Source organism: Bos grunniens, chromosome 5 (genome assembly GCF_055505025.1).
Source record: "Bos grunniens cultivar Pamir isolate PY7600 chromosome 5, Bosgru_T2T1.0, whole genome shotgun sequence".
Lineage (NCBI taxonomy): Eukaryota > Metazoa > Chordata > Mammalia > Artiodactyla > Bovidae > Bos > Bos grunniens.
Window position 1 is genome coordinate 18,549,684 of NC_141169.1, and position 221,557 is coordinate 18,771,240.

At 36.7% G+C, this 221,557-nt stretch overlaps 4 protein-coding genes and 1 long non-coding RNA gene across 30 annotated transcripts; 3 read left to right on the plus strand and 2 right to left on the minus strand.

The window, feature by feature from the left end:
- Positions 1 to 1,712: 1,712 nt before the first annotated feature.
- On the minus strand, positions 1,713 to 31,036 carry ZC3H11D (zinc finger CCCH-type containing 11D). Of its 2 annotated transcripts, none has more exons than XM_086403779.1 (13): positions 30,983 to 31,036; positions 28,869 to 28,988; positions 28,401 to 28,521; positions 16,185 to 16,343; positions 14,929 to 15,054; positions 14,734 to 14,847; positions 12,440 to 12,550; positions 10,906 to 11,013; positions 9,219 to 9,335; positions 7,747 to 7,851; positions 7,295 to 7,498; positions 5,613 to 5,705; positions 1,713 to 2,036 (listed from the first exon to the last, which is right to left on the minus strand). In XM_086403779.1, exons 1-13 carry the CDS (start codon positions 31,034 to 31,036, stop codon positions 2,011 to 2,013), a joined length of 1,458 nt encoding a protein of 485 aa, XP_086259905.1. In that variant the 3' UTR covers positions 1,713 to 2,010. The 2 variants fall into 2 exon arrangements, with proteins under 2 accessions (XP_086259905.1, XP_086259903.1); XM_086403777.1 differs by lacking the exon at positions 1,713 to 2,036 and adding an exon at positions 2,430 to 2,656.
- Positions 31,037 to 35,218: 4,182 nt separating this feature from the next.
- RLIG1 (RNA 5'-phosphate and 3'-OH ligase 1) lies at positions 35,219 to 45,105 on the plus strand. Of its 3 annotated transcripts, XM_086403776.1 has the most exons (8): positions 35,219 to 35,463; positions 36,513 to 36,630; positions 39,635 to 39,730; positions 40,602 to 40,718; positions 42,235 to 42,432; positions 43,426 to 43,545; positions 44,633 to 44,763; positions 44,883 to 45,105. In XM_086403776.1, the coding sequence occupies exons 1-8, from the start codon at positions 35,374 to 35,376 to the stop codon at positions 45,069 to 45,071; spliced, it is 1,059 nt and encodes a 352-aa protein (XP_086259902.1). In that variant the 5' UTR covers positions 35,219 to 35,373; the 3' UTR covers positions 45,072 to 45,105. The 3 variants fall into 3 exon arrangements, with proteins under 3 accessions (XP_086259902.1, XP_086259900.1, XP_086259901.1); XM_086403774.1 differs by lacking the exon at positions 44,633 to 44,763 and having other exon boundaries at positions 43,426 to 43,595; XM_086403775.1 differs by lacking the exons at positions 36,513 to 36,630; positions 44,633 to 44,763 and having other exon boundaries at positions 43,426 to 43,595.
- A 131-nt stretch (positions 45,106 to 45,236) lies between these two features.
- On the minus strand, positions 45,237 to 141,133 carry CEP290 (centrosomal protein 290). 21 transcript variants are annotated; one of them, XM_086403753.1, is made up of 55 exons: positions 140,937 to 141,133; positions 139,998 to 140,127; positions 139,782 to 139,859; positions 137,587 to 137,656; positions 137,251 to 137,297; positions 134,242 to 134,385; positions 128,373 to 128,426; positions 127,477 to 127,629; positions 126,966 to 127,148; positions 126,357 to 126,446; positions 125,499 to 125,621; positions 124,116 to 124,239; positions 117,959 to 118,131; positions 117,087 to 117,249; positions 114,819 to 114,919; positions 114,659 to 114,746; positions 113,451 to 113,563; positions 112,516 to 113,289; positions 112,213 to 112,305; positions 111,845 to 111,929; positions 111,139 to 111,281; positions 109,211 to 109,375; positions 108,106 to 108,255; positions 105,365 to 105,480; positions 104,048 to 104,150; positions 103,727 to 103,957; positions 99,574 to 99,747; positions 95,841 to 95,952; positions 91,903 to 92,108; positions 90,826 to 90,977; positions 88,555 to 88,666; positions 87,490 to 87,945; positions 86,562 to 86,726; positions 85,492 to 85,599; positions 84,640 to 84,774; positions 82,503 to 82,769; positions 81,825 to 81,932; positions 80,979 to 81,178; positions 78,219 to 78,432; positions 76,484 to 76,621; positions 74,755 to 74,976; positions 73,786 to 73,908; positions 73,014 to 73,159; positions 72,534 to 72,689; positions 66,451 to 66,574; positions 62,185 to 62,319; positions 60,640 to 60,726; positions 59,797 to 59,961; positions 59,144 to 59,266; positions 55,571 to 55,743; positions 51,889 to 52,030; positions 50,790 to 50,863; positions 50,158 to 50,252; positions 46,950 to 47,029; positions 45,237 to 46,045 (listed from the first exon to the last, which is right to left on the minus strand). In XM_086403753.1, exons 2-55 carry the CDS (start codon positions 140,097 to 140,099, stop codon positions 45,815 to 45,817), a joined length of 8,289 nt encoding a protein of 2,762 aa, XP_086259879.1. In that variant the 5' UTR covers positions 140,100 to 140,127; positions 140,937 to 141,133; the 3' UTR covers positions 45,237 to 45,814. The 21 variants fall into 21 exon arrangements, 20 of the variants coding, with proteins under 20 accessions (XP_086259879.1, XP_086259876.1, XP_086259878.1 ...); XM_086403750.1 differs by lacking the exon at positions 140,937 to 141,133 and adding an exon at positions 140,792 to 140,895; XM_086403752.1 differs by lacking the exon at positions 140,937 to 141,133 and adding an exon at positions 140,720 to 140,895 and having other exon boundaries at positions 139,998 to 140,124.
- LOC147371364 (uncharacterized) lies at positions 48,045 to 49,475 on the plus strand. The gene is made up of 2 exons (XR_015164801.1): positions 48,045 to 48,174; positions 49,082 to 49,475. It is a non-coding gene; the product is annotated as an uncharacterized LOC147371364 (long non-coding RNA).
- On the plus strand, positions 141,118 to 193,197 carry TMTC3 (transmembrane O-mannosyltransferase targeting cadherins 3). Of its 3 annotated transcripts, XM_086403771.1 has the most exons (14): positions 141,118 to 141,309; positions 152,845 to 153,061; positions 155,974 to 156,192; positions 157,477 to 157,576; positions 157,774 to 157,889; positions 158,331 to 158,503; positions 166,389 to 166,641; positions 171,697 to 171,845; positions 173,761 to 173,881; positions 176,692 to 176,803; positions 183,566 to 183,669; positions 185,086 to 185,255; positions 186,912 to 187,138; positions 188,923 to 193,197. In XM_086403771.1, the coding sequence occupies exons 2-14, from the start codon at positions 152,864 to 152,866 to the stop codon at positions 189,735 to 189,737; spliced, it is 2,757 nt and encodes a 918-aa protein (XP_086259897.1). In that variant the 5' UTR covers positions 141,118 to 141,309; positions 152,845 to 152,863; the 3' UTR covers positions 189,738 to 193,197. The 3 variants fall into 3 exon arrangements, with proteins under 3 accessions (XP_086259897.1, XP_086259899.1, XP_086259898.1); XM_086403773.1 differs by lacking the exon at positions 173,761 to 173,881; XM_086403772.1 differs by lacking the exons at positions 183,566 to 183,669; positions 185,086 to 185,255; positions 186,912 to 187,138; positions 188,923 to 193,197 and adding an exon at positions 182,552 to 183,082.
- Positions 193,198 to 221,557: the final 28,360 nt, after the last annotated feature.

The following is a 221,557-nucleotide window of genomic DNA, read 5'->3' on the forward strand; positions in this document are numbered from 1 at the left end:
TTAAGAGTCTATAAGCATTTCTTCCTCCATTGATTAATAGACAGCTTTTCAACTCAGCTGTTTTCTTATCTCCCTCTCAAGTCTGTCTTACCAGGATATTTTGCTGACCCAGTTTTTATTTATATCTATGTGTAAAAAAAAACCATAATGACCACATCCTTAAGTTTTTGAAAGTGTGGAGACAGAGCCCCATTAAAAGCAAGAAACTACGGTTTATTACTCCACAAGTTGGAATCACAGCATCAGTGTAGTTCAGTCGCTCAGTCATGTCTGACTCTTTGCGACGCCATGAACCACAGCACGCCGGGCCTACCTGTCCATCACCAATTCCCAGAGTCCAACCAAACCCATGTCCATTGAGTCGGTGATGCCATCCAACCATCTCATCCTCTGTCATCCCCTTCTCCTCCTGCCCGCAATCTTTCCCAGCATCAGGGTCTTTTCAAGTGAGTCAGCTCTTCACATCAAGTGGCCAAAGTATTGGAGTTTCAGCCTCAGCATCAGTCCTTCCAATGAACACCCAGGACTGATCTCATTTAGGATGGACTGGTTGGATCTCCTTGCAGTCCAAGGGACTCTCAAGAGTCTTCTCCAACACCACAGTTCAAAAGCATCAATTCTTCTGTGCTCAGCTTTCTTTATAGTCCAACTCTCACATCCATACATGACCACTGGAAAAAGCATAGCCTTGACTAGACGGACCTTTGTTGGCAAAGTAATGTCTCTGCTTTTAAATATGCTGTCTAGGTTGGTCATAACTTTCCTTCCAAAGAGTAAGCGTCTTTTAATTTCATGGCTGCAATCACCATCTGCAGTGATTTTAGAAAATGTTTTAAAAATAAAATATTTCTAAGAGTCCTGATTGCCTCTCTTCTCCAATAAATGTTGAACAAGAGGCTACCAGTAACTATAAGACACAAGCAAATACAAATACAGGGGGTTCCAAAGTCTTAGTGAAGTTCTGAACTTTTATAAACATGGGAGTACAAATGTTACAAATTTACAAACATATCATTTGAAAGGTTAATTATTTATATTGCTCTTGTATTAAGTTTGAAGAATAAATTTTTAATTTCAAGTTTTTGTTTCAGTCACTCTGCAGATGAAATTTTTTAAATAATAAAATTTTGTTATTCAAGATTCACAATTCTAAACGAGCACAAACAAAATGGAAATAAATTTTCAAATGATGTCTCTCTCTTACATTCACAAGCATTTATACTTCTGGAGTTTCTGAAACCTTAAAAGTTCACTCAGACTTTTGGGATACCCTATTATTAATTCACTTTTTTTCTTTTATGAGTCCTTTTCTCCAGTATGATCATATAATTTTTGTTTTCATGGTAGGAAATATTTGTTTTTCAGTTCTGAACGTAGCACATTCCAGCAGGTAGATTTTGTAGTTTCCCTTTAAAAGCCATTGTTCAGCAACAGCCCTGAAGGACAAACCAGACTTTGTCTCTTTCTATAACACATCAAAGTGTATATCTATTAGAATTCCTCTCATACTCATCACCATACTGTAACCCTGGGACTTCACTGAATTTGTTTACATTTTATCTGTAACTATCACAGAGGGCCCAGTTAAAATCTAGGTAAAGAAAGAAAATGTGAGGTTTCTTCCTTAAAGAATATTGCAAAACAGAAATCAAAGGCACAATTTTACTCCTCAATCTGTGCAATCTAATTTAGTTTACAATTAAAGAGTGATCTTAATTGTCAAACTTTTAAATTTTATTAAATGTTTGTGGCAATGCATCGAATGAATCCCAGACCTATACAAATACACAGGCAGCTGTTTGTAATTTGCATTTTTATCAGTTTTGAAAGAGCACAATGTACTTCCTGCATCTTATTTTCAGAATTTGCATTTTATCATCTTTGGCTATCCAGTATATAGTATGGAGTACTTGAATATCTCATTCTTTGAATTTTCATTTTTGATTGTAAATCAGATGATTTCTGGCACTTTTCTCTTTTCTCATTTTTCTCTTCTCTCAACCTCCAGGTTTACTTGCTCCCATTTCTTCTTGGCTCTAATAATGAAACACAAAACATATTTCAGTTATTTTCTTTTTCAGCATTATTCAGGGTACAAACATTTTGCATTTCTTTTGTTAATTACGTCCCATAAATCTTAAGACAAAACAAAAACTAAGCTTGTTTTAATTCATAAATTTTCAGAACGCCATTCAAATTAATTCCATTTCTTTCCAAAGCTTGCTATGATTTGAATTTAGATGAAGGGGAGGATAGAAAGGAATAGAAATACTACTATACAGAAGGCTGCACCATGGGGCACCCAGAATGAAGAGAATGAACGTTGCCTTCTGTGCAGACAGGCACCTCCAGTCAACCAGCTATATCCCTATCGGAAAGGACATGTGGCCTCAAGGGAAGGCTGACAATGACATCTCTAATTGCCTTCAGCTCCTTTCCTCGATTCTCACAGACACACTTTCCTCTCCTCTTGCATTATCCTCAGAGCGTCCAAAAACATTTTCCCAAAGGGCTCCTCTCACCCATTTACACTTCCTCTGGCCTTGGCGCTCAGGTATTCCTCAGAGGAACAGACTAGTGGCAGCTCGTGTTTTCTGCCTCCTCTCTCCACAGGCCATCTGTCCACTGGGAAATGCTGCAATCTCTCCACTGTGCCCTAGCAGGAAGTGCAGGCGAGAAAACACAAACTAACCTTTCTCTCCCTATTCTGGGGAAAACAACAACTGCAAAGGGGAAGTGTTTAGGGGTTACACATTACCCAGCCAAACCTTAGGCAAATAAGAAAACTAACTTTATTTTGTTAGAAGCCTTTTTAATTTCTTGACTCTAAATTCCCATTCAGCCTGATGTCGAAAATTTATCTAGTCCTGTGCCTATAAACTTAGTCCAAATTCAGTGGTTCCACAGTTATTTCACATGTATCTTTCAATCACATTCAAATTTGAAACTCTTTCCCAGGTTGGTTTTGTTTTTTTTTTTTTTTTTTCCCTCCGTTACCTTCCTGCTGTTTATCCTAATTTCTAGGGTTGGGACTGGGCTTCCCAGCTTGTACTAATGGTAAAGAACCCACCCAGTCAGTGCAGGAAACATAAGAGATTTGGGTTTGATCCCTGGGTTGGGAAGACCCCCCAGAGGAGGGCATGGCAATCCACTCCAGTATTCTGGTAGGCTACAGTCCATAGGGTCGCAAAGAGTCAGACATGACTGAGGTGACTTAGCACACATGCATGCAGGGTTGGGACTGGGGAGAATGGCTGCTGCTGTGTGACCATTAGGAAAAGAATGTCATCTCAACAATCTTGGGTTTCAACAAGGTCTGGGTCCTATGCTGGGGAACAGTGCCCATATAACATAGTCTAAGGTTTCTCAAACTTTAATGTGTATCCTAATCACCTGGGGAATCTTGTTAAAATGCAGATACTGATTCAGTAAGTCTGAGATGGAGATTCCATATTTCTAACAAGCTCCCAAGTGATGTCATTGCTGGTGGCCCTCAGACCATCCTTCAAGTAACAAAGGTTTGATCAGTGAGTGATGGCCTGGTTTCTAATCAACTCCCTGGAAATCTGTTGTGATTCCAGCTGAGTCCTCCCCTGGAAGAGAACCCAATCACAAAGGCATCTTTCTGATGCTATCCCTTCAGTCCCAGCCAGGAGACTCTGTGTACACCCATGAGTCCTCTCTCCCAGAAACTCACTCTTACTTGAAACTCACAGGAATACGTAATGCCCTCCCAAGCAAACTTGGAGCTTGGCAATTTCAAGAGGCTCTGTCTCCAACCCTCTAGCATTAGACGGGCTTACCCTCCCTGCAACCACATCACCAGAGGGCATTGAGAAATTCTCTCCAAAGTTTTTCCCCCTAGGTTGCATCTGAGAAGTACACTGCAGGTCCTTTCTATGCTCTGATTCTTAAAAATTCAAGGGAAATTCTGTCATTGACTTTTCTACCCCTGGGCCCTGGCGGAGCTGGAGGTGGTGAAAGATGAGGCTCCACAAAGTTTCTGTTCTCTTGCTGTCTGTTTCACGTACCTTCCTCCATGCTCTCCAAAATTGAAAGAATAAAGCAGTTTTGTTAGCTTGCATTCCTGTCACATACAGGGATGGTACGTGTTTCATATTCCGAAGTGACCCCTCTTCCCTCCCAAACCTTTGGTGATTCATGTTTAACTATGTAGGTGAAGGCTGTCGGAATACAGGAGCTGTCCCTGGGACAGGGGTGGAAACATCCCACCCACAAGGAAATCATGGGAGAAAAAGACATGGCTTAACAATTGGTAGTTTTATTTAGGATTTTCACCGGCTTTTCACCTCTTTCCTCACAAAATTAAGTGCAGCCCACATGAGCTTAAGATGAAATATAAACAAATAGCACTGCAGTAGCATTCTCTTGTAGTAACATATGCAGAGACGGGAAAAAAAGAAAAGCGATTGACTCCAGTATAAATATATATGAAAGTGTTAGTTGCTCAGTCGTGTCCAACTCTTTGTGACCCCACTGACTGCAGCCTGCCAGCCTCCTCCATCCACGGAATTTTCCAGGCAAGAATACTGGAGGGGTAGCCATTCACTTCTTCAGGGGATCTTCCCAACCCAGGGATTGAACCTAGGTCTCCTGCATCACAGGCAGATTTTTTTTAACCGTCTGAGCCACTAGGGAAGACCTATAAATATATGTACAGGTCTACATACTGCATCACAGTTGTAGTGAAGAGTTTATAGGGCAATACTGCTTTAGAAGATCCTGGCTCTTTATTTTGGGAAGTGTACAGTTTCTAGTCTGGATGTATTCTGATTATTCTGGGAATCTCTTGTATAAGGTTTTATGAATTTCAGATGATTCTGAAAGTTCTAGGCTACTGATTTAGGTAGGAACTCTCTACCTAGGAGTTTTTCTGAAAGTTTCATGTTTCTAAGAAGTAACTGAAACCAGTTTATCCTGTGTGATCTTTCAAACCTACTGAGCAAGCCTCAGAATAAGCTGGGGTAAGACACCAAGCTTTTTAGTAAAAGAACCACATCTGGAACCCGAGGTTGGAGCTTCTATAAACCTTTACCCTCAGGAGGTCCCCAGAATCCCTACACCCTCCCAGGGAAAAGAGCACAAAACAGAGACCATAGTCACTTTGAACCTCCCAGGCTGGAAACTACAACTTAGGTGCCCTGTCAGCCTGCACTAGCCATTATGTACTCACTAGCCAGGATATAGCAGGGCTTTAATATTTTGTGTCAAAATATGATCTTATATATTGCTTTGTAGTTCAACAAAGAATGCATCTAAACAGATTATATAATTGCTGAAACTACTATGCTTCTGGCTAAGGAGAGAAATATATCAAAAGACTTCTGATAAAATAAAAATAAGCAAAGAAAAACCTAATTTAAAAAAAGGTAAAATTAAACCAACACAGCATTGTAAAGCAATTATCCTCCAATTAAATATATAAATAAAAGGCAAAAAAAAAAATTGCTAGTCGATGAGATCTCTTCTAAACTCCAAGTAATTATATTCATATATATCATGAAAATTTTCTAAAATATGTTCCTTGAGCTTAAAACTTGTCATTCATTTTAGAGTTATATGATACATTAAAACCACTAGTAAATATTTACCTGTATATATCTTTTCATTTTTTGAATACGTTTTTGAAAAAGGAATTCTTTTTTGCCACGCTGAACCATTATATGATGTTGACATATATTTATCTGAGAGAAAAAGGAAACAGGAATTAAATATTTTATAATGTTAAAATCATATTCCAGGTGTATTTCAAAGTTATTATTCTCAGAGGTGAAGCTAGTCTCTAAGTAATTCATTTTACCATTTCAAGGGTAAGGAATCAGGGATACAAGTCTTATTAAGACCATTTAAGTTATCAATGACCGTGGTTACACATCTCTTAATTGGCTGTTCAGTTCCTCAAATAAGAATTGCTCCCATGAGGCTAAGCTAAAGTATGATATATGTACGTGATCAAAATATTTCATTGTCTGGCTTTCCTGTGATTTTACATATAATTCTGCTAATATTTGCAGAACTAAAGAAAGGAAGGAGAGAAGGAAAGAAGGAAAGGAAGGTCTGAGGCCCCCCAAATACAAATCTAGACAATCGCATCTAACTGTCCGGTAGTCACTGTATTCTTCACAAATGTCCACTCACAGTAAAATAATGATAAAATTATAATAGAAGTAAAGGGCTTTATTCTTGCCTGGGAAATCCTATGGACAGAGGAGCTTGGCAGGCTACAGTCCATGCTGCTGCTACTGCTGCTAAATCGCTTCAGTCGTGTCCGACTCCCAGCGACCCCATGGACTGCAGCCTACCAGGCTCCTCCATCCATGGGATTTTCCAGGCAAGAGTACTGGAGTGGGGTGCCATTGCCTTCTCCGATGGGGTCACAAAAAGAGTTGGACATGACTTTGCAACTAAACAACAACAGTAGTAAATATAAATAAAATCATGTATATAAATCCATACAGATTCTATTTGAAAACAAACAGAAGAAAAATAATTTAAAATCTAGCTTCTATGTAAATTGTAAAAGAAGGACCAAAGATAGACACAGAGTTTTTTACTTATGCTTCAAGAAGTATACAACAATCAGAATTCCACTGACTAGAGGCAAAAACAGGCAAATACAAACAAAATTACAGGGAGTTGAGTGACCTTTTGTTAAATTGAGAAAATCAAAACCCAGCTTTAAAAGAACCAAATTCATCTGAGACAAGGGATTAAAAAATAAATCTGGTTCCCTCCTCCCTCAGGGCCTTGTACTTCCTGACACATACACTATGACTTGGCCTATTACATGATGGAATGATTTAAAAGCAGTCTGGACATGGATGGGAGAGATGAGCGGTTGTCAAAAATACTGCAGTTAACCCCCAAACTAACCTTTTCAGAAAGTAATCATGAAGGCCTAAAGAAAAACCAAGGCAGTAGCCAAAAAGTGATAACAGAACAATGCAGCTGGTGGAACAAGAAAATGTCAACCATTCAAAAACAATCCTCAAGAGTGAAATAAAGCCATCCAGGGGGAACAAAGTGCAGTGCTCTGAGACAAAACTCTAGAGAGGGTCAGTGACAAGCTATCTGCACCTAACACGTTCTCTCCAATGTCCTTTAAACCATGTGTACTCCTACACATGGACAAAATCCTCTCACTAGTTTTCTAAGATGTTATGGTGGTGATGGCCTGGAAAGGGAAGGGGTGGGGAGAAGCTAAGATTAGCTGGTCCCACAGGGATGCAAATCACAGACATGAATCAACAGTTATGTAAGTGTAGAACCTCACCTGAACAGAGCTTGAATTTGGGTTCCTTGTTAACATCAGCTTTATTGTAGGACCCGTGTGGAGGCCTGCCGTGAGGAGGTGCATTCAATGAGACAGTTCTGACAGCATCTCTCTGAACATGGATATAGGATGCATTCTCAGAATTTTTGTTTTTATTATTCCGATGGTAACTCATTTTATTTTTGGGATTTGAAGCCTGTACTGCTATAATAAAGGAAAGGGGAAAGGGAACAAGGGATGAAGCAAGCTGGTTTCACACCTGTAATTAATGCACTGCGCTTTAAATGTTTAATAGCACAATGGAAGATAATGTAAGCTGAAAGAACTAGGTTTATAGGAATTGACATCTCAAATACATGGTGCATGATACTGCCTTGTTTGTTGGCTAGAAAATATTATTTAATCTATTTTCAAATTATAATTCAGGAATACCAAATATAGAGACACTTTACCTCTCTGCATCCCTGGGCCAGGAAAGTTCTTTGGTTCGTCATATATCCATTTTCTTTTTTTCACACCTTTAAAATGAGGCTTCATCACTGGATGGACATCATTCACTTAAAGAAGTTACAAATTTTTACAGTTTTTAAGGAGATGCTTTCATCTGAAAATTACTGTAGGTACTAATTACATATCTGTGCATTCACATGTCAAGCAAGGAGGAAAAAAATGTACCACCCTAATACTTTACTTTCTAGAACAAAGGGTGATTTATTTTTAAGTACCAAAAAGATTCTATCTTGATTTTTCTCATCAAATTGATTGATGAGAAAACTTTCAATAAGTATCATTCCTTTGGAGGAAAGATGCTTTTCGTCCAAAGGAATATGTGGATCCTTTTAAAGAACATAAAATTACAATCCAAATATAATTATATATCTCATTATAATGTTATTTTTAGTAGTTTTAGAATTGTCATTGTGAACATAAATCTTTCTTTACTTTTTAAGCCAAAACTACTACTTCTTAAGAAGTTGGATTAGTGTAAAATACTTTTAGTGAATATTATCTTATTGTTCTAAGCTGGGGTCATGGATAGTTTGGTGAAACAAGACTCAATAATCAAAATTTGTAAGTGCTAATATTACTAAGTTATTCACTTCTTGCTTGCTTGTTTTAACATGGAAAATTTTATGTGCAGGCTCAATTTTCCAAGAATTTCTAAGGTACATTTCTCCAGAGTAAAAATGAATATCAAAATCACTATGTAGATTGCATTAGCTCTCTATAGTGGGCTAATAAATCTCTCTTTGCCCTAGCTCCCATCTTCAGCTTAAGCAGGAAGCGTTCAGTGAAGCCCTGATTCACTGCCTCCTCTCCAAACATCATGCTCCATCCTTACTCGCATGCTCCCCTTCCTAGAATTTGGAAACTATATTTTTCACAAGTGTCACTGAACTAAGCTCCTCTGAGGTAAACCATGGTTCTCTTCGTTGCCCAGCTGGGGTTGAAGAATATTACAGGGGTTCAACAAATGAAATAGGAAGGAAGGAGGGAGGGAAAGAAGATTCATGAGTCTTGATTGTATCAAGAGAAGAGGCTTAGAGTACTAAATGGCAAGGAGAAGCAAAATCAAGAAAAATTAAAAAAAAAAGAAAGATAATTTAAAAAATATGTCAATGAATCCCACAACAGGTTAAATTTAAAATATCATACTAATGGATCTTCTAAGAATGTAGTATTATATTATCAATTTTAATACCTAAATTAAACTAATGGGGAAGTATTTAATTTACTAGGACCCACATCACAATTCATTGTCAGAGTTAGTAGAAGACTATTGTGTCTTTAATTCTTAATCTTGAATAATTTTCAAACCATCCTTTTTTCTTTCTTTTTAAAAATTCTATTTCAAATAAGCAAAACAAATCCATGGTAAGACAAATATATCTAAGGCCAAAAAGTGATAGAGCTAATGTCTCACTTGAAGAAAGGTCCTCTCTGCACTTCATACTGATATTCTCAGTAGCATTTAATACATGCGTTGTAGGTACTAGTCGGGTAGTTAGGGAACGCTTTGGATGAGGGCTGTCCTTGTTATCTTTTAAAGCAAATTAAGAAAATAAAATGTCAGTATTAATAAAAAAAAAAAAAAAGAAGTATTTCTGTTGGTATTTCACTTTGCAAGCATTATATGATGGGCATATATATGCCCATCTATGCTCTTTAAAAAATATATATGCATATTAATTTTTAGAACCCACCACTGAAATTCCCTAGTTAGCACATTGAGTCCTCCAAATCTGTCAGTATCAAAACATTAAAAATTTGAAATACAGCCATTATCTTCAATAGGTAAATATGTATTTGTGGCAATATTTTTAATACCTCCATACAAAAAAAATTGTTTTTAAAAAAAGGGTTATCAATTTTATATCAAATGTGCCAATTAAAAAAAATTACTGATTTCATTTACTTATTTGGCTGGCCTGGTCTTAGTAGCAGCACATGGGATCTTTGATGCAGCATATGGGATCTAGTTCCCTGACCAGGGTTTGAACCCAAGCCCCCTGCATTGGGAGCACGGAGTCTTAGCCATGGACCGTCTGGGAAGTTCCAAGCATGCCAATTTAAACCAAGGATGAAAAAATATCTGTAAAACACTTCACTTGTTCTAGGCTTTGGAGCAGAACAATCCAACAAAGCTTTCTACAATGATGGAAACATTCTGTGCCATCTGAAACGATAGCCACTGGTCACATGTGAATACCGAGCACATGCAATATGGCTAGTGCAACTGAAAAACTGAATTTTAAAATTGTATTTAATTTTGATTAACTTCAGTGTTAACAGCCACACGCGAATGATGGCTACTGTTATTTGTGAAGTTAGAGGTGTGTTTTTTGATGGACTGAACAAAAGAGAGGAGGAGAGATTTACCTATTGTTTTCCATAGGAAGAGTTTGATCACGTGTCTTTCCCTGTCTTTGAGAATATTTATTTAATGATGGAGAAGACAGTAGATAAAATTGGTTAACATTTATATGGAGAATAGGTGAAGTCCTCTAATTACAGGACAGCTATTCTGTCTGTGGCTTAGAGAGCTGCCCAGCCAAGGTCCCAGCTGGGGGATTCTTAGCAAGGTAGAGGCAGCATAAACCTATAGAAAATGTACAATATTAACATGTCTCTGGATTATTCTCAGACTACAGTTAGTAATAATCCTAAAGCGGGAAGTCAGCATGAGATTAGTACTCTTCTCAGTATATATATCTTCACAAAAGCTTTCTAAGAAAATTCAATCACACTGAATATTAGAAGCTGGGAGAAAAAAAAAAAAAACTAAAGAGAGCTGGATATTACCATTGGAGAGAACCAATGACTTTAGAGCCAGGAGGATTCTCAGCAATTGTGTAGTCCAACAGGCTAGTTTCTCCCATAAGGAAACTGAAGGTAAGAAAGATAAAGCTCTACAGGAGAATAATTAGTGACAGAGCCAGGACTGGATACGGAGGGACCCTGACTCCTATCCAGTATATTTTGGTGTGTATTTTTATTTATTACCTTGTCTCTTGTATTGGTTTCTACAACTGTATAACACAATCAAATTTTACGTTTTGAACTTATTTAAACAAGTCACAAATGGATCAAAATATAGACTGGCTCATTACCTTTAGCATTTGAACATTTTGATATGGTACTTTCTTTCTCTTCAGTTAAAACTTCATTTTCATCTACTCCAAGAAATATGATTCTCTGTGGAACGTAGCAGTCACCTCCTAGGACAATAACTTACTGTCAGTGGCAACAATGGCAAACAATTGTACAAAGCTATCTTTCAATACAGCATACTCCTCCTCTGAAACACTATTTAAATACTTCTCAGTGATACTATTGCCATCTCTATACATATCATATATGTTTTGATTAATATATATGTATATGAATATTCAGTATGTACACTTACAGGTAATTGTCAGAAAATTCAGTCAACACAGTTTTCCATCTAACAATCTTTACCACACTTTGCTATGCTATGCTAAGTCACTTCAGTCGTGTCCGACTCTGTGCAACCCCATAGATGGCAGCCCACCAGGCTCCCCCGTCCCTGGGATTCTCCAGGCAAGAACACTGGAGTGGGTTGCCATTTCCTTCTCCAATGCATGAAAGTGAAAAGAGAAGGTGAAGTCGCTCAGTCGTGTCCGACTCTTCTCGACCCCATGGACTGCAGCCTACCAGGCTCCTCCATCCATGGGATTTTCCAGGCAAGAGTACTGGAGTGGGGTACCATTGCCTTCTCCGTTACCACACTTTAGAGATACTCAATAAATATAATTGCTTTCCATATAATATCCTCAAGTGTATGAAAGCAGTTTTCATATTCCCTAAAGATCTATTTTCCAGGATAAATATCCACAGGTGCTTTAAAATGTACTTAAATACTTAATTTCAGATCTTCACCATACAAGTTTCTGTTTCTTAACATAGAATACTTGTTTTCAAGTATCCTTGTTTAAAAATAATTCTCAAATATGGACTACCCTGTATAGAAATCAGTGGAACTAATACAATAATAGATGACTTTTATACAGCATCTTTCTATATGTCAGATAGTCTACTGAATATTTTAAATGACTTATTGCATTTAATTATTTTTCTTTAGTACTCCTAATAATGCAATGTAAGTTTATCTTAGCTATCTGGTAGCTGACACAAGTTACTTAATCATTTTGAAACTTTGTGGCCAACAAAAGCATTTATTTTTCCCTCACAATCTGTATCGTATCAAGTCTTTCCCAACTTGAAGAAAACCTACCAGTTAGGTCTTGGACTTAACTGCAAGAGGCTACGATTATCACAGTTTGCCTTTGCCTCTTTACATTCGACTCACTGTCCCAGCATGTTAGCTTCCGGTCACCTGTGCATTTTATAAACAACGTCTCTATACATGTAATCGCCGTTCAACTGTTTAAACACAAAGCCATTTGTTCCACAAATATTTACAAAGTGTACTGCATGTGCCAGGAATTCTACTGCAGAGAGCAACTGATTATACACAATTCCTGGCCTCAAGGAGCTTATCCAAAGTCAGTGATAAAATATCAAAAAGACGTTGATGAAACAAGTTGCTTATGAGAGAAAAAACTCAGAACTATGTATTTTATGGTGATATACTCAGAATCAATCAGTAATAAATTAACTAACCTCCATTTTCAAAAGCAGCAATGTCAGTCCTTGGTTTCCTGTCCAATGATGCTTTTATTTCACCTTGCCTTTCAAATAGGCTGAATTTTGTTGGAACTGTCAGACCATCCCCTAAAAATTAAAAAAAAAAAGAAATCACTCAAGAAACCATTAGGTGCTTATCTAAGTTTCTGATAGAATTTATGATGATAGTAAAGAATCTAAAAGTTAATCGAAGTATTGTTTGTCTAGTGATTTCATGAACAATAAAATTATAATTATATACATTTTAAGCCAACTTATAATAATCAGGAAAGCAGAAGGGAAGTTTATTTTCTTATGTGGATAACGTAACAAGTGGCAGTTAAAAAATGTGAGCAATCTAATGCTATAGTGTATATATATTTAATTTAGTTGATGTGACATATAATGAATTTTATAATATTTCTTTTGTTTTTATCTACTCACCATGAATAAACTGAGTAAAATGTATTAGGATCTACTTCCTGGTGGCTCAGACGGTAAAGCGTCTGTCTACAATGTGAGAGACCTGGGTTCAATCCCTGGGTTGGGAAGATTCCCTGGAGAAAGAAATGGCAACCCACTCCAGTACTCTTGCCTTGAAAATCCCACAGACAGAGGAGCTTGGTGCAGGCTACTGTCCATGAGGTTGCAAAGAGTCAGGCACGACTAAACAACTTCACTTCACTCACTTCACTGATTGAAAAATGCTAATTATACTGATAATTAAAGTCTCTCCATTCTCTTTATACATTTTTAGATAATTTTCTCCTAAAATAAAATATTAAAAGGAGAATAAAGGAGCTATGGTAATCTGATATAACTTGTGATTCTGAACTGGATTCTAAATAAGGTAGATTTCATTTTAGTATAAAGAACATTAATGGCACAATTAGTGAAATTTTTTTTTGGTTTGTAAATAATATCACTAGTAATCTTCTGATATTGGTATTTATACCACATTTGTGTGAGAGTTATGTATGCCTGCAACTTACTCTCAAACAATTTGAAAAAAAATAACAACAATGTGTATATTGAGAGAGAGAGAGGAAGGGAATGAAAAAATCAAATGTGTAAAGTGCCAATATTTGGGGAAATCTGGGTAAAGAAGGTTCATGAATTAACTGGAATTATTTAAAAATAAAAAGCTTTTTAAAACCATAATATAAAGTGAAAACGCATATAACTGTCTTTCTATCTGACATTTTTAATACTCATTGCTAACATGTTTGCCCTTGTTTTGTTTTTCTTGTCTGTGTCATTTCCTTCTCCAGGGGATCTCCACTCCCCAGGGATCAAGCTCATGTCTCCTGTGTGCCCCGCGTTGGCAGGCAGGTTCTTTACCACTGGTGCCACCTGGGAAGCCCTTGTCTGTGTAATTCGGACAATCTGTCCTTCACTGGATGGCCCCCACCTATCAGCTTGGGTTTTTCGACTGTTCTACCATTTGACAGTATGTTGCTGCCACCTACTGCCATATATGTTTAAATGGCTTGCCACACATACTTGCAAGACAGACATTCTACTCTTTATCTTATATTCATCTTGATCCTGGGAATCTTTTCCAACTATTTTTTTGGTACCTAAGAGGAGGAAAGAATTCTGATTTCGCTTACTGCTATAAAGGTTTTTTTGTTTAAGCTCATCCCAGAGGCAAGAAAACTACTTAAACCCATGGCATCCATGGATTTTTCTCTGAGTTCCTTGTTTTATATCCAGAAAACAATGTTCTTTTTATCTTGCCTTCAAGAGCAAAACATTCACCAACAGAAAAGTCAGATTCACCAGAACATAAGATCCATAAAAGGCACAGCGTTATATTTATTCACCTGTGTTGCCCTTGAAATTGGCTGGTACACAGGAAGCACTCATTCAATGAACAAATATACCCTTGTCCTGCCACTAACATTATTCCGTGATCTCCCTTTTGTCCTTCTAGGGCTAAGTTGTCCATTCTACTTATGAAAAAAAAAAATCTACATTTGTTTTACAGGGAGATTTATTTTCATAGACAAATGAAGTGGTAAAACCAAGTTATTTACAGAATGACTGCATGGGGTATGTAGTGTCACCATGGTTTATGTAGTCTATTCATTCTGTGGTTCCTCTGGGAAAACATGATTACATTAATAGCAGCTTTTCATATTAAATTTAGGTTATGCAATAAAATCACTTCCTTCTCACTCTCAATTCTGATGTATTATTTGTCATTTAACTCCAGTGCACACTTAATAATCCACAGCCTATCACACCAAGTATTCACCACCTTGAAAAGCTTCCTTTTTATTCCTTACCTTCTTGCAATTCACTGCCACTTTCCAAAGACTTTTCTATCTCTTTTTCCACTATAGAGGCTATGCTTTTAGATGATGAAATATCTGAAGGAGTATGAACTCTGTAGTATTCACCTAATCTCCCACAAGAAAATCAATGGTTAGTGCACTTCTCACATCAAATATTAGAAAATATACAAATGTTTGATTTCTTACCAGATTTATAACACATCTCCTTTATTGCTCTTTTTTCTTCAATTTCTTCAGGAGTCTTTGTCCATAAACTAGAAGCATCTATAGGATATATTTTTTTTAAATTAAATTGTCCCAAAGCCAAATAATCTGAAAATTTATAAACCAGAATGAAAAATCCCACACATTGTCCTCATAAATGGATTACTGTTTTAAAAATATTTAAAGTCAATAATTTGTGTACTAACAAATGTTTCTTATTGCTATATTTTATGTTTTAGAAAGAATCAGTCAAGAGAAAAATGACTGTACATTATATGTGTCTTGAGATGAGAGGCTGGACGTATAGGTTCACATTTGAGATTATGTTTGTCTGGAGAAGGAGGATGTTGGGATAGGAGACAGAGCTAAACAGCAGAAAGTGGCACATCTCCTTTTTCCTATTCTTCCTCAAAGTTAGTTTTAAAATTAAAGGATGATGAGTGGGTTGTAATATATCCTCCTGAGGTTTCAGGGGGTTCTGACTCTAGATCAGAGGTGGAATTCCCTATTAATTATCTTTCTGTAGTAAGATAGCTACAGAAAAAAATGTAACATTTCAGTCTTTTCAATGTGCCCACATTCTGAGTCTCCATACAATGACAAATTCCAGGGCAGAGACAGACTTAGTTTATTTCTCTGGATGTTTAACTTGTTTGTACATACTTATTGGTACTGCAGTGCTGTGGTGATATGGGAGGAATAAGATGGACTACAGTGTAAGACCTGGGTTCTAGTCTTCTTTATGCTGGCAAGGATTACTGGGATAATGCAGATGATAATGCTTTACACATTACAAACTACTCTATTGATCTCTATAGCTTCAAGGATTAAATGTGAGACAGATAGATTGACACTTATGTATATCAATGTTGTTACATATAAACAGACAATGTTATATATAAATTTATATGATTATATAAATCATATTATCAGTGTTAATTTATACACAAATAAAACATGTTATTAGTATACTTACAAGCAACTGTGCATATTTAAACATGAGATCTGTCTTCTAGCCATCATACAACAAAAAACTTTCAATCCAAACAATCATAAATATATGTGTAGATGTCGAACAAATTAGAACATAATGAATTTAATATATTTAATAAAATTAAAGCTATTTTCTCACCAAAATATGTCTTATATATTATAAACTTCTAAAAGTTAAACAAGTATGCAGAAAATATCATGAAGTTTTTGAATGTGCACTATAAATGTGACAAAAGTTTATTCACCATTTTGTTCACCTTCTTCCTCCTCCTCTTCCTCAAAGTTAGTTTTTAAAACTAAAGGATGGTGAATGGGTCGTGATATATTCTCCTGAGGTTTTAGAGGTTCCTGACTCTGGGTTGGGGGTGGAATTCCTTCCTGAGTTTCTTTCTGTAGAATGATATCTATAGAGAAAAGGCAACATTTTAGTCTTCAAGATATACCTTTTGGCACATGTTCAATGATTAACTATTGTCCTCTTGATTAACTGCATACTTTTGTTAAAAGACGTCTCGTTTCTAGAAAGGTTATTAAACTAACTTATAAAAATCAGCATTTTGCTGGTAAGATGTGGAAAATGTGCTAATTCATAGACTTTAGATAGTAATTATAACCACATTTGGGTATATATCATACTTTGGTATAAACACAAAGTGATCACAAGCATTACTGTATTCTTCGATTACATCTATGGGATAAGAATAACTTAGTTAATCACATTATGACTATTTAACAAAGGTAAACTCATATAAGACATAACTTATAATGTCAGAGTATACACATTTAAAGGGAGGGGCGGAAATCCAGAGGTTCTAGTTTTCTGTGGTTGGGGGTTGATGACTTGGAAGTAAGAATAATACCTTCAGATTTCTCTATTGGCTCCACATAGGTCAGACTGAACAAAGCTCTAGGTCATATTTAAATGTTCTGTAACCTTCAAAACTAACCAGCAAATAATAGAAAAAGCTAGTGAACACATACATCTTCGATCGTTACTTATTCAAGTCTCTTTATTTTTCAAGCCAATAGTTATCAAATCTGGCTAAATATCAGAATCAACTGAAGAAATTATTCAAATCATCTTTTCTATCTCTGTTTTCCAAACTTCTGATTCTGAAGGTTGAGATTAAAGCCTGGAAATCTGATGGTATTTTTCAAATGTCTCAGATAATTGCAAAATCAGTCAAGACTGGAAACCAATGCCCCAAATCAAGGATCATCTACCTGGGGTCCAGGGTCATGGGAAGCCTTTTAGCGGTTTTGCCACCAGAATAATTTGAAAGCCTGTCAGGCTCCCCTGTCCATGGAATTATTCCAGGTAAGGATACTGGAGTGGGTAGCCTTTCCCTTCTCCAGGGGATCTTTGTAACCCAGGGATCGAACCCAGGTCTCCCACACTGTGGGCAGATTCTTACCATCTGAGCCACCAGGGAAGCCCTGAAAGCAATCAATTGTATTCCAAATTCTTAATTTCTACATCTATTTCACCTAAAATTGCCCGAGAACAGGCCTCAGTCCATAATAGCCTTTTCTCTACTTTACAAAATAAAGGTGGACAGGAAAGCCTGGCATGCTGCAGTGCATGGGGTCACAAAAAGCTGGAACTGACCTAGCAACTGAACAACAACCCTTTACTCATGCCAACATTTTCTATATAGCACATTGCCCAAAAGAGAAATCCTCTTTTGCTGAATAATCAAACCACCAGGAACCCATAAGGCTTTTTCCATCACCTTGACTTATACACACTCCTAGAAAAGGTTGTAATAGGCAGAATAATGCCCTCCCAAAGATGTCCAAGTTTTTATTGCTGAAACCTGTGTACACACTAGGTTATACAGGAAGGAGGAATTAAGACAGCTAATCAGCCAACCTCAATATTAGCAAATTATCCTTGATTATTCAGGTGGTCCTTTGGAAATAGACAAGTTGCAGAGGAACAGGTGTGACAGTGGAAGCTAGGTCAGAGTAATGCAGTATCAGAAGGACTTGACTACCCATTGCTGATTCTGAACTTCAAGAAAGGGTACGTGAACCAAGAAATAATGAAGACCTCTAGAAACTGGAAAAGATAAGTAAACAGGTTCTCCCTCAGAATCTCCAGAAGGAATGCAGCCCTGGAGACACCTTAATTTTAATTCAGAGAGATTTCATCGAATTCCTAAACTACAAGCTAAGAGAATTGAGTTGTTGAAGCCACTTGGTTAGGGGTAATTTGTTACAGCAGTAACAGGAAACAAATACACATGGGATTAGAAAAAGTGCTACTGGGGTTTACATTGGAATGGTCTGAATTCACATGCATGATAGAGTATGTCGGTAGTTAAGAATTTTTATTGAAAATTTTTGCTTCCTTCACTTCTAGACTCTTGTTAAAGAATATGTCATTTTTGAAAAAAAGTCTCATGGCATCAGTGAAGAGAGAGCACTAGTTAGAAATTCTGAAGGAAAAAGATGGCTTTAAACAGAACTTTTCAGCTATTCTAAATACCTATTCCCAAGACTTGTCATTAGCTGCAAAGAAAAGCTTCACTGAACACTCAAAACAGTAAATGTTAGTCCCATTTTTTAAAAGCTTTCTTGAGATTCACATACTATACAATTCACACATTTAAACATTTTTTTAGTATATTCATAGAGGTGTGCAAATATTGCCATGATCAATTTTAGGATATCTGATCCCCTCAAAAAAGAAACCCATACCTATTAGCAGTTACCGTTCATGTCTGCCCGATGTCTCCAGCTGTACAAACACTAGTATACTTTCTGTTTCTATGGATTTGCCTGTTTTGGATATTTCATATAAATGAAATCATACAGAATGTAGTCCTTTGTACATGACTTCTTCAACTTACCATAGTGTTGTGCTTTTAAATTGTTTATTTGTTTGGCCACACTTGCTCTTTGTTGCAGCATGAAGGATCGTTAGTTGCTGCATATGGGATCTAGTTCCCTGACCATGGATTAAACCTGGGTCCCCTGGATTGAGAGTGCTGGGTCTTAGCCACTGGACCACCAGGGAAGTCCTCTCACAGTGTTTTTTTAATAGTCAAATAATATTTCACTGTGTGCATATACCACAATTTTTCCATTCATCAAATGATGGACACTTGGTTTATTTCCACTTTTTTAGTTGTTTTAAATAATGTTAGTATGAATATTTATTGTTGTACAAGTTTCATTAGGACATATGTTTTCACATTTCTTGGATATACTTAGAAGTGAGTAAGTAGGACATATGGTGATTCTAGGGGCTTCCTAGGTGGCTCTAGTGGTAAAGAACCCACCTGCCAATTCAGGTGACATAAGAGACATGGGTTCGATCCCTGGGTCGGAAAGATCCCCTAGAGGAGGGCATGGAAACCTACTCCAGTATTCTTGCCTGGGGAATCTCATGGACAGAGGAACGTGGTGCGCTACAATACTTAGTCTCAGGAAGAGCTGTAATGACTGAAGCAACTTACATATGCACACTTAGTGATCTATGTTTACTCTTTTGAAGAACTGCCAAACTGTTTTCCAAAATTGCATCATCTACATTCCTATCTGAAATGTATGAAGATTCCAATATCTCCATATTCTTGTCAAATCTTCTTATTATCTATTTGATTAAACCATCTGAATAGATAGGAGTGATACCTCATGGTTTTGACTTACATTGATCTAATGGTGAGTTACAATGAGTATCTTTGCATGAGCTTATTCAGTTCAGTTGCTCAGTTGTGTCCGACTTTTTGTGACCCAATGGACTGTAGCATGCCAGGCTTCCCCGTCCATCACCAACTCCGAGAGCTTACTCAAACTCATGTGCATCGAGTTGGTGATGTCATCCAACCATCTCATCCTCTGTTGTCCCCTTGACCTCCTGCCTTTAAACTTTCCCAGCATCAGGGTCTTTTCCAGTGAATCACTTCTTCACATCAGGTGGCCAAAGTATTGGAGTTTCAGCATCGGCATCGGTCCTTCCAATGAACATTCTGGACTGATTTATTTTAGGATTGTCTGGTTTGATCTCCTTGGTGTCCAAGGGACTCTCAAGAGTCTTTTCCAACACCATATTCAAAAAGCATCAATTCTTCAGCGCTCAGCTTTCTTTATGGTCCAACTCTTATATCCATACACGACAACTGGAAAACCATAGCTTTGACTAGACTGATCTTTGTTGATAAAGTAATGTCTTTGCTTTTTAGTATGCTGTCTAGGTTGGTCATAGCATTTCTTCAAAGGAGTAAGTGTCTTAATTTCATGGCTGCAGTCACCATCTGCAGTGATTTTGCAGTCAAAGAAAATAAAACTGTCACTGTTTCCCCATCAATTTGCCATGAAGTGATGGGACTAGATGTCATGATCTTAAAGTTTTTTGAATGTTAAGTTTTAAGCCAGCTTTTTTACTCTCCTCTTTCACTTTCATCAAAAGGCTCTTTAGTTCTTCTTCCCTTTCTGACGTAAGGGTGATGTCACTGGCATATCTTAAGTTATTGATATTTCTCCTGGCAATCTTGATCCAGCTTGTGCTTCATCCAGCCTGGCATTTTGCATGATATACTCTGCATATAAGTTAAATAAGCAAGGTGACAACAAACAGCTTTGAGGTACTCCTTTACCAATTTGGAACCAGTCTGTTGTCCCATGTCCAGTTCTAACTGTTGCTTCTTGACCTGTATACAGATTTCTCAGAGGGCAGGTAAGGTGGTCTGGCATTCCCATCTCTTGAAGAATTTCCCACAGTTTGTTGTGATCCACACAGTCATAGGCTTTAGTGTAGTCAATGAAGCAGAAGTAGGTATTTTTCTGGAATTTTCTTGCTTTTTCTATGATTCAACAGATGTTGGCAATTTGATCTCTGATTCCTCTGTCTTTTCTAAATACTTGAATATCTGGAAGTTCTTGGTTCACATACTATTGAAGCCTGAATTGGAAATTTTGAATATTACTTTGCTAGCATGTGAGATGAGTGCAATTGTGCAGTAGTATGAACATTCTTTGGAACATTCCTTTGTGATTGGAATGAAAATTTACATTTTTCAGTCCTGTGGCCACTGCTGAGTTTTCCAAATTTGCTGACATATTGAGTGCAGCACTTTAACAGAATCATCTTTTAGGATTTGGAATAGCTCAACTGGAATTCAACCACCACCTCCACTAGCTTTGTTTGTAGTGATGCTTCCTAAGGCCCACTTGACTTCGCATTCCAGGATGTCTGGCTCTTGGTGAGTGATCATACCATCTTGGTTATCTGGGTTTAAGATCTTTTTCGTATAGTTCTTCATGTATTTTTACCACCTCTTCTTAATATCTTCTGCTTCTGTTAAGTCCATACCATTTTTGTCCTTTATTGTGCCCAACTTTGCATGAAATGTTCACTTGTTGTCTCTAATTTTCTTGAAGAGATCTCTAGTCTTTCCAAGTTTATTGTTTTTCTTTATTTCTTTGCACTGATCACTGAGGAAGGCTTTATCTCTCCCTCACTATTCTTTGGAACTCTGCATTCAGGTGTATATATCTTTTAGCCATTTTTATATCTTTGAGAAATGTATATTCAGATTCTTTCCCCATTTTCTAATGGAATTGTCTATATTACTGAGCTGCAAGAGTTCTTCATATATTCTGGATATAAAATGCTTATATAAAAGATATAAATATTTTCTCTCATTCTGTGGGTTGCATTTTTACTTTCTTGATATTCTTTGAAACACAAAAGGTTCTAATTTGATGAAATCCAATTAATTATTTTTCTGCTTGTTTGTTTTTTCTTTTGGTGTCATACTGCTACTGCTACTGCTAAGTCACTTCAGTCGTGTCCGACTCTGTGCCACCCCATAGACAGCAGCCCACCAGGCTCCACCATCCCTGGGATTCTCCAGACAAGAGTACTGGAGTGGGGTGCCATGTCCTCCTCCAATGCATGAAAGTGAAAAGTGAACGTGAAGTCGCTTAGTTGTGTCTGACTCTTAGTGACCCCATGGACTTCAGCCTACCAGGCTCCTCCATCCATGGGATTTTCCAAGCAAGAGTACTGGAGTGGGGTGCCATTGCCCTCTCCGTTTGGTGTCATAACTAAGAATTGTTTGAGTAGTCTATAGTTTCTAATAAGAATTTTATAATTTTAGTTCATATTTAGGTCTTTGTGGCCTATTTTGATTTAATGTTCACAAGAGCAAGGTCTGTACTTACCAAAGCCTAAAAATAACCTAAATAGATGATAAATACTAAATTATTATTCAATAATAGTGGGATATGTAGATAAATTTTCTATATGTGATGCTTGTGTGTAGTGTGGTTAGGTATACGTGTGCTTAGCTGCATCCAACTCTTTGTGGCCCCGTGGACTATCAGACTCCTCTGTGCATGAGATTTTCCAGCAAAAATAATTGAGCAGCTTGCCATTTCCTACTCCAGGGGATCTTTCCAACCCAGGGATCAAACCTGCATCTCTGCATTGGTAGGTGGGACAAGCACCACTTCAGAAGCCCATGGTTATATCTGAGAGTGTTGTTAAACATAGGAGATCTATGTCAATGCATTTAGAGATAACGTGTCATGATATTTGCAACTAACATTTAAATGGTTCAAAAACAAGGACAGAAATATATGTTTGTACATTTTTTGTGTATATGTAAGTACAATAGAGGGAAAAGAGAAAATAAATTGATAAATTGGTGAATCCTGGTGAAAAGTACATGGTTGGGTGTTCATTGAAACTATTCTGAAACATTTTTGTAGGTTGAACATTTTTGAAATAAAAAGCTGGAGCTAGAAAAGTACACTGAAGGCTCAGCTCTAACACTCATGAATTTAACTGTTGGCTTAAGTGGTAATAGGAAATAGGAAAAGGAGTACATCAAGGCTGTATATTGTCACCCTGCTTATTTAACTTATATGCAGAATGCATCATGAGAAACACTGGGCTGGATGAAGCACAAGCTGGAATCAAGATTACCGGGAGAAATATCAATAACCTCAGATATGCAGATGACACCACCCTTAAGGCAGAAAGTGAAGAGGAACTAAAGAGCCTCTTGATGAAAGTGAAAGAGGAGAGTGAAAAGTTGGCTTAAAGCTCAACATTCAGAAAACTAAGATCATGGCATCCAGTCCCATCACTTCATGGCAAATAGATGGGGAAACAGTGGAAACAGTGTCAGATTTTATTTTGAGGGGCTCAAAATCACTGCAGATGGTGATTGCAGCCATGAAATTAAAAGACGTTTACTCCTTGGAGGTAAAGTTATGACTAACCTAGACAGCATATTAAAAATCAGAGATATTACTTTGTCAACAAAGGTCTGTCTAGTCAAGGCTATGGTTTTTCCAGTAGTCATGTATGGATGTGAGAGTTGGACTATAAAGAAAGCTGAGCACAGAAGAATTGATGCTTTTGAACTGTAGTGTTGGAGAAGACTCTTGAGAGTTCCTTGGATAGCAAGGAGATCCAACCAGTCCATCCTAAAGGAGATCAGTCCTGGGTGTTCATTGGAAAGACTGATGTTGAAGCTGAAACTCCAATATTTTGGCCACCTGATGCGAAGAGCTGACTCATTTGAAAAGACCCTGATGCTGGGAAAGACTGAGGGCGGGAGGAGAAGGGGACGACAGGGGATGAGATGGTTGGATGGCATCACTGACTCAATGGACATGAGTTTGGGTGGACTCCAGGACTTGGTGATGGACAGGGAGGCCTGGCCTGCTGCAGTCCATGGGGTCGCAAAGAGTCGGACAGGACTGAGCGACTGAACTGAACTAAGTTGTGATAGGAATGGTTTGGGGGGATGGGTTGGGTTGTTCTTTTCAGTTACTGCTGTTGTTTCAAGCTCCCCAGATAATTCTAAAGGGGAGCCAGGTTTGAGAAACATGATTCGGGGTACCTGGTCTTCCTGGATTCCGATGGTTAAAGGGAACAAGCCCCACCTATGTGTGTCCAGAAGTAAACAGAAAAAGAGAAAGAAAGAAGAAAATTTATTTAATGGAAATACACATAAATCAGAAATGTTAGAAGTATTCTACTGTTTAATGTAAATTAAAGGGGAAAGGGCATCTTTTATTATATGTAAAGAATCTTAATAGCTTTGAAAGGAAGGTTGTGCCGTAGGGTGGAAGAGCATTACCTCTTAGAAGGAGGAAGCCGGATTAGGTGGTCTCGTGGGTGGATCCATTCAAATTACCAAAAGGACTGGTTATACTTGAAATGCCAAGTCTGGGGTTGTTAGGCAGTTTTAGAGTCAGAATTGTGTTTGAAGTCAGGTACCTCTAGTTATGAGATATATTATGTCACCTAAGGTATTTAACCTGTCTGGGCTTCATTTTCCTCATCTGTACAATAAGAATACTATTTTTCAGTTTTTTGTGAGGATTAAATAAAATTAGGCATGCATAGTACTCAGCATAGGGGTGCCACACAGAAAACTCATATTATTTGAAAACTGTGGATATGAGATTTTCTCATTTCTCATAATCCTACTTCATTTTTTTTTAATCGATTACATTTTTAGTTTATAAAGTCTTAAAGAGAAGGTCTGTGGACATCTCAGACATGACTAACAATGTTAGGCCTGGGAACTAAGACTTGAGTATGAAGCATGAGTGTGCTCAGTCATGTCTGACTCTTTGTGACCCCTGGACCGTAGCCCGCCAGGCTCCTCTGTCCATGGAAATTCCCAGGCAAGAATACTGGAGTGGGTTGCCATTTCCTTTGCCAGGAGATCTTCCCGACCCAGGGATCAAATCCAGTCTCCTGCATCTCCTGCATTGGCAGATGGGTTCTTTACCAGCTGAGCCAGCAGGGAGTAACCAACTTTACTTCCAGAAGTACCATGCTCATCGATGAGAGCAGACAGCGTCCAGTTAGGATGAGGAGTCTCCCATCCAAACCCAAATTGTTACAGGGGTCACCATCATCTGGTTTAAAACACTTGCTCAACCCCTCTCCCCTTTCCCCAAAGAAGAAAGAACTGATGTGAACAGTTTTTCCTCTTATAACTATTAACAGTTGTCTTACTCTGTGTCTTATCCACACACACACACCCAAAACTAGTCTGTGTTTTACTGACTCAAATATGTAAGTCAAGGTGTTTGTTAAATTATTTAAAAAACACAAGACATTGGTTTTTTAAGACATAATGAAAAGGTCATGTACACATATTCATGTAGGCAAGACCTTGTAAAGTGAGCTACCCAGGCTTCATTTAATGTGGTCAAATAGTTGTTGAAGGCATCTCCAAGACAGTGACTCAGAATACACAAAAATCAAATTATCCTTTCAGGTATTCATTTTAGAATAACACGGCAAATAATCAAGGAGATGAGCATTTGCTTCAATGTTTGAGCTACTCTGTTCTGAATAAATTGTCCCTTAGCAAAATTTAAGGAGTTTCTTAAGAGGAACCCTTTGTTTGGGTATACTAACCTCTACTGCGTACCATGGGAGAAAGAACAAGAACCCACCAAGCTCACAAAGAAAATGCAAAATGTACTCAGAAATGCCTTGCAAATTCTTATAATTAGAGCAAATATTAACTGAGCTATGTTTTTCTTAGCACTATCATTTGGTTTTAATAGCTATTTGCCTCTAAACTTAGAGATGATAACCAGAGGGATTAGGCCACCTTTGAAAATGTCTAGTTTAGCAACATTTAAATGAAATATTTGGCAAAAGAGTCCAACACCTTTTTTTAAATTTGTTAGCAGATTAAAGTTTAAATTGCAAAAGACTAACTGGCAGTTTTACACGTCCAGACAAAAAATGTCAGACTCCTGATAATTGAACTTAGGCCTTAAAGATAACAGACAATGGCAGATTAACTAATGGGAAATTGCTTTCAGCAAACACCTCATTCTGGAAGAGCACAGCTGGTAACTTAGATAGCACTGTGCGGCTGCAACTCACCCACTTAATATGGACCACATGATGGGTCTCAATTCCTTGATCAGAAGCCTTAGAAATTTTCACAGTGTATGCATTTAATAACCTAGATTTTATCTTATTTTAACTGGACACAAACTTACACATGAATTACACAATGCCATATATGAAACAATAGTTATATTTTGCTACCAAAACAACCCTGTCATAATCCTACCCTGAATTTGTTAATCACGTGTACCCACTAAAACATAAAGGTAGATTTTAATAAAGTTATAACTTTGTAATTTAACTTTTGTCTAAGGTGAGAGGATTTAATTTCCTGGTTCTGGTTAATATGAACCTTGGTAGGTAGATGCTCCTGGAAATATTTTAGGAAATATTAGGTCTACAAAAAATCACACTATAACTTCTGAGGTATTGAAATATTCTTAGAATGAATAAATGATGCAGTAGTTCAATACATAATTCAAATGAGTTTAGTAGTTTTCTGTGGTGGTGGTGGTATAGTCACTAAGTTGTGTCTGACTCTTGCAACCCCATGGACTGTAGCCTGCCAGGCTTCTGTCCATGGGATTCTCCAGGCAAGAATACTGCCATTTCCTTCTCCAGGGTAATAGTTTCCTACAGCCTGGAAACTGAATCCTCTTTCCTAAAGCACAGAAATGTGCCTGGGCAGAGAAAAAATAGTTACCTACTTATTGTGAATAAATATTTTTCAGGACTTCCTGGAATAGAATTAGCCACAATGTGAAAGGTAATACTCTATGTTTGGTGGTTGGGATTTATCAGTAAACAAAGATTCCTATTCTTACAGAAATTTCATTCTATAGGGAGGAGTCAGACAAACAATAGATGTAGTGAAGAAATATATCTGAGAAAATGATACGGAAGTGGCAAAGATAAAGCAGAGCTTATCTCCTCTCATGATGGGAATAGAATGGCTAGGAGAAGGATCTGGTCCTTCCAAAACCAGTGCATGGATCTGGTTTGACCCTATCAAGAGAGGGGAAAGCTTATCCCAAGAGTCAGAAGCAGTTTTGACATGTGTTGAAGAAACTGAGACTTCCAGAAGAGCCAGAACTATTTTTGACCCCCAGATTCTATGCCTAATCTATGAGGATAATGGAATGTATCCCTAGAGAACTTAGCTGAGGACATGTCTTAACAGTGGGGAGCCCACTGTTGGTTACAGAGACATTCTACCTTTCCTTTGCCCTCGGAGATGCAGTCTTTCCTCTAGTACTGAAATAATTAGTTTGAAAGACAGCAATTTCACCCATAGACCACTAGGAAGTAGGCTAGCACACTATATAGAGAGAATTTAATACAATGTTCTTAATGAAATAAAATCACGCTAGATGTTAACCAATGGGACAAAGTTAACCACTTAGTAGGTGTAATAACTTTCATCCCAGTAGGTTACCTTCACTAGTCATCTGTACATCTATCAGTTCAGTTCACTCAGTAATCTCCGACTCTTTGTGACTCTATAGGCTGCAGCACACGAGGCTTCCCTGTCCATCACCAACTCCTGGAGCTTGCTCAAGCTCATATCCATTGAGTCGTTGATACCATCCAACCATCTCATCCTGTGTCATCCCTTTCTCCTCCTACCTCCTATCCATCTATCCAAGCATCCAATTTTACTGAGCATCTGGGCTCCCCACATTGTGCTAAGCATTGGTAGGGAAACTAGCTATGAGCCCCATCCTTGTGATGTTCACAGTCTAGTGAAGAAAAACATTGATCCAGGTATTAAATGTATGATGAATGCTCTGAGAGCAGCATTTTCCAGAAGACTATAACAAAGAGACATGGTTTTTAATCATTCATTTGCCAAGGATTATCTGAAGCCAAATCTTCAAATACAAAGGACTGATATTCTATAAACTCATTTCTAGAATAATTCCATTATAAGAAATGCAGTGGCCATAGCAAGAGAGTGAAGTGGCTATAGCATCAGAGAAACCTGATTCTCCCAACTTTTCAAAGTTCTTGCCATTTACTGTTATAGGACATGGTGTCTTCTATACCCCTTTCCCATAACTTAGTTTAAGGTTCACCACACAGTAGAGTCTCAGTAGCATTTAGCTGGTTTGAAGGGTGCCACTTATTTAGCAACAATGGGATTGCATCTTCCCCACAAATGAAGTCTTAGGAAGAACCACACATCTAGCTGCTCTTCTAGAAGCAGAAGCGTGCAAACCAGAGCATGCCCTTGCTCTCCCCATGTATAAGAGGTTTCTGCACATTTACAGGGAGCAGTGGTGAGGCCAGAACTTCCTAGCTTTGCTCCAATCATGGGATGAGTTGCTGAGACAGCTCCCCTCTATCCAGTGAGGGCAGCAGTCATCTCACTTTTCACATGACTAAAATCCACTTTAGAAACACAGTCAGAGAAAATTTAACTATGGTCATTCCATTTGGTTAGCTACTTGATGGCTCAATCTCATAATTCTTGATATAACCATCCTAAATCATCCACTGGCGATTACACTGTATTACTCACCTTGCCATACTTTAATGTGTCATTCTATGCTGCTATTCCAAAATCAGACTATAATATGGTATAACCATGTTATTCAAAGAATATACTCACTGCTACTTGGTGGCAAAAATAATCCATTGATATTTCGAGGTTTGCTGTGATAAAAGATACAACTGATCTTCACACAACCAAGAGGTTGAGTTTCCCAGAAGCATGAAATACTGCAGTTTTGCTAGATAAAGGAGGTGAGGCAAATGTAAGGATGAGATGCCATAATCACAGTTAAATACAACGTGCTGCAACACGACATGACAAAAACTACTGTAATTGCTGATTTACGATTGTGTGTGTTTCTAGGCTCCGTTTCGAAGCTCTGTTATTTAAAAGATGCAATGGGTACTCCTCAGACACATTTGCCCATTTTTATTAAGAATTTAAGTTGAGCAAAGTGGAAAATGCCTAAAATTAAGTCATTGGAGGAAAGAATCATTTCTTTTCTATTGTGTTGTAAGAGTACAGAGTTCAAAACTATCGGAGGGAGGTGCTTATAACAAACATGATAATGTTGAATAATTCTACCTGCATTTCCATGTGTCTAAATCTGCAAAGTGGATCTAAACATTTTCCCTCTCTCCATAATGAGCACACTGTGTCACTGCCAAGGGCCTCTTCACAGTGTCGGAATCGGCACTGGGAACCCTGAAAGAAAAAAGTAGACAGTGTAGAAAAGTCAATATATGAACGTCAGTGTTTAACAGTAGATTACTAATCAACTGAATAAAGTATGAGATCAAAGTAAAATTAAAAAACACTACAAATCCAAGACCGTCAAGTCTAAATTTTAGCGAAGTATCAAATTTTAGTGAGACTGATAAAATAATCTAATGATTAAACAGTACATTCCATAAGTCACTGATAAAATTCTCGTAGTGTCTGGAAAATCCCATGGATGGTGGAAGCTGGTAGGCTACAGTCCATGGGGCTGCAAAGAGTTGGACACGACTGAGCAACTTCACAAGGATAAATATATAAAAGGTCAGTGACACTCTTGATCACAGTCTAATGACAAAGGGATCTAATTTTCCTTATGAAAGCCAGAATTATTTCTAAGAATCATCACCCATATTCTAATTGTGGAGATTATCTCTATTAATCATAACTTTTATTAGATAATTGTTCTCTTACTCAGATTAGGCACATACTGTTAAGTGTGCTTATAGAGGGAAAGTGAACAGAGTTTAAACTTTTTTATTGTGGAATTTTAAATATTTAGCACATTGTACTAAGTTATATACACATATATATTTATACATTTACATCATTATATCTCAACAAAAGCAGATGTGGATTATTTGAATGGGCTGCTATTTTTTGCTTATCTTATGTCTTTTACACATAGATCAACAGCTGGGAAAATTGTAGGTCATTGTCTTTTTTTCAGCAGAGGGGTGGGTGACATAGAACAAAAGCAAACATATCCTATTAAGCTCATCCCTTTTTTGACAGGTTTCAGGGTTGTTCCTTATTTTTTTCCCCCACCTTCTTACTGTCTGTCTTCACTCTCTCTCCCTTTTAAGGTGGCTCTGTAGATCTCATAGACCTAGATAGCAGGCAGAAACCAGATAAACCAGTATCTGAATGCCCGACTCTGTTTTGCCCATAATCACAAAATCAATCCATTACTCACTCTCTGTGCCTCAGTTTCCTCATCTGTAAAAATGGAATAAAATGCCCTTCTCACATACTGTTGTAAAAATTATGGGAGATAAGGTAATGTGATTGCTATTACTATTTTTATTTTTTTCATTTAATTATTTATTGATAACTTAGAATTTGAGGATATAGCAGTGAAACTGACAAAACTCTCTGCCCACACGGAACATAAATTCTATTATTTATCATCATCCCAGGGTTTAATCTTAAGGTAACAGGTAATAGAAGTGGATCTAATTCTTACAGTCTAAGAGGCTGACTCTATTCAGTTATCCTAGCAGAGATGAAATGCTTCAAACCAGACACAGCACGTCTTTCACTGGGTTCATTCTGACATGAACATGAAGCTCCAAACATTGGATTTCTACATTTATTTGGCTTCATTGAGATCCACTAATCCAAATCACTTAGACATTTTTTTTTCCCATTTTAACTTTATAAACTTGAATTCTTGTTTGGCCAGTTTGTATTATTTTTTGCCTTTTCCATGATATTAATTATTTACTATTACTTTGACAGAGGAAAATTCAATAATTTCATTAAAAAATTCCAAAAGAGGGAATCAATTAGATTTATTAAGCTGAGTTTGATAGTGAACCTGAATTTAACTATTTGAATATATATGACTGGAATCACATTAACCAAAATATCATATGCTTTAACATTAGTAATTTGATGTTTCAAGGAGCCATAATATAGGCAAAAATGCCACATGAGGATTAAAAAGCCATAGGCTCGTAACTGGCAGATAGAAGGAGAGTTTCAGATAATTTTAAATATTACCAGATCTCCTCAGAGAAACTCAACATATCAAAAATACATGATAAGGCTTTACTTCATATTTTAACTATGTACAATATTTTGTGGGAAAATAGTAAATTTTTACTCAGCAATACAAATAAACTGTTGCCATATTTTCCTTCATTCTACTAAAAAGCTTAAGCATGTGGAATATGTACCATAAGTTGTACAATATTTACCTTTATGCATGTGGAATTAAAAAAGAAATAGCAGTCATTCCCAACTTCTGCCATTTTCAACTCTCTTGCTGCTAATCCAATGTTTTTTAATATAAGAATTGCAGGAATGCAAATATAAGAACTATCAGTGTGTAAGGGGAAAAAGAATTTCTTTTCCACAGTCTTTCAGGCTATCAGTAGTATTCCTTTAAAACTGACTTCCTGTTGACAGTCTATTACACAATAGATAATTCTTAAAGAAATTTAAATTAGAAGATACCTTCTCTAGCTTTGCAGAAACGTTGAAAGTGGTTGCTAGTAAGCACACAAACTCAAACTTCCAGAATTTTCCTCATTGTTACCTAATTCATTATTTGCTCATCATAAATGACGTCATATCTAACTGTAGGCTAGTTTACCTTAGTGAATACTGTACAGTATTTCTGTTACTCAGTTTAGTTATTGACCGGAAAAAGCTAATACAAATAAAACAGTATATTTTATCCTTCAATGTTCTGATTAAATATGGAATATAAACTAGTTCATACTTTCATAATTAAGAAGTATTAAATATTTTACAAGTTAATTATTTTCTAGACTCATTTCTATGTATGATTTGAAAACAAAACAAATTTTTATATAAGTAAATATGCTATATTTATTTTAAGATGAAAACAAAATTATGTACTCACCACTATCCACTGATTTGGGAAAAAAACCATTCAGATTGGGATATTTAATAATACCTGAAAATAAGTTGGACTACTTATTCATCTTGTAGCTATAGTCCATTCACTCTTCATCCATCATTAAAAGGGAAATAGATTCTTCCTATAGCACTAAGTTTCCAGATGCTTGCAAATTTTGAGAATTTGTTGAAAGCAAAGTGAAGTACTCCGATTCCCAGAATGAGACATTTCAATCAGCAGTTATTGAGATCTTTCTTCATCTTAGTATCTTTACTAAAAACTAGAACCTAGAAGAAATTAATAAAAATATTCATAGTAGGTAATTTAGGAGATGCCATAGAGATGAGAAATTACAATAGATCAACATGTATTTTTAAATACCTTTGTACTTTTAATTGGAAATTTACAAGATCAAGACATATATTCATTTTGATATTTGGCAAAACCAATACAATAGTGTAAAGTTTAAAAATAAAATTAAATTAAATTAAAAAAAAAGACATATTCACTTTGGTTAAGTGAAACAGACTAAGTTGGTATGAACTTGAGTACACTGCTTTAGAATAAAAATATAGAAAGTATGCTAAAATTTATAAAGAATTATAATTGTAAATAAGGGAAAATAATAAAGTCAAAAATAAAAAACAAGAGCCATGCAGCATTGAAAGTAAATGAAGTAGAAAATAAAGACTTAACTTAAATCCTTGAAAATATTAGCAATTATATATAGAAAAATCGAATATCTCAACTTTTGTTTTGCCCTACCTTCTAATTCTAGAATAATAATGCACCCATCTCAAGCACATAGCTTACTGGGAGAAACACCCCTAAGAAACAGCTTTAAGTAGTCTTTGCCTCCAGATAAACTTCCTCTTCACATATGAACTTACAGCTAGCTGCATTGCACTATTATCAAATACTTTGGTAATCACTATTACCAAACACCATTATTGCATGATTGCATTAACATCACGATTAAAGCCATTGTGAGAATCCATGTTTTACATAGGAGAAAGGCTGAAAAAATGCTTTACCTCTTGAAATTAGTTTTGAACAACTATGTTCCATTAGAAACAGCAAAAACACAAAAACCCACAAGGGGATTTTTTTTTTTTTTGTCATTGTAAATAGATCTGTGAATTTTGGTAGTCTTTAGCATGCCTGGAGCCCTAATTTCCTCTTCTTTTTTTCCAATTCTCTTTTCCTTCCCTTTCTTTCTTTTTACCCTCTCCCCCACCTTTTCCTTATTCTCTTCATTTCTTAACTGTTGTGAAATTCCTTCTAGTTTTTTAGGGAAAGCTATGACCATACCCAGGATGACTTTTCTCTCTGTAATGAGTAAAGCAGAGTTATGAGAAATTTGCATGCACTACTCAGGGTAGGCCTGCAAATTTTGTTTTTTGAGTGTGTTGGCCAAGGTATACTCTGCACTGTATACTTCATTTTCGGTTCATGTCAGAACACTAACACATTAGAGAAAAAAAGTCTTTCTTCCAGATTGTGAAATCCTGTAACACCACTTTTAAATACTGGGGCTGGTAATCAGTCCTTGCTGGCTCTTCAGACTTATGAAAATCAAAGGGGCGGGCTGCTGATTGTCAGAGTGGGAGTCCAGACTGTGAGTGTGAATTGCACCAGTGGCTCCCCTTAGTGTTGGACTACCTCGTTTCTGCTGGAGGCTTTACTCCAGGCACTGATGAAATCAAAGTATTAGAAATAGAGCGCTTCTTAAAACATGGTTTAGCTTTGCTGCTACTTTCAAACAGCAAGTGGAATATTTTGGAAGGTGATCTTCAGAAATGATAGAAGGTTGGACCTAAAAGATTCTCTGGCAGTTTGGGAAATGGCAGTTGCAAGTTTTAGGAGTTATTTCATTGTTGTCTCCTTGAGTTCCATGAAACAAGCTCTCCGTTTGGGACTCCTGTGGAGGAACAAAAAGTCCCTGGTTTTTGACTACGCAATGTTAAGGACTTTCCGATCTCAGGATCTCACATTAGGTGTTTTCAGCCACCGCCCCCCGCCACCTCCCCCCCCCCCCGCCCCGCCCCGCCCCCATCCCGAGGCCCTTTTTTATTTATTTTTCCTATGAGAAAGTCAAAGATAGTAAAAGAAAAAGTAAATACTTTTGTATGGCAGATCTCTTCTTCCCTCCCTCCCCTCTAAATCCAGCAATCAAAAAACAGTGACTTTTTTTGAGGGATATTTTATTCTTTGGGAATTCCCTTATACATAGATACCTCCAAGTGTAATACAGTAGTTTAATCTTCTGAGAGCTAAATCAGGAAAATGCTGGGAACTTTCATGCCTACAGATAAAACAACTATAGAAATGAGACTCGGGCTTTGTCAAAGCACCTAAAAGATGGCAGTAATCAAAAGTCCCTATTCCGGACTACTTGCTTCAGTGAGAAAGGGTACTATTACTAAAAGTTTACTTTTTCAGCCGTTTGATTGTTATTACTTACCCTCCGAAATTCTTTTGAGAAGTCAGAGCTGTTTTTAGCTCTGCAGTTGATTGCTGACAAGTACTCAAGCCATTCTGTTGGAGCTCATACTTAACTAAGGTAAGTGAGATTCCTATGAAAAAAATGAGACTGAAATCTGGTTGTTGGTATTCCAGTGGTTTGGAATTGGTCTAATACTAAACTTTGCACTCACTCTGGAAAACAAAACAAAACAAAACACCAGAACCAACTTCGACCATATTATGCCTTACAATGAGTTTGAGCAAACTCTGGGAGTCAGTGATGGACAGGGAGGCCTGGCGTGCTGCAGTCCGTGGGGTCGCATGATCGGACACGACTGAGAGACTGAACTAAACTGAACTGATGCCTCACAACAAGGCGTAATCCAAACGGTAATTTTCTTTCTTTTTTTGGCCCCAGATATTTTAATTGTAGCGTTTTCTAACATTTTTTCCTGGGAAATTACTTTTCATTTCGTTTTGAGATGTCCCCGGATATTTCTAAGCTTCTACAGTGCTTTCCTGGAGAAGGCAATGGCACCCCACTCCAGTACTCTTGGCCTGGAAAATCCCATGGACGGAGGAGCCTGGTGGGCTGCAGTCCATGGGGTCGCCAAGAGTCGGACACGACTAAGCAACTTCACTTTCACTTTTCACTTTCATGCATTGGAGAAGGAAATGGCACCCCACTCCACTACTCTTGCCTGGAGAATCCCAGGGACGGTGGAGCCTGGTGGGCTGCCGTCTATGGGGTCGCACAGAGTCGGACACGACTGAAGTGACTTCGCAGTAGCAGCACAGTGCTTTCCCCAGGAAAATATTAAAGGGAACAAGTAAATCTGTTTCATCAAAATGATGTTAAGTAGCCACCTGAAATAGTTCATTACTTATCGCTTGATAACATTTAATTTTCATAAATATCATCGGCTAGTAATACACACACACCAGAAACGGATAAAACCAGAAACGGATCTATTTTCACGGTCATCAGAACCCCGAGGGACGCTCTCGAGAGCGCACACGAAGGTACCTCGGCTTCCGCACTACAACTCCCAGAAGGCTCCGCGGCCAGGAGGCCGTTTCCGGGCGTGCGTCCCCGTCCTACGCTCGGAACCGGGGAAATGGGGAGCGGTGCTACCTGGCCAGCTCGCGGCGTGTTCGCGACTTGAGTACGCGGCTGACCGCTCTGAACGCTCCCCTGGTCAGGACCCGGCGCTGCTCGGAAGGGCCCTCTCCAATAGCACTGCTTGAGGACCGACCATGAGGCGCTTGGGGTCGGTGCAGCGGAAAATGCCGTGTGTGTTTGTGACGGAGGTGAAAGAGGAGCCTTCCACCAAAAGGGAGCATCAGGTACCAAGGAGCACTGGGCCCGCGGGGCGGCCGCGGGTGGGTTCCTCCCCGCGACGCGGGCTGCATTTGAACCCGCGAGCGCTTCCAGGCGCCGTAGAGCCGCCCTGCAGCCCGGGGGTCTCTCTGCAGGGTTCGCTCCGGCGGCCTAGGGTACAGGTCTTCCTTCAGATTAAAGTGTCGTAGACTGTAAAGACTGTAAAACGGTGGCATAGTCTTTCTCAGAAGTGAAAATGAATCACGAAGTTCGTTGGAACTTTTTTTTCCTCCATTCTTGATGCTCTTTTGGCTTCCTGACAATAAGCAAATCATAAATTAAAAACGCAGTTTACTACTGATAAAGCTGAAAGGGTGCCCGTGTTTCTCCTTTGCACTTAACGTACTTAACATTGTATTATGCATTTTATGACTGTTGTCTCCTTCCTTAAAATAAACGTTCCACCGAAGGCAGGTGCCATTTGACCTCTATCCTAGTGTTGAGGCCAGTGCTTAACCCTTAGGAGGCTTTTAGCAAATGATTATCAAGTAAATGAACACACGTAACACTTGAGCTAGGCATACAGCTCTGCATAGGATATGATTCCTGGTGTCAAGCTCATTATGGTGGATAAAGAAACATGTGAATACAGTTGGTCTGTGAACAATGCCAGGATTCGGGGTCCGATCCCCTGAAATCCGAGTATAACTTGTGGCTGGCCCTCATATTCAAGTTTCCTCCGTAACGAGGCTTCTGCATCCAGGATTCAACCAACTGTGTGTAGTACTGCAGGATTTCCTATTGAAAAAAAAATTGCGTGTGAATGGTCCCATGCAGTTCAAACCCCTGTTGGTGGAGTCAACTGTACTTAACAAATCTCGGTGGACAAACATGTATTGCTGTGATAGCATAGAAGAGGAGGAGATGATTTGTAAGAACTTTACAGGAGAAATATTTTGAAGGATAAACTGGTGGTCATACCTTGGAACTAGGGAAATTAAAAACTTCCAGGTGAGAGCATGTAGAAGGCATAGAGGCTGTTTATCTTAAACCAGTTTTCTTTTTCTCTTTTAAGCCATTTAAAGTTTTGGCAACTGAAACTTTAAGTCACAAGGCATTAGATGCAGATATACACAATGCAATTCCAACAGAAAAAGTGGATGGAACATGTTGTTATGTTACTAACTACAAAGGTAAAATAAAACTGTACTACAAATATTTATTTTTCTTAATCACTTAAACTGTATATATCTGAAGTGCTCTTCATAAACCCTTGGAAACCTAAGTATAATGGGAAGATAATAAAGTCACAATCACTGTACCATTGTATCTTTCTCTTGGGGGAAGAAAGGAAGATAACTTAATATTTACTTAATACTGATTAAGGGCCAGACAGTATGATAAATGCTTTATGTGTTATCCTTATCTATCTGCACAATAAGCCTCTCCTGTTTCACTGAAACAGAAACCAAAGCTCAGAGAACATAAATAATTTGTTTGAAACCATTTAATTAATGAAGGCTCAACTGGTAATAGGACCCAGGTTTATGTGACCCTAAAGCTTGTTCTTATTCTGCTGAGCCCAGTGCTAATTCAGTTGTTTTATTACTGTTGCCAGTGTCTCTAATTTGTTTCATTTTAATGTACTTTAAAAGAGATAGAAACTCAAATCAAAATTGTCAACTATGTTATGGAAAAAAATGCATTGAAAAGACAGAAATAATCTTTGTGCTTTTTTTCTAGATATTGAAATTACTTCTCACTTCCAGCAAGAGAAATAAAAGTTAAATGCTTATTGGATACATTCTTCATAATAGGAAGTCTCTTCTGAAGTGCACCTTTTTTCCTTGTGGTGTGCTGACGTTCACATAACATAGAATTCCCTGTTAGTCCTTTTTAAGTGTGCACTTCAGTGTGCTGCGCAGTTCCCATTGTTGTGCTGCTGTCAACACCATCCGTCTTCAAAACTCTTTTCATCTTGCAAAACTGAAACTTCACACCTTTTAAATAACAGCCTCCCACCTTGTTGCACACACTGCTTTGTTTCTAGGATTTTGACTAGGTAACTCACGTACGTGGAGTCATTTGGTGACTGGCTTATTTCACTTAGCATATTGCCCTTAAGATTCCTTCGTGTTGTAGTGCATGTCAGAATTGCCTTCCTTTATAAAAGGGTGAATGCCACATGTTTGTGTATACCACATAATTGCGTGCATACTGTTCATCCATCCGTGTGTGCTAGGTGGGACTATTAGCTGTCGTGAGCCGTGCTATGAACATGGTACACAGGTCTCTCTTAGAATCCCTCCTTTCGGTCTTCAGGGTATATATCCCAAAGTGGAATGGCTACTGTAACTCTTTTTTGTTTTTTTTGAGGCACTGTCATACTCTTTTTTGTAGCAAGTGCACTGTTGTGTTCCTACCAGGAGTATAGAAGAGTTCCAGCTTTTCCATATCCTCACCAGCACTTGTTATTTTCTGTTTTTTTGATAGTAGCCATCTTAATGGGTGTGCAATGCATTTTTTATGTTTATTTTTAAAAAGAACAAAAGGTTTGTTCAACAGAAATGACAGTGTAGTTTTAATCTGGTTCTTCATATTATTTATTGGTATAGCTAATAAGTAATGTAGAATGCCTTACCCAAACTGTAATCAATAATTTTTCAAATAGCTGATTTATATATTTGAAGAAACAAAGTTTTCTTTAGGGTTTTATATTTATATTATGGGCTTCCCAGGTAGCACTAGTGGTAATGAACCCTCCTTCCAATGTAGGAGACATAAGCGAAGTGGGTTCCATCCCTGGGTCAGGAAGATTTCCCTGGAGGAGGGCCAGGCAACCCACTCCAGTATTCTTGCCTGAAGAATCCCATGGACAGAGGAGCCTGGGAGGCTACAGTGCACAGGGTTACAAAGAGTGAGACATGACCAAAGCGACTTAGCACACAGGCACATATTTATATTAAGAAACTTAAGTATGCATCACATTGTGTGATTACTATCAATATAATGGTGGCAGTTAAACAAAATTGGATTGCTAAAGAACACTTAGAGAACCCAGAGTGACAGTGCTTGTAAATCCACAGTTAATTACAGGTACAGGATAGGCGAGGCAGTAAGGGCATTGAAAGGATGCACATCACAACCAAAGTCTCTCTCAGAGTGAAGGGTCTGTTGCTGCTGCTAAGTCACATCAGTCGTGTCCGACTCTGCGGCCCCATAGATGGCAGCCCACCAGACTCCTGTCCCTGGGATTCTCCAGGCAAGAACACTGGAGTGGGTTGCCATTTCCTTCTCCAATGCATGAAAGGGAAAAGTGAAAGTGAAGTCGCTCAGTCGTGTCTGACTCTTCACGACCCCATTGACTGTAGCCGGCCAGGCTCCTGCGTCCATAGGATTTCCCAGGCAAAAGTACTGGAGTGGGGTGCCATTGCCTTCTCCGAAGGGTCTGATGAGACCTGGTGAAAGCGTCTATGGTCCTCCCCTGATGCCTCCCCTACCTTCCTGACAAATCTAGAAAAGACAAACTTTTTAAAATTAGGGACCACCGCTGATGTAGGCAGAGAACACCTCAGAAACAGAGAATCTGAAATGCAGTCTCAGCTGGGGATTTTTATATTTTGCTGGTCATGAAGGCATCTTCCTGCTAAGTAACCAGCCTCAGCAGCAGCCCCGCAGGAGGCTCACTGAGACCAAGTGCAACTCCTTAGTCTCACTGTTGTCGAGAAAAAATGCTGGTATGTTTTTTCGTACATAAAAGTTTCAGGGGAAACGTCTGAGACCCCCGACTGCAAAGCATCACTGTAAATCAGTGTTCCATGCCTTGGCCCAGGGGTCAGAGCCATGTGAAACAACTAGCTTCACTCCACGTTTTGGGGGTTAACCCTCATAGCATAATTTAACATAGTTACATTTTAGAGCAGGTGTGAGTACAATTTCTGGTTATGTTTCCGTTAGCAGAGAGATAGCTTCAGTTTCTCGCGACTGCTAGTTTCTCGTATGTCTGTGGGATGATGTCCTTACTGAAATGGTCAAATTTGTTTTGTTTGTTATCCTGCATATTTCTCTTTGTCTTTTGGGTTGTTTCTCTTAGAGGAAATGACCCTGCGTTTATTGAAAAAGGTTATACTGAAATGTCTTTCAAGCTAAATTTTATTGTTTGCCTCTTAAACTTTTTTTTTCTTTATTATTTTTTAGGTCAGCCATACCTTTGGGCTCGGCTAGATAGGAAACCTAACAAATTAGCTGAGAAAAGATTTAAAAATTTTCTACATTCAAAACAAAACTCGAAAGGTTCGTGGGTCCTTTTTTTTTTTATTAAAGTTATTCATGATTTAAGTTGAAATTTTTGTCTTATTTCTTGCTGTGGTGTTCTATACATTATATCCTTCTTTACAGTTTAAGCACTTTGGGAAAAGAAAAAAATTACAACTGAGTATCTTTTTATGTAAAAGCATATTCTTGAAAAAGATTTCAAAATATTTTCCTAACATTTCTGTGACTCTTCATTGTAGTTTGTCAGTTTGATTAAAACATACAAGTTACTATGAGTGACACATTTGGTTATTAATAGTTTTATGTTACATTCCTCTAAGTAGATATATACGTACTTTGGCCACCTCATGCGAAGAGTTGACTCACTGGAAAAGACTGATGCTGGGAGGGATTGGGGGCAGGAGGAAAAGGGGACGACGGGATGAGATGGCTGGATGGCATCACCGACTCGATGGACGTGAGTTTGAGTGAACCTTGGGAGTTGGTGATGGACAGGGAGGCCTGGCGTGCTGCGATTCATGGGGTCGCAAAGAGTCAGACACGACTGGACTGAACTGAACTGAATACATGTATCATTATATATCCACTCATATATATAACTTTATATATTTGTATTCATAGTGCATTAAAAATTCACCATAAATCTATACATACTGTAACATTGGCTGCTTTAATTAGACTGTTAACTTACTGTTACAGATGGTGGGTTCAAAATTGAAAATTTGAAGTGTTAGTAGCTTAACCCTGAGAAATGTGGTGGTAATGAATGGAGACTAATTAATATGGTACCTGATTTGATGGGACTCATTAGTTGTTCCCACTTCGAATTTGTTCAGTGTTTTATAGTGTTTAAAGTGTCACCACACATAAGATTATTTAATTCTTTTAGAATTTTTTTGGAATGTTGAGGAGGACTTCAAACCTGTTCCAGAGTGCTGGATACCAGCGAAGGAAATAGAACAGATAAATGGGAATCCGATGCCTGATGAAAATGGACACATTCCTGGTATTACTAGATCTCTTCTAAGATACAATTTTGTGTTTACTAGTAAAAAGAATAAGATACATGCAATTGGAAATTATAGAATATAATTTTAATATGGTGGTTCATGGTATTTATACCAAAGATGTTTCATATCAAGACTGTCCTTTCAGTTTTAGAATATTTTCTCAGATGGACAGTTTACTACCTCTGGTCTATAAAAATTAATAAAGCATTGAGTTTGGGAATAGCCTTGAAGTACTGTCAGGATAGATGGTATGATCGATTAAATCATATTAAGCCTTTACTTTTTAGACTGAAGATAACAATATGCATATGTTTCAAGTACCTATAATGTGCAAAGTATTCTTAGATTTTAATAATATAAAAATGAAGATCAGAACCCTTATCCTTGATGATCTTGTAGACAGTAGGAAAAAAAGTCTACCAATAATAGTATGATTTAAGAACTAGAAGGAAATAATGCACAAGGTACAGTTGGAGAAAAGAGGAAGAATTCCTAGTTCAACCTTGGTGGTTAGTAGAGTCATCTAAGGAGAATGGACATTAATCCTGAAGCTCAAGAGCCAGGAAGTTAGTTGGCAAGGGAAGAGAGGTTAGCTTAGGCAAACTCCTACAAAGGGGAGAGGTCATGGCATCTTTCGGAAATTTTAAATAACACCTTACTGTGGCTGGAATGTTTATAACTTGAGTTATAAAAGTAGAGGCTGGAGATGTGTAATGGGGTCACATCTTAAATGGCTTTGTATTCTATCTGGATGGCATCACCGACTTTGTGAAGTTTGTGAAGAACTTTGTGAAGTTTATCCTAAAGATGACTATTAAGCAGCGATACAGCAGAACTAAATATAAATTCTTGAAATAGAACTGTGGTAAAAGTGGGATAGGGAGTTGGAGATAGTAGACTAGTGAAGAGCTTATTACAGTAGTCTGGATGAATAATGAATACCAAAGATGTGATGGTCATAATAGTGTTTATGCCATAGTTTGGAGTTTTTTTTTTTTGGTAAGGAATTCTCTACAACAAAGAAGCCTAATCTGGCAACAGGAGTTAGGAAGGGAATAGCATTTGATAAATGTAGAATCCATACATTGTTCAATAAATACCAGAACAATACAATAAATTGTGGAACAATTGCATCTGTCTGTTGTCCCTGAAACTGGAGAGGAGGTAGAGAGAAAACTGAAAAAAGGTTTTAGTGCTGTGTCTTAGAATGGTGCTCAGTTCTTATTGAAAATATGAATTTTCTTTTAAAAGAATTCTGGGTACTCTGTAGTAAATAATCAAACAGGTTAATTCCTCCGCAGAATCCAGAGACCTTATGATTAGAAAGAGAGGATGATTTACAAAGTAGCAAAACTGTTAACATCTCCACTGATGTTGAATGATACCTTTGTGTGATAGAACATCCAGAAAATTGGCGACAGAAATTAAAATTACCATAGTCTTAATCCAGAGAAAAACAATGCAAAAAAACAAAACAAAACAAAACCCCTCACTTGTTTCTTTAAATGACAGGTTGGGTCCCAGTGGAGAAAAACAGCAAACAGCACTGCTGGCATTCGTCCGTAGTCGATTACGAGTCTGAGATCGCCCTGGTCCTGAGGCATCATCCTGATGACCCTGGGCTTTTGGAAATCAGTGCAGTGCCGCTCTCAGATCTTCTAGAACAAACACTGGAGCTTATAGGAACCAATATTAATGGAAATCCTTATGGTGAGTAAAGCCTTTTTCTTATTTAGTTACAGTAGTTATTTATAAAGAAAACTTCCTAGGTTCAACTGAAAGAAATACACACTATAGGAGTGACTGATAAACTTGGAATTATTTGTTTTTTTAGATTCCCTTTTTTAGTGAAATCATACCGTATTTGTCTGTTATTTCACTTAGTATAATATCCTTTAGGTTTATACATGTCACAATTGACAGGATTTCATTCTTTTTTTATGCCTAATGTTCCATTTTCTGTATGTGTACCCTATATCTTTATCCATTCATGGTGAGGTAATTAGTTTAATTATAACAGGTAAGAGTAAAATAAATAAAAGAATTAGCAATGAATATCGTAAGAAGCATCAGAATATATACCATGATTATTTGAGTACAAGTCCTGAGGGCACTATGGAGTATTGTTGACAGGCAAATGAAGACAGACCCAAGGTCATTAAAGCTATAATAACAAAATCCAATATAGCGATCAGAAGCAGATTGATTAGCAGGTGAAAAGAAGCTAAGACAGTAACTGTGCAAGTTACCAGATACAGCGTGGCCATTTGACAAACACTGAATGATTGTGGCCACTGGTGTAGAGCAGTGGTTGGTGGACTTTTTTCTAAAAGGCTACATAGTAAATATTTAGTTTTGGGGGGGCATATCTCTCAAAGATCGTAGACAGTGCTTAAATGAATGGGTTGGCTGTGTTCCATTGGAACAATTTACAAAAATAGGCATTTGGCTGGATTTGGTCTGAAGGTTAAAGTTTGCCAATTCCTGGTATAGAGCACTTGAAGTAGAATTTAGACTTAGTGGGATAAAGTGCCAACTTGTGAGTGAAGGCAGTTGTAATATATTTCTCTTCAAGGAATTAGACTTTTTGGTAAATTTATCCCCTCAGTGTTTTAAGAGGCTTTTTTTTTTACTTGGAGAGAGAAATTTTCTAATTCTTTTTGAAACTTCTGAATGGCTAATGGCAAATTTTTATGATTTTAGGGTTAGGAAGCAAAAAGCATCCATTACATCTTCTTATACCACATGGAGCGTTTCAAATAAGAAATCTACCTACCTTGAAGCACAGTGATCTGTTGTCCTGGTTTGATGGTTGCAGAGAGGGTAAAATTGAAGGAATAGTATGGCATTGCAGTGATGGTTGTTTAATCAAGGTAATGGCAGAAAATAATGTTCCTGAAACAAAGTAGAAGTGGCACTGCAGTACTCTACAAATTCCAGCAGTTCTGATATGCAATAATGTCTTCATCAAATTGCAGTAATTCTGATACTCAGTAATGTCTTCATCTCACGTGCCACAATCTTTATACGATAACATTGTTTCCCAGTATGCGTTCTGTGGGGCTTTGGTTCTTCCAGATGTGCTTCAGAATTAGTGATGAAAACATCTGGAAGACCCTACATACTACATATTCCTTCTTGGAAATTCATGTTGAACGTATGTGTTCTCTGAATCATCTGTACTATAATGACCTCACGTGAAAGCATTTCTCAAACTTGCTTGATTATAGAATTTGTTAAGAGAGTGCCAAGGTGACAGTTAATATGTACAGAATAAATTATTTTACACTTTTTGCCCTTTCTGTGTCCTGGACTTGTCTATTTAATTTCACATAGGTTCACACTGTAATGTTCAAAACTGGAACTAATCCAGTTTGGACCAACCCAGACTCCAAACAATTAACTGAAGCCAAAAACTTAGAAATCATTTTTAACACCTCTGTCCATCACTTCATACATCTAATTATCAGTTCTGAAAGATTCTCATCTGTTGTATCTGTGTACTTCTCAACAACCAATGGGCTGTTAATTTTAATTTAAACCAAGACTCATGCTTGAATTATTTTATCACAATCCCAAGCATTATCTTTCAGTCTTATTCCTGTCCTGTCTTTACAAATGAATGAGAATACTGTTCCTCTGCCTAGTGACATTTAAGATTTTTCATGATCTAGCACCTGCTAAAATTTCTAGAACTCTCCACTTTCATCTTTCAAACATACACATTGTGTATGTTCTTAACTAAATGCAACCAGAGCAAAAAGCACTATTCTATCACATGTTATTCCCTTTGGTTAGAATGACTTCTACCCACATTTTTCAACTGGCTACCTTCTGTATTTAGCAACAGACTCTGTTATTCATTACCATTTTTATGGAGCCCCTGATTATGTTCCTGGAATGTTTCCAGGTGCTGAAAGTACAGGGTTAACAAAACAGTGTCTCTGCCTTCATGAAGCTTACATTCTAATGGGGAAGACAGACAATAAGCAAGTAAATATATACTATGTCAGGAGGAAAACATCTATTAAAAAAAAAAGGGTAAGATGAAGTGGAACCTTAAATAACTCCCAGTGGCTGGGAAATAGTAGGCACTCAAAAGATTTGTAAGTGAGCAAAAATAATATAGGCTAAAGCTAACTTTTTTTTTTTCTTTTCAGGTCCATCGCCACCATCTTGGTTTATGTTGGCCGATCCCAGATACTTATATGAATTCAAAACCAGTTATTATCAACATGAATCTGAACAAATATGAGTATGCCTTTGATGCTAAGTGTTTATTTAATCATTTTTCAAAAATAGACAATCAGAAATTTGGTAGGCTCAAAGATATAATACTTACTGTATAAACTGGAAGTGCAATTAAAAACCAGCTTCATTGTTGTTCTGTTTTAATGTTGAATACTCTGCCATGTTTATAAGGTAAAAATGTCTCAGTTTCAGTTTATTATTCAGTGTCTTAATATAGCAGCATGTCTTTTAGCATTTGAAGCAATCAATTTTCCAGTTGCAAATATCTATTCAAAATTTTATTTAGAAACAGCAAATGAATTTTAACCTCTGGAAGTAAAAATATAATAATAAGCTCTCCACTTTGTACAAAGGTTGGATTCGGTCCATTGTACGTGGGTAGTTTAAAAGACAAACCAACAATTTTGGACCATTACTTTAAAAATTAAATAATTTACACTGAATTTAAAATTGCTAGACATTTAACAAAACATATGGCTCAACTTAATAACATTTATATACACATAATTTGAGAATCTTAACACATATATAAATATGTAAGTATACATAAAACCCCAGTTTTAAATGTTTAAAAAAATTAGTACATTATAAATGTATAAAAATTTACCATAGCTCATTGCCTATTTGACAGACATAACTTATACTAACAGTCTTCAAAAATATACTTTTCTAATATGTTGAAATTTTCATATAATTTTATTTACTAAAAATTCCAATTTAAGTAAAGCTATGAGGTATTGGGAAGGAAATCATGTAGGTCAAACTTGCTTGATTTCCAGATGGAATTTTAACTTACAAAGTTAGTAAATAGTTAAATAAAACTATTGTTAGAGATGGCCTTTTAGTATATGGGGAAATTAACAGGATTTTCCTGCTCATCTTCAAACTGTTCAGAAGCAGCAACAGGACTAGTTAATTCAACTCCAAATTGTTCAGAAAGTTTTTTTAACTTCTCTTCTAAGAGAATATTTTTCTTCACTTCTTCTTTGTAGTTATACTTCAGATCTTCAATTTCTTCAAAAAATGATGGATCAAAATTTTCCAGTTCTTTTTTCAGCTTTTTTATTTCCTCCTAATAAGAATATATTATCTTTTAAAGGTATACACAGGAAAAAAATACATTCTTTAGGTATGAACTAAAGAGAATGAATTACAAACATGAAAGCCAAAGAAACTTGAACAGTCAAATATAAGGCAGAAGTCAAATTATTCTCTTAAGTTATATCCTAGTCTGGCACTATAATTTATCAACTATTAAATCAGAGGGGATTTAATCTTTCCCCAAAAGAATATTAAGATGTTCTCAGTGTGAGGCAGTCAAAAAACTTGGTTATTCACAACACTGAAGTTATTCTGGTTACAATTCTTTGGTTTAGGCTTCATTTGTATTTTCTTTACAAGTATCTAATTTTTAATGAATAATGGTCACCTGTTATATTTATGATCATGGAAACTGTATGGCTTCTGCCTGGCTAAAAGTAAGCATCTGGTAAAGAAACAATTTGAGCTTTAATGACCAGGTAGAATAGCCATTGAGCACTAGTTAATTTTCATATTTATGTTCTTTCATTGTGTTTAGAGTATGAAAGAGAAAAGCATATCAAATATCTTTATGTGAACTATTTCTGAAAAGAATTTAAAAAAGAGAAAGACACTATTCCCAATGTGACCCAAAACTTAGGAAAATATTAAAATAATGAGCTATATTTGTGACAATTAAAAATAATTAACTCTCTAAACAATCCCATTTGTTCTGTCTCAATTTTTTGGTAGTTCTCTATAATATTTTTAATATTTTAAGTCAGACGAATATAAAAACCTTAATGTCAAGGTTTAAATGTAAGTATAAAACGTGATTCCAGGAATATTTAGGATACATAGTTAAAACTCAGAGATGGTGATCATAAAAATAGTTTTCAACAGCTGTTTTCACAAAACATGTATAATACGATAATTAGATATAATTAAATACTTGCCTTCAAATGCTGCTTTTCCATGTCTGAGGTTCTGAGCTGTGTCTCTAGATCTTTGATCTTTTCCATTAGGTGATCAGGATCTGCCCCCACAAAGTGAAAATTAGACTAAGCTTTTTCCCACTCTGAGTTCAAGATAATGGACTTATTTTAGAAGAGAAAGAAGAAACTTATGGAACTAGAGCCTGGAAAATGTGGCCTTTTATAGCTGAAACAGTTCAGGCTGTGAATTCTATATGTTAACCTCTATATCAAGTATTACAATTCCATAGCAAACAAAGAGAAGAGACATAAGCTAGGTGTTAGAAGTATAGAGTCAGGTTAATTTTTTACATGGAAGAAATCATTATTTGCAGAGGAAAATTCTAGAACCAAGAAAATTTTTTAGGTCTAAATGTACAACGTTAGAATAAGTACATGATTAGGGAAGGGGCTATAGCCATAAGGTGGCCAAGTGCTCCGGTTACCAGCAGCTCTGGCTGTTGCCTGTGCATCAGGATGCGTTTACTGTGTAGTTATTATGTGATGAATGTGCTGGGCAGGATGGATACACAAAGATGAATACATCCTGATGTTTTGGTAGGAAAACATAGAAAGCATAAGGGCATTAGTTTATTTATTGATTTCCTCCAGAGTTAAACATATCTCTAATTTTATAAAGAGAATCAATCTGCAGTAGTTTTTCTTTAATTAACCATCTTTGCTAGAAACATTTTATTTAAACTGCATATAATGTGTCATATAGCCATCAAAATGTAAAATTTTTTAAAATGCTAAATTTTGACAAAATAATGGTCAGCAAACACATTTTCAATAATGGGACAGGAAGCATATTCTATTAAGGTGACCTTGGAATGCTCCTCTAATTTAAGTAGGAGACAAGTATTTTCCTCATACTTTTCAAAGCTTTCCTCACCTTTGCATAAAGTGCTCGTGATTTTGTTTACAGATTGATTCTTGATCACTGAAATGCTGTGTGAGTTGTCTTAATCAGTGCGATGCTATATATTACACACATTGGTAATGAAATAGTGCAGTAAAATTGATTATGTATGTGTGTGTGCTCAGTCATGTCTGACTTTTTGTCACGCATGGACACTAGCTTGCTAGGCTCCTCTGTCCATAGAATTTTGCAGGCAAGAAGACTGGAGTGGGTTGCCATTTCATACTCCCGGGGACCTTTGTGACTCAGGGATCAAACCCACATCTGTGTCTCCTGCATTGGCAGGTGAGTTCTTGACCACTGTGCCACCTGGGAAGCCCAGTTATAATGTATAAGCATTCTCCAAAAGTTAGCTTAATAAGCACTTATAGTTAAATAGTGCTTTAAAATTTCCAAAACAAATTGATTTTTGAGCCTTAACAATCTTTTACTGATATCCTTATTTTTAAATAGATAAAGAATATGAGGGTTCAGAAATCCCCTCTTGGGAGGTTTAAGTTTAGAAAAAGGGAACTTGCCGAATGTCAACAGCATTAACAACTCTTTGGTATTGTGTCTGGTGTAGTATACCAAACTGGCTGCTGTAAGAGATGTTGTCAGAAGAGGTTTATGCATGTACTTCCAGTCACCGAAAAGTGATGCAGTATAGTGGCCAATAGCAGAGAATAGCAAGGAACTTTGGAGTTTTACAGCTTTAGGCTTCATCCTGCGTTGTAGGATGTAACAACTTCCCAGCTGTTGTAGCCTTGGGGACAGGTTAACCTCTTTGGAGGTAAAATGGAGACAGAAGTACTCAAAATTCAGGGTCATAAGAATTATAAAATGCTTGCAAAGCATTTAGCATAGTGTTTAATACAACTCATACATGATAGTCTTGTTGCTATTTTGTATAAAAGCTACTTGATAGGATACTGAAAAGCTATGTGAAATAGTAAAAAACTGCTCAGATATAAGTTACTGTAATCCTTTGGAACAGAATTTGGCATTTCCATCAAGGTGTCTGGTACAATATGCATACAAACAATATATTCTTATTATTTGCAGTAGTTAAGTTCTATAACATGAAAAAAATCAATTAGTGAATTTTGAACCACCGTCCTTAGGGAAAATACACACATATATCTCACATAGATTTTATATCTGATATCCTGGAAACACTTATCCTAGAACTTGTTCTATTTTGTTTTACAAGAGAGAAGACAAGGTTCAGAAGTGTCAGAGTCTGCCCCAATAACAGGTATCAGAACTGAGATTTAAATCGACTCCAGCTGGTCCCAGGACCAGCGGTTCCTGCCCTGTGCTGCACTCCCCAGTACTAACTCCATCCTCTGGTCATCCCTGTACTAAGCTGAAACAAACACAGAGTGTCACCTTGTTGAATCTCATCTGGAAAACTGCATCATAAAACTTATATTTCTCACTGCTCTGTTTATGTCTGCAGAAGTACCACACAGGACTGATGTTAGATTACAAGTAAATTGTAGTAAGTGAATATGCAAATACAGAATCTGCAAATAATGAGGATCAACTGTTCACTATATGTGTACCCATGTATATACATTACATGTGTGTGTGTTCGTTGCTCAGTCATGTCCGACTCTTTGCAACCCCGTGAATGGAAGCCCGCCAGGCTCTTCTGTCCATGGAATTCTCCAGACAAGAATACTGGAGTGGGTTGCCATTCCCTTCTCCAGGGGATCTTCCCAACCTAGGGACTGAACCAAGGTCTTCTGAATTGCAGGCAGATTCTTTACCTCTGAGCTACCAACTGCTTATTAATACATTACCTATGCACACTGGAATAGCGAAATGATTAGTAACCACTTCTGAATGCAAATAGAAACTAGAAGGTTAGATTTTACTTTGTAGAAGGAAAAAAGAAAGGATATAGGCAATGTTTGCTTATGTACACATAGTTTTTAAATTAATAACAAGATGAAAGTACATTTAGAAGAATATGTTAAATGGGCTTCAAAGTGCCTATACTGAGAAACTGGAAGCAAGAGACTTTATTACTTAGCATTATGTGATGATAAATCTGTAACATCCAGAAGGGACACAAGGAGAAAGGTTTGAATACTTGCTACTCAGTACTACAAATAAAGGGCTCAATGGGAATACTGCTCTGTGGAGGAAAGAGACAGCTCTAAAAACTTACATCAAGGATTTGATTTTTTAGGAAGACAGTTAAATCTGTAAACAAAGCAAATCCTAATTCAAAAACTTGGGTTAGCTAACATGCTATAAGTATGTTAAAAAATACATTACCAGATATGGTACTGTCAGGTCCATTTTGGTCTTTGCTAATTTCTATCCGATGGATTAATTCTTCTTTTTCTTTTTCCAGCTGACTATTAGCTAATCTAGAACACAATGATAATGTGTTAAAAAAAAAAGACATTGCACCACAAAATTGGTCTGAGCATTTCTCTAACTGTGTGATACACAGTGCTTAGAACTTGCTAATATTTATAAAGGTAAACATTTGCCCATCTACTTCAACTACTGCAGTGCTACCATTCTCAAACAGAAATCACAGATTAAAAATCCATGTTTTTCTTAAAATTTTATGTCATTTTCAAGAGTAGTTTTGTAGGGAGGAGCCTTGGAAGTAAAGAATTTTTTTTCTCATTCCATTAATACTTGCCTTTGGAAGCTAAGGTTTAATATATTCTACGCTACTAAGAAAGTTTAAATTACAGATGACACCTGTATTAGGATCTGGTTTATCCTTTTTATACCATCTATTATATAAAAGAATGACTGGCATTAGAAGGGTGAAAGAAGGCTGATAAACCAATTAGGCAGCAAGGGTGAAAAATCTTAACTCTAGATACAGCAAACCTGGTTGTATTAAAAAATAATTTTTAAAAAAGTAGTCATATGAACAAATAATATACCTAAGAACTCGAAGCTCCCGTTGAAGGCCTTGCTCTGTCTCATCACCTTCAGGAACTTGTTTGAGAATCTCAATCTTTGTGCACAATGAAAAGTTAGAAGACAAAGTTTGACATGGAAATATGGGGTTTTATAAAGATCCATACTTTCAATAAAGCATAAATTTATAATCTGAGCTTTCAAAAGTACGTATGATTACACATCTATGGTGACTCTATCCACTATTAATTCAACAATTATTTACTGACGAACTACTGCATGCCAGGCACTGTCCTAGGCACACTGGATACAGCATTGGAAAAACCAGGCAAAATCCCTTCCTGCGGGAATATTTGGGCAAACAGTATTCTAAACAAGGGAAACAAAAGCAGGGCCCTGAATAAACCAAATGAGTTTGGTCTGTTCCAAGGACTGAAAGGAGTTACTATGGCTAGAACACTAAGTGCCAGAGAAAGTAAAGACGAGGCCAGAGAGGAGACCAGATGTCAGACCATATAGGTCCCTGCCGGCTACGAGAGAACTTCAGGATGTTATGCTAGGGTATGGGGACCACTGGAAAATTCTAAGGGTGGACTGCTATGATGTGTTTTATACTTTAAAAGGACTACTTGGTAAATACGTGGAAAATATGTCAGGGGTAGGGCTTCCCAGGGCTTCCCTGATATCTCATTTGGTAAAGAATCCGCCTACAATGCAGGAAACCCTGGTTCGATTCCTGGGTTGGGAAGATCTGCTGGAAAAGGGATAGGCTACCCACTGCAGTATCCTGGCCTGGAGAATTCAGTGGACTGTGTGGGGCCCCAGTGTCGGGACACGACTGAGCGACTTTCACTTAGGGCTTCCCAGGTGGCGCTGGTGGTAAAGAATCTGCCTACAATGCAGGAGACGAGACGCAGGTTCGATCCCTGGGCTGGGAAGATCCCCTGGACTAGGAAATGGCAACCCGCTCCAGTATTCTTGTCTGGGAAATCCCATGGACAGAGGAGCCTGCAGTGCTACAGTCCATAGGGCCATAAAGAGTCAGACACAAGTGAGCAACTAAACATACACACACACGCACACACGCACACACGGAGAAGGTGAAACAAGGACACTACTTGCCTGTTGCTCAAGGTCTGCTGTGTATTTCTTAACTCTCTGTTCCCTCTCTGTTGCTTGTCTTACAAGCTGTTTAAGATCAGTAAGGCTTCTAGTTTTTTTGGCAATATCCGTTTCTAATTCTTTCAACTTGGTTTCATACATTCTAAAAGTATAAAGGGAAAAAATGGTATAGACATGGAAAATAATTTCTCTTACTGATTTAAAAGCCACTGAAAATTTCTTCATTAAAAATAAAGAATATCTTATTGTACTGGTTCTTCTGGTCAAATCATCTCCTACATATTTATTTAGCATTACATGACAGCAACAGAGATGTGCCCCTTAATTAACAGGCCAGTTAAACTGAGGATTTAGGTGTTTCCCAAGGTTATAAACAAGGATGGAGCCTGATGAATCTGACCACTGTAAAAGATTAAAATTAATACCTTTTTCAGTCACAAAACTAAGAAATAGAAATTAAATTCATAAGAATATAAAATTATATATTGCTGGATATTCTTAGGAATATACTTAAAGATAACTAAAGCATTTCTTTCTCTCTCACACACACACACACACTTGAGTTAATCCAGTTAGAACAAAACCAGTACAACACTCCTGGGAGAGGGAACAGAATGTGTAAAAGTAGGGATAAGAAAAATGGCCTATCTGAATAGATTTGTAACCTTTCAGGAAATGATCAATAGTTCAAAAACAAAAAAAAAGACCCCAAAAGAAATTTCTAAAACATTGAGCCAAAACGGTTTCCACAAGCATATTCTATCTTAAAAGAGACAACGTTCATAACATTCAAATTTCTCCAGAGAAAAGAAAAAGAAGAAACACTTTGGCAAAATCAGGTTAAGGACAGGACAAGGAAGAAAAATTATTATTTCAATATTACATCAAAGTAATTATCATCAAAGAGTATTTAATAAACCTTAGGAACTTATAAGGCAACACTGTTAACAAAAACTGTCAAAAAAGTGCTGAAATACCTGAAGTGAAGTACCTGAAGTGTACTCCTGCACTTCATTTAATTCCAAGCTCTAATGCCATCCAGAGAGACCTTCTCTGACCACCTGTCTAAAACACCTCCTGCATCACCCTGGACTGTCTCAGCAGTTGGTATTATAAAGCCAGACAGAAGAGATGTCATTAGTCTATTGAGTAAATAATACAACAACTATAAAGGATTTCAGTATAAGCATAATGTGTCATGGATACCAAAAGATAAATCACTTTACTGACCTGGGTGTCTAATCCCAGCTGCAGATTTGAGCCATTTTTAAGGTGGATTTAGGGATATATGAGGCTACAGACCAGAATTAGCCTTCTGTAAAGCTATGTTTTTTTGAAAGGTGTTTATTGAATGCCTACTCTATGCTCAGTTACCTATACAGTTTTCAGATTAAAAACACAGAAATGATCTAAAAAGTCTCTCATTTCCCTGCTCAATTTTATAAACCCTTTTCACATTCGTAATTTTTTTGTGTGTGCAGCTTCACAGAGCCCTTTTTAGAAAAGAAAGGACGGGATTTATCATTTCCACAGATTTAAAAAAAAACTAACTCACAGGAGAACTGTAATTTACTTGAGGTCATAGTGAGAAATGTGTGTGTCAGTCGCTCAGTCATGTCCAACTCTGCAATTCCATGGACTGTAGCCCACCAGGCTCCTTAAGGGATTCTCCAGGCAAGAATACTGGAGTGGGTTGCCATTTCCTTCTCCAGGGGATCTTCCCGACTCAGGGATTGAACCCACGTTTCCTGCATTACAGGTAGATTCTTTCCTGTCTGAGCCACCAGGGAAGTCTCCTCAGTGTTCAGATATTATAAAAAGTCAGTTGTTGTTGGGGAGGAAACTGAGGTACACTGACCCCCCACCCCCACGCCAGGCCTCTATTTGCCAGTCCAAGGTACTTCTAAGCGTGGAAGGGCTCCCCTGGTGGCTAAATGGTAAGGAATCTGCCTGCCAATGCAGGAGACACAGGTTTGAACTCTGGATCAGAAAATCCCCTGGAGAAGGAAGCGGCTACCCACTCCAGTATTCCACCTGGGAAATTCTTGCCTGGTGGGCTATAGTCTATGGAGTCACAAAACAGTCAGACACAACTCAGTGACTAAACAACAAGAAGCCCCAGAAGCTACCTGGCTTTCTGAAGAAACCTAGTTAAAGTAGGCCTTTTAGAAATACATCTAACATAAAGCAGAGTCTAGCATGTAGCAGGTACTGAGAAAATACCTGCTGGATAAATACATCTCAAAGCAACTCAGAATTCTTTTGGTCCCTACATGATTGTAGCAAGAAATAAAGGGCCAATCAAGAAACCAATGGCCTGCTGGTTGATAGCCTCTGCTGGAGTCCAAGCAGACAAAAGGAGAGTCTCCTTCTCCCCTTTATACCATCACAAACTATTTCACTCAGCCCTTACATTAGCCCCTTGACAGAATCAAGAAACAGCTATGGGGTGGGAAGAGTAGATTCTGAGTACTCTCATTATGATGTTAGAAAGGGACCCTTCTTCAGGACTGCCTGCCACCTGGGCCCTCTAATCTACCTGTAAAATCTTCCTCCTCAGAGTTGTCTGGCAGGGGCAAGTGCAGTGCAGCAGGCCTTCTCTGAGACCTGCTGTTGCCTCAGTGTGCTAAGATTTCCATCCCAGCTGTAGTGATGGTGACCGCAAACCCACATCCAGTCCATCCTAAACAGCAGCTAGACATCCAAGAGGACACTTAGATGCACAGACAAGGAACTCTGGGGATACGGTAAGGTAAAGATGAGTCTGCCTTCTGAAATGGGGTCAGCAGATGTAGAGAACACAACTTCATTCAGGATGATGTCACAGGGAAGGATGTGGGCAGGATCTCATTGGTCTCCACTTCTATATATACTCCTTGAAGTAATTGCTTAAGGTTGAAATGAGAATGACTTTTAGTGACTCATCAGTCACAATGAACCACCCCTGGCGGTAGTGACAATGAACATACGAATATTTGCTAGTGAATTCCTGTTGCCCTCATTCACAGAATTAAGAAGTAATTAAGCTAAAAATTGATCCCGGCTGTGTGGCTTCTACATTATGTGTGCATGTGTGCTCAGTCATGTCCGACTCTTCTGGCAACCCCTGGATTATAGCCTGGCAGTGAATTATAGCCTGAACCTCTTTCATAGCCACAAAGTTTATTTGATAGGCAGGAATCACATATACTTGTAGAAGAGGCTCAAGGGGTGGGAGAAAATCAAGTGCCAGAAAGTAGCAGCTGAAAGACACTAAAACTGTCTGCTGAATTCATCTGCTGAAGTTATATGAAGACCAAGCTGCCCACAGCCTACTCTGGTATGCCACAGCTTGTGACAAGGCGGCTCCACTGTGCCTGGCTTATATTCGGGGTAGAAAACGAACGCAGCACAAAGAAAGGCAGGACTAGTTGGGCACCGTCAGTCTGGGCTCATGGTTGACAGTTGCTTCAGGAAACTTACTGGGCTCCAACACCCTCAGCCCAGCCCTAGCTCTGCTATGATCCATGCCCTGACACCCCAATTAGTTAAATCTCTTAAGGAAGAAAGAGTAAGGATCATGTTAAACCACCTTCTTCACAAAAGAACTAAGTGAATTAGAATAGTGTCATATTCTTTAAAAACAATAATGGGAGAATTAGAACTGATAAAACTGTGCAAATGTTAAGCTGCTTGTTCCTACCTTGTAACAACAATTGATTTCCAGCTCTTGCTGTCAGCACCTTCAAGCTGTGGACCTCTACTCTCTGCCAGCTGTAATCTCTTCCCACTCTCTTCTAGTTGAACTGTCATCTTCTCATTCAATATCTCCAAATTATTCTTAGCTATCCGTAATTTCTCTGCAGCTTCAGTTTCCTATCATTAAAAGCTAATTAATATGTTATGCCAAAAGGTAAAACTGTTCTCATGAATGTAATATATTCAAAATTATCACTACAAACTAGAAAGAAAAATAACCTGAAGTTCTAAATGCTGATTAAAAGTCCAATAAAAATCCAGTGTTTTTTAAACTCTAAAACTGCAATATGGTCAATTTAATTACAACCATGCATGTAAATGAGGTTATAAAAATACATTTACAATATTTTACTCCATAGTTACTTTGTCATATGTGTTATAATAGTTACAGAAAATAGGATAGTTTATGTCTTTAAATTAAAAAAAAAAGATGTTTTGGCTCTTTAATACCTGAGACATAACTATAAGTATAAACTGTGTGTAAGTACCACAGATTATTTCCACTATTAAACATCTACATTCAAAGAACAGTATCACTCTGGCCTCAAAATGCATTCAGATTCCATTATAACTAGTTTAAAAATATTAATTTCAATTAATTCACTGGATCATCCATATAAATAATGACACATTTGTCTGGGGCAAGGAATATATTCTGTCTCTTAAATAGAAAGGAATCTTACTGTTTAACAAAATAGTTTCATATACTGTCTTGTACATGAAGTGTAATTCTAAGACAAGTACATAAATATTAATTCATTTAAACCCTGTAGCAGCTCTGTGAAATAGATACACTTAATAGTCCCAGTTTTATAGATGAGGAAACAGAAAGAAGGAGAAGGAATAGGAGATTGCCCTCATTCCCAGAATTAAGAAGTAATGGAGCTAAAAATACAGGGAGCTGACTGTGGCTCAAATCATGAGATCCTTATTGCCAAATTCAGACTTAAATTGAAGAAAGTAGGGAAAACCACTAGACCATTCAGGTACGACCTAAACCAAATCCCTTATGATTATACAGTGGAAGTGAAAAATAGATTGAAGGGACTAGATCTCATAGAGTGCCTGATGAACTATGAACGGAGGCTCGTGACATTGTACAGGAGACAGGGATCAGGACCATCCCCATGGAAAAGAAATGCAAAAAAGCAAAATGGCTGTCTTGGGAGGATTTACACATAGCTGTGAAAAGAAGAGAAGTGAAAAGCAAAGAAGAAAAGGAAAGATATAAGCATCTGAATGCAGAGTTCCAAAGAATAGCAAGAAGAGATAAGAAAGCCTTCCTCAGCGATCAATGCAAAGAAATAGAGGAAAACAACAGAATGGGAAAGACTAGAGATCTCTTCAAGAAAATTAGAGATACCAAGGGAACATTTCATGCAAAGATGGGCTCAATAAAGGACAGAAGTGGTATGGACCTAACAGAAGGAGAAGGTATTAAGAAGAGGTGGCAAGAATACACAGAAGAACTGTACAAAAAAGATCTTCACAACCCACATAATCACGATAGTATGATCACTCACCTAGAGCCAGACATCCTGGAATGTGAAGTCAAATGGGCCTTAGAAAGCATCACTACAAACAAAGCTAGTGGAGATGATGGAATTCCAGTTGAGCTATTTCAAATCCTGAAAGATGATGCTGTAAAAGTGCTGCACTCAATATGCCAGCAAATTTGGAAAACTCAGCAGTGGCCACAGGACTGGAAAAGGTCAGTTTTCATTCCAATCCCAAAGAAAGGCAATGCCAAAGAATGCTCAAACTAACTACCGCACAGTTGCACTTATCTCACACGCTAGTAAAGTAATGCTCAAAATTCTCCAAGCCAGGCTTCAGCAATATGTGAACCGTGAACTTCCTGATGTTCAAGCTGGTTTTAGAAAAGGCAGAGGAACTTCCCAGAGATCAAATTGCCAACATCCACTGGATCACGTAAAAAGCAAGAGAGTTCCAGAAAAACATCTATTTCTGCTTTATTGACTATGCCAAAGCCTTTGACTGTGTGGATCACAATAAACCGTGGAAAATTCTGAAAGAGATGGGAATACCAGACCACCTGACCTGCCTCTTGAGAAACCTATATGCAGGTCAGGAAGCAACAGTTAGAACTGGACATGGAACAACAGACTGGTTCCAAACAGGAAAAGGAGTATGTCAAGGCTGTATATTGTCACCCTGCTTATTTAACTTATATGCAGAGTACATCATGAGAAACGCTGGGCTGGAAAAAGCACAAGCTGGAATCAAGATTGCCGGGAGAAATACCGATAACACCAGATATGCAGATGACACCACCCTTATGGCAGAAAGTGAAGAAGAACTAAAAAGCCTCTTGATGAAAGTGAAAGAGGAGAGTGAAAAAGTTGGCTTAAAGCTCAACATTCAGAAAACTAAGATCATGGCAACTGGTCCTATCACTTCATGGGAAATAGATGGGGAAACAGTGGAAAGAGTGGCTGACTTTATCTTTTTGGGCTCCAAAATCACTGCAGATGGTGACTGCAGCCATGAAATTAAAAGACACTTACTCCTTGGAAGAAAAGTTATGACCAACCTAGATAGCATATTCAAAAGCAGAGACATTACTTTGCCAACAAAGGTCCGTCTAGTCAAGGCTATGGTTTTTCCAGTGGTCATGTATGGATGTGAGAGTTGGATTGTGAAGAAAGCTGAGCGCCGAAGAATTGATGCTTTTGAACTGTGGTGTTGGAGAAGACTCTTGAGAGTCCCTTGGACTGCAAGGAGATCCAACCAGTCCATTCTAAAGGAGATCAGCCCTGGGTGTTCTTTAGAAGGAATGACGCTAAAGCTGAAATTCCAGTACTTTGGCCACCTCACGCGAAGAGTTGACTCAATGGAAAAGCCTCTGATGCTGGGAGGGATTGGGGGCAGGAGGAGAAGGGGACGACAGAGGATGAGATGGCTGGATGGCATCACCAACTTGACGGACGTGAGTCTGAGTGAACTCCGGGTGATGGTGATGGATAGGGAGGCCTGGCATGCTGCGATTCATGGGGTCGCAAAGAGTCGGACACGACTGAGCGACTGAACTAAACTGAACTGAACTGAAGCTAAAAACTGATCCCAGCTGTGTGGCTTCTACATTATGTGTGCATGTGTGCTCAGTCATGTCCATCTCTTCTGCCAACCCCTGGATTATAGCCTGCCAGGCTCCTATGGCCGTGGGATTTCCCAGGGAGGAACACTGGGGTGGGCTGCCACTTCCTTCTCAGGGGATCTTCCCAACCCAGGGATCAAACCCTGTCCCCTGCCTTGGCAGGTGAATTCTTTACCCCTATATCACCTGGGAAGCACAGCTTCTACATTATACTGCCTGTTAATTTATTAATTTTTTATTTTCAATGTTCCTCACTATGAAAGGATGGTGGGCATAAAACACAATTCCTAAATTTCTTAATATCTATTCTGAATAGACGTTCATCAACTTTTTCATTCAGTTTTCCCAAAATGTATTAATTAACATAAAAATAAGTATAGTCAATAATGAAAGTCATACTTTTTTAAGTTCTTTACGAAGTCTCTCATTTTCAGCAACAATTTTCTCTGTGCCTTTGGCTTTGGATTCATAGTGCATGCTCAACTGACGTCCAAGATGAACTTTGAGTTTTTCTAATTCAGCCTAGTAATTTAAAAAACTCTATATTATCAAAGCGAGGAAATAAATGATGATCCCATAAACTCATAAAACTTAGTCTAACGTAGTTTTAGAGCTCATATTTGATACAATTAGAATTAAATTCTTCCCTTTAATACTGGTCATCCAGAGCAGATGGTTTCCGATCTTGGCTTAGAATGAGTTGATGACTTAAAAAAAAAACAAAAACAAAAACACAATACCAATGGTGGGACCAATCCTGAAATAACTGATCAATCTTAAAATTAGGGTCTTAGGCAACTGTATTTTTGAAAATAGACACAGTTAATTATTTTATATTGCCAGAGTGAGAACCAATGGTCTGGAAATAGTAAGATGACCACATGATGCTACTGTAACACTTTAATCATTGTCTCCAATATTTTTTTTCACATGTCTAAAATACCTATGCATTCATTAAAGCCACTTTATATACTATATTTAAAACTGTCTTTAAAAATTAATAAAAATTGTATCAGTATAACATTCTGTACAAATGGCATTAAGAATATTACCTTCAACTTTTCATTTTCCATCTCAATATTAGCCATTTTTTCACTGGTCAATATTCCTGATGCTTTTTTCAGTTGTTCATTTTCCCTTTGGACTTTTTCGACTACTTTTTTCATTAAACCAATGGTTTTTTCTAGTTCTGGGATTGTCTTTCCACTTCTACCAGACTAGGAAAGAATGTTAACTTTTTATTTAACCAAATATTTTAGAAAGTACAGTATAAAGTACCAATAATACAAGAGGTTTATTATTAAACTCATTGTTGATTCCTAACATTTGAAGCCAAAGTTTGTATTACTTCAACTCATTATAATAACCTTATGAAACAGGAATTACAATCTTCACTTTACATACAAGAAAATCAACACTTAGAGAATTTGATATTCCTAAAGTCATGCAGCTAATAAGTAACAGCTTAAACCCAACATTAGTATATTAGCATTATAACTAAGAAGCTGCCATGAATAGCATAAAAAGTAGTTACAAAATGTTAGAATCAGACCAAGAAGCAGTTAGTAGTTACCTCAATGAATAGAAGAAGGAAGATTCCTGGAAGTTAAATGTTTTCAAGGTGTGGAGGGAGATGCAAAGAAAAAAGAGACGGTATAGAGTCCAAGTGGAATAAAAAGCATGTAAGATGTGACAGATGATGAAATTTATTAACTTGAAACAAAGAGAAAGCTTAGTGATGTTTTACCCTGTGCATGCAGCAGAACATAACTGAAACTAAAGGCACTAGTAAAGGCATATCAATGCTGCTATGACATATCCAACCTTTTATTCTCACTTCCAGCTTATCCTTTCTGAAGCTAAAACCAACATGTGGTATACTCTCGCACACTCACCCCTCTAACGTGGCCAAGTTTCCGCTCTACTTCTGCTTTTTCTTTCTTCAGAAATTCACACATTTCCTTCAAGTCTCTTACCTGATTCTAGAATATTAAAGAAACATGTAACTGTTTAACACAGCTGTAGTCACTGATAAGGAAAAGCAAATCATCTTAACTACCAATCTCTTCAACTGTATAGCTTAAGTAAACAAGTGGATCTTCCTATCAATGAGAGGATTTTGAACTGTGACATATGTTTAAGTAAAGTGTACTAATACAAGAGATATTATATATGGATTTAAATATATATTTCCTACATTATTACTTCAGTTCAGTTCAGTCGCTCAGTCATAACCAACTCTTGGCGACCCCGTGGACTGCAGCACACCAGGCCTCCCTGTCCCTCATTACCGCCTTAGTACACAATAATAAATTTGAGTTCAGAACTTCTGATTTTAACTGTCCCATAAATTACATATTTAGAACCATATCCACATGGTACAAAGAAATAAACAATTGCTCTTCTGACACTAGTTCTAACAGTGTAAAAACCAGAATAAGAAATAGGACATAGGTTAATTATACTATTACCAGTGGTATTAACACGTTGCTAATATTCTAAGTTAAAAAAACAGAAACAGTCAGTCGAGAAAAAGACTCCAATAAATAGGATAAGATTTCAAAAACCAAAAATAAATTTATTATAAATATAAAGTAAAATTTCTAACAGAGACAATCATCCTAAACATTTTTTAAAGACTTTATATTTTAAGAGCTACCCTAATATTTTATTACTTTTTTATCCGAATATTTTGAAATGTGGTAACTGTTAATTAAACACACCAACTATCATCTTGCCACACACACAGCATTTGAACTTGCCACTTCTGTTGTCTGGAATTCTTTTTCTAGTATCTGTATGACCCACTTCCTTACCTGTCCCCTAGTTCTCTGCTAAAATATCATTTTATTAATAAGGCCTCCCCTTACTACTGTATTTTAAAGAGCAATCCCATATACTGTTGACTGCTAAACAATGTGGAGATATAACTTATAGTCAGTCCTCTATATCTGCAGTTTCTCTGCATTCATGGATTCAACCAACCATGGATCAGGTAAAACAGCAGTGTTTACTACTGAAAAATATCCCCATATAAATGGACCCTTGTAGTTCAAGGGTCAACTATACCCCTATCCAACGCACACACATGCACACACACACACAAACCGTGCTTTTTTTTTAGCATTTAACATCAGCTGACATACAATATACTGATGTTTACCTATTATGAGCCTTCTTGCTGGAATATAAGCTCTACAAGTGCAAGAATTTTTCTGATGGCTGTTTCCCAGCACATAGAAGAGTACCTGATACAAAGAAGGCCCTCAACAAATAACTGTTACATGAGTGAATGTAGAAAGTGTAAACGCTACCATATTTTATGAATATGAGTTTCTGGCTTCTTCATAAGCTAACATAGTAAACATAACAATTAAGTAGGGAGAAAAAGGTTTTCAGGCATTAGATTTTCTAACTATAATAAAGAATATTAAATTTACCTTTAATCTTGGCAAATCTTTATTTGCTTGTTCAAGCTGAAATTTGAGTTCAATATTTTCGGATGACAACTTCAAGTTTTCCCTCTGGAGCTCCTGTTCTCTTTGATAATGATCATCTGAATCTATTCCTGAAGTCTTCAGGAAAATGAAGTTAGGAGTATTTTTAAGGTGTAGCAAATAAAAGCTGCATAAGACATGCTGGGTAAGAAAACACTATGCTAAAAGGGAACGCTATTCCTCAAAAGAATGAGAAAATTGGAGAGCTCTAGAGAAAACAACCATAAACAAACTCACAAAAGGTAATCAGTCTCTTGAAATTAATACAGAAAACAAAGTCAATATGATTTAATGATGTCCACACATATAATTTGTGGTTCTTTCAGTCCACAATAAAATATTATTGTTATCTGACTGTTATAGATTGCATTGTGCCCCAACCCCCATCAAACCCCCAAATTCGTATGTTTAAGTTCTAATTCCCAGTACCTCAAATGACTTTATTTGGAGATAGGGCCTTTTCAGGCTATAAGATAATTAAGATAAAAAGGGTCACTAGGGTGGGCCTTAATCCAATGTCTGATGTACTCACACAAAAACAAAATTTGACACACAGACAGAAGGGAGTAACTATAGAGACCAGGAGAAGCTAGCCATCTATGAGCCAGAAGAAGGGACCCTTTCCCCAAAGACTAAAGAAGAAATCAACTCTGCCAATACCTTGATTTTGGACTTCTGATTTTCAGAACTGTGAGAATAAATTTCTGTTGCTTAAGCCATCAACTCCGTGGTGTTCTGTTATGGTTGCCATAGCAGATGAATACACAAGCCTACAAAAAGTGCCTCAATTCCTTCCTCCTTTAGAAAGCTATTCCTCATTCCTGGAGCTAAAATAATCACTCCCTCCTCTGAAATCCAGTAACACTTTATTTGCATTTGTTTTGGCATGAATCCACCTTGGGGGGTTATTATCCATGTTCATATTTATTTCTCATTCTAAACTGTACATTATTTGAAAGAGAAATCTGTGTTTGGTTACTTTTTACCACTTATAAGACTGTTAAAGAGCATTATATGAGATAATGTTGTGAAAGCACTCAGAACAGTTTTAGTTTTAGTTTTTTCTCTCCCATTCTATTCTCTTGGCTTGGTTAACTATCAAGTCAGTAATTCCAGAGACATTATTATGATCATCATATTATATGCTTATATACATCATTATTAAGGTATAATATTCTGTAAATACATTTATTATACCTGGCTCTGTAACATCATTTGAATTAGCAGTAGGTTAAATACATTCTGACACTTTCACTCTTTGGTTAAAAAAAAAGTAAAAAAAAGAGTAAGTTTTCTTAGGTAAAACAGAGTTAAAGTAAAGAAATTAGAGAATAGGATATAGAAAAGTAAAGAGATTCTGAGCTGAGAGCATATAACACAACACAACACTGGCAGAAACACTGCATGCATCCACCTGATTTCTGTCTGAGAGAAGGTGTGTCCATACGAACATACACAGTGCCAAGCAAAAGCAGACAGACATGTTTCATGGTGTCAGTAAACTACAGCAATATGTTCGTACTTTGTCAGATAATCCAAGTCTACATTCTGGTTCTACTACTATTAAGGTTAAAGTGAGGAAAGTGAAGTCGCTCAGTCGTGTCTGACTCTGTGCGACCCCATGGAACGCAGCCTACCAGGCTCCTCCGTCCATGGGCTTTTCCAGGCAAGAGTACTGGAGTGGGGTGCCCTTGCCTTCTCCAACTGTAACTATTAAGGTTAACACTAAGCAAAACCAACCCCTGTAAGGTCCTCTGTTTCTACATCTCACAAGTGAAGGCACTGATATGGTTTAAGGTCTCTTCAGACATGGCAAGCTGTAGTTTCCTATCCCTGAGCCCTTCTGTTTCCCTTACTTCATCTCTTCAGTCTACAATAGCAATTTAATAAATGATAATCAGTACCCCTGACTGATAGATATAAAACATAATACATTTCACCCACAGGAAAGACTAATTCTATCTGATCTTACATGAAGATAGTTTTTCAACAGTTCTCCTCACTAAAATACAGATGCAATTATTCAAGTAAGTGAATGTGGATCATTTTTTTCTTCCTATTCTCAGAAAACAAAAGTGCTAGCTGAAATTGTTTAAATTTTGGGGGAAAAAATTCTAGTAAACTCATCTATAAAAGTAAAATAAACAAAATTCTTGTGTAATCAATTTCAGGGAGACTTACAAATTGTTCTGTAGAAGGAGAATCTTATTAAAAGGTATACACTGCTAAAAGTCAAGTTCTTAGGGGATGGGACTTAGAGATAATACACAGGGGAAGTCTCAAATTCTCAATTACTTATTATCAAGTGAAAAATGCCTGAAAAAGGAAATAAGAATTAAGTCATTTTTTCCCATTTTCTTTTAATTTAAATGTCTAATTTAAGAGGACTTAGGTAACTAGAATATCCAAGGTGGAAAGGAAAGAACAAATGAATGAATGCTATTTGATTTCAACTCGGAATGAACTTCTTACTCTGGACTGCCATATAAATTGACCAAAAGTAGAGCATATGTAGAAAGTTCATTAACTGTAGAATTAGACCTCCATATAAATCCTAGTTCTGCATCTTCTTGATCACTAGAGATGTTTCTCCAAGCTTCCCAAGTAAAACAGAAATAATTCTCTGCAGAGTATTGTGAGAACTATACCTAAGCAATACAAATAAACTCCCTTTTCTCATTATATATAAAAAAGTATCTGTTATAATACAAAGCAAAAAGATCATCAAAGGAACTTGCTATGTATATTAGAATGTTACAGAGCATCATAACAGATTTTTATTAATATTTTCCCTGTAGTGAAATTTGACTTGTAGTGAGATTTTACAACATGCTGAATTAGGAATTTCTAAGGCAAAACACTTCTAGAGGGCCTTATTTTTGTTATTCGGTTATCTAATACTTTTTAAGTGAATACCAGTAGTAAAACAGAGAATACACAAATGAATTAGAGAAATGCACAACCACTAAGTTTTAGTAGGAACCAGTCAAATATTGGGGTTTAAGAAGTTTATTAACAGTTAATATTTTTTACAAATCTGACACAATTTGTTTCCATTTGTACCATACGCATATGCTACTTGCTCTAAGAAAACTCAGCCAACAGAGAAATAAAGGACTGCCATGTACTCAGAGCTGGGCCGCTTCATTTCTTGGCTGGCCTGGCGCATTGGTTTCAGGGTGGGCCTGTGCACCCTCCTCAGCACACTGATTCAGTGCAGCCACCCCTGTGGCCCAGCCACAGTCCTCCCCAGAAGCTTCTGCTGGATCCGTGTGCTTGCTGTGACTCACTTCTTCAGTTAGGTGTCCCTTTTCTTTCTCATCTTGCTTAGCTTTCTCTTCCCTGTTTTTATCTTTCTGCTCATCATTTTCACAACAGTCTTGATTAATTTTCTGAACTTTAGAATTTGGATCATTTTCAAAATTGGGGTTAAAATCAGTCAAGGTACCTTCAGTTGACCTAAATGGACTTGATGTATTGTTTGTTCTTGACTCTGATTTATTTAACTCCGTAGGATCTACAATATCTTCTGCTTCGTGTTTTTCTTCATTACTGTAATACTGTAGATTATGTCTAGGTACCTGATGATGTAAGTTGGCACTAACATCTATTTCTTTCTTATTTTTAATTCTGAGTTCTGTTATGCGATTGTTTTGTTTCCTGTGTAAAGTGTTCTTTTTGTGAAAAATATTATGCCTGTATTTATTAACACTGGCAGCAAGAGGAGAAAGTGTAGTTGTGTCACATAACACATTCTGCTTGAAGCAGACAGAAGAAAAGAAACAGGAAAAGGAAAAAAATAATAAAAATATAACACACAAGTGTTTTAAAATAAGATACAACAAATAATTCTACATTGATCAGACTTTATAAAGACACACTAGAAATGTATCACACACATAAATGGATACAATGTTATAATGTATCTTCCTAATTTATCTATGTGTTCTTGTCACAACAGAACTCATAACTACATTTAAAATCTACAGAAATCATTTGTAATGAACCTTTATGCAAAGCATAAGAACCACAAATTTATATTATGTAAAAAGAATTAAAGAAAACATATATCTTTACCAAGTAAAAACAAAAGCTGGATTTATTATATTAATATTAATGAGAAGGATCTACTATTTCTAGTCAGATAAAGGCAGAAGTTATTTCACTTTTAAACTTTAGAATTAAAACAATGAAAAGATATGCACTTACTGAAGGCCGAGAATATGCATCCTTTGAAAGCTGCTTTTCTAAAGCATGAAGTTTTTCTTGGAGGTATTTATTTTGCAAATGTAAGTCTTCTATAACAGAATCTCGAGGAAGAGCTTGATGAGACCTATGAACAATAATCACAGACTCTTTATTATTCAAACTGCCAACTCTTTTCTGTTTTATTACATTAAAATATAGAAAAATATATTTTTAACACTGTATTTTAAATTCTACAAAACTTCAAAACTATACAAAAATTAAATTGGGATATGACTATCCTATAAAATGATCCTCTACAGACGATTTCATGGCTGGCCTCCTTTAAAGTAAGAGTTAAAAAGCGTATTTTGATTTAAAGAAACGCATTAACATTTGTAAAGAACATACATCTATTTTGGGATTGTGTAAGGTAACTGAATAAAAATACCTACTATTTTTAAAACATCACATAATAATTTCATGACATTCATGTGCTTCTCAAGAAGTTCAAGGATTTTAATAGGTTCTTAGTGGTGCCAGATAATCTATTTTTTCAGTTCATACTCATCTGCATGATATACAAGGCCCTCCACTATCTGGCACAATCACATCTGTTCAACACAGCTGTCCACGAGTTTTCCCTTACTGAGGAAAATACATCCACTCTTACCCACACAAGAAAGATCACTTCTGCCCCTATGTCTCTGCTAGGGTTCTATTTTCTTGGAATGTCCTTTCTCCCTTTAATAGCTACATGTGATTCATAAAATTCAGAAATTCACATTTGAACTGAGAGAGAAGACAAGTTGAAGTTCTCTTTTATAAAGTCTTCTCAATTATTTCAGCCTACATAGAGTCATACTGCTCATACTAGAAAAGAAGCTATTAAATATCTAAAAGTATTAGAAGGTTTCAAAAGTAAAATATTTTGATCCTTCTGAAAACTGCAAAGAAGAATAAAAGGATTTGGTTTTATTCTGAATATATGCTTAGACTAAGAAAAACAAGGAAGCTAGATCCAGACAGTGGCTCTAACAGGTGTCAAAGCGAAGAAAAAATTTTCAATCACTTTGTTCTTCACCATCAAGGAAAATTCTGAAGACTTTAAGAAACAATCATTTAGGAGGGAAGGAAATGGAATATAGGTAGCTCATGAGGACTTTAAAAAGTAAATATTTTACAGACTGGGATAAAGTTCTGGAATTTGAAATATCAGCACACAGGTGATGAATTTACCTCTTCCTTTCCTCTAGTATTTCCTAGCCTCAATACAACACAGCTTGAAACATGAAGATGAGCATCAGCAAAGCTTCAAGTTCTAGCTTCAGCAGGAGCAAGGGCCCTTAAGAACACTTAATACTCTTAGGCACTGCAAAAATCCCTCCTTATTTTTCTCTCCTATGCACTCTCCTATCTCAACCCTCAGGCAATCCCAAGGCAGTGGTGGCAAAGGCTGCAAAGGAAATTCAAAGGAGCCGAAATTTTTAGGGAGAGGAATCTCCTCCAATTGGTAGAGCTGTGATTAGTAAAGGGGGAAGGCAAAGTAGGGACCCCACCACCACATGTCCCCTTTTTTGCTCTCCTGCTGCTGGCTTAGATGCAGACAAGAGCACAATGGCTGAAGTGCACAGTATAACGGGCAACTAAAGCCTCAGGTCTTTTGCCCTAGAGACCAAAAAGGGGGGCTTCCCTGGTGGCTCAGCATTAAAGAATCTGCCTGTGATGCAAGAGACACAAGTTCAATCCCTGGGTCAGGAAGATCCCCTGGAGGAGGAAATGGCAACCCATTCCAGTATTCCTGCCTGGGAAATCCCATGGAAAGAGGATCCTGGTGGGCTACAGTTCACGGTGTTGTAAAGAACTGGACACGACTTAGTGATGAAACAATAACAACCAAAAAGGGGAGCCCGAGGAAACCAAATGCATCAGTGAGATGACAGAAGGAAAGAGCTCTAGAAAGGAATCTTATAAAGTAGTTAATGAAGTACTGAGCTCACTCCTGAGCACGCATGTATGCATCTGATCCTAATCTGAACATTAAAGAATCTGAGAACTGACCTAACAGAAGACAGCCGACATACCAGACTGTCAATAGGGAAGTGCTCAGGCAGAACAAAGCAAAAGAGCACTGTAAAAGTTTTGAAAATGGTACTGGAACCACAGCCCACAGAAAGCAGGTTAAAAAATGAGGCTGAGCCTATCTGCTAAGTTGCTTCAGTCGTGTCCAACTCTGTGCGACCCCACAGACGGGAGCCCACCAGGCTCCCCCGTCCCTGGGATTCTCCAGGCAAGAACACTGGAGTGGGTTGCCATTTCCTTCTCCAATGCATGAAAGTGAAAAAAGAAAGTGAAGTCGCTCAGTCGTGTCCAACTCTTCGCGTTCCCATGGACTGCAGCCTACCAGACTCCTCCGCCAATGGGATTTTCCAGGCAAGAGTACTGGAGTGGGGTGCCATTTCCTTCTCCAGAGACTATCTAGACCTGGTAAAACAAAAATACTGCATTTTCCACAGAATTCAATCAAGATCCAGAGTTGCAGAATATAATGTTCAGAAGCTCAATAATATAATCTGTATTATGTGATGTAAAAAGAACCAGAAACATCTCTACTCACATGGGAAAAGAAAAACCAGAACTCAAGCTTAAGATAAAACATTTTCAGTTCAGTTCAGTCACTCAGCCGTGTCTGACTCTTTGAGATCCCATTGACTGCAGCACATAAGGCTTCCCTGTCCATCATCAACTCCTAAAGCGTCCTCAAACTCATATCCATCGAGTTGGTGACGTCATCCAACAATCTCTTCCTCTGTTGTCCCCTTCTCCTCCCGCCTTCAATCTTTCTCAGCTCAGGGTCTTTTCTAATGAGTCAGTTCTTCACATCAGGTGGCCAAACTACTGGAGTTTCAGCTTCAACATCAGTCCTTCCAATGAATATTCAGGACTGATTTCCTTTAGGATGGACTGGTTGGATCTCCATGCAGTCCAAGGGACTCTCAAGAGTCTTCTCCAACACCACAGTTCAAAAGCATCAATTCTTCGGCGCTCGGTTTTCTTATTGGTCCAACTCTCACATCCATATATGACTACTGGGAAAACCAAAGCTTTGACTAGATGGAACTTTGTTGGCAAAGTAATGTCTCAGCTTTTTAATATGCTATCTAGGTTGGCCATAGCTTTTCTTCCAAGGAGCAAGCGTCTTTTAATTTCATGGCTGCAGTGACCATGTGCAGTGATTTTGGAGCACCCAAAAATAAAGCCTCTTCCTGTTTCCATTGTTTCCCCACCTATTTGCCATGAAGTTATGGGACCGGATGCCATGATCTTAGTTTGCTGAATGTTGAGTTTTAAGTCAACTTTTTCACTCTCTTTCATCAAGAGGCTCTTTAGTTCTTCTTCGCTTTCTGCCATAAGGGTGGTGTCATCTGCATATCTGAGGTTATTGATATTTCTCCTGGCAATCTTGATTCCAGATTGTGCTTCATTCAGCCTGGCATTTCACATGCATATAAGTTAAATAAGCAGGGGGACAATATCAACCTTGATGTAGCCCTTTCCCTATCTGGAACCAGTCTGTTGCTCCATGTCCAGATCTAACTGTGGCTTCTTGACCTACAAACACATTTCTCAGGAGGTAGGTAAGGAGGTTTGGTATTCCCATCATTTTAAGAATTTTGGACAGTTTGTTGTGATCCATGCAGTCAAAGACTTTGGCATAGTTAATAAATCAGAAGTAGATGTTTTTCTGGAAATCTCTGGCTTTATGTGTGATCCAACAGATGTTAGCAATTTGATCTATGGTTCCTCTGCCTTTTCTGAATCCAGCTTGAACATCTGGAAGTTCCTGGTTCATGTGCTGTTGAAGCCTCACTTGCAGAATTTTGAGCATTACTTTGCTAGCATGTGAGATGAGTGCAATTGTGTGGGAGTCTGAACATTCTTTGGCATTGCCTTTCTTTGGGACTGGAATGACAACTGACCTTTTCCAGAACTGGGGCCACTGCTGAGTTTCCTAAATTTGCTGGCATATTGAGTGCAGCACTTTAATAGCATCGTATTTTAGGATATGAAATAACTCAACTGGAATTCCATCACCTCCATTAGCTTTGTTCATAGTGATGCTTCCTAATCCCACTTGACTTTGCATTCCAGGATGTCTGGCTCTAGGTGAATGATCACACCATCGTGGTTATCTGGGTCATGAAGATCTTTTTTGTATAGTTCTTCTGTGTATTCTTGCCACCTCTTAATATCTTCTGCTTCTGTTAGGTTCATACTATATCTGTCCTTTATTGTGCCCATCTTTACATGATATGTTCCCTTGGCATCTCTAATTTTCCTGAAGAGATCTCTAGTCTTTCCCATTCTGTTGTTTTCCTCTATTTCTTTGCATTGATCACTGAGGAAGGCTTTCTTATCTCTCCATGCTATAGTTTGGAGCTCTGCATTCAAATGGGTATATCTTTACTTTTCTCCTTTGCCTTTCATTTCTCTTCTTTTCACAGCTATTTGTAAGGCCTTCTCAGACAACCATTTTGCCTTTTTTGCATTTTTCTTGGGGATGGTCTTGATCACTGCCTCCTGTACAATGTCATGAACCTCCGTCCATAGTTCTTCAGGCACTCTATCAGATCTAATCCCTTGAATCTATTTATCACTTCCACTGTATAATCGTAAGGGATTTGATTTAGGTCATACCTGAATGGTCTAGTGGTTTTCCCTACTTTCTTCAATTTCAGTCTGAATTTGGCAATAAGGTAGTCATGATCTGAGCCACAGTCAGCTCCCAGTCTTGTTTTTGCTGACTGTATAGAGCTTCTCCATCTTTGGCTGCAAAGAATATAATCAATCTGATTTCGGTACTGACCATCTAGTGATGTCCATGTGTAAAGTCTTCTCTAGTGTTGTTGGAAGAGGGTGTTTGCTATGACCAGTGTGTTCCCTTGGCAAAACTGTTAGCCTTTGTCCTGCTTCATTCTGTACTCCAAAGCCAAACTTCCCTGTCACTCCAGGTATCTCTTGACTTCCTAATTTTGCATTCCAGTCCCCTATAATGAAAAGGACATCTTTTTTGGGTGTTAGTTTTAGAAGGTCTTGTAGGTATTCATAGAAACGGTCAACTTCAACTTCTTCAACATTATTTGTTAGGGCACACACTTGGATTACTGTGATATTGAATGGTTTGCCTTGGAAACGAACAGAGATCAATCTGTCGTTTTTGAGATTGCAGCCAAGTACTGCATTTTGGACTCTTTTGTTGACTATGATGGCTACTCTATTTCTTCTAAGGGATTCATGCTCACAGTAGTAGATATAATGGTTATCTGAGTTAAATTCACCCATTCCAGTCCATTTTAGTTCACTGATTCCTAGAATGTTGATGTACACCCTTTGTATTTCCTGTTTGACCGCTTCTAATGTAGCTTGATTCGTGGACCTAACATTCCAGGTTCCTATCCAATATTGTTTCTTACAGCATCAGACTTTACTTCCATCACCAGTCACATCCACAACTGGGCGTTGTTTTCGCTTTGACTCTGTCTCTTCATTCTTTCTGGTGTTATTTCTTTGTTCTTTTCCAGTAGCATATGGGCACCTACCAACCTGGGCAGTTCATCTTTCAGTGTCCTATCGTTTTGCCTTGTCATACTATTCATAGGGTTCTCAAGGCAAGAATACTGAAGTGGTTTGCCACTGACTTCTCCAGTGGAGCATGTTTTGTCAGAGCTCTCCACCTTGACTGGTCTGTCTTGAGTGGCGCTGCATGGCATGGCTCATAGTTTCATTGAGTTAGACAAGTTTGCGGTCCATGTAATCAGTTTGATTAGTTTTCTGTGATTGTGGTTTTCATTCTGTCTGCCCTTTGAGGGATAAGGATAAGGGGCTTCTGGAAGCTTCCTAATGCGAGAGACTGACTGTGGTGGAAACCTGGTCTAGTTCTGATGTGCGGGGCCATGCTTAGTAATTTCTGACTAAGAGTTACTGCTGTCTCTTCAAGTAGACTAGTAAATTCCTAAAGGAATTGTCTTGAACTTCTCTATGTTACCCAGTACCACTTATGGTATATGTATGGTTATATGCTTCTGCATTTTAATGTATTAGCTTACCTCATATATGATAAGTCATTTTCTAAGTCAAGATTTCTCTTTTTTAATTCTTCTAACTCTTTTTCTGACTCCAACACTCGCACTGCCATAACCTGATCAACAGTCAGGCCAGTTGTTTTTAGTTTCCTTTGCAGGGTAAGTTTCTCTTTATCAGCTCTGTGGGATTTAATACAGAATCATGAAAATGTACCATCCACTGTTTGGCTTGTTCAATTTATTAAATTGTAGCTTCCTTATTATAAGACGTACGTATGTACAAAAACCAGATCATTCTCTATTTGCTATGAGCTAAATTAAAGAAATTTCACTTAGAAATTGTTAAAATATATTTAACGCATATTTAAAAAAAATAAAAAGTGAAATATAGATAATAAATGATAAAGCTAGAGAATTTCTCATTTTAGCACGTACACAAAAACTATGTAACTTTCAGGTAAATGAAAAAGTATACATAATTAATTAGTTTTACATTAAACTCACTTGGCAAAAAGATCCTTCAAAGTAGTCAACTGCTTTGTTAGAATATAGACTTCCCCCTCTTTCTCTTTTAACTTGTTTCGAATTCCCTCTATTTTGGTTTGCCATTTTTTACCTTCTTCCCACCGAATTACTTCTTCTCTGGCACTCTGTAAGTAATAACAAATTATTTACAAGTTTAATTACATGGATTTTAACCAATTTGAGTTCTTCTTTGGACTATTTCTATCAGTAATTTTTTTACTACAAAATACTAGTTAACTTGTAAGAAAATTTCAGGCTATTTTCACACTACAGAATCAATTTATGAGTGGGTTGGTTATTGACTGTTACTGTAAACACTGAATATATCCAAGTCCCTCAATTTACTCTGAAATAATAATCCAGTCCACTGAAGGATTAAATAGGACACATCTGGGTCAAGAAGTAAGGATAAAAATGCCCAGATTTCTTTCCCAAAGGTCTGTACAAACCAATCTATATAAACAATTACACTGGGAAAAGTGATAAATACAGCTGAATACATAGGGTATAAAGGCATTTTGGATGTACTGTAATGTCAGAAAGAAGAGTAATTTCTGATGAAGACTTACTGGTATCTCTTCAAGTAGACTAGTAAATTCCTAAAGGACAGACACTTGTCTTGAATGCCTCTATGTTACCCAGTACCACTTATGGTATATGTATCAGGTCCACAGATGAACAAATTATCTAGTCTTCAACTACACATTTAACTATCACTGCCTTAAACATATCAGTACATCTCTTCACATACCTTTTCTTTCATAGGTTTCATTTCTGCTTCATCCACCTTTCTTTCCAGTTGGCTTTCTAGCTTTTTAATTTTCTTTTGGAGTTCTTCAATTAAACTTTGTTTGTTATCTATCAAAGGTTTGCCCTAAAAAACAAGATATAGGCAATGGCACCCCATTCCAGTACTCTTGCCTGGAAAATCCCATGGACAGAGGAGCCCGATAGGCTGCAGTCGTTGGGGTCGCGAAGAGTCGGACACGACTGAGTGATTTCACTTTCCCTTTTCACTTTCATGCATTGGAGAAGGCAATGGCAACCCACTCCAGTGTTCTTGCCTGGAGAATCCCAGGGACGGGGGAGCCTGGTGGGCTGCCGTCTATGGGGTCGCACAGAGTCGGACACGACTAAAGCAACTTAGGAGCAGCAATAGCTGCAGCAGTTTTACATTAAACAAGCATAAAAGTATCAAACAAAATACACAATAAATATTCCAACTGTAGAAACTTTGAGACTACAGCTAACCATACTTTCTAAATGACACTGTTGATATTTAAGCATAACATGGTAACTACTTCTATATTTTAATAAGATATGCTACTTTAAAACTACAAATACAATAGAGGTCACTGAAGGAATTAGCGGCTACATTAATCAAAGTGATTTGAAAGCTAGTTTCAGCAAATATTATCAGTTCAGTTCAGGCGCTCAGTCGTGTCTGACTCTTTGCGACCCTATGAATCACAGCACGCCAGGCCTCCCTGTCCATCACCAACTCCTGGAGTTCACTCAGAATCACGTCCATCGAGTCAGTGATGCCATCCAGCCATCTCATCCTCTGTCGTCCCCTTCTCCTCCTGCCCCCAATCCCTCCCAGCATCAGAGTCTTTTCCAATGAGTCAACTCTTCGCAAATATTATAGATAAAATGAAAAAGTGGAAATAAACTACTACCTGTTTATTGTAAATCAAAACATTATCACAAATAAGATTACCTGTAATCCACTGGTTAATCTTTTAATTTGCCTCTTCAGTTCATTATTCTCTTGATCAACTGCATCTTTCTCTCTAAGCACTTTACCATAGGCTTTTTGTTTATTTTGCAGTTCATTGGTTAAGTCATTCAAATTATCAGTTAGTGTGTTTTCTCTGTTTTTACTTGTTTTAAGAGCTTCTTTAAGTTTTAAAATATCTTCATTTAAATCTTCAATTTGCGACTAAGATAAAGAAAGGTGTAAATCATGAATCTTCAGCAAATATCAATGATAAAAGCAATAATAATAAAGTACACCACTAATACTTACTAATAAAGTTTCAATCTAAATTTTTAAGGACACACATACAAAAAAACCCACCAAAAACTACATAAATTCTTCTATCCTCATTTCTAATGAATTAAGTCTACTTTAAGGGAAAAAACAAAACATGAAAAAACAGTCTAAAGCAATTCATCTTCAGCAAACACCTAGAACCAAAATTTCATCAACTAAGCAAATGTTTCACTTTGGCTGAATTAATTTATTAGAAAAACAAGTAAATATCACTGTATAAGGCATTTTTTTTTTTTTCCAAACACTGTGAAGCCTAAGAACAGCATAAAACAAAAATCTTTTAGTAGTTTGTAATCTTTTGTAAAGACAAGACATAAAAGGGCAGCTCACAATACTATACAGTATACATAAGCCACTAGAAAGGAGTTCCAAGCTGTCCTAGATAGCAACATTGATAGGATTATTGGTCCTTAATATATGTTTTGTTGAATAAATTATTACAGGCCCAAAGGGATTACCAATAGCCCTAATAGGAAATTAGTAGTATTATAGCAATTACACAAAATACAAACTCCCTTGGAAAAGTCAAAAATGGTTTCAAGAAAAATGACTGGAAGTATTTAAGGAATTCAGAGCAGAAATTTCAGACAAAGAAAAAGGGACTGATCATCACAGGGCTATACCTATTTACATAGTTATGACTTACTGGATTTTTACTGTCAATTATGCTAATAATCTCAATAGGTCCAATAGGAGATTTTAAAAATCTGAGTAAAATCCAGTCCTTACATGGTTTAATGGTGATAAAGGGTATATATAAATAAACCAAAAGTAAATAAAAATTACAAACAAAATAAAACATATAAAAACTAGATTTTTCATTTTATTCAAACTGTATGAAACTCTATGTAGAGAAATTTAAAAATCACAATTAAATGTACACATTTTAGAAAAAAAAATTTTCATATAGTAACAAACCTAATAACCGGGTAAGAAAATAATACACTGTTAAAAATTAAGGAATAATTTAAAAAAGAAAAGGCTTTAATGTTGGGCAGCCCTATAGATTAAATGTGGACTACATAATTTCCATAAACTATTTCAGGGGCTAAAAAAGGAAAGCCAATTAAGTCATATTATGAACTTAGCAAAAACTAATCTCACTTATCAATACAGAATTTAAAAAGCCTAAGAAAAATGTTTCTTAAATTTAATTCTATTAAGAGGACTGTCTTATAATGGACTACTCTTTACTAACCTTCAAGACGATATTCAGTGAATATGGTAAAGATATTTAGTGTTCAGAACTTTGAGTATGTATACATCTATGCACTAATTATTTATTAGAATAAATTCCTTATTCATTACCAAAATTATTATATATCTAAGTGAATTTTCTTCCAACAGGAATTAGTGGGAACTCTGTTATATGAATGCACACGTTCATGATCACCTTTAGCTCTTTAGTATGTCGATCCACAATTTGTTGAACATTGAGATTTGCCTCTTTCTGAGAAGTCATGGAAATAATACGTTCTTCAGCTGCTGCTGTCATTTCTGCCCGAAGTTCCAAAAGTGCCCGACTAAGTGCCTAAAAATTTCAAACCATACATAATTTTTTAAAAATGACACTTTATATGAGAAACATGTAATATAAAATATACATAAGATTCATTATTTTAAACTATTCTCTTATAATACCATATGTTTAATCAGTGTTCACAAACAATCCAGCTGTTTCAAATGGATTTCCATTAGTAAGTGAACTCAATTCTTCCCAAATTGAGTGTGAGAATTCAAAATCTTGATAATGATAATTGTGAAAATCTAGCATTAAATCAAGGCGAAGGCAATGGCAGCCCACTCCAGTACACTTGCCTGGAAAATCCCATGGACGGAGGAGCCTGGTGGGCTGCAGTCCATGGGGTCCCTAAGAGTCGGGCACGACTGAGCAACTTCACTTTCACTTTTCACTTTCATGCACTGGAGAAGGAAATGGCAACCCACTCCAGTGTTCTTGCCTGGAGAATCCCAGGGATGGGGGAGCCTAGTGGGCTGCCGTCTACGGGGTTGCACAGAGTCAGACACGACTGAAACGACTTAGCAGCAGCAGCAGCATTATATCAAACAATCCGCATTACACAACCCAGGCATGTTTTGTTCTCAAAATTCTAAGCTGAAATGTTTATTTAAATTACTCATTTAATATATGCTTCCATGTGAAATTAATTGAATTTAAGAAGACGAAGTTACAAGATTAGAAAAGACTTAAAATCTGCCAATAAATTTCATGAGCTAGCACAGAAAAACAGTAGCACCTTCTAAAACAGTTTTTATATTATTTTTATATATTTTATATTTATATATATTTTATATATTTTATATATTATATACAAAATCTGAGATAAATGGAAAACAAACTAATCAACCTGTTAATCCACTGACCAATTCCTTTTCACAGCACTGTCTCTGAGATCTCCTTTAATCTTTCCTCCTCTTATCCTATCTCCTTCTTAATCCCCAGAATTGTTTAAAATTTTTTAATTATTTAAATTGTTCAAAATGGCCTCACTAACAGAGCATCCTAACAGAAAAGGAGAGAAAATATTTTCAAGAAGATTTCTCTTTATTTCCTATAGCTAACCCACAAATCAGACTGATAACATAGAAAGATAAGTTAGACGATGCATAGATATAAGTGTTAGTAGCTCAGTCGTGTCCGACTCTTTGTGACCCTATGGACTGCAGCCCACCAGGCTCCTCTGTCTGTGGAATTCTCCATGGAGTGAGTAGCCATTTCCTTCTTCAGGGATCTTCCCAATCCAGTGATCAAACCCAGGTCTCCTGCATTGGAGACAGATTCTTTACTGTCTAAGCCACCAGGAAAGCCCAAGTTGGACTATATTTGAACTTAAAAACACCACCAATTTATAGGGCTTTCTAAAAGAGTTATGTTGAAAAACCCAAACTTGCTTAACAGCTTACTGCTACTGCTGCTGCTAAGTCGCTTCAGTCGTGTCCAACTCTGTGCGACCCCATAGACGGCAGCCCACCAGGCTCCCTTAAGATAATGCTTATACTTTTTATTACAAGAGAGAGATGCATGCTATCATCTTTTACAAATCTGCATTAAAAGCATTCTACCACATGTTTTTTTGAAATCTTGTTAACTTTCTATTGTTACTTACTTTTTGTTGTTTTTCTTTCAAGGCTAATTGGCTCTTTAGCCTTTCTACTAGATTTCTCATTGTAGTTGTTGGAGCTCTTGAATTTGCTTCTTTTTGAGTCTGAAGTTCAGATTTTAAACTTTGTGACTCCTTTTGTGATTGCACCAGAAGACACCTCAAATCCTCTACTTCTGCTTTTATTTTTTTCACTTCATCTGCATGATTTTCTTGGAGCCTAATATACAGCAAACATATGTATTTAGTAGAGTGGTTGTTGCAATTAACAGTTTGATTGATACAAATTTTACAAAGAACAAATGTTTGGTCCTTGGTATCCTTAAAAATCTAAGTCTCAATCTAAATCCTGAAAGATGAACAATTCTTTACTTAACTACTACTTAACATAAAATAGACTTTCTTCCAGTTTCTGCCTACTATGTTTTTGCAACAACTGCATCAGTAATTTGTGGCTCTAGATGAAATAATATAGAGAATGAACAAAATAACACTTTAAATATTATGGTTCCTGCAAGATGCAACTGCTTGCTTTATAAAAGGGTTTCTCAACCATAGCACTATTAACATTTTTGCTGGATAATTCTTCATTGGGGGTGGGGGCTACTGTCTATGCATTTTAAAACATTTAGCGGTATTCCTTGCTTCTACCCACAAGATGCCAATACTACTCCTAAGCATTCATCAAAAATGTCTACATCAAATGTCCCTGAGGGGAGAGGAGAGAAAAATCACTTCTGCTTGAAAAATCACTGCCCTATAGTGACATTTACAAAGACAAAATATGAACTTTCACAGAAACCATCCATGTGTACTCTTAATTTGTATATGGTTTTAAAGTCACCAGTATTGGATCTATAATTCTATAGCTCTATACTATATGGAAGTAGATACTATAGTAGTAACTAAAGACTTTTTACAGCTGAAGTGACTATGCACGCATGCATGCACAAAGACTTAGTAAATTCAATTAGTCCTACTGCTCATTCAATATTAGTCTCATACATGGAATTACATCATTACATCCAGTTCACTGTACTTACATAGATACGTTAATAAGGCCATCAATATTGATATTTAAATTATTAAACTTTGTTCAATGAAAGGTATGTTGAACTATCAACAGGTACAGTGTTAAACAATCTGAGACTTGTTTCTTACAGCAAAAACTTAAGTCACTTTAAATAATCATCATACTGTAAAAATATAAGGTTTCACTAAAGAAATCACACAGAACTATAATTTCCTAAGACACATTAAAATATGCATACCATTGCGCACACAGAGAATAAAAGTATTAACTTTAGGCTAAAATGACAGAGGTACAAAACAGTAACTTCAAGTGTTTCAGGTGGCGAAATAGTAAATATACAAGATGATATCAAAAGTTGATTATTTTCAACATCCAAGAATCAGATTCAGAAATGAGAGAAATATTATGCTCTAAAATATGACAGAAACTTATATATCACATGCTACTTTCTCTTTTCTCTTAGAGAATAATTCATTTAAAGTGGCAGCTTCTTAATAAAGCAAAAATAGTGTTAACTTTGTCAGAAGTATCTTGGATAAATGAATAAATCAAAGGTTCTAATAAGGACGTCAGAGATGGAATAGAATTATAAGTCAAGTAGTTTACTTTCTCATTTTTTTTTCAGATAAGAAACTGAACACTAGAGATAGTTCTCCAGTGATTACAAAATACCTAAATATAAACCTATCTTATTTTATTATTTATTTATGGCTGTTCTGGGTCCTTGCTGCTGCATGCAGGCTTTCGGTGAGTGGTGGGGGCTACTCTCTAGTTGCTGTGTGTGGGCATCTCATTGAGGTGGTTTCTCTTGTGGTGGAACATAGGCTCAAGGGCATGCAGAGCTCAGCAGTTGCAGCACTTGGGCTCAATAGTCGAGGCTACAGGCTCCAGTGCACAGGCTCAGCAGTTGTGGTACATGGGCGTTACTGCCTCGCCGCATGTCCAATATTCCTGGACCAGGTTTAATCCTGGTCTCTAACCACGGGATCACCAGGGAACTCCTATACCTATCTTAGTTTTAAAATGTATACTCTGATAAATGAATGAACAATGTTTAGAATTTCTAATATAGAGAATGCTTTGAGCCCTCCACCATTGATGTGGTTAATAAAAAAGATTAATATTTCATTCAACAAATATTTGAGCCTTAAATGTATGCCACAAACTGTTGCTGCTGCTAAGTCACTTCAGTCGTGTCCGACTCTGTGCGACCCTATGGACAGCAGCCCACCAGGCTCCTCTGTCCACGGGATTCTCTAGGCAAGAATACTGGAGTGGGGCCACAAACTGTTACAGGTATATAAGTAAAAGTTTTGTATTTATGTTACTTTACAATTTTCAAACTACTTCCATATACAGCATCATCTGGCCTTCATATAACCACCTTGAAAGAGCCAGATTAAGTATTGTCATTTTCCTTTACAGATAATAAAAAGGAAATTTTCAAAGGTTAAAGATGAAATTCTACACAAGAATCTTTTGAGTCAGACTGACTAGATTCAAATCATGGCTTTCGCATCTTCTCCTAGGCATGTTACTGAGGCCTTCTGTAGCTTAGCTTCCTATCTGCAAAATGGAGTGACTATCCCATATCATTAGTAGTACTGAGGATAAAATGAGATAATATAGTCAATATTTTTAGACCAGTGCATGATATAACAAATGCTTACATTTATATTTATTGTATCATTATTCCCATTTTCCTATATTTACAATCTATTTCTAAGACTTACCGTAATTTCATATTTTCAAATTCCTTGATTTTTAATTCAGTGATTTCTTTTTGTCTCTCTAAATCTTGAGATACTTGTTTTAGTTTGATCACAAGTGAGGAGAGAGAGTCATCTTGTTCTGCTACTGTCTGTTCCATCTCAGCCAAACGAATAAAATGCTTATTGGTAGGAACTGGAGTGGGAGACTGTTTTATTAAATCCTATGAAATATCATTATATTAGCCATGAGCAGGTACAATGCAATGCCACACTTATCTCATAATTTTAACTTGGTTCCTTAAATAATCAAAACAATATCAAATCTAAAATGTAATGAAGGCAATGAAGGCTTAGAGAAGATAGGAAATAGAGATCTTATTCTTTGTATTCCCAGCATCTGACAAAGTACCTACATGTAGGGAAGGATCAATAAATAAATGTTGATTGAATTAATGAGTTAAAGTTTGAGAAAGCTAAGGTTTGCATGTTAGGAGAAGAAAGACAGGTCTTTTGCACATACAGAATGCAATGATCAAGAGGCAAGAATAAACTGAATTCAGAACATAGAAAGCAGTTAGATACAGGTAAACTAATAATGTACAGATTTGAAAAGACAGACAAGTCAGAGGAAGAAATATAAACATGATTTTCTAGGCAGCAGTAAGTTATAACAAATGTACGTCTAGGGAAAAAAATGATCAGAGCTGTGTATTCAGATTATTCTGGCAAAAAAAAAAAAAAAAAAATGTAGAATGGCTTCCAACCCCCTTTCCCCAAAAACAGAGCTAAATTTTCAACTGTATGGTCTGAAAAATCAATAAAGAATAGAACAAAGTTCCTAGACTCTTACCCAAACTGTAATCTTACCCAAGCTGTTTCTTTGAATTTACTGAGTGAATTATCAGCCTGCAGTTCTAATTTACGATGAAGAGTATGAAGTTCTTCTTCATGTTTCTTAACAATTTCTCTTTGTTCCTGTTTTATAACAAATTAAAACTATAGCTTACATTGTGATTCATATAAATTTACATTCTAAAAGTCTTAAATATTTTATCTTTAATATACTAAAATCCTTATGAGAAGGAAGGAACAACATGTGCATACATTTCTCTAGCACATGTTCAAATTGACAAGCCTAGCCTTAGAGTATAATTTATTCTTAATATTAGAATAATATGGATTCATTATCTTTTAACTTGTTTCTAGCAATTTTTAAATTTTAGATTTTTTTTACCCCTTAAAATTCTAGCAAATTTGATTTTCACTGAAACCAGTGTGATGGATTTCATTCTAACTTACTGCCTCAATCTTCACCTATTAACTCGAAATCACAGTTTCACCATGAACACTATTACTGGTTTACTCAATCAATAACACAAACTGCCAGTTTTACTGACAGACCTGTAATCCAATCACGTGAAAGTAACAATACCTGAATAGAATCATTTGAAAACAAAAAATGAAACACCACTTAAGGGCAGAATAGTATTTGGCATTTGTCTAAAAACACCATAATAAATAAGACAGCATAACATAATCAAATACCTCTCTGGCTTTTTCTAGCAGATGTTGATACTTCTTCAACACTTCTTCCTTTTGATTTAACCTTGCTTGCATATTTGCAATGGTCTGATGAGCAAGTTTCAACGTGTGATGAGATTTTGGTTCCACCTCTTTTCTGCTGAACTCAGCTAGAAGCTTTTCTTGTTCTGCAGTGGCAGGCAATCGAAGCCTCAGTTCATTGATTACTTTGTCTCTTGACAGAATATTCTCCTCTGCTAACCGTAAAGCAGATTCTTTTTCTCTTAGTTTCTGTAATGATAAATCATTAAAAAAAAAAAAATACTTTTTTTTCTTTTAAATGCTTCATCTGAATTTTAGTCAGACTAGTGGTGGTGGTTTAGTCACTAAGTCGCGTCCAATTCGTACTACCCCATGGACTGTAGCCTGCTGGGCTCCTCTGTCCATGAGATTCTCTGAGCAAGAATACTGGAGTGGGTTGCCATCTCCTTCTCCAGGGGATCTTCCCAATGCAGGAATCGAACCTGGGTTTCCTGCATTGCAGGCAGATTCTCAACCAACTGAGCTACAAGGGAAGCGCACTGATAGCCAAATGCTACTTTCAGTTCAATTCAGTCTCTCAGTCATGTCCGACTCTGCGACCCAATGGACTGCAGCATACCAGGCCTCCCTGTCCAACTCTCAGAATTTACTCAAACTCATGTCCATTGAGTTGGTGATGCCATCCAACCATCTTATCCTCTGTCATCCCCTTCTCCTCCTGCCTTCAATCTTTCCCAGCATCAAATGAGTCAGCTCTTCACATCAGGTGGCCAAAGTGTTGGGAGTTTCAGCTTCAACATCAGTCCTTCCAAAGAATACCCAGGACTGATCTCCTTTAGGATGGACTGGTTGGATCTCCTTGCAGTCCAAGGGACTCTCAAGAGTCTTAATAAGGTTAAACTGTATTTCTATGTGACAGCAGTTATCTACATGCATATTTTATTTATAAGATTATTATATATGTTAGAAACTTCATTGTTATGATGAAAATGAAATTTAGTTACAATACTTTATTTAGATCTTATAGTTTTAGAAATAGAAATGTGGATGGTGATAGATCTATAAAGAAAATGTAATAAATCATTTCTTTTATTTTGATTCATTGACTCATTAGAGCACCAGAAGAGTAACCCATGGAAGTCAACAAAGTATAAAAGTTGGAATTTTAGTGGTCTGGGTCAATGGCTCTCCATTATAAAATGTGCAGCTTCTCAAAACAAAACTGAAAATAGTATTTATTCCTCAACAGAATTAAGCAAATACTCAAAAATCAAATAACTCAGTGGCAACTCACATAAATGACAAATTTACAATACAGAAGACAATTTAAGTTTCTTTGGTTGATTTAAAAATGCACAATTTAAAAAATCATTTTAAATGTATTTATAGTAATATGATTTTCATTTTAGTTGGCATCTAAATATATTCAGTTTTTACTATTTTCTGTATAATTTAACAAAGAGAGATGTGACCATCTATTAACCAAATTTAAGACCTATATTAAACTAAGAAACAATTCCTAGTTTACCTTCAAGCCCTTTAACCACCCACAAAAAGAAATAAACTGAAAATTGATCCAGAGTTTAGAACATATGCTTCAAAATAAAATATAAAAATAAACAAGGATGAAAACAATTCTTGATCATTGAGGGGAAGGAAACACATTGTTCATAAAGCTATAGTCAAATGCTCTTTTGGTTTCCTTTCATGCTAGCAACTGACGAGTGTACCCAAAAGTGATAAGTAATGACTAAAAGAAGAGTGATTTCAAATTAGCCATGTCTACTGTTCTTTGTTGGCAAAAGAAAGACTAAAGAAAAGTAGAGTAGAATAAGCAACAGATTCATCATTTTATGCTTCATCCTCATTTAAAAATATTACTTATAAAATTCCAGAAGTATATCCAATAATACACTTATCAAAATGCAAGAAGAGGGCAACAGAGGATGAGATGGTTGGATGACATCACCAATGAAATGGACACGAACTTGAGCAAACTCTAGGAGATGGTGAGGGGCCAGGAAGCCTGGCATGCTACAGTCCATGGGGTCACAAAGAGTCAGACTTGGGGTCAGACTTGCCAACTGAACAACAACAATACGCAAATTCTTCTAATTACCTCTTCCAGTGATCTGCAAGTTGCTTGGGTTTCTAGAATTATTCTGATATTTTCCTTAATTTTTCTTAGAGCAATCTCAAGTTGATTCGGAATGGGCAAACTAGGGTCTGGCATTGATCCTGTAGCCTCTTCAAACTATTGAGAAATAGAATTTTTTAAAAAAAAAAGCAGTTGCAACACTGGAAATAACAATATTAATGTTTACAACTATATGACAAGACATGGTTAAATACACTTATAGTTGACACATAAAAAGATATCATCAATTAAAATTGCAACTCAGCCATAAAAAGGAAGAAAACTGGGTCATTTGTAGTGATGTGGATGACCCCTACAGTCTGTCATACAGTGAAGTAAACCAGAAAGAGAAAAACAAATACCGTATATTAACACATATACAAGGAAGCTAGAAAAATGGTACTGATGAACCTATTTGCAGGTCAGGAATAGAGACACAGATGTAGAGAATGAACCTGTGGACACAGCAGGGGAAGGAGAGGGTGGGACGAATTGAAAGAGTATATACACTGCCGCATGTAAAATAGATAGATACTGGTAAACTACTCTATGACACAGGGGGCTGACCGCAGTACTCTGTGACAGCCTAGAGGGGCAGGATGTGGTGACTGGGAGGGAGGCTTAGAAGGGAGGGGATGTACGCATACATATAGCTGATTCACACTGTTGTATACCAGAAACTAATGCAACACTGTATAGCAATTATCCTCCAATTAAAAAAAAAAAAAAAACAGAAAAATAAAAATAAAATTCCATCCAACCTTAGAAAATATTTCTATTGGTTAACATTATAGGTCCTGCTATAGAGTAGCAAACAGGATTAATCATTTATACCTTTTGTGCTTCACGTAGTATTTCACTTTGCTGACGGTCAAAAACATCTAGTTGACGTTCCAGCTCAACTTCTCTCTGATCCCAGGCCATTTGTCTTTCTTCATGAAACTAAAGAAAGATAGTTGGCTCATACACACACAAAGACACTCACCAGGCCTATGAGAAGAATTTTTACATACGTTTTTCTTCTTTAATCCTCACAACAACCATTTGAGGTCACTGTTATTATTTTCATTTTAAGGAAAAACGAAGAAAATTCAGAGATTAAGTAATTTTTGCCTAAGATGACAAGGACAGGCAGGTGTGGAGTCAGGATTTCAACCCATCCATGTACCCATCCATTTATCCATCCATCCATTCATCCAAAACACGTTTAATGACACATTCTATGTGGCAAGTACTATTCGAGACAATGAGAACACAGCAATAAACAAAACCAAGTCCCCTTCACCACAGGATTTATATACTACTGAGGGGGAGATAGTAAACAAATAAGTATGTCATATGTCAGAGGGCGATGAGTGCTATGGAGTTAAATGAAACTAGGTAATCCGTATTTAAGGAATCTTGATGATAAAATTTACTGTTGTATGTTGGGTAACTAGTGAAGGCCTCATTGATAAGGTAAGACATTAGAGGTAAGATCAGAAGGCAGTGAAAGCATTGGTATCTTAGGTAAGAACAATTTAAGCAGAAGGAACAACAAAATGTCTAATGCTTAGTGAACTGCATCTGCCTCCAAAGCTTCTGTGCTTTATTCTATACCAAGCTGCCTTATTCCATCAGTGACGGCCAGTAGAAACTGGTAAAGGTGAATTTAAATAACCAACAGTGAAACAAAAATTAACTTACCAAATAAACTTGCTTATGAATTCTTCCTTTCAAGACTACTAATACAACTAAATAAATGAATAATGTATTTTTAGAATAGCTTAAAAAATGACAAACAATATTTTATAAGAATAATAATAGAAGCTATACTTGATTAGGAAAATAAGGTAGTCATCAATGCAATGTTGTTATATTAAAAACCTTAGCAACAAAACACCAAAATAAATATAAAATGAAACCTTATTCTGCTGCACAATTTCTTCCTCCAGACTACTGATTGTGTTCTCATATTCAGAAATTATATTATTCAAATATTTTATTTCTTCTTTATCCTTGACTAATTCTCGATTGAGTTTAAGCTCTTGAAGACGGAGTTCTTCTATTTTTGTGTGCCAACTGATTACCTAAATATTTATAAATTACATATACAAATGTTAATATTATATTAATAAATAATGTATTTCTCTACTGATCTTAATGATTTTAATTCAAATTAATGGACATTCTAAAATAAAATAAGATATAAAATTATCCTTGGTTGTGCCAACAAGAAAAGTTTATTTAGAATTTCTATAGACTTTTTTAATATGTAGAATCTTAACATAAAACATTTTTCAAAAGATGCTGAAACGGATATCACTAATAATCACATTTATTTATTCATTTACTTTCATGTATTTGTTGGGTCCTTAGTGTTTGTGTGTAATTCCAACATTGGTTTTACTTTCGTAAATAAAAATCCCAAATGTTTCCAGCCTAGAGAATAAAATTTAATTTCAAAATAATTATTTTTCATTAATTCCTTCCAAATAAGAGTAAAAACAAAATTACATTAAAAAATAAATGTAGGCCTACTACTTGTTTAATCACTATAATGTTTAAGAACAATTACAACTAGTATTTAATTAATACATACTTTCCTAGAGTGTTTAAAATTCTTTGATATTACACTCTAAGCATTTCTACTGAAACTATGGCTTAGAGGAGTCTCATTTTATTTATAAACAGATATTCTAATAGCCCAAACTCCTAATTTATATAATCTAAATTAATAAATTATATCTGGAATTTTGCTCATATATTAAGCATTTTCCACATAGGCACATATTAACTCAAAATGATTATGTACCTCTTTTGAAAATACTGAACTTAAAATCGGTGTTTTACCTTTTGGGCTCCCCTGGCATCCTTTAAAGTGCTTATTAAATCTTCCAGTCCCTTTAACTTTAATTCCATCTCCAGTGTTTTGTTCTTCAGACTTCTATGTTCTTGTTGAGAATTTTTCATTTCTTCCATTATCTTAAGTTTGTCATTTTGTAACTGAATCATTGTTTTAGAGAACTTTTCCTGTTGTGCCAAAGGTAAAGCTCCACTAAACTGTCGTCGTAGAGACTGAATTGTTTGGCGCAGATGTTTTGCTCTGTTTCTACCCTCCAAACGGGCATAAAAGAGAGCTTGTTCTTTTTCATCGAGTTTCTGCTCTAAGCGCAGAGTATGGGCCTCCACCTTCTGCAGTTTAGATGCAACTGACTCCACCTTGCCAAGAGCAGCAGCCTCACTAGCCTGAAGGGAGACTACGTGTTGGTGCAGCTTGGCAATCAGTGCCTTTTCATCAGACTGTGCCTGACATGAAAAATAAATATTTGTAGTAAGTTTCAAGTTTTCCCAGTGAAACTTATCGTGGACTTAAAAATCAGAATTTACTAATTTAAAACAATTACAAAAATCTAACCTTGCTTTAACATAAATTGCAAAAGACTGCAGAATAAAAAGAACTAGAATGAAACTTATTTAAAATCTAAATCTGGCACCTAACTACATACCAGTTGGAATATTACTAAGTTTACTTTAAACGTCCATATGTAAATAACAATACTGATAATAATACTAATGTAGACAACGGGTAGTTTTTTAATGCTAAAAAAACTATAATGTGAGAATATGTGGAAACCTATACATAAATACAAGGAACAATGCTGTTATGAAAGACATGTTTCTCCCCATTGTCTGAACTGTGATCAGCAGTTGGTACAATGCATCTGTAAGCATTTAAATGTTTTCCTGTGTTACCAATGGCATTTCAAATTAAAATTTTTCTAATCAAGTTACAATTAACGAAAACCGGAGCCTCTATTTGATATATCCTGATTAAAACTACAAAATGATCCCAATATCTAACATAAATTTTGGAAAAGAAAAGCCTCTATGTAGAAGAGTTAACACTGCACATACCTGATAGTCTAACAGCTGTGTTCTGAGGGACTCTACTTCCTTCTCCCTGGACTGTTGTTGTGCATTCAAAATTTCAACTTGCCTTTTGGCAATATCAGAAATCTCTTTTAGTCTAGGAAGTAATAAGATACTTCAGATATCATTAGGTACATACTCTAAGTAAATAAATACTAGATTTTCCAATTTCTAGACCCTTGTGGAAAAGCTGTTAGCTTGCAGCATCTCTTCTTTTTACGAAATACTAAAGTTTCCTGAAGTATTTCATGGAACATAATTCCATGAGAGGTTAACAGGTTTTAACCGCTCCATTCCCAACATTCCTCTCCCTTGAAAATTCATATACACAGTATCATATCAAATGCTCTGAGAAGTTCTAAAGTAAAAATGGATCTCAATCTGTACATGTACATTTCCCAAACATAAATGGCCAACAAACTCCTCTCACAAATTTTTTCATGAGACACTTGTTACCGTGGTTTGGTATAGCTGGAATAAGGTATTAGGTAGGCTTACTTGACAAATTGTACAGTTAAGATTATAGAAATTTAAATTTTCAAGGTCAATCAATGATGCTTTGATTGGCTTTATTTTATTTATAAGTTAGCAGAAATGTGAAAAAGATTATACATTTATTACTATTACCAAAAAAGGAGGGGAGCTTGATGATAATTATTAAATGTCCTATATGACTATTGTGATAAGATTAAATAGGTAAACTAAAATGCATTTTACTTTGGACTGGAATAATTTTAGTTCAGTGTAACTGATAAGTCTGGTTTCCTCATGTTGATTAGAAATTCTCATTGCCAGTTATATGAGTCTTAATCAATTAAAATATGACAAAATGATTAATTATAACTTAGTTTACTAAAAAAGGTGAGGTCCATGACATAAGAAGAATAAAGGAGTCCTTCATAGTGAAAGGGCTGGAAATTAGTGATATTACCAAAACGAGGTTCCAAAACAATGGCTATACTTTCATGGGTTAGCCATAACCCTTTTTACTAATTATTTGAGCTTGATGAATCAACTCAAGGATCCTCATACTACTCTAAAGCAGCTAACACATGATTACAAATGGATACAAGCATATACCTGGTGTATAGTACTTCCTCCTACATATATTTTGAATTCTAAGAGAATACACTGTTTCTTTATATAAAATGAAAACAACAAATGTTATCTGGATTATTAAGTGGATTGGGATGATTCAATAAGTATTTAATACAAAACACAGTACACAGAGTGTAGCTTCCCAGGTGCTCGTCCACCTGCCAGTGTAGGAGAAGCAGGTTAGAGCCCTGGGTTGGGAAGATTCCCTGGAGAAGGAAATGGCAACCCACTCCAGTATTCTTGACTGGAGAATTCCATGGACAGAGGAGCCCCATGGGCTACAGCTCATGGGGTCACAAGAGTTGGACATGACTTAGTGAATGAGCCCACAAACAGTACACAGTAGATACCCAAGATATGCAAACTGAATCAAATCTGAATTGTTCTTTATATTTTTACAGCAACCCTATTATAACTAGATATACTATAACTCTCTTAGTAAGTTAAGTAAATGCCACAACCCTTCCTTCCAAAAAAAATACTAGTATGTGGTAAAAAAACAGATTTCATAGGGTCCTGATGCCAAGTTCTGTGTTTTCTGTAATACTGGGTTCTGATAAATATAAATCTTGAGAAGTTATTTCCTCTACAATATTGTTATTTATGCCAGTTAAATATCAATCTTGTTAATATTACTTAGTGAAAGTGAAGTTGTTCAGTCGTGTCTGATTCTCTGCGACCCCATGGACTGTAGCCTACCAGGTTCCACCATCTATGGGATTTTCCAGGCAAGAATACTGGAGTGGGTTGCCATTTCCTTCTCCAGGAGATCTTCCTGACCCAAGGATTGAACCTGGGTCTCCCGTATAGTAGGCAGACGCTTTACCATCTGAGCCACCAAGGAAGTCAATTATTACTTAACAGAGTTCTATATAAAAAGAAACCAGCATCAACTGCTACTAAGGATATTACCCTTGATCACTGTAATAAGGTTTCATAATACAAAGCACAGTGGACACAGCTAACCAAATGACAAACATGGACACAGCTAACCAAATGACGCACACGGACACAGCTAACCAAGTGACGCACACGGGCACAGCTAACCAAGTGACGCACACGGGCACAGCTAACCAAGTGACGCACACGGGCACAGCTAACCAAGTGACGCACATGGACACAGCTAACCAAGTGCCTAAAACTTGCACACGCACTTACTTTGATACTTCAACTTTTAGTTCCATTTCACTCTTCTCTAATTCTAGAATGTGTTGCCTGTCAGCCTCGCTTACTGTCTTGCTCACACTATCAGCTAATTCATCTCTTAACATCTGTTCCACTTTCTGTGCCTCCAAATTGATTCTGGTAAGCTGGGAAAATAACAAAAGATGTTTAGAAACATTAGCTTTGGTGAAGTTTTCCTAATATACCTTTAAGCATCCTGCAGTCCTCTTTATTTTAGTCCAGATACTAACTTGGGTGTCAAGTATTAAGAATAGATTGAAGATGATAAGGAGAGAAAAAGCCAGGAACAAATTAGGAAAACTCTAGTTATATGTCAACCCACCAAGTCATTTATATTGGTCAACTCACAATCTAGTAAGATACGAATCTATGATACTCTTAATTTACTTAAAATGCTTGTTACATTTTACTTCAATTATATCATCTATAAATAAAGTTAATATTAATGAAATCTTAATATATTATTTAATGACTTGGTTAAAACAAACAAAATAACATGAATGACCTGAGAAATTTACTAATTGTCAAGGAAGAGTGCTTGAGAATACATATGATTATATATTCATCATAAATTGTTGAATATTTGCAAACGATATTATTGCCAGCCAATTTAATAATTTTAACCATATCAAAAAAGTCTAAAACTTTCTATTAGAATGAAGTCCCTGAGAGGAGAGATTACTGTCTTATTTTGTGCTATAACTCCAGTTCCCACACAGCATCTGGCCATGTTATAGGCACTCAGAAATAATAACTGTTAAATGAATGGATGACAATGGAAGGAAATTCCATTAAGCAAATAACATCGTTTTGCACATTACACCTAAATTTTGTAATGCTGGTAAGAAATAAGAACTCAATCACAGAAATACATGGTTTCTTTTTAAACATTTCAGATATAAAGCTATATTATTTATCTATTACATGAAACACAAGCACTGTATTAATATGCTGCTTCAGAGTTACAAACAAACCTCTTCCAATAATACAATGGCTACCGTGAATAATTATTTACTTTCTAACTGCACGATAAAAATTATAATATCAAACCTCAGCAAATTTGGTTTCCAATTCAAAATTGCGTTCCTCCATTTGCTGTAGTGAAGTCTTCACATGTTCGTACATTTTTTGAGAATGTTCAGCCCTCTGCCTTTCATTTAATTCCTTCATCTCCAGCATAGTGATTTTTTTTGAAATAGAAACAATCTCACTGTTGGTTACAGATTTCTTTGCCTTATCCATGTTAGATTCATTTCCTAAATGCAACAATATGTTGGTAAATCTTATGCTCCTCTTATCAAAATGTTATCCCCAATATTTTAGACATCATATAAGGAGGTAATATGGTTCTGTGGAAAACACATGAGCCTTTTGAATTATGACAGACCTGGGCACTAGTCGTAGCTCTGTTACATCTTGTCTGTATGCTGCCTACCCCACTTAATCTCTCGGGAACTTCCACGTTTCATCATTCAAATGATCATAAAAATTATTCTTCATAGGATGAAAGGCATTTTGTGCTTTACTTTATTGAGCTTGGCAGATAATTGCATTTTTTTTTTTCTTTTTGTTTTTAAATTGAAGGTATGTGGCGACAGGCCTGAGCCGAGTAAGTCTACTGGTGCCATTTCTCCAATACCGTTTGCTCTTTTTGTGTTTCTGTATCACAATGGTAATTCTCACAATATCTCACCCTTTTCCACTACTAGTATATTGGTTATGTGATCCATGATCAGTGATCTTTGATGCTACTACTATGACAAACTGAAGGTTCAGATGATGGCTAGCATTTTTTAGCACTGAAGTATTTTAGCATTAAGGTAGGCACATTATTTGTTTATATATAATACGATTGCACACCTAATACACTATAGTATAATGTAAACATAACTTTTATAGGCACTGGGAAACTAAAACATTTCTGTGACTCATTTATTGCAATATTTGTTTTGTTGTGCTGGTCTAGACCTGAACTTGCAGTATGTCCAAGGTATGCCTGTACAGAAGTAACCATGTAAAAGATGTAGTGTGGGAGGTGTCACAAATAGGAAGCCAAAAAAGGGCAAATAAACACATTTCGTTAACTGAGAAATACATTGTATAAGAAGAAATACAGTGAAGTAACACTACTCTGTGAATGCAAGTTCAATGACTTTACTTTTAAAGTCTTAAAGAGTAAAAAAGTAAAACCTGAAGCAATGTGATTTAGCGATTTTACCAAATATCTTCTTTAACCCTGAATATTATTTGGCTTTTGTATATATCTAATGCTTTTGAACTGTGGTGTTGGAGAAGACTCTTCAGAGTCCCTTGGACTACAAGGAGGTCCAACCAGTCCATCCTAAAGGAGATCAGTCCTGGGTATTCATTGGAAGGACTGATGCTAAAGCTGAAACTCTAATACTTTGGCCACCTTATCCAAAGAGTTGACTCATTGGAAAAGACCCTGATGCTGGGAGGGATTGGGGGCAGGAGGAGAAGGGGATGACAGAGGATGAGATGGCTGGATGGCATCACTGACTCGATGGACATGAGTTTGACTAAACTCCAGGAGTTGGTGATGGACAGGGAGGCCTGGCATGCTGCGATTCATAGGGTCACAAAGAGTCGGACACGACTGAGCAACTGAACTGAACTGAATGGGTTTCCCAGGTGGTGCCAGTGGCAAAGACACTGTCTGCCAATGCAGAAGATGAAAGAGATGCAGGTTTGATCCCTGGATTGGGAAGATCCCTGGGTGGAGGAAATGACAACCCATTCCAGTATTCTTGCCTGGAGAATCCCATTATTTATTTATCTTTAAATATTTATTTATTTGTTTGGCTGTAGCAGGTCTCAGTTGCCACACACAGGTCTTCCAATCTGTGATGCAGAATGTGTGGTCTTTTAGTTGTGGCATAAGAACTCTTAGTTGTAGAATATGGGATCTAGTTCCCTGACCAGGGATCGAACCCGGACTCCCTGTGGTAGAAATGCAGAATCTTGATCACTGGGCCATCCTCAAATAAGTTATTTTATTTAATTTTATTAGTTATTACACCCTCATCTTATATATGCAGTTGTATAGCTTATCTTTGTACACAAAAGTTTGTGGTTAAATGAAAAGAAAACCAAAAAAACACCCCAATTTACAATGAAAAGGTATCATGTAGGAATGTTAGTCATTTTTTAAGAAGAGAAAATGAGTATTTCTGTTATGCATAACAGACGTGCTCCAGGAAAAAGACATTTGGTACAGAGTTTTATTTTTTAGAGTGTCAATTAATCATTATGTTCAGGCAAGTCAATTATTTTAAGGAACTGTGCAGTGATTCATTTTGTCTTTTACAATAATGCCCTTCTATCTTTCTAGCTTTACAAGCTTGAGTTCTATAACTGAGTTTGCTCAAAAGTACATAAATTTTTTGGAAACCAGGCAAATTGTTTTGGTGTCTACATCAGTTTTAAGAAGTACTTCCTTTTGTCCTGTATATATCTAAAATAGTTGCTGCAGGCAGTGATCAAATAACTAATAGTAACATTACTGGAAAGCTAAATGTGTTAGGAAAACATTATGGAACCATTTAGGCAACTAACCACCATGAAGGACAGAAAAAAAGTTGCAGTAAATATAAATATACAAAGAACATAAAACCCCTTTCCATTTTCTTTTGTGCTAAACTCTGATAGTGAAAAGAGACACTCTGCATTTGGAGTGTCCTAGGGAGAGTAACAGCCAACACCAATCAATTCCTGCATGAAAAAAAGTAATAAAGTGACACTAATAAACAAAGAGATAAGGAAGGGCAACAGGAAATAAAAGCTTTTAAAAATTCAGTGATACAAAGCCATGTATCAGAGAGATTAAAGTATTTGAAATTAAGGAATTTCTATAAGGAACTCAGCACTTATTAAAGAGACACAGGATAGGATGAACAAAGAGCTTACTGAAACTGTATATAATATTCTTTTCTCTATCTCAGTTAAAATTTCATCTTCTTTCATTTAAGAGTTAGACGAAAGTCAATTCACTTTTAATCTCTTAATGAATTAAAAATCACATTTCTAAAAGTAGCTTATTTTAGACTTCCCAATGTCAAGCCTCTCTAAACTACATCTGTTAACAATTTAACAGTAACAGAAACCTTGAAAAACATTAGAGCTCCAAGGTATAGAAAACAAAAGAAACACCTTACCCAAAGGAGCAAATTTATCTGGAAAGCATAATGCTAGTAAGATAAAATAACTTAAATCTCATGAACTAGGAAAACCATTTGAAAAATGAATATGGAAAATCTTAGCAGAAGCCACATAGAATTTAATACCCTTTGAGACAATAGTATCTCTGTTAGATACACATGAAAATGTTGACAGCAGCAATAAATAAGCAATACCAAAACTTAGAAAAGTGGGTGATTTAATCCCTCAAACACAGTACTTTATGGTATGAATATTTATAAGTATAATGAATAAAAAATGAAATATTTTGTATCTACTAAATATAGCATACAATGTTTATTATAGTTTTAAGTATATAAAATATATAAACATGTATAAGGTAATACAAAATTGATATAGTAGTGAAACTGTAGCAATATGCTTAAGGTCATCTTTTAATTTAAAAATATCAAATGATATATTGCTAATATAACTTTACACACAGTGAAAGAGTTCATTATACTATCATTAAAATACAGATATTTCAAAATTATCATCTGCATTAATTCTTAAATGGTTCAATATAATACCTAATGCTAACTCATAAATTTTAGCACATATGATTTCCTTAGAAACAAATCCAATTTAATAACTAAAAATCAAATCTTGGTAGAGATTAGTGCAACACAGTATTCATCAACTGCCTGCTAAATTAAACAGTTAGGCAGAGAGTTCATTTTTTATCAAACAACTTCCTTTTTATCTATCTGGTATAGAAAGAGAACTTTAAATGAAAAAATACTCACTATTAGATCTTAATTATTTTATATTATCAGAGTCATAATACTTACCTAATTTAGTTTCTTGTTCCCAGGCTTGTTCAATAGTGTGAAGCTTTTCTTTGGTAATCTCCAGTTCTTTACTGATAGACTCCATTTGTTCTTTTAGGGATACATTTTGACACTAAATAAAATAGCAACATCACTGAGAAAGGACCCTGTAATTTTGACTAATACCACAGAAGTGACATTGTCTTAACTTCACACAATAATCTCCTAAAGCTCACCAACTTTTTTTTTTAACAAAAGTAGAAGTTTCCCTATATGTAATACAAATATAGACATACACATGTATATATGTTGTATGAACATACATATAAAATATTATTTTAAAATAATCATTAAAATCTTGTATATCCAGTATATAAAATTGTATACTTGTACATCTTGTATATCCTAACCTTCTGAGCACTAGCTTATGCCATGTTCACTTTTGGCCAACATGGATACTCAACAGTTTCATAACCTTCCCTTAAGGAAGGGAAGGGCATCGTCAGATTCCTGTTTAGAATGACCATTCTGGTGGCAGCAAGTAGAATGTAACATGGAAGTATGGACATGGAACAGCAGACAGGTTCCATATCTGGAAAGGAGTACGTCAAGGCTGTATATTGTCACCCTGCTTATTTAACTTCTATGCAGAGTACATCATGAAAAATGCTGGACTGGATGAAGCACAAGCTGGAATCAAGACTGCCGGGAGAAATATCAATAACCTCAGAAATGCAGATGACACCACACTTATGGCAGAAAGCAAAGAGGAACTAAAGAGCCTCTTGATGAAAGTGAAAGAAGAGAGTGAAAAAGTTGGCTTAAAGCTCAACATTCAGAAAACGAAGATCATGGCATCTGGTCCCATTGCTTCATGGCAAATAGACGGGAAACAATGGAAATGTGAGAGACTTTATTTTTGGGGGCTCCAAAATCACTGTAGACAGTGACTGCAGCCATGAAATTAAAAGACGCTTGCTCTTTGGAAGAAAAGTTATGACCAACCTAGACAGCATATTAAAAAGCAGAGACATTACTTTGCCAACAAAAGTCTGTCTAGTCAAAGCTTTGGTTTTTCCAGTAGTCATGTATGGATGTGAGAGTTGGACTATAAAGAAAGCTAAGCACTGAAGAATTGATGCTTTTGAACTGTGGGGTTGGACGATATTCTTCAAAGTCCCTTGGACTGCAAGGAGATCCAACTAGTCCATCCTAAGGGAAATTAGTCCTGAATATTCACTGGAAGGACTGATGCTGAAGCTGATACTCCCAATACTTTGGCCACCTGATGCGAAGAACTGACTCATTGGAAAATACCTTGATGCTGGGAATGACTGAAGGTGGGAGGAGAAGGGGATGACACAGGATGAGATGGTTGGATGCCATCACCAACTCGATAGACCTCAGTCTGAGTAAGGTCCGGGAGTTCGTGATACAGGGAAGCCTGACATACTGCAATCCATGGGGTTGCAAAGAGCTGGACACGACTGAGTGACCGAACTGAACTGAACTGAATCATTACCACAATAATAATGGTAGAGAATAAAACTAAGACTTCCCAGTAGAGAGGCACATATGTTCAGAATTATAACTGAGATACAGGAAGTAAAGAAGAGAAAAGGATATACTACAAATAGAAAAAAGTTTAAGGTTTGAGTAGAAATGAAAAATGTTATCTGGGAAAATAAATTTTAAAAGTTAAAAGTTATTCATTCATATCTATAATTTTTAATGTTAGAGAAGTGAGGACAGCAGACATAAAAGATGGGGAAAAGGTGAGATTATTATCACACTTAAATATGCAGAATTTTATACAAAATTAATATAATCATCTCTCTTCAACAAAAATAATAAAAAGTAAACTGATCCTGATTATTTCTAGTTAATACTAATAAATAATGACTCAGATAATTGTGTCATTATAAAAGACTGAAAGCAGGATAAAAAATAAAAGATTGAAGGTAGGAGGAGCAGAGGACAACAAAGGTCAAGATGGTTGGGTGGCATCACTGACTCAATGGACATGAGTTTGAGCAAGCTCTGGGAGATGGTGAAGGGCAGGAAAGGCTGGCATGCTGCAGTCCATGGGGTCGCAGAGTTGGACATGACTGAACAACTGAACAACAAAAACATATAACTGTGTAGGAGCCACTGAAAGCTATTCAGAATATTTTCTTGAATATGCCTCCCTAAGCAAGTGAAGAGGAACTCAAAAGCCTCTTGATGAAAGTGAAAGAGGAGAGTGAAAAAGTTGGCTTAAAGCACAACATTCAGAAAACTAAGATCATGGCATCTGGTCTCATCACTTCATGGGAAATAGATGGGGAAACAGTGGAAACAGTGTCAGACTTTCTTTTTTGGAGCTCCAAAATCACTGCAGATGGTGATTGCAGCCATGAAATTAAAAGACGCTTACTCCTTGGAAGGAAAGTTATGACCAACCTAGACAGCATATGCAAAAGCAGAGACATTACTTTGCCAACAAAGGTCCGTCTAGTCAAGACTATGGTTTTTCCAGTGGTCATGTATGGATGCGAGAGTTGGACTGTGAAGAAAGCTGAGCGCCGAAGAATTGGTGCTTTTGAACTGTGGTGTTGGAGAAGACTCTGGAGAGTCCCTTGGACTGCCAGGAGATCCAACCAGTCCATTCTGAAGGAGATCAGCCCTGGGATTTCTTTGGAAGGAATGGTGCTAAAGCTGAAACTCTGTGCAGAGCTGACTCATTGGAAAAGACTCTGATGCTGGGAGGGATTGGGGGCAGGAGGAGAAGGGGACGACAGAGGATGAGATGGCTGGATGGCATCACCGACTCGATGGACGTGAGACTGAGTGAACTCCGGGAGATGGTGATGGACAGGGAGGCCTGGCGTGCTGCGATTCATGGGGTCGCAAAGAGTTGGACACGACTGAGCAACTGAACTCAACTGAGAAGCAAGTGAGAGCTTTCAAACCAAAAGATTTAGATCTCATTCTATTTCAATGAGTATCATAAAAGAAAATGAACCAAAAGACATAATTTCTTACTTTTGATGAAGAAGAGAAACAAAAACAGGAGCTTGTTTTGCTTAATGTAAAACATATGAAGATCAAGTGGCTAGAAGAGAATTATAAAGGGTCTTGGGTCCTATTCATGAAAGTGTTAGTCACTCAGTCCTGTCCAACTCTATGCGACCCCATGGACTGTAGTCCACCAGGCTCCTCTATCCATGGAATTCTCCAAGAATCCTGGGAGTGGGTAGCCATTCCCTTCTCTAGGAGATCTTCTCAACACAGGGATCAAACCCAGATCTCTTGCAAAGCAGGCAGATTCCTTATCATCTGAGCCACCAGGGTTATTTCATAGACTTGAATTAAACCAAGATACTCCAGGCCACTTTTCTCTTTCCAGACAGTAAGAAAGGCTACAGATTTGCAGAGGTCATCCATGGTCCAGGAAGAGAGATTTATGTCTCATCTACTCTCTGCTACATCCATCCCCCAAAACTATGGGCCATGAGGCAATCAGAGGTCAGGGTAAGTGAAAACGGTGGATGCTTAATAATGCTTTCTCTTTTGATTACATTATTCTATATGTTCCACATTCTTTTTTCAAGTGCCTGGTTTAAGAGGTCTGATTCAGCTAAATTCCGCAAATAGGCTAAGGAAGATGACCTGGAAGAAGCTGTCCAGAAATTATTCTGTACCTACAGATACCACCCCCCTCACACACAAAGAGAGGCTCATATCACAAGGTTTAAGGATCACATCAACTTACCTCTAGGTGTTCCAAGTTATTTGTTCTTTGAACAAGCATATTATCTTTTTGCAAGATATCTCTGTACTTAGCAGTCAGTTCATTGTATTGTCTATTGGCCAATTCTAGTTCTGACAGAGAGACACTATTATCTACAACTTTTTGTAGTGCTGCAATCTTGAAAACGGCCATTTCCTATGTAAATAAAGATACATTGAATTGAAGTGTTGTTTTTTTTTTTCCTGGTAAAGCACTAGCCACTTTTGAGATAATACAGCTGAAAGCAAAACAGATTTCAGAATCATTAAAAGAATCAGATGTATCCTATATGAAAACATATTGCAATAATTATTAATTACTTTCATATAAGAAATGATATTTGGACATTGAAAATCTTAACAAAAATAAAATGAATTATTTTATAACTCCTGTCATAGTTAAATGAAATTCAGTTAATCTGAGAAGTATATATACAGCAGCAAGAAAGCATATCACTTAGAATATATCTTTGGATGGCTTTTTAAAATTTTGTAAGGTTTAAAAAAACTTGTCTTTTGAAAACTGAAAGGCAAAATTTGCATCCCTGCAGGTAACATTTAGAGTTTAGCTACTTCTGCTTTTCTTTTTAATTCTGGCTGTGCTGGGTCTTTGTTGCTGCGCAGCTTTTCTTTAGTTGTGTCCAGCAGGCGTACTCCCTAGGTGTGCGTAGGCTTCTCACTATGGCGGCTTCTCTCGCTGCAGAGCACGGGCGCCAGGACGTGCGGGCTTCAGGAGTTGTGGTTCCCAGGCTCCAGATCACAGGCTCAATAGCTGTGGCACACAGGTTCAGCTGCTCCACAGTATGTGGGATCTTCCCAGATCAGGGATCGAAACCATGTCTCCTGCACTGTCAGGCAGATTGTCTACCACTGAGCTACCAGGGAAGTCCCTATTTCTGATTATTTATTATTAAACAAACTCGCTATAAAATTAAAGAAAATCTTTTGCTCACAGAAAAGAAACATTATATAGGGGAAAAAAACTTCTTTGAATCATAGCTATCTAGAATAAATAGTATCGAAGTCTAAATTACTTGGTTTATCTTCAACTCTTTAGTTACAGAGCTATGAAAGTCACTACTTAAAGACATCGTATTAACACCAAAAAGAAATGTCTGAACAGAAAACCAAATTTATGACATGAGAAAGATAAAGAATTTATGAGTTCCCTGGTGGTCCAGTGTTAGGACTTAGCACTTTCACTGTGGTGGCCTGGGTTCAATCCCTGGTCAGGGAACTAAGATCCAGCAAGTCAAGTGGCAGAGCCAAAAATTAAAAAAAAAAAAAAAAGTAAAAAACCCCCCAAATTATTTATGGTTATAATTCATTCTGAAGTAGAATAATGAGGGGAAAATATTTGTAATAGTACTTCAGACCTCATTTTGAAAACTCCTCTATAGAAATAAGTATTCCCTATTCTACCTTACCCTTGGGATTCTGTTTCACTTTTGCTGTGTGGTGAGGAAGATCATGTTTCACATCTTTAAAAATAACAGCCCCACCTTTTCTTTTTGGCTTTCAAAGTGTTGCAAAAACAAACAAAAATTTAGGCTGAAGAGGAAGAAAATTCCAGTTCTTTCTTCCTTCTATCTCAAATACTAGCCATATTTGTAATACTCCAAGAAAAACATTCTATAAAATATAACACAAAAATAAGAACATTTCATATTGTAGATAAGTTTATTAGCATGACAATTTCACTCACTATTATCTTTAAAAGGAGATGGCAAGGAACTCAAGTAACATTTTAATTTTACTTTGAATTCTTTGGTTTACACTGTTGTTGTTGTTTAGTGACTAGTCGTGTCCAAGTCTTTTGCTACTGCATGGACTGGAGCCCACCAGGCTCCTGTGTCCATGAGATTTCCCATAAGAATAGTGGGGTGGGATGCCATTTTTTTCTCCAGGGGCTCTTCCCGACCCAGGGATTGAACCCATGTTTCTTGCACTGCAGGTGGATTCTTTACCACTGAGCAACCAGGGAAGATTTACATGCTCTATATAAATTCAGACATGTCAAATGAATATGCTGCTGCTGCTAAGTCGCTTCCGTCGTGTCCGACTCTGCGCGACCCCATAGATGGCAGCTCACCAGGCTCCGCCCTGTCCCTGGGATTCTCCAGGCAAGAACACTGGAGTGGGTTGCCATTTCCTTCTCCAGTGCATGAAAGTGAAAAGTGAAAGGGAAGTCACTCAGTCGTGTCTGACTCTGAGCGACCCCACGGACTGGAGCCTACTAGGCTCCTTTGTCCATGGGATTTTCAAGGCAAGAGTACTGGAGTGGGGTGCCATTGCTTTCTCCGCAAACGAATATATACATACTTAAATAAGCTATAAGATCAGATGTAAAACAAGATGTAGAATAATACACATGGCATGCCACTTTTTGTGTCTTTGCTAACACTTGCAAAAGGAAACAGAAGGATTTTCAGTTACCTAAAGCGAGAAGGCAATGGGAACCCACTCCAGTACTCTTGCCTGGAAAATCCCATGGAGGAGCCTGGTAGGCTGCAGTCCATGGGGTCGCTCGGAGTCGGACATGACTGAGCGACTTCACTTTCACTTTTCACTTTCATGCATTGGAGAAGAAAATGGCAACCCACTCCAGTGTTCTTGTCTGGAGAATCCCAGGGACGGGGGAGCCTGGTGGGCTGCCATCTATGGGGCCGCACAGAGTCGGACACGACCGAAGCGACTTAGCAGCAGCAGCAGCAAAGGAGGTAAAGGGCTTCCCAGGTGGCTCAGTGCTAAAGAACCCACCTGATAATGCAGGAAACACAGGTTCAATCCCTGGGTTGGGAAGATTTCCCTGGAGTAGAAAATGGCAACTCATTCCAGTATTCTTGCCTGGGAAATCCCATGCAAGATTTCAGAGGAGCCTGGCAGGCTACAGTCTATGGGGTCACAAAGGAGTTGGAGACGACTTAAGCCACTAAACAACAACAAAAGAGGCAAACAGGTGGAATATAATGAAGCAAAAGGTACAAGGACAGAAGTAAGATTTCTCTGATGACATCTTTTGTGTAAATACTTTATGTATTCAAATTTAATTTTTAAAAAGTTATCCGTGAAGTTGAAAACAAATGTAAAACAAATGAGCCTAACCACAGCAAATGTATATCATAACCACACAAAGGAGAATTACTTCACATCACTATAGAATATGTTATTTTGATGACACATTCTTACTCAGAGATAGTATAAAGACAATAAGAACTGTAAAGAAACTTTAAACTATGTCTGACAGCAGGAACCACACTTCAAGATAACCAAAGAGCTTTGGCTTATGAGGAAAAGCTGTTTATTTTATAAAAGAATATCTGCTAATAAATGAAAAGTACATAATAAACTAGAAACATCATGATTTTTGCAACTCCTGATGAAATAATTGGGTCAGGCAACAATTACCAATGGATGTTAAAACCATTAGAGAACTAATAAAGAACTGATTATTTGCATGGTATCAAAACATTACCAAAGAGTTAATTAACTAAATCACTTAAAAATAGAGATATATGGCTGTCTTCCCCTTAACACAGTTATCAGTCATGAAAATGGGACTACCAGATATTCCATCTCTTGAATGACACAATATAAAGTGTTACTTACAAAGTACAAAGTAGTCTTGCCAAAAATGTTTCCTTGAATATAACCACAGCTTCAAAGATAACTTTTAGTAAATATAATGGTTAGTGGAACAAATAAAATTATGACAGAATATAATTAAACATTCAGTATTTTTCAGAGAGGAGGAGAAAAAAAGGGGGAGATTCTATATTAAAAAGATTTAGGATAAGAAACATCCAAGGAAAATGCAGAGTCCTTGACTGGATCCAGGGACAATAAGGAAATGTGGATGTGGTCTGGACATTCGACAATATATAAAGTACTGTTGTCAATTTTGTTAAGTATGATAAAGTTACTGTAGTCATGTAAACAGAAAAAGACTTTTTTTTAAGAGATGCATACTAAAATACTAAGGGGAGAAATGTCTGCAATTAAAATACTCTTACAAAAAACAGATGGAGCGATTATGGTCAAATGTTAGTAACTGTTTCCTATTAATCCAAGTGATAGTTATTACATATTATCCTTCTTGTCTGAAAACTTTCAGAGTTGAAAAAAATCAGACATACCTTAAAACGCTGCAAACGTCCAATTTTTTCACCAACTTCAGCCTCCATTGCCATCAATTCATTCTTCTGTTTCCCATTTTCTTTTCTAAGCTGTCTCTCCATTTCTACCAAAGTTGTATATTGCCTGATGAGTGACTTTTCATTCACCTGTAAGACTGTGATCTTTCTACTATTTTCTGCAAGTGTTTTTTTCATTTCATCTGAATCCATCTGAAGAGCACTGAGCAAATTCTGCACAAAGTCACATTTATATTACTTGTTGAATCTAGCTATCTTAGTTTGAATAATATTGAATATTGATTTTAAAAGTGCTTTACTTACATTATATTCTTTTACTTTTATAGCATCTTGTTGGATTTGATCCTCAAGTCTTTTCTTTTCCTCTTTCATTGTTTCAGATTCTGTTTTCCAGTTCTCCTTTTCACTTTAAAGAATTTAAAAATAAAGCAATACAGTAAATCTATAGGAAGAGATAACTTTAGATAATGGAAATTTAGTTACCATAAAACAAGAGAAATTATAACTAATCAACATATGATAACATAAGTTAAAATCCCACTTGAAAGGGTTAATCCTGGAAGTTATTATTATTATTTAATTAAATGAAGGTAAAAGAAATTATTTTATCAAATTAAACTACAAATTACTACTCTATAACTATTACAATATAATGATAATGGATCTTGTAAACATTTTATTAAAAACAGAAGATAATTAAGAAAATAATCAATATTCCAAACTTACTCTGGAAATCAAGTCTCAGTATTCTGACCCTATTCTTAAATTTGAGTGTTAAATAATCGTGAAATATTTAGAATCCATACAAAGTGAGAAATCATTAGACTTAAAGAAGGTGTATAAGATATTATTGCCTACCCAGACCTCCAATTTGGTTGGCATAAACCACTTATGGTGTCAGCACTGAATGGTTCAAACCTGGACATATGACTTGGACAGCTCATTTACTATTCTGGCTAATGAGATCTAAGTCTGCTGGAGTCCTCTAGAAAAAATTTTATAAATAAAAATGAAGAATTGTGTGAAAAGAAAACACCCCTCTTCTTCAATGGACATGGTTCCATCTTCCTTGAAATCCTAACTCCTGCACCATCATAGGAGATAACATGACATACACTAGAAGATTCCCAAACATGACCCACCTATAATTAGCTTTGGCTTTCTTATTGGATTAAATCATAATCATTCTTACTGTTTAAACAAACTTTGATCAGATATTCTAATTATTACTAAAGCTATTAGTCCATTAGTACAGATGAGATGGCAGAGATAAGAAGAAACAGGCTAGTTCTCTATGAAAACACATGAATAATGATGCTGGTGATGAAAAAGAACTACTGTTGACACGAACTGTTCATATGTGCCATAATATTCACAAAATACTCAGATCTGGGCATTTTCACATAATTAAGTTATTTCACATAATTAAGTTATTGAGGTAATAATAACTATGAAAAAGTATCACTATCACAGAATTTTACAGACAAGGAACTAAAACACAAAGCAAAGGAGAAGAGGCAGGAGGATAAAGGAAAAGAAAATATCTAAATATCTTTTGTTACTTAACTTTAATAAGAACATGCTACATTCATATTTATAAAGTTTTGCTAACACCTATACCTTAGGTATTCTTTATATAATAAGCTTTGTTGATGACGAATTACTGCAAATTTTCTGTTATAGTCTTCAAGAGAATCTTCTAAATTCTTTAACTTATTTTCTTTATATTCTAGTTCCTAAAAATTGGTTTAGAAATGAGAATGAAAAAATCATCAGGATATATTTCAAATCTGAAAGTATAAATTCATATTCTGACAAGATTATAGAAAAATATATAAAAGATAATCAACAACAAATCCATAAGCAGCCCAGATCATTTCTATGATTATTTTGAACATCTTATGGCATATGGAATGAGATAATATGTGTAAAAGAGAAGTTCTATGAAACAGGTAAGATTATTTTCATCATATATTTGTAATAGTTACAGTAACCATCAAATGATCAGATTCAGTGGTTACAAACTTGCCTCTAGCCACTCAGCCCCACATACCCTTTAGTGAACATATGCATTCATATCTTCACTCAAATTGTCCTCTCCAATTATTTAATTTTGAAGACGAAGAAACTTGAGACTCAGAAAGATCAAGTAACTTATTTAACATTAAAAACCTCATTAGTACTAGGCTTGGTAACCATTTTCTGAGACGTATGCCAAGCTTGGTGCCAGGTGCCTACATATTTGCAGATCTAACACTTGCAGTCAGGTCTGGCTGACTCCAGAGATCTTGCTACTTCCAGCACTCTATGCTGCCTTAGGATTGGGAGTTCCAGTATTGTTTTGCCACTTTGAACAGGTCTTCGGATTTTTAACTGGTGTTTGCTAATCTACCACATCTGGTCCCATCACTTCATGGGAAATAGATGGGGAAACAGTGGAAACAGTGTCAGACTTTATTTTTGGGGGCTCCAAAATCACTGCAGATGGTGACTGCAGCCATGAAATTAAAAGATGCTTACTCTATGGGGTCGAACAGAGTTGGACACGACTGAAGCGACTTAGCAGCAGCAGCAACTCCTTGGAAGAAAAGTTATGACCAACCTAGATAGCATATTAAAAAGCAGAGACATTACTTTGCCAACAAAGGTCCATCTAGTCAAGGCTATGGTTTTTCCAGTGGCCATGTATGGATGTGAGAGTTGGACTGTGAAGAAAGCTGAGCGCCGAAGAATTGATGCTTTTGAACTGTGGTGTTGGAGAAGACTCTTGAGAGTCCCTTGGATTGCAAGGAGATCCAACCAGTCCATTCTGAAGGACATCAGCCCTGGGATTTCTTTGGAAGAAATGATGCTAAAGCTGAAACTCGAGTACTTTGGCCACCTCATGCGAAGAACTGACTCACTGGAAAAGACTCTGATGCTGGGAGGGATTGGGGGCAGGAGGAGAAGGGGACGACAGAGGATGAGATGGCTGGATGCCATCACTGACTCAATGGACATGAGTCTGAGTCAACTCCGGGAGATGGTGATGGACAGGGAGGCCTGGCATGCTGCGGTTCATGGGGTCACAAGGAGTCGGACACGACTGAGTGACTGAACTGAACTGAACTGAATCTACCACAATGCTTTCTATGTGTTTTGTGTGTGTGTGTGTTTTTACACAAAGATTAAAAAATAATGAATCATCACAAGTAACATGACAAGCCTATACTGTTATTGACATACTACTTATTGACAGTGTTCCTGAAGTAAAGAAGAATAAATTCAGGAAAAGTATTAAAATCAGAAATCTAAGAATAATGACACAACATGAATAATAAAGTAATGATCCAATAAACAGTTCAATTCTAATACTCAAGGATTGCTGCTGCTGCTAAGTCACTTCAGTCGTGTCCGACTCTGTGCGACCCCGTAGACGGCAGCCCACCAGGCTGCCCTGTCCCTGGGATTCTCCAGGCAAGAACACTGGAGTGGGTTGCCATTTCCTTCTCCAATGCATGAAAGTGAAAAGTGAAAGTGAAGTCCTCAGTCGTGTCCGACTCTTAGTGACCCCATGGACTGCAGCCCACCAGGCTCCTCCGTCCATGGGATTTTCCAGGTAAGAGTACTGGAGTGGGGTGCCATTGCCTTCTCCAACTCAAGGATTAAGTAATATAATTTACAAATACAAGCAGTTGATAAGCATAACTCAAATATATTCACAAGTAGATTACTTAGGAAAGGGAAACAGCAGTGCTTACAATCAAAAACTTATTTTCATTGATTCTGAACACATTTGTAATTATATTTGCAAAGTAAGTGATTTTATGGTTATTCACACACACTTCAAATGGAAAAATGAAAAGCGACTCTCATTAGGCCATTCATAATGACTATAACATAGAGAGGAAAGCTGACAAACCAACACAGGGCAAGCAGTATCCTCTCTGATTTGCTAACGGAGTAACTAACCTTACAGGGCAAAGGGGAGAAAGAAATAAAAGACAATTTTAAGACAATTTCTCTTAAAAGTTTTTCTAGTGGTTAACACACAAAAAAGGAACAATTCTAATCATTACACAAAAAGCTGTGTCAGACTTTATCCATCTGAATTGCTTTTCCAACCAGCAATAGATAAAAGAGCTCACTTTACTTATACATTACTACCTTATAGTAGCTGCATGTTATTCTGTCAATCATATATTTCATATGAATGGCATGCCTGCTTTTCATTCAGATGAATAGAACGAACTGCTTTTATTCATAACATTCCATCTAACATCAAAATCCAGTAAAAATACATCTCACTGTTAATAGTCTAAGAACTCAAAGAAACAGCTGATGATTGTTATTTTGCTATTCACATATAAAGTTTTCAGTACCTGTAAGATATGTATTAAATATTCATTCTGAGCATTAATAATATTGGCACTAGATGGTGCTATCCCATCAGGTAAGTCGATTCCTTTAAACACAACATTTGATCCTTCTGTTTGTCGTAAAAGACTGGTTTCTTTTTCAAGATGATCTATCTGGAAACAAACAATTCAGAAATGAGAATCTCATCTCTTACACAAAAAGACAAATTAAAAAGCAGTAACTTAAATTTCCTAAAGAGTAACTTTAACAAGTAGATATATGAATGCTCTGCCAGGTATTAATTAAATTAATGTAATTTCTGCTTAGAGATGCCTAAGAATACATTTAAAATCTCTGTATCCTTTTATGTTTTCCTAGTGGCTCAAACTGTGGTGTTGGAGAAGACTCTTGAGACTGCAAGGAGATCCAACCAGTCCATTCTGAAGGAGATCAGCCCTGGGATTTCTTTGGAAGGAATGATGCTAAAGCTGAAACTCCAGTACTTTGGCCACCTCATGCAAAGAGTTGACTCACTGGAAAAAACTCTGATGCTGGGAGGGATTGGGGGCAGGAGGAGAAGGGGACGACAGAGGATGAGATGGCTGGATTGCATCACTGACTCGATGGACGTGAGTCTGAGTGAACTCTGGGAGTTGGTGATGGACAGGGAGGCCTGGCGTGCTGCAATTCACAGGGTCGCAAAGAGTCAGACACGACTGAGCTACTGATCTGATTTGAGTGGCTCAAACCATAAAGAATCTGCCTGCAATGCAGGAGACCAGGGTTCAATCCCTGGGTCAGGTAAGATCCCCTGGAGAAGGAAATGGAAACCCATTCCAGTATTCTTGCCTGGAAAATCCCATGGACAGTAGAGCCTGGCAGGCTACAGTCCATGGGGTCGCAGAGTCAGACACAACTGAGCAACTAACACACAAACATATTTACATTATAAAGTACTGATTTTTCCACTAATTCTATTTTAAAAATCCAAACAGAAGCTTTTCTAATACAGAAAGAATTAATTCAAGGGGCATATTCTCATAAAATAGTCATTAAAAAAACAAATGTTTCATATTAAACCTTTGTTCATAAGCTTAGCATTTTCTTTTATTTAAAAAAAATTCTCACCTTTAAATGTGCTTTTGTCAACTGCTGAGAATAATTTATAGCCTCTTTCCGAGATTCTCTGAGCTCCTGTCTTAATTCTTCATTTCTTCCAGTAAGTTGATCAACTTGGGCTTTTAAATGCAGATTAGCATCAAATATTCCTTCTGCATTCTTTGATTCTATAGCCTAATATATTTAAATTATATTGAAGAAATGTAAAGAAAAACACTAAAATCACAGTATAATAATTAAGTTTAGATAACACTTACATTTAAGCATTATACTACTCCCATGTGTAATAATGTATACCAACTCTATCTCTTACAAATTTATAAAATACCAGTTAACCTGCATCAGTATTACCAAGCATACTGATCACCTCATTCTAACAATTAACAAATACTGAGCTAACTCAAGTAGACTGGTAGACCAGAAAAACAACTTAAACAGGAACAAGATGACTAGGGTTCAAATATAAACCAATCTCTTGCTAGCTGGACAACTGACTTAAAATTCCTTAAATCTTAGCTTCTTTATCTCTAAAGTAGGGGAAGTAATGTTAGCTCTGTCTGCTTCACAAAGCTTTTATACAGTCAAAATGAGATAATTTACATGTAAATACTTTGAAACCATGAAGCATCTTAAAGTAAAATATAAGCAATGGAATGAAATAGCTACTACATTCAATCAGATAAAATTTACACTGCTTCCTTTCTATACAGTTAAAGCATACAAGATAACAAAAGGAAAGTATGGTAAAGTCTTATCCAAGAGTTCTGGATTAAAAAAAAAAAAAATGTCAAATATTGAAGTCACCAACCCACTTCGAATACTATGTCTCAGATCAAACTCTGCTCTACAAGGGGAACTCTATTTAGTGACCAAATAGCCCAGTAAAATTCGAACTTTTTCTATTTTAATTGACAGCCTCAAGCGTTCCTGAGACCACTGCTTCCATAGACTTCATCTGCTTCTCTTTCAGGTCATTATTTTTCTTTTTTTCTGATTGATATACCCCATTCAATGACATACCAGTATCTTGTCTAAGAGATCATCAGAATAGCACTTTAGATCAGATAATTGTTATGCACTTAAGTTTACTTTCTATCGCTATAGGATATTTTTCTGGGTCCCTATCACTGTCTAATTCAATCTCATTTTCCAAAAGGCCTTATAGACAACATGATGCTATTTATCAACAAGACAACTAACTAGACTACTTTATCATCTGTCAGAGTACCTCCTTCTGCCTATTTCTTCCTGCTATCCCTTTTGAATCAGTATAAATTATTACTTCATGTAGCCTGTTCTGATCTCCTTAGGGTAAAGGACATCTTAGATCTCCTTAGATCTTAGAAATCTACTGCCTTGAGTTAAATCCCAGATCACACTCTTGATGAGATTACATATGATTTTACTCATCTTGCTGCCTTTGTCTCAGCATGACCCTTAAAATAAAAAGTGGAGATGACAAAGAAAGTATCAGTGAACTTGAAGATAAATCAATAGCAATTATCCAACTTGGAGAAAAAAGATAAAACTTTATGGAAAAAAAATGAACAGAGCCTCAGGGATTTGTGGGACAATGTCAAAAAGTCTAACATGTATCACTGGAGTCCTAGAGACAATGGGGCAGAAAAAAATAAATGAAGAAATTAATGGCAGAAAATTTCTCAATTGTGGTGAATAACATAAGTGAACAACCTCAGGAAACCCCAAACAAGGCACACACACACACACACCCCCTTTGGCACTTTACAATCACGCTGGTGAATACAAAATAAAAAGAGAAAGTTTTGAACTAGTTTGAGAACTATACATTTCATACAGTGGAATGACTCAAATGACAGTAATGTTTCATTAGAAGCTGTGGAGACCCATGAGAGGGGAACAACATTTTTAAAGTGATGAAACAACAAAATAAAACTATTAATATAAAAATAACTTACATTAACTAGTCTTTCAAGACTGGGAATAATTAGAGATGTTTCCCCTCCTTTAATATCAGGATCTTTCTGCATTTCCTTAATAGCTTGCAATATTTCTTTCATACCTTCTTCAAGTTGCTTATTTTCTTCAACTAATTCTTTTACTAAAAACGACATATTTATTGAATGAATGAGATTTACAATTTATAATTTACACTAGGTATAAATTTCCAATTATACTATGCTATAGAGATGACAAGTATTTCAAATATAGCAAAAATAGCCCATTTATAAAATGTGAATACAAATAAATGTGCAAAAAATTCAAGTATAAATCCAATGGGTAAATAGTTAAATAAAACTGGACACCTATTTAAATAATACACATATACATATATAGCTCATGGATGAAATAAATAAATCATAAGCATACTTTGCTTTCACTTTATATTAAAACTTTTACATTTATTTTCTAACTTCACTTTCATTAGAGGACCAAAGAGAAAAAATAGACTCATTTATCATTACAATAAATTCAGATTAATAACATTCTCTGAAAAAGAAATAAAGCAAGGCAAACCAAATAAATGAGAGATTGACATTGATACATTATAGACATTGTTAAGGCTAAAACAGACTAGAGAACAGAATGTATTAGTCCTTTAGACCCATAATTTTCAGTACAGGTTAAGTAAGTAAAGAAAAATAAGACATAACAGTGACTTACATTTATTTTGAAATTTCGCTATTACTGTTCTACTTCTTTCTAAATCTCTTTCCTTTTCAATTAGTTCTCTTGAAAGAAATTCATTCTAAACAAAACAAAGAGAAAATTGTTTTTTTAAAAAAATATTACAATATTTATAGTTTTGAAGTTTAAAGAAAAGTTTGATCAACTGAGGTTTAAAATACCTAAAACAAGCTACAGAAACATAGCAACAGTCATAAAAATAAAATTTAAAAGGTGAAACACGTAATGATCACCCCTCCCACATTCTCCCTCCCTGCAACACCATGGCAAAAGGGAAACAGATACTGAAGGTTTTTGTCTTTAGCACCACAATCATCTCTTTTAATGATCTGCCTTTACACTACCTGTTCTGCCTGGCTTCTATGACGTGCAAGCTCTATTTCTGCATTTCTATTCTGTGCTTCTTTGATCAATAAATCCTGTGCTATGACTTCATTCTAAAGAAACATGTTATAAATTAGGCAAGTTAATGAGTTCATCTCAAACGTACTTCATTTTTAGATTTTTAAAAGACAGAATGTGTATAAATTAGTGTTAATGTGCAAACAGAAAAATTATTACAACTGCTGCTTATAGAATTTCGTTAGAAAGTCATAAAAATGAATTAAAAAAAAAATCCTAGGAATGTTATTTGGAGGATAGCTCACCTGAGATCTAAGAAATACTAGTTCTGTCCGTAGCTGTTCTATAAGATTTTCAAGTGGATCTATCTGAGGTAATTTTGATTGTGCAGTAATTGGCACAGGGTCCGGAATATTAACTTCAAGTTTACCTTTCCAGATTTCTGTCTGTATGGGAACTTCACTTTTTCCTATATCTTCTTTCAAATTGGTATCAGCAAAGTTGATTGGGGTATGAACCTGTTCATCTTCTGATGTTGCTACTTGTGATTTATCCATGCCAGCACTATTGTCATGAATTTGTTGACAAAATATTGCTGATTTTTGCCTAAGTGATAACTTCTGCATTAAATCTGAAGCTGTTGATAAGGCTCGTAAAGATGAATCACTTTTTTGTGTGAAATTAGTCTTTTCAAGTGCCTGATGGCTTCTTGTCACTTTCTTCATAGACTCATCAGAAATAGAACATAAATATTCGTTTATTTCTTCATGACTCTCTTTACTAAAGGTACTGATTAATGATTCTAGATTTCTTAAAGATTGTAGACAGGGTGCTTTAAAAATCTCCCTTATTGTAATAGTTTCTGGAGGTGAAATATCATCTTTCACTTGTACAGATGAAGAATGTGTAGTTAAAGAGACAAAAGGATTCACTTCACTTTCTACACGCTGGTGAATTTCAGATAACATTCTCGATAATGATCCCATGGTCATATTCTCTTCTGGCTCATTCTGACATGACTGTGGAATATTGAATGATGGTCTCCTATGCAGCAGCTCTACTTTATCTGAACTCCTAATCTGTATTCAGAGTAAACAACGTTTCATTAATCTTGGGATCTATCTGAGACTTTTTAACAAGTATAAAAAGAAGCAATGTCCAAAATGAGATAATAGGGGAAGAAATAAAAGCCTGATAATAATATTCTTTCACTTTGCCATAGTAATACTTTACTATTTACCTTTGACTGTTCTTCACTCATATTTTTGAGGCTCATGAAATCAGATTTTCTTTCTCCCATTCTATTCTCTTGAGAAAAGTGTTCAGTTAGGTTCAGGTCCTCAGCAATTAATCCTACAAATAAAAGAATTAACAAATGAGAAACATAAAAATAACTCTTATTATTCCAATATTTTAATGTTCTTGGTTTTTTTTTGGCTATGCCTCACAGTACATGGGATCTTAGTTTCCAGACCAGGGATCAAACCTGCACCGCTTGCAGTGGAAGCATGGACTCTTACCCACTGGTAAGCCCCCAAAACTTTAATTCTTAAAAACTAAATCAAGTTTTAAATCAAACAAAAGGTAAAATAATTATTTCCAAGATCCTGGATCCACATGTAGCCTCCTCTACAACTGCCTACTTTAGGCTACTTTTAATAAGATATTAATGAGAAACAATACAAATTCTATCTTCTCTATCATTCTTTTTCACATATTAGTAAGTGCCAATATAGTTAACAGATATACCCATAAAGAATCATGAATGATTACTAAATTGCTTAATATATGAATAAATTACAAAGTTTTGCCCTTCGAGAAATGTTTGATATACTATAGAGAGCATAAAGCTAAAAAAAAAAAATCTTTATTATTCACAGATACTTGTGAGCTTGGGCCAAGTTAGAAAAAAAATTCTGTCTCTATGGTCTTCTTACAAAAAAGCAATAGCTATTAAAGAACTAATCCAACTGTTCTCTTTATATTATGTAAGATAAATCAAAAGAAAAAAAGATGTTAATTTTTATTCAATAAAATATTACTTTCACTTAGCAAAGAATAATGTACAAAGAAAGCTTTCAGTACATAGCTTTTAAGGAAAGAGAAAATATTAACATAATATATATTAACAAATTACTAAGTTTTATCATTACTAATCACAACATACTGTGATTGACTAGAAATTAGTAAGATTATACTATAAAGTTTTCTAAAGTCCATGATTCTGAAGTTTGTTTTTTGTTCACTTATTATTCTTTTTAACTGTTTCAGATTTAGGACTGAACTCAATGACACTCGTACACTTTCATCAGGCCATTATTTTCATTTATTAAACTTGTAGCAAAACCACAGGAATATAGCAATAATATTTCCAACTTACAGAAAATTCTATATCCACACCATTCATTTTCCAATGATTCTTTAAAGGTTTGGAGTAACAGAGTATACCTGAAGTGACAGTTCTTTTTCCTTTTTCTTGAGCCATTTGACGAATTTTTTTCTTCAGATCAAGTCGTTCTTCCTCTAGACTTTCAATCTACAAGGTATAAACTATTAGTATTTCTCTTTGCTTCAACCAGGAAAATAACCAGTTGACTACCGCACTTGCCTCTTTCAAAAGAATCTGGTTTTCAGCTCTGTATTGCTGCTGTTTTAAACTTTTGGTATTTCTAAATTCAGTTAAATCAATCATTGTTGTTGGTTCAAGGCCTAAAATAGAAAGCAATATGATTAAAACCTTATTAATATTCAAATGAGCTACAAAAAACTTCATATAACAACTGGTTATCATCAAGCAACTGGTTATAATCTATTTAGCCAGCATCACTGAAGAACGGGGTACTTTTTGTGCAAGAGTTCTTCAGGTATTTGAACTGTATAAGCTAAAATTTTTATCACAATTTTTAATGGAAATCCTGACAAAAACATATTATGATCTGTCTTCTCCATGTTGGACTATCATAGTGGTACTATCATGTATTAAGAATAGAAGCTTTGGAATAAAACAGTTGGGTTCAATTCCTACTTTTAATTATTAACTAGTTGTAGGGATAATCGGTTTGGAGAAGGCAATGGCACCCCACTCCAGCACTTTTGCCTGGAAAATCCCATGGATGAAGGAGCTTGGTGGGCTGCAGTCCATGGGGTCTCTAAGAGTCAGACACAACTGACCAACTTCACGTTCACTTTTCACTTTCATGCACTGAAGAAGGAAATGGCAACCCACTCCAGTGTTCTTGCCTGGAGAATCCCAGGGACAGGGGGGCCTCGGGGGCTGCCGTCTCTGGGGTCGCTCAGAGTCGGACACAACTGAAGTGACTTAGCAGCAGGGACGGGGGGCCTCGGGGGCTGCCGTCTCTGGGGTCGCTCAGAGTCGGACACAACTGAAGTGACTTAGCAGCAGCAGGGATAATCGGAGAAGGCGATGGCACCCCACTCCAGTACTCTTGCCTGGAAAATCCCATGGACCGAGGAGCCTGGTAGGCTGCAGTCCACGAGGTCTGCAAGAGTAGGACACGACTGAGTGACTTCACTTTCACTTTTCACTTTCATGCATTGGAGGAGGAAATGGCAACCCACTCCAGTGTTCTTGCCTGGAGAATCCCAGGGACGGGGGAGCCTGGTGGGCTGCCGTCTATGGGGTCACACAGAGTCAGACATGACTGAAGTGACTTAGCAGCAGCAGCAGCAGCAGGGATAATACTGTATGTATGTAAGCGACTTAGCATGTATGTATATATATATTTCTTCTTGGCTTGTTGTCAGGGGTATAATAAAATTAACCCAAATAAAGTATTTATAGCAGTGCTTAGCACAGAGCAGTCATTATTAATATCAACATCAATTATATCATCGTGACTAGACTGACGTGCTAGTGTGCCTCTTTCCTATTTTCCTATTACTAAGATGCCACCATGCTGTGAAAACCAGATACCAAGACTGTCTCAATAATTATGAAGCAAGACTTGGGGCCTTTAAAATACAGAAAGTTTGATGTTTGTGACTACTATCTATATAGTTCAGTCATCTTTACGAACATCCAGATTCAAGTTGGCCATAATCTGATAGGTCAAATTGATTAGACTAAGTCTAACTTGAGGTCCTTGCATGACTCTGGGTCCCAGTTAAAAACTTTTACAAATCAATAGTATGTATAAAATGTTTACTTCTTTTTCCTTTGGAGAATAGTTTTTACAGGGGATCACTTTAACCCTAGAAGAGCATTAATTGGTATCTACCAAGTATAATTAAATCATTATTTACAACATTATTTTCATTTTCAAGTAGCAATTTATACTGGACTGTCATAACATTCAAACTAGTGAAATATTCACTAGTGAACTATTTACTGATATCAATATACAAACTTTCAAGCTATATTTACTAACTACTTCTTATAATCGGTAGTAACCTTATAATACTCAACCTAAGTAAAACTTAATCTAAACTATAAAATTCAAGTATTTATCAAATAAAGTCTTAAAAAGGATTAAACAGTATTTCTAAATGTTTCCAACATTCATCTGAACTTAGAGCATTTTTCAAACTAACAAAGTACTTTTGTTGAAAATAAAGGTAACGTATAATATATGGTATTAAGAAAGTAGACTTTCATTTTTTAAACAAGCAATTATTATTGAGGAGATCTTGGACTGAATATAGTAATGCTCCAGATCTGGCCAACTATCATCCCCATTCCATCAAATCCATAATCCCACTTCAATTGGAACAGTTCCACTTTCACTAATTTTAAATATTTTTATAGGAGAAAGTATTTGGGAAAAAAGGGTATCCAATTATTAAAAATAAAAATAAACAACAAAAATGACTTGACAATTAGGGTTGAGCAAACTCCATATCTTAAAAGATGCCTTACCCATGCGCTCTCTAAGTGCCTCATTTTCATCAAGAAAATCATTGATCTTCAACTCAAGCTTATTGATTTCCTTTGTCAATACTTCAATCTCTCGATCTCTTATTTTAATTTGGTTTTTACAATTCTTTATTTCAATAACAGCATCTTCTAAACCATAAACTCCCTGAAAAATACCCAATGTGATTTAAATATAACATTGTTTATTTGAATAAATTCTCAAGTTCAAAAATTTGTTTTCTTATTAAGTCGAGGGGAAATACACAAATAACTAAGATTTACATCTTTAAACTGTGTTTTTTTATGCTACTTTTAAAAAACAAATCCAGGAGTAATAATAACAGGAAATGGAACAATTGACATTTCCCAGTATAGCATCATAATGGCAAAGCAACTCAGAATATTACATATTAAACAGTTAACAACATATGGAAAAAGAACAGTAAGGGAGAATCAGCAATACCATTAGAATAAGTAGGTTATCAGTTGTGTGATATAGCTGTAATCAGATTTAAAAATATAAAAAGCACAAAGTAAAGCTGTGTTGGCACAGTACTTACAAACCTGCCCCAATTACAACTTTTACACCATCAGTGGTGTCACATGGTGGTACAGTGGCATAGATTACAAAGAATGGAATCCAGGTGCCTCAGCAAAGCTGATTATCTGGGCAAAAGCCTTTAGCCAGATGGTTTGAAAACAATTTTCCTGCCAAAAAGTTAATGTTACACAGAAGTCTGAACACTTCAGTGTAACTCAGTTAGGATAACCTTTATCATGAGATACTTCTGGAATGTTTTTAAACGCACACAGTAAATGGCACAGAACAGTCTTACTTGAAGTGGTTCCGTGATTGACAAGATAAAAATACATACGGATTCATAATCTTTTAATCGCTTCAAAGTCTCAACCAGTTCTTTATCCTTTTCCCTAGCATCAGCCTCAGCCAGTTCAGCTGTTCTCTCAGCCTCTTTAGTTCTCTCTTCTAAAATTTGAACCTTAGACTGAATTTTCATATAATGAGTCCGCTGCGTAAGTGTTGAAGCTCCTACAGGGTAAAAATTAAAATCATCAATGAACTGAAGTGATTACTTACTCCTATAAATGACTGATTACAATATGGGAAGCAGGAAGAGTGATATGTCATTTAAAAAAGACCATTTAATATTACAAATTTATATTTATAAAACAACTCAAACTACTACACAATTGCACTCATCTCACATGCTAGTAAAGTAATGCTCAAAATTCTCCAAGCCAGGCTTCAGCAATATGTGAACCGTGAACTTCCAGATGTTCAACCTGGTTTTAGAAAAGGCAGAGGAACCAGAGATCAAATTACCAACATCCAATGGATCATCAAAAAAGCAAGAAAGTTGCAGAAAACATCTATTTCTGCTTTATTGACTATGCCAAAGCCTTTGACTGTGTGGATCACAATCAACTGTGGAAAATTCTGAAAGAGATGGGAATACCAGACCACCTGACCTGCCTCTTGAGAAACCTGTATGCAAGTCAGGAAGCAACAGTTAGAACTGGACATGGAACAACAGACTGGTTCCAAATAGGAAAAGGAGTACGTCAAGGCTGTATGTTGTCACCCTGCTTATTTAACTTATATGCAGAGTACATCATGAGAAACGCTGGGCTTGAGGAAGCACAGCTGGAATCAAGATTGCTGGGAGAAATATCAATAACCTCAGATACGCAGATGACACCACCCTTATGGCAGAAAATGAAGAAGAACTAAAGAGCCTCTTGATGAAAGTGAAAGAGGAGAGTGAAAAAGTTGGCTTAAAGCTCAACATCCAGAAATCTAAAAGCATGGCATCTGGTCCCATCACTTCATGTCAACAGATGGGGAAACAGTGGCTGACTTTATTTTTCTGGCCTCCAAAATCACTGCAGATGGTGACTGCAACCATGAAATTAAAAGACGCTTTCTCCTTGGAAGGAAAGTTATGACCAACCTAGATAGCATATTCAAAAGCAGAGACATTACTTTGCCAACAAAGATCCGTCTAGTCAAGGCTATGGTTTTTCCAGTGGTCATGTATGGATGTGAGAGTTGGACTATAAGGAAAGCTGAGCACCAAAGAACTGATGCTTTTGAACTGTGTTGTTGGAGAAGACTCTTGAGAGTCCCTTGGACTGCAAGGAGATCCAACCAGTCCATCCTAAAGGAGATCAGTCCTGGGTGTTCATTGGTAGGACTGATGTTGAAGCTGAAACTCCAATACTTTGGCCACCTCATGTGAAGAGCTGACTCATTTGAAAAGACTGTGATGCTGGGAAAGATTGAGGGCAGGAGGAGAAGGGGACAACAGAGGATGAGATGGCTGGATGGCATCACCAACTCAATGGACATGGGTTTGGGTGGACTCCGGCAGTTGGTGATGGACAGGGAGGCCTGGCATGGCACGGTTCATTGGGTCGCAAAGAGCTGGACACGACTGAGTGACTAAACTGAACTGAATTCAGTTTTATTAATAAAACTAAAAAGGATTCTAAGAAAATCTTCTTAGCTGAAAGGTTATGGATTATAAAAGACTGGAAAGCACTGCTTTACAGGGAATGATCATTGTGGCCCACTGTGTCCACTGTAATAGAATTATGGTCTTTTAGTTGGACACAGAGCCACTTCAAATAAAAACTAAATTTCCACTTATATTTCAGTAGCCAAGGGTGGCCATGTGACTAAAGGATATAAACAGAAAGACCATGTGCACATTTTCAGGAAATGTTTTTTAAAGCAGAGGAGTGAAACTTTCTTTTCTCCTTCCTTCTGCCTGCCAGCTGGAATACGTACATTAGGGCTCCGGCCAGACTCAGTCTTATAACATGAGATGGAAACCACATGTTGAGATAGGCAGAGCAACAAGATAATAGGGACTTGGTACCTGGTATTTGTACAACTAGCACACCAACCCTATACAAGTTGCCTCAGCTTTGATTATATTATGGAAAAGTGCATTTCCATCCTGTTTAAACCACTGTTACATTTGATTTTTTTTTTCTATCACTTGCAATTAAACTTAACTGTAACTAGTTGCTAAAAATTCCTACTTGTACATCTTACCAAATTGTTGCTAAGACCAAAATAAACATTCCTATCATTTTAAAATTTACTGCCAATAATCACTCTTATATAGTAAACATCTACTGAATTACAGGGTTTATACTTATATAAGGCATCGGTCTAGTGTGGGAGATCACACGTGTTTCTAAGAAGTGAGCCCTGCTCTCTGGAGAATGTGAAAGAGGCTGCTGTCCCCACAATCTATTCTCCCTTTCTTCTGCATTGTTGTTCAGTTGCTAAGTAGTGTCTGACTCTTTGCGACCCCATGGACTGCAGCACACCAGGCTCCTCTGTCCTTTACTACCTCTTGGAGTTTGCTCAAATTCATGTCCATTGAGTTGGTGATGCTATCTAATCATCTCATCCTCTGCCACCCCTTTCTCCTTTTGCCTTCAATCTTTCCCAGCATCAAGGTCTTTCCCAATGACTTGGCTCTTCGCATTAGGTGACCAAAATACTGGAGCTTCAGCCTCAGCCATCAGTCCTTCCAATGAATATTCAGGGTTGATTTCCTTTAGTACTGACTGGTTTGATCTCCTTGCAGTCTGTAAGGACTTCCACTGCATGACCCTTCCGCAGTAAATTACTCCTTGTCCTTCAGTACACGCTCTTTGCTTCTTGCCTCCTCTTGCTCTATCTCGCTGTTTGGGACTGGAAGTGAGGGTAAAGTTCTATTTTACATGAGGCAAATGAAGGCAATACCCTAGACCACCTAATTCTAGATCAGTACACAGTGATAAATAAACTTCCATTGTGATTTTTGCCACCATTTTTCAGATACTCCTGAGAGCTAAAACTAACCCAAATCAATGAAGGGGGAACACCACAGACTGACATATACATGTTAAAGCCAAGACAAAGAGACTGTGTAGTATACACCCCTTCTGTAGGCTTTAGAGGTCATATGACTACAGACCAACATGCTGCTGCTAAGTAGCTTCAGTCGTGTCCGACTCTGTGCGACCCCATAGACGGCAGCCCACCAGGCTCCCCCGTCCCTGGGATTCTCCAGGCAAGAACACTGGAGTGGGTTGTCATTTTCTTCTCCAATGCATGAAGGTGAAAAGTGAAAGTGAAGTCACTCAGTCGTGTCTGACTCGTAGCGACCCCATGGACTGCAGCCTACCAGGCTCCTCCATCCATGGGATTTTCCAGGCAAGAGTACTGGAGTGGGGTGCCATTGCCTTCTCCAACATAGTGTCATTAAATAAGACCTCTTCCTTATTTGACAGCAGAGATCAACTGTCAGTTTTCCTCCTCTTGACTGGAATATGCGAACTCCACAATATCTATCATCCTTTTAAAGTAATTTAAGCTACTGGCAAAATGTAACTCTCATACATACATAATAGAGACACACATATAAATAAGTATATCCAGTGGACCTTGATGGTGCTCAATGATTACAGTACATTTCCTGAGTCTGTTCATTCTTCCAGATGACCAGTTCATACTTTCTCTTTACTTCTTTCACCTCAAACTTCTAATACATCTGCTTCTATCCACACTTTCATCTGAGAACTCTGCTTGTTTACTGAGAAAATAGAAGTTTTTACTGTCAGGACATCTACCCAACCACATTCAACTCCATGTATACACTCTAGCTTTCTTCCTGCTACTATGGGTAACTCTATGCTCCTAAGCTTTCTACTCCAGCGAACACTAGATCCCATCCCATTGCTTCCTTGAGGCTATTAGTTCAGAAGTCCTTCTCTCATTTCCCTGCTTCATCAATTCATGACTTGCTTCTTCTTTAATGGATCTTTCCTATTAACTTAGAAACATGATTATTTCATCCATTTTAAAAAACACTTTTTAACCTTCTTCCCCCAAGATACAACTCTATTTCTCTCTTTTCCTTTGCAGAAACAGCCCTCAGAAGTCTTTGTATTTGCCCTATTTCACCTCTGTATTTTCTCTTGAACTAAAACAACCACTGATGAATCCAGTGGTCAATTTTCAGTGCTCCTGTTGACTTACCAGCAGCAATGAACATAGCACTGAACACAGCTGCTTATGCTCTTCCTTAATGACATTCCTCATGTGAGTTTCGGGACTCCTTATACTTCTGGTTTTCCTCCCATCTCCCAGGTCTTTCCTTTTCAGTCTCTTTGGTTGTTCCTTTTCATCTCCCCAACTCTAAGGTAGAAGCATCCCAGAGCTCGGTCTTAAGATTTTTCTTCTTAACCAACACTCTCTATCTTCTCCCTTGATCATCTCAGCCAGCTTCATGACTTCCACTACCATTTTTATGCATATAGTTCCCAAATTGGTATGTTTAGCCTAGACTACCCTCCTGAACCTGAGACTTTTATATACAAGTACCTACTTAATGTGCTTCCCTGGTGGCTCAGTCAGTAAAGAAACTGCCTGCAATGTAAGAGACTGCCTGCAGGAGAACTGGGTTCCATCTCTGGGTCAGGAAGATCCCCTGGAGGGGGAAATGGCAACCCACTCTAGTATTCTTGCCTGGGAAATCCCACAGATAGAGGAGACTGAAGGCAACAGTCCATGGAGTCACTAAAGTCAGACATGACTTAGCAACTAAATCACCACCACCACCACCTACTTAACACTTTCACTCAGATGTCTACTAAGCATCTCTCACTTAACAAGTCTTATTTAACTAAGTATCTGATCATCTCTAAACCTTCTCTTTCCACAGTCCTCCCCAGCATTCAGACCAAAAACCTTGATAACTTTCTTACCTCTTGCATCTTATCTGTCAGCAAATTTCATTTCCATCACCTTCAAAATACATCCAGAACTGACTACTTATAACTTCACTGCTACCTCCATGCTTTTGGCTACCGTCACTTTTCCCCAGGTTGCTACAATAGATTTATTGTAAGCAGGTTTCCCTGCTTCTGTCCTTACCAGTCCTCAAGTCTATGGCAAACACAGTCCAAGTCAAACTACATCACTCCTTTCTTCAGAAACTTTCCTTGATATCCATTCTCACTTAAAAGAAAAGCCAAAGTCCTTGCAATGAATTTTAAGGCCCCATATGATACAGCCTCACCTCTCTGATTGCATACGGAGGACTGCCCACCTGCTCACTCTACTCCAGGCAAAATGGCTTCTTTGCTGTCCCTCAAACATGCACCACGCACTCCTGCTTCAGTACCCTGAGCTTATTTGCCCCCTCCTCAGGAACATATGCATGGCTCCCTCCCTCAGTTCCTTTAAGTCTTTGTTTAAATATCTCCTCAATGAGGCTTTTGTTTCACTATCTAAATTACAACTACACCAACACCAACACCAACACCATTACTTTACTTACACAAAAACACACACACAGACTCACTCATTATTTCCCATGTCTTATTTTTTTTATCTTGGCAATCATAATAAATGGACTTACTATGTCATGAAATTATGAACAGTTTGCATTAATGTGCTCTAGTATAACTATAGCATGTAGTGGTATGGAAATACAGGATCAAGGATGTTGTAAGGACTTACATTCAAAAGATTTGATGAGTTAGGTAAGCTTGCATGACCCAGGGTAGGGAGAAAATGACATTAGCAAGTCCGGTAAGATTAATTCACATGTTGACAAGTCAATTACTTTTGAAAAATCTCTGCAACATTGTTACACTTATCAAAAGTTTATTTTCTTTCCTTCTCTGTTGATTACAAAAAGGAGGATAAATACTATCACCATTTTTCATTTCTTTTATACAGCCAATCTGGCAATAGAGGTTAATGTAACTTTCATCAGAGAAAATCTATAGAAAATACTGCCACCATTTACAAGTTTAAACACTAGTATCACATGTAAAGTAGTTAATAATATCAGGTAAAATTTTTTTAAATATGGTAAAATCCAAATAGAGAAAAATCAATAATATATCTATTGCTATAACATAATTCCATTTTAATAAAAATAAAACATTTTTAAAATTTAATGGTATCTAAAATAACTACTTACTTATTAAACACTGAATTACCTTTATTTCTTTGGAGCTCATTTTTCAGATCTTCAATTATAAACGTATTTTTTTCCATTTCTTTTGTATATTGTTCAACTTGTTCAGTGAGCATTTTAATTTGACTATCTCGCTCTTGTATACCCTATAAAATATTTTGAACATCACATATTTTCACTTTCTGAATATTAATATACAATTTAGAAGTAAGAGGGCTTCCCTTGTGGCTCAGCTGGTAAAGAATCCGCCTGCAATGCGGGAGACATGGGTTCGATTCCTGGGCTGGGAAGATCCCCTGGAGAAGGGAAAGGCTACCCACTGCAGTATTCTGGCCTAGAGACTTCCACGGACAGTACAGTCCATGGGGTTGCAAAGAGTCAAATACGATTGAGCAACTTTCACTAGAAGTAAGAAAAAGGTAGGTCTTGTTTTATTCAACAGAATTATAAAATATATTTTTTATAAGTCAAAACTCTGTCTTTTACTATTTTGTATACCTCAACTACACTACTCACTGTAGGTATACTGCTGTCTCTCCAGTACTTAAAGATAATACAAGGGCTAGCAATCTGGCAAACAGAAATTCCAGAACTCTCTAATGTTTGTGACTTATGACTTCTTATGTGTTATTTTTCGTCATCATCCAACTATCTTTTTATCATTTTATGTTTCCATTTTGCCTTGTGCTTTTTTTCCCTTACCCAACTTCACTTTCATCCTTATAGTACACTTCAAATGAAAATCTTGTCCTTTGCAACTGTCCTTATTCTCCAAATACTTCCTAAATTTCCTTCTTTCTTTTAGACTATGACTAGAAAAAACAGTTTATGCAAGTGTAACTTCTTTCCTTTTTTCCTTTCCTTCTTTTATTTTTGGTCATGCCACACAGCTTGCAAGATCTTAGTTCCCAGACCAGGGATCAAACTCATGTCCCCTGAAGTGGGCACATGGAGTCCTAACCACTGGACTACCAGGCATATATGAATACATTGGTACTAAATATAAAAATTCTATGCAGTAAAAGTTATAGCCATATTTTAGTTTATTTCACATTGTACAGCATATTTCAGCACTAAAACACAGTATAATAAAGTTTAGTAAGAGTATTAGGATATTCAAATTTCTAAAAGTTTCTAATAGTTCCTTATAAATAATTCCCAAACAATAAATGTATTATCTGCATCAACAGAGAAAAATACACAAAATAATTCTATTCCTAACTCTAAACCTAATTATAATTTTTGCCTAGGAATGGATGGTATAAGAAACTTCTAAAAACTTTATTATCTACCCAAAGGTGCCAGTGACTAGATTAGGCCCAGGAGATAAATCAAAGACAGTTCAGAGTTTCACTGCCAACTTTAATAAAACTCATTGACAAATCAAATTTTGAGAAAGTTTTACCTGTTGTAGAGCCATAACATTACTTTTATCAGCATCAAGCTGGGCATTTTTCAGTTTGTCCCGCAGACTATGTAACATTTGCTGATACTCAATAATTTCATCATCTTTAGAAGACAAAATTAACTAGAAATAAACAAAATAGGGTCTGTTACATAACATCAAAATTAATAAACCATTTCTCATTTATGATCAACACTTCAATACATACTATTAGCAGATCAAGAAAATGCAGGCAAAAAAATCTTGGAAGTGAGAACACAGCAACAATTGGAATGACCAGTGTCCCTTTTGTGCATACTGCCTGAAGTTCAAATAAGAAGTGATTCAAAGATACACACTGTGCTTTTTTCTTTTTAAGGAATTCAATCTTTTCATTTAAACAACCTCAAGTTTTCAAAACCCATTCCTAAAACAAGAAGTTATAACTACCTCCCTGCAATTACAAAGTGTATACAACTAATCTTTAAAAAGAAAACATTAAAATGACATGAAGAAGCATAAATATCCTGAATGAATGAAAGAGGCATTATCTACAAAGAAAAATTACAGTCATACAGTCATTAAAAAGAACAAAGCAATACTATATGCACTGATGTAGACTAAAACTTAAAAGATACTAAGTAAAAACAAAGTGAAGAATACATTTACTAACGTCTCTCCTCCAAAATTAAATGACTAAAAACAACTCTAGAGGTCTATACATGGCAGTTCTTAAAACTTTTCAAGCTAAGATATTTTATACACCTTTGGAAATGCCTAATAAAAATGTCACTAACCAGTACAAAGCCTTTAAAGAAAATTAAGACTAAAAATTGAAATCTAAAATTAAAAGCTATTACAGCAATTGAAAAAAAGCACCTTCCACTCTTCTACTTTTGCATTGACAGCTGCCATGATTGGATCATCTTCTTCATTTTTTGCTTTCAGAAGATCTGTAAGCTCCTGCACCTAAAAGGCAACAATTATTCCAAAAACGTTGTAAAACAGTGTAACACAAACATATTTATTATAACTGAATATTTATACATGCATTATACACAGTGATAAGCATACACATGCACATATATACATATATATTTAAAGGCATATTCATTATTGGAGCAGTTCTGTACCTAGGGTGACATTAAATGGTTTGTGCATCTTTACAGTTGTTCACAGGACCTCTAGGAGTCTTTAATAGAAAGTTCCCCAAATTAATAGCTTTGTAGGACTGCTGTCTATATACTCATTCAGATATCACCCATACATCCTACATGGCAAGAAGTATAAGGTATGGGTAAGGAAACTAGAAAAGCACATAGAGACAAATATATCAGCATGGTAACATATTACAGTGTAAGATGGTATATTAGAGCATAAGACAAAATCTCATATCCTAGGAAGTTAAAGTACTTTCCAATTTCAAATAAACAGTAATGAGGCAATATGAAGTCTGTCCAAATAAGTTAATCTAACGAGAATCCTTACTTGAAGCCGGTAATGATCATTTTCTTTTTTTAACTGGTCCATCATACTATCTGTCTGATGCACAACAGCTTTCATCCTATTATATTCATCAGTCATCTTCTCCATTTCCTGGACAGACTCCTCTAAATTTTTTCTCATTTCTTGATTCTGAAGTTCAATTTTCTCATTCGCTTCTGTTAAAGTCTAGGAAAGATAAAGGCATTACTAAAACAAATTAAAATTAAATGGAGAAAATGGAACTTTATAGATATTTTGTATCAACTAAATCAAATTTACCAACTAAATCAAATATTAAGAAAACTATAACTAAGAATCTTAGTTCTTAAGAAATGTACAAGATAGACATAAAACAAGAATAAATTTGCAAGATTTGGAACTCCAAAGATGCAATTTATTTAATGTTTTACAAATACACATTTGCAGATTTACATTAAATATATTACTAGATTTACATTATAGTGAAAGTTTTATAAAAAAATTATGGCTTTGAACTGACTTCCATTCATTTTACCTGAATTTCATCCAGATATTGGACAAGTTCATAGTTTTTTTTAGACAATTGTGATCGGTAGTCACTGTCTTCTCCTCTTCTTGATAAAAGTGTTTCTTTTTGCGAATCTATTTGTTTTTGATAGTCAATAATATCCTGACGAAGCTGTTCATTCTGAAGGTAGATCAAGCACAATATTCTATTTTAAAAAAACTATCCAAAGAAACAAAATTTCACCCTCTAAATAATGATCTCAAAACAGACCTTTAAAATCCCAAGGTTTCACAACACTTAAAGCCTCACCTTTTTCTTTAGACGTTTGTTCTCCAGAAAAGGACAAGAAGAAGGTAATTAGAAATGAGAAAGATAATATATAATTAAGTATAATAAGAAGAAATTAAAGGAAAAAAAGAAATTTTAGGAGAATAAGATATTATTTTGGATAATCAAAGAAAGCAAGAATATTAATTATCAACCAAAACAAAAAACATTTTGATTATATTAAAAAATAAAAATTCATGATAAACAATGTACATTATTTGGCTCAGAAGAACCAAATAATTAACAGAATTTGTAAGATTTCATAAGAAACAAAAGTTTTAAAAGAATGCCAGATAAAATAAAAGGAAGTAAGGCAGAAATCCACTCACACATTGAGTTAGCAAACTAGCAATGAACAGCTTAAAAAAGAAAGTAAGATTTACCCACAGAGATCTAACAAATGAATGCAGTACTTAACGAGTTCACCTTTCTATTTATTTTCTATTTCCCTAAGATAAAGTCATACCATAAAAATCACAGTTCAAAACATCAATTACTTAGACAATTCCAGTTCTGGTTACACAATTAATTTATGAAAACTTTTTTAATATGTATCTTTGTTGAACCACCACAACTACTGAATTTGTTTTACCAACCTCTCTCCTTAATTTGCTGTTTTCATTTTCTGCCTCCTCATTTCGAAGAGCCAACTAAAATAGGAAAAAAAATAAAAAAGATAACATTCAGCGGTAATTCAATGTAATGTCAGGTTTTCAGTTTCTCGTCAATAAAGCAGAGAATGTTTAATTACTGAGGACTTCATGTTGACCCAAGACATGAACAGTAAGCCAAAATTTTGAAAACTAAGGATAGGAAGGATTAAGCAGGTTGAGTTTAAAAAACAAAAGACTCTAACCAAAGGATACAGAAAACAAAACCATTACTCTTATTCCCCAGCCTAAAACCTATTAATGAGCAGTCTTCTGTCCAAGATCTCTACTGTTTTGCAGTTCTATCATCAGAGCTAAAAGACTTCACTCTCAGGGAGCATTAAATTACTTAGAAATACAAAGCAGTACAACATAATGCTTAAAAAGAACCATGGATGCTTGGATTTTGGCTGGGGAAACTAAAAAGACATCACTGGGTCAACAGAGGAAATCTAATTATGGACTATCTATTAGAAAACAGCATTGAATTGACACTACATTTCCTGAGTACGCTAATTATATAAGTAGTTATATTGAAAAATACTTCTCCTTTCAGTGGAAATATACTGAAATATTTAAGAATAAAATATCATAATATTTGTAATATTTAAAAGAGAAGTACCACACTATCTCACATTAACTCTAATGGCTCACCAAAAAAGAAAGGAGAGGAGAAGGAAGCAAGAGGAGGAGGGAAGGGGAGGGAAGTAAGTCTGTGTGTGCAAAGACACTGACAGATAAAGCATATGTAGCACGGTGTTAACTGGTGAGCCTACATAAAGAGTATGTGAGTGTTTATTGCTTTTCCTAAAATCTTCATGAAGATAAAGTTTTCAAAATAAAAAGTTTAAAGAAAATTCATAATCAAATGCAATGTGCTATACAAATTTGGGGGCTTCCCTGGTGGCTCAGCAGTGAAAAACCTGCCTGCAGTACAGGAGCCATAGGAGACAGGGGTTCAATCCCTGGGTTGGGAAGATCCTTTGGAGGAGAGCATGACAACCCACTCCAGTATTCTTGCCTGGAGAATCCCATGGACAGAGGAGCCCAAAGGGCTACAGTCCCTAGGGTCGCAAAGAGTTGGACACGACTGAAGTGATGCACGCTTACAAATTTTACAAGTTTACCATTATCATTATCATCATCTGGGAATTAAGAGTCCTATCCTGTTTTGAACTGGAAAATTTAACAATAAAACACATGTCAAGAACTTAAAGACAAAACCGTTTATGCTACTAATGCTCATTTTCCTTGGTTTTTGAAACATCATGCTCCTGATACTTTTCTTGGGCTGTTCCTTGAAGCATTCTTTCTATTTCATTAGACATTTCTATGCCTTAGAGATCAGCCTTCCAATCACTTCTATTGCTTCAGTATCTGTGACCCACAAACTCTTATCATCTATCCAGTGTCTCTCATGATTTCCAATCCACAGATATCCTTTTGGAATATGCATGTTCCACAACAAGAAAAGCCACTGCAATGAGAAGTCCACATAATGCTACTAAAGAGTAGACCATACTCACTGCAACTAGAGAAAGCCCACACAGCAATGAATATCCAGTGTAGCCAAAAATAAATTAATTTGAAAAACTGTTTTAAAAAAATCAAACTCAAAAAAAAAAAAAAGACTGACTTATGTATACCTTTCCATGGTATCCCACAGCATTCTTATATCCAAATGTATCCCCAGAGTATCCTATTACCTTATATTATCTTTGAAATTGACAGTGAATATGGCTAAGAAACAGAATAGTATGCCCACTGTATCCTTAGTATTTCGCATTTTATAGCTACTCAGTAAAACTCAGTGACTGGTGAAGGGCAAAAACAAATTGCCAAAGCAACTCATATCCATATTCTATTTCAAGGAACCTAGGAGACGGCAATGGCACCCCACTCCAGTACTCTTGCCTGGAAAATCCCATGGACGGAGGAGCCTGGTAGGCTGCAGTCCATGGGGTCGCTAGGAGTCGGACATGACTGAGCGACTCCACTTTCACTTTTCACTTTCATGCATTGGAGAAGGAAATGGCAACCCACTCCAGTGTTCTTGCCTGGAGAATCCCAGGGACGGGGGAGCTTGGTGAGCTGCCGTCTATGGGGTCGCACAGAGTCGGACACGACTGAAGTGACTTAGCAGCAGCAGCAGCAGCAGTGGCTGGAAAGGTATATTAACTATGTATTCAAGTTATCCCTGAATATTCATTGGAAAAACTGATGCTGAAGCTCCAGTACTTTGGCCACCTGATACAAAGAGCTGACTCACTGGAAAAGACCTTGATGTTGTGAAAGATTGAGGGCAAAGACGGGGATGACAGAGGCTGAGATAACTGGATGGCATCACTGACTCAACGGACATGAGCTTGAGCAAATTCTGGGAGATAGTGAAGGACAGGGAAGCCTGATATGCTGCATTCCTTGGTGTTGCAAAGAGTCAGACAAGACTTAGCGACTGAACAAGTTGTCTGTGTGTGCCTAAGAATAAAGATAGTAGTCTAGGATATGAATGGACAAGATAGTTCTGATTAGCTAACAGTGGGTGGTATCAGTGATGAGAAGTTGATGAATACACAGGCTAGACAAAGAACAATAGCCTAGAAAAAGACACACACCAAAATCTCCCTAAGCAATTCTATTACTGTACAGCATAGGTAGGATCCTTCATGATAAGAAATCTATAGGTCTGTGATGTTTCACTGAGTCAACTAAACAATAATTTGCTAAGAGCTTATTCTTCACTTTTGTTGTTGTTATTTAGTCACTAAGTCATGTCCAACTCTTCAGTGACCCCATGGACTGTAGCGCATCACGTTCCACTGTCCAAGGGATTTTCTAGGCAAGAATACTGGAATAGGTTGCCATTTCCTTCTCAAGTTCAGTTCAGTTCAGTCATTCAGTCTTATCCAACTCTTTGGGACTCCATGGACTGCAGCACTCCAGGCCTCCCTGTCCATCACGAACTCCTAGAGTTACTCAAACTCATGTCCGTTGAGTTGGTGATGCCATCCAACCATCTCATCCTCTGTCGTCCCCCTCTCCTCCTGCCCCCAATTCTTCCCAGCATCAGGGTCTTTTCCAATGAGTCAGCTCTTCTCATCAGGTGGCCAAAGTATTAGAGTTTCAGCTTCAACATCAGTCCTTCCAAATGTACATCTAGGACTGATCTCCTTTAAGATGGACTGGTTGGATCTCCTTGCCTGTCTAAGGGACTCTCAAGAGTCTTCTCCAACACTACAATTCAAAAGCATCAATTCTTCAGCGCTCAGCTTTCCTTATAGTCCAACTCTCACATCCATACATGACCACTGGAAAAACCATAGCCTTGACTAGACGGACCTTTGTTGACAAAGCAATGTCTCTGCTGTTTAATACGCTGTCTAGGTTGGTCATAACTTTCCTTCCAAGGAGTAAGTGTCTTTTAATTTCATGGCTGCAGTCACCATCTGCAGTGATTTTGGAGCCCAAAAAAATAAAGTCAGCCACTGTTTCCACTGTTTCCCTATCTATTTCCCATACAGTGATGGAAAAGGATGCCATGATCTTAGTTTTCTGATGTTGAGCTTTAAGCCAACTTTTTCACTCTCCTCTTTCACTTTCATCAAGAGGCTCTTTAGTTCTTCTTCACTTTCTGCCATAGGGTGGTGTCATCTGCATATCTGAGGTTATTGATATTTCTCCTGGCAATCTTGATTCCAGCTTGTGCTTCTTCCAGCCCAGCATTTCTCATGATGTACTCTGCATATAAGTTAAATAGGCAGGGTGACAATATACAGCCTTGACGAACTCCTTTTCCTCTTTGGAACCAGTCTGTTGTTTCATGTCCACTTCTATCTGTTGCTTCTTGACCTGCATACAGATTTCTCAAGAGACAGGTCAGGTGCTCTGGTATTCCCATCTCTTTCAGAATTTTCCACAGTTTATTGTGATCCACACAGTCAAAGGCTTTGGCATAGTCAATAAACCAGAAATAGATGTTTTCTGGAACTTTCTTGCTTTTTCGATGATCCAGCAGATGTTGGCAATTTGATCTCTGGTTCCTCTGCCTTTTCTAAAACCAGGTTGAACATCAGGAAGTTCACGGTTCACGTACTGCTGAAGCCTGGCTTGGAGAATTTTGAGCATTACTTTACTAGTGTGTGAGACAAATGCAACTGTGAGGTAGTTTGAGCATTCTTTAGCATTGCCTTTCTTTGGGACTGGAATGAAAACTGACCTTTTCCAGTTCTATGGCCACTGCCGACTTTTCCAAATTTGCTGACACACTGAGGATCCTCCAAACCCACATGTCCTGCATTGGCAGGTGGATTCTTTACCACTAAGCCACCATTCGTCACCTTTAGGTGGCATCAATCTACACTTTTTTCACTGCAAAAACTATACAGATATTAATAGCTCACTTTTACATTACTTCCAAACTATCTAATAAAATAGATACATCAAGAATGGGAATTTGGGACTTCACTGGAGATCCAGAGGTTAAGACTGCATGATTCAATGCAGGGGTCATGTGTTTGATCCCTGGTAGGGGAACCAATTGTAGGAGAACGGAGAAGGCAGTGACATCCCACTCCAGTACTCTTGCCTGGAAAATCAGATGGATGGAGGAGCCTGGTGGGCTGCAGTCCATGGGGTCGCTTATAGTTGGACACGACTGAGCGACTTCCCTTTCACTTTTCACTTTAATGCATTGGAGAAGGAAATGGCAACCCACTCCAGTGTTCTTGCCTGGAGAATCCCAGGGACGGGGGAGCCTGGTGGGCTGCCGTCTATGGGGTCGCACAGAGTTGGACACGACTGAAGCGACTTAGCAGCAGCAGGGGAACCAAAATCCCACATGTCCCATGGCACAGCCAAAAAAAAAAAAGAATAGGAATGTTTTTCCTTATATATCAGTCTATGATGAATTCTTTTTAAATATCAACATTACCTCATAATCAATGTCATTTACTTATATTTATAACAATCTATTTCCAAGAGAACAAGGACAAAATAAGATTATCACGACATGATACAACATTGACCTTATAAAGGACACAAAAAGCTTCTGGGCATCAGGGATGGGACAACTAATACACATATACACCAAATTTTTTACTAAGTCAGTGACAGTGGAAGCAAAAAAAGAAAACATATTATTTTCTAAAAGGAAATATAAATTTATCTGCAAAAATATAATTTTTTTCTGAAACTAAACTTAAGTGAACATTGAATTATTTTATAAATAACAAGTATAACATAAGAGGGAATAATAAACTATGCTTGTATAAAAGATGACACATTATGATTTAATATATGATTTGATTTACAAAATGGTGACATTAACACTCTTTAAGAACCTCTATATTACATAAAGTGAGGTATGCCTGAAAATAAAAAATTTGATTATTATTGAATATATCATTAAAGATTAATTTCCAAGTCTACCACTAATATAAATAAAAACTTCTTTTTTCCCAAATTATGGCAAATAAGAAAATCAATTGATTTTGAATGCCTAATTTTTTCAAATCAATATTCCAGGACAAATCATCAACTTTATGTAAAGAATTTTTAACATCTGCAGAAAAAGATACCTCCATATATAAAGAATTAATGTCTAGGTCATATTCATTCACTAGAAGTACTTGATCCATTGTATTTTAAAGACGTGATGACAACATCAGCTATGATATAAAACCTTAGAAATACATATAGATCAATTTCCACAAATACATAAAACTTGCTATCATTACTAAAAATGATAAAATGTATAAACAGGTAGTGTTTTTTGGTAACTTGAACAGTTAAGAGTCAATGGAAAAATGTGCCTCACTTGTTCATTAACTTTCTTTTCTTTCTCCAACTCTTTTTCCATGTCCTCCAATTCTCTATCTTTTTGTTCCAATTGCTTTTCAAGTTGGCGAATTTCATCACGTAAAAACCGAGTGTCACGTCCACCTGCAGAGTGCTGTGCCATCTGAAAGTAATAAACCAAAAGTATAAATTAATTCATTACATTTGGAGATTCAAATGAATCAACAGCAAATAAGTATTTTGACTTTTAAATTTTATTATAATCAGTACCAAGTGTTTAAAATCAAGCTGCTGAAGAACCATTTTTATTAAGCTTATTTAGGCTTTAGTTCACAGACAACCCTTTAAGCTCTTCCTAAGCCACCCAGAGCTACAAAGAATTGAGTGTCAATCACTCAGATTCTGTTATAGCTGAGCCACAGGCATCAGGGTAAACTACAAAGGCATACAATGGTCTATGCAATGAACTATTTAGGCTTTCCCTGAGTACCAGAGCTCTGAAACAACACCAGAATCCACCTGAGCCTCCACCCTAGTCACTGACCCATGGAGCTTAAATTAAGCAGCCCTTCCCCTCATATCACTGACTCATATTTACACCAGTGCTATCTAAAAGAACTTCTAGGATAATGGAAATGTTCTCTGCACTGCCCCATATACACGTCTCTACTGAGCACTTGAAATGCAACTAGTGCAATGAAATGATTTCTTAATTTAAGTTGTAATTAATTCACACCGTAATTAATTTAAACACTAACAGCCACACATGGCTAGTACTATCGTATTAGACATCCAGACAGATTACCTTTAAAATATTGCAGCAGACTAAATACATTTTGCTTCGTATTCCAGTTACTTTTGGAGAAGGCAATGGCACCCCACTCCAGTACTCTTGCCTGGAAAATCCCATGGACAGAGAAGCCTGGTGGTCTGCAGTCCATGGGGTCACCAAGAGTCAGACACAACTGAGCGACTTCACTTTCACTTTTCACTTTCATGCATTGGAGAAGGAAATGGCACCCCACTCCAGTACCCTTGCCTGGAGAATCCCAGGGACGGCGGAGCCTGGTGGGCTGCCATCTATGGGGTCACACAGAGTCAGACACGACTGAAGTGACTTAGCAGCCAGTTACTTTGGGTCATGGTCGAAAACACCAAAAATCCTCTGGTCCTCTAATCTGTCTCTAAGTCATCTCCCTGCCATTCAGTTCTGTTATTCTTCTATGTTAACCAAATTTTTCATACTCTTTACCTCCCTCAAAAAGCCTTCCATTATGCTCTCAAAGCAAACCTTCTTCCAAGATAAACTAGTATTTTACTTCCCCAGCCTTTCCACTGACTTATTCTTTCTACCTCCTTGCTTTAGCTATAGTTTGGCTCTTTTAGTACACTACTTCATTTGGAACTTTTTCAGATTGGAAATGCTTATTCTTTCAAATCTCATATACCTAGGGGTTAAGAAAAGGTGTTGATTTACCCCAAACTATAATTTCTAGGCTATCATTCCTCCGCCATCCTGTAAAAACTCCTCCTGCTGCTTTGAATCTCACGTGATAGCCAGCTTTCTTATCACGACCTATTCATGGTAGTAGCAAACTACCAACTTCTCAGTCATTCCTTCACAAATTCACTGAGAAATTTTGGCACGTGGCTCACAGTCTTCCATCAAAAGTCCCCAAGCAATTTCTACACATATGTAACTCTCATTCTGGACTTTCTTTTTTAAAACTCTTCTTGTCTGCATTATAGCCTCACACTCCCATCCCCACACCAGGACCTTGTCCAAGCAGAAACATTCTTCAATTATTCACAAAACATCTGCCCTTTTACCTCACAAGACCCTTTAATCCCTTGACTCCTCTTCTCCTTAATCTCTCCCTAACATCCCAACCTTGATTTCCTTGCCTATTTAGCTTTTTATAATCACTGCTTCAACCAATATCTCCAACTGCCCTATTCTGTTCTGTAGCAGTTGCCCTGCTAAACACTAGCACAGACTTGATCTGACTCCGTTAGCTCACTTGTGCTTGTGCTTAGTTGCGTCTGACTCTTGGTGATCCTTGGACTATAGCCCACCAGGCTCCTCAGTTCATGGGATTTTCCCAGCAAGAACACCAGAGTGGGCTGTAGCCCACTTTTTCTGGCCGGGAAAATACCACGAACTGAGGATCAAACCCGCATCTCCTACATCTCCTGCATTGCAGGCAGATTCCTTACCCACTGAGCCATTGAGGAAGCTCTCATAATTCAGTTAACAAGTACTTATTGAGAAAGACTGGTATTTCCCTAGAAGCTGGATATACAATAAGGAATAAAAAATAAAACCGTCTGAATCCATACAGCTAATATGTGAAAGAACCAAGATCTGAACATTCCAGATCCTGAAATCTCCAATTCATTCTCCATATATTTTAGGTTTTATCCGACTTCCTTAAAGTTTGACTACACATCTCCCACTCTTAGCAGATGACCTCTTCATCCTCTCAAATTCCAGGCACTAAACCTACCGACATGAAAAGCTTCTGTAAACATCCATTCTTCCTTCCTTCCAAGTACAAAGGAAAAAAGGTCCTTCCTCCTTATAAAGACTAATCCATTTGTATCACATTCTTTCCAATAATCTCCATAATTTCAATGTATTCAGTTCCTTCACTGAAAATTTATGTTCACATTTCGGCTCTTGGCTTTCTCAAAAAGCTCCTCTTCTCCTACACCTTTCTGTCACTGTTCCTCAAATTCCAACTTGCCTCACTACACCTCAGTAATAGTAATCTCTCTGTATATTTCTCTAGACTGTAAGCTCCATGAGGTTACTCAACATTTTTATTTTGTTCACAATTGGATGTGCAATCCTTAATAGAATTTAAGGTACATAAAGGCATGTAAAATATATACTGAACAAGTAATTATAAACACAGTATCATTCCAGTGATTTTCCAGCCAAATATAATGAAAAAAATCTGAAAATAATAATTGAAAATGATAATATTTACAACAATTATACCCTAAGAAATACAAAAGAACATACCTCTAGTTCATTTTCCAGTTTCATTACTTTAGTTTTTAATTGATTTTCTATTAAAAAAGATAAACGTTTGAATTGGTTAGATCTCAAAACAAACTTTTAAATAAATTTCAACAAAATAATAAAATTATTTTTTAAAGTCTATCATATTTATAATAAGGTAACAGAAGAGAAAGTAACTATTTTGTACATTTCCCATGAAACAGGAGTTCCAGAAAAATCTTTCGAAATAAACTATACACATTTTATAGAGTCTATATTAAAGTTGATTCTCTATTGCTTAGTGAATAAATGGAATCTACTCTAACACCACAGTAATCCTTTCTCCAAGGCACTTACCAAATTTTGCTTGTTCTTCTCCAGCTTTTTCAACTTCTTCCAAAGCTAGCTCTACTTCTTGAGCTTTCATCTAAACATTAAAAAAAGTTATTTCAGTATGCCTTTACATCAGAATATAAGCACTAAAAATAAGAATTTAGTTTTATTTTCTATCCTACTACTTAGGGCCTGCAATGCCTGGCACAAGGAGACATTCTGCGAATATGGGCTGAATGAATAGGTGAATTTCTTACTTAAGGCTATAATTTCTAGATTCCTAAAAGTTTGAAACATCTTTGATTCCTCTTTTTCTCTCAAGTCTTATATCAAACATTGCAACTTTCCCTTTGTAATGTTTTCAGCTATCTCTTTTTTCTATTTTAATTTTCATTACTCTAGCCCATAACTTATGTCTAACTTCTTACATAATGTTATGTCTAAACCACTTCAATTCTCTTCAATGTGTCATTTAACAGAACTAATTTAACCCTCTGAATGCAACTGTATAGCTCAAAAACCTTTAATGGCTTCTAACTGTTGAGCATAAGATATGCCTTTAAGGCCCTGGACAGCTTATTCCAACATCTGTTTCTTCTACAACCTGCTATAAACTTTCTGCACTTGTCTCCTCAAATGTAAAGAATATGCATATTTTCTATCCCCAGTTTTTATTTACGGTAACTTTCAACTCTAGAGGGCTTCCCTTGTGGCTCAGCTGGTACAGAATCCACCTGCAATGCGGGAGACCTGGGTTCAATCCCTGGGTTGGGAAGATCCCCTGGAGAAGGGAAAGGCTACCCACTCCAGTATTCTGGCCTGAAGAATCCCATGGACTGTACAGTCCATAGGGTTGCAAAAAGTCAGACAGGACGGAGCGACTTTCATTTTCACTTTCAGCTCTAGAGGGCTTCCCAGATGGCACTAACGATAAAGAACCTGCCTGCCAATGCAGGAGGCATAAAAGATGTGGGTCGGGAAGATCCCCTGGAGGAGGTCAGGACAACCCACTCCAGTGTTCTTGCCTGGAGAATCCCATGCACAGAGGAGCCTGGAAGGCTACAGTCCATAGGATTACAAAAGGAGCCTGGCAGGCTACAGTCAATAGGGTTACAAAGAGTCAGACATGACTAAAGTGACTTAGCACGCATGCACGCTAGCGCTAGAAGCTCGTAAACACTTTACCATTGCCTCCACTTACCAAAAACTACTCAACAAGTCTTTGACCTTTATAAGGTATGAGAGTGAGCATTGTTGAGTTGTGTCTGACTCTTTGCGACCCCATGGACCGTATAGCCCACAGGATTCTCCAGGCCAGAATACTGGAGTGGGTAGACGTTCCCTTTCCAGGGGATCTTCCCAACCCAGGGATCAAACCCAGGTCTTCTGCATTACAGGCAGATTCTTTACCTGCTGAGCCACAGCAAAGCTCTTAAAAATCAGTTCAGTTCAGTTGCTCAGTTGTGTCCGACTCTTTGTGACCCCATGAATCACAGCATGCCAGGCCTCCCTGTCCATCACCAACTCCTGGAGTTTACCCAAACTCATGTCCATCGAGTCGGTGATGCCATCCAGCCATCTCATCTTCTGTCGTTCCCTTCTCCTCCTGCCCCCAATTCTTCCCAGCATCTAAAAGGTATTCTCACATCTAAATCTCTCCCTCTCCTAACAAATGTGTACAGTGGTTGGCTACTCTAACAAATTATAACATAATTAAAATAAAACAGGCTTCCCTGATAGCTCAGTTGATAAAGAATCTGCCTGCAATGCAGGAGACCCCGGTTCGATTCCTGGGTTGGGAAGATCCTCTGGAAAAGGGATAGGCTATCCACTCCAGTATTCTCGGGCTTCCCTCGTGGCTCAGCTGGTAAAAAAAACTGCCTACCATGTGGGAGACCTGGGTTCAATCCCTGGGTTGGGAAGATTCCCTGGAGAAGGGAAAGGCTACCCATTCTAGTATTCTGGCCTGGAGAATTCCATAGACTATCTAGTCCATGGGGTCACAAAGAGTCGGACTGGACGGAGCAACTTTCACTCACTAACGTAAGACATCCATATGCCTTTTAATACACAACTATTCTGTTTCCCCTACACAGTCTTTTAGGAACTTTAGCTGTCATTTAGATTTTACAAAGTGCTTTAGAGATTAACTTATCTAAGAAGAGATTCTTAAGCTTTCTCTAAAAGTTAAAGCTATTATTAAAGTACTGCATACAAACCTTCATTAGTGATTGAGTAATTCTAAAAAGGTGTATCATATTTTCTTGACTTTCACTTTTTAGCTCATTTACTTCCACCTAAGAGAAAAGCAACAATTTCATATTTTATAATTCTTAAAATATAAGAATTCTTTCAGTTGTACCATTCAGCGATTTCAGGGACAATTTAATCATAGTTGTATGTATGTAGCTATGCTTTATTTATCAATTAAGTACCTTGGATAAGGAAATTAATAAATTATCTGCCAATTCTTCTTGACGAGGCAGCTCATCTGGGTCAACCTTTCTTATTTCTTTCCAGTTTATATTAGGCGGCATCTTGAATTCTTTCACTGTGCTTTACCTTCTATAACAAAACAAGTGGGTATTAGCATTTACAAGGTAAGTAGCATTACTGTTTTTACAGTAATTTAAAGTTGTTACAGATCAGATTATTACAACTCTCTACGGAATTTGCAAAAAGTTATTGCTTCTTAATTGTGTAACAGATATGTCGATTAAATAGCCTGTATGAAAAGTACAACAGTTGCAAAAAATCATCAGATATTTTATCGGCCAAATAACTTACGAAGGCTTCCACGCTTAAACTTCCACGCTTAATCTATGTCAGAACTAAGATTCTGAGTCCCGCTCCTCCACGCCCCCTTACCACCTCGAACACCTAATGGTGCCAAGCGCGGGGGTGCTTGAAAGGCTGAAATTGAGCCCTGATTCTGAGAAACATGAGCTAGAATTAAAAAAAAAAAGTGAGGAAATTTACGACTGAAACGAGTGCAGTTGGGCCTGGGAAATCAGGGCTGCAGAAAAAGGAAAGCAAACCGATTGCGGACAGGCGGCTAAGGAATGGGGAAACTAAGCTGTTATCTATCTGGACCCCGAAGGTTAAAAAACCTGCGTGGGAAGAGACTATCGGTTTGCGCTCACGAGGATCCACCTACCTACACCAAACCTGGCAACCAGCGGCGGCCGTTCAGCTACCATACCCACTCGGCCCGGCCCAGCTGCAAAACCTGACCGCTCTCCAGCGCCGTTCCTATCGGACACGGGATCCAGCCAACTGGTCCGGAGCGAGTAATAACGACGGCGGCTGCTAGGCGACACCATTCCCCACCCCGCCGAGGCCGCAACAAGAGCCCGGATGCTAGCGATGCCTACATTTCACGACCGTGGGTGATGCTTTACGTTCAGATTCCCCCGCGAGTTCCCTGCACTGTGTGTTATGGACGAAGTGAAGGCGTGAGGTGAGGACTCCAAATCCCAAAATGCAGTTCTGCTTGGAGGCCGGGACTTTTAGGACGATGAAGTCTCTGAGAAGTGGAGGTAGGCCGTTCCCGGCGTGCAGTGCGGGAGGCTGCGGCGGTACCGGGGTGCGGGGGAACCGCCCGGAGGCGGGAGGCGCTGCGGCCGAGGCGTGTCTGCGCTGGTGACCTGAAAGAGGCCGAACATGCCTGTGCCTTCGGTGGCGTCGCTCGACGGACCGCTTTTCCCGAGGTTTCTCTAAGTCAACCCCGCGTGGAACTGCTCCCAGGTGAGGTCGGGCTATTGGTTGGTGGCTGGGGAGGAGTTGACGGGAGCGGTCCCGGGTGAGAGAAGCTCCTGCCTTTGGGGCTGAGGGGCCCAGCCAGAGTCTGAAGAGGTGGGAAGACGCCGCCCTCTCCTTGGGCGTTCGCTGGCGACGCCCTGGGTGGTGCCCTCTGTAAGAAGGCAGAAGTTTTAGCTTCTTTGATTTCATAGTCTGTCCCTGTACGGTGGACTGGGGGCCGCGAGCTTGGCAGGGGGCGAGTGAGAATTTGGGAAGAGGACACCGCATCCTCCGACCTCGTACGCCTTACCTGTAGCCCCATTATCTTCGCGGGTTGACGAACTTGAAGGTTGAGCGAAGATTCCAGAGAGGAGAGGTTAGAACTTGCCCAGGCGACTGCTAGGGGGTAGAAAGATAAGGCACCTCTGTACTCAGCAGCCCTGTTGCTGTCACTCGCTTGGTGACCAAGGGTGGCTTTCCCTAACAACTGCCTTCTTAAACGCTTGCAGCTTTTCTTTGTGCAAGTTTTGCCCATCGGGCTGCTCTCAACCATTCTGGAATGTGATACAACGCTAGGAAAACTTTCTTAAGCTGTAGACTTGAAATCTGAATACATTTTCAACTGTTTGGACCAGTGCATCCATCTTTGTAAAATTTTAAGCACTTTCTTTTCATTTGCTAACTGTAATTGATACCGAAGTTTACTTTTGAAAATAATTTCTTTCCAAACCATTCAGTAGAAAATAAAAAACATAATTTTGTGATCCATTTAGAGACGTTCATCGGATTTGTAGTAGTGATCATTTTGTCTAGTCCTTTCCTGGAAGATGGTATGCCAAACATTAACCCTTTTTTGACTATGCCGTATGTCCCCATAAATTATCTTATAAATGAAGGCTTGTACCTGTTGACAGATCTGTTCTTTCTGTCAGTTTGCTTTTTTTAGATCCCACATATAAAGGAGATCACAGTTGTTTTTCTTTCTCTCTCTGACATTTCACTTAGCATAATGCCATCATGTTCCATCCATGTTGTCATGATGTCATAAATGGTAAGATTTCTTTTTGTGTGTGTCTGAGTAATATTGCATTGTGTGTCCATACTATTCATACATGTCCTTTATCCTTTCATCCATGCATTTATACTTAGGTTGTTTCCATGGGTTGGCTATTGTAAGTAGCGCTGAATGAGTATCTCTTCAAAAGAGTGATTTAGTTTTCTTCAAATATATACCCAGAAGTGGAACTGCTGGATAGTATGGTAGTTCTGTTTTTAAGTTTTTGAGAAACATGTATCATTGTTTTCTATGATGGTTTCATCAGTTTGCATTCCCACCAGCATACACAAGTGTTCCCTTTTCTCTACATTTTTGCCACCAATACTTATCTCCTGTCTTTTTGATGATAGTCATTCTTACCAGGTGTGAAGTAATTGATACTCTGATTGTAGTTTTGATTTGCATTTCCCTGACTTTGCGTGATTATGAGCACCTTTTCATATACCTGTTGGCCATTATATGTCTTTGGAAGAAGTTCCTGTGCCGTTTTTGAATCAGGTTTTGGTTTTTTGTGATTCAGTTGTATGAGTTTTTATTTTGAATATTAACCTGTTTTCATATCTATTTTTGCAAATATATTCTCCCGTTCCATGGATTTCCTTTGTTATGTGAAAATGTTTTAATTTGACATAGGACCATTTATTTATTTTTGTTTTGTTTTTGTTGTCTTTGGTTCCAAATCCAAAAAGTCATTTCCGGGACAAATGTTGGGGAGCTTACCCCGTATTTCTACTGGAAGGATTATGGTTGCCAGTTGTATGTTCAATTCTTGAATCCATTTTGAGTTGATTTTTGTGAGTGACGTAAAACAGGGGTTAGTTTCATTCTTTTGCTTGTGGTTCTGTTTTCTCAAAACCATTTATTAAAGAGACTATTCTTTCCCCATTGTATATTCTTGATTCTTTTGTCTGTTTCTGGCCTCCTGAGTCTGTTCTATTAATCCGTGTGTGTGTGTGTGTGTGTTTTTTTTTTCATGCTAGTTGCAAACTGTTTTGATTACCGTAGCGTATTCATTATTTCATTTAATCTTCATAATAACTCAGTGAAATAGCTGCTTATATTGTTCTCATTTTCCAACTAAGTTAAGAAACCTAGGCTTGGAGAGTTTAAGAACTCTGCTCAGACTTGAGTAGTATGATTGCACACGAATCTTTCTGGTTAAAGGATATGTTTATAACTGATACATGGCTTTCTCTTGCATGCTGGATACCAATACTTGTAATGTGCTTATTCCTCTGTCTTGCTGTCTATATTAAAATATGTATTCTGATTACATAACTTTGTTTACTCAAGAATTTGAATTAAATATTCTTCATATTCAGTGTTTTCAATTCATAATTTAGCAGGGGGAGGCAGAGAGGAAAGCTAGTGTTTCTGGAGCACATATGTCATTTACTGTGCTTAAAACTACATACTTGCTTTTGTAGTAGTAATCTGTTATTTTTGCTGCATCACCTTATTTTTGTTCTTGTTTTTTCATTCATTGTGACTGTTATTTTCTATTTATTATTTTTGTTCTTGTCTGTTTTAGTCTTTTCTACCTTTACCTCTCCTCACTTTCTTATTCACATTTAGGGTACCTGGCCTAATAGTAAGTTTTATTCTCATTTTTCAAAACTGAATGAGTATAGGTTCAGAGAACCTAAGTAATTTTGTAATACTTACTGAAACTAAAGTTATAACCCACATCTCAATTGCAGTACTGATTAAATGCAAAATCTCACTTAAATTTTATAACTTTGTTATTGTTGTTCAGTCTCTTAAGTCACGTCTGACTCTTTGTGACCCCATGAACTACAGCATGCCTGGCTTCTCTGTCCTTCACTATCTCCCAGAGTTTGCTCAAACTTGTCCATTGAGTTGATGATGCCATCCAACCATCTCATCCTCTGTCACTTCCTTCTCCTCCCACCCTCAATCTTTCCCATCATCAGGGTCTTTTCCAGCAAGTCAGCTCTTCACATCAGGTGGCCAAAGTATTGGAGCTTCACCTTTGGCATCAATCTTCCCATGAATAATCAGCGTTGGTTTCCTTTAGGATTGACTGATTTGATCTCCTTTCTGTCGAAGGGACTCTCAAAGAGTCTTCTTCAGCACCACAATTAGAAAGCATCAAATCTTCGATCCTCAGCCTTCTTTCTGGTCCAGCTCTCACATCTGTACATGACTACTGGAAAGATCATAGCTTTGACTCTTCGGACCTTTCTAGGCAAAGTGATGTCTCTACTCTTTAATACACATTACTCATTCTAACAGTATTTTAGGGCTTATTCACTCTGCTAGACACTGGGGATGCAGTAGGAAATGGCTTAACTAAGGTCTAGGCTCTAATGCACTGTAGTATGTTTGTACTTAACTGTGGACAAAGAAATTTAACTCAGGTTCTAGTTCAGTCACTTCCTGTGTATAATTTTGAGGAAAATCCCTAAAACCCACTGTTATTCTTCATGTAGTTTTCTAAATCGCTCAATTTTCACCAAGAGAAGGGATTTATCTGACAGTTTTGTAAATGTCTTTACTATAGGAGCACTTGCCTAAATCTGCCTTCTTTCATCTCTTTGGTTTTATGAGCAGTTTTATCTTCCCAGAATCATTTCACAAGAAAGGCTTGCCTTTTATAATTGATACTTCTGTTCTCTGTACCAACCAACCTGCATTCTAGATGTAATTTCCATCCCTTTTATGCTACCTTATCAAGAAAAGGAATAGTAACTTACTGTTCCAGTGTCTAACATAAAGCATGGTGTTGAAAAATTTAGTCTCTACTGTGTACAGAAAATGTTTTGTTTTGCCTTGCACTCATGGAGAGGAATCAGTGTGCAGCAAGCAAACACTTGTCTTCTTTCAACATGAGGAGACTGGAAAGATTAGTAGGAGTCAGTGTGAATACAGACCATGCAAGCCAAAGTTTTACTTTTGAAGAAGATACAATCATGAAATTACTGAGCTGAGAAGACGTTCCTCTCCAGGCTAAATACTCCCAGATTTTATATAATATAAGTATTTCATAAAATAGTCCTATAGATTTCTTTTTTCCATGATTGTATTGTCGGGATATGGAAGAGTGAGCACTCACTACAATTTTGAAGGAATTACATTGTTTTCTGTGTTCGTAATGTGTTTATGAGTGGTCAGTTGCATTTGGATTCTTTGCATATAGTGACATTGCATTTGGTAAGCCAGTCAATCTTTCCATCCACTCACACTGTGCATCTGTGTGAATATGCTTTTGTGCCTAGGAAAAGAACTGGAAGTTCCCTTTGGTCTGTTTGTGCTGCCAACAGAATACCGTAGATTCGGTGGTTTATAAGCAGTAGGAATTGCTCACAATTCTGAAGACTGAGAAATCCAAAATCAAGGCATAGCAGATTCAGTATCTAGTGAGGATCTGGTTCATAGCAGGCATCTTTTCACAGTGTCCTCACATGGCAGAAGGGGCACTGGATCTCTCAAATCCATTAATAGGATTAATGCCCTTATAATAATATGAAGCTCCACCCTCATAACCTGATCACCTCCCCAAGGCCCCCTCCTCCAAATAACATCGGGCATTAGGATTTAACATGAATTTGTGGGTGGGGGAGACACACAAACATCCAGTCTATAGCATTCAACAGGGATGTGTTACATTGTTACAGTAAAGTGAATCTCGCTGCCCTCTCTCTGTGTCCTTATGTAACCCTCTCCCTTTGCCCTAACCTCTTCCCTTGCAGGTGACTCTTTTGGACAAAACCCAAGATGGCTCCAGAACTGAACTCAGGATATGTATGAGAAGTAGCTCTCCTCCCTTTCTCTCATAATATGCTTCCTTAGAGAATCTTCAAAAATTCTATTGTCTTGACCCTTTATAACCTCTCCCACATTGTTTCTGGGTTTACCTTGCTTGATTGATAGTAAAAAAAAAAAAAAAAAAATGCAGTATGCAAGAACTTGAAAAGTGCATGTGCATTGGGACTTACCATCTGGCTTTGCTGACAGTACCATTTAAAGTTCAGGTTAACCTATTGAAGAATATGACTACAAGAAGTAGAAAGGACTAACTGCTCTTAGCTACATTTAAAGCTTGATTTGCCTAATTTAAAGCTGCATTTGTAATTTTAGTATTTTCATTTTTATTCAGGGACTTCAGATGCCTGACTTAACAAGCAAAACTTTCTCAAAATTTAAACAACTTCTATAAAGCTAGAAAACTATACTTAAAACTATGGCAACTGCCTTGGTCTTACAAAAATTTCAATATTTGTAAACTTGGCTATAAATTCTTATACTTTTCAACTAAAAGTCTTAAATCCAGAAATTGCATGGTCGATAATTTAATATTATGGATAGGGAGGCCTGGCGTGCTGCAATTCATGGGGTTGCAAAGAGTCGGACACGAGTAAGCGACTGAACTGAATTGACTGACTGATGTTATATATTTTACATAATATTGTATTTTAACTTACAGTTTTGAAGCTAGTATATCAGAATTTCTAGTATATATGTTAAATACTCTTCAACATTATAAGTACTCTAAAAATCAAAAACATATTATTCCCGTATATAATTTCAAAGTATTAAAACCATCAGTTTAATTTGCTTATTTTTTCTGTTAGTTTTAAACTTTCTTTATGTGAAAACATATAGCCAGGCAGCAGTTTGTCACCCCAAGTATTACCTGGTCAGCGACCTGAGAGGTTTCTGACCCCATACACAAGACTTGATTTTCACTACCTGATGGTGAATGTCTTGAGTTGTTTTGTTTTTCTGAATTAGAGACACACATGATTTTAAAGTAAAATCATTCTTCACTCTATGTTTAAACGCATCAAGTATTCTGTGAATTATATCTTCTTGAGACTGTCATTCAATAGCCTGCTGACCTATTCTATTGTTGCCTGGGTATTACTGCTTGGAACGGCTGTAGTTTGGGTATTTCCTTTGTTACTCTCTTGTGCTTGATTCCCTGTCTCCTGATTTCCCTGTCTTTGTGTTTCTTACTCCCTCATGTTATTGGAGTAAGTCTTCTATTAGTTTCCTGAGAGGAGAATTGTTGGAGGTACGTTTTTGAGATCTTGAATGTTTTACAGTATTTTATTCTGCTTTCCTACTTGGGAAATTACACTTTATTAAAATAAAATTTTAATTTGGAAATGATTACCCAGCAGAAATTTGAAGCATTATTTCCTTTTTGTTTTCTGGATTTTTTTCTCTGGCTGCTAGTATTGTTGGTGAAAAAAAGGGGTTTAATTGGATTCTGACCTTCGGTATGGAACCTGCCTCATTTCTTTCTGAAGGTTTTAGTACCCTCTCTTTTTGTACAGGATTCTGGGTTCAAATGGTAGAAGATAGCTTGAGGGTCTAAAAGCATGTACTTTTAACTTAACCCTCATTTTCGATAAGCTGTGTCCTTTCTATTGTCTCCAGTAGCAGACACTCTGTTTTACCTGCTCCAGAGAAAAATTCTCCAGTCTTCTGCCTTGATGTAGGAGGGAAAGTTACTTGACTGTATGCAGTGAGAAAGGGGTCTAAACTTTAACAAATCCATCTGTTCCTCACCCTACTTCTTAAGTTCCTTTGCACCAGTTTTTGAGATTGGTGCTGTAAGGGGTGCAGAAAATTTTCGAGTTTTTCCCCCTTCAGTTAAGGATTCACTTTCCTGAGTCATTTAGGAATCCTTTTGCCTTTTTAGCTTCCAAAATGTTCTGAGATCTCCTCTCCAGTTGTCTTTATCCTTGTGAATTTATAGCCTTCCTTTTCTAAGAAGTAACAACTGTTACTTTAGTATGATTGAGAAGGAACTAAGCAGATCTCTCTACTCTTTAAATAAGCAGTATCAACTCTGTCATGATAATAGGTATATACAAGTCCATACCATTTAGATATGCTAAATTGCTTCTGGATTCAAGATAAACCCTTCAATAATTTTTCTATACATCTTCAAAAGGTACAGCTAATTACCTTTCTGATGTGCTGGTTTCAATTTAGCATGTCTTTAAAAAGTGTCAGTCAGTCAGTTCAGTCCCTCGGTTGTGTCCAGCTCTTTGCGACCCCATGGACTGCAGCGCTCCAGGCCTCGCTATCAATCACCAGCTCCTGGAGTTTACTCAAACTCATGTCCATTGAGTCGGTGATGCCATCCAACCATCTCATCCTCAGTCGTCCCCTTCTCCTCTCACCTTCAATCTTCCTCAGCATCAGGGTCTTTTCCAATGAGTCAATTCTTTGCATCAGGTGGCCAAACTATTGGAGTTTCAGCTTCAACATCAGTCCTTCCCATCAATATTCAGGACTGATTTCCTTTAGGATGGACTGGTTGGATCTCCTTGAAGTCCAAGGGACTCTTCAAGAGTCTTCTCCAACACCACAGTTCAAAAGAACCAATTCTTTGGCACTCAAATTTCTTTATAGTCCAACTCTCACATCCATACATGACTACTGGAAAAACCATAGCTTTGATTAGACAGACCTTTGTTGGCAAGGTAATGTCTCTACTTTTTAATAAACTGTCTAGGTTGGTCATAGTTTCCTTCCAAGGATTAAGCGTCTTTTAATTTCATGGCTGCAGTCACCATCTGCAGTGATTTTCAGTTCAGTTCAGTTCAGTTTCTCAGTTGAGTCCAATTCTTTGCCACCCCATGAATCGCAGCACGCCAGGCCTCCCTGTCCATCACCATCTCCCGGGGTTCACTCAAACTCAACATCCATCGAGTTGGTGATGCCATCCAGCCATCTCAGTGATTTTGGAGCCCCCCAAAATAAGTCTATCACAGTTTCCATTGTTTCCCCATCTATTTCCCATGAAGTGATGGGACCAAATGCCATGATCTTCGTTTTCTGAGCTTTGAGTTTTAAGCTGACTTTTTCACTCTCGTCTTTCACTTTCATCAAGAAGCTCTTTAGTTCTTCTTCGGTTTCTGCCCTAAGTGTGGTATCATCTGCATATCTGAAGTTGTTGATATTTCTCTTGGCAATCTTGATTCCAGCTTGTGCTTCATCCAGCCCAGCATTTCTCATGATGTACTCTGCATATAAGTTAAATAAGCAGGGTGACAATATACAGCCTTAATGTACTCCTTTCCTGATTTGGAACCAGTCTGTTGTTCCATGTCCAGTTCTAACTGTTGCTTCGTGACCTGCATACAGATTTCTCAAGAGGCAGGTCAGGTGATCTGGTATTCCCATCTCTTAATGAAGTTTTCACAGTTTGTTGTGGTCCATACAGTCAAAAGGCTTTGGCATAGTCAATAAAGCAGAAGTAGATGTTTTTCTGGAACTCTCTTGTTTTTTTGATGATCCAGAGGATGTTGGCAATTTGATCTCTGGTTCCTCTGCCTTTTCTAAATACAGCTTGAACATCTGGAAGTTCACAGTTCACATAGTTTTGAAGCCTGGCTTGGAGAATTTTGAACATTACTGGCATGTGAGATGAGTGCAATTGTGCGGTAGTTGGAGCATTCTTTGGCATTGCCTTTCTTTGGGATTGGAATGAAAACTGACCTTTTCCAGTCCTGTGGCCACTGTTGAGTTTTCCAAATTTGCTGGCATATTGCATGCAGCACTTAAAAAGTTAAAGTTTTCTAAATTGTTCTTAACTGTAAAATAATTTAATACCTTCTCATAGGCTCTGTGTATGCATTTTTATACAAATCTTACATCTGATTGGAAGTCTCTTGTTCTTCTCTGATCTTTCCAGAACTCCTACAGATTTATCTCAGGTTCCAGATCTTCTGGCTCTATGAATGATACATTAATTTTCTGTTCCTACTGTAACACATGCCACAATGTGGTAGCTTAAAATAACAGATTCATTATTTTACAGGTCTGTAAGTCAGAAATCCTCAACAGGGCTGTAGTCCTTTGAGGAACTCTAATGAATAATGTGTTTCTTTGCCTGTTCCAGCTTCTGCCTGTACTTGTGGCCCCCAGCTAACCATCATATCACTCTGACCTCTGCTTTTTTTTTTTTGACTCCTGTGTCCCTCATTGACTTGTGAGGTTTCTTTTCATTGAATTGGCCCACCTAGATGGTCCAGGATAATATCCTCATCTCAAAATCCTAAATTTAGTCGCACCTGAGAAGTCTATTTTGCTATAAGGTAACCAGTCCATTCTAAAGGAGATCAGGCCTGGGTGTTCTTTGGAAGGAATGATGCTAAAGCTGAAACTCCAGTACTTTGGCCACCTCATGCGAAGAGTTGACTCATTGGAAAAGACTCTGATGCTGGGAGGGATTGGGGGCAGGAGGAAAAGGGGACGACAGAGGATGAGATGGCTGGATGGCATCACCAACTCGATGGATGTGAGTTTGAGTGAACTCCAGGAGTTGGTGATGGACAGGGAGGCCTGGCGTTCTGCGATTCATGGGGTTGCAAACAGTTGGACATGACTGAGTGACTGAACTGAACTGAACATATTCACAGGTTAAGATGGTTTACATATTTGGGGAGGGTTCCCTCCACAAGTGATAAACTAAAGTTATGCTAATGACACTACTCAAGCTAGAAAAGTAAATCATCAGCATCCTTATTTTTATAATAGGGTTGTTTCTTCAGTAACCTCCACTTCATATAGTTCTTTCTCCTCTATAAACATTGTTTCACTGGATTCTTTTTAAAGCAATAACTTAAATTATGCATTGTCATGTATGAATGAAGGCCAGTCTGTAGATTAAAGGCTTTTGTTACATTGGGAAAAAGGAAAACAGTGGTTTATATCTGGATCATAAACTGCTTCTATACCCCAGGGGCCAACCAGATAACATAAATCCATCGAATAACTCAACCTCAGTGAAAGATAATGGAACTGTAGTAAACTGGCTAGTATACAGTGAGCTTAAAGGCATTCAGACAGACATTTTAAAAAGACTTGATCAATCTGAGCAAGGCTTCAGGCTACAATTTTGGACTCTTGATGTAAGTAATAGTTGATCTTCAGATTCATAAGGTACTAAAACGTGAGATTTATCTACATTTTAGAAAACCCATGATCAGTGTCTTTTTAAGTATGTATTTGTTTTCCCACAAGGATTCATTTAGATCCTGCTGGGACATATCATACCAGGTTTTCTTCAGTTATCTTTGTTTCCCAGGTAACCTGACCTGTGACAGCTGAAGAAGTTAGCTGTCTAGTTAGCTAAAGAACATGAACGTGAAGTCGTTCAGTCATGTCCGACTCTTTGTGACCCCATGGAATGTAGACTACCAGGCTCCTCCCTCCATGGGATTCTCCAGGCAAGAGTACTGGACTGGGTTGCCATTTCCTTATCCAGGGGATTTTCCCGACTCAGGGATCAAACCCAGGTCTCCCACATTCCAGGCAGAGTCTTTAACTTCTGAGCCACCAGGGAAGGTTAAAGTTAGCTAAAGAGATAGGCTTAAAGATTGATTAATGTGATAAAGAACTGTAATAGAGGTATGAAAACACACATGAAAGAGAGTGAGTGAGTGAAGTTCTCAGTCCTGTCCGACTCTTTGCAGCTGCATGGACTGTAGCCTACCAGGCTCCTCCATCCAAGGAATTTTCCAGGCAAGAGTACTAGAGTGGGTTGCCATTTCCTTCTACCTTTGGAATATGGAGAGGTGGTCTACTAATGCTTCTTAGGTGGATGGTTTTAGAACAGAGTTTTAAAGAATTAATTCTCTGTGAGAATTAACATTCTGTCTTTATTTTACTTATTGTCCTTCTATTAAAACTGTTCAGTTCAGTTGCTCAGTCGTGTCCGACTCTATGCAACCCCATGAATCGCAGCACTCCAGGCCTCCCTGTCCATCACCAACTCCCAGAGTTCACTCAGACTCAGGTCCATCGAGTTGGTAATGCCATCCAGCCATATCATCCTCTGTCTTCCCCTTCTCCTCCTGCCCCCAATCCCTCCCAGCATCAGTCTTTTCCAATGAGTCAACTCTTCGCATGAGTTTCATGAGTTTCAGCTTTAGCATCATTCCTTCCAAAGAAATCCCAGGGCTGATCTCCTTCAGAATGGACTGTTTGGATCTCCTTGCAGTCCAAGGGACTCTCGAGTCTTCTCCAACACCACAGTTCAAAAACATCAACTCTTTGGTGCTCAGCTTTCTTCACAGTCCAACTCTCACATCCATACATGACCACTGGAAAAACCATAGCCTTGACTAGATGGACCTTTGTTGGCAAAGTAATGTCTCTGCTTTTGAATATGCTATCTAGGTTGGTCATAACTTTCCTTCCAAGGAGTAAGCGTCTTTTAATTTCATGGCTGCACTTATTAAAAAAAAAATGTTTATTTCATTTTGGGCTTCCCTTGTGCCTCAGAGGATAAAGCATCTGCCTGCAATGCAGACCTGAGTTTGATCCCTGGGTCAGGAAGATCCCCCTGGAGAAGAAAGTGGCAACCGACTCTAGTACTCTTGCCTGGAAAATTCTATGTATGGAGGAGCCTGGTAGGCTCCAGTCCATTGGATCGCAAAGAGTTGCACAGGACTGAGCAACTTCACTATTTCATTGTATCTTCATGTTCTTTTCCCCAGATCCTGTCCACAAGTGCTTATGGAAAAGATGGCTGATATTAACCTCAAAGAAGTAACCTTAATAGTTGGTGTGGTTGCTGTTTGCTATTGGAACAGCCTGTTTTGTGGTTTTGTTTTTGACGATGTTTCAGCAATACTGGATAATAAAGACCTGCATCCATCTACACCTTTAAAAACTTTATTTCAGAATGATTTCTGGGGGACCCCTATGTCTGAAGTAAGTATGAATTACTTATATGTATCTCAGATTTTAAAATGTTTTAGTAGTTTAGTTTTTTCTCAGATATTTCATATAAGACATGAATATTTGTAATAAATTAGATAGGAAGTAGAAAACGTGATTATTTTTTTTAAAGTAGTACCTGATACTTTCCTTGATTGTGTACCTTGGCTTAAATGTTTTAAAACTAATATATGTGTGTAAAAACAAAATGTATTAGGAGAACAATAAGGGCTGCTGCTGCTGCTCAGTCGCTTCAGTCGTGTCCGACTCTGTGCAGTTCCATAGACGGCAGCCCACCAGTCTTCTCCATCACTGGGATTCTCCAGGCAAGAACACTGGAGTGGGTTGCCATTTCCTCCTCCAATGCATGAAAGTGAAAAGTGAAAGTGAAGTTGCTCAGTCGTGTCCGATTCTTCGAGACCCCATGGACTGCAGCCTACCAGGCTCCTCCGCCCATGGGATTTTCCAGGCAAGAGTACTGGAGTGGGGTGCCATTGCCTTCTCTGACAATAAGGGCAATACATAACTATTTCTTGCTAACTGACTTCATTTCTTTTTTCTTTTTTATGACTCAAGCAAAGGAGATAACTGTTTGTGGTATATTTAACCATTTAAAAGGACTTCCCTAGTGGCTCAGTTGGTAAAAAATCCACCTGCAATGTGGCATACCTGGGATCGATCCTTCAGTTGGGAGGATCCTCTGGAGGAGGGCATGGCAACCCACTCCAATATTCTTGCCTGGAGAATCCCCATGGACAGAGGAGCACAGAGGGCTACAGTCCATGGGGTTGCAAAGGGTCAGACACAACTGAGCAACTAAGCATTAACCATTTAAAAATTATATAGCTTCATTACAGATTGAGTAAAAATGCAAAGTACACATATTAACTATTTTTCTGCAGAAAAAAATGATTTATTAAAAAGTTTAATTTGTGCCATATCTCATATCTAATAATTATTTTGATTTTATACTGAGAACCCAAAAGTTTAGGTTGTTTTTATGAAGGTATTTTTCCTGTGCTAGTAACTTTATTTTGAAGGTCAGTGTTAAACTATTAAGGACCAAACACCTGTCAGCTTAGGATCATATAGACTAGATTCTGATTTTAGTTGTATGATATAAAAGCTGTGTGAAGTAGGTGGGCACACAGCTTTTAGGTAATGAGGTATTTTCCAGATCTATAAAAGAATAAACTCTGAGGATTCATTAATTGTCTGTAATATGTAGCACATAGTTGTTGAAACATAGCATGTAACACTCTTTTTGTCATTTGTCATTCATGGCCCCTTTCCAAGTTCTCCAAACTTGGAAACTTCTCAAGAAGGGGTATGGAATCTTTCATTCTTTTAGTCACAAACAAGTATTTTTTTTTCTTACTAAAGAAGCAGGTTATTTATTTTCCTGCAGCCTTTCTGTTCTCACCCAATTCTAACCTTTAGAAGAAATGTCTTTTGATAACAAGGGAAAAATATGGTCCTGTTGTGATATTACTTTCTTGATAAATACTACATTATTTTCTAGATAATTCATTCCCCTGTACGCATACCCTCTGTCCCCAAATTATGCTAATATGTACTGTGGTTTTAATCATGATATTAGATTTTGACCTTAAAGGTGCTTTCTGGTATAAGTGATCTCAGTTCAGTACATTGCCTTAAAAACATTTCTGTATGTTTGAGGTGAAACCTGAAGGATGTACAGGAATTAGGCAAGAAAGAGAAAAACATTCGAGGTAGGTAGCACTCATGTTGTATGTAGTCAGTACAGACGGAGATATTAGAGTGCTATTAATTTCAAAATAAGAAATGTTTGGTTCTTGTGCTTCCCAGTGTTCCCTGTTGGGGATGAGCAGGCTTAAGTCTATAGATATAAAACAGAGTTATAGCGAAATACGGTAGATGTAGGAGAGCAAGGAATGTGAGTGTGGATGCCTTATATAAAATTACAAAAAAATGACTAGGATAATATTTTGTATCTTTTTAACTTGTGTGTTTTATTCTTAATCTGCTTTGATTTTGTCTTAGAGTAAAAATATTTCTTGTTAAATGTAACTTTTAGTTTATAAAGAAATTCAGTACCTAACATAAAATTTTATCTGCTACAAGTAGAGACCACTATAGCAAAGGTGTCTATTCTTTAAGAAAGTTTTTCTCTTATATCACTCCCTGTGTGGTACTTAGGAATTTTTGGTTTAATATATTCAGGTTTATACATTATGGAGGTGTTTTTTCATGAGACAACTAGGCAACCTTTTTGAGTCATTGTTATTTAAATGGCACTGGGCGATCATTCTATTCTTATGTTTCCTTTAGAAAATCTAGCCAGCAGTTACATGAATGTTTTTTGGTAATAGTTTGGGAAACAGGCTTTGGAGGGAAATCCTGTACTACAATTTGATTAATGCCACCATTATCCTATTTTCTTAATCTGGGTATTGAATTAATAGTCAAATGTTTTTCTTCTATTCTTTGATTACTTTATATCAGTGTGTGTATATATATGTGTGCGTGTGTGTGTGTGTATGGCATCACCAACTCAATAGACATGAGTCTGAGCAAGCTCCAGAAGTAGGTAATGGGCAGGGAAGCCTGGCATGCTGTGCAGTCCATGGAGTTGCAGAGTCAGACACAACTGAGCAACTGAACTGAACTCAACTATATATCAAAGAGGAAATTGCCTTGTTTTTGGACAAAGAAAGTAGGAAAACACACACACACACACACACACACACACAAAAACCCACGTAAAGCTATGTCTTAAATTTATGTTATTCTTGAGACTTTTATTATTTTATTGTTATTTCTCAGCCAAATGTAGATTCTTTAGTAGTAAAAGCAGTGATTAGTTTATGTATCCAGAAGAACCAGGATACTTTAATAATCAATGATTGTTTTTTTCCTTATAGGAGAGAAGCCACAAGTCTTACCGTCCCTTAACAGTATTGACATTTCGCTTAAATTATCTGTTCAGTGAACTAACACCAATGTCATATCATCTCCTAAATATGATTTTTCATGCTGTGGTTAGTGTGATATTTCTTAAAGTCTGCAGACTTTTTCTGAATAACCAGAGTAGTATGATTGCCTCTTTACTTTTTGCAGTGCACCCAATACACACAGAAGCAGTAAGTAAAATTTATTTTTTGCATTATTCCTACACATGACTATGATGGTATATGTTCTTAAGGAAAAAAAAATTAACCATGACTTCAAGTGTTTAAAGACTCCTTAATTTGGTACAGTGTCTTACCTTCCTAGTGCACAAGATATAGCTTTCCTAGTGTGTAAAATTTTTCAGTTTAAAACAATTTTTGAAACATAAACATTTAATGTGTAATTATTCAACTTTAGCAATGTAAAGTATAAATGAATACAGTTCTTTTCTTTGCTAATTTTTTTTGTGAATAAAGATTTTAAGTATTTGTCAACTTGGCTTTGTGTTTCAAAGGACAGAAAATAATAAGAGAAACTTATGTAAGGCATGAAAATGTATCAGAATACATGCAAATATAAGCAGACATCCTAACAAATGATGTTCAGTAATTTCATATTATTTATTACCACGAGTTTAAAAATTGTGCGCTGTCTCTACTATTGTCAGTATGCTTATGACCAACACATATTCAAATTATAACCTTACTTAATTCCGTAGTCTTGAGACTCCAAAATTGCCTCTCAGCAGAGCAAGGAGGACTCTATTCAGTTGTTGTATTACAAGCTTTTAGTTTGAAACAATAATCTGTGTATTTAAACTTTGCAGAGTTGTGTTTGTGTGTTGCAGGGGCGTTGTGTGTCTCTCCCAATATCCTGAACCTTTTGGTTTCTAACTGAACATTTTTCTATACATCTGCAAAGATGCTAGGTTGTTTTAAGTTTTATAGTGAGTTCAGAACACTTTAAAGGGAGTTTGGGGGGATTTTATATTTAAATTTTTTTGAGTTTAAAAGGATATTTTAAAGTGTATTATCTTTTTAAACTTTTCAGGTTTTATTTGTGAGATACGATGCATTGTGTTGAGTTTATTATATACTTATATTTTAAGAACACTTGTATTTAAAAAAAATTTAGAACTAAGTCTAGATGGTATACTATATAATTTTGTAAGATGTTACTATTGAAGGAAGCTGGGTAAAGGGTAAACAAGGGCCTCTCTGTACTATTTCTGCAACTTCCTCGGAGTCTATAAATATTGATAGTTAAAATAATAAAAGTTACTGATGAATATATTTTTATGTAAGATACACAAGTTCACCACCTGAGGGCACTCAAGGAATGCCTATAAAACAGAAATGTGCACTTGATAAGTTACAGCAGCTTAATTTCTAATTAAACTACTGTTACAATTATATATAGTTAAAATTTCAAAATGCTTTTCATTAATATGGACCTCCCTGCCTTTCCTTTTCTAGGTAACAGGTGTTGTAGGAAGAGCAGAACTTCTGTCATCTATCTTTTTTCTAGCTGCATTTTTGTCATATACTAAATCAAAAGGACCAGATAATTCCATAGGTAAATGTCTAATATTCAATACTTTTCCTTTAGCTGTAAAACTCAAATTATATATATTAATGTATTTTTTGAATATATAAAGCAGAAATTGCTTACAACATTTGAAGTTTTTCAGTAATATCTAATTGTCTTATTCTTTAATGATATTATAAAATTGTTTTTGTGTGTTTTTATATTTTTCTGTTCCTGAATTGTAGTGTGGACTCCAATTGCATTGACAGTTTTTTTAGTGGCTGTTGCAACACTGTGTAAAGAACAAGGAATAACAGTTGTGGGAATTTGCTGTGTATATGAAGTATTTATTGCCCAAGGGGTAAGGAGAAATATAAATTTCCTTGTTGCTGTCTTTTATACTATTTGAATCAAATTCTAATGAATTTATTTTCTAAATGTATCATCATATAAATTGCTTTACCAATAATATTTAGCAAAAATTTGCAAAAAACAAGCATGTTTTGCCTTCATACCCACTGAATATTACTTAACATTTTATATTACACTTTCAGTTTTTTAAGGACAGATTTTTAAGTTTCAGTAAAGGAACTATAGGGCAGTTTGGGAAAGCACCCAGTAATACTGCATAGTGTAATTCATTATTGGATAAGACTTTGGGGCTCAGTTTTATTCATTATCAGTTCCATGTTGATTTTATAATTATAGTCAATTTTTATTTAATCTTGCAATTAGAAAGTACAGTTGTTGAAAACATTACAATAAATTGCTATTTTTTACTTAAATTTTTTTCTTTTTCTAGTATACTTTGCCATTGTTATGTACTACTGCTGGACAGTTTCTTCGTGGAAAGGGTAGTATTCCATTTTCTATGCTGCAGACACTAATAAAACTCATTGTCTTGATGTTCAGTACCCTGTTACTTGTTGTGATTCGAGTCCAGGTTATTCAGTCGCAACTTCCAGTGTTCACCAGGTATGACATTCTGGTTCTTTTTGTATTTTTCCTTTTTTTTAACTTTGAGTTTTAAGTGATTGCAAATGTTCCAGAAAGTCTTTGATTTACATTAAGGTTTTTTAACAGCTTTATTGAGTTATAATTTATACTTTTTAAGAATCCTCATGTATTTAAAATGTTCAGATTAATAGGTTTTGACATACATGTACACTCTTGGAAGCATCAGTCAAAATAATGATCCCCCAGTTGGTTAAGTGTTAAGTCTTCCATATCCTTAGTCATTTTTGTCTACTTGCTCTATTAATTATTGAGAAAAGGATGTTGAAATCTCTGACTGTAACTGATCAGAGTTACAAACTGACTGATTTGTCTATTTCTCCTCAGTTCTGACAATTTTTGCTTCCTGTATTTATTGTAAAACTAAAGTATATCAATATTTAGGATTTTAATGTTTTCTTGATGTATTGATCCCTTTATCATTATTAAATGAGCTTCTTTATCCCTGCTAATAGTCTTTACTAAGAAATTCACTTTTCCTTATATTAACTACTCCAGCTGTCTTTTGTTAGTGATAAACGGTTTATCTTTTTTCATCTCTTTACCTCTTAATTCTATCTATATCTTTATATTTAAAGTAGATTTTTTTATAGGCTACATATAGTTGGGTCTTCCTTTTTTGTTTGGTCAGATAATCTGTCTTTTAAATGGTAGGTTCAGCTGTCTGATACAGTTTGTTGTAAATCTACCATCTTGCTAATTGTTTTCTCTTTGTCTCATCTGTTCTTTGTTCCATTTTTTCTGTGTTTTGAATTGAATGTTTTATATTACTCCATTCTTATCTCCTTGTTGGCTTATTAGCTATAAATCTTCCCTGTGTATTTTTAGTGATTGCTTTAGGGGTATTTTTGGTTTACATCATTTGTTTATCACAATTTATCTTTAAGGAATATTATAATTGTATGAATATAAATTATAAATGTCAGTATATATAGTACAAATACAATAAATAAGTTTATATATAAACACTTTAAATAATAACATAGCCTTTGTGCTAGTTGCATATGTTTTTACTGAGTATACATTATAAATCCCACAATACATTGTTAATTTTTACTTTAAACAGTTATCTTTGGAAGAGATTAAACTTAGAAAAATTTTTGTTTTACCCTGTAGAGTTACCATTTCTAGTGTTCTTCCTTTGTTAGATCAAGATTTTCATCTGGTACCATTTTTCCTTGTGACTGAAGGACTTTCTTTGACATTTCTTGACCATGTAGGACTGCGCTGGTGATGAATTCTTTAAGCTTTTGAAAGGTCAGTTTTCATTCCAATCCCAAAGAAAGGCAATGCCAAAGAATGCTCAAACTACCGCACAATTGCATTCATCTTACACGCTAGTAAAGTAATGCTCAAAATTCTCCAAGCCAGGCTTCAGCAATATGTGAACTGTGAACTTCCTGATGTTCAAGCTGGTTTTAGAAAAGGCAGAGGAACCAGAGATCAAATTGCCAACATCCGCTGGATCGTGGAAAAAGCAAGAGAGTTCCAGAAAAACATATATTTCTGCTTTATTGACTATGCCAAAGCCTTTGAGTGTGTGGATCACAATCAACTGTGGAACATTCTGAAAGAGATGGGAATACCAGACCACCTGATCTGCCTCTTGAGAAATTTGTATGCAGGTCAGGAAGCAACAGTTAGAACTGGACATGGAACAACAGACTGGTTCCAAATAGGAAAAGGAGTTTGTCAAGGTTGTATATTGTCACCCTGTTTATTTAACTTATATGCAGAGTACATCATGAGAAACGCTGGACTGGAAGAAACACAAGCTGGAATCAAGATTGCTGGGAGAAATATGAATAACCTCAGATATGCAGATGACACCACCCTTATGGCAGAAAGTGAAGAGGAACTCAAAAGCTTCTTGATGAAAGTGAAAGTGGAGAGTGAAAAAGTTGGCTTAAAGCTCAACATTCAGAAAATGAAGATCATGGCCTCCAGTCCCATCACTTCCTGGGAAATAGATGGGGAAACAGTGGAAACAGTGTCAGACTTTATTTTTCTGGGCTCCAAAATCACTGCAAATGGTGACTGCAGCCATGAAATTAAAAGGTGCTTACTCCTTGGAAGGAAAGTTATGACCAACCTAGATAGCATATTCAAGAGCAGAGACATTACCTTGCCAACAAAGGTTCGTCTAGTCAAGGCTATGGTTTTTCCAGTGGTCATGTATGGATGTGAGAGTTGGACTGTGAAGAAGGCTGAGCACTGAAGAATCGATGCTTTTGAACTGTGGTGTTGGAGAAGACTCTTGAGAGTCCCTTGGACTGCAAGGAGATCCAACCAGTCCATTCTAAAGGAGATCAGCCCTGGGATTTCTTTGGAAGGAATGATGCTAAAGCTGAAACTCATGAAACTCATGCGAAGAGTTGACTCATTGGAAAAGACTCTGATGCTGGGAGGGATTGGGGGCAGGAGGAGAAGAGGACGACAGAGGATGAGATGGCTGGATGGCATCACTGACTCGATGGACGTGAGTCTGGGTGAACTCCGGGAGTTGGTGATGGACAGGGAGGCCTGGCATGCTGTGATTCATGGGGTCGCAAAGAGTTGGACACGACTGAGCGACTGATCTGATATATAATACCTTTGTTTTACCTTTATTTTTGAAAGATATTTTCCTTGAGTGTAGAATTCTACAATGCTGGTTTTCATTCACTAATCTAAAAATATTACTCTATATTCTGTGGCTTGTGTTATGTTAAATGGAAAATCTTTTCATCCTTATCTTTATGTTTCTGCATGTAGTATGTCTTTTTTTTTCAATCCTTGCTTTTAATAGTTTCTCTTTATTGTTTCTCTTCTCTGTATTTTTTAATTGAGGCATAATTAACATGTAGCATTGTATTAGTGTACAACATAATGAATCTTATACATACACACACAAATGATTACCATAATAAATTTAGTCAACATCTGTCACCACACATAATTACCAAAAAGTTTTTTTTTTTCTTTTGATGAGAACCTTTAAGATCTACACTCTTAGCAACTTTCAAATATATGATACAGTATTGTTAACTACACTCATGATGCTATACATTGCAACTTCAGGACTTATTGTACAACACAGTTTGGGTGAAAATGGCCAAAAGTTGCAAGCTTTCAGTTACTGTTTGTTTTATCTTCATGTTTCTTGTGCTTAGGTTAATTTAGCTTTTTAGAATATGTAACTCTTACTTCATTACATTTTAGAATTGTTTCAGTTATAAACTTCTTGAAATATTTTTTTCTTTGCTCTCCCTTCTTCCTCTGGGGCACCAATTACATGTATTTTAGGCTTCTTGAAGTAATACTGTTACTCTGTATTTATTCCTCTTCCCTCCAAAGCCATTTTTCCCATTTTCATTTTGGATAATTTCTTCCATTGTAGCTTCAAGCTTACTAATTTTTTTCTGCATGTCTAATCTGTCCTTAATTTCTTTTATTTTTCATCTCAGACATTTTCATCTCTATTTGAGTTCTGTTTGAGGTGTGTGTGTGTGTGCGCGCGCGCGTGTGTATTCCATGTTTCTGACTGTTTTAGCTCTTTAATGTCCTTTTCCACTGATTTTGTCATCTGTGTAATTTCCTGGTCAGTTTAGATTGAATAATTTTTCTCCTCATGGATTGTATTTTTCTATCTCTTCACATGCTTGGTAGTTTTTCTAATAGGTACTGTATCTGATTTTACCTAATGTATTCCTATAAATATTGTAGAGCATTGTTCTCAGATGCATGTAAGTTATTTGAAAGATGTTTCGTCTTCTAGTCTTGCTTTTAAGCTTTGTTTTAGGAGACCATAGCAGTGTTTGTTGTTGTTTAATAGCTAAGTCGTGTCTGGCTCTTTTTGCAACCCCATGGACTATAGCCTGCCAGGCTCCTCTGTCCATGGGATTTTCAGGCCAGAATCCTGGAGTGAGTTACCACTTCCTTCTCCAGGGTATCTTCCCTACCCGAGGACTGAACCCACTTCTGCATTGGCAGGAAGATTCTTACCACTGAGCCACCTGGGAAGCATAGCAACATTTAGGATAAGGATAATTTTGCTCCTTTGCTGACACAAGACCCTTCTGACTTCTCTACTTGATAGACTTTGCATTATGAGGATTTCCACTCTGGCTGCTGAAGAACTGTTCCTAGTTGTGAGTTTTTATCTAATCCTTTCAGAAGGTACTTTCCAAACTGTATTTTCCTAGACCTGTTGTAACAATTTACCAGAAACTGAGTGGCTTAAAGAGCAGGAATTTATTCTCTCATGGTGCTGGAGGCCAGAGTCCAAAAATCAAGGTACCAGGCACAGTTGGTTCCTTCTGAAGGCTCTGGGAAAGAATCTGTTCTATGCCTCTTTCCTAGCTTCTGGAGGTTGCTGGCAATCTTTGACATTCCTTGGCATGTTGCTGTATCATTGTAATCTGTTCTGTCTTTGCCTAGCCTTTTTCCCTGTGTGTTTCTCTGTATTTTCTCTTCTTTGTATAAGAACATCAGTCATTAGATGGTGCTGTGCTGTGTTTAGTCGCGCAGTCATGTCCCACTCTTTGCAACCCCGTAGACTGCAGCTTGCCAGGCTCCTCTGTCCATGGGGATTCTTCAGGAAGGAGTACTAGAGTGTGTCACCATGCCCTCATTAGACAGTGGGCCCACCCTTAATCCATTATGACCTCATCTTAACTATAACTGAATTGACAAAGACCTACTTGCTAATAAAGTCACATTCTGGTGTTGTGGGTAGACATAAACTTTGGAGAAACAGAAATCAACCCACTATACTGTCCTTAGGTATTTCTTTGTATATATATGCTGATCAGTTCTCAATAGTACTGAAAACTGGAGAGAAATCCTTTACAGATATGAGTTCTCTTTCTCAACAGTTTTCTTCTCCCTGGTATTCTACCTGCTAATTCTAACCCCCCTGGACTTCTAGGGCTCCCAGCTTCATCTTTTCAATTTAGGGATACAAATGGTCTCCACTCAGATTCTCTCTTGCTACTGCACAGACTAAAAATTCTATCCAAGTTCTAAACTCTTTAGATAGGGCTCCCCTCATCTGTTTTTTTGTTTTTGTTTTTGTTTTTTCCTATCAATCGAGTGTCATTGTCTTTCTTTGCTCGATGCTTAGAATGTTAAAGGAAGTTTTAATTTTCCATTTTTTTTATTTGTTTAAGGCTAGAAGCAAAAGTTATACTGAATTTTAACATTCTTATCTTTTTTTCCTGCTCTCATCGCATTTTTCCATTTCACCTCACTCATCCAAAGTTTAAAAGAAAATTTACAAAGTTACCTATTCATAGTTTTGTTCAAGTGACTGACATTACATGCAAGAACTTTTTTTTTAAACAAAATCCCAACATTTTTCCATTATAGGTTATTACAAGATACTGAATATAGTTCCCTTTGCTATGCAATAGGACCTTGTTTATCTCTTTTATATATAGTAAGGTATATCTGTTAAATCCAAGCTCCTAATTTATCCCTCCCTCACCTTTTCCCCTTTGGTAGTCATATATTTGTTTTCTATGTCTGTGAGTCTGTTTCTGTTTAGTAAATAAGTTCACTTGTATCATCTTTTAGATTCTACAAAAAAGTGATATCATATGGTATTTGTTTTTCTCTACCTAATTTACTTCACCAAGTATGATAATCTCTAGGTCTGTCCATGGTGGAGAAGGCAATGGCACCCCACTCCAGTACTCTTGCCTGGAAAATCCCATGGACAGAGGAGCCTGGTGGGCTCCAGTCTGTGGGGTCACTAAGAGTCGGGCACGACTGAGCAACTTCACTTTCACTTTTCACTTTCATGCATTAGAGAAGGAAATGGCAACCCACTCCAGTGTTCTTACCTGGAGAATCCCAGGGACAGAGGAGCCTAGTGGGCTGCCATCTATGGGGTCGCACAGAGTCGTGTAAATGGCATTATTTCATTGTTCTTTTATGTCTGAGTAATATTCTATTGTATAATAATTATCCTTAATAGCATTTTTTTCTATAAAGAATATTTAAACATTTTACCTCCAGAATTTTTACTTCTGAGTCTAGCCATGCTAAACTAAAAGCTCATTTAAGCATAATAGTGTGGAAAATAGATTGAATTGTAGATAGATATTTTGTATTTCCTTCTTCACTCCTTAATGTTTCCTGTTTATCATTTGTTTTAGGGAATTTGAATCAACTCTTTTGCATCTCTAGTTCTATAATATGACAATGTGCCTTATAGGTGTGAATGTATTCATTTTTTGTATATATATGTAGATGGGTATATGGAGTATGTTATGTTTACACTGTATTTTCCAAATATAAGCATTTTAAAATGTGTGTATATGTACTTGTGTTATATAAATTTTATTCTGTTATCCTTTGAGGGTGATTATAATATGATTAGACTTGGTTTGACATATATTCTTTGACTAAAGTTCGATTATCAAATAATTTATCCTAAATAGTTAATTTTTTAAATGAACTCTGAAAAGTGGATGACAGGAAAAAGTTTTGTGTTCAGTTTTGTTGGTCATGTTGAGAATTCAAATCCTGACTTTCAAGATTTAGTATTTTTCATACATGTATATATTGAAGTATGAAAGTTTTGGAGAAGGAGTTGGCTACCCACTCCAGTATTCTTGCCTGGAGAATCCCAAGGACAGAGGAGTCTGGAGGGCTTCAGTCCATAGGGTTGCAAAGAGTAGGACACGACTGAAGTGACTTAGCACAGCATGAAAGTTTAGAAAATATTATTTGTTCAAATAATAATTCATTTTTCTCAACCAGTTGATATTTTTAAGAAGACCAAGTCAAATAAGTGATAGAGGTTGATTTTTCCTTGACTTACTCATTTTAAAATGAGAATTGGGTTTTTAAGCAACTATATTAGAGGAAGGAGAGATACTCAGTCGTGTCCAACTCTTTGTGACCCCATGGGCTGTGGCTCACAGGCCCCTTCTGTCCATGGAATTCAGGCAAGAATTTGGGAGTGGGTGGCCATTCCCTTCTCCAGGGGATCTTCCTGACAGGGATTGGACCTACCTTGCAGGCGGATTCTTTACCATCTGAGCCACTAGGGAAGATTTAAACAACTATATGTTAACACAATTTAGATATGTTAATACAATTTAAAACATAGTGTAAAGAATTAAAAATCTGAAGTGATTAATTTAAATGTACTTTTAAAAAATGATTTGACTTAATTTGCAGTAAACAGACTAATAATATATCATGGCCTATATAAACTAGGATATAAGTTTGTATTAAGTAGAGCACAAATAAAATGTTCCATAGGGCTGTGAAGTTACTACTCTGTACTAGAATTTGGTTTTTAGCTTTGTAGAAATCAAAAAGAAAAAGCTCATAGGTGATTTAGTTCTCTCTGTTTGTGACAAAAGAAAACATAGAAATTCTTTCTAGAAAACATAGTTTTCATTAGCATTTGGTGATGAAAGAAACATCTCTTAAAGGAAAACATTAGTGTTCTCAGAAGCATTCATACAACACATACAACAATGAATCGTACAAAACTTTTCTTATGATGTTGAAGCAGAAAGCCATAGTTTAATAAAAGCATTTCTGCAGAATGTCATAATATTATAGAATACCTGTCTGAAGCATTCTCATAATAAACTAGAAATAGGTAACCTGCTTGCCCCTCAAACAGTTCTTCATAAATATCATTCCTCTTAACTAGACATTTCATAAAGAGATTTGAACTCAGGCAAGAATCTAAGGTATCCATAAAAAGTTTATGTCTTTAACAAGATTACATGTAAAATGCCGGTCTTCTTGTTGTTGTTCAGTATTTGTATCTTTTATATATTAACTTTGTGTTTAAAGTGTTTTAATTTCAGTAACTTTTTTTTTCCCATTCTTTATACAGGTTTGATAACCCAGCTGCTGTAAGCCCAACTCCTACAAGGCAGCTAACTTTTAACTACCTGCTTCCTGTGAATGCTTGGCTTCTATTAAATCCTTCAGAGCTCTGCTGTGATTGGACCATGGGAACAATACCACTGATAGAGTCGTTTCTAGATGTTCGAAATCTTGCCACATTTATTTTTTTTTGCTTTTTGGGAGCTTTGGGAGTATTTAGTCTCAGATATCCTAGTAACTCCTCCAAGACCGTTTTAATGGTAAGAAAGTTTCTTAAATTTTCAGATAATACTATATTCAGTTTATTGAGTGCCTTTACTTTTTCAAAAGCATCTTTGAAAAATTGCTGTCTTTGTTCATGTCATCCTAATTTATGAACTTATTTTAGGCTATCCTGTAATTTTATGTCAGATTTTGCTTAATGCTGCACATTCAGCATGTGACACAAAGAGTGATTATGAATTTCCCTAATTTAGTGGGATCTCTGAAATCATGGAGCATCCTTTTTAGCATTAATTTTTTTTAATATTTTTTTTAATATTTCTTACCTTTACCCCACTAGATTATACATCCTTTTAAAGAAATGAATTAGTCAGTATACTGTATACTTCTTTGTTTTCTTGGCACAGAGAAGAGGATCATGTAAGATAAGCCCCTAGAAATGCATAGCTCTTTATTTTTCATTAGCAAAACTTTAATTACTCCCTGAAGTATTTCTTACTGTGTTCAGAGAATTCTGATTATTTGAAAGTCTTTTTTTTGTTTTTATGAGCTCTGTTTCCAGTTTTCTTAGCTCTGCCCTCACTTCTTACTCATAATAATTGTGTTGCCTCTTACTTTAAATTATGGAAGGAAATAATCATCTTTAACATTTTCTTCAGATTTTACTGTATGCCAGAAAGTGCTTTTAATACTTTGCAAGTGTATTCTGGCTGCAGCACTAGATTCATTTATTCATTCAATAAAAATTTTGATTTGTAGCCTATGTATCAGGTAGCGTTTTAGGCACTGCGTATATGATAGTAAAAGAAATACAGGGCCCCCATTGCCAGAGAACTCACATTCTAGAGAAATTTGAATGAATATAGGGTTTGAAGAAAGATCATATTTACTAGTATCTGGACCTGTTGAGTTTGAGGTGTCTTTGAAATTTTCTAACGGAGATTTTGAATGGCGCTTTGTGCCTGGAGTTCTGTGGCAAAGCCTGAGATACACATAAACATATGATAAATTGCCACAGAGAAGTTTGACAGCTGCCATAGAGATAGTAATTGAAAGCAAGATATAAAGAAGAAGACCTTTGGAGAGGTTATAGAGCAGCCTTTCTCAACTGGGATTTTGTCACATCTCTTAGAGATGGTAATTAGCTATCACCGTTCTAGATGCATAGAAGTTAATTCATACATATAATGCTTTAGACTATTTGTTCTTAAATTTCCCTCAATAAAGAGTTGAAGGGGCTGAATAGAGAAGAAGGCTGTATCTCAGTCAGTCTTTAAAAGCTTCCATATTTAGGTGTTGTGTAAAGGAAAATAAACCAAATAGCAGCTGCTGCTGCTGCTAAGTCGCTTCAGTCGTGCTCGACTCTCTGCGACCCCATAGACGGCAGCCCACCAGGCTCCCACGTCCCTGGGATTCTCCAGGCAAGAACACTGGAGTGGGTTGCCGTTTCCTTCTCCAATGCATGAAAGTGAAAAGTGAAAGTGAAGTTGCTCAGTCGTGCCTGACTCTCAGCGACCCCATGGACTGCAGTCTACCAGGCTCCTCCATCCATGGGATTTTCCAGGCAAGAGTACCAAATAGGAAATAGACCAAATGGACAGAAAGGTAGGAAAACGTTTCTGGAAAGAATGGTTAACACCAACAGTTGCTGTCAAGTAGTGAGTGAGATCAGTTGGATTTGACTTCTTTTATGTAGTTACTTAAATGAAATTTGTATCTGTGGAATGATTTGATTAGGAGATGAGGAAAGGAAGATTGCTAGTGAAGGTAACCTTTAGGAGTGATTTAACTGAGATAAGGTCTAATTTAGAGAAGATAGCCAGTCAGGCAATGGCTTCAAGTATAACAAAGCAACCGATCTTTTGTTGGGGGATCAGGGCTTGGGGGAAGCATAGAGACCTGGAATTGATGGACCTTCCGAGGCTGAAGTGGGTTGATATTGGGGGAAAGACTTGCTTGGTTGGCATTTAGAATCACATTCCTTGGAGTGCTCAGTTGGCTGACCTTTATACACAGAGATATCACTAATGGGTTTGCTTACAAAAACATGCTCTTTGAGTTGAAACGTTAAATGAGGTTACAACCAACTGCTTGTGATCCATCTCCACAAAAATCTTTCCCTAAGAGTATGGGAACTTGTTTTATACCTAAGGGTCATAATGAATGGTTAAGATAACTTAAAGATAATATTGTCAAAGGAGAAGATTTTTAAGGTTGGAAAGGCAAGAGCATTTTTAGCATAGAAAGTTGATATAAGAAAGTGATTAGGTAAATGAAAGAAAAGCTAATTGATAGTAAGATTAGAGGTGTGGAGCTCAGGTTTGGCCTCAGATAGATGGAGACACTGCTTATGTTATAGGAAGGATGGCAATGGTCGTGAATGTAGATGTTAATAGATTTAGTAGCAGAGAATTAAAGAAATTCTTGTTTTATCGCTTTTGTTTTTTCTGAAAGTTTGGTAGTGTAGTCACCTCCTAAAAGTGACATGGGTCAAAAATTTGAGAAAAATAGTCAAGACTGAAAATAGTAAAAGAGAGTGAGAGTGAGCCTACCAAAGAAACCTAGAATCTTGAGCAGTCTTAAGGATTTAATTTGAAGTTGATCATGAATTTATGACGATACAGATTTATTTTTGCTTTGGGACTTTGTCTAATAGTGCTTTGCAGCTCACATAAATAAAAATGAAGTAGATACATGGTAGAATACATCCAAAAGTGAGTTTCTACTAAAAAGCAAAGTAAAGAAGAGTAGTTAAATACAAAGTTTTGGCAAATAAAATAATTTGTATAGTGCAAACTGAATAAAAAATAGAAAGGATATTGCCAATGAAATTAACATAGATTTACATTAATTAATTATGTTATAGTTTGTTTGTATAAAAAAGGAACCCTTGTGACTTTAGGTATAACTGCTTTAAATATAGTCCTAAACATACTTTTAAATTTTTTGAAATTGAAATAGAGTCGATTTATAATACTGTGTTGTTAGTTTTGTAGAAAACAAACTTAGCTACCAAAGGTGAAGGGTCTTCCCTGGTGTCTCAGTGGTAAAGAATCTATCTGCCAATGCAAGACCCAGGAGATGCAGGTTTGATCCCCTGAAGTAGGAGATGGCAACCCATTCCAGGATTTTTGCCTGGGAAATCCCATGGACAGAGCCTGGCGGGCTACAGTCCATGCAGTCGTGAAAGAGTTGGACAGGACTCTTACCAATTTAGCAATCTAAAAAAGGGAAAGGGAAGGAAGAAGTGGGATAAATTAGGAGTATAGGGTTAACAGATACAAACTATTGATACTATACATAAAAAATAGAAAACTATATTCAATAGCTTGTAATAGTCTATAATAGAAAATAGTCTGAAAATAAATTAATATGTATGTATAAAACTAAACATACTGTTTTTAATGGTAATATTATTTGAAGATATCTGAAAGAGGTAAGTAGACCAAAGGAATATCTACCAAGCACCGGTATGTTAGGCACTTAGTAAATAAGATGTCATGTTTATCTCAATAGTATAAGTAGTTAATAATCCCGCTTATTTATTTTTAAAAATGGAGTCACAAGGTGATTGGAGTAGTTTACCTTATTATAAAAAGTGAAACAGATTTGCCTCCAGAACTCTTTGCTCTTTCCACTCTCTGAAAAGATATTGCATTATAGTTAACTTGGTTGGCATACATTAACAGTGTATTAGAACATCTGAGTAAGTTAATCATTGAGATTTCTAATTGAAGAATCAATAGATTTTTTTTTTTTTTTTGAGAGAGGGCTTTTTTTGTATGTAGCTTATTCATCAATCCATGATGCCTCTTTAGATGAATTTAACACTTTTTATTCTTTCAAATGAAATTGCTTTAGGGCATCCATGAATTAACAGGGAATTTTTTTTAAAAGGATCATGTATTTAGGAACAAATACCTCTGTTTCACAACTACCTGGTTGTTTTTGTCAAATATTTCTGGGAAGTGGAAAGTGAATTATGCACTCTTAATGTTTTACCTTTTTGACTAAAAAGAAAGCACTAAAATTTCAGACTTATAAATTGATAATAAGTGAGCAGTTTGATGGTAGTGCTTTTCTTCAGATTCAGTGTTGGATCATTACAAATTATTAATTTGTGATTCATGGAGAAAGTATTCTTTTCACTATTTACATTTCTACATCGATTTTCAGTAGTAATGTATAATAAAAAACATTGCTTCCTCAAACTATTAGAAGACTCTCAGACTTCTGAAATTGAAAAAACAACATGTTTATTCCACAAGGTACTATAAAACAAATCAGAGTAACAGAATATGGAAGCAGATGTCCATGGAAACAGATATCCTACTGACAACCAGCCTATTTCTTTCCATAAGTTATTTGTGTGCTAGTTATTTTGTCTTATCTTTTGTAATGACTATAATCTGGAAACCATATGCCATCCCATTCTCAAAATGGCAAAAACGTCTAAGCATTTTGTGATGTTTATTTCTAACACAGTGCACAGTGTTGGAAATTTAGAAATTCTTATGGAATAAATGACTGTTGATTTAAAGGGGCCAGTTTTATTTTTAAGTCGTTTAAATGTATGTGACCCATCAGAATGCTATGCAGAGCAGCCCTGAAGTAACGTGTAGAAGTAGCCTGCTGTCTTGTTTGAGATGTAGCTTATCAATTTCCAGTGTTCCTTACACATAGTAGTAGTACTAATATCTTTTCCTGTCAGTTTGTTTTTACCACGTGCACATAAGTTATGTAAATCGTTAATCGCTCAGTCGTGTCTGATTCTTTGTGCACATTAGTTAGATATATAAAAATTACTAATTTTTTTAGATATATTTTCAAAAAATTTTTTTTATCTGATGAGGCTGAGGTGTAAGGTCTAATACTATTTAGGAAGACTTCATCTCACCTTGCTGACATACATCCTCATGTTTATTGTTACCATCCTTAAGTTTCCTTCTTTATGTTTAAATCAGTATTCTTTATAGTGTTATTAAAATTGATCCACCAGTACATTATCCAGATTAAATGATAAAATATTTGGATTTGACTGTTGATGTGTGTATATTTTTTAATTTAATAAATTATCTTTTTTCTCTTTGTAGGCGCTTTGTTTAATGGCATTACCATTTATTCCTGCATCAAATCTTTTTTTCCCAGTTGGATTTGTTGTTGCTGAGCGAGTATTATATGTTCCTAGCATGGGGTTCTGTATTTTGGTAGCCCATGGATGGCAGAAAATATCAAACAAAAGGTGAATTAAAATGTTAGTGCATTTAATGCTTACTAACTGTAGAATTTAGTATGATGCATTTAAGTGTTTAAAATGTTTATCCTATTTTTATGTCATCTTTTTAACCTTTTTGTTTTTCACATTGATAGTCTCCTTAGCTCCTTAACTCCTACCTTATCTATGTTTTTCCTCATATTTATACAATTTTATTTTGCAGTCTAACACATAAGAGACTTTCATTCAGACACAGATGCTACAAAGAACATTATTGAGACTAAAGTTTCAAATGATCATTGCTGCTTTCATATGTAATGAACTAAGATACAGTCTTCTTAAATGAGTCATATTGGATTAATACATGTAAAATGCATATGGAAAGCAATATGTAATTTCTTGCTTCATAGAAACCACCATGTTTGAACTCACTGCTAAGGAACAGAATAATCACTGACTGTATATGGAAAAAATAGTCACTGTTTCTTTTTTCCTACTTTCCTGTCCCTTTTCAACCCACAGAATTGACTTGTCTTCATCACTTTACTGTCATGTAACACATTGAGTCTTGTGGCTAAATCCAGTCAGTGCTTGGTTTAAAGTGTATCTCCCTGGCAGCTGTACAAGTCTCTGTCCTGACTCTCCACCACCTGTGCTCATTTCTGCTCAGCCTCTTTTCAGATTCTTCCTGTTGTACCAGCTCTTTAAATGTTTTTTTATTTCTCAGAGTTTTTCTCACATTGCATGTTCTCCCTGACGATCTCATCCATGACTACAATTTTCACTCTAAACTTTCTCGTAGATGTATCTAGTTATAATCACTGCCTATCTTGTAGTGCCTCCCGTGTGCCAGCTCTGTAATACACTATATAGATTTGTTTTCTCGTTTAATCTAGACATCCCTTAACTTCATTTTGCACACTTGAAAATTGAAGCTCATATAAGTTACCTGAATTATGCAAGAACACACAGCTAGTAAACAGCAGAGTCTTGATTTAAATTTATATCTGACTATCTCTCATGTCCATGGTCCTTCTGATCCATGCACTCTTATCCTGGTTAAGTGGATCTATCAAAAGAAAGAAACAGAACTCTGTAACTGAGGCAAAAAGCAAAAGCTCAAAGAACATTAATACTACTAATACCAAATAAGATCATAGTGATTATCGAAGTATAACAATCATTTTGTAAGTGACAAATTGTGTCCCAAGTGATTAACCTAAAGCTATGTAATTTGCATCTATTTTATAAAGGGTTAATTTTACTATGACTTTTAATGAATAATTCTAGCTTTTTAAAATGTAAAATTCTGGGACTTCCCTGGTGGTCTACTGGTTAAGAATCCCTCAGCCAATGCAGGGGACACGTTCAATGCCTGGTTCAGGAACTAAGATCCCACATGCATAGGGCAGCTAAGCCATGCACCGCAACTTTTGAGCCCATGTGCCCTAGAGTCCATGTTCTGCAGCAAGAATAGCCACCACATTGAGAAGCCTGCACACCACAACTAAAGAAAGCTGTGCGCGGCAACGAAGACCCAGCACAGCCACACACACAAAAAAGTAAGATTCTTTGGAGAATATCATGATAACCTGTGGTGTGTATTGTAAGTGGTAATGTTTTTAAATATAGCCAGGGATGAGATTGACCCTTTATAAACACCACTAAGAATATTCAGGTTATAGGTAATGATACAAAAGAACTCTAAGAAGTCACAATTAAAAATTTGGTTTATCAGTTTTTTTGTCATTGAACTTTATACAGTAGTGTTTATAGTAAATAATTTTTTTTGGTGTTATTCTCTCTCAAGCTGGATGATTATTAGAACAGTCCCTAGTCTTTAGAATTCAAACACAACATTTAGAGATATTTAACATATTTCTTACCTCTTTTTGGTGATGAAGACAATGTTTTTTTGTTCTGCTTTTTCTTCCTTAAACAGTGTATTTAAAAAGTTATCCTGGGTTTGTCTATCTTTGGTGATATTCACTCATGCCTTAAAAACACTCCACAGGAATTGGGATTGGGAGTCTGAATATACGCTGTTTATGTCAGCCTTGAAGGTAAAATGTTATTCAAAATATATCACCAATTATTTCTTATTGCCATTTCTGCTACGGTGTTCTAACTTTACTTTTAACTTGACAATTAATTCTCAATGTTAAATACTTCACCAAAAAATTAATAAAAACAATTTGTTCTTTGTATAATCTACACCATAACCAGTGCTCTGAATAGTCTTAGTTGTATGTCTGGAGCATATATGAATAATTCCCCAAATGCTATACAATTGTTAGATGCTTAAATGATAAAATGTTTAAATGTGAATACTTTGTTTCATTTGTTCTTAAGGTGTACTTTTTTTTTTTTTAACCTTTTAACATGTCTGAAATCAGAATAAATCTTACAGTGAAAGGCATCTTACAATTAATGACCTTTTTTGTTTCTTAATGATATATAAGATAACCATGAGCCTTATAACTGGTGATGTTGGGGGCCAGAGTGAGGTACTCCGCCCGTGACAAAGGTCATGAGGAAGGAGGCTCGACATACGCAAAGGCAGGATCGAACCTCAGGAGTCCCCCTGGAACTCCTCAAGCATCTACCCCCATAACCAGAGCCTGCCTACTTTACTACTTTGTGCTCACCTACACCTCTGACTTTACGGGGGGCTGTCCCCCACCACCTCTTTCAGAGAAGGAGTTAACTTAGAGCTCCAGTTAATAATAATTCCTGGGCATGATAAGAGTGTTTTAACCTACAAACTCCTCTGAAGGTTCTCTAGCCTGCCTGACAGGCTTGTCCGGCCGCATGTGATTGCTCACAGCCTCCCAACCGTGAGAGGCACGAGATGCTTTAAACCTTCTAAAAACAGGTTCCTTAGAAAAGTTAGAAAACTATTAGTATAAGTATAATGGGCTGATTAGAAATTGTATTGGTGAAGGGTTTTTCATTTGTTGAGCCAATGTTTGTTGCTAAGTCTCCACATCCCCTGCCCTTACACACATTAATGAATATATAGAAGAAATAAGTATTAACCTTTGATATTAATCACATTAGACCTTAGGCTAAGTAAATTCTTTCCTTAACTAAAACCCACTACACCCTCACCCTATAGGAATGTAACTTTATTTGGGTAGTGTCTGTTTTAAGAATAATCACCCCTGGAGAAATAAGTGTCCTGGTTGACTGACCGCTCTCACAAGGAGAGGGTCATAAATTGTCAGCAGGCCCCCCTGGCCAGAAGATGATGTAACACCCCTAAGACCTCTGTATACATTTGTATGAAGCACCTGACTTTGATAAAAGTCAGGAATGCTGACCCTGCATGACTTTTGCATAACATCTCAGTGTATAAAAGTAGACCATGGAAAATAAAGAATTGGGATCAGTTTCTCGAAATACTGGTCTCCCCATGTCGCTCTCTTTCTCACTCTGGTTGAGTCTCCATCTGGAGCGTGGAACCCGCCATGCTTACTAATTATGCCTGGGCTTCTAAGATCCGACCGGGGAGGCCTCAGTGTCTCCTCTCCTTCGGGAGAACGGAAGGACGCCTGCGGCTTACGTAAGTGGTGCAAGCTTCTTGTCTTGAAGTTTTATTGGTCTCCCGTGTAAACCAAGCTACTCAGCCTCTTTTCTCCACTGAATTTTCCTACTGAGCTATCCTCATCCTATTACTCTTTATATCTTTGATAAAATATTTAAATAGATCGCCGACGCCCTCCCTGCTTCGAATACCCTGGATCAGCCAGGGCTGGACCCCGGCATGGTGGCATCTTAGATTCAGTGAAATAAAATACATGGCAGAAAATGGCGCCCTATCATACTGAGGATAACCAATGGTTATAAAACTATAAGAAAGATAGGAACTGGCAGAAAGGAGGGATGTTGCATCTCTATGGAATGGACAATATAAATGAGAAAAGTTCTTTTTAAAAATCATATGATTTGTTTTCTGTAAAAGTTATAAGCAAAGATGTTTTTTTCAGTTGCTCCTTTTCTTCAAATCTTTAAACTCTTAACTTCCTTTTTGGCTGTTTCTGTACTCTGCACAGTTCCCATTACTCTAATAGACTACATAAATAGCTTTATGTCAAGCCTCAAAATAAGTCATCAGTGCAGTGTTTAAACATATTCTCTCGTGCAAATTCCTTCTTTCCCAAAAGACTATAAATAATAGAGCAGGAATTTTCAAACAACTCTATGCTTTGATGAAGTAAAATTGTAATATATAAAATAGATGAACTGAAGTTTTAGCATGTTGATGTTGAAAGGGAGGAGAGGTTAAATTTCATGAAGCAATTTTCGTTTTGACCCCTTCTTCATCTCCATGGAAAAGTCTATTCCTAATAATATATCAGACAGTTATCTGTGTTAATTGGAGTTATATATATGGAGTTATATATATATACACATATACACACACACATGTACATACACTTTTTTTTTTCCTGAAAGAAATCTGAATGACTTCCAGTTTTTTTGGGATATAATTGACATATAACTTCATCTTAACTTTAAAGTTATAATATAATTATTTTTAGATATATATATAAAACAATTACCAAAATAAATTAATATCCATAACTTCATTTAGTTACTTTTTTTCTTGTGATGAGAACTTTTAAAATCTACTTTCTTATCAACTTTCAAACATGCAATATAGTACTGTTAACTGTATTCCCTGTTCTATATATTTGCATCCTTAGACCTTACTTATAACTTAGAAGTTTGTACCTTTGAACTGCCTTCATCCATTCATAGACATTTCTGTGGAGTACTCCTTTCCTAATAGTATACCAAGTAAAACCTGTGTTAATTAGACTCATTTTTAAAAATTTAACTAATTTCTATCTGTACTTCTGTATTTAAGGTAAATAAAAATAATGCCAAATTATGGAATAATGTGGGTCATGCTCTGGAAAATGAAAAAAACTTTGAGAGAGCTTTGAAATACTTCTTACAGGCTACGCATGTTCAGCCAGGTAAGCATTATTGATTAATAAAGCTATTGTTAATAGTTTGTTTTCTTTTTGAAAATTTGATTATATTTGTAGAAAGTAGGTGGAGTTTATTTTCAAGCTTTATTCCAGCTGACTTGAATACTATAATGTTTGGTGCTAGCTTATTTTTTGAATTGGGTTATATGTTAGAGCTGTTTATATCAGACATTTAGGGATGTTTTTAAATACAGATTTGTTGGATGGCAGTGATGAGCAATTTTGGTGGAATGATAGATACAAAGGCCTATTAGAGTAGAAGAAGAACTGGAGACAGTTGATATTAAAAACTGGTAAGAAATGTTGGTGTTGAGTGTGGGGTCAAGAGAGGGTAGTAGGATGCTGGGGTTTTGGGGTTTTTTTTTTTTTTAAAGGTGAAAGAAACAAGGCATGTATGTGACTAGTGCATTGAAGTTGGGCAAAGTAGTAATTCAGGGTTGGGGAACGGAGTAAAGGATCAGTGTTCTTGAATAGATGAGAATAGATAATTAAGATCTGATACTCAGGATGAGGATTTCAGTCAGCTGAACCGGTAGTTACCATATAGTAACAGGGAAAGCAGAGTGTAGAAACATGGATATAGATAGGCAGGTGAATAACAGACAAATAACTTCTGAAAGTTATTGTTTGCTTGTTTTCTCAGTGACATAAAAAGCAGAATCAACAGTAGATTGTGGGGAAGGGAAAGGACGTTCTGGAGATCTAAGACCAGGAGAGAGTCTGAAGTAGTCATCTAGGACATGGCTTCAGAAACTTTAATGTGTGTGTGAGTCACCTGGAGATCTAATGGTGCATGTTCTGGTGTATAGCGATTTAGAGTAGGGCCTGAAGTTCTGTATTTCTGATAAGTTCCTAAGTGATACTTAGCCCATGAATCACGTGTTGAGAAACGAAGATCTAGGAAAATGTATAGACTAGGAAAATGCAGTGTGATTGCCAAGCAGCTGTAACACCCTTCTTGAGGTTGCTATGCTAAGTCACTTCAGTCGTGTCCGACTCTGTGCGACCCCATAGACGGCAGCCCACCAGGCTCCCCAGTCCCTGGGATTCTCCAGGCAAGAACACTGGAGTGGGTTGCCATTTCCTCCTCCAATGCATGAAAGTGAAAAGTGAAAGTGAAGTCACTCAGTCGTGTCCGTCTCTTAGCGACACCATGGATTGCAGCCTAACAGGCTCCTCCGTCCATGGGATTTTCCAAGCAAGAGTACTGGAGTGGGGTGCCATTGCCTTCTCCACTTCTTGAGGTTAGCAGTGCTTAATTAAAATTAAACTGATTGATGTGATTATGTTTTTCTCCCACTACTTTATATATAGTATAGGCAGGCACAGAGAATTTGGTTAATAGGATTAGGATTTTGTCAGATGTGTATTACTAAACAAAGGGTTAAGGGAATTTTGAAACATAGTCTAAACTGGTTATGAAGAGATGTGAGAGAGGGTGAAACATGAGGAAAAGATGATCAGATCAGTGGTTTATAGATCTGAAATTGTTGGCTTCTGAGGACAGTCTAGCTGGAGCATTGCTTGTTTTCAGTAGAAATGCTGTCGGCATTTCAAGTATGCAGAACTGTCTGTATTCCAGGGTATGTACCAAATACGGCCCCCACCTACCAAATAAACTCATTACTTTCCATTCAGCATGATAACCAGAAAGTACTTCCACACACACACATTTCTCAATATACTGGCAGGGTGGGGAGTGCTGTGCATGGCCCCCTATGTTTCTGCTGGACAAGACTGTGACCATTGAACTGACAAATTACAGGAGAATGGTGGTGAAAATCATTGAAAGAAAGGATATCAAAGCAAGTATTAGAAGATACACCTTACATAGATTTGAAACCACTAAAGAACTGTGACAACTGTGTGATGTTGGAGAGAAGGCGAGAATAACAAGGAACCAGAAGCTTGCAATTGGTCACTACAGTAAGGAGGGATAGTGGATAACAGAGTTTAATGACCTGAAATTCAGAAAGGAGTGGTTTTAAGGAGTGGCAGTGGTCTGCAAGTGGTATGGATCTAGGACACTTAACTCCAGGCCCAGTGTTGCAAAAGATAAAAACATCACAGTCATCACTTGGAAAAACTACCAGTTTCCCCAAGGCAAAGCTGAATTCTAGTTAGAGATTGTTGTAGAAATATGTAACTGATGGTCTGGCCGTCTTTCCAGTTTTATCTCCCCTGGCTCTTCATGCAGTTTAGTTTTTTCTTGAAATATAGGGGATATGTGGTGGGCTTCCTCACCTCTTTGCATTTGTTCATGTTGAACCTAGAACATGTTTGAACCTAGAACTCTCTCTTCTCCTTTCCTTCCAATCTACCTTCTACCATATCCTACACATCTCTTGCAACCCATCTCACATGGCTTCTCTTCTTATTAGAGGGAAAAAAAACCCTTCTGTCTTTCAAATTAGAAGCAAATGTTTCTCATCTTCAAGACTCCTTACAACTTTCATATCTTTCCTGTGATATCTGTTATTTAAATGTTTATTTAAAATATTTATTTATTTAAAATATGTATGTTATATTTAAACTGTGGGGCTCCCTAGGGGTAGCATGAACATCTGGCTCATCTTCGTACCTACTGCATCATCTAGCACAGTTTTATACAGTCAGCAGTCACTAACTGGCAGTTTTAATTCATTGCTTTCTAAAGCCTTTTAGGTTCATTCTAGGAGTTTTTAGAGAAGCAAAGTCATCTTTATGCTGGGCGTGCAGGGACTTTGAGACTTAGGATGGTATTTAGGCCCCTTCAGACTTATCTTAAATTGGCATAGTAATTTCTGTCTCATTGTATTGTTGAAACTGAATGAAATTGTGTTTAGGGCTGCATGCTAGTGCTAAGTTGGAGAAGACAATGGCACCCCACTCCAGTACTCTTGCCTGAAAAATCCCATGGATGGAGGAGCCTGGTAGGCTGCAGTCCATGTGGTCATTAAGAGTCGGACATGACTGAGCGACTTCACTTTCACTTTTCACTTTCACGCATTGGAGAAGAAAATGGCAACCCACTCCAGTGTTCTTGCCTGAAGAATCCCAGGGATGGGGGAGCCTGGTGGGCTGCCGTCTATGGGGTCGTACAGAGTCGGACACGACTGAAGCGACTTAGCAGCAGCAGCAGCAGAAGCTAGTGCTAAGTAGCTTCATTCGTATCCAACTCTTTGCGACCCCATGAACTGTAGCCCGCCAGGCTCCTCTGTCCATGGAATTCTCCGGGCAAGAATACTGGAGTGTGTTGCCATGCCCTCCTCCAGGGAATCTTTCCAACCCAGGGATCAAACCCACGTCTTTGGTATCTCCTGCGTTGACAGGCGGGTTCTTCACCAGTGGATGTAATTATGGATGTTTAGTTTAAAATCATTTTTCCTCTCATTGTCAGTTGTCACTTTTGGCTGTTTTTGAGATACTTACTAAACCTATCTCCTTTAGTATGACTTACCTACCATCCGCTCAAAGTTGCTATTTCTATTAATAATAAGCAATGAGCTAGAAAAATAGGCAAATGATTTATTACAATGATTTATTGTATTTCACTTATAATGTATTTTCATTGTATTTCATTTATTACAATGAAAAAGTACATAATCTTAGAAACACTGAATTTGGCATTCAGAGACTTCTGGCTCATTCTGTGTTTTTCAGCTATGTTCTTCATAGATAGATTTGACAGGTGAAACAACATGGAGAGGAGGAAATCAAGTCTTTTTGTCCCTATTAGATGTGCAGATGGAGACAGATCTGTAAGTTTGGAGATAAGGGGAATGAATGGTCAGGACTAAAGATAAGATTTGAAGTAACAAGCATGTAGGTAGTATTTAAAACCCTAGAGAAGTGTAGGATCACAGAGAATAGAGATTCTTAACATTTAAAGTAGCTTTAAAAAAACAAGAAGACATTCAATCTGAAGGCTTTTCTTGCTTAGCCAGAAAAAGAGTATAAACTGCAGAGTGGTCTTTAACCAGGTGACATGCATGTTAGACAAACAATTGATGATGGGTTTTTGTTTGTTTTGATGGTTACGGGTGTTTTTAAAAAATCAATTCACAAGCTAAAATTTTTTCGAATAGAATTAAAGTTTCCATAAATACATTATGAGAGTGGATTTTTCTCAGGAAACACCAGATTTCCCCTATGGTTTATTTTTGCCTTAAAATCAGTAAAATTTCATTTTTATCTAACTCCAACAAATCTTTGACACTGTTTATATCATAAAACAATCATGGGCCTGTAGTTCAGATTTGATGCCATCAAGAAGGGAATGATTTTTTAAGTTTTCAGACGTTTCCAGATGTTTATAATTTATCTTTTTAAATAAATTGACAAATTTGTGCATAGGAAATAATGGGAAAGCAACACAGATGCCTAGGCTATCAGTGCGAGAATACGTAGCTCTACTGTTTATGGCTAAGAATTATTCGGCACAGAGTTGCCTGATGTCTGCCAGTCCTCCTTTATGTTGAATTAAAGACAGACTGCCAGGTTCATGCTGCTTTTGGTTTGGATAGTGCACTCACAATAGCAGGGTTGTTTTTTGAAACTCTGTAGCTTCTTAGTCATTCAAATGTAACTGATTTTTATATTTTGCCTGCTTGCTTACCTTTTTTTTTTTTCCAAATTTAAATTTACTTTAACAGTAAGGCTGTTTCCTCCTGGAATCTTAAAACTTTGTAACTTATAAAGAAATTTGCTTTAAAAATTGTGTTTTTTCATTTTTTCTTTTTAGATGTGTCATGTAGTTCTTTTGATGCTAAAAGCTATCTAATTGCTATCTTTGTTCCTTGAGAAAGTAAGGATGTCTTACTGAGTGTCTGAAGTCTTCATCTATATCTCCTTGTCATAATTCTAAGAACCTGACCAGTGTGTAGTAATTTGCCTTGTCTTTCATCCTAATGGATAACCTCTTTCTTTTCTAAGATTAATTGGAGCTCCTTTCAGTGATATATTAAATACTTAGCTGACCTAATTGCACTATTTACTTAAACTTTCAGTTTATTCTTTTCTTAGATTAAATTTTCACTGTATAATTAATTTTTTCAGGGCCTGTACACTCTTTCGTTTTTTCTGGGTAACTTTCTGATCTCTAGAGTAATTGGTATAGATTTATATGATGTTTAAAAAAATAAAGAGCTTGGATAAACAAGATCCTACTGTATAGCATAGGAAACTATATTCAATATCCTGTGATAAACCATAATGGAAAAGTATGAAAAAGAAAGCTTATATATGTGTAACTGAGTCACTTTGCTGTACAGCAGTAATTAAGACAACATTGTAATACAATTATACTTCAATAAAAAGTAAATTTTTAAAAAAGCTTTTAAGAGCAAAACTCTATATACTCTTGGTAATGCGGTATATTTCAACCTTCGCTCTACATCAGAATTGCCTCTGAAACTTTAAAAAACATTTTTACAGTCCTGTTTTTGAAGATTCTGTTTTGATAGAACTGAGTGGGATAAGATATCTGAATTTTTCAAAGCTACACAAGTGTTCGGAATGCAGCCAGTATTGGGAAGCATTTTTTTCTCTTTTTTTTTGACTTGACCCCCTACTGAAACCCCAAGAGATTCAGTAATGTATCTAAAAACAAAAAAATCAACCTTTTTTCCCCAATCTTGTCCCTTAGTTCTCTAACTGAAGCTGTATGGCATCTAACAGCTTTTGTGCAGTACACACAATTGCCAACCTGAAACATAATATAGCAAGATCTTAGGACTGTTACTCTCCTCCTAGGGGAATGCCTAAGATATATATGCTTGGCCCCTATGTGTCCTGGGAGTTGCAGGCAGAGAACTATTCCACAATTGCAAAATCATCATCGGTGTCACAGGCAAGTAGTAATCATAATTTGAAACCTTGTCATGTCTGTTAAGAGATTCATGTTGAGTAAAATTTGTCTAAATTAAGATCCTTCTCTCTATCTTTATTCCAAACCTTTGAAATATTTACTGGAAAGTATATCTTAAAACTAGTGTACAGTGAACCCTCATATCTTTATAATTTGAATTGCATATTTTTCTGTCTCTGAACAAATTTGCTGAGGGCTCAATTTTCTGTATCACAAAATGAGACAAAAGTTCCTGACATTCTGATACTAACACAACCTTTTTAAAAGTTTTAATTAGATTATATGGTAATATATCATCATTTAAGGGAGCTGGGCTGCTGCATCTTAAATAATACTATAGAACCTGATAACTTACACTCCAACCATATTCACAAAAATTTTTTTAAAGTTTCTAAGTTTTTCAGTCTCTTTGCCCCTTTCCCACCATGGATGCATATTTGCAATTTATAATACTTGAGATTATTCTGGGAATTATGGTGATCCTTTTCACTTTTAGAGTTGAGCCATACTTTCTTAGTGAATTCCATAGCCATGTGATTAAGGAAATAGAAGCCTTAGTAGAGGACAGTAAAATATAGTGAAGAAAAAAAAAAAACGTCAATTCCTTCATTATGTTTATTTCTCCTGTCTCATCTCTTAACCCTTCCAGGAACCATTCAGATAGTTTTTTCATGTCATATGTGTAGTTTCTGTTCTTCCAGTACTTTATTTAATAGTCTTCTAGTGTAGCCTTGCTCATAAGTTATAGTAAGTTGTGTTAGAAGAGCTTTAAGGAGAAAGCAGGACCTATTGCCTGCTTCACATTTTTTGCCTAGTTGTTTGTTGCTCGAAACGTGTCTTCTTAGTTTATACTGGACACTAGTTAGTGTATCTGCCAACAAATGATTTTTTTATTTTAGATGATATCGGTGCCCACATGAATGTAGGAAGAACTTACAAAAATTTAAATAGAACCAAAGAAGCTGAAGAATCTTATATGACAGCTAAGTCGCTGATGCCTCAGGTAAGTTGTCAAAAATTATTCCTATTGTGTCATGTCTGCTGGATGTTTATATTGAATAGAATTATCCAGATGGAAAATCTTCATCTTTAATTTGGATTAAAATTAAGGTGTCCAGTGAACCATCTATTATTGTGTTATAAAAGATTGCATTTACCTATCTAGCTCATAATTTAAAAAGTTCATAGTCATGAAAACTAAATCTATGAAATTATGAGTTTTAGATATTTTTTATTATAAGTTATCTATGACTTTAAGTGACTTTAAATGAAAAGAATTTTATTTATGTACATTAAGCAGTAAACATTAACTCCTATCAAAAAATAAATGAACAAAGCAAAGTGATAAAATGAGTAGATATATATTTGTGCCTGTCAGTTGCTATAATGTCACAAGTACCAGATTTCTTGGATGTCACAAGACAAAGTTACAAAATCTGACACTGCCCTTTATCAGCTGTGTGTAATCAGAAAAGATAGTTTACATTGGGCTCTAATTTTCTCAGTAGTAGTTTGTATTAATACTGTAGCAATATTGAAATGAGTTGATAGTTTGATTTTGATAGTTTGATAAATGTTTTTAAAACACTTACACCACATGATACATTAAGAATTCTTTCAGTCCTAAGATTCTAAAGTTAAATTGTGTTCAGCGGATTTTTATCAGATATAATTTATTATATTCATTGAGAATTGGGGTTCACATATATTATACCTAATAACTTTTAGAGTTAATTAGATATTTTTATGTCTTAACTCCAGCAAACAAGTGAGGAATTAGTAAAGCTCTGAAGTTAACTACCCCACTGTCACAACCAGGAAACATTTTTGCTGACAACTTGAAAGTTGACATGGTGTAACAAATATACTAGACTGAGGAAAAAGACCTGAGTTCTGTTCCTGGTCTGACTCAAGCGTACTAAGGGACTTTAGCCTGTGGAAGTTCTGATTTATATGACTTCATAAAATAACACATATATGAAAATCTAATGATAATCTACTGAGATAACATGAATGAAAAAATACATCCGTCATTGTGTCAAAGCATTATTTTACTTATATTTTGTGAATACTGCAGGTTATTTCATATTTTTATGTTTTATTTTAATACAGCAATTTAGCTTTTTATGCTCTGTGTAAGTTTTTTTTTTTTTTTTTAAACTTTACATAATTGTATTAGTTTTGCCAAATATCAAAATGAATCCACCACAGGTATACATGTGCTCCCCACCCTGAACCCTCCTCCCTCCTCCCTCCCCATACCATCCCTCTGGGTCATCCCAGTGCACCAGCCCCAAGCATCCAGTATCGTGCATCGAACTCTGTGTAAGTTTTAAATAAGACTCTAGGACTTCTTACTTCAGATTTTATTTGGTACTGAAATATCAACTTGTAGAAATGTTTGTTTTTTTATTAACAGATTATTCCTGGTAAAAAATATGCAGCCAGAATTGCACCTAACCATTTAAATGTTTATATTAATCTGGCCAACCTGATCCGAGCAAATGAGTCCCGACTAGAAGAAGCAGATCAGCTGTACCGACAAGCAATAAGCATGAGGCCAGACTTCAAGCAGGCTTACATTAGCAGGTATTGTAGTTTGCTTTAGGTTTTCACTATAAAAGATGGAAGCTTCATCTGCATATACATTTAGGCTATCTTCACTAATTTGGCTTTTTTTTCTTCTAGTAAATCTTAGTTGACAACCAAGAGCATAGAAACATAGCTTGTTTTAGACTAACAAATTTAATTTATTTTAAATTGACAAGAGAATCCATAACTTAAAGCGGCAAACTTAGATTTATTTATACAAAAGGAAGGGTAGGAAAAGCTCATTGGTTTCTTCTGCTTCTCAACACCAAATTCATTTTTACCTAAAACAACCAAAATTTACCTTTTATAATTGCTTCTTAATTGTAACAAAATAATTATTTTTGTAAGAAGTTATTACTTCTTAATTATTATAGATTAAGAAATCATTGTATAATTATGGAATCATTATATATAAAATAAATAAATAATTATATAATATCCAACTATTAAGAGAATTGACTGGTTATTTATGATTTTATTACAAAGACACTTCAGTTGCTAGTAAAAAAAATTTGGCAATAAGTGTCAGAATCTTAGATATTTTCTCATGTAAATGTTATCATTTGTGTTATACTTGAGAAAAAATTGTTTTAAACTTTGTTTTGAAGCCTGCTCCAGAAACCTAATTATAATTTATCACATTGTTTACATGGAAAATGCATTCAGAATTCAAGTTTTTGAAATAAAATCTGTTCATAAGCTGAAAGCTGTCTTTCTTCAACATTATCTAGTACTTGCTGAAATTCACTAAGTTTACTGGGGTTGTATCAATAAATAAAACTGTCTTAAGTAAACTTATAGAGAATTGCTTAATAATCTTTGCATTTATTTTAAAAATAATATTTTGGACACATTCTAGGAAGTGTGAATATTAATAGCTCATTTGACTTCATGCCTATGCTAATATTTTAGGAAAGAGTTGTATTAAAATAAAATTGACTCTATATCAGTACTTAAATTGATTTTCACATATGTAAAAATGACTTTTTAAGTTCTGTAACAGAAAATATAACCTTATTAGAATGATTTTCAGACTGATCATCATTTCCAGATGTGTTCCTCAAAAGTATCTACAGGTGGCAGTATTGCCCTTCCATGCTACCAGATCAGCTTTGTAATTCCTTTCTTTTAAGAATTCATTGAAGAAAACTAAATAATTATAAGGGGTAAACAATTTCAAATGTTCTGCTTTTTTTTATAGTTAGACATTGCTAACAAAGATTTGAATACTGGAATTTCCCCATCACTACTATGTTTATTTTCCTTCTCCAGATGCTACTCATCTTCTGACAAATTGATCTCCCACTCTAGTTGCTACCATTTTTCTTATGCAGGACTAGTCTGCTGTTTTTCAAGATATATTCAAAGGATGTATCTTCTGTTCCCCTTTTTTGGATACCTCCTGATATCTTACCCTCTAGAATCAGGCATGTTTTTTCCTTCTTTAATAATACTTGAAAACATATCAAACCAAATGTTCAAAATTAATGTGTTTAGGTGTAAGGACAGTTTCAGATAGTTATTTTTGAAAAAAAAAATTTAAGAACCTAAGTTAAAAGGAAAGCTGTGAATATGTGGAAAAGCTTAAAACTTGTGAAAATAGTATCTACAGACTGACATGATAGTATAAGTAAAACTTGTGTTTTTCCACAGAGGAGAATTGCTTCTAAAAATGAATAAACCTGCCAAAGCAAAAGAAGCATATCTTAAAGCCCTAGAGCTGGACAGAAATAATGCAGATCTTTGGTACAACTTGGCGATTGTTCATATTGAACTTAAGGAACCAAATGATGCGCTGAAAAACTTTAATCATGCTTTAGAACTAAATCCAAAGCATAAACTAGCATTATTTAATTCTGCTATATTAATGCAAGAATCAGGTATGTTTTCTCAAAATTTCTCTATATTTAAACATACTCTAGTTTGAAATATGGTAAAGTCATATATTATGTTACCCCAGCAAACATTTTATGAATGGATGGTTTTTATCAAAACTTCATAAATAGTTATAAGAAGAATATTTTAAATACTTAACGTAAACCTTTCAGGTAATATACCCTAGCATATGTGTCATTCTAAATGTTAATTTCTCTGGTATATGCTAAAAATGACTTCTCAGACAGTCTATTAACAATACTTTATTCATCTATTTTGTCATTTTATGCCTGGAAGTATATTTCTTATGCATAAATATCATACTATTCAAATAATCTGAATTTGTAAAAAAAAAAAAAAAAGTTTTAAGTTATTATTTCTAGGATGTCAAGAGCATTATATGTTTTAAACAAAATAGTATTCTATTTTCCCTTGATCTATAAGTCCAAATATTTTCAATATCATGTTATATCCAGTGTTACTGTTTTCTGAGATATTATTATAATTTACTATATTTTATATAAATTAGCAAAACCAAATTATTCATCACAATAAACTAGGATCTTTGATATATCAGAATTTTAGTTCTGCTCCAGAAGGCAGTATATATAATTTATGGTTTTCTTAATTTTTATGTTTGGAAAAATCTTTATATTAATTATTAAATACTTTCATAAAACTTCTGCAAAAAATGTAAGAATCATATTTTATAATTAAAGAGAGTCTTTGAGTTTATTTCTACCAGTCATCTATTTTATAGATTAGAGAGTGAGGACCAAATAAATGTATTAACTACCCTAACTTCATATGGCTAGGTTAGTAAGTAGTCCAAGACAAGAACTTAAGCCTACTGATTTATTTCAGACTTCTTTAATCATCATGTTATCAAATAAAAGGATAAAGATCTTTATGCTTGGCATTCAGAAAAGCTTAATTTAGAAAACTAATGTTTTTATAAAGTTAGCTATCCTTAGTAATCATGAAAAGTGCCTATAATTTAACACAAGATTAAACCCTGGGGTGTATAGTTGTAGAAGTTGAAATTTTTTTGGTACTTATTTGCAGTAGAAATCATCTCAATAAATGTTTGCTTCCTGAATCTTAATTGATATTTATAGGCTTTAGATATAATAGTATTCTTTTTATATTTGAAATTTCCTAAAAAATTTTAAGTAACATACAAAATATATCTAATTTAGTAAGACTGAAACATTTTGTTTATCCAAAATAGTTACTATTTGTTGAGCATTTTGTATATATCTCATGTAATTCTTAGAAGATTCAATAGATTAACCCAGACAAGTAATTATTTTAGTGAGTAAAAGTCATAATATTAACAGAATCATGACTGAATATATGTCTCTATTTTCAAATTCCATGCACCTTCCTCTTAATTCTGTATTCTTTCTCAACTCCCAGTTAGAATCTAAACTTATCAGGAAATATTTCACCCTTTTTTAGTTTTTGAGGAACTCTTACTACTTGTAATGCGCTGTCAATCCAGTGCATCAAACACACTGTTTTTCTTATGAAAACTTTGAGGGTTTTGCTTTCTGCTTTTTAATTTAGATACACCAGTTAGTTGTTTTGATGCTCAGTTCAGTCACTCAGTCGTGTCTGACCCTTTGCAACCCCGTGGACTGCTGCACGCCAGGCTTCCCTGTCCATCACCTATTTTGATGCTATGTTTTTACAATCTAGATATATATCTGCACCTCCATTTTTTACCTCAGACTTACTCATTTGCTAATGATATAATTTTTTTTTTTCTTTTTAAAAAAATTCTTAGGAGAAGTTAGACTCAGACCTGAAGCTAGAAAACGACTTTTAAGCTATATAAATGAAGAGCCACAAGATGCTAATGGTTATTTCAATTTGGGAATGCTTGCCATGGATGACAAAAAGGACTCTGAAGCAGAGATGTGGATGAAGAAAGCCATAAAATTACAAGCTGACTTCAGAAGTGCTTTGTTTAATCTGGCTCTCCTGTACTCTCAGACTGCAAAGGAATTAATGGCTTTGCCAGTCTTGGAAGAATTACTCAAATACTATCCTGATCATATCAAGGGTCTCATTTTAAAGGGAGACATCCTGATGAATCAAAAGAAAGATATACGTGGAGCAAAAAAATGTTTTGAAAAGATTTTGGAGATGGATCCAAGCAATGTGCAAGGAAAACACAATCTCTGTGTTGTTTATTTTGAAGAGAAGGACTTACTAAAAGCTGAAAGATGCCTGGTTGAAACATTGGCATTAGCACCACATGAAGAATATATTCAACGCCACTTGAATATAGTCAGGGATAAAATTTCTTCATCTAGTTTTGTAGAACAACCTATATTCCCAGCTGGTAAGACTTCAGGTGTTGAAGGAGATAAAATTCCAACTGAAAATGTCAAAGAAATAAAAAGCGAGCCCAGACCTACACAGATAATAAAAACAAATGATAATAAGAGTCAATCTAAAGCCAGCAAACAATTAGGAAAAAATACAGACAAAGAAATTCCCCACAAAACAACAAAAGAAATCAAAGAAATTGAGAAGAAAAGAGTTGCTGCTTTAAAAAGACTAGAAGAGATTGAACGTATTTTAAATGGTGAATAGCATTACTCTTTATCATGTGACAGGGTTTCAAAGAACTTCAGTCTATATCATGTGATTACTTATACTGAGAGCTTTGAAAATAGTGAGCATACTAAGAGTCTCTCATGAGCTGCCTCTACGTAGTATCAAAATAAGATTTTCATTGAAGACCCTTTCATTACCCCAGGATATGTTTTATATTTGACAGTAGTTTTTTGAGTTTTGGGAACTGTAGCATAAATAGTAATCACAGGTGGCAAATCTGTATCTTTTCTTATAGAAGGTAGATAGATTCTTTCAGCAGAATAATATTGACTACTCTCAATTGAAAATAATCTGAGGTCTGAATGATAATCCCATGGTGGCAAATCCAACATGTGCTGGTTTATTCTGTGAATTCACATTGATTAGCTAACCATATTTTCCTTTAACTATTGGAGTCTGACTGTGAGTTGAAAACACTATTGAACACATACTTTTTCCCTTTGTAACCTTCTATTTAACCAAGGGACTTTGCACTACAAAAGAATACTGGCTGGCTTTCTTCACTTTGTATTCTTTTTTGATTTTTAGAAGGAAAGCCAGATGAAACATTTTAAAATAAGTCATATGACATGTTAGCTTTAGAATGTATTAATACTTTCATAACTGTGTGCTTGTCCTTAACTTCCCTATCTATATGGCAATTTTTAATCAGGGAAAGTTTTAAATAAGTATATACACACACATTTCTGATGGTGCTCATTTATACTGGACTTTGATTTGTGTACTGAGTTTCACAGCATGAACCACATAATCACCACATAATCATTGACCCTGACTTTTATTTCCCAAACTGTCCTGTTTCTTAGGGTCATAGACATATTGAGAAATCCCAGTAAGTATAACTTCATTAAACTTTTGAGTTAAAAATGTAGTAAGATTCTCTTTCACGTTAGTGTTATCTTTCTAGAGTTACTTGAATTTTAATTTTGTTTCCAAAACACACCTTAATTAGATACCTAAATTGAGTTCTGTCTAACTGAAGGCAAAACAGTGTGACAAAGTTTATTTTTAAACACTAAGTGCTTGATAGCTTGTTACGGTGTATATTTTTATTAAATATTTATTTTGACTACTGAGCTTTCATAAAATTCTTAACACTTTTAATTCCATCAAGTATGGAAAATAAATTGCTATTGCATTTTTTCTCGGCATACATATTTGTTATCATTCAGTTGCTCAGTCATGTCCAGCTCTTTGAGACTCCATGGACTGCAACATGCCAGGCTTCCAGGGCATTTAGTATAGTTTAACCAAAATTTCATCATTTTTGGCCTGCTGTCCAGCTAGAAAAAATGGTAATTAGCCAAATATAGGATTAGCAAATTAGTCTGCTGGTCTTAGCACATTTAAAGCTGAAAATTGTTTGAAGAATAGATACAAATCCAATTTATTAATTTAAATCTGATTTTTTTCATGAGTAAAATGCATTTTATAATACTAATATAGTTGGTTTTCGTTTAAAATGTTAAAGGTCAAGCTATCATCCTGGAATAGTAACTAACTTATAATGTAGCATTTCAAAAACTATTTCTGTTCCTTTGAGATAATTTCTAATGTTTCAAAAACCACATTCTTGTAACTTTTTTCTTAAATGTTTTATAAATACTCATAAGAAACATGGTCTGCATTAGAGACCCACTCTTACTAGGCTCTCTGAGGCTCTGTCATAGATTATGTTTTAGGCAATATAAACCGAGCACTGACGACAGTGGTCGTGCATTTTTGATTCACTAAAGCATTAAAGCAATACCTAATTTCAGTTTTTAAATCACAGCTTTGTTACTCTGGATATATGATGGAGAATACCTCATATACTATGACTTGAAAAATTAAATTGTTATTACATTCTCTGCACATATCTTGAGAAGTTTGAGTTTAATGTCTTCTTATAATATCAAGTGAGGATAGATGTGAAAAGTAGAAGGCAATCTTTTATGACAGCAGACCAGAATAAAAACTTTGAATAATATTTTAATAAAATTATGTAACTTTCAAAATATATATTAATATTATCTAATGATTTTTACAGAAAAAAAATTGTTCTCCATATTAGAACTTAATGCCTATCATGTTGAATAATTTATTTAAATCAAATTCACTGTAATTAATTTTTCCAAATCATGTTTCTAAACCTTCATTTCATATTAGAATCATCTAGACCCCACCCTACAACAGTGCAGTCTGAATTTCTTATTGTCAAGCTGTGCGTCAGTTTCTCCAAAGGCTCTCAGAGTGATTCTAATTCATAGTGAGGGTTAAGGATCACTAGTCTAAATTAGTTCAAGAAAATCCTCTTCTGTCTCCCATGTTAACTTTTAAACTAGTGATATAATCCAATTAAGTTCTGATGCTTTAACTTAACTAAGGAATATGTTCTGATACCTAGTATTTATTTCATCTTAAGTTCCATCAAGCTTGCTTAGGTATAAGATTATTTCTTCTCTTTAAATTCATAATACAAATTTTATTCAAGCTGTTCAGGTGAAAAAGGGAATTAATATTTTTTTCCTTTGGAGCTGCCATTTTGAGGAAATGGGGTGTAGGGATATTTTAGCCCAGTTCACTAACTTGTTTCAGCATTGTAAGCATCTGTAAGTTTGCTTATCATAGAAAAAAAAGCTTATCGTAGGTTTATGTATTAGTAAGAGGATGTAGTTTTAGTTCTTGCTGTTTTACAAAAGAACCTACTCTGTGGAGTTCTAGGAAAGCTTTGACAATCCCCAAGGGTTAATTATGCTACACTTTCCTTCACTGCTTCTCAGAAGGAAGAATTAACTCATTATTGTTCCTGTGTGCTTCTATATATGCTTCTCAGAAGGAAGAATTAACTCATTATTGTTCCTGTGTGCTTCTATATATGCTTCTCAGAAGGAAGAATTAACTCTCATATTGTTCCTATATGTGTTTCCTTACTAACATTCAGAATTGGGAATTTTGTCTTATAATAATTATTCCAGTAAGTAATTTTTATGAAGTTGATAATTTGGAGGATAAAACAAATATGTTTGCAATTTTGTATTTACTTTTATGTAGATATCTGGTATGTGAATTACTCAATTCTATAAAACCTCATGCCTTTCATCTAATTTGAGCTCTCAACTTCATGTTCCAGAATGCTTCTTTAAAGATGCTTTAATGAAAAATATTATGAAAATATATAGATTTGTATGTCAATTTATACTTCAGAAATCCATATATTTGTCATATTTATTTTTTTAAAAACCTCCTAATTGTCTGCATGACTAAATGGTATTTAAAATGAAACCTCAAATATATCTGGTACTTTTGTCTGTAGTTTTATTTGTTGGAAAATGTCACCCTCCATGTTAAAGTTTCATAAAATAGTTGCTAGTTGTATGCATTTTATATTTCTATGGCATCTGTGTACTGTATTTCTAAGTATTCAGTATTAAATTGATACTTTTTAAAACATTAACCTGAATTGCCTTTTAGTGTTAAAGTGAAAAAATATAATAGTAATTCAAAACATTTGAGCCTCCACAAAGAAAGAAGAGCTGGTGGGTAGTTTTATTAGCAATGATATGAGAAATGAAAGAAAGAAAGTGAATTTGCTCAGTCATGTCTGACTCTTTGCGACCCTTTGAAATGTCACCTGCCAGGCTCATCCATCCATGGGATTTTCCAGGCAAGAATACTGGAGTGGGTTGCCATTTCCTTCTCCAGGGGATCTTCCCGACTCAGGGATCAAACCTGGCTCTTCTGCACTGAAGGCAGGCTCTTTACCATATGAGCCACCAGGGAAGCCCAATGTGTTAACTTAGTTCCTAAGAGTGATACATTTACAACCCAAAGTGACAGAAACTCAGTTAAGAAAATGAGACAATTAAATTCATATGTGAAATTTTATATATATGCACAGTTGGAAGTCAGTGTAATGAAATAGTTTGAATTATGAATCTACCTGGATTCAAATACTGGTACCACCCTTGCTAAAAAAGTACAACTTAGGAGAAGTTGTTTAACCCGCATGTCATCAGTTTCCCTATCTGCAGGTTGGGAAAAATACTTTTCCTCATAAAGTTATTAAAAGGAGGTATATATATGTAATGTATGTTGTATATTTGCTTATGTATATATTACAATAGATATATATCTCCTATTGTAATAAATTGGCAAGTATCTATAAATAGTGCATGCTCAGCCATGCACACTGTAAATAACTTTTACCAAAAGTTTTGACCACAACCGTGATTAACGTCACTCAGTGAATTTTGTGATTTTATTTTTCAGCCATGAAAATTATTGGATGTGACTGGCTAAATTGTTTTTATGTGTCTCAAAGAATGAAACAGTTTTAACAGCCATGTTACCAGTGATACAGATGGATCCATTCACTGTTGTCTTTATTATATTTGATTATAGTTTGATGGTCTTCCCTAATGGCTCAACAGGTAAAGAATCCGCCTGCCAAGGCAGGAGACATAGGTTTGATCCCTGGATCAGAAAGATCCCCTGGAGAAGGGAAAAGCTAACCCACTCCACTTTTCTTGCCTGGAAGAATTCCATGAACAGAGGAGCCTGGCGGGCTACAGTCCATGGGGTCACAAAGAGTTGGATATGACTGAGTGACTAGCACTTTTCACTTTCATAGCTTGATCGTGTTGCGTTGTCAGACTAGAAAAGCTGAAGAGTCAATATATTTTTAGTTTTGATGAAGATGAAACTTATTTATGGACAGCTTTCCAACAAGCAATTTTTAATTTTTATCAGATATCTACATCTGTTTCAGGAACGGGACACAATGTTTACATGTCAGAAGTTTTGTTTAATTCTATGACATTTCTAAATTGGTTTGTTTAATAAGTTCAGCAAATGTAAATAGACAATGTATATTTATATTAAACATGTTATATTTAAATTATTTGGGACAATAGTAAATAATAGATACTAGTTATTGTAATTGCAAGATTCAGACTTCCAGATGTATATGATTTATATATGTATTAGCATACATAATATCAATGATTGCAAACAAATTACTAGAAATTTAATATTTATTAGATTAGATGTTCCATAGGCATCTAAGCCAACAGATATATAAATAATCTAAAATAAAATATATTCATTAAATATAAGGTATATAAATTTATTTATTAAAATGCAAAAATAACTCAAACTAAGACACCTTAAAAGCATACTACCTCACTCTTGCTCTTCACTGTCATTCAGATCAGATCAGTCGCTCAGTCGTGTCCGACTCTTTGTGACCCCATGAATTGCAGCACACCAGGCCTACCTGTCCATCACCAACTCCTGGAGTTCACTGAGACTCAGGTCCATCAAGTCAGTGATGCCATCCAGCCATCTCATCCTCTGTTGTCCCCTTCTCCTCCTGCCCTCAATCCCTCCCAGCATCAGAGTCTTTTCCAATGAGTTAACTCTTCGCATGAGGTGGCCAAAGTACTGGACTTTCAGCTTTAGCATCATTCCTTCCAAAGAAATCCCAGGGCTGATCCCTTCAGAATGGACTGGTTGGATCTCCTTGCAGTCCAAGGGACTCTCAAGAGTCTTCGCCAACACCACAGTTCAAAAGCATCAATTCTTCAGCGCTCAGCCTTCTTCACAGTCCAACTCTCACATCCATACATGACCACAGGAAAAACCATAGCCTGGACTAGATGAACCTTTGTTGGCAAAGTAATGTCTCTGCTTTTGAACATGCTATCTAGGTTGGTCATAACTTTCCTTCCAAGGAGTAAGCGTCTTTGAATTTCATGGCTGCAGTCACCATCTGCAGTGATTTTGGAGCCCCAAAAAATAAAGTCTTACACTGTTTCCACTATTTCCCCATCTATTTGCCATGAAGTGATGGGACCAGATGCCATGATCTTAGTTTTCTGAATGTTGAGCTTTAAGCCAACTTTTTCACGCTCCACTTTCACCTTCATCAAGAGGCTTTTGAGTTCCTCTTCACTTGCTGCCATAAGGGTGGTGTCATCTGCATATCTGAGGTTATATTTCTCACGGCAATCTTGATTCCAGTTTGTGTTTCTTCCAGTCCAGCATTTCTCATGATGTACTCTGCATATAAGTTAAATAAACAAGGTTACAATATACAGCCTTGACGAACTCCTTTTCCTATTTGGAACCAGTCTGTTGTTCCATGTCCAGTTCTAACTGTTGCTTCCTGACCTGCATACAAATTTCTCAAGAGGCAGATCAGGTGGTCTGGTATTCCCATCTCTTTCAGAATGTTCCACAGTTGATTGTGATCCACACACTCAAAGGCTTTGGCATAGTCAATAAAGCAGAAATAGATGTTTTTCTGGAACTCTCTTGCTTTTTCTGTGATCCAGCAGATGTTGGCAATTTGATCTCTGGTTCCTCTGCCTTTTCTAAAACCAGCTTGAACATCAGGAAGTTCACGGTTCACATATTGCTGAAGCCTGGCTTGGAGAATTTTGAGCATCACTTTACTAGCGTGTGAGATGAGTGCAATTGTGCGGTAGTTTGAGCTTTCTTTGGCATTGCCTTTCTTTGGGATTGGAATGAAAACTGACCTTTTCCAGTCCTGTGGCCACTGCTGAGTTTTCCAAATTTGCTGGCATATTGAGTGCAGCACTTTCACAGAATCATCTTTCAGGATTTGGAATAGCTCAACTGGAATTCCATCACCTCCACTAGCTTTGTTCATAGTGATGCTTTCTAAGGCCCACTTGACTTCACATTCCAGGATGTCTGGCTCTAGGTCAGTGATCACACCATCGTGATTATCTGGGTCATGAAGATCTTTTTTGTACAGTTCTTCCGTGTATTCTTGCCATCTCTTCTTAATATCTTCTGCTTCTGTTAGGTCCATACCATTTCTGTCCTTTATTGAGCTCATCTTTGTATGAAATGTTCCTTTGGTATCTCTGATTTTCTTGAAGAGATCTCTAGTCTTTCCCATTCTGTTGTTTTCCTCTTTTTCTTTGCATTGATCGCTGAAGAAGGCTTTCTTATCTCTTCTTGCTAGTCTTTGGAACTCTGCATTAGGAAGCAGTCACTGTCATTAGGAAGCAGTATAAGATGAAATATACCTAAAAGTCTCTGAAGACAATTGCAGGCAAATTCATGTGCTTTAGAATCTACGTACTTGGTGAATTCTGTGACTGTAGTAATGGATAGCATATTTCCCATCAAGTAGCATTTATATTCTGTAAGAACCTGTTACCTTCATGTTTCTGCCTTGAACAGAATACCCCTTACAAAACCATTTTAGTTTGCCCTTTCTTAAAGACTTCCATGATTAATACTCAGTCTTCTTTATTCCTTCCTCTCCTGTGGCTTCAGTTTCTGATATTAGGAGCATAGTTTGATTAATGGGTAGCCATCTTGACAGGTAAGTCAAGTGAGCCTCTTATTTTGTAAAGTTGCAGGCAGTGTAATAGGAGCTATTTGAGGGCTATGGAATTTCTCAGTGCCTAAAAATTGAAGTAGAATTCTGCATAGATTTGAAAGAGGCCAAAAAAAGATTTGTAACCACAAAGCCATTCTTGACCAGAGCCCTGTTTTTGGTAGGCCCTGGCAAGCCAAGTGACTGCCCTTTGGAAGTAGAATCAGCAGTACTGGGTTGTCAACAAAAATATACCTTACTCTAATAGCAGTATCTGTAAAATGAATTCCTGAAAGTAGATGTAGTGTGTACATTTTAAATGGTCTCTTTGTATGACACCAATTCCTTTCGTGACTCTACAGTATCATTTGCGGGGTTTTTCTCTGCCTATACCTTAAATTTTAGTGTTCACTCTTCTACCCATCCTTCCCCCCTTCTTGGAGCAATGGTTTTGTCTATGTGCTGAGCTGCTCAGTTGTGCCTGACTGCAACCCCATGGATGGTAGCCCGCCAGGGACCTCTGTCCATGGAGATTCTCCAGGCAAGAATTCTGGAGTGGGTTGCCGTGCCCTCCTCCAGGAGATCTTACCAACCCAGATATCGAACCCAGATCTCCTACCTTGCAGGCAGATTCTTTATTGTCTAGGTCACCAGGGAAGTCCAAGAATACTGGAGTGGGTAGCCTATCCATTCATTCTCCAAGGGATCTTCCTGACACAGGAATTGAACTGACTTCTCCTGCATTGCAGGTGGATTCACTACCAGCTGAGCTACAAGGGAAGCCTGTGTTTTGGCTATATGTGATTCCGAATCTGTAGCCCAGATTTTCTCTAAGCACCTGACCTATGAGTCCAGTGGTCTACTGAACACCAGATCCACAGACATTCATTCCCCCATCCTCTCTTCCAAATTTCATGCCTACTAAGTATTACTCAGTCATGTCCAACTCTTTGCAACCCTGTGGACTGTAGCCCACCAGGCTCCTCTATCCATGAAACTGTCGAGGCAAGAATACTGGAGTGGGTTGCCATTCCCTTCTCCAGGGATCTTCCTGAGCCAGGGATCGAACCCAGGTCTCTTGCGTTGCAGGCAGACTTTTTACCATATGAACCACCAGGGAAGCTTTCCCTACTGAATAAATTTACTCTAATAAAACATATTTCCAACTTAAAGCAAAAAAGGGAGGTAGGAGCCAAAGGGACATGAAGTCTTGCTAATGGTCTAGTATCTACTCAAATACTCAAAACATCAGTTTAAGACATTAGTAGGGTAAATAAGGCTTCTCTCATAGGTCAGTTGGTAAAGAATCCACCTGCAATGCAGGAGACCCCAGTTCGATTCCTGGGTTGGGAAGATCCCCAGGAGAAGGGATAACCTACCCAGTCCAATATTCTCAGGCTTTCCTTGTGGTTCAGCTGGTAAAGAATCCTCCTGCAATGCGGGAGACCTGGGTTCCATCCCTGAGTTGGGAAGAGCCCCTGGAGAAGGGAAAAGGCTGCCCACTCCATTATTCTGGCCTCGAGAGTTCCATGGACCATATAGTCCATGGGATTGCAAAGAGTCAGACACAACTGAGTGACTTTCACTTTTAGGGTAAATAAATATAATTATGGAACTTATGTTAAAAATAAATACACAAAAAAATTGATTTGTAATCAGAAGAAAGCTCACACTAATGAAATGTAATGGAGACAAGGCAAATAAACAGTGTGGTACAAAAGAAGTATACTATCAGGCTTCAAAGGGCCTTAGTAAATTCTAAAAGATGATGTTCTTTGACCATAATGCAAATGTTCATAGTTTCATTCACAGTAGCACAAAACTGGAAGTAAACTAAATGTTCATCAGCAGAATGGATAAATAGGTTGTAATATTCAAACAATGAAATAAGTTTCAGCAATTAAAAAAAAATCACATATTTATATGCACGATGCTGGATGCTTGGGGCTGGTGCACTGGACGGCCCAGAGGGATGGTATGGGGAGGGAGGAGGGAGGAGGGTTCGGGATGGGGAACACATGTATACCTGTGGCGGATCCATTATGATATTTGGCAAAACTAATACAATTATGTAAAGTTTAAAAAAAAAAATAAATAAAATAAATAAAATAAAATAAAGTAAAAATGAAAAAAAAAAAATCACATATTTAACTACATAGATGAATCTGAACAGATGAAGCCATACACAAGAGTACATTATGTGCAGTTTCATATATGTGAAATCTCAAGATAATTTATAGTGGATGCCTAGAACTACAGGGTTAAGGCAGGAGCAAAGGACCCCAAGGGAACTTTCTGTGCTTGTATTCAGTTGGTCAGTCATGTCCAACTCTGCTTCCCCATGGACGGTAGCCCACCAGTTTTATCTGTCCATGAAATTTTCCAGGCAAGAATATTGAAATGGGTTGCCATTTCCTCCTCCAAGGGATCTTCCTGACCCGGGGATTGAAGCCACGCCTCGTGTTTCTTGCATTGGCAGGTGCATTCTTTACCCCTGTGCCACCTGAGAAGCCTTAGGGAACTTTTCAGGGTTAGGTAAATACCCATACCTAGTAATCCCACTCCAAGTTGTATAGACAAAAGAAATACATATAATGCACACTAAAAGACAGCTACCAGAAGATTCTTAGGAAGATTATTGGGGCCCCAACAAATAACCAAAATATTCATGAAAAGTAGAATATTTGAATTGGATAATTTAAGTTCTGACAATATAACATGCCTGTGAAAGTATCGCCAGTTATAATAGTGAACCTATTTGCCACCCCCTCAAAATTTCCTCATGTCCTTTGTCCCCTTTCCAGTTTCATCCCTCCGTTTTAGCCCTGTCCCTAAACTACTAATCTGCTCTCTGTCTCTATAGATTAGTTTACCTTTTTAAAAATTTATATATATTTGTCTGACTTCTTTCACTCTGCAGTGAACTGAATAGGTTTACACCAAAATCATATGTTGTAGCCCTAACTCCAATGTGATGGTATTTAGAGGTAGAGCCTTTGGGAGTTAATTAGGTTTAGATGAACAGTATGATAAGGCAAAAAGATATGACACTGATAGATGAACTCACCAGGTCAGTAGGTGCCCAATATGCTGCTGGAGAAGAGTAAAGTAATAGCTCCAGAAAGAATGAAGAAGCTGAGCCAAAGCAAAAACAATGCCCAGTTGTGAATATAACTGGTGATGGAAGTAAAGTCTGATGCTGTAAAGAACAAGGTTGCATAGGAACCTGGAATGTTAGGTCCATGAATCAAGACAAATTGGAAGTGGTCAAACAAGAGATGGCAAGAGTGAACATAAACATTTTAGGACTCAGTGAACTAAAATGGACCGGATGGGCAAATTTAATTCAGATGACCATTATATCTACTACTGGGAGCAAGAATCCCTTAGAAGAAATGGAGCAGCCCTCATAGTTAACAAAAGAGTCCAAAATGCGGTGCTTATGTGCAATCTCAACATGGCAAGATGATCTCTGTTCATTTCCAAGGCAAACTATTCAATATCACAGTAACCCAAGTCTGTGCACCAACTACTACTGCCGAAGAAGCTGAAGTTGAATGGTTCTATGATGACCTACAAGACCTTCTAGAACTAACACAAAAAACATAGGTACTTTTGATCATAGGGGACTGGAATACAGAAGTAGGAAATGAAGCGATACCTGGAGTAACAGGCAAATTTGGCCTTGGAGTATGAAATGAAGCAGGGCAAAGGTTAATAACAGTTTTGCCAAGAGAACATACTAGTCAAAGCAAACACCCACTTCCAACAACACAATAGACAGCTTGAGATGTGGACATCACCAGATGATCAAACCAAAATCAGATAGATTATATTATTCGCAGCTGAAGATGGAGAAGCCTTATACAGTTGGCAAAAACAAGACTTGGAGCTGACTATGGCTCAGAACAAACTCATTGCCAAATTCAGACTTAAATTGAAGAACATAGGGAAAACCACTAGGCCATTCAGGTATGACCTAAATCAAATCCCTTATGATTATACAGTGGAAGTGACAAATAGATTCAAAGAATTATATCTGACAGTGTGTCTGAAGAACTATGGATGAAGTTTTATAAGATTGTACAGGAGGCAGTGATCAAAACTCCCAAGAAAAAGAAATGCAAAAAGGCAAAATGGTTGTCTGAGAAGGCCTTACGAATAGCTGAGAAAAGAAGAGAAGCAAAAGGGAAAGGCGAAAATGAAAGATATCCATCTGAATGCAAAATTCCAAAGAATGGCAAGGAGAGATAAGAAAGCCTTCCTAAATGATCAATGCAAAGCAATAGGGGAAAACAATAGAATGGGAAAGACTAGAGATCTCTTCAAGAAAATTAGAGATACCAAGGGAACATTTCATGCAAAGATGGGCTCGATAAAGGACAGAAATGGTATGGACCTAATAGAAGCAGAAGATACTAAGAAGAGGTGACAAGAATACACAGAAGAACTATACAAAAAAGACTCTATGACCCAGATAACCACAATGATATGATCACTAACCTAGAGCCAGACATCCTGAAGTGCGAAACTAGTGGACATGATGGAATTCCAGATGAACTATTTCAGATCCTAAAAGATGATGTTGTGAAAGTGCTGCACTCAATACGCCAGCAAATTTGGAAAACTAACAGTGGCCACAAGACTGAAAAATGTCAGTTTTCATTCCAGTCCCAAAGAAAGGCAATACTAAAGAATGTTCAAACTACAGAGCAATTGCATTCATCACATGCTAGCAAAGTAATGCTCAAAATTTTCCAAGTGAGGCTTTTATTGACTTAAAATGAGAGAGAATGTAAGTCTATATTTGTAGCAGCCACCTTCCCACCATAACAAGAGGTCCTATTAAGAATGGAGTCAGGACAGAGTAGGCAGATCACGGAGATAGGAAACTGGGTTAGAGATCTTGTTGGAGACTTGGTCAAAATGCATCTGAAAAGACAATAAAGTGGAAGCAACTTAAGCTATATCTGAGTCGTTGTGCCAACTTTGGAACAGGGACTAGACCTTCTGGGTAGTCTGGCCAAGCTCATGAAGTCACCTGAAGGGCAGCATGGGTCTTTCCATCCAAATCTTGGATGTTAGCAGTTTTAAGTATAAGACAACTGGCTAAACTGAGTGTCTTGTGCTGAACAAGGCAACAGGTAAGAGAATATTTGTTTTGAAAAGTCAACATGATAAGAGTCTTTGTTTTGAAAAATCAACTTGTTAGAACCTTTAGGAAGGTCAACAAGAACAAAAAAGTCTTAAGGTGGATCCATTCTCTCTGCAACCAGATCAGAGAATTATTTTAGTATAAGGACCCTGTCTACCTGCAGTCTGAAGCCTGACATAGCTGCTACTACTACAGTAGCAGGATTGGCAAGGGTTAGCACTCCAGGTTCTCTGCCCCAAACTAAAATTGACTCAAGCAAAATCAGAGCTGGGAGACTTATCAAGAATGGTAGATGAAATTGTAATCTAGTAGGTCCCTTTCACATTCTTCCATTTAACCAAACATTGCCTGAGGTAGGAACAAATTACTCCTATTGAGAAGATGTAATCCAGAGGCACAAATACTAAGAAAAAGGACATTCAGCTCAAGGCCAAAGGGATTGGCAGTGCATTGTGGCTGTATTAGGTTCCTGGGTCTGCTGTAACAAGATGCACAAACTTGGATGGCTGAAAATGACAGAATGCATTGTCTCCCAGTTTGAGAGACTAGAAATTTGAAATCACAGTGTTGACAGAGTTGATTCTTATGGAAGCACTGAAGGAAAATCTGTTTCATAACTTCCTTGTAGCTTCTGGCAGTTGTTAGCAGTCTTTTTTTATGTGCTTTGGCTTGTGGATGTATCATTTTAATCTCTGCCAACATTCATATGGCATGGCGTTCTCTCTCTCCCCTGTCTCTCTCTCTCCTCTTCTGTCTGTGTGACTGTGTGTCTGTGTGTCTTTGTCTCCTTTCCTCTTAATCTATAGTATTGGATTAAGGACCCACTTTAGTGTGACCTCATCTTAACTAATTATGTTTGCAACAAACATATGTAAAAATAAGGTCACATTCTTAGGTACAGAGATTTCTAATTTCAGTGTATTTTTAGAGGGACAAAATTCAAGCCACATAAGTGGCCATGGTCAATTTCTAGAAGACAGGAAATCCAAGGGTGACTTCCTGTTTGAAAGAATGATTCTTCTTGATACTCTTTGTTTACTACCCCATCATATAGAGTTAATGGAAATAGTTAAAAGTATACCAATAGTTTAAATAAATTTTATTATTAGAGAAATCTCAAGCCCTACAAACAAGAGGCTGAGGTTGCTCAAACCTTAAAATAATCCTCAGACTCCAGAACCTGAAGTTAAAGTACACTGATAAAGAATTACAAGAGGCATCTCAAATGTGGTCATGGAAGACAGTTGTGTTTGCTCAATAGATTGAATTGTCAAAGCAGACACATACAAATCATAAATGTTACTTTATTCTCAACAATTTTATATCAAAAGATATAAGCAAATACCAGATAGAGGTTAAAGTCCACAAGTTTCAGATTTGTGTACAATAAGAAAAACAGATGGATCAGAAATATCCTACTAAAACATATAAGTAGGGAATTCCTGTGTGTAAGGAGATCTGATGAAAATCATTTTTTCCTGATATCTCCACTAGGAGAGAAGTGATTTATTGACCTGTGATTAACCATTTTCTCCTCAACAATGGAACAAAGATACTTCCAGAGAACAGGTTTAGAACAGCCAGACTTGTTGACCAAGAAACTGCATTTTATTTCTAGACTGAAGGGTCCTTACCTTATCCTTCACATAAGATGCAATGTAAGTTATGTACCAGAAACTGTTTTTTGTCGTTCCCTTTCTCCAATGACAGCCTATGGGAAAAGGTGTGTTTTAGATGTTTAGGGATTCATTAAAATGTACTATTTAGCATTAGTTCTCTGGGCACAAAGGAATCAGAGAGTGGTCTGATTGAGAAGACTGTGCACTAAACATATTTTTGACTTCTAGCTGTAGCTGTAAATGAATGAGACTTTAAGTGTTATTATTAATACTTTGGGAAGGTAGAGGCAAGTGTGTTTTTGATGGGACATAGCATAGATTTATTATGTAGGCAGGAATTTTTTGAATATGATCGAATGGGAATATGGACTAGACAAAAGAATGGACATTTCCTTGGTTGTGTCTGCTGTTCAACATCAATTCACTCTATTTCTAGTACTGCCATTGGGAGATTCATTCAAAGATGCTCTGCTGGAGGGGAGAAATTAAGCCACCCTGAAAGAAATCAGTACATTTTATCCCCTGTACCATTGCCATTTGTAGCCATAAGTTCAGGAATTATATGTGTCAAAATTACTAAAATGCTGGAACTTCCCAAAATCTCTTGCTCTTTTCCATTGTTTTGATTGAAAGACCATCTAAGTCAGGAGTTAGAGCATGAAGGGCATGAAATCTGACAGTAAAGGAGCACAATGAATGAACAGAAGCAAACAGAATCTGGGTTCAGGTGGCATCATTTGGTCCCCAGTCAAGATGCAGTAGAAGCCAGAAATTGAATTTTTTAGACACATGAAGTAATTATTTTCCTTTTGTTCTTAAACCCATTGCATTGGATTTCCTGTTACAAGAAATTAAATAAAATCCACTGATAGTTTTTTAAATATTTAAATACATTTCAGTGCTTCATAATCCAAGAAAAACCTTTTTCAAAGCAACATGTTTTCCCAAAGTCAGTCTGACATTAACCAAAGACAAATTGGAACTGGTAAGCCTGCTCAACAGGTGGGAATATAGGAATTGTTCTTCACATTTTCTGAGTTTTGTATTCTCTCTCAAAAATCTGCCAAAAAAAAAAGTCTGATTAATGTGCTTTTAAAAGTCCTACATGACCCTCCTCCTGGCTTAATCTCCTGTTTCTCTCCACTTCACCCATTTCATTCCATCTCAGCCAGCCAAGTTCAGTTCTTGCTGAACTCCCACCCCAGGGCCTTTACACTTCCCATTCTCTGTGCCTAAAAACTCTTCTTTCATGAATCTACATGGGTTCCAAAAATTCTTTGCATTTCTTTTCAAACAAAACTGAACACCAGACACAGTGAAATTTTGAAGAGTGCATAAATATAAAGAACTGTAAAAAAGGAAATACTTGATTATAGGCCAGAGAATTATTAAAAATGAAAAAGGTAAATTAATTACCATGCAGGCTAAGTCTTCAGAGCCTGCAGCTTAGGACACTGCCTTCCTAGAATATATGTCATTAGAGTCAGAATATCCAAGGGTAACTGTGGGAGGTTGTGAAGATTTCAGGGACTCAGGTAACCATATTATGATCCTGTAAATATGTTCGTTTAATAATTCTCTCCTCTGCACAGTGCTCACTTCTTTTTGGTGTGTTTCTTTTGATATTTATTCCTTTGTCGTTAGTTATCCTCCTTCCAGGTTAGTTTATATGTGGGGTCCCATGTAAGAACACTCCTGAGAAGCAAATCTTTGAAAATCTTGAGGAGCCAAAGCTGACTGAGGTGTAGGTCAAAGGATAGGGCCTCTGAGGGAGACATTTTACTTGCTACTTTAAGGCATAGCTGGAATGATGAGACATAGAAACGTAGGCCCAAGATTCCATGCAGCAGCAAGTGGGAAAGGAACAAGCAGCCCCTACTGATGCCTTGAGGCTTACAGACAGTTTAGGGATTGGACATTGACATCATTTCATTCTATTTTATGGCTGAGTGGTATTCCATTGTATATATGTACACATCTTCTTTACCCATTCATGTGTCAATGGACATTTAGGTTGCTTCCATGTCTTGGCTGTTGTGAATCAGAGATAATTTTAAGTTGATTAAGTAAGAGGAAACCCAAGCACCTATGTGGTGGCTTGAGTAGTTTCCAAATTAAATGTTTTGTGAAAATAGAGAAATTGAGTCAACCAAGCCACAGTAATTGAAGAGAGGAACAACAAATCCCTTATTGGTAGATCCTATTGCATATCCCAGTCTCAGAAGATCTAGAACGTGGGTTGACTGCGCTGTTGCTAACATTAAGAACTGTGCTACTAGTATTTGTCTATATTCTCGTAAACCCCTTCACTAAGGGTACATTAGTGATTGTGCATGTGACCTTAAATAGCCTCACCAGTACAAGTACTCAAAATCCACTTCAGTTCAGTTCAGTTCACTTCAGTCACTCAGTCGTGTCCGACTCTTTGTGACCCCATGAATTGCAGCACGCCAGGCCTCCCTGTCCATCACCAACTCCCAGAGTTCAAACTCACGTCCATCGAGTCGGTGATGCCATCCAGCCATCTCATCCTCTGTTGCCCCATTTTCCTCCTGCCCCGAATCCCTCCCACTTAGTAATAAACTATTAATGGGCCATCAGATCAGATCAGTCGCTCAGTCGTGTCCGACTCTTTGCGACCCCATGAATCACAGCACGCCAGGCCTCCCTGTCCATCACCAACAACCGGAGTTCACTCAGACTCACGTCCATCGAGTCAGTGATGCCATCCAGCCATCTCATCCTCTGTCGTCCCCTTCTCCTCTTGCCCCCAATCCCTCCCAGCATCAGAGTCTTTTCCAATGAGTCAACTCTTCACATGGGGTGGCCAAAGTACTAGAGTTTCAGCTTTAGCATCATTCCTTCCAAAGAAATCCCAGGGCTGATCTTCAGAATGGACTGGTTGGATCTCCTTGCAGTCCAAGGGACTCTCAAGAGTCTTCTCCAACACCACAGTTCAAAAGCATCAATTCTTCAGCGCTCAGCCTTCTTCACAGTCCAACTCTCACATCCATACATGACCACAGGAAAAACCATAGCCCTTGACTAGACGAACCTTTGTTGGCAAAGTAATGTCTCTGCTTTTGAATATGCTATCTAGGTTGGTCATAACTTTCCTTCCAAGGAGTAAGCGTCTTTGAATTTCATGGCTGCAGTCACCATCTGTAGTGATTTTGGAGCCCAGAAAAATAAAGTCTGACACTGTTTCCACTGTTTCCCTATCTATTTCCCATGAAGTGATGGGACCGGATGCCATGATCTTCGTTTTCTGAATGTTGAGCTTTAAGCCAACTTTTTCACTCTCCACTTTCACTTTCATCAAGAGGCTTTTGAGTTCCTCTTCACTTGCTGCCATAAGGGTGGTGTCATCTGCATATCTGAGGTTATTGATATTTCTCCTGGCAATTTTGATTCCAGCTTGTGTTTCTTCCAGTCCAGCGTTTCTCATGATGTACTCTGCATATAAGTTAAATAAACTGGGTGACAATATACAGCCTTGATGTACTCCTTTTCCTATTTGGAACCAGTCTGTTGTTCCATGTCCAGTTCTAACTGTTGCTTCCTGACCTGCATACAAATTTCTCAAGAGGCAGGTCAGGTGGTCTGTTATTCCCATCTCTTTCAGAATTTTCCACAGTTGATTGTGATCCACACAGTCAAAGGCTTTGGCATAGTCAATAAAGCAGAAATAGATGCTTTTCTGGAACTCTCTTGCTTTTTTAATGATCCAGTGGATGTTGGCAATTTGATCTCTTGTTCCTCTGCCTTTTCTAAAACAGCTTGAACATCAGGAAGTTCATGGTTCACATATTGCTGAAGCCTAGCTTGGAGAACTTTTAGCATTACTTCACTAGCGTGTGAGATGAGTGCAATTGTGCGGTCATAGATCCTTTAAATTCATATACTTTAGAAATCTAGGTGATTAGATGGAATTTAAATAATTCTGTTTTTTTCCACCTATGATAGCTATATTTGTTATTCAGAAAGTTGTTTGCTAAATATATTTAAATTAAGAAAATATTTATTTAGGTTATAATAATTACCATTTACTGACAGAAACTATTCTAGGCGTCTAAGTATAGTCCTCATTTGATCCTCACATCTAAAGAGATTAGATTACAATTTCTCTTTTTAAAATGATAGGACTGAGGTTTAAAGAGGTTAAGTAAAATATCCAAAGAAACAGCTAGTGGAAAATTTAGGATTTGAACTCAGATGTATCCAACTTTGAAATTTGTTCTTTCCACTAGTCTATTATCTCTCCTTACATGTTGCCAGTTTATTGGTGAGCACTTTTTTTTTTCAAGCAAGTATTTATTTGCATAATAATAATACTTGTCATACATTGAACACTGACTACATTGGGTATTGTGTTAAACTTCAGATTTATTTCATATTGTAAAAACAAACAATTAATAACTGCAGTAATATCTGAAAGAGTACATATATTTAAACAGTTGATCCCAAGAGACTCATGCTATGGAAGACATGAGAAAATTGAACCTTAGTAAGAGCAGAATCAAGTAGCCCATAGTCACTCTTTCATGTATCCATTAGGTGGAATGGCATATATTATTTACATTATTTATCTTTCTCTCTTCAAGCATGCAAGTTAATTCAAATAATTTCAGGGTGACCGGAATGAAATTTCAGTGTGCTGCAAACATGCGGCAAAAGTACCGAGTTTATCCCTTTTGCCCTCAAGAGTTACTTTTTAGCACAATACCCACATACTCTTACATGATAGAATGGAAATAGCTCTTTATACACTATGTCCTTGAGTTCTCAGGACATCTCTGAGTAAGTAGGCATTAGTTCTATTTTACCAGTGAAGGACACATAAGGTTCAAGGAACTCGTACTTGCCCAAATATGTATCCATACAATGAACTGTTCTTTTATGAAAGTAGCAGGTTAAAGATGAGTCAATAAGCGTGTGGATCAGCTGTGTGTCTTCTCCAATTAGTTAGAATTCCCTAGTATAGTGACTGTGTTAGGCTGAGTAATGACACCCAAAAGATGCCCGTATCCTAATCCCTGGTATAAAGATGTCACTTTATATGGTCAAGAGGGCTTTTATAGATGTGATTAAATTAAGCATCTTTAGGTGGAAGATTAGCCTAGTTTATCTGGATGGATCCAATATAATCACATGTCCTTATGAGAGGGAGGCAAGAATGTCAGAAGCAGAAATGAGACTAACAGTGCAAGAGGTTGTTGTGGTGTGCTTTGAATGGAGAAAGGGACCATGAGCAGGCAGCCTTTGGAAACTGGAAGGAGGTTCTCCCCGGAAATATCCAGAAGTTATGTAGCCTTAGAAATACCTTGCTTTTAGACTTTTGACCTCCAGAACTGTGGAAGAATACATTTATTTGTTTTAAACCATGAAGTTTTTGTGGTAATTTGTTATAACAACAGTAAGAAATTTACAATAATTTTATCTTAAACACTTTGGGAATGAATAGAAAAGGGGTTCAAAATCCAGACCTGTTTCTTTCAGAGTCCCTTCCTTTTCAAACATGATGCATTTTCTCTGCTTATATTTGTCTCTCCTAGATGATACAGTGTAAATATTAACAACTACAAATGTTAAATTCATCTTTTAAAAAATCTACCAGCAAACACATCTGCTTTATGTAGTATGTCAAGTGAAATAAGTGTTTTTTTTTTTTGTTAATATATAACATGATTTACTCAAGAAGAGGACAGTATTCCAATCTTGTAAGATATATTCAAGAGTATTGTCATAAGCTTATAAAAATTATTCTTTGATACTGCAATTAATAAATGCAATGTTAAAATGGATGAAACTAACCTTCAGTAGATATAAACTAGCTTGAATAATATGTTGCTAAAGTTATGTTGCTATTGGACAAGATGTCTTCAGAACCAAATAAAAAATACAGGGTATTTTAAAAACTTTTATTGTGATAAATTGGTCAAATCCTCAGAAAGAAGTGATTGAAGGCTAATTGATCAGGGACCAGGGATCATTTGCTAAACCATATACCTTCATATCCTAGTTTTTTGAGACAAATAAAAGGCATTCAACAAATAGTTTTGAGTGGTTGAATAAGATTGCTCTTCAGTTCAGTTCAGTTGCTCAGTCCTGTCCGACTTTGCAACCCCATGAATTGCAGCACACCAGGCCTCCATCACCAATTCTGGGAGTTTACCCAAACTCATGTCCATTAAGTCGGTGATGCCATCCAGCCATCTCATCCTCTGTCGTCCCCTTTTCCTCCTGCCCCCAATCCCTCCCAGCATCAGTCTTTTCCAGTGAGTCAACTCTTCGCATAAGGTGGTCAAAGTATTGGACTTTCAGCTTCATCATCAGTCCTTCCAATGAATATTCAGGACTGTTTTCCTTGAGAATGGACTGGTTGGATCTCTGTGCTATCCAAGGGACTCTCAAGAGTCTTCTCCAACACCATAGTTCAAAAGCATCAATTCTTCGGCGCTCAGCCTTCTTCACAGTCCAACTCTCACATCCATACATGACCACTGGAAAAACCATAGCCTTGACTAGATGGACCTTTGTTGGCAAAGTAATGTCTCTGGTCATAACTTTCCTTCCAAGGAGTAAGCGTCTTTTAATTTCATGGCTGCAATCACCACCTGCAGTGATTTTGGAGCCCCCAAAAATAAAGTCAGGCACTGTTTCCACTGTTTCCCCTAACCCTAACCCTAATGCTATCCCTAACCCTAACCCTAACCCTAACCCATGAAGTGATGGGACCAGATGCCATGATCTTCGTTTTCTGAATGTTGAGCTTTAAGCCAACTTTTTCACTCTCCTCTTTCACTTTCATCAAGAGGCTTTTGAGTTCCTCTTCACTTTCTGCCATAAGGGTGGTGTCATCTGCATATCTGAGGTTATTGATATTTCTCCTGGCAATCTTGATTTCAGCTTGTGCTTCTTCCAGCCCAGCGTTTCTCATGATGTACTCTGCATATAAGTTAAATAAGCAGGGTGACAATATGCAGCCTTGACGTACTCCTTTTCCTATTTGAACCTATTTTCCATGTCCAGTTCTAACTGTTGCTTCCTGACCTGCATATAGGTTTCTCAAGAGGCAGGTCAGGTGGTCTGGTACTCCCATCTCTTTCAGAGTTTTCCACAGTTTATTGTGATCCACACAGCCAAAGGCTTTGGAATAGTCAATAAAGCAAAAAAAATCACTAATTCTGTGAATTAGTCCTAGAGAAATAGATAATATAAGAATGTAAACACAGAGAACCACCATTTCAGTATTGTTTATGGTATTGAAAAATTGAAAATGATGTTATTTAGGGGTAAGGTGTTTACAGTATAGTATGTGATGGACAAAAGTAGACTAAAAAAAAAGCTATGTATAATATTCATTAAAAGACATAATTATATTTAGATATAAATATGATTATATTGAAAAGATATAATTATATTTAATAATATTATAATTACTATTAAATATATCACATGGATATTTATATTTACCCTAATTCATGGGGAAAAGTACTTTATATTAGCTGACAAAATTTTAACAGAGATTCATCTCTGAGTGGATGGGATTGTAGTTGATTTTTATTTTCCATGATTTTATTATACTTATCTATATTTATAATTTTAAACATAAATATTCTTTTCTGATAAGAATAAAAGAAGAAAAACCAAATTTGATAAAAGAATAAGGTTACTCTCCCCTCCACTCCAAATCTGACTATGTATTTACTCCCCAGTTTAACAAATCTCTACTGACTCATTTACTGCATAAAAATCCCAACACTTTATCTTGGGACTAAAGTTATTTCACATCTGGTCTTACATATGAGATTGATTTAATTATTCACCTCTGTATCCCATGGGTCCTCTGAATACTTTTGACAACAACTATCAAGCCCCCCCCCCTTTTTCCCCTTCCGCTGAAGGACCTCTAACCTTATTTTTCTGGAAAACATCACCTTTTCTATCAAGGCTTTCTTTCTCCCCTAAGAAGAGTAAGTGATCGCTTAGCTTTGCTCTCATGGCATATTTTTAAGTGACTTGCCTATTGTCTTCCTAGCTCCTGTTACTGCAAATCACATGTTTGCCACATTCCAAGTAAATACAAGCACATACATGGCAGCTATGCTTTTCTTATGTCTTGGGAATTGAAAGAGTTGGCCCTAGAGGATGCTGCAGATTAGATGAAATAAAGCAGAGATTTCTCTTAAAAAACAAATCACAATAAGGCCAATATAAAACCATCACAAGTGGAATTAGGAAGTCTTCACATCTAAATAGAGTTCATGCAATATAATTAATAATTTGAGTGAAACTCAAAATGACACTTTTAAGCTCTTTCTAAAGCAATAACTCACAGGAGCCTTTGCTAAGGGGATGTGAACAAAAAGATTGATTGATTGAAGGATGGGTGAATGACTAGATGATAGATAGCTAGGAGAGATAATAGTGAGCCCTTCTTCTTGATTAAGGATTCATGAAACTATGATCATATACTACCCCCAAAATGCATTAATCCCTCTTGATGAAAGTGAAAGAGAGTGAAAAGTTTGGCTTAAAACACAGCATTCATAAAACTAAGATCATGGTATCTGGTCCCATCACTTCATGGCAAATAGATGAGGAAACAACGGAAACAATGACAGACTTTATTTTGGGGGGTTCCAAAATCACTGCAGATGGTGACTGCAGCCACGAAATTAAAAGAGGCCTATTCCTTGGAAGAAAAGTTATGACCAACCTAGACAGCATATTAAAAAGCAGAGATGTTACTTTGCCAACAAAGTCCGTCTAGTCAAAGCTATGGTTTTTCCAGTAGTTGTGTATGGATGTGAGAGTTAGACTATAAAGAAAGCTGAGCACAGAAGAATTGATGCTTTTGAACTGTGGTGTTGGAGAAGACTCTTGAGAGTTCCTTGGACTGCAAGGAGATCCAACTAGTCCATTCTAAAGGAAATCAGTCCTGAATATTCATTGGAAGGACTGATGTTGAAGCTGAAACTCCCATACTTTGGCCACCTGATGCAAAGAGCTGACTCATTTACAAAGACCCTGATGCTGGGAAAGATTGAGGCGGGAGAAGAAGGGGATGACAGAGGATGAGATGGTTGGATGGCATCACTGACTCATTGGACATGAGTTTGAATAAACTCCAGGAGTTGGTGATGGACAGGGAGGCCTGGCATGCTGCAGTCCATGGGATCACAAAAAGTCAGACATGATTGAGCCACTGAACTGAACTGAATCGCTTTCAGTCTTTTCCTGGATAACTTTTGAATGTTGTGAGCATGGCAATTTGTTTTCAAGTAGTATGCTAGCTCAGATCAGTTGATAGTGGCTGCCTAGAATCCTATGCTGGTTCATCCCTGTTCAGCAGAAAGGAGGAGAGTGATCAGTGACAGTAAGCAATGGACAAGAAGGTGGCAGTATATGCCCTCTGTGGGCATACCAACCTCTGAAACACTTTGATAATGGGAAATTAAGAACTGCAAGACTATATAAACTGTCTTCTTTTGCTTTTTCATTCCTTGATTCCTGTCTTTTCTTGGAGGGTTTATGGATAACATCACAAAATGATTGTTTTGTTTTGTTTTTGTAGTCAATTCTATGTATAGTCATGAGGCTAAAACACCTTTAGCTACTTCATTGTAAATAAAAAGATTGGATTATCATGGTTCATTTTAATGAGTCAGTAGGTAAAAATCACTTAAAGCAACTCTGTGGCTGAATAAGCAGTGTTTCTGTGCTATTGCTGTATTTTGGCTACCAGCTCACACTAATGAGCCGTTTTAAGAATAAGAAATTTGGGAAGTTATCTGGCTGGGTTATGCCAAAATAAGATGTCATGCTAAGGCTTGTTAAAAGTTCCTCCATGACAAATTCAAAGATATACAACATTATTAACTGTATCTTGACAGCTCATTTTCTTCTTTTATAAACAGTCCAAAAAGCTGCTCTGGTTTATTTAATTTTCAGAAAAGAAGAATTGGAACCATTTAGCCTGCTTAATATCAAAACCTACCTGACCCAAAAGAGAATCAGAAAGAATTTCACAGAACACTTTATTTTAGTTACAACATCCCATACATAAACTCTGACTGCAAATAAAATAGAATTTTTTAAAGCCCTGTTGCAAAATTTATAGCATTCATTTCTTCTATCATTTTTTCCTTGAATACTCTTTCTCCGATTCCTTTTTCCTCCTGCAATCCTTTAGGAATTCTCAGGAATTAATGTCTTAGTCTTTCCTCCTTTCCCTTAACATTTATTATTTTCAGAAACTCCTCCTTTCTCATGATGAACTATCAGCTTTGTATGGATTAACTGCTAAATGTTTACCCTAAGTTCCAAACTCTCAATAATTTTCTGTAGATCAGTCATGCTAATATCAAATACTAAACTCTTATCTTTCTTTACCAAAATTGATACTTTTAAAAATATGTTCATCCACTCATTATCCTTTGTGTTATTACCTATTATCTCTTTTACCAGAATCATAAAAGTGATTGAGTGCTAGTCATTTCCTGAATTCTTCCCCAGCACTGTCTAAACTTTTCTTAGTTTCACTTCGGCTATGGCCTGAATACTTTAGGGCCTGATCACTTAATAGTAAATATGAGAATATGGTAAGAGTTATGATTTTAGACTATCTCTAGCTTTTAGGTATGTTCCAACTATCCATAGAAAATGGATAGTTGGATAGTTGGAACATACCTGAAAGCTGATTTTAATTCTTCAGTGAAGTTAGGGATGAGGAAGGAAAGGAACTTACAAGTAATAATGTTGTGTTAGCATCTGTTGATGACTTTCTATGTTACTCTTCCGGGAAACAATCATCTTTAAAATGACTCAAAACTGAAAGAAATGAGGGAGAAAAGAAAATACTTGCACTGGCACCCATGCAACTTGGTGTGTGGTATTCAATAAGTATGGTCTGGTTAAATGAATAGCTGATGGGTCAGATTAATGGTAAAAGTTTAAGTCACCTTAGAGGACTGGGAGGGCTTCCCAGATGGTGCTATAGGTAAAGAACCCGCTCACAAATGCAGGAGACCTAAGAGACGTGGGTTCAATCCCTGGGTCGAGAAGATCCCCTGGAGGAGGGCATGACAGCCCACTCCAGTATTCTTGCCTGGAGAATCCCCCATGGACAAAGAAGCCTGGCAGTCTACGGTCCATAGTGTTGCAAAGAGTTGGACATGACTGAAGCGAATTAGCACACACACATGTATGCAGAGCGCTGGCAGGGAAAATATTTTTTTCTCTAAAAGTGGCTTTCTCAGCACATAGCCATTTGCATCAGGCACCTGGCAACCCAATTTACTTCTGGGTATTGCTGCCTATCTCGTCTTCCCTATCTCTTGTTTTGCTCTTATCAGTCTTCTACATCATTTTAATATCATATACTTCTTAATAATAGCTATATAATAATTCTCTGTCATTTTGCTTGCTCTTATCTTGACTCCTTCCTTAATGTCAGAGACTAGATTTTCTAAATCAACCACAATACCTAGCAGAGTGCTCTGTACACTGGAGATCTAAATATGCTTGGTGCCTTATATGCTTATTTTCTAATATGCTAACAAGTGTAATATTATGATAAAAAATATTGTTTATGAAGTTTACAGGTGTTTCATTTTGGTTATGTTAGGTTGTTTTGTTCTATGCTGTTTTTATACTTAATTCAAAACATTTCTCACTTTGAAGGAAAATTGCCTTTAGTTTCCAGAAAGCAAACATTCCCAGCAGATTAATTCTTCATTCCTTTGTTGTCATTATACTATCTCTTCCCATGATTTTAATTTTCAGATGTTGATGGGTTTCTTCAACATCTGTGAATCTTGGTATTTGGTTTTATTCATACACAAAAGCCCTGGAATTGAGGTTTATCTACTACATGTCACAAACAGCTTTAATTAAATCATTTATTTAAGCCTTGATAAAAATATTCCATTACTTGGGACTTAGCCATGACTAGTATAGAATCTTAGAATTAGTAAAGGAAATTAATCTAGTAGTTCCTTTGTGACAAGAGATATTGTATATTATTTTACAAGTTATATAAGATTAATTCTTTGGCATCATGAAAACACTTTTTCTTTTGAATTTTTATATTTTTCCAGGTTTATTGAGATATAATGGACATGTAACATTGTATTAGTTTAAGGTATACAATTAAAATATGCTTTCTCCTTGGAAGAAAAGCTGTGACAAACCTAGATAGTATATTAAAAAGCAGAGACATCACTTTGCCAACAAAGGTCCATGTAATCAAAGCTATGGTTTTTCCAGTAGTCATATACAGATGTGAGAGCAAGAACATAAAGAAGGTTGAGCACTGAAAAACATGCTTTTGAATTGTGGTGCTGTAGAAGACCCTTGACAGTCCCTTGGAAAACAAGTAGATCAAACCAGTCAATCCTAAAGGAAACCAGCACTGAATTTCATTGGAAGGACTGATGCTGAAGCTAAAGCTCCAATACTTTGGCCACCTGATGAAAAGAGCTGACTCATTGGAAAACACCCTGATGCTGGGAGAGACTGAGGGCAGGAGAAGCAGGGTGGACAGAGGATGGACATTTTAATTGGATGACATCATTGACTCAATGGACATGAGTTTGAGCAAACTCTGGGAGATAGGGAAGGACAGGGAAGCCTGATGTGCAGTTCATGGGGTCACAAAGAGTTGGGCACAAATTGGCGACTGAACAACAGCAACAACAAAGATGTACAATATAATGATTTGATATCTGAAAATGTTGTGAAATGATTACCACAATAAATTTAGTTAATATCCATCAGTTCACATTGTTACAAATTTTTCTTGTCATGAAAATCTGCTCTGTTAGCAACTTTCCAGTATGCAATATAATACTTTTAACTATAGTCTTCAAACTGTACATTAACTCCCCAGAACTTAGTTACTTTTGAGTTTTAGAACTTACTTGTCATGAATATAACTGTATGCCTTCTTGTGAGCAAAGACTTTGTGTATAAAGCTATTGACTCCTAGACCTGTCATATTTTGAAAATGTTTAATTACTTACTCTTTCTTGTATTGAAAATCTTTTTACCAAGACAATTTCTATTTCAACATCATGGAACACTAAAGAAGTGCATAGATTATAAAATGTATTAAAGATTGTTTGTTAGTTTTCTATTGCTGGCGTAACATATTACCACCAACATAATAACGTAAAACTACAGAAATGTATTACCTTGCAGTTCTGTGGATCAGAAATCAAACAGAAGCCTATGTTTCACTGGGCTAAAATCAAGGTGTTGGCAGAGCTATGTTCCTGTCTGGGGATTCTAGAGGAGAATTTCTTTGTTTTTCCAGGTTTTAGAGGTCACTTCATTCCTTGACTTGTGCTCCCCTTCCTTCATCCCCAAAGCCAGTCATGCTGCTATTAAGTCCTTCCCATGTTGCATTTCACTGATCCTCCTGCCTGTTACATCTCTCTCATCACAGCCAAGAAAATTCTCCATTTTTGAAAAATTCTCAAAGGGCCCCCACATCTATAAAATGCCAACTTAGTTTTCACATATGAAATTTTTAAAAATATAGTTTACTCTGCTAGAAAAAAAAATCTTCGGTCTATTTCTGGCCTTAAAAGATACTAAACTCAGTCTCAAACCTGATCCCTTTCCTTGAAGACTTTAAAGACTCTCTTATAAGTAACTGCCTTGTAATCATTTTCTTCCTGCAAATAACTGAGAAGACAAACTATATAATTAAAGATAATGAGGTGGAAAATCTATTGCCCTGTCTCCGAATAGACAAAAGAAGGTTTCTCTATGCCCAGAAGAAATTCTCAGGCTATAAATCTGGATATTAATTGAAGGTGTCAAAATAAATATGGATGAATCAAACTATTGAAAGTTGTTAAAATAGGACAAAAAATGCTTGTGTTTGAATGCAAGATTATTGATTCAGGTAGCATTTCATGCATGTGCAGAGCTCCTCTCTCTTCCTTTCACTGAAATTTTCAGTATAATTTATTTGAAAAAAATTATTTTAACATTTTAACCCTGTCTGTTGCCATGCTCAACCTAGTTTTTTTTTTTTTTTTTTTTAAGGTTTTGAGGGTGTCTCCCTCGGGGCTCAGTGGTAAAGAATCTGTGTACTAATGCAGGAGACACAGGTTTGATCCCTCATCCTGAAAGATCCTATGCCACGGGGCAACTAAGCTCGTGTGCCACAGCTATTAGCATTGAGCCAGCATTCTAGAGTCCAGGAACTGCAACTGCTGAGGCCACACACCACGACTACTGAAGCCTGGGCACCCTAGACTTGTTTCAAGGCTTCACCCTTGAAGCCTGAAATACGAGAAGCCACCGCAATTGGAAGCCTCCGCTAGAGAGTAGCGCAGCTACAGAGTAGACCGGACTCACTTCATCTAGAGAGAAGCCCACGCAGCGGCAAAGACCGAGCCCGGCCAAAAAATAATTAATTCATTTAACTTGATTAAAACAGAAAAAGAGAAACCTATTTTTAAAACAGGGTTTTGCATAAGAGAATTATTTTAATAACTCCATGATGGTATAGATAGATGTCAGGCATAGACACTACAGTTCTGTTCCCTGGATTAAAGGGAATTTAACTGGTTTGGATAATGATAAAAAGTGGTTTTATATTTATAATTTTCCTTTTGGTGTTCAAGTTTTAGATTTACAACTTCAGCATAGTTGATTTTAATGAAAGACCAGCAGGTGTATTGTTCCAGGGTTTCTTTGCTAGATTTCACACCCATAGGGACCTCAAGCAAATGAACATGATACTACACATGTTATTCCTGGTCAAGGATTCTTGTGAAAGTTTGCCTGTAGTTATGAAGATATCCTTAGGCTAAAAGCCCAAAGAAGATCACAGAGAGGAAGAGAATACAGTCAATGGAAAAGCCAGGCGAAGTGTCAGTTTATAACATCAGCACTTCATAGCACTCAAAAGTTTATCTCAACTATGAATTTTATTGTGTTTTTTCTTTTTTCTTTTTTTTTTATTGTGTTTTTTCTTTTGGCATAGATCAGCTAGCACTATAGAGATGTCTTTACAATGTGGTTGGCATATAGAATAGGATAGGAAAAGGTGGCTTCAAAGATGAAACTTTAGATTCCAGTCCTTCTTTATGTTTCTTGTTGCTAGTGCCTCTTCAAATTGCTCACCTGTACTGTATACTACATAATATACTAATACTATATAGTGTGTAGATACCATATACCATATATATCTCTATAAAACAATGAGAATAATGGTACTGTAAAGTGTAAAGCTTTTCAGGAGTACTAAATATGATGATGGGTAGCCAAATTTAATAACTACCATAGAGCACTGTGTTTGAGCGAGGTATTCACTTAAGCATTTGATATTATTAAAAAAAAAAAAACTTATCAAGTAGGCATTAGTTATCCTCACTTAATTAAAGGAGGAAACCAAGGCAACTTTCTCTAGGTCCCACAGCTAATAAATGGCAGAGCCCAAATTGAATGCAGGATACCCAGGTACAGTCCTTGGGTTGGGACGATCCCCTGGAGAAGAGAATGGCTACCCACTCCAGTATTCTTGCCTGAAGAATTCTATGGACAGTGGAGCCTGGTGGGATACAGTCCATGGGGTTGCAAAGAGTGAGCGACTTTCACTTTTTTTTTACTTACTTGGATCTGAAGTTTTTCCTTCTACGTGTTAATCAGTGTGGTATCATTTACTAATAATGGAACTCCTAATAGCATGTTATCCCAAATTTCACTTTCAGGTCAAGTAGAACACTTTTTAGGTTCTAATTTTTTGTCACTTTAGTCTGTCATATTTACTCTTCAGTCTCTACTGAAATTTTAATTCAAAGTCATTTGATATGAGCAAATTTTTACCGAGTCTGAGAAAAAGAGTGAGAAGGAAATTTCTTCTTAAAGATTACAGATGAATTCATGTTTGCCCTCTCTGTTTCCAAAACTACTGTAAAGGAATAACAATGTGGAATTAGAAGGGGAAAAAGGAATGGGAGATAATGGAAGATAAAATATTATACATCAACAAATTTTTGAAGATGGAAATCTGATGGATGAATTGGTAACTGATTTAATCAAAGAAGGAAAAACAAATCTTTTTTTTTTTTTTTTTAAGAGAGATGTCACATGACACAAGAGAAGTGTCATAGCACCATAAAGATTCAGGAATCATAGACATTAATTACCCAGGAAAATAGAAAGGTTGAAACTACCTCTCTTTAAGAGGTAGTTAGGCATCTTAATTCCATTCTTACCTTTTGCTAGTGTCTACTTTCCCCCTTCCCTGGTGGCTCAGATGGTAAAGCGTCTGTCTACAAGTGGGAGACCTGGGTTCGATGCCTGGGCTGGAAAGATTCCCTGGAGAAGGAAATGACAACCCACTCCAGTACTCTTGCCTAGAAAATCCCATGGACGGAGGAGCCTGGTGCAGGCTACTGCCCATGGAGTCGTGGAGTCAGACGAGACTGAGCGACTTTACTTTCACTTTCACTTTCCTACATCCTGGTATTTAAAAAGAAATTTGTTTTCTGGAGAAATTGAATCCAACTGGAACTATACTTAGAGACATATACTAAAGACTTGATGATTAATTGAAAGCATACAGAGTGAACTATGAGATCCCAACCCACTTCCTATATTTAACTTAATACTGACAGCTAAACCTATGCCATTTATCATATGCATTTCTTAGTCAAAGATTGGAGGAGTACTTTCTGAGGAAACAAACCATTCTAAAAGTGCCACAGATTCTATAGTTTGAGGATCCTAAAACAAGCATCTACAATTACCACATGGCCATAATCCCCCAATCAACACATCTCACCCCGTCAGCATTTTAGGGCTTCATTCTTAAATATAAACAGCCAAGAAGGATGAAGAGATTTTCTATGACCCTTCAGAGCATGTATATTGTGTTATATTATGTTTATATATTTCAAAGTGCTCTTATACATAGCTTTATTTTACCAAAGTCTCGAAGAATTGCTTCCTTGTACCTTCTTCCACCAGCCACCAACCACTGTCAAATCTACTTTTCATGCCTTGGTGAGTACAATAAATGTTTATTATACTACATTTTGCATTTATTCAATTGCAAGTTATTATATTTAGTTATATAAACATTTTTATATTTTTATATGCTGCTACTGCTAAGTCGCTTCAGTCGTGTCTGACTCTGTGTGACCCCATAGATGACAGCCCACTAGGCTCTTCTGTCCCTGGAATTCTCTAGGCAAGAATACTGGAGTGGGTTGCCATTTCCTGCTCCAATGCATGAAAGTGAAATGTGAAAGTGAAGTCGCTCAGTCGTGCCCGACTCTTAGTGACCCCACGGACTGCAGCCTACCAGGCTCCTCCATCCATGGGATTTTCCAGGCAAGAGTACTGGAGTGGGTTGCCATTGCCTTCTCCGATATCTTTATATAAGCATTTTTATATAAACATTTGATATTGTCACCCTGCTTATTTAATTTATAGGCAGAGTACATCATGAGAAATGCTGGGTTGGATGAATACAAGCTGGAATCAAGACTTCCAGGAGAAATATCAATAACCTCAGATATGTAGATTATACCACCCTCATGGCAGAAAGTGAAGAAGAACTAAAGAGCCTCTTGATGAAAGTGAAAGAGGAGAGTGAAAAAGTTGGCTTAAAGCTCAATATTCAGAAAACTAAGATCGTGGCTGCTGCTGCTGCTGC

Bases quoted from the DNA above. Each gene is read 5' to 3' on its own strand.
- ZC3H11D (XM_086403777.1), bottom strand. From the start codon at position 31,036: ATGGCAGAAGTTGGGAATGACTGCTATTTCTTTTTTAATTCCACATGC. The intron at 14,848-14,928 runs GTAAGAAATCAA...GTGGGAGATTAG, and splicing joins GGAGATGTGTTATAAATCTG to GTGAATACTACAGAGTTCAT. The intron at 11,014-12,439 runs GTTAGTTAATTT...TTATTGTCCTAG, and splicing joins TGCTGCTTTTGAAAATGGAG to GAGGTGACTGCTACGTTCCA.
- RLIG1 (XM_086403776.1), top strand. From the start codon at position 35,374: ATGAGGCGCTTGGGGTCGGTGCAGCGGAAAATGCCGTGTGTGTTTGTG. The intron at 35,464-36,512 runs GTACCAAGGAGC...TTCTCTTTTAAG, and splicing joins CCACCAAAAGGGAGCATCAG to CCATTTAAAGTTTTGGCAAC. The intron at 42,433-43,425 runs GTGAGTAAAGCC...TTATGATTTTAG, and splicing joins TATTAATGGAAATCCTTATG to GGTTAGGAAGCAAAAAGCAT.
- CEP290 (XM_086403753.1), bottom strand. From the start codon at position 140,099: ATGCCGCCTAATATAAACTGGAAAGAAATAAGAAAGGTTGACCCAGAT. The intron at 114,920-117,086 runs GTAAGGCATCTT...TTTCTATTTTAG, and splicing joins GGCACTTAGAGAGCGCATGG to GCCTTGAACCAACAACAATG. The intron at 50,253-50,789 runs GTATATTATTTG...ATTGTGTTCTAG, and splicing joins CGGGAGCTTCGAGTTCTTAG to ATTAGCTAATAGTCAGCTGG.
- TMTC3 (XM_086403771.1), top strand. From the start codon at position 152,864: ATGGAAAAGATGGCTGATATTAACCTCAAAGAAGTAACCTTAATAGTT. The intron at 176,804-183,565 runs GTAAGCATTATT...TTTTTATTTTAG, and splicing joins GGCTACGCATGTTCAGCCAG to ATGATATCGGTGCCCACATG. The intron at 185,256-186,911 runs GTATTGTAGTTT...GTTTTTCCACAG, and splicing joins AAGCAGGCTTACATTAGCAG to AGGAGAATTGCTTCTAAAAA.